This window comes from Tinamus guttatus, unplaced genomic scaffold, assembly GCF_059628265.1.
Source record: "Tinamus guttatus ecotype Peru unplaced genomic scaffold, ASM5962826v1 Tinamus_guttatus_pri_ptg000048l, whole genome shotgun sequence".
Lineage (NCBI taxonomy): Eukaryota > Metazoa > Chordata > Aves > Tinamiformes > Tinamidae > Tinamus > Tinamus guttatus.
This window is the reverse complement of record NW_028288582.1, coordinates 3,414,738-3,686,834: the sequence shown is the minus strand read 5'-3', so window position 1 is coordinate 3,686,834 and position 272,097 is coordinate 3,414,738. Positions and strand designations below refer to the sequence as shown.

General features: G+C 41.9%; 2 protein-coding genes across 2 annotated transcripts; one reads left to right on the top strand and one right to left on the bottom strand.

Annotated features, from left to right (window-relative positions):
* Positions 1–7,750: 7,750 nt before the first annotated feature.
* RHOJ (ras homolog family member J) lies at positions 7,751–54,239 on the bottom strand. Its single transcript, XM_010218137.2, has 5 exons — positions 53,587–54,239; positions 15,271–15,329; positions 10,423–10,587; positions 9,073–9,168; positions 7,751–8,028 (listed from the first exon to the last, which is right to left on the bottom strand). Exons 1-5 carry the CDS (start codon positions 53,762–53,764, stop codon positions 7,876–7,878), a joined length of 651 nt encoding a protein of 216 aa, XP_010216439.1. The 5' UTR covers positions 53,765–54,239; the 3' UTR covers positions 7,751–7,875.
* Positions 54,240–95,949: 41,710 nt separating this feature from the next.
* On the top strand, positions 95,950–238,090 carry KCNH5 (potassium voltage-gated channel subfamily H member 5). The gene is made up of 11 exons (XM_088539485.1): positions 95,950–96,075; positions 113,377–113,500; positions 119,389–119,495; positions 121,001–121,129; positions 133,709–133,824; positions 137,563–137,955; positions 149,722–150,151; positions 191,508–191,707; positions 203,129–203,381; positions 213,922–214,118; positions 236,833–238,090. The coding sequence occupies exons 1-11, from the start codon at positions 96,003–96,005 to the stop codon at positions 237,778–237,780; spliced, it is 2,970 nt and encodes a 989-aa protein (XP_088395611.1). The 5' UTR covers positions 95,950–96,002; the 3' UTR covers positions 237,781–238,090.
* The last annotated feature ends 34,007 nt before the right edge of the window (positions 238,091–272,097 follow it).

Here is a 272,097-nt window from a genome sequence, read left to right as displayed (position 1 = left end):
CCTCCAACCTCCTAGTGCTTGAGCTAATGCTTTCCCTAGATGCTTTATCAGGAGAGCTCCAGCATCTCCTATACTGCCTCAAATTGTCTCTCTCCAAAAGACTTTAAATATTCACTCAGGAGAGGGAAAAAAATCCTTTCACGGTGCTATCATATCACAGTGGAGACCTTGGACACTAATACTAAGTACCTTTATTAAGAAAATCAGCAATGTTGTATCTGAAGGAGCAATGAAGCAATTATCTTAATACTGTTGGAAAACAGAGGAGGCTAAAAATCATCCTGCATCGGGGGATACTGAAAGGTGCTGGTGCTTCCCGTACCACTCAGAAACAATCCTACGTGTGTGAGCTTGTATTTCCCACCCAAAATATCCTATAAGACCTAAGTGACTCGCATCTGGAAAAATAAATAGAGTAGCACACATCCTCCAAATGATGCTGTCAAAATACTTAGTAACACCTTTATTTTGTTAAAACAAACTATGTACAATAGAGGATATTAATGTGCAGTTATAATATACAATAATTACATGTTTAAAAGAGGATAAGCAAATGAATACAGAATCATGTGCTGTAAATAGAAAACTAACATTGTTTACATGATTTTTTTTTAATAGCAAAACATAATTGCTGGAAAACTGCATTTCCGTGGTTTGAAATTTTATTGCTTTGATGTGAATTTTGAAGACTTGGTTTATCTTTACAAAAATAATACGCCATTCAAAGGTCAGGCATAACTGTCTAGTACTATTCCTTTGGTTTTACCAGCCCCATATTTCAGAAATATTGCACGTTAAAATTTTTAAGAGAGAAAAATTCAGTTGTTCTTGTGGCCTGAAGTGAATAACTCTTTCTTAACCTGCTAAAAACTGTTAAGTTCTGACTGTTAAGTCCTGGTTTGTGCTGAGGTCAATGCATTGGCTTTGCAAACAAACTCCATTTGAATAAATTGTCTCACTGTTAATTTGTTGTTTTATTAGGAAAAGAGAGAAAGGAATTTTGTTGTCTTCGTGTTCTCAGGGAGGCAGGGAATCTCTTTGCAGTGAAACGCTTGCATTTAACAAGTGCGTCAGCATCGCAGCAGGTAACGCTGGGTTCAGGTATCCTTAAACTCTGTGTCCCGTGAGGGGCCACCTCCCTGCCCCTCGCCAGCAGCCTCCCTCTCCGATGCCCTCCCAGCCCCAGGGTGCTGCGGAGCCCCAGGATCCTGGCATGACTCCACGGAGGCCGCTCCGAGCCCGCGTGCCGGTCTCACGCGCCCTGTGTCTTGCCCTGCTCTGTAGCATTCCCCACCATGGCTCCCCACCTTAGGTCACTTCTGCTCATGAGCGAGAAGATGTTGCCAGCATCTTTCCTGTTTTGCATAGTTTTAGGTCGTGGCTTATTAATGAATTAGTATTTACAAGTTTGGGGAAAGTTTGGGCTTCTTTGCCCCACTTGCCCAATACTTACACGGGCTTGAGCAGTTCTGCCAGGTTGGCATTGCTGTTTCAGCAGCTCCCTGTTTCGGGGAAGTACATGGCAACCCTAGTAGGGATATGGCTTAAACTCCAACTGCTTTGACAGACTTCAGACAAAAATTGCTACGTGCCTTCAATACAGTTGGCCGTTGTGCTGAGAGACCTGGAGGCTATGGACTGGTGACAGCTGTTGGCTCCAAATTCACGAGAGCTGGTACTATAGGGAGCTCAGACAGGTATTGGGCCAAAAAAAAGAATAAAAAAATTAAATCTGGTGTCTTGAATGCTACTAGGATGAGACAAAATAAATGACACCAATCAACGGAGTGTCAAACTCAGCAAAGTTGCCTATTCCTCTTGAATATTTACACTGCTAATGTAATCATTTTCATCTTCAGCCTCAGTAGTGGTTGGAACCAGAAGTTATGAATCCAGGCTCCAAAGCTGAGTTCAGCTCAGTGAAGTCTCCAGATGCTTAACTTCTGCTAGAAGTCAACAACCAGCAGCCAAAAGGTATAAAACGTTCTTGGAGCTGGCTCAAGGTGTCTGCTCAAAGCTTGGACAGCCAGAATAATAGGGCAGGAAAGGAGGAAACTCAACAAAGCAATTCTCAAATGCTTTCTGCATTAGTCACATGTGGACCCCATTGAAATTTTCCATTGTCTCTGTGAGAATCGACATGAAGCCAACCTACAGCATCTTTAAAAATGCTGCCCTAAAATTATAGTTAGAAGAGGCAGCCAAACATTGCCTTATGGTTCTGTACATTCTGGAAGAGAGTGGGGATCATCCTCAGAGTCTACTTTTATTAGCAGACAGTTTCAAAGTCAAAGAGATCTTTTGCCGCTGACAGCAATTCATGTGATTTTTTGCTTATATCTCTGTGATATGTAGGTTTGTCAGCTCATTTTCTAGTTACAATGAGGTTCATAGACTTGACCAGGAAAATATATCCTTGTTTGTGTTTCTGAATCCCTGAACTGAAACTAAGAATGGAATTTAAAGATTTTGTCATGTTATGGGATTTCCCCTAATATCTTAAAATGAAATTCAACTTTCAGGGTCAAACTGTTTGAATGCGGCTCTGGGCACTGATTTTGCAGCACTCCCCTAATGATAGAATAGATGCTATTTCGTTTTGTCAATCAGTACTCCTAATTGGTGCTTCTTCCCACCTTCTTGATGCTGTAATGTTTCTATTCATGTCTTGTTTTGCCGGCTGAGGAGAGTTTAGATCACAAGTCAGTGGGAGACTTCTTCCTGCCTTCAGAGGGTCTTTATTCCCTACAAGGGAAGTTAGTATTTATAATAGCTTTTTGTCTTCATTTTTACACCGAGCAAAAACGTGTCATCTGTCATAGGTAGCTCTGTGCTCACCTCCTGTCACAGCAGACGCTCCTGCATTCCTGCTAGAGTTGTGAACTGTTCTGTTATTTCCAGGTTTCTTTTTTAAACCGCATAAAACACATTACAAATTCTTTTTAGGGAAAAAGAAAACACAAGGAGCAAAGCACACGTGGCCAGTCTCCTGTATGCTGCCTTCCTTTTGAACAAATAATCTGCAGGCCAACATATTAGCATATGTTGCCTTGCTTTGGTGGAGAAAGCAAATGAGCTTTCATCTGGCTTGAGATGAACTGATGGCATTACAATTTAGTTTTAATTCAGACGGAGTTCAATACTGCCAGCCAAGGTGTGCATGCTGTGCCACTGTGGGGAAAAAAAGCTGCAGAAAAAAAGCAGAAAGCACAGGCTAAAAGAAATAAGCTGCATAAGCAAGGAGGCATCTTCCGTGTCTGAATTAGAGGGACATTTTTGTTAGAAAGCAGCTCAGTGAAAACACATCTGCCAGGCACATGCTGTCAGTATAATTGGCCACTGGGTTGCGTGCTACGTACAAGCCTAGGTGTGATGAGGGGAGGCAGCGACAGAAATTATTTGCAAGCATTTCCACAACCTATTCCAAGCTCCTTCTAAGGACTCTCAAATTAGGTCTCTGGAGTCAGAGAACAATATCTTGGATGAGATCTTGACAGCTTGCTTTCCACGGGAGATGAAGCTCATGCATCTTTATCAACAGGCAGTGGCCAGGAACGAAACTTCCCCTCTGTACATGGTGGAGATTTTGCTAACCCGGAGGGATGTTCAATTCCTTGCCTGGAGTTTGCTGCACTGACTGTTCCTGGGGAATTGCACTTGATTTGTGTGGTGACATGCTCACGGCTTGACTTCTTTCCTGGTTCATTACTTGTTTCCTTTCTGTCGTGCTGCCTTGGAGTTTGTAGTTATCTGACAGACCGTGGTGCTGGGCAGGACAGAGCGGGTAATTTGTACAATGGGAATGCAAAATCTCTGCTTTTTGGGTGTACACAGGTCACCACCATCACTAAAGGAGCTAGAAGAGCTTTTGTTGTAGACTAAGTACATGGACGGATCACTAAAGACCCTGTTCAGGGTCCCTCATTTACATGAGTGGTGCCACTGGGATGGAAGGAGACACGAGGAGGCCGGAGGCAATTCCTAGTGAAGTAAGATCCTCTGCAGCATGGTGAAAAGTGACACAGTCTGGCTCCTTAATAAATGTAGTTTCATTGCATGTGAAGATGCGGTGTGTCAGGCTCTCTCTTGGCTTATTAATGGTGTAGAAGGTCAGCATCAGGTCCCATGCTTGGGTGAGTTGATGGAAAGATTCACCTCATGCCATTGGTATCAAGGTTGGGCCTAATTCAAGGCAATGGGTTACAAAAGTTTCCTTAGTCTAAGTTCCTTAGTCTAATGCAATAGATGTTCTTGGTGAGGTACATACTATTATGACAGTGGGTGTTTAAAGGGCAGGGAGAGAAGAACTGAGAGTGTTGGCTCATTTGGGCAGGCGGGGTGAGCTTCTCAGCTTGAAAACTGCTCCTGGAGGTTGCACATACGTTGGGCCAATGCCTGCTTGAGCAAATGGTCCTCCATGGATCCTTGTTCCTGTGCTCTCCCAATCTTTCCTGAGCTCTGGGAGGCACAGGTTGAACTGTGGAAATCTCTGTGGAACTTAATCAGGTCCAGATGGAGGTGGCGATACGGTTCAAGTGAAGTTTTACCAACGATCTGGTGGGAAGTGATTTCTGCAGGTTGTTTTAGCGGGATAACAAGTCTCCAGTGTATTAATATTCCTTTCAGGAGTCTGTATGAAAACCCTTTGGGCCCTTGATCTATTTGAAACTACCAGTTAAGGCTAACGGATCCTATCAGAGTATTAAGGTTTCCCAAGAGGCTGAAGGAGATGGGTTTTCTGGAATCTAGCAGATTTTTAAACGTTATGAACGTTTTTGAAATGAAAGCTGCCTCCTAACAAATGTCACTTGGGAAAGACTTTGACATTGGTTGCTTTAAGGAGACATCATCAAATAGGTTCCTGGAAAAGCTCATACCCTTTACAGCTCTCCTAACTGTGTTTCTTTGAAGATGGAATCAGAGTCTGATTTCCAGCTAATGTTACAGGGAAAAACACTCCTTTTACCTGGCAAACATTTGCTGGTTTTCTTGTTACTAAGGATGCATAAAGATAAGCAGGAGTTTCTCCTGCCTTATGCCTGTGCTTGCACTGTGCCTGCTGTTTTGGTATTTCTGAAAATATGCTTTGCTGCCTGTTCACTCACCGTCTGTTGGCTCTTAGAAAAGGCATTAGGTGTGGTTTCCAGATAGCCAATGTGTCTCCTTTAGTACACCTACAATATATTTCTAAAGCCCATTGGTCTGGGCTATTCCTCCCTTCCCAAAACCACAGCTTAACAGGGCAGATCCTTATCCAAATGCCATGCTGCATGGATAAGCGTGTATACAAAATCTAACACAGGAATAACACGGTTTGAGGGACCTGTGTTCATGATGCCCTTTTTAAAAATATTTATTTCTATTGGTGGCAAAATTGAAAATAAATTGAGTGCAGGGGCTGTTCCTCAGGGGATTTTAACCATTCTCCTACCCTTGCAATGCCTGAATGTCAAATTTTGGTCACCATCAACTAGAAAAACTTGCAACTGTCCTGCTACATAACCTTGATAGGCTTGACTTTGTAAGTGCACAGCAAAGCCTGCTTTACCTCAACATTTTGTGTGTGCATAATAATACTTTTCTATCTGCTTTTGATGCAATGCAATGATTCATTCAAGATTCTGTAGCTTAATACATTAAGGTAGCAGCATTTTAGCTTCTGCATCACAGTATTTTTTTTTGTTGTTGTTAATTTTCCTCAAACTACTGCAGTTATATTAATGCTGTAACTGCCTATTTCATTTCTGATTTAATGTGCCTATCCTCTGCCATCCCATTAGTATTAATAGGTACTCCTGATACGAGGCAACACACCAAAAATGTCATTTGAATGTTTGGGGCTTTCTCTGATGTGTGCTGGGTTTGCTATATTGCACTTTTCCAATGTGTTCATTATTCTGTGATAAGCTCAGCTGTCAGTCTCGGTTTTTATTTCCTCTTCATTCTGTGAAGCTAGAAGAATATCTGTCAGCTCCAACCTGAGTGTTTGCTTTGCACTTCGGCTAACACAGGCTTCACTTACTTTACCCAGAGACTTGTATATAGGCTAGCACTCCGCAGCAACCTGAGTCAGGTGCAACAAATAATCATCCTATTTTATTTCCACTGAAGTAAATGGCAGCGCAGCGAAGCTCTTAACACTTTTCTCTGAAATCTGTTGAAAGCTTTTTTCTTGTTGTTTCAGTGGACTTACACTCCCTATGTGTCTTTGTATTTAATCCACTCCTTGCTTTTCTCATGCTCCTTGGATATCTTTAGACATGTTACAGCGGAGCTGGCTGCCCGTTGCCCAGCTGTGTCACTGCTCCCTGTGACACTGGGGCCGGCAGCGCAGCCTTCATGGCACCAAACTGGCTCCTTCCTCAGCCCTGCCCTCACTCCGAGCTCTCTTCTACTCACCTGCCTATTTGAGGCAAATGCCTGGGACATAATAAAAACAAATACAGACTCTAGCCAAGGAATGCCGATGATAAGGAAATCTTGCTTTCATCTGTCTGATTTATCACAACATCATTTTCATCCCTGCTAGTGTGCAGACAGAGTAAAAGCAACAGGACAGCGGGACAAAACTTGATAGTGTTGGCGTCTGCCTGGATGTATATTGGGGTGTCTGATTTGGTTTCTGCTGGGGTCGATGGTAAGCAAAAACTGTGCTAGAGTGCAAGGAGGAGCTTGGATCCTGAAACTCCCTTCCTTTAAGGGTTGGCCTTGCCCTCTCTGTGCTCTCTTCTCATGGAAGGTCCTTCCTGAGGATCACAGTCCTCTTAGACAGCGCTTGCAGTAACAAAGACGGGAAAACAGGAACAGAAGCAAAGAACAGTGGGAGAAGATGGGGCAGGAAGGGCTACAACTAATGGACGTGTTTTTAGCTCCTGCCTGGTGGGTTACATCAGCATGACCTTTGGCTTTTTTTGTTGTTTTTTGGTTGTTTTGGTCTCTTGGGTGAGAAGATTTGGAAATCCTGCTGCTCTGTCCAGAAAAATTTCAGTTGCCATTACAATATTGTCCTTCAGGTTCTCAGAGGGGAAAGGAGGTTTTTCCACCCTGGCATTTCACGTCTAGGGCAGTGCTCTTTGGTGGAAGAATTTCTTGGTTTCAGTATGCTAACGCAATAACTTTTGCTAGCTCTGCTCTTCTTTTCCCAGCTTATGGAAATATGGCTCAGCCTGAACATTCACCTGTAAAAATACAGTTATTTGCATTTTCGTTGTTGTAAGAACATTCCTTAAGTCTGGAGGTAAATGTTGATCTGTTTTGATAGCTTGGGTGAAGCGACATACAGACACTATGAAGATTCACTGTTAAGTGAAAAAAACAACAATCGCTCCACCTTTACTTTCATGTAGTTTGAACAGCCTAAAGTATATCCTGAACTAGCAAGTCTTATAAGAAAAGTAATTTAAAAATACATCCTACCTATAGTGTATATCTTACATATTAGAAATCTACAGATCTCCATGTGCTTTCAGTCAATTCAGATTCAATTCCTAAGTATGCTAAGTTCCTAATTTTCATCAATCCTTGCTTAAGGCCACAAGTTCTTTTCTTTTTTTTAAGTTCTCTTTTTTTTTTTTTTTTTTGGCACACAGCACCTTCCCCTTATTCCTAAGGCGAAGACTCAAGCAGGAGCAGGCATCCTGATTTATACTGGCTTGGCACAGGCTGCGCACAGCTCTGGAGGATTAGGAAAGCACATAGACATAAGTTGGCCTAGCATGATGCAGCTTGGAGGTGTCGCAGAATGGAGGGCTCCTCTTTGGGTGAAAAAGGACCCTTTTCTGGTCATTTTCCCCGTTTCAGTTGCCTGTGACCTTCATTGCCTTTCTAACCTGCTTGGTTTCATTGGACTCGTCTCACTCTTCTTTCCAGGTGACTTCACACGATGGTGCAGCAGCCACGATGGTGGCACTTTGCGCAGCGTTTCTTCTTCTTCTTGGGGTGGAAGATGGTGAGGATCGCTTCATCGAAGACGGTTTTAAGGCCTTTCTGTGTGAGGGCTGAGCACTCCAGGTAGCACTGAGCTCCAATCTTAAAGAGAAGAGAGAAAACGTGAGTACCTGCCATTCAGAGAGTCCAAATAGCCTTGTTCCAGCCCTTTCTCCATACACATGCTGCCTGCCCAGACATTTGAAAACAAGTCCAGGTCCTATCTGTGTTTTCATATCCGACTGCCTAAGTGACTGAGGGACAAGATCAGGTCATCTAAGCAAGGGAGGGGAGATGCACCCATATCTCATCACAGGAGCAAGATGTGGAGCAGGAATTCCCAGCCAACCTTGTCTGAGCACCTCCTGGGCCAGGAATTTGGCCTCCATCCACATAGCGGTGGGTTTTGAGGAGGTACTGGCTGCGGGTGGATGGGTAACTGATCATGATCCGAGTCCCTTGCGTCTCCTCCTGCTCTGTGAGGAAGGTGTAGCAGCACGGAGGCCTTCCAAGGCCTTCCTAGACCTCTGTGCTACTACAGATTGCATGGCTGAGATAAACGAAAAGTGAGATAAATGAGAAGAGTAAGGGAGAATCGAGTTGTCAGTGTTTTTGTAAGGGATACTTCTGTCCCTAAGCTGTCGCTAGCAAGCATGGGGAATGCACTTAGAGGCTGCTAAATCAAACATAAGGATATGAGATGCTTTCGATGCGACTGTCCCATTTAGGTAGGAAACAGGCTGCTGCGGCTCCTGTGCTCTGTCACTGCTTGGAGGGATTTAAGAGCAGCTCACGATTTCTTAGCAGCATAAGCAAAACTGAATATTTGCCTTTCTGCCCTCTTTTTTCCACCACCCCAAAGTAAATAACCAAGATTGCAGTAGTTCCCAGGGCTTTGGCTAAGGTAAGGTAGGCAGTGAAATACGTTTTGCTGCCCCTTTGCAGACTGTTGTCCCCTTGCTGCTTTGCCTATAGCTCGTCAGGATGCTCAGGAGTTGCACCCTGTGTCCAAATCCAGCGAGTCCGAATGCAGGCCATGGCCTCTGGGACCAACCAGGGACCCCGGAGGAGTCCACCATTAACAAAACAAACCCAACATAAAGCTATGATGAACCAGTCTCGCAAGACCTCAGAAGAAGACATTACCTCTTTGGCTAGCTTCACTCCGTGCTCATAAGTGAGTGGTTTCTCCTTCATGTAAAGTAGCCGAGCCAAAGTTTTGGGATCGTCACGAAGATCAATCTAGTGGGAAATACATAGACCTCGTACTCAGTGCCACCTCAGTCTAATACTTGAAGTAGACATTCACAGCTTTGCAAACCCACAGTCTCCTTGCATAACAAGAGTCTCCTTATGCCCTGTCTTCTGCCCTCCTGAGCTCAGATGATACTTCAGAAATGAAGGACACGTGTTTTCCATTTGTTTTTATATATATTTTCTAGCTAACATGAGTTAGTTCTGCTTGATTGGTTATTGGCCTCTCTAGAGGCCACAGCTCAGATACTGCGGTATGGTAAAGACCATCATGCTTCTTTTCGTGCTTCTTTGGCCTTGTGCAATGCCATCTTGGAAAGTGCCTGGAAAAACTTGGGCTGTGTTATAAAAGGAGGCTGTTGGGATCCTGCACTGCATCCGACATAAAATACTGTGACAGACCAGACAGATGCAGTTCAGGGTCTGACTGACTTGAAACAAAATCTTTTATTTCTATGGGAAATATCAAAGTGAAACATTCTGGCATTTTGAACCCATTCATTTTCAGAGTTATGTTCCAACAAATGATACTAATACTTTTAAATGGGTGTTTTAGATTATTGCAGCATGGAAAACAAAACCCGTGTTTGAATGATTAGACTTTCCTCCAGCATGAACATCCTGGTTCTGATCAGGACTTGATCTGTTTCACTAACTTGGCTTCAGTGTGGCAGTGCTTGGACATTTCCCAGACTGCAGTATCTGGGAAAACTGGGAAAACTAGTATACTGGTCTCTGGCTGCTCTGTGCATTGGAAACAAACCCTTGTTTAAAGAATTCTTGATTGATTGATCCATAGGTTTTATGGCCAAAATAAAATGTTTTGATCATTTAGTCTAATAGAGCACAACAAGGATGGTGACTCAGTTGCTGATCTAAAGAACAAGGGAGGCTATTTCCTGCCCATGTCTCTAAGTCAGTGGAGTGGTTAATTATTCTTGTTCTCAAAACTTGGTTTGAGGTTTGATTCTGCTGCTAAGCCCCAGACTTGAGTGCATATATATATATATTTTTCCACTAAAGGCCTGTTAGAATTCTTTTCTCCCTATGCATATTTGTGCTTTGGTAGCATATTAATGTCCACTTAGGTATAGAAATGGGGATCAGCTATGTCACTGGTGACGTGCATGGTGGGACATCTGCATGCTGGCTTCCATTCACAGTCCCAGATTTTCCCTCTAATCATCGAGCCCAGCTGAATTCCGCATAGGAGGTGAAAGAGCTGCTCCCCCAGGCCCATACCTGCGTTCCTATGAGCACGTAAGGCACGTTGGGCATGCAGACCTTCAGCTCGGGAACCCACTCCTCCTGGACGTTGTGGTAGGAGGCAGGGTTCACCACGGAGAAGCAGATCAGGAAGACGTCCGTGTTGGGGTAGGACAAGGGTCTCAGCTGGTTGTAGTCCTCCTGCCAGAGAGGGAGGACAAGCGTGAGCAGAGGGAGCAGTGCAGAGCTCTTCATGGGCGAAAGGGCACGTCTGATCCGTGCGTGCGGCCCGTGTGTTATTTGTGGTGGCGATGCTGGTGTGGCGGGTAACGACCAACTCAAACAGTCGCCGTCACTGATGGTATAATAAAAAATGGCATTTGGGGGAAAATCTATCTTGAGGTTGTGTGTGTGCTTGCCTCGGCCATCAGGCAATACGAGAGTGGCCTATGAAATGTTATTTGACTCTCATTGCTAGCAAATATTTGCACATCTAGGGACTTTTCTGTTAATATTAGGGGCATTGTTAGTCTTAGCAACCTCTTCTCGTGGTAGCTGAGAAGAGAGTGGATTTTCTACGAGCTGGACGAGCAACCGTGCTGTGCAGTGAGCTGCCTTTGACCATTGAGTTTCAAGCAAGAATGTGGGTCCCTTTTCAAGCTGGAGATTTAGGGAGTGAGCAGAGGTTTTGCAAGCTGTGGGGACGGGGACGGGCCTCCAGTGAGAACACACAGAGCTGCACCTGGTCATAATTTTCTGCTGCAACTTTTTTTCTGCCTGTCAGAAAATTTCAGCACAACAAAACAGATATTTCTAGTGGGGATGCACCTGTTTTGAGCACTCTTTTTTTTTCTTGCAGGGGGAGGTACAGAATTAAAAGAAGGGAAAGAAGCACAAAACTGGAGGACAGGCAAGCATAATTCAGTGTGTCGTCAAACTTGACTCCGAGATGGGCCTTTGCCTTAGAGCTGCTGCACTCTTGGCAAACCTCGAAAATCTCAGCGGCACCATCAGTGCTGGTTATAATTGTCAGAGACTTCTACAGGTGCAGTTTTGCTTAGCTAATAAAGAAATGGTAGATAACTCACTGGGAAAACAAACAAACAAACAAGAAAAAAAAGGAAGATATGCTGTGGCCCAAATTTGAGATAAGGAAAAGGATCCCCAAGGAGAAGCTGGTGCAAGATTATGTTACCGTGTGCCCAGAGTGGATATTAGGTTCAGCATTGCTTCTGTTTTCCCTTGGTTAAGTCAGGAAATAGGAGGGCTTTAACTCAACTAGGAGTTGAGTTGGACAAAGGCTTTTTTCTAAATTTCTTGTTCACTAAGTGGGCAATTTTAAGGTGACCCACATGACTTCTGAATAGACAACTTGTTTCTGGAATATAATAACAAAGTATGCCAAGACATTTTGCTCTAAACTTTTCTAAAATAAGCAAAGATTTATTTTTGTTATTCCTAAAGAAGTTTAAGAAATATCCTAAACTACGAACAAAATGTTTTGTATTGAATGTCTGGAGCAGTATGAAAGGCAAATCCACTGACTAAGTAACTGAATGTCACTTCTCCCAAATTCACTTCCACAGGAAGAATACAGCCCCAGTAACTGCCTCTAGCCCCAGCCCCACTGCACTTTGCAACCCTAACTGCATATTTCCTAATGAGCTCTGTACAGTTCGTTTGATGATACTTTTCTGACTAGGCTTAGCTAAAAATCATTCTCTTTGACCCATCTCTATGGAACAGGGGAAGTTTTCATGTGGGGCAATTTCAATTGGCAGAACATTGTCTGGGATCTCGGTCCTTCAGTGAGGATTTTCCCTTGGTGCATATTCCAATACAGCTCTCTACATTGGGCAAATCCAGTAATGCAGGTGACCTGGTTCATTTTTTTAGAAGTGAACTGGCCCATGTCTTTTCAGTGGCAAAGAATGCATTGATTTGAAAGATGATGTATATGACAAGAGGAGGTGTTTGTGCATATCAGCTCAAGAAAGAGTGGTACTCCCTGCACGGGAAGCAACAGGAAAAGAAAATTGAGAGGTGACGATGGGGCCAGGAGCGATGCAGGCAACGCAGGAGGAAAGCAGGCACAGGAGGAGATAAATACGAAGGCAGGAAGTGACATCCATCTCCTGGCTGGTGAAGCAGAAACAAAGCAGATGCCAAGAGAATGGGATTAAAGGAATTATTACATTATATTGACAGTGGAGTTTTATGTGGATGCTGCGGGTGAGGGAGGCCTAGCATTTTGCCTCCTTGATTAGGGGATGTTATTTTAACCCGGAACATTGAAGCCTATGGCTTCGCTAAGATTAAGGATGCTTACACCACAGTGAGCATAGGCTGACACTAGGTGCTTGGCATTTTCTGTGTGTTTTTGGCTTAATCATTACAAAACAACCACCTGAAACAGCCACGCGGTGGCAGCAGACCCTTGAGGAATTGTTTGTTGGTTTTATTTTTTAAGGAAGAGATTGGCTAAATATATCCAATTTCAATATTCCAGACATGCCCGGCTAGAGGAGCTGTTAAAATTGCAAACACAGAGCCAGGAGCACCGCTCTGCCTGGGGGCAGCAGCTACTTGCAGAAGCAGTCGTTTGGTTTCATAATTTCATTTTTGCCCGTTGCTTGGGCGCTCCTGGCAAATCCTTTCCGGGGAGGAGCGTTCCCGCTCGGTGCTAGCGGCACGGAGCATTATGTAAGCAGTGAGGAGGACAAGGTGCTCATCGCACAGGGCAGCGTGTCGGGGCCCTGGGTCGCTTGCCATGTCTTGGTGCCACCACCAGGCATAAGCATCATGCCCAAGAGCAGAGCTGGGGCTCCCGGACCATCCCCGTCTCCCTGGGCTGCTGGGAATTTCCAGTGACATCGGATGAGGGTCCCATCCCTATTGGCATCTGCTCCAGCATCAGGCTTGTAATGGGCCTGGTTGAGATAGGACCCGCAGGGATCATCTCTCATACGGGGCCAGTTGAAGTTGAGCAGTCTGGCAGCGCGCGGCACAGGAAAGTGCAGCAGAACTTGTTTTCCTTAAGCTGCTGCCTATCCCTGTCCCCGCTCCACTTCCTGCCGTGCCAGCCCTTTAAAGCACTCTGCACCTGAGTCCAGCTTGGGGAAAAAAAAGAGACTTTTCTTCCCCTCCTCCTAAGACTTTTTGTGCCAGGGATGCAGAAAACCAGATTCCCCCGGCCTGGGGTCTCTGCCAGCTCTCCCTTCGGGCTGACAGAGGGTCCTGCTGCAGGAGTACATTTTCCAATTGTTCTTGTATTAGCATATGTTTTATAGCATAGTAATGTCAAGCGCTATTTTGGGCTATGACTTCACACCGATGTCTCTGGAAAGCTACGCAACGCAAGGAGAAGGCGGGAGGAAACAGCCCAGATGATCTGTCATTGTAGCTGGAGCATGTGGGAAGAATCAGACTCCATGGAGATACAATCTACTCATCACAGGGTGATTCATGCACTGAGTTTTGCCTAGATGACCGGGTTTTCTAGACTGAGATGTGAAATGAAAGTAGTCCTGACAAATAAGGGACATCACTCAAAGGCAGGTGGTGCCTTGGCTAATTTGAGGCATGAGATGGCAAAATGATTGTCAAGGAACAGAGGGAAGGGTGAAGTTTGTCAGAGAAACAGATTTATGTTTCTTTGAGCTCAGGAGGACAAATAGGAGGATGCATTGCTGAGAGTGGGAGGTGGAACCATCAGCCATACAAAACAAGTTAAAATATGACACAGAATCGAGTATAATCTCGTCTCATTTGCAGTGGCCACATTAGTCTTGAATTGTTGGCAGATGCAGGTGTGTGTTGAGCTCTGTGTTGATATGACCTGCTGCCTGTATAGGCAGAGTTGATAACTGAACACCAACCTTGAATTACTTGTGCAACACAAGGGCTTGGGTCGTGTTTGGGGGTGGACTTTTAGATCACCTGCTTGGGACATGTAAATAGAAAGGATGGTTGGACTGTGGTGAATACCAAGCTAGCCATGAAGTTAACCATGTGAGAGGAATAAACTCAAAACTGAAAGCACAGAGGTCCCAGTCCTGTCGAATGTGGATTTGTCTTTATAGGTGGTCGGTCCTCATGCAGTTTTTGACATGCTGCAAGCTACAGCATGTAACACATAACCATCTGGAAGCACTGGGGTGTCCTCCTGCACTCTTCATGCCCAGTGTAGCAAACTTGTAGACAAGAAAGTGCTCCTGAGAGCAGAACCTGGTGCTCAGGAGGGCAAAGATGACTCCCCAGACCCAAACTGTTTCCTCTTCTGCTCTGAGCCCCATCATCCGGGATCCTGTTCCCTCCCCTCTTGGTAGCCCATACACCAGGTCTCTTTGCAAACTGGTCATGGTACCACACTGTATCAGCCCCTGGGCAGTGGAAAGGGTAAAAGCCTTATAAATTGTGCTGTATAAGTTAGTGTGGGGGTAGAGGCTGCTATAATCTACATTCTTGTCCCGGCAGAGGGATGCTGAGATGGATGCCAGTCTGCTGCAGTTACCACTTAAAAAGTCAATAGCTGTTGACTGATAGCCTGATGCTACATTATATTAGTTTTCTGGCTTTGGAAGCAGGAATATTTCACTGTATCTCCGATGCCAGCATGTGGCAACTGTACGAAAACACTGACTTTTTATAAAACACTGTACCTGCACTATGAGTTCCATGTATGGGTACAAAACAAGCTAACCAGGCTTTATTTTTTGATTAAGCAGGTGCTTCAATGCTTAGAGGGATAGGGAGGAAAAGGAGCACACCAACATGTGCCGGGATGATGACCAGCTTCTGCTGCAGATGAAAGAAGGACACAACTTGATTTATTGCTCATGTTCAGCACAATTAGAAATTTATAAATGTTTTGCAGTAATTTACCTGCCCTGCAGTGTCATAAAGTCCCAGCAGGTGCTGTTGTCCTCCTACAGTCACAGTTACTGAAAGAGAGAAACGGAGAGAGGCCAGTTATGAGAGGCAAGTGTGAAACAGAGGGTTCATTTTTATACTTCTCCGTATTCAGATGCTGATCCGTGCTTCCCAAACCAAGCTGATAAATTCAGCCCCAAGTGAAAGCAACCTGAAGTCACAACAAAAGCAAATGCTGTATGCCAAGCTCTTATTTCTTAGGAGGCAGCCAAATCAGATGAACTGCCCAAACTGCTGCTACTCTGATATCCAGAGACCACTGGATTTTTTCTTATGTCTATGCAGCCACCATCTGACACCCACTCGGTGCTGGAAATCCCAAGGAAATGGTTCCTGTCCCACCCTGCGCCTACTGGAGTGGGTCTAGTTTTGATTCTCTCAGAGGCCTTTTTGTTATTGTATTTGTTCAGGGTGGTGAAGCGTTAGGAAGTGGGTGGTGTTTGTGTGTTCGAGTGGTCTTGGTGGAGCCGTGTTGCCTCCCAGGCCATCTGCCTTTCAGCATGCGCGGGGAGGTCCTGTAATTGCAAGTGAAATGGTGGCACTTAGTTGTGCATGGTGGATGCTTAGAGGGATGCGGAGGAAGAGCAGCATGTGCTGGGATATTGAGCAGGTTCTGCTGCAGATGAAAGAAGGGCACGGCTTGCTTTACTGCTCATGCTCTCCACTGCTTTAGTACATGCCACTTTGAGCTTCACAAAATGTTTTCGTTGCCTCCGGTTGAACTCCTCTATTAGCTGATCTCTGTAATCAGTGTAATCTTATCAAGCATATGATCTGTGTTAATGGCATTTCGTTGACCAGTTAATCTCCTTAAATCATTATTACTCGACTGGAAAGAAGAGGAGGGACTCCAGTTCCACTCATCACTCGATGGGAAGATTTTAAATGTTCATTGGGAAACTTGCTCAGAATAACAGTGTTCTCAGGCTATGGTTAGTTTTAAGGCACACAAGCAAACAGTTTGTATGAGCACAGAGCTGTGGCTGGGAGAGGCTGGGGCTGGCATCTATTGACAGATCACCACCTGCAATTAATGAGATCTGAGAAAGATTAACATTACATTTGGCAAATAGGAGGCTTGAAAACATCACATAGGTTCTGTTGATTTTTTTTAAGCGGTAAGACTTAATGAAGAAAAACGTCTACCTGGCAGTAGAAACTGATAGTCACTATGCTGGGGAACTAAATCCTGCCTCAAATCTCTTAGACTTAAAGTCTCTGCCAGTGAGGTTGGACAGATTGATTATTCAGCAGCCTTATGAGCTTGCAAAGCAGTCTGGCAATTTTGCCAGTGTATTACAAGGACAGGATTGACATGCTGAAAGGCTCAGCGAGGAGCAGACTTGCTGATTAGAACAAGACAGGTCACCATCGCGTGACTGCCAGTGCTGCCTTGGCTCCGGCACAAGTGAGATGTGGAAAGAGGCAATGGGAATGGTGACCACGAGTCCTCCTCCCATTCCTGCCCTTGAGAGGTAACTCATACACGGTGTGGCTCTCACAACACCTTGAAAGGGGGGTAGCTCTTGAGTGTGGAGGTAGAACAAATGCTTGAGGCCCATGGTGGAAGAGCCTAGGGAAGGGGGGAACCCCAAGGGAAAGGGGTGCAGATGCAGACAGACACCAGGCAAAGGCCTTGTCACATTCCTTGAACCAGACCCAGACTCCTGACTTGAACTAGCTGAAGTAAGCCCTCCCAGCATGCTGGGTTTCAAATTCTTGGGCTGTATGGACTCTGAAAAATGTCCCAGTGGAGGTAGGAACTGTGTGGAGCAAACTGATGGTAGGCTTGCTTTCTTAGCTCTCTTCCAAGCAGCAGTCTGTGGGCCATTCCTGGTTCTGCCCTTGTTGCTAGAGGTATCTCTTCTACCCTAATCTCAATGTATGTGTGTGTGTTGCCTTTTTTTTTTTTTTTTTTCCAGTTGCTATCTCTGGTGAGCCTTCAACCTACCCCTGCATGAAGAGATGCAGGAGTCAAACCCTTTCTGTTCATTTACCCTATTCAAGGACCAGCTATGGCGTGATGTATCCTTCACTGAAGGCAATTTTACAGATGCTCTATGTCATCCATACATTGCTCAGCTGGCTGAGGTGGGAATATACCAAGTTGGCCACAGGTGGGCATCAGAGAAGCTGTATGTTCTTGGTTTAATTTGTATGGAACTTGCAGAATGATGCAGACAGCCTCCAAAGCAGGGTGCCTGCGTGGCAGCTCTGTGGCACGTGCAGTTGCTGATGATCTAACGTGCCAGATGAATCTGAAGAGGCACTTGCTATGCCCCAATATTGCCAGTTATCCAGCTTCATCTCTCATGATGGCTGACCCTGAGCATAGGCAGACTGAGCTTCATTCTGCTTGCAAAACATCAGGTCAGTTCTTCAGTGTTTTAAAAATTTAAAGATCACACAAAAATTTCCTCTATTCAGGCTCAGGATTTTGCTGTAAAATTTTGCTGACCCATCTTGTGGTGGCATCTGACTGACAGAGCTGCACTGGCAAAAAGCCCTGGTACAAATTGCTGCCTTGTTCCAGTAGGTAATAGGACTTGGAGATAGACTGCCTGGATAGAAGTCCAGGCTATCTCAAGCATGCTCTGGCAACCGGGCACGCTGTAACGCTTCCTAAACCATTATCTGTGCTCTGTGGTCCATGAAGTCATGGTAAATATTTCACAGCAGGTCTGTGGAACCACACTGAACAGTTACATTGATAGTTTGTCCAGCTCAGTTTGGCTCAAGGTGCTCTGCGGCAAATGCCAGGGTGGGATAAAGAGGCCAGTGGTTTTCTAGCATTACTCTCTGTGTATTTATGGGCTAAGAAATGCAAGAGGTTTTGAAACATACACTCCAAATCACAGTTGCTTGCCCAGCACAGTAGCACTGCACCCTGTCTCATACTGGTTCTGCAATGAGTTTATGTGCAGCACCAACCATTTCACTCTCATTCTCTCTCTTTTTTTTCCCTCACCATCAAGCTTTGAATTTTATTTCTTTTTGTTCGTTGTGCCAATGTATTTCATCATCTGACAGTACCCTGGCTGCACATATCACGCCTCCACAGCTTACAACCATCACCCCCTGAAAACTATTTTGTTAGCATAACTTTGGCTACAGGCAAACTGCTGTATTTGGATTTCTGGTTCTGAATATAGAAGGAACCAAATGGCCCGCAATGACAGCTCAAATACTTGCTGGCACTTGTAACAACGACATCTAGATTAATGTATTAGTGCTGAAGTCTCCACCACATTTCCATGCAAGCAAACCAGGTGTCAAAATAAATGGCTCTTGCCTGTGAAAGCATCATAGGATATTTATACTAGGAAGTTTATCAGTCCACCTTTGCCAGGCAAAAAAATGCTCAGTATATCCACCTAGTGGGTCGTATATATGAGCTGATATTGCAGGCTTTACTTTTGGCTTTATCTACATTTACATTTTCTTACCCTGTTCCTATCTCTCAGCGGCCAACTCTACTGCAGGCTGATGTGGATGTCCTTTGCTGCCACTGGGGGTAACAGAGGCACATTTACAGGCTAGTGAGCCCTATTTTTGTACTCTTTGTACTCTTTTGTACTCTTGGAGTAATAACTTACACATTGTCCAGTTGTCCTCCTTATCTACTGGCTGTTGTGCAAAGCAACGTGGAAGTGGCTGGTGTGCCCAGTTTCCCAATGCCACTCCAAGACCAACTTTTTTTTGCTCTTGCAATTATTTGTTGCATGAATCCTTAGCTGAAACTATAACTGAATTGGATCAATGTGCCATCTACTGATCAGGTACTAAGGAGGGCTATTTACTAGTAATGAGTGATAAACTAAGCAGTATTTATAGCTTTGAGTTAAATTCTGTGAATAACCATTTTAAAATATATCTATCAGGCCTGGAGATAAACTGTTTGGATAGAAGTCCAGTGCTCCACCAGCAGGGTATTTTGTATATACACATGCATTTTATATACAAAACACATTTATGTATATGGATTTTTTTTTCCACATACATTTCTAGTTAAACAAAACATTTAGGTTGCTGATTGAAATGTTTAGCCTTGATTGGGGCATCATAGTTGTGCCCAGGACATAAGCAAAGAGGAAAGGTTAAAATTCACCAAGGAACCTAGGTATCATTGCAATAGTGGAATAGGATAGTGGAAGACGGCTCCGTATGCAGTCACTGGGACAGGGATAGGAGCCACAGTGTCACTGTGGAGGTGACCACCTGACTTCTGTCTCCTCTACCTCCCCCTCCGCAGGATGATGAATTGTCCTGGAAAACAGTGGAAGAGCTTCAGGGAGAGGCGTGACACAGAGCCGCCAAGGGGACCGGAGCAATCGTCAAAGAGGTGAGAACTGAATCTCCCACTTCTCAAGTCTCAGCATGTGAAGAAGCTGATGCCCCTTTTTCTTTGTGAATATGCCCTAAATCCACATGCAACATCAACCTATGAAACTGAGGCTTTTCAGCAATGCCAGAATTGTTCATTCCAAGCTTCTCCCCCATATTCTTTACCAGGAGGAATTTGGGGAGCGCAGAAACCTCCTCCTGCTCATGGGCTTCTGCTGCTGTCTGGGACTTGACCCACGCAGGACAACAATGCTCTTGTTGGAGCTTGTTTGAAGAAAATTGATAAAAAATCCTGTTTACAGTCTTATTTCTTTTCTTACAGTAGAACTGCTAAATGAAAGTCTCCGTGGATGATACATGAGGAAACCTGTTACGCTCCAAGCAGGGAGTGAAAGCCAGTCAAACTCAGAGGCTTTTAGGTCTCTACTTCCCTTTAGTTCCAGTAAGTCAGGCACTCAGTGGCCACTGAGACTGCATGTCCCTGGCTTAAGTAAACAGCAGCACAACTATTCAACGAGAATACAAAATAATTACAGGTAGTACATTTTTGCAGCACCTTCTGCCTTTTAAATGCTTCAAGTGCATTTGTGCATGCCGTTTTGTGTCAAATTCTTGTGAAGAAATATCTTTCTCTGGCTGCTGCAGGTGAGGAAATCAGACATGGGGCTGCTAGGGATTAGCCTCTCGCCTGCTGCTTCGGTTTGGACTGGGTCAGCGTCTGGGGAATCTCGTTTTAGCTGCCACGGACCTGTCTTGCAGAGACATTACGCAGCTGCAGCTGAAGCTGGGAATGCTCAGGAAGTCTATAAATTAAAGCCCTAAGGAGCCTACAATCTGGCACCAACCAAAGGAAGCTAGTCAGAAGAAAAAAAGAGTAAGAAAGACCTTAATGGCCCATGCACGTCACTGAGGCCAGGTATGACAGCCGGCTCAGCTGAGCTCTGAAGGCTGCTAGTTGCTTTGGCTACAAGACTGTCCTCTGTGCTGGCCTCTGCTGCTCTTCTCCTGCAGAAATATTCCCTTGCCTTGAGGGAGCGCAGGACTAAAACCAAGCAGGGCAGAGGAGAAGGAGATGCTGTCAGACCCCTGCTCTCACCAGGCTGCTCTGCTCCCGGTGTCTGCGACTGCTCGTGGCTCAGGCTCACACCACCCTCCACGTCCTGACTCCCTCTGTCACCGCAAGCAGGATTTGATTACAGAAAAATTGACTTTCTCCCTCAGTCTTGTCCTGCAGCTTAACTGTATTCTCTCTGAAAGGAAACTCCAAAGATTGCTGTTTTGCCCTGTAATTGGCCTGCACGCAGTGCTTCCCATGCAAATTGTACTAAGTGCCTTCCTTAATTACTCCTGTAATCGCCGCCCACCAACACATACAGCCCTTTGATAGCAATTTTCCAGGGGAGGTCTAGAAGAGCTCTGAGCAAACCTTATCATTTTATCTCACCTCATCAGTGGATGAGATCTATGTTCTGCTGAACAAATACTTTTGCCCATCTGATATTTACAATATCCGAAAAACATTTACAGTCTGCTTCCTGAGGTGGGAGCAGAAAGAGGCCTCCGGGGCCAGGATTCAGCTGATTTTACTCTTGGTCTAATGAGGTAGGGAGGAATTTGCTGCTTTGTCTTTAGGCCACAGACATTTAGTGATTTTAAAGCCAGATAGCATTCATAGCATCATTTATTCTGCTCTAAATAGCTTATCTAGTGTCTTCCTACAAGGCATATTTTCTTGTTCTTGTGTCATTCTTGTAGCTGTTTTTCAAATGCTTTTTAAAGCAGTCACTAGGGCTAGATAGTATAGTCTATAAATGGTTTCATTAATGATCTAGCCAGAGGTAACACAACTTTCCTATTTCTACCTGTTATTCCTCAACTACTGTTCTAAGCCTCTCATTGGTTCTGATTATTCTCATTACTTAATGCATCTTGCAGCACCCTATGCCTTTTCCTAAGGCCAAATCCAAGTCTCTCTCTTTTTTTTTTTTTTTGTGTGTGTGTGTGTGTGTGTGTGTGTGAGGATCTCAGCTTTAGTGTTTGCCAGCCTTTTGGTTATATTGTTTTTAACTCTCATGGCTGCAAGGATAACCTGGAAACTTTAATCAGGTGCCCACTGAAGACTTTCGCAAGAAGAGGGGCAAACAGCCATCCTGCCACAGCCATCTTGTGGTGTGGACGTCATCACCGAAGAGTTTAGGAAGTGTGAGACTATCCAGAGACAAGCATTTTCAGCAGGATGCTTCAGATATTTCTGGAAGTTTCTGAGAGCCACTATCCAAAATCTCTGTAAAGCTTCGCTTCCACACTATTTCCCCACTGCTTCCAAGGTTCGCTTTTCTCCGTGGACTCTTATTTCACTCAGCAACCTCACTGTTAGGTAAGAGCAAAGAGACAGGCACCAGGATGGACGTGACAGGGAGCATCCGCCCTGTTCCAGAGGGTCCAAGCACAGCTTGCATTACCAATGACAGCTCTATTGTCCCATTCTGCAATAGAAAGGGATTCATCTGGCCAGGGTGATCCCATAGGCAGATTTACGACTTGCTCTATGTGCTTTTTAGCATCTGAGAGGAATTAGGCCATAGATTCAAAACTTGCCCACAGCACTCCACAGCTAGGTATTTGCTGTGCAGAGACAGCTAAAAAAACCCAGCATGCCAGTCCACCAATCATTTTTATTTCAAACAACAGGTATGAAGTGCTGTAAATCTTTCAAAGTGCATTATGAAGACGGGCTTCAGTGTTGGCCAACTTACATGACAGAAGAGCACACAAGCAGTGGAGACGGATTAAGAAGATCAAGCAGAATGAATCTAGTCCAGAAATGGATGAAAGAGAATGGAAATCCCCAAAGCCTTCAGAACAAGCACAACACTAAAGCGTGAGCCAGCTTCTTCCCAGTCTGGGACATTACTTATTTATAGACAGCATGAATGAAGTTGATTTATCAGAATCATTGACCTCATTGTTTGTAAAACCAGCAGTGGAGGATTTCCCTGCATCTCAGTGAGTTATTGCTGTGCTAATCAATCCTTGAGCAAACTCGGCCTCTCTGACTGTGGAGTCTCAGGAACGTGGGGGTCTCTTGGCAAGGAGAGCTGTGCCCAGTTCCTCCAGCATGAGAGTCCTCAGGGAGCTCTTGGAAGTTGGACAGTGTGTAAAGGGTGTTCGATAGAAAAGGCTAACGTGATTATAGTGCTTGGGGAATAGAGAAACAATTGACATTGTGTCTAAAAGAGTGTTTTGTTAGATTTCAGTTTGCTTTGAATATTGGGTTGTGCATAGCCTGGGTGGTGCTTCCTGGATTGTTCTGTGCACCCTCAGCCATCCGTGTGGAAGGCATTTCTGCTCCAGAGTTAAAAATCTGATAATAACTGTAGATAAATGCTATAAATTTGCAGACACATCGACTCTGATGTGCTCATCCCAATGATACTCTAATTGAGGTCTTGTTACTTTCTACTGAAAGCAGTAAATGAGATCAAATGTCAGATATAGTAACTAATGTAGTATTCAGTAGCATAAATAGATAGAGCCCAAGCATTTAAAATATTATGATTGATCCTTTACAACAAAAAGTATTATGTGTCTTCTTAACCTTGATGGATGGGAAGTGCTGTTCCTGACATCATGTGGTAGTTTGTGGCACTGAGATGAACAAAAGAACAACATTTTGGCTGTGACTATAGTACGAGCCTATCAAAAAACTGAATGGCAGAATATGGATTATTATCTATATCTGTATTTGTAGCTCTCAAAAATATTTCAAAGCTTCCCTCACCACAGCATAGCTTCTAGGAATAACTTTTTCTGGAGCTGGGATTATGGATCAAGTCAATAACAAAAGTGGTAAAACTCTGAGATAACTAAACAATAACTGATAATCGTAGTAATCTTATTTTTAACTAGCAGTGCAGCTGACCCGACCTGGAAAAGACCACATGTTAACGGCTTGTTTGGCTTTATTTTATCACAGATAAACTTGGTGAAGACTTTCTAAATCGACTATTTGCTGTAACCTAATTCTGTGAATTTGGAGTCTTCTAGCAACGATGTCGAGAGCACAGTAAGCAGAGCAAGGAGTGTAGATTTTACTCAAAGGAGAAAATGTGGGAATAATTAGAATTTTTGAATGTTTGCCTAGCTCCTGCTTACTGCCCATGTAAGACAAAAACAATTCCTCTATCTACAGCTGTGCACCGAAGGAAAAAAACAATTGCTAAAATAAAGTTAAGCCTCTTATTATGGAAGGAATGTGAGATTTGGCAGCTAGCATCACAATAATGGAATATTAATAGCAAAATGCAACAAATCACCATAAAATGTTCCCAGGCAATAGGCAGGGTACTTCACAGAATTTTTTGAGGATGGCAATTTGGAGAGCTTTAATTTCTAGAATTGCTGAATGATTCTTGGCTAGGCATGGCTAAGAGTCCTGTTGGACTGATGTTGTTTTCTGCTGGGCACTCTGGATCTACATATCCACTCCATGTTCATCACTGCTGGAAACTGTGGTGGAAAAGCCAAGCAAGAAAGGGGCACAGGCCCTGCAGCTGGCTCAGGGGGTGGACGGATGCTTTGCTGATGCTGCAGCCCGCAGTGCACTGCCAGCACATCCTGCTGCTGCCAAACGTGCTTCGAGAAACCAAGTCCTCTCTTTGTCACTCTGTGGGGCAGAAAGAACAGGTGGCAAAGTTAGGAGGAAAAAACTAGCTTTGAAGTCTGCAAAAGGGGACGGACGTGTGTGTTTTCCGTAACAGCCTGGAGTGAAGGGAAGTATGATTAAAGCGCAGGAATAGAAAGCAGAGAGCAGCCTGCTCCCTGTGTAAGGAGCCCATCTTTCCTATTCCTTACGCCCAGTGAGTAGTCAAGCTGGCCAAATCCTCGCTGCGGCAGCGGCAAGAGCCAAGGCGGGATGTGGCTTGCGACGGGCTGGCGCGTGCCTGGGCGCTGGAGCAAGGACCACGGGGGACGCGCACGTGTCACCCGGACACTGCCCCGACCCTCTGAGCAAGACACCTGCAATCCAACCTGCAGAAAGTGCTTTGGGCATTGCTGCAAGGTCACAGTAAAGTAGCTTGAAATAGTTTCTTCTTCTCTGGGCTGTAAATTGCCCGGGCAAGGGCACATTTGGCACATGGAACCGAATCCAGGAGCCTCACAACTACCCATGCTATGGAAACCGTGGGAGTTGAGGTTTAGGTTTGCTTGAACTCCTGCACTTCCATAGCTGATTTTTAGGAAAGGGGTAGATTAAAGGACTTTTCAAGGTGCGTTTCAACACTAGCTTTTTGAACACAGTTGTCTTGTTGAAGTTTTACCCTGATGCTGGCTTTTCCAGTGGGTGTTTCCCCATGAGGAACTGGTTGAAATGACCCAAGGAAGGCCGCGATAGCATCACTGCCTTGCATTTCACAGGAAGGGAAGCCTGGCCCCTGGGCTTACCCTGCTCCCAAACCTTAGCTGCTATTTACCCTGCAGCTTACAGAGATTAGCCACACATTTTGTCCAGCAGCAGCTCTAGAAAGATAGGAGTGATGCAGCAGAAATGTTAAACCCAGTATACAAATGGCTTGAAAGTATTTAAACGTTCTGATAAGGAAATCTGAAGTTAGGAGGTTTTTTTCCCCCATGGTTGAAAAGCACAAAAGTTTTAAATGTTGTTAATGCTTTTTCTACATCCTGCTGAGAGCCCTCCACGCTCCTCTCCGGTGTGGCAGCAGCTACAGACAATGAAGTAATTGTGATTTTGGAAAAGCAAAGGATCCAGCTGGATGAAATGCCTGTTCTTAACCCTGTGTGTGTGTGTGTGTGAAAGCACGTGAGCAAACCTGTGTGTGCTTATATGGACTTAGACTTTTTTCAATGGTAAAGGGTTGCGCTCACGCGAGGCAGAAGCCTCAAGAGATGCAACAGGGTCTCATTGGACTCGTCAGGGGTTTGGAGCCTTGTCCTATTCTGACCAGAGCTCTCTGCACTTCTTACTCTTAGGTTAAAATGGATGACGAATCTAGATTTTCTGTTTATCATTCCATGCTTGAATGTTGTTTTGGAATTGAATCATAGGTTTCAAAGTACCTGGACTTCCATTTCTTGCACTTCCCATTAGCTATAGCTCCACTTAAAACTGTATTTGCTTTTGAAAAGATTTATAAGGCTTCATTCACCTTTTCTTCAACCTAGCAAACATGAGAGTTGGTTCTGCTGAGCTCAAAGTAATGGCTTTTGGTTGGGGGCAATATCAGTCATGATGCTTCTAGTTGAAGAAAAAGATGAACTAATTCTGAAGTAAACAATGGCTATTTTTAGTAAATTGCAGTTAAAATATTTTGATTTGAAAAAAAAAAATGGTCATTTTAGTTCTGGAAGAGCAGAAATTTATGACCAAACTGATTTTTTTTTCTCATGCGTCTTTCCTCCTTTCACTTAAATGAGAAACAAATAAAGTGACCAAGATCCTGGATAGCAACATATATTTCAATTAAACATTGAAATATTAGCCAAAATGAAATTTGGCTTCTCTGAAAGTTATTTTTCCATCCAGGAAAATGATTATCTAGCTTCCATCTAACATTACTCAAGGTTGTATTTGCTTAACAATTTACAGAAATATACAGCTCTTAAAACAGCCGTTCTGCAAGCCAGTTTTCAGCATAATGCCTGGCAATTTTGGCTGTTTCGCATTGCTCTCCGGAGAGCTTGGCAGTACATTCCCTATTGCTTTTGGGAGCTTTAATCTGTATTGTGTATTGGAAGATGTTGACACACTTCTTCGGCTACATAAAAGTGTCTCTAACAGGGATCGCATCTGACTTGAGAGAGCTGGGACTTTGATAAAAATCACAGAATGCGGCAAATAAAAGAGGAATTAATCAAGGCAGAAAATCTGCTTTCCGGAAAAAAAAAAAAAAAAAAAAGAGCACGTATGATATGAATGGGAAAGCCTTTGATTTGAGTTGCTGGTTAGCGAGTGAACACTTTTCAAGCAACCTATTTTAGACAGTCAAACACACGTTTTGTCAGCAGAAAACCCTTGTTTTCGAGGCAGACCTTGTTCTTTGCTGCTATTTTTACGCAGCAACAGCTCAGCTGACGACTCTGTTGGATCAGGGCCGCGCAAGCAGCCAGTCGGAGCACGGCCTTCCTCTCTAAGGGGGAAGGTGGGGAGGAAACATTTCCCATTTTACAGCAGGGGAAGGAAGGTGCACCCAGGCGAAGCCGTTTGCTGGGAGCATAAAACCTGTATTTCCACCACTCTTAGTCCAGGGCTGTGACATCTTCTTCCAAAATTCCTTTCAAAACATCCCCAGAACTTGGAGAAATGGGTACAAGGGGTGGCCGGGTACCGTTTTCTCTTTAGCAGTGACAATGCTGCTGAGCTTTCTGGCGTGCTGGGATTTGCCATTGATTTTTAATGCAGTGGTACATTGCCAAAAGGTGCCTCGGGGTCTCGACTTATTGTAAAACTGATGGCACAGGCCAGTGCAGGGGCTTTTTCAACTCAATTCCAGCAAAGGAGCAGCGTGTGTTTCCAAGGGAGCAGCGAGTCCGTCTGACTCGTGGCCGAGCAAGGGCAGGTGGGTGCAGTGCTTGGGGAAAGCAAAGCACAATGAAAATGGAGGTAACTCTGGGCCGCAGAGCTTTGGCCATGAACCAAAAGCTTTGCAAAACGCAGGGGAGGAAAAAAAAAGCATATTTTTTGCTTTAATTGCTGACTATTTTTGTGTGTTTTGGGCACCTTTCTCTTTTCCTTCTGTCTCTGTTTTTCTGTCCTTGTTTCAGCCTGACCTTTGCTGGGTTGGGGCTGGGGAAAGCAGGCCAGCAGATTTTCACCCTACAAAACACAGAAGGTGGAATAAACTGCCCTGCTTTTCCCTCGTGTACTTGGCCTGCCTGAGTGCCTTTTTGGCTGATCTCAGGGTTACCCAGAGCTCCTGTGATCAGAGCCACAACAGGACAAATCCAGGGCATGAAATGGTGTCTGCAATTTGGCTGTAGGTTTGACCTTGCTGGGCATGGACCAGGCTGCAAGGAATGAGCTCTGCAATCTGTACCTAGGGAATAGGTAGCAGGACGAGGAAGGAATCGCTTTACTCCAGGTGAACCTCACATCCCATCTGCTCCCTAACTCCCTGTGGCTCCCTGGAAAAACTAAGTCTGAAGACAATGTTTTTCCCAAGCACCTACAGAATTAGTGCAAGACTAAGTCTGGTGAGACTCCTCTGTTCTTTGATAGCTGTTTGTGTTAAAGGAGAATTAATTCTCGACAGTGGAAATCAGAATTTTTATCCCTTTTCATAAGCTTGCTGGTGAAGCAACCATCTCTGATTTCCCAATGCAGTGTCTAAGCTCCCAGGTTTTCCCTAGTATCCCGCTTATTGGCCTCCTTTTCGCCTTTCAGCTCCTAGAACAGATGTTCTGTGTCTGACAAGGCCAAATCCTCCCCTTGCATCTATGCTCCAAACACAGAGCGCTGGTGTGGAGCGAGAGGCTGAATTTCATTCTGGTGGGGTTTTTGGAGGATGCTAGATTCAGTGGGCACCTCTTCCCATGTAACATAAATACAACAAGATTGAAGCACTTCCTGGGCTGCTTGCACAGGGAGAGACTTTCATCCTGGGAGTTAAGTAGGTTGGAGACCGAGGCAGCTGCATTATGTAATTAAGAGTCTAAATGACTGTTGAGACACTGTAAGGAGACGGGATTCTTTATAAAGTAGAAGCTGGGCTTGGAAAGGAGGGAAAACTCAGGAGAGCAGCAGGATGGCAGTGCCCTTGCGTTACAGCATTTTCCGTCTCCTCTCTGTGCCAGGGTGGCCCATATTCGTAGCTGTCTCCTGCGGCATGCCAGCCAAGCAGCAGGAATCATGCTCCGCCGTGGAATTCCCTGTTTGAGCCACATCAGAGCAGCTGCTATGTGGTGCAGGGATGCGAGGCGGCTGCCGGGCGTCGAGGCCGTCTCGCTTGCGCCGATGCACAGAGCTTTTTTGGGCAATTTAAGGGCCCCACCAGGGAGGAGTCTCACTGATGCAGCCTGGAGTGCTGCCCCCATGATGATGCTTGTGCGGCGAACGCTGGCGCGTGGTGGAGAGTCTTGTGTGTGCTCCCGCTCGCCCTGCTGTGTCTGCCTTCGCTGGCGGGTTTTAACCCTGCCGAGTGCACAGGGAAGGATGGCAGGATGCATCTCCTTTAATACCGCGGGATCGCGCTCCTATCACCCTCCAAACCGCGCAGCAGGATGGTGGGGAGAGCAGGAGCCTGGCGGCACTCTGAGACTGCCAGGGCAGTGTTTGGATATTGGATACTGTATGCTCTGTTTCTGGCTGTTCCCACCTTGATGGTTTTCCTCTGCCTTGTGTAAAACAGTGCTGTGTCTCTAATTTAGTTATCAGAGCATCATCAGGCTCCATGGGTCAAGGACTAGTTGAAAGGGTCCATTTAATCCTTGGACCTTTAGCTGGTGCTCGCAGAGAACCCAAAGCAGCGACTTGGAGAGCAGCTGTGATGTATCCCTGCAAAATGCAGCCGAGGCCCAGAGGCTAATTAGTGCCCTGAGTCAGTGGCATTTTTCTTCCAGGAATTTTGCTGCATCGTAACTTAAAGGTCGTCTTTCTCCTAGTGTGTGGAGGGAGCTGACCCCGATGCCAGTGTGACTCTGGGGTCCTTGCTCGGAGGGGCCGACCTCGCGATGGGCATTTGGAGTCAGCGGGAAGACGGCTCCGCGTGGTTCACTCCCGGTTCAAAACAGTACCAGGAAAGGCCCAATAAATCCCACATCCTCTGAAACCCCTATGTCCAAAGTGCTCCTTAATATCAAACCAAGCTTGCTAGTGTGCTAGTTGCTGCTGGTGCGTTGCCTTTCAGCTGTAGCTCCCAAGGAAGGAAGCACGTGCTTTGGTGCAAGACGTATTCCTCCTCGCCCGACCGAGGTTGCAGTGTAAGCTAAATCCAGCTCATCTGCGAACAGCTTCTAGGGACATAAATGTCCAAAGTGTTTCATGGGGTTGCCGTACACATGGGAACTTGCAGACACTTCTGCACAAGGTGAAAGGCAGCAAAATGCAGGTGATGGTCACGCTTTCTCCTGGCCGAGGATGTGGATGCAGAGCATGCATCTGGCTTTCCGGGGGCAATTTACAGCCGTTGCAGTTGTGTGCCTTGCTGTGTTGCACTCTCTGTAAATAGTTTGTTTGTCTCTTTAAATGCCAATTGCTATAAAATCATGGGAAAGCTGAGAAGCTCGTGTTGAGATTAATACAAACATATAAAAAAAATTTTTGGTAGGATTCCACAGATCAACACTTTGGCCCCGATCTTGCGGTTAGACGTGTGTGGGCAGATGCTTGTGTTCCTGCAGAGCTGGTCCAGCCCCAGGAGGAGCGCGCACGTGCTCTGGGGTCAGCTCTTTGCCGTGAGGTTTTTGCTGGGCTGAGTCTTCGTGTGGCATTTCGAAGAGCAGCTAAACAATTTCAGAGCACAAACCCATGGGTTCTCCCTGGGAATGGTGCTTTAGAAGTGACCTAGGCTCTCTGGAAACTCTTTTTGCTTTATTATTTACAAAGTATTGGCTAAAAAATTCCAATATGGGAAGAGACTAATACAAGAAACTGTAGGTGCCTTGCTATCATCTCCCGCACTGCATTGTTAGGAACATTTGGTCAACACAAATGGAGGTGACAAGAAACACGGTCACTTTTGAACACTTTGTCATCTGCATTTTGCAACAGACAAAGACTATTATTCAGGAAACATTGTTTTACTGGTTCTGCTTGCTGTAATGTCTTTTCAGAGCTGACTTTGATTTCTTCAAAAGATTTCCCTACAAATAATATATTTTTCTCATAGTGGGAAGTTACAGGTTTTAGTTGCCTCTATTAATTGTGCTTTAAGTATTAATTGGGCTATTAGATATTGGTAAATATTGTGGTCCTGAAATGCTAGTCTTAGCTGCTCTCATTATGTTAAAGGAGTCTTCGTGTAGAATAAACAGACTTACAGGAATTTGTGTCACCAAACTGGCATTCACACTCTTCCATCTCATTGAATTCTACCTTGTTACCAGTCACTGGGATGCAAGTTTTGCTCTCAACGACTCATGCAAGCCCCCCATCTTCAACCCACCACTCCCCAAACAGCTCAGGGATGTACTTTCCATAGAAAAGTACATAAATCCATGGGATTTATGTACGTTCTATTTTGTTGCTTATTCAGGAAATTTTGGAGGATGGAAAATTAAGTCAATCACCTAAAAATAAAGTTAAGCTTAAGTGAATGTTGTGTTTCACTCAAAGGTTTTAATGGCAGATCAGGCTTTAAAATAACAGTTGAACACTGTTGGTTTCATATATTAGGACTTGTGTCCTGCGTGCTCCCAAGTATTTTAGCTTGAACTGAGTGAGCACAGTTCCAGTAAGATTTTTGATGGTAGCACCAGGACTTTCCAGTGTGGACTCATGACTTGTGTCTTTATTAGAGACACTGTGGCCAGAAAATGCCCTAGAAGTTTGTCCTGCCAAAGAGACCGTTTGTACTTCTTTCAATGATGCATTTAGGAGATGTGCTCTCACGAGGCGTCTGTTTCTAAAAGATCTTCCCTTCCAGGCTTTCCAAGGTCACGCTTCAACATGAGACTTGAAAATCTTAAATGTCAGCACACAGTGGGACAATATGTTAAGCACACACAGGGCCTAACTAAATTGCCTCTTTTTCCTCACTGTGTTAGCTTAAAAACTTATAGAAATATGGGCAACTTTGCTATGAGATTTACCACTATCCAGCCCACTCTTTTCGTGACAGTGACTTTTGCACATATGCCCAGAGCACCTGCATATTGCTCAGATCACTTCTTTTTTCTGTGCTGTTTCTGTATTTCTTAAGTCTCCATCTGAATCCCACTGAGTCAAGAGTAAAGTCAAATGGACTTTAAAGCAGGAACTGACTTTTAAGATGCTCTTTCTCATTTGATCTCAACACTGACTATAGATTGCAAACGAATGGGCTGCAAGAATAAAAATAGGCCAGTAGTGAGGGTTCCCTTTCACCCTTAGAAGTGAGATTCCTGTGCAAAGTGCTCATATCCCCTCTGCACTCACTCACGCTTTGGTTTGGAGAGCCTTCATTGGGATGCTAACCATACTGTGCTTAAGAGCTGCCACTTTCAGTACGCAAACAAAACACGGACCTTGTTGGAGGTTTAAGCTGGTGTTTGAGGTTAGCCAGAGCAGAAGAAATCGCTCCTCTGGAGTTCAGTCCTGTGACAAATGTCAGCAGCTTTACATGCACGTAGGTGCCAGGCGGGTACAGCTGACACCGCTGCTGTGCATCAGAAATCACCTCGGCAAGCAGGACGTGGCCAGTGTGATCCAACACCCGGTGACAACCTTCATTCTGGGCTCTTGAGTCCCTAGAACAGAGCAATGCTCTGCTCCGCTGCTGAACTCACGGGCCGCACGTAGAGATGAATAAAGACATTTGCTGCTAATCCTGCTGGCTGGGATCTGCTCTTGGCATCAGCCCAGAGATGCTGTTCACCTCTTATATGACTGAGAAAAACAGCGGAAAGGAGAAAGCTTTGCAAAGTATTAAGTGCTGGAGAAAGTGTAGAGCAAGGCTCATTTCACTCGTTTAAATACGTGGTAGAAGTATGTCCCTGGAAAGAGCTGGATTTGGACTGTATGTACACGTGTACACGCTGCATCTGGCATATAATGGGGGCTCCGTCCACTGACGGCAGCAAGACTGAACTTTGTAGAACGTGAAAACCAGCCAAAGTCTCCACTGTATAAAACATATGTAGGAAAATGGCCCTGTTGTACCCAGCTTTCCACAGTGAACGCAAAAAGACTGCATTGTATTTTCCAGGCACTGCCTGAATACAAATTCATAAATATGGTTAATATGGTTCTTTTGCTTCCACAACTTTTCTTCTCACAGTCCCTGTTTACTAAAATGCTAAGTTATTCATTGAAATTCCACCTCCAGGGGAACAGTCCTCCACCAGCCGTCCACAAGAAAACAGAGCGAGCTGTGACAGCAGCATCATTGTGGTGAGCTTCTCTATGCTCTGCTGGTATTTTTTTGAAAATTTTCCATTATTTTGGCTAAGAGATCAGTGCAATTCTGTAATCTCGGTTGTGCCTTTGATTCTCTATTATCAAGCAAAACATGATATCATGTAAAGAAAACACAAGAATCAGAAACCAGTGCTTGGATAGCCTGGGAAGGGCCTGTTTTAATATACTTTTTTTTCTATGATTCTGTGATCCAAGCAGTAATGAGTTACTTTGCCCATCTGGCCCCAAGGATATATACACACAAACAGATATATATACACATACATATATATACATATAGTCTTTCACAGAAAAGTTTTCCACAAAATTTCCCAAGAAAGGGGGCTGGAGGAGCACTCTGTGTGGGGGCACAGTATCCTAGAATTATAATTCGGTTCTCCTCTCCCTCTCCTCCCTGTCTCTTTAGATTTAATTATCATCTTTTCTCCTTGTTCCTTCAACTAACAACCTTTCAAAGAACACAAATGCTTTCGGAGCCATAAGGAGAAAACTCTCAGCTAATGCAATGACCTTCTAGAAGGAGGAAGATCTGAGGCTAGAAGGTGTTTTTAGGCTTTTTTTTGAGAAGGAACCAGGTAAGAAGAGTGTCCCAGGAAGTCTCCTTGCTCAGCCACAGGGTCAGTGTGGAGGAGAAGAGAGGTGCTAAATTGTGGGCATAAACCAGCTTTGACCTCTTACTATGAGACTGTCTTTTATTTTGAAGAGATTCTCTGCTCTCACAGGTTTGACTGTGGTGGAATTATATCTTCTTTCCACAGTTTGAGGCTAGCAATGATATTTTATAAAGCTGAAATGGGGGAGGAGGAGAAAGGAAGAAAACAAAAAGGCAGAGGGGGAAGATGTAGACAACATAGCAGAAAATGCAGGCTATATACTTGCTTTATTTAGCTGAAGCTTTGAATGGCTCGGAAACGATACCAGAACCTTTAAAAGGCAGAAAATATGTTTCAGGGTATAATTACATGGTTACAGTATAGTGATATAGATAATTATCACCATTTGAAAATGCCTTTTATTCCTATTTTTTTTTTCCTTTTTCTTTCTTTTTTTCTTTTCTTTTTTTTTTTTTGTATTATGCCTACTTTGTGTACCATATTATCCACATTTATGGATATCATCCACTTCAGGATTTGGAATTTATTTATTTAATTTGCATCAATCACCACAGGTTGTTGCTGCTATTTGTTGGAAGTGACTCATTGGCAAATATTACAGGTGAAGACAAAAACAGCTCTGTGCTCGATCCTAATACACGTATTCACTGTGAATACAGCAGTAGTCCCAGGAGATACGGAAGCTGGTCCAGATGACCAAGGCTATCAGGATCTGGCCTAGCGTACCACATTTCATTCAAGGAGCAGCAAAATCTCATCTGATCTATGTGGACATTATATGAAGCAAAGTCTTAAATTTTGGGCCCTGTAACTTTCACATATGTTGCTACCACCCACCAGAGACTAGTCAGATGCTGGTTGGAACATGCGCTTGAGATTATGCTTGCCTTGGACTTGGAGATGTATGCGTGTACTTGTTTATGTGAGACTTGGGAGGACAAAGGCTAATTAAATCCCACCCTTCCAATAGGATATATATTTTTTCAACCCCAAAGCAAATTTTCTATGTCTGTGTGTTTTGGCTTTTAAGCTCAATAGCCTGCAGGCATCAGCCACGTCAGCAGAGAAATGGAAAGCTCATTATTACACTGTTAAAAGGTTTAAATCTTAAAACCAGAGGCTATAATAACAGCAAATGGGATATCAAAGACATGCCCTTATACCTGATCCTTTCACTGACTTTAGGCAGGGGGATGCTGTGAAGGGTGTTTTTCTGTGCATAGACCATCCAACCATCACAGAATATTGAGTGTATATATACATATACATGTATATATGATATTATTGTATGTTCTTATTGAACCAAATAAACAGAGTGGAAACAGATTATATGACTTTCAGAAGTAAAGAAGCCCTTCTGGTCCATGTAAGACAGTGATCACTCTCTGCCCCATCCTGCTCTGAACAGAGCATCTGCTGTGATGGAAGTTTCACACAAATTTCCCAGGACAATTTACTCTTCTTTATTATTGGTTTTACTAAACCTACTCTACTCTTATTATTGGTTTTACTAAAATGTTGTTCTAAATTTTGTGCTGTTGCAGGTTTTCTGGGCCATTCTGCATGGACTCCTTAAAAAAACGTTCCTTCCTTCTGCTATAAACTCCCCATCCTCTGCTCCTTACTGGTCTCCCTAGACTATTGCCTTGCCATTCTGGATTGTTTTTTTCTACACACTCCCCAGCCAAGACACTTATGGAAGCTTTTCCTTCAGACTTTGTCTTCTAAACCTTCCTTTAGTTTTTTCACCTTCTGGCTTATTTCCCATTTCCACAGCATTCTTCTGAGGCCCTGTGTGGCTGATTCAATCCACAGTGAGATAACTCCAACCTGGTCTTACAAGACATGCATTTCCACTGTGGTATCTTGTCTAGCATTGATCCTTCTTGCATACGTAGGTCAGAGTCAGATAGGGAATACTGTTTCTGAACTAGTAAGGATGCACCAAAAGCAAAATATCTCTGTCATGTATCTTTTTCTATGTAAGCATCAATCTTAAAGCTTTATCTGAATACATGTCCTTTAGAAGAAGTCTCCTGTACTGCTGGTTCCTTAACAGAAATAAATCAGCTGGGACCTGATCGTTCGGGGCATTCACAGCTCCCTTGAGGATGGCATCTCTCAGCCAAAGCCATCATCAGTGCAGCTGATCCCCGTTCCTCCTACAGGGCCTGGACCCACAGGTGAGGGCAGAAGGATTGTCGGCCAGAAGCCAAGGTGAGGCCATCTGCAGCCATCTGACACAGTGCGTGATGGTAGCTGGGGTGTATGGAGTGTGGTCAGGGGCTTTACTGGTTAAACACAAGCCACAGGTATAAAATTGGAATCGCAGAAGGGAAACCGATACTCAGCTGCTTGGCCCTGGGCATACCAGATACCTCCAAAATTTTATCAGCTTTCTAGGTGATCCAGACAAGTATATTGATGCTACTATTTTAAAAGGAAACCCTAGAAAGCCTGACTGGCTGGTGGAGCTCATAAAACCCTGCCAGATGCTCCCTACCAGTCAAAAGTGAAAAATATGGTCAGGGTTTGGGACACTTCTAGAGTAAATGTCAGCAACAGTCCACAGACCTTTGATTTTGAGACATGGCACTGCATTGGTCCTAGTGAAAGAGGCTGTGAGACAACATGCTGTTTCCCAGGGTTTGCTTCAAACCCTGTGGATACTTTCAGGCCTTCCCACGTGGTCTCCTGAAGTGAGCAGTCTACATCGGATTGGGCCCGGGCTATGAGCTGGTGTCCCAGCCTACGCAGAGTATAGAATGCTTGTTTGTTAAAAATGAAACTCGCTGGGGATTTTACATCATCTGTGAAATGCCAGGAATTACTTTGATTCTTTACTTCCACCTCACCATGGGAAGAGCCCAATGTCTAAGCCTTCAACTTGAGCAGTCTTGGTTTGCTATCCTGATATAATTCATGCAAAAGCGAAACAGAAGGACGATCATTTCCACTCTCTGTAGGCAGGCAAACAAAAAGGTTTGGATTGCTTTAATGGACCCTGATGAGACACAAGAATGGCATCATATCATCCGTGTCTGAGTGCTTCAGCACAGACACAACATTGAATTGATGGCAGAAGTGTGTGGCAGCAATTACTGCCATGAGAGTTGCTCTGGAAGGAAACACAAAAAATTCATTTAACTCCCTCATTCACCACTGTAAGTTAATTTGGACATGCTATATTCCCAACACAGTGATAAATTTAAAAATAAGCACAGCCAGGGTTGTAGCTGAAGAGGAGTTGGATGGTGCAACAGATCAAAATATGCTCCAGAATCTGCTGGAGTGTAGTTTACAAAAAGCTGCCTTTTAAATCTTGTGCCTACAGTCGTATTTCTTTCTGGAACGAAATATGGCGCTTCCAGCCTACAATATGAAGTGAGTCATAATATTGCCATTCTGCTCCCAGCGTAATTGGAACATACCTATGGTATGAAGTGGGAGAAATATTTGGCTAACGAGAAAGCTCCAGCTTTTTTTTTTTTTTTTTATGTACTGTCAAGATATGCTTAATAAATGGAGAGTATTATTTTCGCATTGCATAATACAGACTTTCCTCATTCTGGGGTTGTTTCAGCAAAACACGTAAGCGTGTGCTTATCTTTAATTAGTATTTAAGCCAAGAAAATTGTTAGCACACTTAAGGGGAGTACTTTGCTAAGGGTTAGGTCTCTTAGCACACATGGAGTTAGAGGTGTCCTTATCCCTTACTGAGTGGGTCCTGGTGGAGTCTTGCAGGAGATAGGGAGGGTCGGAGCACAGGGAGACAGACAAAGACCCACTTATGTTGTGAAGCAGAAAATGGTTGGAGGCACCCAAATTAAATGTGTTTTTTTTTCCAGTTTATGACAACACTCAGGGTTGATCAGAGCCTCCCCGGCAGAGGCACATGGTGAATAGTGTAGCCAGGACCAAATGGCTGAACGCACTTGTGCATGGAACAGCTTGTGGTCCTTCACCCTTTATATTTGCTATTGCCATAAGGATGGACTTCAGCAGTATCCAACTGTTAATAATATTCTACTATTCGATAGTATCTGAGGGAATCAAGGCAAGCAAAGCTTAGAGACCACTCCAACATAGGAAGATAACCTTGTGAGGCTTTCCTCGCTCACCTAAGCTGTTCTTCTCGACTGTTCAACACCTCCCACACAGGCCAGGATTCACCAGTCCATCTGTGAGAAGTGGAGGAAAGAGGAAACCCAGCTGTCCACCTGGAAAGGTGGTGACACAGAGCGTGAAATCCCCACCCCGGTGAAGACAACTCCAGCAGACCAGGACTGCACACCCTGTGCATGAGCGAACGGTGCTGTGGAGAGGTCAACAAGAGCGTTCTACACGGCCAGCTAGGAAAGGTTTGGCAAAGGAAATAGGGCTTAAGCCTTGAACTCTTCCAGGTGAAAAATAAAAGAAGGAGCAATCTGTGTGCAAGGAGGAGGCCAGCGGCATGACTCCTGAGTGAAGTTTAGGTCTGGAGCAAGGGTGACCTGGCCCTGCAGCCTACAGCAATGGGGACCCACGTGATGGCTCTACTTCCCTCCAAGAAACTGGGAATACTGAGACAAATCTGCTTTTCAAGGAAAATCTGATGAATTCTCATGTGTTGCTGCTGTTACACAGGAGATCTTCTGTGGGTTGAACTTAGGATATGCTTAGGATATGCTATTCTTCAATATTAACTACTGTGACTATTAACTGCTGCGGGGCCCGCTGTCTATAGGGCTTTAATGATTAAGATCAACTAAACTAACACAGTAACAATGGCTATTCAACCACCGATATAATTTTATTTTTTTTTAGTGTTTGACAGTGTGGGATGACTTGTTTAATGTTATATAGCATACACATTATTGGGCTGTACTTACATTTGAAGATCATTTTTTTGACGATCCCAGAAACCTCTGTGGGCAAGGAGAGCTCATGGAGTCATCAAGCTAATGAACATCTGAACATTTCCACCCTCCAAAGTGTGAAATAATAATGATCAACTTGTGCCATTTCAGCAGGAAAGAGTGAGCAAATGGCAAAGATGTGAGAGTTAAATCCTGTTTATACAGCACTACTGAGGACCACTAAGAGACTGGTTTGAGTTCGTTTTCATGGCAATTGAGTTTCTCAAAATCTGCCTCTGTAAAACCAGAATATATGGACTTGGGGTTCGGGAGCATGTTCTGATAAAGAGGAAGTCAGGAAGCACATGCCTATTTATCTCTCTAAAGTCTTTACTTTCTGTTAAAATACTAAAATGATAGTGATGTGTTGATAAAGGCAGTTTGGCCTATGAACAGACTCCTTGTTATATAGCAATCTCTTTGATAAAGCCAGATGTTTCACAAGGTATCAGCTAGTTACCTGGTCAATGATGGATCGATATCCAGTAACCCAGTACAGGAATAATCCAGAGGCTGAGGAAAAAAGTGCTTGTCCTCTTTTAGTCAAAGGAGAATGCTGGGCTCCAGTTCATTTGATCCTATGTATCATTTTATCATGACAAGCTTATTATTTCCCCCTAAGTCCTTGACCATATAGAAACTATATATTTGAGAAAATATTAGAGAGAAAAAGTATATTTGAGATTCATCTCAGGAACAAATCCTTTTGAACAAGACTGCAGCTTGTGTTGTCATGCAAGCCCTTTGATCCACGTTCACTGACCTCACACAATTTCTTTACCTGAGCTATGTGGATGATCACAATTTGCATTGCGATAAGTTTGTTTCAGCAAACTTGTTTTCCTTCATAAACAATTTTTTCTGGACTTTTTTTCCTTGCTTTCCTTTTTCCTTCCACCCTTATTCCTTCAGATATATTGATCTCTGTAGGCTTAGTTCTTCCTAATTTAAGATCTGTTTTCTTTTAAAACTAGCTACATGTCTGGGAAACATATACTCTGGTGTTCCAAGAGGGCAGAGGGAAGTGTTTCTAGAAATAGCAAGATGACAAACAAATAAGAGAGAAATTCTGGTCTTGGCTACCTTACTGTAAACTCAGCCCATCGATCTTTTTTTTCAGAATTGAAGTTTCCCATCTGTCAATTGGTGGATATAAATCCCAGTGGATGTTGAAGAGACATCTGGAGTGTATCCTTTGTACTGTTATGGTCAGTGATCATCACCCAGTTACCAGACAGTTTTGCAGAGCTAGGAGAATTTGTGGTCTTTTCCTCCAAATGGGTGACTGCAGAGTTGCAATATGCCTAACATCAAACAGCTCCTAAAATCTGCTTAGTGCCCTTATTTCCATAGCCCTAGGAGCATCTAGGCAAGCTGTTCTGTAAACTGCGGGGATGGCTCCTGAGGGATAGGCTCTCTGCAGGGCTGCGAAGGAGACCCTAATGGCTATGACTGTGCCTGTAGGCTATGGAGGAACAAGGGACCTTCAGCAATTCAGGAGTCTGAACGGGTAGATTTCAACCACTTGGGATAAAAATGAGGAGAGGAACCCAAAAGATTTCCTTTCAAAACTCCTGTTGAATGTGAATTGGTGCCCACATGGTGCCTTTAAAATATTCCTACCTCAGTTTTTTGATGAGGAAGAGAGAGGAGATTTTCCACACACTGACATTCAGCCAAAACTAGCACAGAGGTGCCCGGACAAGAGAGAAAAGTCTTCCAGCCAGCTATACCTTTTCTACCTCAAAAATGACTCTATTGTATAGCGTGAGTTCCAAGATGCGGCTTCATTCTGGGCTTTGCATGTTTTTTCAAACTGCTGTTTATTTTGTCTGATCTGCCCTGACTTTCTGGTTCCTGTTACTGTTCTCTCCTATTGTTGCCATTGAACTCTGGCTCCTGCTGGGATTATGGTGGAGCTGCTTTTGTCTGAAGAAGTATAAAGGAGATTTTTGAATATTGGCATGCCAGGAGAAAAGCAGGGGCGGCACCTTTTTGTTCTACAGACCCATTCACCCCTTTTATCTCCTGAGTCCTTTCTTCTGGGATGTTTTTTCATCAGAGATTTTTTTATTGTCTTTGTGCTAGCTATTCCTCCATAGCATTTGGTGCCCACTGTCCCATGCAGAGCATGGAGCAGCCAGGCCCTAGCCCCAACCTGAGCTGCCATATAATTTCCTTTGCTGCTCAACCTCTTTTGCTTCTGTTACTATTAAAAAAAAAAAAAAAGGAAGGGAAATAATCTCGTTTATTACCCGCAGTAAGTAACTGGGATTGCATCTGTGCAATGGTGAGTGGCATGTGAGCTGTTGTCTCTATTGAGCAGCAAGCACCCAAACAAATGACTGGGATGAAAACTCCCTGAAGTGGAAACTACAGACACCTCTCTATCTGCTTGTGTAAACTAATATAGAAAAGAAGGAAATGTAGGGGAAAAAAATCCCCAAACATGTGGCTTCTTTGTAACCTAATAAGTCTTTCTTTGGCAAAAATAAATTACACAAGCATTAATATATAAACATTTCTTTCCATCTCCTGCAAATATATAAGGGGGAAATTGATCTTCCTTCTTGAGAAATTATCTATTGTGTGTCATGATTCACTTCTTCCTAACTTCTAAGAAGATCAGCAGTTTACATAGAAATGCATGAAGCGAATTATCTGCTTCCTTCACTTATTTTATTGATCTACTCATTAGCTTTTTATTATAGTCAACACATTCCTTAACTTCAGAGGTCTCCTTTGACTCATATTTGTTTAGCCTCAGCTCTACGATTCCCAAAGCAGTTGAACCTGTCAATGTGTATGAGTGTTGAATGGGATTGCCTAAAAACTACTTGTTCTGTTTTGACTATCAAAATATGTTTACCAAGATTTCCTCATATTGAAGATCATAAGACTAGGAGTTACGTATTATGGCAACAGGCAAAAATATTTACAACTAATAGAGAATATATCTAATTTTAGTTACTCACACCCACCACTCCCATTGGGAAATGAACCCAGTCTCTTTCCGGATACACTTCTAGCTATTCTAGGAAGAAAATCCATTAGGAACTGTCAGTAGTGATTTCTCATTACTTCTGATGGCTCTGTTTTTATTCTTGCTTGACAGCTCACGGTGAGAGTGTGGTAGGAAGGGCTGCCTTCAGACTGAGGAAATTCAGTCCTCAGATACCCCAGATGAACTTCCTTATGTTAGAGGTAAGTCATGGTAGGGAACATGACTTTGAGCCCTCACCTGAGAAGCTCATGAGAAGGATGGGCTTTATATTTTCTCCATGCTCCATAAAGAGTGTCATTAGGATGTGACACTTCTTTCCACAGACGCCAGATATTGTGGTCAAAATCCCTGTTCCCATGTCACTGACTAGAAAACCATTCCCTGGAGCAAGGCCACGTGTCACAGACAGAGACTGAGCTGGAAAAATCTTTCAGAGAAACTTTTGCTAACTTCTTTGTTCTAGAAATAAATGTGGTCCTTGGTAAGTAGAAAAGCAGACTGAAAGTCATCAGAGAAGAAGAGAAAAAATAAAAACTGTAGGTAGCATATACCAGGCATATTTAACAAAAGGAATAGAACGTGGTTCAAAGACTATTTTCCCTTTTCCTAAGCACTACCCTGGTTTGCTAGAACTTTTAGGGATTGTGGAGCTCTCCCACCACCATTACATCTCTTCAAATTGAGAGAAAGTAAAAGCACATCTAAACTCATCCTATTTGAAGTGTTTTCCTAGGAAAATTTGTCCTTGTTTCACAAGCGTTTCTTTCAGTGGAAGTGGGAGGAAGCCTTTGGATAATAATGATTACAGTATAATAACTGTAAAATGGATAATAACAGTAACCAAGTAGAACTGGCCAGGGGATGATAATTCAGCTCTGTGACAACTTCTGAGGTTTTACAATTTGTTTTCATTTTACAATGGAATGAAAACAAAACCTTCAGATATTATGTTTTCAATTTAGGTCTTTCTTGCTGCACTGTCAGAAATAACCAGAGTGCCCTGGACCTCAAGAATCTTGTCCTTCAAAATATTTAAAAAATGTTTCAACTTTGATGAATCAACATTCTCTCCTGGTGGGATAGCTTGTTAAAAATGTTCTGGCCAGACCTTCTGCTAACCCCAAACTTCAAAATAATGAGTAGTATCCTGTAAAACATAATTGTTACAAGTGAGTTGCTTTAAGGTTTAGAGATTTTTTTATTATAGCTTTTCCTGCCATCCTCCTCCATTCTCCAATCCTCCTCTTCTTCTTCTTCATTTGTTTGGTTTGGTTTGGTCTTTTCTCTTTTCTTCATTCTCTTGCAACTCCTTCTGCCCTTGACCTTCCCTAGCTTATGCAGAAGGAGCTGTGATAAAATAATGTTCTTCTGATATGCCAGGAAAGGGGTGGAACCACAGAGCTGCTGGATTGCCTCGGGACTAGTGGTCTCTGTGGGGGTTCCTGCCAGAGTCCTGCAAAACCCTATCTGGCTGCTATTTGGTCTTTACTCCTCTAGGATGGCATTTTTTGCCAGGCAGAGTTGACATCTACAAGAAGGATGGAGGAAGCTGGAGAAAGGAAACCAAGAACTGGAAGGAGTTAATATCATGTAAGGTACAAAGTGTTTTTTAGTCACATCATGTGGGTATGAAGAGCCTCAGAGGGACAAGGTTCCCCATTGCTCTCAGGAGTTTTCACTCTGTTGTGCAAGATCCCCAAACTCTATTTTCCTTGCAAAATTTTAACTATATATATATATATAATTGCTCATGTTTATGCATTTAAATAGAGGGCAGGGGCAGAGAAACCCAGTTGGGAGGACCATCTGGAGAAAATACAAGTTATTCTTGCTCCACCATTTTCTTGGCATGGATTTTCTCTGTCAAACACTAATTCAGTTTTGGGAACTCATTCTGCATTCACAATCTTTGTTGCTTCTTGTTTTCTTAGAAGCATCAGGAGGTTTGTATAGTATAGCTACAAGAAGCTCTTTACAGGAAAAGAAATAAATTGGGCAATATGATACAAATAATGGAAGAATGAAATATTTCACCATTTTAGCAGTTTCCCAGGAGGGAGAGTGGAGGGAGAAAAAACACTTAACACTTTAAAACATTAAAATAACAAGAACCACCACAACCTCACCCCTCTGGACCTGAACCAAACAATTCAATGGTTTGGGCAAATTCCCAGCTGAACTCCAAGTGGCACACTCAACCAGAAAATATTTCTATGCATGGCAAGGGAAATTCTACATAATTATGATATTATGGGCTGGTTCAGCCATCCTGGAGTTCTTCTGCAAGGCCTGGTTTTAGGCAGGTTATCTATATGTTTTTGGAAATATTAACTGCCACTTTAATAATTTTGATCCTATTTTCATGTATGGTATTCTTGGAAAACTACTTTCTGAAAGCTGTATTACACATACATGTTTTTAATGAAAGATATTACTCCCTTGAGCTCCTGGGATGAGCTAAAGAATATTTTGAGCAGTAACTAGAAGGCAGTGAAGCAAAGGGAATTGCATTTGATTTTTGAGATTTACTGGTTACAAAGACAACACAAAGCAAGGGCAATGCTCTGAAGGCAAAGGGCCTTTCTAAAAGCTTAAATGACAGCATACAAATGTCCCTGTAGATTTTGTCCACACTCCTGTTGGAAATTTTAATGGCAAATATGCAGAAAGCAAAAATGGGATTAAGCAGAAAAGAAATTACAAACAGTTCTGTAGTGTTCTTTGTGTTTGAAAGGTCTCTCTGTAGTTCTAGCTGTCTAAAAATAAATATACAATTACAAAATATCTATCTAGGCATGTAGGCCTTGAGCCCACGGTGAGGTTGGTGTGTTTCTATAGAGTCCATCTGGGAACTGGGGCCATACAACTGATCCTGTCAACGATACCGTTGTTATCAGAGCTTGAATGGACACCACGAAGCCCAGGGGCTCTTCTCCCCTTCTGCAAGCCACTGCTTGATTTATATATTGCGAAATAGATGGTCTTGGAAGGCATATGTCAGTGGAACAACATATGGAGCTTGTTCCAGAGCTGATGCTCCCCACTGGAAATGCCTCACCTTCTAAAGGAAAAGGGGAAAACAGGTCTCTGCATTTTTTCTGCTCATTGCAGTAGCAGAGTAGCAGTGCTCACAGAAAGACTCTCAAGCAACCAGGCCCCAAAAGTTAGAACAGGACCTTCAATCTATTCCTAGCTTTTGGAGGAAAACACGCTGAGGTAAACTAGCTGGTTCTGAAATGGAGCCTCTGAGATTGCTCCGAAATAGGCAGCGCCCGAGTCACGGCAGGCCTGGCCTTGCAGGACGGAATTGCTCATAGCAGCTGGCCGCCTGCCCGCTCGGGAACTGGAGCATGAGACAGTTTATGAACTTAAAACACATTTTCCAACCTTATGGGATTTTCCTTATGGTCTGTTCTCAGCAAAGCAGCATTATTATTGTAAATAGATGCTCTTTTTGTCCCATCTCCCAAGGGACAGAAATTAATGTTATGCCTGAAAATGTATGTTTTCCCACTCATTGCTGAAGCTGTGCTTTTCCATAAGGTCTGCAGAAAGCACAGTATTAGCAGACCCTGTTAATATCATTACTTCAAAGTTATAGACAAATGTCTTTGCCAGAGAGTCTTTCATAAAAAACATTGCCTTCATTCCCTCAGAACTGCGAGGGTTGGAAAGGAGCTTTATGAGTCATCTCAGGCGTCCTCCTGCCTTGTGGCAGGACCTTTCTGTCCAGCCCCTCTGCACAGTCCCTCTTTAACCCTCTTGCTCCAAATGCCTGAGTACTGGCTCTTTGGCTCATCACTTAGATCATTTTCCAGACACACTGATATCCTACCTGGGACCAGGATAGAGGAATGAACCTGCTGGTACAATGCTGGGTTGCTCTTCAGCCTTCTGCTCCCAAGCCATCATCCTCCTCCCTATGCCTTCTGTGCCACTATGCTCTGGAATATTTTTGCAGCTGCCCCTCTCCCTCCTTTGGGAGGACATTTTTTTTTTCCCAGTGTTTCTGATGCTGGTGAATGTTTTTTCCAGCCTTCTCTCTCCCAGTGGCTAGTCCACACGTTACGTATTTATGGAATCACTGCTGTGCCAGTCTCTGAGGCAGAAAGGCAACCCTGGGGCAAGCACACAGCTGGATTTGCTGGTACACTAGACCCATGCTAAGTCTGGGGAACTGGTTTGCTGCCAGGTGAAACCCCAGCCTTCACAGTCTCTCATGCCTTCCCCTTGCTTCTGATCCTATACACCCTGATGGAGCTGTGGGGCTTGCTGAAGGAGCGTTCCTCAGCAAAAGAGCCATGAGGTTTGGGCTGTGCTGTGACCCCGAGGACTTGTCCAAGTCATCCTGCCTACTGCCATGTGATGACTCTCCATGCCCACAGTGATATCTGTTTAATGAAAAGATTTTGCTCTTAGTCATAAATCTATCAATATTTATGTTGTAGAACAAATACTAAGGAAAAAACATCACTGAATAATGAGATCTGCAGCAATTTTAGCCAATAGTGATAGCAACCACATGGCCCAACTGGGGTCCCTCATGCTTCCCTCCCTTGGCTCTCTCTGTGGGACTGCTAAAGCATGATGGATGGGGCCAGGGATTACAACAAGGTGCAATGATGCTTTCTCAGCTCTGGGAGAGCCTTCCTGTCCACCTGGGTATGTGAGAAATTCACTGGCTGATTAACAACAGCACTTGAGCAATTTTGCACATGTGAAAGAAGCACATGAGGTCCAGTCCCTTCGTTTAGCCAAGCCATCTGTCCGCCACTGGTAGCACAGCTTTACTTGGGTTCTAAGTCTGAATGGGACTAGTGCTTGGGCAATAAGCTGGGTAAATTCCAGCTTTTAATTATGGGACATAATTAAAATATATTTTTCCAGATTTTATCTGTGGAAAAAGGGAGGATGAATACCCCTTCATAAATCTAGTCTAGAATTTATCCAGATCTCAGGGCCTGTTGGGACCAAACTTGGAGTGACAATCCATAAAGCTTTCATCCTTCACTAACTTATTCCAACACTTAGCTGGAAGTCCTGTAGCATGGGAATACAAGAACAGCATATCCTACAGGACACTGGTAAGTGCGTGTTTGCTCTTAAAAGTAGGCTGGAATATAATCATGTGGATTATTTTTTTATTACAAAGATAAATAATAATTTGACAGGAGATGTCATTATTGTTTAATGACTTTGTCTTAACAGAACAATTGAAGGAAATCTGTTTGCTCTTCCTCACCCCTTGTCATTTCCATGATGTCAATGGATCTGGCCATAACAATTGGAAAGTTAGAACATAGGAAAGGCACTACCTGCTGAGCAAAATACACAGGATAATACATGGGAGCACTGATGTGTATTGCTGATACAGACATCTGTATCAAAGTTTACCAGGGGAGCAGAAAATGAGAAGGAAGTTTTGAGGGAGGCATTTTGCTTTGTCTCGGTCAGTAACCAAGCCATCGTAATGGTGACTCAGTGAGGGAAAAGCCCTCGAACATCCTACAGGAATGAAGCACTTGTGAATAACAAGAAGTTTTGGTTGTTTACACATTTGTGCTGTGTTTTTGTTTCTTTTGCCTTCATGAAGGGCTTCTGACCAAGGAATCTATCAGGCTGGCAATGAGCACTGTGTCCGGCATCACCTGCATGTGGTTTTGCCACATGAGGAGGATGGCTGGCTGCACTGATTGAGTCAATTATTTATTGTAAGAGATTGGATGTGTTTTTAGTCCAAGCTGTAGAGATTGTCCTCTGGGCCAGAGGCCACAGTTTCAGTTTTGATTTCCTCTGCTGATGTCACCTTCTATAACATTATGCTGATAAGAAGAGGAAGAGGAAAACTAAGGACTGAGGGTCATGGCATGGTTGAGAAGAAGAGTGTATTTTCTCATCACTGTTAACTCTTTTCATGTTCTCAGACAAATCTCTCTGTGTCTCCTTCTCAGCAGTACATTGCTGCAGAAGCAAAATTTGCGAATCTGTTTGCCCGTGCATGTACCATAGGGTTCACTCCAGAAAATCCCTTTCTACAGCATTATCTAGAAATAAGAGGGCTGGGTTTACCAGGCTCTCAGCCTTGGTAGTCAGGTCTCCATCTCTGAAGTAGCCGTAGACAGATTTAAGATAATCTGCCTCTCATCACACCTCATTCAAGTCATATCCTGGCCTCTAAGAGAAGATAATATTGACTCACATTTTAATATCTCTTACAGAAATTTTTATTCTAGCTCATGATACCACTTGATCTCTGATATTTGGTACTCGTGTTTTTTTTTTTTTTTTTTTTTTTTTTTTTTTTTTTTTTGTTGGAAAATCTTGTTAACGTTTCCTTCTTGGTAACTTCCAGATAGAGATAAGTTCCTTGTGTTAATCACACACCATGCAGTGAAACGTTTCTGTTTACCCCATTTGGCTTGGTCATCTTTTCAACACATTCCCTCAAGACTGTGGTAGCCCTTTAAAAAAACCCAACAATTCTACACCTGACCCAGAAAGACACATGGACCCACTTTCCAGTGGTTTAACTAACCCCATGTTTAGTATTCTCAGTGGTTCTTGTTGACCTTCAAACACTACATAGCTAATGGGAAGGAGTAGACTGAAGGGAGGTGGGATTTGGGCTGTGTATATCTGAATAAAGTAATGTAGGTGCTTCATCTACTTCTCTCATTTCTGCCACCGTTTTTCCCCCTGTTCATTGTACTTTGCTTATTCCTTTTGTCTGTCTTTTTGACTTTAAACGTTATTCATTGTGCTGTGTTGTCACATTGCCACAGCACTCAGAGCAGTGCTGCAGAAATGAACCTCGAGCATTTTAGGAGATATCTCTGGTTTATCCTGGATGATATCAGAAGATTGCAAGAGAAGTCCTTTTAGCTCCCGAGAGAAAAAAACACAACATTGGCCTAATGTGGCTGCTAATCTAAAGAGCCAGACTTTAAAAGAGCCAGTGCCTTCCTGTCTCAAGGATAAAGTTCAGATCTGCATGATCAAAATTGGGCGAACATTAAAAGGAAAAACACAAAACAAAACACTGCAAACATCCATTCAAATAAACATCACAGCTTTCTCACTGCTATTTATAGCTCTTTCAGTTTAACAACCCCAAATGTGTCGCATGAAGGATTTCCATAATATGCTAACAGGACTACTCATAGCAGACAACTGTCTCAAGAGCATGATTGTGTGGAGGCCCCCACCAAAGTTCCCATGCAGAAATTGCAAATCTTCTTGGGCAGCCCCTTCAAGGCTCCACAAGTTTCAATGGGGAGGGGGAAGGTGATTGTATGAGGTTTAGGTCATTGCTCACACACCATGGTGAACAGAGCCGGGCTGAAACCAGTGTGCCTGCGTGAAGCATTAGCAATCGATTTAACGTAACTAGCACATCAAAAGTGTGGACAGATGTGCTCTTGTGCCTGTAACTGGAGAAGTTCGGGAAGTTACAGCTCCCATCTGGTTTCTGCTGCGTCTCAGCCGGAGGTTCCCCCACCATGGTGAGAGCTGCAAGGGGAGGCTGCTCAATTCGTGGCTGCTGGTGCTGCCTGTCCTGACCCGCCTGATCCAGCCTTTCTCCTCATCCAAGGAAAGCCAGTAGCACCTGCTTCCAACCTCCTCTTCCTCAGAAGCACCCCAGAGACACGACGTTGTATCAGTGCTGTGTCCCATGGGTGGCATATAATGGATTTATGGATTTGCGCAGGCACAAGCCGATCACCCAGTGCAAGAGCAGCCGTTCTGCTCTGGGCAAAGGATCTGCATGAAGAAGCTGTGGGACCTGCCTGGCCAGCAAGGGCTCTGTGAGGACGGAGCCCCGCAGCTGCATCAGTGCAGAGCCAGGCAGATTATCATCGCGAATCATCGCTGGAGAGCAAAGAGCCTGTCTGCTAACAGAAATGAATGGCTGTGGTCTTCCATATTGCTTTTAATTTACGGTGCTTTGATCATGGCTGAACTATTCTGTATGCTATTCATTAGCTGATCACATGCCACTGCTAATTTTTTTCAAATGGATTCACTATTTATAAATGTTCACCCACTTGCGCTGACATATGAAGAGAGGGAGGGACGTATTCGTGGCGTCTACGTTAAGCCTTTAATGCAGATGCTTTGCGCTTCTCCTTTGGAGGTGGTCACCTCTCTCTCATTTCCTGCAGATGTAACTTGAGCTCCTGGAGCTGTTGGTGTGACATTCACCTATGTGCAGTGCCTAAACTAGACAGCTGGAGACTCATAAACGCCTTCTTGTTGGGCTTCAGCCGACCCAACTGAAGAGTTCAGCCACTTTCTGTGCAGTGACCTAACTGACTCCCATGCACTGGTTCTGCTGCTCAATACACTGAGATTTTTAAAGACAAGAACAAGGGCACTTTTGAGTATGAATGTTGGGATGAGTAAATTGAATGCAAAGAATTGCTTTTTTTGGGGTGGGGTGGGGATGGGCGGTGCATGAATAGTAAAAGAAATGCGTAGTATCTAAATCACAAACAATGCATGTCCCCTTTCTGTCTTCCACAGAGCAACCCGGATTATTTTGGTACTATTCCACTGATTTTGCTAGTGTTTGTATTGAAATTTTTGTTGGTACAACCTTGGTCCTAACTAAACAGTTATAACCTCACATAGTCGGACACAATGCAAGTCACCCTGACTGAGAGACCTTTGCTCATGGAAAAAAAAAAAACATTTGATGTTCAAAAGATGGAAAGGCATGTGCAAACAGCTACCCACTATCCAAACAGTCTCTATTGTCACAGTTATTGCCAGTGATATCCTGTTTGTCAGTAGGAGAGCATTTTGGTTTGCCTGCACCAGAAATAGTCCTTTACTACATGGCCAAAACCTTTGGAATGGGACTTGGAATTTCACCAAAGCAAGGAAATCTATCCAGGTCTTTCGTTGTCCAACAAGACTTCTTCAAAATGCCTTGAGAAATGAACAGGCTCATAAACCTCCCTGCATCTAGCAGAAGAGCCCAGCTCAATATCCAAATAACAAATTCACCTTCCCTGTGTACCTGGCGTTGCCTCTGGTCCTGCTCTATATCCATCTCTACAGCCCATCCATGTTCTATAGCCCAATCTCATCAGCAAGCCCATTTTGGTGGGCCCTGGGTGAACTCCACGGCAGAGTATCATCAGTGTGAAACTGATCAGTGGTTTGGGCTTTTGTGTAGGCTTCACACAGTTGAAAAACCATCTACCTTTTTCTTTCAGGCATTGCTGTAGCAGAGTGGAGATATGAAAAACAATCTTCTTTCCTTGCATAGAAGCTATGTATTGCTATTGGTTTTCCCAGAGGCAGAATGGCCCCAGATTTTTGAAGTGCTTTCAAGCCCTTTCATATGAAAGGTAGTGGGTAAAAATGGCACAAATACAACGCTTGTTGGAGCTCAGCCCCTGAAATGCTCCCTCGTTACCTCTGCTGGGTTGCCCATGTCCGTGTGTGCCTCTGCTCTAGCTGGGGTGTGAAAACCCATCCCTGACGGGTGCCTGAAGAGCATCAGCTCGGCAAGGGCCAGTGGATGCAGTTGGCGATGCGGGGCCTTGAACACCCTGGACCCGGTGGCCGGGCCTTTGGAGCATGTCCTGATCCTGTGCTGGAGAGCATCGCTGTCTCCATCAAGCCAGCGGTGTGAAACAGTGGTGAGATCACAGCTGGAATCACTGCTTTTTAATGCTTTCCTCCCACCTCCTTTTTTTATTATTATTTTTCCATTAGAAAGAAGGAAATTAGTAAATACCCTGGGACTCGCAACCGGGTTGCAACCCTATGAGGCAAGAGGAAACCTCCTGCTAACACATCGCGAAGAGTGCCCGGCTGAGAAACCTCCAATGGAAAGTGCAGCTCTGTTAAAATCTTCAATAAACCACTTCGGAGCGTTTTCAGCACCGATTGGGGAAAGCTGTAAGGGTTTGCTTTGGCAGGGGCAGACACGGCACTCCGGCGGGGTGAATTTGAGGGTGACTCTGCAGATGCCCAGCTTCCCTGCAGGAACTGCCCATGTGCCAGGCCTCGCTCCATGCGTTGGTGGCCCCATCGCTCTGCCACCCCTATAGCCATGGGCTACTGCACACCCTGGAACTGGAAGGGGCCATTGCCCAGTGTGTCCTGAAGGCCATGAATTTGGAGGTAAGCATACCTCAAGTGAATTCTTCCCCTTCCTAATAACCACACTACTTTTAAGTATTTTAATAGGCTATGTTCTTTCCTATGCTATATAATATTTTGTTATTACATTAGCTGTTTCTTCTGGCGCTCTTCACCAGAAGGCATTTCCACACCTCGGTTCTGGGCGCTGCTTTGTAGTGAGATTGATTTAGAAAAGTCAGGGTTGCCCAGAGAATGGAAATTGCATTTCTGATGAGTGCTAGCTTTAACCACTGGAGCTGGATAGGATTTGTCACAGAATAGCAATTAATAAGCTGCTTTTCCTCCTTAACTTTCTGAATTTATGTTTCTATCAGAGAGCTCTCATAGGTAAAGAAGCAAATAATAGCTGGAGGTATTTGAGAGGCTTTTACCTGGTGCCCTGCAGAAAGGAGGAGGATGTGGTGATACTCTCCATCTGCCTGCCCTCCTCTCAGCCCCTCTCTCCCTCAGTGACTATTGAATCCTCTGGCCGTTTCTATCACCTGGTACAGAGAGGAGAAGAAATCCAAGCCAGACCCTACAAGCCACCTGTGGCTGCACAGAGGAAGTCATTGCAATGTGATGCCCTCTCCGAGTGCTGGCATCAGGGTGTGCATGTGAGTGCTTCCCCCATGCATGCACCCAATCCACCTGGTCAATGTACACATGGCCTGGGATCGGCTATCCTATGGGTGTCTGCATATATGGTGATATCCATGGGGCACAGGAGAACTGCAGGATGCAGGACTGGGGCATGAGGCTGCCAGAACTCAGGTTATCCCCCCAAAATTGAGGCTGGTGGCATATAACATATGCAACCTCAGGCTTCCTTAGTGTTTTTTGGTGGTGGTTTTCTTTTTATTTTGGCTCAAGCATGTGCTTGTTTGCATCATCTCTCCTTTTTTTTTAACTTCTTATCTGAATAAAGACTTTTTCTAAAACCGCCGTTTAATCTGCATGGTGGGAAGGGCAGAGGAAAGGGAGCACTGCTCGCATCTCGCAGTGACGCTGCCCACACTTACGGAGCAAAAGGTCATCCCATTTCCATGGGTCAGATGCTGCAGTTACACAGCTTTCTTGTTTGGCCAGTTCATCTGCTAAATCTGACACGAAGCCAGAGTGAAAACAGAGATTTTTTCCCATTACAGAATACCAAATCTATGATAAGCCACGCCATGAAAATCCAGTTTTTAAGGAGGTGGGGAGAAAATGAGAGAAACTCCAACTGCTGCTGCAAGATAAGCAATGAGTTTTGCAGTGCTTCTAAAATCTCGTTTCTGGAGTTCTTGTAAACAACAACAACTGTAAACCTAAGGAACAGTGAGATAAGAAAAACATGCAGAATCTGGGATAAAAAAATTAAGCAGCAGTTTGAGCAACAATTTTAGCATATCACATCATCCACATGATAACTTTAGACACAGCTGGGTAAAGTAAGTAATTGCTACAGAATGAGGCCCGTGAATAATGCGCTTAATATGTGTCTCTAGTTTGAACAGGGATGCCATGAACATCATTATGTTCTTTGTAATTTTTTTGTTCTACGTCAAATTCCCTCACTCTAAAGTACTCAAATCAATCATCAGTTCTGCTGTTCTTACAGTCAAGCTATAATATTAAATTCTATTTATAAATGTAGTAGCAAACATCTCTGAAAGGAGAGAGTTATTCTGACAGCACTGAAACACTCTGAGGGTTTTCTCAAAGATTATTCCTTAAGTAGGATATAAGTATTGTAAGTCAAGCACCATTTGCCATGCGGCAGAAGATGACCAAAAATGTAAATTTTCATGTATATCTGTCATCTTTATAATAGCAAAAGTTCAAATAACAAAGTTCAAAACTTCATAATTCAAAAAACGAACCAGGCAGCTGAACTTAACCTGACAGAGGCTGAGTGATATCCGTTGTCTCTAAAACCCAGCGGATTTAACTGCGTCTCTAACACTGCTTATTCACCACAAACAAAACAAAAAATCGGACGCAAACGAATAATTTCCCTGAATAAATAAATAAATCCTGCATTGCCCCAATTGCAAGAGCTGCCATCTAAGCTGCCTGGCCCCGCTCCAGGCCTGAATCACATTCCCAGGCGAGAAGTAACCCATGCGTCCCCTTCGAACTGTCCTCTTCTGCCCTTGGTCTTCCCTTTGTGCCCACCTGGCCCTTTTGTGGCTCCTCCTTAAAGCCCTTGCTTACCTGCATAGTGGTCGAACACGGTGGGCACGTACTCCTCAGGGAAGGCGTCGTTGGCGTAGCTCATGAGCAGACAAGTCTTCCCGACCGCGCCGTCCCCAACCACCACGCATTTTAACATCTTCTTGGTGCCGCTGCTGCCGCCGTCAGCGCAGTTGTCATCTTCTTCCTTGCAGTTCATTCTTGCTGCTGCTGCTGCTCCCGGGACTTCCAAGTGCACATGAAGGAAAAATGAAGTGCGATTGTATTGAGTTTTCCTGAGTTTGGAGGTGGGGTGGGGGGGAATCTCAAACTCAGGAAATCATACTAATGTTTCCAGGCTGTCACAGCCGCTTCTAACAATTACCAGAGCAGTCGAGAGAATCATCGAGGTGAATAAATTAAATATATATATATAGAGAGAGGAGTAGCGTTAAAAAAAAAAAAGAAAAGAAAAAGTGATTTGTCCGTTCTTGGGAGTCCGAGTCAGGAAATCCTCATCCTGCCCCAGAGTTCTCCGTCTTTATTGCAACTTAAAAAACATCAGCAGCCTCCAGCTTTGATTCGCTTCTCCCTGCCTCCAGCTTGGCCGTGGGACTCAGCGACTCCTGCTAAATCCACTCCATTTTCCATTGCCTTTCTAACATGGAGGAGAGCCGGGAGGTTTTTAATGGAGTTTTTCCTCTCTTTCTCCAGCGTGCTGTGTGTCAGGAAATCATGGGTTTCCTGCCGAATTCCATATTAGGATCAGTGGGCTCGCGAAGGGCTGCGAACAATGGGAGCTCTGTGTGTGTTTGCACTGGGGGGAACTCTGCCAGGACGCCGGGAAAGGAAAACACTAGAGGTCCCTCTGCAGACCGGAGTTTTAGGCTTCCTGCTCCATCCCGTACGGAGCTGCTTGCCGGCAGGGAGAGCCGGCGGGAAGATTTTTGGGAGGCAAATGCTGCCTAAAATGCGGGTTTTGGACCGGAATGGCCATGCAGGGTGCGGCAAGGCTGAGAACGGCGCTGTCTCCTCATCGCGCCTTGGGTTACCACATTCCCTACAGTTGGGAAGGTGCTAGAGGTGGCTGAAAGTATAAAGGGTAGGTATCATTTAAGGCAACATTTTCTGCATCTAGAGCACTTTAATACTAAGAGTGCTTCAAAATACTATATCATATCATAACTATATCACTATATCATACAATATCATTGATTCCTCAAGTCACGCGTTCAGAAAGTATCGCTTACACTTTCCCCTCATCTACCCTCACCCCCCCCCCAAAAAAAAAAGAAATTTCCCCCTCCACGCTAAGTGTAAGTGTATAAACACCAATGGGGCTAGAGAGAAAAAAAAATAAATATTACTGGAATATATAAATATAAAAGAGTGCTACGGCCAGCATTTGCTGGGACATAGCATCACCAAGAGGCTTCCCCAGTTAGGAGTTCAAGTGATGTCCTCTTAGTTCTCCAAGCAGTCTCTACACTGATTAATTCCACCATCAGCAATATAGTTGGATCATCCTCAGGGCATCAAGAATTACAAAGTTTTTTTTCTTTTAACTCCTTTCTTGCTGTTTTGGGGACAGATCAAAAAAAATCTGATCCTGTGCCTCCTTTTTTCTGCTATTACAGGGCTGGGTGCTGATACCATTCCATGCCTTTGCTTACCACTCTGTTTGCCTTGTTGGTTAAGTTTCCAGAATATATGATTATTATCACAATATATTATTATTAACTGCAAAGCCCAGGGAGGCAAATATTCCAATAGTTCATAGTTCAACTCCCTTCCCCTCTCTCGGACAAAAGCACCAGCTATCTCAATTCCCATTTTACTTTGGCATAATGTAGAAGCTGGCAGCAATAGAAGGTTATGGGACACTCCTGAGCAAACTCCCTATGGCTCAGTCCTCCATGCTCAGCCCTGCTGCATTGCTTTGAGCATGACTGAAGGTCATTGTAGACCTTCCAGTTATGTATAGGAAGCTCTGTGGGGAATTTTAGCTAAGATGCGTCGGTGAAAGAATTTTCATCCTGGCCTCTCTTAGCAGGTGGGATGGATGTGCAGCCACACGCTTGGAATCTATCTGATGGCTTGCCTGTAAAAGGCCAATGATGTGATGAGTTTAGCTTTAAGGTGAGAAAGGCTGACAACTTGCCTATAATACTCTCAAATTCACTGGGATAATTTTTTTTACGTGTATAAAGGACATGGACAGCCCTAGAGGAGGTATGACAAAGATACAAAAAAACGGCTGGACTGGAAAGCATTTGCTTTCTTTAACCTGGTTACTTTAGTGTGCTTTTGCACCTTTCAGATCAGTCAAACTAGAATATGGTTTGAGCTGGTTTAGCTGCAGCAAAGCTTAATCACACTGTTTTACACATTTGTTTTCCCTTGGTAGACTGAGAGAATTAACCCCTCTGCTACACTAGGGTCTGATCTTTTACTTGCAAACTTGGCAATGACTTTGGTGTGGGAGTTAACAGCCCAACCCTGTTACAGTCTAGCAAAGTTTGAGCAATTCTTTGTGTTTTGCAGAAAATTTCTTAAGCTGTATATTACAAGGGGTAATGATTTGGGTTAAACTGACCCTCCTGCAGTGACAGTGCAAGTTACACCTCCCCAAAGACTCTTCTGCACAACAGAGCTGTGGAAGAATTCCTCTGTGGAATTACAGGCTATTGGTAACAATTAGCAAAACTGACAAGGTCTGAGGATTTCATTTGGATCTAGGGCTTTTTGCTCTTTCTCTAATCAGGCTTGAAATGGTCGCATTTTTGCACAAGATCTCAGTGTTTCCCCTCTCACGAGCACAAGAAGAGCAGCCTGGTTCCAACTAAGAAGTCTAGAAAGGTTTGACCAAAGGAAGAAAGTGAACCCAATGAGTTTGGAAAGCTTGTTTAAATGTGTCTGGTTCTGGGTGTCCAACCCAGCCTGCCTCCTATTGTTTTTACAAGCTTCAAGCCAAGACTATCATGGTAAGAACAGAGGCTACAGGAGACCATATATGATGCAGGCAGCTGCTATTTAGCAGTCACCTGAGGCCACTTCCCAGCAATGCTCAGGTGCAAGAGCTCTGCTGGAGCTGAGGTGCCTCTGATATGTTGCTAATTAGCAGAATTAACAGCCATCAGATCTATTTCTGTGGCTGCAGAGTATATCTAACCCCCATGAGTTTGTGTGGAAATACAGCTCTGAAAGAGAAATCTCTGGAGCTGTTTCTTTGTGAACCAGCAGGTTCAAAGCTAGTGTGAAAGATTCTGGTGAGAGACTCTGTATGAGATTATAGATTTGTAAATGTAGGTGTTTTCTAATTTGTTAATTAGCTCTGCAATGAGCAATATGTTAGTCAATTAAATCTATTCTATTATTTGTCCTGCAAGCAAAGCAAATCAAGGTGAAAAGAGGATATGATGCTGTACCATTCTCTCCCTATTCCTTTCCACTGGACAACCTACTTGCAGCCTGGTTTTCTCTTCAGTGTCTCCCATGATGCAGTGATCTTCCTTGGTATCATGTTACAAGTTGAGAGCTTGTAATCTTCACAATAACTACTTTTAATCTCATCAAACCTAATTGTCTGGGTCTTATAGAGCCCTTACTGTTCCTTTGTCCTCATCCTCCTAAGCCATTCCCTTCTTTGTCTAGACCAAGCAGATAGGTCTCTATGTTCTTGTTCACAAAAAGAATGGGGGAATTTGAGGGTGACTACATTACTGTGAAGCTCTTCTCCCCACTCCCTTGCTGCTCTCAGACAGGACTCCTTGTCCATGCTCTCTCCTTCCCTTTAGCAGCAATGGTTTGAGAAGCAGGTTTCTGGGACTGCTGTGGAGCTTGATCCCTTCATCCTGGGGCATAGATAGTTTTGGGGGGCTGCTGGTCTGGCACTCAAGGCTGCTTTCTCTTGCCAGCTTTCCAATTCTCTCCCTTGTTTTTCCTTCCTCCCCAGGACCTCAAGCCAGCCTGTTTCCGCCTGGCAGAGCATCCCTGTTGCGCAGTTCCTTGTGCTCTGAAGCTTCTCAGGATGGTTGTTGAAGTCTTGCCTCTTGCAACAGAGCTGAAGATATGTTTGGCTGCATGAGTTGGTGGTGCAACTTAATATCCACTGCTGAGGGCATTGGTTTATTGGACCTGATCTTTCTAGGCATTCTCTGAGAATGATGGTGGGAACAGATCTACAGGAGGCATAAAAATGCTACCTCGTAGGTGACTGCAGCAGGTTCTGTGATCTGGCGGGAGTCACTTCAGGCTGCAAAGCAGAGCACAGAGGTGGGAATTACTTTTTTGGCACTGTTAATGAACTCTAAATTGACATTAGACAAGTCATCTCAGATTTTTTCCTACCTTAGTCTAATCCATTTAGACTGTCAGAGCTTTTTAGGACACAGACTGTGTCAGTACTGAAGTGAGCTTAACAGTACCCCATATTTTGAATCTTCTAAAGGCCATATTAGATAAAGGAACCACAATTTTAGGATAGTGGATATGATGATCCTAAAACAGTTTATTCACAAAACATTTCTGCTGTGTAAGTCAGCTATTTTTGTATAGTATGACTCAAGTCTTATATACACAATATATTTGCAGGGGGCTACCACAGACTCTGTTAGAGTAAGTGGATTTGTTTCCATAGCAATTTGATAAATTGATGTAGTTTTGCTTCCATGCCTCCCAAACTTCCATGCTGACTGAACTCTGAAGCAAATCTTGCATTGTGCCTTCATTTATTGCTTCTTCCATCTTTAGGCAAAGAGGAAAAAATTGCCTGAGACATTCATCAGAAACAATGGTTCTTAGTTCTCCAAAGCCTCCATATCATCAGAAATGAGATATGTGCACACCGATCCCTTGCCTAATTGTGATTTGAAGAAAATTTTCCATGCATTCAAATTTATATGCTACATCAGAGAGAACCTCTTTTACCATGTCAGCCAGAGTCTGCGAGAGGGAGATAAACAAAATGGGAGTCCAAGGCTGTGAGGTTCAAAACTAGGTTTCCCTGGCCATCAGGCTGAGCGTCTCTTCTGAACTATAATATAGTAGATGCTGAGCAGTTAAATTCTAGACCAGCACACTTAGCATCTCCTAACACCTGCTGCTTGGTGGCTCCATGCATGAACTGAGAGGGAAGGACAAAACTACAAGCCATGCCTGTGTTGACCATATTCTCAGTGTGACCTCCTGGACCCCTTGGGGGGAGTAACCTTGGTTTGCCTCCTTTTCATGTCCAAGTCGCCTTTATGCCCCTGCACATTGTGCTAAGAATAAATTAAATGAGGATCTGGTTCCTATTCCCTTCTTCCTTTCTTGCTGGCAGCTCCATCTGTCAACCTCCCATCCAATTGAAGTGACCACTGAGACCTCAAGTGAATTTGATATGTTGAAAAGGAGAAGCAGTAAATGAAGGTGGAAAAAATAACAGTTCACATTGAGCACAGTGGGGATGGAAGTGCTCTATATGAAGTGCTTTCAGAGGCAGTTTGCTGAAGGGCAGGTGCTGAGGGTTGGCTTTGAGCCTTGTTGAGTGAGAGCCGTTGCATGTCATCAGTCATGCTGCCACCACCATCACCAGGGTGGTCCATGTGAACAACAGGGGGTTTCCTGTTTCATGCTACTGCCATAGTCATAATTAGTGTCACTGGGTTTCCCTTCTGAAGTATGAGTTTGTAAAGCTAATGACTCTTGGGTGATGAGGTCAAGCAAAGAATGATTCATGTCCTGCCCAATGGAGGAGTCTCATCTCTGAACGTACTTCCAAAAACAGTTACTATATAATGGGAATTGATGTGTGATGAGAATTGTGTTTGTGTGTGCACACTTGAGTGGAGGAGGATTGATTCTTTTAGGAGGGAAAGGTGGTCTGCAGCTTCTTAATTTACAGTTTGTGCTGCATTGCAGTGACTGTAGATAGCATGGTGTTACTTGCCCATCAGTACCTCTGGTGGTTGTTGTTCCATGTCTATAATTCCAGCACTTTTGTTTATAGCTGCTTGCATTTGCACCTGGAGATGTGAAAGGATGGTGGTATTATCTGTGTCCAAAGGTCTGATGTGTACCACTTGAGGCAGGATTCTCTGTTTTACTTCCAGAAAAGTGAAAGAAAAATTAGTAGAGCAAGAAAAATATCCCTTTAGACAATTTCTTCTTTCCTACCTGTTGTTTTCTGCACAGATTTTTTTCTTCTAAGTAACGTTTCTTTTAGGTTGAGCAATACAGCAGGAGGTTAAATAATGGGGAAGGGGGAGGGTCTCATCTGTGCCTCTTCTGCATCATGGTATTGGTGGACTGCTGGGAATGTAAAAGGGCTGCAATCAGGAAATCAGGCTAGTGACAAATTGGCAGAGTTCGTGCATGTATTCAATGAAGTCATGAAAAGACAAATCTGTTCACCTCTGAGTAATGGCTGTGTCATAATTTGAAATTTCTTTAATTTCTTAGAGAAATTTCTGTGCCCCCAAAGTGGAAGGAGAACAAGTTCATGTCTAAAAACATGCCAGTTGGACTCTCCAGGTTTTCAGTGTCCTGATTTTCAGGCCAAATTGCCAAGCTGGCTTTGTCACTGACACAGACACACAGCTGATTCATAAAACATTCGTGCAGAGTTTTTACACTCTTGGAACGAAGGGAGCAGGCTGCTTCCAGGGAGCGAATGTGCTTTTGTGCTTCATGCAATCTTTCTGCTGCTACATAAAAATAAACAGAAGGCTGGCACTGTCTCCACATTCCTGGAGCAGGCAGCTGGAACAAGGACCAAGGTGGAAAGCATAGGGATGTCAAGACTGCAATGGGTGGCTTCTCTGCTGCATCTCCTTTCAGGAGCTTATTCTGAGTAGGGGTTGGTGGCAGAGACTTTGGAATGAGGCTTGGGACAAACCTGTTTCCAAACCTTCTGCTGCAGCTTGCACAAGTGCAGTAGATGGCTTGAAGCGGTGCCCTTATCTTGTTTCTAAACCAGGAATGTCTATTTATACTGCTGACCCTTCAGTGCAGAGAAGGGGTCCTGCAGTGTGTGAAGGGTCTATGACAAAGCCAAGCCAACTTATTTGATGTCTCTCACCAAGGAAATGCATGCCCTGACCTCACAGTGAGCTTGGTCAAGGGGCAGACTTGTAGAAAACTGCTCTGAATTTGGTCTTTTGGGATCTCTGCTGGCTGAACTCTCCAGTCTCGCCAACCACAGGGATGGTTGAGCTTTCCAGCAGCATGATGGAAGGAGTTCTGGCAGGAATATGCTGTGTTGTTTCTTTTGGTTATAGCTGGAGGGTCTTTTGATAGTGCTAAACCACTCTTTTGCTCTAGAAGAGGCTGAGGTTGGTGGAAAATCACATGAGGAATATGTCCAACCTACCTAGGCTGCTGACCCTAAACTTCTGAGCCTAAAATTACATGAGGCCTAATGTTAGAGCATGAAATCAATGTCTTGAGGCCTATAAGCACCTGAGCATGTAGCAGGCAGGAGAAATAGAAAATCAAGTCCAAGTCTTAATTTAGTGTCTGCTGGCTATTCAGAGATAACTTTTGCAGCAACAGTAAATGCAAGGGACTTCCTGACTGCTCAGCAGGTGAGGGAAGAAGGGTAAGAGCGTGTGTGTGGGCTGATGCTTCAGCTCTGAGACTGGTAATCTTTCTGCCCTAATGAACTGCATACCAAGATCTTGGGGCCAAAGGTCACAAGAAATATATCTAGAATCTTGAAGTGTTGGGGAAATGTTGGTGAGAGCTTCTGGGAGAGAGCACAGTGACTTCCCCACAGCTCCCTGCAGCACCGGCACTCAGGCACCGTCACCTTCTGGGATGACAGGTCCTACAGGCTCAAAATGTTTGGCCTGTGTGTGTCATGGGCTGTAGTCACGGCTTTGAGTTGTGGCATAGACCTGCCATCACGGCAGGTCCTGACTCGTGCTGATTTAAAAACCCATCTGAGCCTTGTCTTCCTCTTCAGTGTCTGGCTCATTCTTCCTCCAAGAGGGAATAGAGGCGCCTCAGGCAGCACTGCAGTGTAATCTTAATTAACAGTGGCCATTTATAAATTTTAGGTCTAGTGTATCTTTGTGGAATTGTGACAAATGCTACACCACGGCCCTGTGCTCTGCCCTGTGCAGCAAGCCACACAAAGCTTATGGATTAGGTCTTCCTTTTCCTGCTCCCTTTCTCCCATGGTGATACATCTATGTGAGATAAACCTGGCTGCACATCTGCTACCTTCTCAGAACTGCTTTGGATTGCTTCTGGTGCCTGCCATTAAAGGTCAGGTTCCCCCATAGATAGTTTTCCTCTTCAGAAGCCCATGAGATCATGTTGTCTTTATGAAAGCGCATTTTTACAGTGGTGATAGATCAAGAGCTTCAGTGGGCAAGGACAACCCGTGAGAACTTCCAATTTAGTTCATCTTTACTGGAGTCAAAGGTCCTATATTATATCAGATGCACCATGCAGCTTGACCTCTTCCTTTTTCCCGACAAATAGTGAAGCACTCTCTGGATGTATTCCGTATGCCTCTTCCCACAGGCATCTCTGAGGACTAGGGCTGCGGTGCCTTTCAAGAATTTGTTTGTACTGAATCCTTTAGTCACATGATAAATCACTGCTTTTCTATCATTAGGATCCCACGTAATCTACAGTGTTTTGAAAGAATCAGACAACTGAAATATTCTGAGATATTCTGCACTGTGGACATTTCCAACTATTATTCATCGAGCTTGGCTCCAAAATAATTTCTTAGCTGTCTTTGTGATGTATTCGGTAATCATAAAATACAGGTTAAGGTTACTGTGTGTTGCAGTGGTGAGTAATGTGCAGGAGGTGGCTAGGGGAATCATTCTTCCTTGTCTCTTAAATTTGCACCCTGCAGATATAGGGCCTGTTTCTTTTGCTTGTGTTGAGATGAACTCTAAGCTTGCCACATTTAGAGAAGCACCTATGTTCTCCTTGCCTGTGGCAAAGCTTCTTCGGTGCTGGCTGCTGTGTCTTCTCTGCAGAGATCTGTCATCAGCACTGCACAGACTTCTTGAAACAGTGGGTTTACTTAACATATGAAGCAAATGCCAGAGGGACTGACTTGAAAATACAAAGCAGCTGATAAGCATCTCTAATTTAACCTTCAGATTCTTAGTGGACTTCCCTCATTGGTAACAGGAGCAGGAGAGTTCATGTGCTTTAACAAATGCAGGCATTCTGGAGATACCACCTGCTCTCAGTAGGCATCCCCCACTAGGGCTTTTCCTTGGAAAAGTGTTTCCCAGAGCCTTGGGCCGACTGTGTTCAATGGGGTCCTGTGACCATATGCTATGCTGGCTCTTGTCAGAGGACCCAGTTGTGCAGTTTTCCTTTTGTCACACACTGACTTTCCCTTTTCCCCTTAGACATTCAAGCAGTCTGGGAGCATAGTGTTGCAAGAACCAATATGTAGTTGTTACCCCAACTAAAATCAGCTTGTTTTTAATGCCTTGGCTACAGTGCTTGTGACTACTACAAAGTGGAGCCACATTCCCTCGTTCGGTCCTGGACTTGCCTTGCCATCCCTATCACAGTCGTCAGCTGCAATGAGAGCCCCACTGGGCAAGGTGCTGCTTAATCTCACACATACACAACAGCCAAGAAAATCAGCAGGAGATAATGTTTCAGCATTCCCACTTACAGGGGTGGGATGGACAATAAGGACAGAAGTGTCCCTGCAATCATGTACTGTGTCAGAGGCAGGATCAGTGGCAGCATAAGGGCTGTTTCGGTGTTGGCAGGGGTCTCATTTATTACTCGGACACCTTTTACATGTATAGATGGACTATGAAGGGAGGATTTGATCTTGGAGAAAAGTGGAAAGCACCTTCCATGAGATAGCACATGGCTATTGGAAAATAAGCTGTGAAAAGGAGGAGTGAACCCTGTCCCAGCGCTATGGGAGAAATGGGATTGAATCAGGTCTGATGGTTTTCTCAGCCATTTCAGCTGTTTCTTGCCCTCTCTGCCACACATTCATATCTGAACAGGGAGAGTGCTAGAGTTCAGGGAAATTCCCTGTCTTTCCTTCTGTTCTGAGTAAGAGTCCTGTCCTTTGTCAGCAAATTAACATCAAGAACAAGGTGCATCATTTCAGCCAGTTACCAGTATTTCATCCCAAATTCTCCAGGAATTTTTAATGCTATCTATAGATCCCCTTCAGAGCTTGATTTGCTTTCAAAGTGGTCACTGGGAAAACTTTAGTATATTACTTATTGAATAAGAATAATCAGCAGTTAATCATTCACTAAACATTCACATAACAGTATGGAACTTTCTTCTCATTTCTTCTCATTCAGAAGGGTTGAGTGCTGTTATATTTTTATCTTTTCATTGCTCCTATCAGGTGTGGGCTAGCATTTTGCAAACATCTCTTGATGTGAAGGAGCCAGAGGAAATCTCTTGCCACACTCTAGAAATAATAAAAATTTACATAAATTCTATCTAATAGTTGTTGGTTTAGCAACTACCTGATGATGCACATGCACTAAAGAGCATTGCCATAATAAGGTAGGCTGATTAGAAGCACAGGTGAGACTGAGAGAGGTATTGAAATGTCTGGTGGCAATTTCTTATAGACAAACTTGGGCCATATTTGGCCAAAGTGAAAAATAATTTTTAAAAAGAGGAAACCTGGTGTATAGAAGGTGTACAGAAGTACCTGTCTATCCCCTCAGAAAATCCGTCCCCATGAGATCTCCCAAATTTTCCAGCCACATCCAGCTCTCAATTCTCCTCCAGATTTTCACTGAGGTAATGGGGATTAGGAACAATCCATTGGGAAACCTTTTGAGAGTGGGTTCATGTGACAGATCTTTCTGCAACTTGTCATGCCATGAATAGCAGAGCAACAGCTTTTCAGCACTCAACCATGGCACTGCCTGCGATACTTTTGATGGAATTGGGCTGAGCGCGTGCTTGTGGAAATGAGGAATGAAGTTAACTAGCACTTTTTTATCTTGTAAAAAGGTTTATGTTGCTGTTTGTAGTTTGCACACTATCTTAATTTAATTGACCTCCTGTTATTGTGGCCGCTGCTCTGTGCTGATGCTCTCGGTTTCCGTTCAGCAGTGCTCAGAAAACCCCACTGGCAACGCGTTTCAGTTAGACTTAACCTTGTGAAAAGGTGCTGTGAGGTTCAGCAGCCTTAACCCCATGGCATGTACAAACCTAAAATACAAGTGTTAGGAGGGGAAGCAGAAGTGAAGCAGTCCTGTTCACGTGTTTTGCAGTGGTATTGCTAGAAATAGCACCCTGTGTCCTTGACTCTCTTTAATCAGTGGTTATCTTCCAAGTTAAATGCTTTGGAGTCATGTGCTGTGCCTACAGTGTGTTGTTTCAATGGTGACCTCAGGGCCAGACTAGCTGCTTGTTTTCATGATTTTCATGCTGTGGGATCGGCTACCTGCTGTCACTGGGTGGTATTCAGCAAGGACTGTATGTAACGTGCTAAAATTCTCCTTTGGGTGCTACTTAGCTGCAGCATAGGCAAGCTGTGGGCTTGGGCTGAGACTCTCCTGAGGCTCCTCTTAATAGATGTTTGCTTCACAGTCACTGTCAAGCATCCGTTCTCTCCCTGCCCAACTGTAAGAAAGACTGTATAGACATTGGCGGGGAAAATATGATGAGAGATGCCTTTTCTTAGCCAGCTGCCTCATCCTCCTGTTGTTGTCCATCTGCGTTTCGACAGTCCTCACTAGCTCGGATGTGAATATAGAGATAACTATGAGCTCTTCTCAGGTGAACAACCCAGTTCAGCCTCCTCTCACTGCCTTCCAGTTCATGAACAGGGTGTTTATCTCTGAGCAAGAGGGAGCTGATGAGGGGTAGCAGCTTCACAGAACCATGTGGTTGCCTGTTGCAACACACAGCTGCTCACAGCTGTTGTTTCCCACTGCGGATACACAGAGCTTCATTTTTATGGGGTAGAGGAAAATGTGAGCTTTCAAATCCTAAGACTCTGCTTGCTTTGTTTTCTCCCTCTCCTCACGCAGCTGATCTCCACATCCAACAGTGGAGGCCTTTGCTGGTTTTTGAGCACTATTGAGCAAAGCACCGGCAGATGACACTGCTGCCTCTTGTGATGCTTTGTAATTAACAGCCCCAAACATGGAGTGGTGTCTGACCCTTTTTTTTTTTTTTTTTGGCTAGAACTTTTATTAATTTGACACCATATTTCTTAGCTGCTCGTTGGAGAGCTATAACAAACTCAGCTGTACCTGACAGCAAATGGCAGCTTTATATGCTCAAAAGCCTATGCTGAGGCTTAGAAGCCAACTGGAGTTTGAATCCTGGAGAACACTCTAGCTGTTGATGAAAATTCCATGGATAATTAAAGAGGGAGCCTTACAGTTTAAAAGCAGGAGTTGTGTCATTGCAGATACTGAGCACTGTTATGGTGGTCTCTCAAAACTCTCATCCTCTGGGGAGCAGGCACCAAGAGACGTCTAATACTCATGCGCTCACCGACACTATCACACCGCCTTGGAATCTGGAAACCAACCGAAAATAAAGGTATCATTTGATACCTGATGGAGAATTTCTTCTGGAGTGAGCATTTCTATGGAAAAGTCTTCTCAGTGCTGTTGGGATTTTCTCCTGCTGTGCCTACTTTTCACATAAGCAGACTCATAGTCACATTTGAACACCTTTTTTTTTTTTTTTTTTTTTTTTTTTTGAGTCAGGCAATGTCGTGATGGCCACAGCATACACAGGTTTGAGCATTATTTTTAGATTATGGACTTTTGGATTCAAGTAGACTTTTGCCTCGATCTCTCTAAGAGAATTTGGAGGCAGTGTTCCCCCAACATAAAACCTGTCTTAGCTAGGTGACTTCCTCTCCTTGAAAACTTGAATTATCTGTCAAAAAAATTATTTTGAATGCATGTCTCCTTACTTTATCCCACAGCCCAGCCATGACTGATTCTTCTGTCTAGTGAATTTATAACATCTTCTGCCTTTTCTCTTTTACTTTTTATTGCACTATTTACAAACACTGCACTCATCTGTTTCCCCTCCCATGAGGATTGTAGTGTTCCTCAAAGGCCCATCTATTGTTTGATTGTTAGTCACCTTCGTCTGACGTAAGTGGAAAATATTACAAATGTCACCTTGTTTTCCTGACAGAAATAAGGCTGATTCCTACCTGCCTTCCTTTTGGATGGCCAGCCTTGCTTGCAGATGCCAAAAGAAATGCCCTTTAAATCTTGTCTAGTTGTTGGTTTTCCAGTAACTTAATCAGTTCAGATGGCTCTTTTAGTTACGCTGGTGTTCCCCTGCAAGCGGTTTTTTATATATCTCCTGAGATAGCTGATGCCACAAATTGTAATGCAATTATATAAAGTCAAAGCATCATTTAGTATTACATAATTGCTCAGTATTGTGTAGTATGAGCCTCTGTCCAACAGTGGGTATTGTATAATATTACCCAATTTGTTTCAAGCATCCCTTGCAAGCCTGGCTTCTCACACCCACTAGCTGAAGTACTCAGGCTAAGGTACCTGAGTATCCTTGTTCGTACAACCCACGTTTTCACCTCATCTTGGATAACACCTTGGTGGTTCAGACATTTGCTGGTGAGCAGTGGCTCAGAATTTGATTGCAAAACAGTGCATTAAAACTCTCAGAATGTTCTTGAGGAAGCTGCAATTAAAATTCACTGGCTCAGTGATACTATGTCTTGTGTTTGAGAGGGGAGCTCCTTTCTCCTTCACACCCCATTCCCTAGGGGACAGCATGTATGGTTACTTGGGGCTGTTTGCTGGAACGTGCTGTGGTCTCACAGTGGTCATTAGCTCAAGTGCCAGCGCTGCTAAGGCTGGCGAGCTGCTAAATAGGATCACGCTGTTATTTTTTTCTGGTTGCTTCCTCCATTTGAAGTGAGATGTAATTTAAAGGCCTGCACCTTGCCGCTGCTGATGAAGCAGAAAGCATTTTGTGGCAAAGGGTGGGCAAATGTGGGATGAAGGAAAGGACAAACATCTGGACAAGCGCGAAGGCTGTGTTGAAAGCATGCCCTGATGCAGCTTCCCTGCTGCCAGCAGAGAGGGGTAGTCAGCCATGTAAGCAACAGCTGCATTGCAAGGAGCAAAATTATAGAGCCAGGTGCTCCTCTTGCGAGTACATAACACTGAACTTCGTGGAGGAGTGAGGTGGCTGCCAGAAGTGTCTCTTACTTGGTCATAGGTAATGATCCCTGTGTCAGGGAATGCACGCGAAAAAGAAGACCACACAGAAAATCTTCCTCAAAATATTGCAGTTGAAACATTAACTTTTCCTTGATCAGAGAGATTCTGGAGCTCCATGGCAACCTCCATATCTTACTTGAAGGATGATGTTGTTTACTACCGGGCATGAAGTGAGAATCCTGCAGTAGCTGCAGCCAAATGCTTTCAAGGTATTTGTTACTGAAAGGTGACTAAGTGGCTCATATTTTTTATAGCATCCACAGTTGTTTGTGGGCGCCATTGTGATTCTCACTAAGGCTGCAAGTGACAAGGAGAACTTCTGCTTCTGTCTCTAAATCAAATACGGCAGACTGGGGCTTCCAAGGACATGTTTATGCTGCAGCCGGTTCTGTGACTGCAGAGTGGTAGAGACAGTCCCAATCTAGCTCAAAAGGCAGCTGGGGTGTGGGCAGAGATTAGCCACCATGGTACAGAGCACTTTCCTAAGCTAACTGCTCCTGTGCCTATCTTCACAGGAAAGTTTGGAAGCCTGAAGTTGCCTGTGTTGGTTGTCTAAAGCTGACACTGGTGGGGTTTACTGCGCTCTGCAATGAAAGTACAGACCAGATTCAAGTCATCCAGCAAGATGCAATTCATAAATGTGTCTGAGTTGGGCATTGGGCTGCATTGCAGCCGATGGAGAAAAACTGATAGCTCCTTTGCAAATCCAGCCCTCCTCAGACACTCCCTGGAGCTACTCACCTAGTGCGAGTTTAGATGTCTGAGTCTTTGGAAATGGATAATATCAGCATCTTGGAGATAGCATGAGAAGTAATTCATGTTTTACGTCTCTTTAGTCATCTTTCTTAAGATCGTTCCCTCCTGGGACTCTTAAATTTCAAACCCATGCCTGCTATTTAGTAACCAAAGAAACTAACAACAGATAAAAACCCTCTACCAAATAAATCTCTCAGTAAGGAGATTTATTTAGGAACATCCCCCTAAAATTTACTTTGCCCCAACCTTTCCCATGTGTAATATTAAGTTCATTCCTGCACCATCAACAAGTTTAAGATCTGATAGCTTAGGGATTGCAATGGAACTTGGAAAATCCACAGATCTTGGATATGATCTGCAAGTTTCATTTAAGGATTTCTTTCTTCTGGTCACATGGTGTTTATGGCCTCCACTGCTCATTTGCAGCTTAGTGAGGGAAATGGTCAGTTTGGAAAATGCTGCTTTGGAGCGAGAATAAGCTGTGCTGGCTTGCACATCTGCTATGGATTTAAGGACAGTAAGTTTCTCTCCCCACCTAGTGGTCAATGAGGGACTTTTAAGAGAGCAGGAGTTGAAAACAGGGGCATTTGCAACAACCCTCCCGGAGAGATGTGTGTTGTTTTTTTTCTGTGCTAGCATTATGAGGAGACAGTTGTGTTCCTATCTAAAAAACAGCTGAGATGCAAGTAAAGATCAGGATTTCTGGAGGATTCCAGCACACACTTGATCCAAATATGATGAGGGTAGGAAGCTGGGTGGATGGTAGGTGATGTTTGTTACTGATGATTGGGCAATGGCCACTCATGTTTTTGCTCTTTCTGATCCACGCACTAGGGGTTTTGCAGTGAGGGAGAGAAGGTTTTAAATGTGATGGGAATGGGAATATCTTCATCACTTGACAGCTTATTTGGCCTGGCTATTGATAATTCTTTCTGCAAACAACACGGCACTTGTTTGAGGGAGAAGAAATATAAATGAGTTAAAATGGCTACTAAGCAAAGCTGATGCTGACTTGTCTAAATATGAAGAAGGGAGTGAAGAGGGTAAGTAGTGAAAGGAAGTGGAGCTGTTTGACTTTTTCCCATTCCAGTGACCCAAGGTGTTATCAGTAACAGAGGGAAAACATACATATATAAGGCAAAAATGTGGTTGGGATATTAGCACAAGGCATTCCTTTACCTCCTTAGAGACTAATCATATAAACAGAGCACGCAAGGTTGTTAAATGGAGAGCAGTATTTTTTGGCAAAGCAAGGCTTTTTTTTTTCTGCTGCTTTCCCCATAGAGTTGTCTGAAGTGAGGTGAATAGGGGCCAGGACTACCTTGATGAGACTTGGGGGTTGCTCACCTAAAGCTCCCTGCCTCAGTTTCTCCTCCAGCATCTGTGTTAGCGTACGCAGCGCTAGATCTTCTGAGGTCTTTCCCAGCATTTCACTGAAATTTTACTACTCTAACTACAAAATGAGGATTATGAAATTTCTGTGGGAAAAAAAACTTGGAAAATGAAAGATAAAATAATTTGAGGAGGGCTCTGTGCTGTGGGAGTTGGGTGCATCCCGTGTGCCCCTGGAGATGCTAGGCCGTCTGTAGGGACCACTGCGCTCCCCCACTCACGCGCCGCCTCTATGGGGAAAGGACCTACGTTGTCATTGCATTTCCTGCCACAAGCAGAGATCAGGTGCAGGGAGAGGGCCTGGATTTGGGGTGATTCTGGCTTTCTTAATGAATATGGCTTGGCCTATAAATACTTCATGCTCTTGTGTGGTGCCAGGGGGTTTTCATGTGGGAAGAAATATATCCCGTTTTTCCTAATTTTGTCAGAGATGTTGCACAGCCAGTCTTCAGTGAAATGTCTTCAGTGGCCTTCTAATTAGTATTTTCTTCACTTGATTTTACAGGGATCTTTCATGCTCTGCCTTATTGTCTTTCAGTGGCATAATAAAGCAGATGGAGAGAAATGTGTGTTTTCCCCTCTAGCTCTCTTATCAATACCTTTATACAAGATGAGTAACTGTAAAACAAGAGCTTACTTGTCAATGTTACAAGCTGACACTGCTTTCTTTAAACATAGCCGTATGTATTTCAGTCATTACTATTGTTGACTTTTCTGATGTAAATAACAGCATGAGAGGGGGATGTGGGCATATTGTCTTAACTAAGTAAAATCTTAGAGTCAAATGTCAGGTGTCCTTTTTTTATACATATTCTCAAAAGTTATTTTCTTTTCAGAGTGTGCAGTGGAAGCTAGTCAAAGGGAAACCAGGTAACTGGTAGCTAAGGATGATTTATGCTTTGATACATAGGAGGCATCTATATGGGGGTAGGTAGCTGTTAATACATCAGCAGGACGGAGCAGCTTTGTAGGAGTGTCCCTTTCTCTACTAGCATCCTATCCTAAGTCCCTGCTGCTGCCATGGTCACAGCTGGGTCTGGCCGTATCTGTGACCTCTGGTTAGATGGACACCATGGTCCTGTCTTTGCCCTTCCTTTTAGCTTTCTTGGTTGATGCCATCTGCATGTTCTTGAAGTTCTGCTTTCCAACCTACATGTGATTAACAAAATTACTGAGTGCAACTGGGCACAGGACAGCCTGAGTGAAATGTGGGCTCTCAGTCTGAGAATAACTTGTTTAGACAGGCGTTTGCAGGCAGGTGCCCATGGAAACCATGCCTTCCTTGACTGAAGTCAAGATAACCGACATCTACCACCTCCCCCTTTCCCAGTCATCTGGTTGAAGAGGGAAATGAGCTTGGGTTTAATACAATGTGTTCCTAATGCACCCACTCAGGATTTTATTTTAATCACTTTATTGTCCTTTTGGTGTTTATAAACAGATTGTTTAATAATTTGCTCTCATCTGTTTCTTCACCGACAGGTTAATGATTCCCTAGATTCTCATTTTCCACCTTTAGAAGGGGGAAGTGCTTTATTTACCCTCTTTTTACATGGTGCAAGCGATTTCATGAGAAGAAGAAACAAAACGATATTGCACTATGACAACTATTCTGAGTCAACACGCAGATTAATCAGAAACAACGGCAGCAAGTTTCTGATGGATCAGGGCACCAGGAAAGCAGTAGGGAAACAGCTGCTAGACTGGAAGGCAGGTCCCTGCAGAGTTCACCCTGTGCCCATCAGTGCTGGGGCTGGTGTCACCATGACCATCTCCTCCGTGCTCCCCACCCAACGTTAACTTACTGCACGGTGCTCTCTCTCCCAGTGCAGAAAAGCTGAACTTTCCATTTTCAACAAACGCTGGTGGCCTGAAAGGACTGGAAGGCTAACATATGACTTGTAGTCCTATCCTCAGTCATCCTTGGCTTTCCAAAAAGGGAAAGAATCCTGTAATTTAATAAAAAATGAGTTAACTTCTCTAAGAGTTTAGAAAAACCTTTCTTTTTATCTGGAATTGCTGTATTGACCTGTTTTGAGGGATTAGATGCTGGGACATGATGCTTATGTAGGCTTTCTTGATAAGCTCTGTTAGGCACAAATATCCCTGAAGGATGCTATTTTCTACTTGCTGTTGATAACTATATCCATTTTTATTATTCAGAACATGACAGTACAAGACAAAAGAACACAGAAGACAGAAGATAGCTTTACTGTTAATAACTTCAGAATCTTTTCATTCTCTGTCTTTGTGTTTGAGAGAGGAAAAAATGTTTTAATCCAAGTGTACTGGTCTGTGCTTACAGAGTCTCTTTCTCACAGCTTAGAAGTTTTAGGGAAATCCTGGCATTCAGCTGATATTGAATTTCAGGTTCCAACATCCTTGATGTGTGACATTGCTTAATTTTAAGTGAACAGGTATTTCAGTGCAGATTTTGTGATGGTATTTCAATTGTCACTGAGTACAGGGAGAGAAGCACTGTGGCTCCACCTTAGCCTCTGGTTATGGAATTTAGGTCTTATACATTGATGAACAAATCAATACCAAAGGAGTCAGAGATGACTGAATTCCCAAAGACGAGAGGTTGTTCAAGGGTTTGCAGGATGAACTCCTTGACACTGTCCTTTTGCATTAAAAAATAATATGTTAGTATTATTGACTACATTACATTGCAGTGTGTTGGGTTACTGCCTGCATAGTGAAGGAAGACACAGATAGACCTTACAATTTCTGATTATCAATTTTATGTAAGTAGGGACAATGACCACAGAAGAAATCTTGTACTTCAGAGTTGAACCTGGATTCCTTTTTCTTACCTATTATACGAAACAGAAAAGAGCTTTTACTTGCTATCACGCAAATTCTTTTAAAAATAAAGCCTTTTTCTTTCCTATCCATGTATGGTTACAACACACTTCTGTATGACAGAAAAATCACTACTCTTCAGGCACAGACATGGGCACTCTGGAGAGGTGCCTCAGAGTTTGTTCTATTCTTATTGGCACTTGTAAATTTGCAATCTTGTCCACATCTTTTTGAAACTGATCTTGTGACTTGAGATTGTGCTGAAGTCCATGAAGCCCCCAGTTGTCCCTTCTTGGTACCTGACTGTGGCTGGGTTCCCCTGTCACAAACACTGAGAGCTTCCTGGTAGGAGCATTTCAGAGACTGTCAGATCAGATACCCTCTGGACTTCATTTGAGGTGATGAACCAAGTAGCAAATGAACTGACAGTGAAGTGGGTAAGCCAACATTGGGAGATAACTGAGACTACCCTCATTTAGTTTGTCATCACTCTCTTTCCTTCACATCATGAGTTTTAAGTAACCTGTGCCAACTTTGTTCTTCTTATTTCCCCCACTGTATTTCTGCATTGCTTTTCCACAATGCACTATAGACAAAAGCATTTAAAAATTGTTATGCTTTCTCGGTACTGAAGCAGCTGCATCATGTTCCTAAGTCAAATATCCCAATTATTTAAAACAGATATCTTCTTGATTCCTTTGGTATTTTGTCAGAAGAAATTAGGTCATCAGAAAAATGTGATGGTCAAAAAGCCCAGTTTCTAAATATTTCCATTACAGAGAGCTCTTTGCCAAGGGTCTGAAGTTATAATGAACAGTAACTATAACCAAATTTGTAGAATATGAATCTTACAGGAGAAGCTGCAGCTTGGTTACTTTTCATCTCTTTAAAAGTACTTAAAAACTGGAGGTCTGACAGCTGGGTCACTGAAAGTCCTGAGAATAGAAAGGTCTTCAGGAAAAAAAAAAAATCTATGAGTAGAGTTGGGTGATATGTGAATAGCTGACAGCCAAACTGCAAAATACCGACACCTTTGTTCATGGGGAAGTGACCTAAAGGTAAGTCCAGCAAAATTCATTCACTTGGTCTATGTTAAGCTGAATGGAGAAGGGATGCAAGTCCTCGTGGATAGAAAGGACTGTGATCGTAGCGACACTGAGCTCAGCCTTTAACAGACCATAGTTATTAAGACATCAAGATAAAATATGCTACCAGTGATAAAATAGCCCTGACTGAGGAGATAAATCCTCACTCTCTAAGAATTTATCTAGATGAAAGTGAGGTTATACAGCCATTCCCAGCCTTGTCTGCGCAATAGCAGCAATGTTGCTATGGTGGTACAGTCAGGGATGGGATTTATGGAATATCCTGGAATATCCTGGAGGTGCTGAATAACCCATGGTGTTTTGGTAGCTGCCATCATCTCTCACAGCCTTATAAAAGACAGCATCCATAAAGCTGGACTTCCTATAATCTTTCCTACATGGTAGAAATTCCCTGCTCGGATTCTAAGTCAATCACGGGGATCAGAGAAACAGTTATTATTTTTTTTCCCTGCTGTTAAATCATCTGGTTTGCCCTGACCCTTAGAATTAATCATTGAAATAAAGCCTGGTGAAGGCATATTGGATGCTGAGCAGCCAGGGGACCGATAAGCCGGGCTGTCACGGTCTCCTGGAGCTGTATAGGTCCACAGTCCTAGCAAAGCAAAAGCAGACAGAAAAAGGGCAGCCTTTTTCTTTCCCTTTCTAAAGGGATGGCAATCCATTACACACCTCTAAAAGGGAAGCAGCCAGCCGTCTGCTGGAGCTTTACTTCACTTTTGTCCCCTTTGAAGCAGTTGATATCGTTGGGAAGACTAATAGGGCCCATTTTAAAATGAAATTCTGGGATACCTTAGAATGTTATTGGGATGGTGTCTGAGACAGAAATCTGTTTAAAAATGGAAAATGGGAAATGCATCTAGAAAAATAAATGGATATTGATTCAAAACTTGGGAGGGAGGGAGGGAGGGCTAAACTAATCCAGGCTGTCATTTCATTGGCTGCTGTTGTGTTGCTCCTGAAATGAACTTGGCTCAAGCTCCATAAATGACAAAACTGAGTCAAAAGTCATTTATTTATTTTATTTGTATGTAGCCCTGCTCACTGTGGTTACCACCCACAGCTAAGGTTCCTGACTGGTTTAGTAATATAAGAGATAACGACTAACACTGCAGGTAAATTTTATGCATTCGATGTGGGGAACTAGTTTTAAAACTATAATGATGTAACTGGAAAATCTGCGCTCATTTTAAAGTTCCAGATGTTTTCATAGTTCAGGCTGAAAAAAATATTTCCAATGCAGCATCTTCAAAACATCTGTATTTGAATTGTGCTGCCTTGTTACTTATCATGAACAAGCTATGTAGCTTCACGTAATGTTCCAGGAGATGTGAGCACCAGGAACACCCAGTGAGATACTGAGTTAATTTAGGAAGAAGCAGCTGTGGGTGCTGTGCATGGACAGGGTCCAGATTTGGTTAATTGCTTCCCACTGAAGGGAACTATCGTTTAAGCAGAGAAATTACTGTCTTCCATGGTGTTTTGGCCAGTTTCCCAATGGTTCACACAAATGACCTGAGCTCTCAGCGCAGCCTGTCCACTGATGACTCTACAGCGGGATTTTTCCTTCTCGTCTTTCTGTTTGCCGCATGCACAACGTGTTCTTGGCTGGTGCTTGCGCTCTTGGTAATATTCGGGCTGAACTTCCTCCCTGCTTACTGAGCTTGAATATATAGTACCCCTGGGATGGGGGCCTGGCCAGCAGAAAAGATGAGACGGCAGCAGTAACACACCCTCATCTTCCTTCCTTCAGCCTCTTCCAGGGCTCCAGTGCTGGGGAAGGGATGGGAATGCTCCCATGTTGCCCTTCAAGGGAGGAGTTTTTCTAGCAATTTTCATAGACAAATGTCTTTTTTTTTTCTTTTTTTTTCTCCATGAGTTGAATTTATAATTATTGATGATAACATTCTTGTCTTTTTTCCCTTTTTATTTTGACCCCCCTCCAAAAAACCAATCTGGAGTCCATGGGGAGCAAGGTGAAAGCCGGCACCACCTGGAGTACCTCCTATCAGCCGCAGCACTGTGTTTGCAAGGTTGGTACATCTGTCTTCTCATCTCAGAGCACCTTCCAGTACTGCAAGAAGTATCACAACTGCTGCTCATGTGGAGTTTGCTCTCTCAGCCTCTTCTCAGGCAGGAAAACTGCGTGGGCAGAGCAGTGTTTAGTTTAGGTGGGGTTTTGAGTGTGCATGTGTGGTCTATATGGGAAGCTCTTCCCCAGCATCTGCCAGTCTGTGTGCGCCTACGTGGGCATGCACGTGTGTTAAACGCCTCCAGGAATGACAGGAATTACAATACAAAGGAAAGGGACTTTCAGCACAATTTCCTGATGCTCTTGCTCATGGATCCCAAACTTTCTTCCCACAGAAAGAAGGGATCAGTGGAAACTCAGCATTGCATAATTCCTGGATGCCTTTTTTTGCCCTCCTAATGCTGGTTTACGGAAAGGTTCAGTATGGCCCTTTGTAATTTTAGGAAGCTGTGTTGATTAATATGGGTTACCTGTGTGTGATTCTTAGTTTCATTTCTGTTCTCAGCTGAACACTGGAACAAATGACTGCAAGGAGGCTAGAAACCTCCTATAATGTAGCAGCATTATAACCAGTGGGCCACAGAGCTCTTAAAGGCAAAATGGTAATGATCAGAAAAATAAAACCTTGGGTGGAATAATAAGGAAAGCTTCCCAACCATGTGTTGTACTAGGCCCTTGAACAATTTGTGTAGCAAGTGGTGAAAGCCATAAAGAAGATTATTTGGAAGTGGGTGAGAGTGACCTTGGAAATCAGGCACCAGGGACTAGCCCAGTGCAGGGGCAGGTGATGTGGCTTGTGTCCTGTCCAGTGTGCCTGGTTTTATTCTTGCACAATTATCACTGAACATCTTAATCTTTGTTTAATTCTGGTTATTGCTAAATGATTTCTTCCCTGTCATTTCTCCAGGGAAATGTTAAATTATTCTTTTTTTTTTTTTTTTCCCCATCTGTCTATTGGTATTTATCTTCTCCTGGAAGAGATCCAAGTTTTGTAATTAAGGCACTGGGAACAGTAAGAGTTTTGATCAGTAGATAAAACACAATTATAGCAGATCTGTGAGTCTCTCTGCAGTAAATATTTTAACACCTTGGGCCAAATCCTCCATTTACATAAATACAGTTATTGGAGATCACAGTGTTTTATGCCAGCTGGGGATCTGTGTAAAACTGCACAGAGAGATCCAGTGTGGTTGTGTGGAAAATTCTAAAAAAAATTACCTTAGTAGGATGATGAGGTGCAAAATTCCATGCCCAACAAGCAATTGGGATGATTTTTCACATCCCTTAACACATACTTGTTTGTTTTTTTCCCATGGCTGTTTTTGAATGTCCTGAAATAGAATTGCATCTGTATGGATGCAAAATTTTCAAAATTAATCTCTTCAGTCACTGTGCTGAGTTTGCTTTGTCTTGTAGTCATATTGCATACATTAATTAAGAAACGTAACTTAAATCCCAGTTGTGATACGTAGGTGAGGGATGTGGTAGACACATTCACCAAAAAAAAAAAAAAAAAAAAAAAAAAAGACAGCACAAAGCTGACTGAAATTCCTACTATTTCTGGGTATCTTCTTTACCTCCTGATGATGTCTGGGGCATATTTCTGTGCCACAGCTAATGCCAGTGCGTATTTGCTGGCCTTCTTGACTGTGGAAATGTTGGAATGGGACACTGGCCACATCCTCCAAGGTCTTCCCCAGCTGTGGGTCATGAGAAAGCCTGAAATCAGATATTATTTATGGAACCTGGAGAGTATCAGACTTTGTTCTTTTGACTCCTCATCCCTACACAGTGGATCTTGAGGGACACCCTCAGCAGAACAACTAGCACAGAGATCCTGCTCTTTGAGGTCTGCAGAGGGACGTGCAGGAAGATTAGCTGCCACTGACATGGAAAGAGAAGGACTTCCAAATGTGAAAAACATCAGGATATGAGGGAAATGTTTCCAAGCAGAATGAGCAGGTCAACCAATAACGCGGTCTGAGAAGCTGTCCCCTCCCCGGGCGGTGTTGACAGCCCTCTCAGTCTGTTGAGCCTTACTTCCCTCAGGATTAAAGACTTGCTGCTGAACAAATAAAGGCACCTGGTGCTCCGCTGTGGAGGATGAGCCTTGTTGTCCCTTTGTGCTGTGTGTTAACAGCTGCTGTTAGGTAAGGAGGCAAGATCTTTGCCGAGTGAAAGGCGCTGAGCTATCAGCTTTTCTCCTCACCACAAATGACTTTCATGGGGCTCAGGATCATGCTCAAGGAGTAGTAGCAGGATCTTACATAAAAAATAAGTGTTTTAACCATTGGGGAACCAACTTGTTTCCATCCTGATTCAAGCTGTCATTTGCAGAAATGTCCTGCAGAATGTTTTGGAGGGTGCTTTTCATCTGCTTGCATCTTGCAGAGCAGGTGTCTTTGAGAATTTTTAAAAGGTATCAAAATGAAGGTGAAAGAGAACAAAGAGGAAAATCAGAAAGGAAGTAAATTTTAAGGCCATGGAAGCCCTATGGCAATTGCTACTCACAGTATTATTTGTGCTTAAGGGCTATGCAGCAAAGATAGCAACAGATCATTCCTAATGCACAGCTTCTAGCATAATAAAAGAAACAAATCCCTCGATGTGTCTTGCCTTAAAAGAAAGATCCAATAACCCAATGCCTTCTACACTATGGCAGCTTGACTAACACAATAGAGTGTTTGAAGAAAGTATTAAGAATGAATCATTAAATTTCTTCTTATCATAATAATAAGAAAAAGAGTCTTACTAAAACTGCTGGTTTGATCCTTTAACAGAGTCAAACAGAGGTTCCAGAGAGTAAAAATTGAGTCTATAATTACTCATATATTAAGATATGATATGATGCAATACAGTAAAACATGATATAATGTAATATGAAAGGCCTTTCTTTTGCCCTCCAAAACTGGGCTCAGGGCTCGTCTGGACCTGGGTGGTCTCTTTCCTTTTGCAGTTGATACAGGAACTCTTACCTCAAGTTTATGTCTGCATTTTATGTGTGATCAAGAAGTGAACTGTGAGGATCTTTAAAGTCATCAGAAAGCCACATGTCTGTGAAAGAAGCCCTATATGTCATCATGACTCAGAGATGCTGAAAGCATAGTTTTCCTTCAAGCTTTGCCAGCTCATTTGAAAGAAAATGTAAAGGATGCAAAGGCTCAGTGCTATACAGATGTGAGGGGGGAAACCAGTTGTTTATCCCTTCTGAAGTGTTGTGTTTGCAAGAGTAAACAATGCACAGATTGAAGAGGATGTATCCCATACCACGTAGTGAGGACTGTCTACGTCTCATGGGGAATACTCATACACAAAAAGCTGCAGCTGGGCCTGGCCATAAGCTTTAGGCAGAGCTTGAGGGAACACCAGCATAGTGATGTTCATGGAGAAGTATACTCCTGTGGTTAAATGTAGACCAAGGGGTGAATATACCTCATGCAGGTTTCTTGATCAGATTCTTGATGACAGGAGATAACAATTAGGAGGAGGTGTTTTCTGGCATAAGTTGACTTTCTTTGGGCACATGGCCTTCGTGAGATAAGAAAAGAAAACACCAACTATGTTGAATGTTCAGCTCTTTGTGGACATTTCATCGCAGTGTGTATGTCAGGATGAGTCAGCAGTTGGGGGCTACCTGTTTTGTGGGGTGCCATGAACATTGATATAAAATTTGTTCATTTTGGGAACATGAGTTTCACAAATCCTAATGAAGGATGCAGATATATTAAATGATGTTATCTCTCTTGCAGTTTTATTTCTATGGGATGTTTTTGTCCTCTGAGGAGCTGGGTAGTGCTGATTGAAAAGGGATGCTTATTTTGTTGAAACTAAAAATATATATATATATATATATACACGCATATATATATATAGCCTGCAATTAGAATTGTCGATGTTTATTTTTTCCCAAATTAAGCTTAAGGGCTATTATTGAATATTGCTGGTGGGGCCTATTGAAAAGCACTTGTTATTTCCACCTTGCTAATTATATGTATAAAGTTTAGCTCTTGGAGAAATGTTTATTGTTTGATGTGATTTGTTTTTGCTTTGTTTTCCTGGAAGCCGAGTCCATCAATAATGAGATTTATTATGTTTTATTTTTTCTTAGAATCAGGTTGGATTGCAGCTGCTCCTCTCAGATTAGCTATTGCAAACAAACAGAACTTTTTTGGTTAGGCTCTTTGGCTTCGTGACCAAAATCATCTAGGTAACCTCAGAAAAGAGTCTGTTAGTAGTTAAGTACAAAAAAAAAGGGTTTAGGAAGGTCCTGAGCCTCAAGCTATCGCAGACTTGGAGAGTATCCTGAGACCTATCTTCATATACCTGCCCTGTTCATATATCCTTTCCTATCTGTCCTTCACCAGCACTAGCAGCAGGACCCTAGGTCTTTCATCTGTGGGGGTATCCCAGATTTTTGTCCTTGTGGTCTTATTCCAGGTCTCAAAGATACACAGTTTCACTGCTTCTAAAACCTTTCTCGTTAGTGCAACATGTCTGATTTACAGAGCTACAAAGACTCCCCATCAAAACAGAAAATAAAACTGCCTGCCTAACTGGTTGATATGGAAATCTGCGTACACCAGGTTGTATGTGAACAGTGAAAAGAATAAGGTGTATTGAAATGGAAACAGGTCAGTTAGGGAGACAGCATTGCTTACACATTTTGAAATCAGCCATTAAAAATTAAAAAGACATGCCATAAAACCTCAGGAAAACTCCTTTAAAAGCCTGATACCAGTTCACATAATTCCTTAAATAACAACCATATCAGTAAAGCATTTGTGGTTGATTCTAGTCATGTGAGTTCATTTGTGGCTTGACTTTCTTTTGATGGAATTCTTTGCAAGGATTATTGTCAAATAGAGAGAAAACAATGGGTTAGCTTCACATATCTGAGTTTTAACTGCTTGCCCAAGTTAGCATTTTTCATGCTTCCAGACAATTGAAAAGATCCCTACACCTTTCTTCTCATCCCCAGGCACCATTCTTGCATGCACTGCATTGAAGCATAAAAAGGCAATGGTGTCAGTAATGTAGAAGAAGGCTTAAGGAAAAGGTTGAGACTACCTGAGCACTTACACAAGGTCACCTGACTAAATAAGTTAATGAGTCTTAGAAAACTTCATATTAGAAATACGCAGGGGATCCTTTGGGAGTTATGCCCCCTTGTCTTAAAAGAAATGTCAGCACTGCTCCAACTCTGGTATGGTGACTGGAAGTATAAAAAAATGTCCTCCTCAGGTAACACTTCAGTGGGTTTTTGATTTTTGCTAAAGATGTAGTCTGCCTCTTGATGCAGAGGTCTGGACACTATTAAGAAATGTGTGTAACTCACAGCCAAAAATCTGCGAGAAGCTTCATGAAGGAAAAAAAAATCTGTCAGACCTTGTTTTAATTGTGCTGCTTACTTAAAGAAAAAAATAGACACTTAATAGCAGCCAAGAATTCCTGAGCACTGGGTTGGCAATGAAATTCAGCCTGATCCCTTTCAGGCATGACTTGAGGAGCATAAAAAACCACCACTCTGTCCTGAGTTAAATATTTATTCGAAGGGGAGCATTTCAGGGGCCTGATCCCCACTTTGTTATATCAGCAGAGCCCAAGAAGGCCTCCTGCCAAAAAAAAAAAAAAAAAAAAAAGAGTAGAGAAAAAGGTAGAACAGTAAAACAGGTCAATTTTTGCATGCTACGGATGTGTGTTTGTTAGCAGCAACAAATAAACAGAAACAGCATGGAGCATGGACCTGATAATGCGAATCACTAGAGTGCAAAATGCTTGGAGTAAAGCTCGCAAACCTTTACTTGGCTTTTGCAGCAACAGAAATAGCATACTGTGGAAGCAATAAGATGGGCATGAGTCTGGAAAGAGACCCATATAATACTGGGTTAGCCTAAGGACGCTTGCATCCTATCTCAGTGTAGGGCTTTGCTGTCTGTTAGGAAAGGAAAGACCACCCTGGCGACGGCCAAGTAATCCTGTTTAACTAAACCGAGCGGTTCTTATCTTTGCCTGATGCAATCTGCATAGTCCTGTTAGCTTCAGTGGAACTGGAGTGCTGTACTTTTGTGCTGTCTCTGTTATCCGGCTGGAAAATAACCCAGATGATTAGATAAGGTCATAAGCTTTTCTCTCCCTTCCCTGGCACCTTTTATTTTTCTTTTTCTCTGCTAATTTTTTTAGTCAAGTTTGATAAGTGGAAAAACATCAAATCAAAAAGAGAAACTGCAAAGTAAAAAAAAATGCATTGTCTTAACAAATGGCTTAAGTAAGAACTCGGCAGCTACTTGAATCTCAGAAGGATGTAAAATAAGGCTACTCCTATTCTTTTGCCAGTACCCTCCAAGCAATTTTACTAATTCTCCTATTATTTATTAAGGTCTTTTGGGCTCTTTTGTAGAGATCCACTCAGCAGGAAGTAATATTCAGCCTCCATCTCCAACAGATCAGGCAGGCTTGCGTGCTGTCTTTGACACGCCGCTCCCTTGGAGCCTGGGAAAGTAGGAAGAAATATGAGATGTCCTGCAAGGAATGTGGAAGACATCATGTGTCTTGGAGCTTGGTGAGTTTCTGGCAAAATTTACTTATGGTCCAGATTCATGCTAATTTCTTGAAATTTGCCATGTGAGAGGCTCTGAGCTAAGAAGACTGGAGGAAATTGAAAATCAGCACAGACCAGTCACCCCTGCACATAGGGACTGAGTTATTGGGGGCCTCCTAGTTGAAGGGAAAATCTTCAGATATCCTTGTGAACCTAGTGAAAAAGTCTCTGTGATGCAAAACAGCTGTCAAGAAACTAACAGCTCAGAGTGAGTTGTGTTAACAAGGGAATAAGTAGTAACACAGAAAGTCTGGGGGCTTGACAAGTTAATCAAAGCTGGGCAGCAGGCTAAGGAGCCTTGGAAGGATGTAAAATGATTTCTACCTAGAATTGCTGGAAAGAGATAGTGGATAGTGTCAACTTTCAGGACAAAGGGGAACAAAGGGGAGAGGCTCTGTCCTGTGCATGAAGTGGAGCTTCTGTATTTAAGACAGGGAAGGGATCTGATCATTTTGAGGGGGATTTATAGGCCTGAAATAGGGTTTGAGAGAAGCAAAGAGATGTATAGGAATGCTCTTTTAGGGAGGAGATAAGAGAAAGAAGATCAAGAGAGGTCTCTGGAACTATGGAGAAAAGCAAGTAGAGCTCGATATGAAGATTGGCTTTTGGAGAAAAAGCACTAAGGTAAGGCTTGAGAACGAAAGAAGCAAAGAATACATGTTGTTGCTAGTCCACCCTTAACAAGTAACACACTAGACCTTGCTTCTGTCTGGGCATTGAGGGAGGGAGAATAAGGGAATGTCATGGTCAAAATGGCCACAAAGAGGCATTCCCAGGACTATTGGAGAGAAAGAGAGATGGAAGGTCAGATGAAGCAACTGAAAATTGGGAGTGTTTGTGACAACTGAAGAAGAGAAGGGGGTGGCAAAAAAGCATATTGTGAAGACAGTGTGTCAAATTCCCCAAGAATGGGGAGCCCCATTAAATCTGAGGTGCTTCAGTGCGGTGTGATTATTTGCCTCTTCAGCTGCTGTCCCCAAGGGAAATTAGGTGAGACCAGGCTTCTGGGGTTACTGTTGTGGGTATCACAGCATCAGACTGGTTCCAGAACATAAAGGTGACTTGGAGCTGACAGATATGGAAGAAAAGCAATGGAGTGAAGGAAAAGAACCAGAAGAATCTTTGAGGAGAAAGAATTGAAGTGGTAGAGTTGTCATTAACACTTTCTCCGCTGAGCTTTTGTTCAGAGTGCCCAAGGTCTGATCTGTGGGATTATACCAGCTCATGGCTCGCTGTCATGCACTTACACCTGCTAATATGCTGTGCTTGTGGAAGGTAGGAGAGAGGCGAATGAATAGATGTGTGAGGTGGAGGAAGAAAGAAAAGGCCACGAAGACGACAGCAAAGGCACCCAAGTGCTATGTGAGCTGGGAGAGGCCACGGGAGCCTGGTCTCAGGCAAGGGACAGGATCTGAAACACAAGGAAGCAGCAGAGCTTGGGACTGTTGATCTCGATGTGCATTCATCTTCTGGACTTGGCCTGGAAGGTGACCAAAACCATTCCATGAAAACATTTAAATATCAGGCATTGATCCAGCCAGGGCAAAAGAAAGCTGGAGGTTTAGAAGACAACTTTATTTCACAACATAGATCATCCTGATCATAATATGTTTTCTGGTTTTGCCGGTTTAAAAATCTGCCTTCAGGGGGACAACAAATTGCTTTTAACTTACCGTTGTCTGTGAACAAAGCATTATTTTTTGAATGATTTCTCTATTAAATCTCCATATTCTTAGAGTCAGAAGAAAACAATTTGACTGAAATAAAAAATAGATCAGCTGAAAAATCTCCCTGCCAAGTCCTGCAATGGAGAATATATATTTTAATGTGAAATAGTGATGATGGGAGGCTTTTGAGAGCATCAGAGCAAAAGCATGCAGCCAGTCAGTCCTGTAGGGCTTCAAGATGCTGTCTTGAGACAAAGCCATTTGTATATCAGACCTTGAAATTCAAATCAAGCAGAAAGCAAGCCAAAACAGCTTTGAGCATCCTGCATTTCACTTGATGCCCTGATGCAAAAATTTATCTTTTGCTTGCATCACACGCCGGTTGCACTGCTGCTCCACAGGTGCTCCTGTGCTCTTCCACTTTCCTTCCACTGAGTAGATACATAGATTTGTGGCATATCACATGTGTTTTTTAAAGCTTTCCTTCAATTGGATTCTCACTCCCTCACCCCAATTTGAAAGGCAGATTAACAGGAATCCTTTAAAGATACGACATTGCATTATTTTAAAAGCTTTGCTCTTCTTATCTTTACGGTCACAGGGGTCACAAGGGATGGCATATGAGGATTAACAGCAGGTTCCCCAGCACAGAATAAAGTCAGACTGGATTACACAAAATGCTCTAACAAATAAATCCAGAGACTCTTCCCAGTGTCTTTCCTGTCTTTTACCAATACTGACACTTCTTGAATGTATTTCAAAATATCAGAAGGGAGAATGCAAAAAAGAGCAAAACTACCTCCCAACTTCTATTAAAAGAAAAATGAAATGACATTTTAATTTTATCCAAATACTGCTGGTTTATAAATGGCTCAGGAGAACCATATTTTTATATCTACAGACAGCAAAGTATTATCTTTGCCTAATTAATGGTGGTTTACATTTCACTAATGAATGCCCAAGGAATCATCTAATGGAGGACGCTTTCAGCTAAAGGGCTGAGAGGAAACTACATTCTGTTTTGGTGAAGGAAAAGCTGGATATTGTAAAATTGTTTCAGTGATGACTTTTATTATGTAACAGAGATTTGACTAAAAGAACTGCATAAAGCTCCCATTATTATTAGAATTAATGATAATAATTATATTTCAAAAGGTGCAACTCCCATGCAGCCCTGACAGCAGCTGTGGAGGGTTAAGGAAATTAGCTGCATGGAATAACTCTGCTGTCCTTAAAACAGCAAAAGGAGTAGTTTAGGCCATGCATGGTGTGACTGGTTTGGGTATTTATTTCATGTGACTCGTTTTTTTCCAATTTGTGCCAAGGCCTCGTGCACTAAAGCCCAGCGAGCTGCGCTGTGGCTTGGCCACCTGCCCAGTGAGGACCACGTGTAGCTTGGGATGCTGGTACCTGGATCCAGACTGCCCTCCCAGTGAGCCCGGAGCATCCCGCGCCAAAGGAGAGGAGAAGGTGCCGCCTGCCTTGAAAACCTAAGTGTATCCATGGTGGTATTGGCAGGCAAAGGTGTTTCATGGTTTGTACGGGAAAAAAAATGCTTTGTTTCATTTGATCTTTTTTTTTTTTTTTTTTTTTTTTTGCTTTTTAAGAGGTTTTTTTTGTTTGTTTGTTTTGTTTTTTTAAGGAGCTATTCCAAATTTAGGCCAGAACCACAAAGGAAAACAGAGCTGGCTGAAAACACTGTTACTTTCAAATCTGGTTATCTCCTGAGAGACTACTGAATTGCATCATAGAAAAACTAAAAAAAGGCCATTTTTTTATATTAGCTATTTGACTCCAAATTTGGCATTTTTCTTTTAGCCCGCTTTACCAAGAAACTAGGAGGCTCCAGACTTTACGACTTCTGCTTGGCATGTGTTGTTTTTGTGCCTCCAGGACAGGCTGTTCTAAAGCCCTTCTGGGACTAGGACTACTTCTGTAGGCACAAAAGCTTCTCATGAAGTGGGATGCAGAAAGGTAAATCTGAAATATAATCTCTGTGCCTGTGTAAGAACTCAAGATGTTCTGGTAATGCCTTGGTCAGCATTAGGATGCTGAAGAATTCCTGTGGCTATTTTCTTTAGCTATATGTAACCAATAGGGGGCATTCTGTTTATACTTATTAAATGCGTATTTCTGCTTCCAGCAGAGAAAAATCTTTAAGTACTTTCTTTAGATGTAGCTTTTGGCTATTTTATGATGAAGATACGTGAGGCTGATAGATCCACATGATGACCTTCGACTCGCAAAAATGTAAGTGTTTCTCACGCAAATTGGCTGGTCTTCAGGATTTCCATGTTTCTAAAGCAAAATTAAGGTCCAGCTGAAATTATATCTCTGATAGAAATTAACTTCAGCAACAGTCAACTGCTGCTCTTCATTATGGAATGCCCTGAGTTGGGTCCTGAATACAAAGGGTCTCAGTGAGGAGTCACAATACAAATCAATTGCAGTCTCTGAATATGAAAGTAACATTTACTACATTGATAATTATTTGGGTATAACTTTTCACTTGCACTGCTGTATGTGGGACTATTCATCCACACATTCAGAGTGAGATACTGTTTTTGATATTTATAGCACTGATTATAGAGGATGGAACTCTCTTTTACTTTGCGCTTAAATTTGGAAAACGGTAGCCTGATCTTTGCTCCTGTCACATTCAAGCAGTTGGATAACTGTTCTGGGTGAATTGTTTCCTACAGTCTGTGGTTAACTTGGGCTGTATTTGAGAATCCATAATACTAGGTTTTGGGAGTGGATGTTAAAACACAGTTAGGTGATACAGCTGAGGAGAGCTGCTTACATAAAACAATGTCAAAACACATTATTAGCTGAAAATGCACAGATGCTCTAAGTTTGGTAAAGTTGATTTAATTATCTGCCTTATGTTTAAACAGATTTTTAATAACCTAGTAACTTCAGTTTCTTTCAAGGTGAATTAACAATTATGCTTTTCTTCATCTGTGGTCAGGTAAGAGGAAATTCTGGAATACTGGCATGCAGAATTTCCATTCTGGAATGCAGGAATATTGGCATGTAGTATTTCCATTTCCCAGAGCCTCTTAATATCCCTACCATTGAAAAAAAAAAAAAAAACAAAGAAAAAAGCAAGGGGAGTCTGCTTAGTTTGATCTAGTGAGAATGAAGGTGAAGGAGATACAGCTGTGTCGTGCCAGCCCTGTAGCAGTGGTTGCTACAGGGAAGCACATGATGGCAAAGAAAAATAGGTATAACTTTGCAAACTTGAAAGTGATACTGGAAGGGACAGTTTCTGGGAGCTCTCTTTGGATGGTGCCTGAAGCACGCAGGGTCAAATGCTATTTATGTGTCTGTCCTCATGAGAAGGAGTATGTTCATTCAACCAGTGTATTCTCTGGCATCCCTAACCCAAAACTCTTCTGTTGGAAACGGGAATTTCTACCAATAGCATTTCTGCAGTGCTGCGGTTACTCCAATGTACCAGTGGCTTCACTCCTGGGTTCCCTGCATGGAAGTAGGCATCAAAGAGAGTTATGGAGCATATTTCCTCCTCTTAGGCTGGAAGGAATCACAAGGAGGGCATAGACATTTGTGCACTAGATCTGCTGCTGCCTGGTGTTTTGGTCCTCAGACTCCTTGCTTGGTTTGTGAACTGGATCTTAGCAGCATCTCTGCATTATCAAATAGGTCATGGGAGATATCCCAGAGGGGAGCTCAGAGATGGCTCCTGTAAGGGCCTTTCACTGCACTCTACAGGATGCAGGCTTGGTCTGAATGGCTTGAATCAATGACAGATTTGGCCTCATAAGTAAATGAATTTTTTAGAGCTGTCAGAGGCTGAGTTTCTACAGGGCAATTGCTCCACAGCCTCCCCTGGAAATCCGTTCCTACCTCTGCATGTATCTGCCAATCTGCTTAATATCTACAGCGACAGACAGGTGAGCTTCCAGCACAGAAGCTACTTCAACACAGGAGCACTTTGTAATTAAGTCTGCAAAAGAGAGCAGACAGCAAGAGGTGAGGTGAGGGTCCTCATCTCTTCCTCTCCCTCACCTACATTTTCATCTGCAGGTCATGGAGTAAGTTTTGTCTCTGCCCTTCCAGGATTTCTATGATCTCCATGATCCTTTGCTTATCTCTTGCTGCGTAGTATTTACACCAGTGAGCTGATGTTGCTGGAATATAACTTTTCTGTAAGATTGCAAAACCAGAATGTTTGCTGTAGGTATAGGCTGGTGCATTTGAAAGGCCTTGATCCAGTTTTCTAAAGCATTCTCATGGGGAACCACTAAATGGGTTACAAAGGCTCTGTGGGCAGTAAGAGGTCTGCAGGCTTCAGTCTGGCCACCCACTACAAAAACAAAGTGTGTTTTATCTTGCACTGCTTACCTGGCATCTGCAGTCTTAAGGGAAGTGACCAGATCACCTGGAAAGATTTTCAAAGCTTGTTTGGTTGATGCCCTGGTGCATCCCTCCTTCCTGCAAAGCAGAGTTGAGTTTAATACTTCACTCAGCCTGAACTGTGTTTTAAACAGGATTGCATCTGTTGGACCTGCTTGTGTTAGTAAAGAGCTACGTTATCCTATGTATCCAATAGAAGAGCAAATTTGGGACACCCTTTCCATGCTAATCAATTAGTCATGTAAGATGTTACTGCTTTCTGAAGAAGTGCTGGAGTAGCAGCCGTGTTGCTTGTTATGGAAGGTCTGTGTGTCAGCAGCTTCTGTGTCTATGCTGTGTTTTCTGCAGAGGCAGCAGCAAATCCTAATAAAACTTAATGCAAAAAACATTGCCAGGGAGTTGATGGGTTGAGATTAACTGCATCAAAGAAAGGCAATTCCACGTTAAGTTTCTGAACTTTTCTGAAGAGTCAATATTATAAATATCAATTTAAGGACCTCTTTCTACTTCAGTGAAAATCAATGTAAGGACTTGCACTGAATTAATCTAATGACAAAAAAGAGGACAACTACTGAACACCCAACTGAAGTCCTTTGAGCTGAATTGTGCATAGGCCACATCAGCACTGCGCTCAGTGGAAAACTTTATTAGTGCCAAAATATTTTGCTGAATGAGATGCTTATTGGAGAATCTATATAGCTATCATAGTTATCCTGCAGATCTTTGGCTTAGGGTTAGGAAAGGGGAGTCAGTAATCTATTTTTGTATTGTAGTTAGCTGTAACTTGAAGAGTATGAATAGCATATATGTGGTAGACAGCCTTCTGCTTTCCAGAATGACATGGCTTATCTGCTCCTTTTTTTGTGTGATGCTGCCATGGAAGATTGATTTTTGCTTGCCCACCCACTGGAAATTAAAATTTCCATGTCAGACTTTCCTCTGTGAAGAGAAAGAGCCTGCAGGCACAGGCTGGTGCTCACTCGAACCCGGTGCCATCTCTGCCTTTATGTAAGAAGGAGTTTGGGCCGGAGCAGGAAGCATCAGGCTGGCATGAAGAAGATCCAAGCCAGATTGTGGGTTCACTCCCAGGTATTTTCTAGCCTAACTGCTGTGTCTGTTTGCTGACTGTAGAAATGCATTTTGCCCCCGTCTTTTGTCTAGTTCGATCTCTGAGTCCAAGGTTCTTTACACATGTAGGTACAGTACCTTCACTGCTGAGACTTTCTGGCTTTTCAATAATACAAATTTCAATAACAAGTATATTTAAATTCAAAAATTAGCCCCCTGCTGAGTCTTAATGAAAATTTCTACCAAAAAAAAGATAATTGCTGAGTTAAGCTCCGGTGTAAGTAATTTCCTTCCCAAAGGCAATTTTCTCAAACAAGTGTGTATAAATGGATTTAAAATTGAAAAAAATCCTTATTCTCAACTGTATCACTGCTATTATCACATTTTACCTACAATAGATAAAAAGCTTAACTTAGTCTGCCTGCCTTAGAAGTAAACACTGTGTTTAAAGCATTTTTTTTTCAAGCGTATCATTTTCAGGACAATTTCATGTCATCCATTTATATCAATATCTTGGCTGCCAAAAAAGTGTTGAGATTTTTTTTCTAGTGCATTTGGTGCACGATCCTCAAGCTCTTGAAGGCTTTCCTATAGTGTTTAAATGTGGTGAAACTGCTGGACTTCCCGCTCTGGGGAAGGTTTTGCTGTAGCTCCTGCCTGTTTCAGAGGGGACTCCAAAACGTCAACTTGTGGTTCTTGCACAGAGAAGGAGCCACAAGCAGTGCAGAAAGTACTTGGGATGCAGTGTCTTTTCTTAAGTAGCAATGGGGATTGTTGCTAGTTCTGATTTTTTTTCTGTGCTGATTCAGTTATTGGCAGAAATAACCCAAAGACTATTATGTTTTTTTTGAGGGATGGGAATTCATTGTGAGAGCACACCTTCAGTTGTTATTTCAGGCACTACCTGTTTGTGGATGTTTCCTCTCTTAAAAAAAAAAAAAAAAAAAAAAAAAAAAGTGGAGGTGGAGAAGGACACCAGGCTGTTTTTCTTGGCTTTCTGTAATTAATATAGTGATTTATCTCTGTAAAAGCCTGACAAGAAATTACTGGTTCCGATCACTTTATTTCGCAGGAAGAAACCCTGGAATGGGAAATGGCCGCAAGCCCATCAGCGCTCTCGGTGATTAATTGCATGGCTGACATTTGATCTCCATATACCAGAATCATTTTTCCTCCGTTATTTCAAGTACCCTTTTGACTTGTTGACGACCAGCCACTGACTCCTGTGACTGGCTCCAATCTGTCCTGGTCCCCTTGGGCTGCCACTCCATGACACTGGTGTATCAGGTTGGTAGGTCAATCCTCACAGGACTTTCCTCCTTTCCCACCTCTTTGCTTGAGTCTCAGGATATGGAAGAATTTCACAGTATTTGTTTCTCTGCCCATAAATAAGCTGCAGTATATCCAGCTTTAGGAATAGGAACCTTGTTCCCTTGGAAATAAGGAAATTCCCTGCTTTTTGGTGAGGGATAGCCAGACCCTGTAGGAGTCTTGCTTTGGGCATTGCAGCGCCTGGCTGGTGCTGTGATAATGGACCTGGAAAGCTGCAGCATGGTTACATTGTAGATCTCATTTTAGGTCATTTTGGAAGGTTTTATGGACCCCTGTGTTCCCTGCACTACTGGACTGATGATAACTGAAACATGCCCTTTGCAGGTAAAAGAATATGAAAAGCAACATTAATAAGATGGCAGCATTTTGAAGGCTTTTTTTTCCGAGCATCAGATTCTGACTTAAGAAAAGCTGTGAAAAAAGGACAGTCAGGGTTACAAAATCAGGTACTCCAAAGCAAGGCAATGCTGAAAAGACAGTTGCTTCTGCCCTTTATATATATTGGTGGAGATGCTTTTCAGTTACATTCCACATAGTGTTTTATAGATATGTATGAGGGGGTGATGTATATACATCTCCCCTACTTGTCTGCAGCTTCTATAGAACCCCAGGAGTGAAGAAGAGAAGGTGACAGCCTGTAGAGCTTTTGGGGTACTTGTTAGAGTAAATGAAAGGTGTGAAGCACGAAAGCAATGTCTATGAGAAGAGCATCATGTTGAAAACAAAGTACACTTGGCATAGTTAAATCTGCTACAAGTCTCTTGCATAAAGCTATGCAAGTCACACCTAATGCCTCTTCAGTAACCCACTCTTTCTACTGGGTGTTTTTTTTGGTTTTGTTCTGTTTTTTTTTTTTTTTTTCTCTTTTCCATAAGCTTGTGGGTAATGTATAGGAAAGTGCTGTGCTCTCACTCCTGTAGTTGCAAGTCAGTGGACACTGAATTCGTAATCGGATGCTCATGTGGGACTTTTTTGCTCCTAGATCCCACATGTCCCAGGTTGGGCACTCTGAATTACCAAGTGATTTTGACCTTAATCTCATTGTGCCCCAGTTTCTCATCTGATCCCTGGATGACAGGATATAATGTAGAAGTTCATTGATGCATATGAAACACCAGGAGATTAGGGATGAGCCCCATGAAGAAACTAATCGTTCCATGCTTGGAGTAGAGTTTGGCTGGTGTCCCGAGAATATGGCACAGGGCCACGAGCTGAATGAAAAGTATAAGGGGAAAATACTAAGCAGCTACCCATCCTTTGTGCATGTTCTGACTGCATTCGAGATGCACAACACATGGGAAGCCCTCATTCTCTCTAATTCTAGGGTGTGTGAATACCTAAACTTTTCCAGATGTTGCCTCTCTGTACATGTTCTTCATGCCTTGGACTGCCTAAGGGACAGGAGAGGTATAACCTCTGGGTCCAGCTGTCCAGACTTACTTGCATGGCATGACAGCATAGGAGAAGGAGCCCCAAACTCTCATTGGTACCCATTCATATACAACCAAGTATTTAGTTATAAGGTTATATAGTTATAATATATATGCTATATTTTTCCATTTTTTTTTGTTTTTACAGTAAATCCAACACATATTTTCAGGTTTTCATTGTCGTCTTGTCCCTCAAACAAATCTTTCAAATTTCTAATGGGGTAGAAAGTAAAAAATAAAGAAATATGAAAAAAGCCTAATTTATCTTCCCCCTTACCCTCCCCCTCCTTTTTTCTTAAAGAATGTGAATAACCTCATTTTTGTTTCCTAAACAATCATGAATTAATGTGGTATATATATCAATTAGTTTTCATAAGTACTTAACCTTTTTTTTTGACTACATCTCCTTGAACTCTACCTGGAGAATGCTGCTTGCCCATGTTAGGTGCAGATCTCTGCTTCCCTTCCTGGACTCAGAGATGGTCTCAAACCACCTCAGCATTGCATTTCTGTGGAGAAAAGACTCCTTATGGTTTCCTTCCATTCATTTGGATATCCTCACCAGAAACTGCAACAATATTCTTGGTTACTAACTGACAATGATAAAAAGACACTGTTCTTTTTCCAACCTCTTTTCAGGAGAACCCATATTTCTTTATCACTCATACTCCAGGACATGTTTCTCTGTGGATCACCTGTGAAAGCAGCAATAGGAAAAATCACTGTTATGTCAGGTAAAGGAAAACTTGCTGGAAGTTGAAGTGCCAGCTGAAACCAATGAAGCCAATGTTAACATCCCCCAGCTGGGTGTCTGATTTCATGGGTGCCCTGGATGAGGACTGCAGAACACAACCCCATATTCTGTACCTTGTGGGATTGTAGGATTGCCTCAACCATGGGGAAAGGTTGATTAAGAAGTTAGTTCATGCTTTATTAGAGAAAACTCTAATTACTAGAAAACTCTTTTTTCATAGTTCTGTGTAGATTCTCTTGACCTGAGAGAGCAAACTACCTGTGTTTCTTGCAGTTAGGTTGTTAGGTCATCTTCCACTGGAGCCTTTGTTTCAACAGTTGACAAAATCCATAAGTCAGGAGCCACAAATCCATTGGAAATCAAGCAGTGGTAATTTTGGTGCCCACAGAGTGACTTGTACTTATAGTGTTTTCTGTAACAATAACTTGTAGTCACCTTGTGAATTATTTTTAGAATGGGGAGTTGTCTGTGTGCTGATGTGCAGCTGGGTTACAAAACAGCTCTGAGCATTGCCAAGCGCGTCCCAGTCCTGCTCACAAAAGAGTATTTATAAAGCCCATGTGGGTGGTTCTTGCCCAGTGCCCATATTGCTCCTGCAGAACCTGACTCACCTTATTACACATAAACATTGAAAGTAAATGCAATGTTGTGAATAGGTTCAGCAGCCTGTATGCTTTAATGACTCAGGCTATTGATGTGGATCATCAAAAAACAGTGTATGACCTGTTTATATGATTTTGTATGTCTCTCTCCTCTTCTGGGAGCCCCTTGAGTCCAAGGTGATGTTTCTTTAATTCTTAAAATTCATGGAAGATACACTTAAAGGTCTGTGTTGTGGATAAGCACCAGTTCTAAAATTGTTTACTGTTCCCTGAAATAAAATAACACAGTTCTCTAGGTTCAGATTTAAAGGGTCAGCTCTTCATGAAAGGTAGTTAAACTTTACGGCACACGCTGTCTCCACTTGCTGTGGAAGTTCATGTTTGCCCACGGCCCAGGGGATGTAGGGAACTGTGCTTGTTCTAGAAACGCTATTAAAGAGGTGAGGAGCCAAGCAGGTGTGTTAAATTTCAGAGAAAAAGAAATGGTGAAGTAGAAGAGGATGGAGTGGTGCCTACTCTTTTAGTCTCCCCACACACTAATGTGCCTGTTCTCTTTTAGCACCATCTGGGAAATCTTGTTTCTTTGCTTGAAGAAATCAAATCTGGGGACTGTGGTTGAGGAGAAAGCATAATGAATCCAGATCTGCTGATTTTCCATCAGGAATGCTGTTGTTTTGAAGATGAATCTTTTTTTCTTTAATTTTTAGCAATAAATTCCCTAAAACACCAACTTCGTTGTCTTGCCTATCCTGGGCAAAACAATGTATTAGGAACCACAGTAGATTTTCTGCCCTTTTAAAGTGCGATTTGGAGAGGGAGACACGGGATGGATTGACTCTTGGATGTGTCTGCTGCTCTAAGATGGAGATGCTACATAGAAAAGGGCTAACGAGAAGAGTTTTTGTTGCAGTACTCAAAACATGCACGTTTGTAGAGTTTTATGGAGGCAATTCTAGACTGCAAAACAAGGATGGGAAATGGGTAGAAGAATTCAAATGGGGTTGAACTGGCCTAGGAACGGAGGATTGGGCAATGCGACCCTGACAGATCAGCTGTGCAGTATCTGCCTGTGCACAGATGTTCTCACATGGCTATTGCTCACTTGAAAGAAGTGAAGGTGTTGCACAGCACATGCCAATTACAAGCAGGCAGGTTTTCCTGTATCTGGGGCAGAGCTCAGCAGGAGCATCTTCTAAACTGTGCTGCTCTTCTGAAAGCCCTGCACATTTCAGAGTTGGTGGGGAAACAACAAGTGTTTGACAAATAGGGTCTGGTTCAACTCCCAGGCTGGTTTTCCATCAGCATTTGTGAGCTGACTGTCATGAAATTGCTCTTGATTTGCATTTGTTTAAATGAAAACAGAACCAGACCCCTTAGTTCAGCTGCTGTCTGTTGGGATGCTCCTCTTGCAATAGAGCCTAATGTGGAAGAGCTTTTCAGTGCCTGCTTATCTCTAATTCTCTAAGCGAGATAAGGTCCACGCGACCTCAGCGTGACTCGTTGGACTAAACATGGCAAGGAGTGGGGGCTGAAACTGTGAAAGGCTGGAAAAAAACAGTTTTTTTCACAGCACGTGGAATAATATCCTCCCGGAGAAGAAGCTCTCCTGCTTGAGTCCAGTCGGTGAGGACAGGCAGCACCGTGGCGCACAGGACAGACAGCTTTATTCTGGGAATGCCAATAAAGCGAGAAATAAAGGAGGGATCTGCCCATGCAACCTGTCCCTTGGCATCTACCTCTCACCTGCTTAGTCTGGGACACTCATTACACTTCGGGGTAGCTACTAATGGGCAAAACACTTAACCAGGACAGCCAGCTTCCCTGGCAGCAGCGGGCATCTTCCGAGCCTTCCCCCCACCCCCCCCCCGGCCAAAAAAAAGAAAAGAAAAAAGCAACAAAAAAGATAATCCCGATTTAAAACCTACTAGGGAAAGGCTGCGTTTTAGCAATCAAGGTTGCTAAGGGGTGGGCAATATAAAAGTTCACAAGGGCTTGAAAAAAGAAAGAGAAAAGCCCAAAGCGGCGAGTTTTTCGGCGGGGGGTGGGGGGGTTGTCCCTTGTCCCCCCCGGCCCCGCTCCGCCCCCCGGCCCCGCCGGGCGCGCGCGGCTCGCGGGGCGGGCGCGCAGGCGCAGGGGGCGCGGGCGGCGGCGGCGGCGGGAGCGCCGTGCGCGGCGGCCGCCCCAGTCCGCGCTGCAGCCGCCGCGGGGGCGCCACTACCATGAGCGGCCGCGGCCGCCCCTGCGCGACTCACGGGCACCGGGCGCAGGAGCCGCCGCCGGGCCCCCCCCCACCCCGCCGCCGCTGCCGCCGCCGCCGCGCTCCGCCGGCCCCCGAGCCCGGCTCTGCAGGATGCCGGGCGGCAAGAGAGGGCTGGTGGCACCGCAGAACACCTTCCTGGAGAACATCGTGCGGCGCTCGAGCGGTGAGGCATCCCGCGTGCATCCCTCCGTCCATCCCTCCCTCCATCCCCGCGTCCATCCCTCCATCCATCCCTCCATCCATCCCCGCGTCCGTCCATCTCTTCCTCCCTCCGCCCGCGCTACCTGTGGGTGCGCGGGGCTGCTCACCCAGCGCGGGCTCTGCCGCTCTCGCCTGCCCATCCCGGTGCTCTCCCTGCCCGCCCAAACTTCTCACACTGCTGTCGCGGCGCCGCTTGGCAGGCGTCGCATCCCGGTCCTCACTCTTGAGTTTTTCCTTTTTCTTTCCACCTTCTCCGTGCATCGGGTTTGCGGATGCTGGAGTTTGGCTGGATAGTTCTGTCACACTTCAAGTGTATGGGAAAGGTTTGCGGGCAAGGATAAGGGAGCGAGCGGAGTCTGAGTGATGTTAATCCTCTGGCTAAACAAATAACATAAACTGCTGCCTGCAGTTGCACGTCTGCAGCTCTCTGTAGAGACGGGTAGTTCCAGGAGTGTTTCAGGACTGCATGTGTGTAAAATTACCCAATCTACCCTTTCTGCCCATTGCAAAGTGCTGGTGGAGAGCAGTGAATTCAACCCCATTAAAGTTACAATGTGGTTGCAGAGCATCACTCTAGATGTGCTAATACAGGTGCTACCTTGGCTGGGTCTTGTGCTACTCACATTCCTTGTCTACGTGGTCTTTGCACAGATGTAGCAGAGCATAGGAGCATTTGCAGAGATGAAGTGTGGTAAAACAGTTCAACTTCATGTCCGCTCGGAGATCTTTCCCCTGACAGCCCAAGTCAAGGAAACCCCACCAGTGCCAGAGCCTTGCTTGGCCGGTGGGCATCTAGTGATATGAATCAGAATGATGGGTAGAAGAGAACATTTTAAAAAGTTGCCGTGTGCGTTACTAGCTAAGGCACTAACGGGATGTGAAATCCTCCTGCGGAGCATTCCCGTCCACCTTCATATTGTTCAGTTCTGGATCTATCTCACACTGCTACTCAAGAGGTCTGATGTGCTGGCTCGATTTTAATGTCAGGTCTTGGATTAGTGATTCCTTGACTCCCACAGGAGTGGCAACACCACAGGGCCTAGAATTTGTTTTAAAATGTTGAGTATTAAAGCAGCACCCTTATATTGACCATTTTGGAGGGCTTTCTCCCTACCATGTTTCCTCCCTTGGTTTTATGGCCAGCCCTGGGTCTGTATCAATCTCTGTGGCAGGATCGCTAGAAGCCAGAGTTTCTTGTAACAGTATATGTATTTGCCAGAATATTAAATGCAAGCTTAATTACTAGGGGTTTATGCAGCACTTTTGCCTCTGACAACTTCAAAGCCTTGGCTGGAATTTAATTACACTTTTCGGCTCCCTGTAGAGGAGGAGAGTCAAAGAGACGTTCTCAACCTGCCCTTAAAACTGGCATAAGAGGAGGCTTGGGCATCGCTGTTGTTTTCCCAAGGTCATGGCAAAACTGGGAACACAGTTTGGGAGTGTCAGGCTTTTGTACCATGCTCTAATTAAATCACATGTCCTCCCTAGTGAAAGCTCAGTAAAGCTTTGAGAAGTCAAAAACACCCGAGAAAAACTCAGAGTGTTATGCTTTTAAAAACATGCCCTCCGATTTTTAATCTGGCCTAATTTGGGAGCTTTAAAATCAAGCTGATCTGGTCACTGCTTCTTCTTTTTCCCTTCCCGTGGTGATACCTAAGCGCGATGCTACATCAGAGTCAGAAATGCTCCACTGGACAGCAAAGTGAAGAGTGGAATGGGAATTTGTTCCTGACTCATGTAAATGGTCAGTGTTGTGCCCTAAAACAAGATTTTGACCTTATTTTTGTCATCCAGGACATTAGTGCCTTTTAGAAACAGTAATTTTCATTGGAGTCAGCACAGTTTAATCTGAACTTAATCGTGTTCAGTGGAGCAAATCTGGTTCAAGGATCTCCTGACAGTCCTCACTAAAAGGCAAGGATTTGGTCTGCTGACAGTGTATGCTGTGAAGCAGCCGTGTTTTTAGGTTTTTTGTGCTTGTATTTATCAATTGTGAGGAGATTTTTCAGAGTCAAGTTGAGTAATGGCATAAAAAACCCCTGCTTCTTCCTACTTTTGGGGGGAATTTCTCACACTCCGGCAAACCCATCACACTTCTTGGCCGTAAATCTCTTCTCAGCAACCAGGAGAAGGTTTGTAGATAGAGGCAGTACCTTTTATTGCCCTAATGACTGAAAAAAATGGAAACAACTGGGAAAAAACTAGGTATTTGGGCACATAGGCAGTTCTTCAGGTCTGAAATGGGAGCAAAATATTTCGAAATGAAATAGAGGTGGAGACCGAGTTACTGTGAGCTGCTAGAGATGGATCTGCACAACAAATGCTTACACAAAAAATTACATTATTTTTAAATGTGGAAAGTAGGAACTGGCGCAGTCTGTAGCACAGGCTGAACGTGGTACCTAGACCTGGTGTTGAAAAACAACCGTATGTTTGATTTTTTTTTTTTTTCAGCACTAGGTGTTTTTCATTTAAACATGTTATGAACCTTTCCTTTGTACCTCAGCTATAAATCAGGTTAAATGAGAAGTGCTCACAGAGGTGTAGAAGAGCTGGTGGGACTCTCATGTCCCTGTCTCCAGGGGTCTCTGTGGGAGGCAAGTTCACACCTTCAGAGCAGCCCCTTGCTTTTGCTTCTCAGGCAGCTCCGTGTTGCTCTCCCAGGTGGTTTCCAATGTGCTTCTCCACGAGTTATTTGCCTGCCTGGTTGGGAGAGATCAAATCCATAGGGATACGTGTGGTCTGTTGTTAGAGCAGCTGCTGCAGCTGGAGAAAAGGGGCGATCCCTCGGGCCCACCTTCAGGGTAATCTCTGTGCGCTCTGTACGTTCTTTTCTTAACAGCAGAGTGAAAATACATTGAGTAAAGGTCTGATGTGAGGCAGCAAAGACTGCTGTGGTCTTGCTGCAGTGTGCCCTAGTTCTTCAGCTCTCCAGGTGTTTTGTGTTGCTGAAGGAAGAGATGTTTTGTGAGAGAACCAGGTTAAATTACATGAAGGTGTCTGCCTTTTCCTGCCATTAATATTTTGGGCTTTTAGTAAGGGCCTTCCTTAGGGTGATGTTCTCTCCTCCTAAGATGGTCTCGTCAGTGTGCGTCCATTTTTGCTATCATTATTGGTAACTTCTTACGTGTGTTCAGAGCTCCTGCTGGTTCTGACCTCAGCTCAGCATTGTGAAGGTGGAAGCAGGGGCAGATTTGGGCCAGTCTCTATCTAGTGCAGGGCTGGCCTTTGTGGTCCTGGCCCATGTGCAGATAGAGCCATGGACCTGAGCTGCACATGTAGGAAAGGAGAAGCGTGTCCCTCTTGCCTGTCCAACTTCACCTTTCATGTACCCTAGTAGCAAAGCATTCAGTTTGTGTCAACTACTTAATTGGCTTTTATGGTAGAGGATGATTTTGGGAAAAGGGTAACCCTGGGACTTCGCAACAGTATGTAGTAGAAAGCACGAAGAGGCTGTAAAGAAGGGCATGGGTTATTGAGAGATAAGCCATCATTCGTGGTTATTCTTTCTATTGCAATAACTTGTAGAAACTTCCTTGGGGAAAAGGGTCTTTCAGGTCTTGTCTGAGTGGATTTGGGTTGTTGAAATCTTTGCTCCGTCAATTTGCTTGTCAATTTTACCATGAGCTTTAATGGACCTAAGATTTTATTCCTGGACTCTAACAGTTAAATGTCCCGTTCATGCAAATGGACTCCTTAAGACAGATTTTACTGCTGGATACCCCTGGCTTGAATGGGCAAAAAAAATCCATTTACCCAGGAAGAGGAAGGGAAATGCATGTGATGATATCTGTAGTACTCAGTCACCTTTTTGTTTTTTATTACACTGCTTTTATAAATAAAATAAGTGCATACTGTCTTCTTTCATCCCGACTGCTAGCCCATGTAGTGTAATGGTTTTTTTATATGCAGAGATAGAAAACATAGTTTCTTATCGTCATTGGACATGATTTATGGAGGCTCCTCCGCTCCAAGTTGAAACAAGGCAGATTTTCATCTGATCCAAATTAAGTGACATTTAATGCAGAGAGAAAGCCCTCTCCAAAAAGTTACCTGGAGTTTGTGAGGGCGGGAGGGATCTTCTGCAGACCCCTGGACATCTGCTGTAACCTGAGTCCTTCTGTAAAGAACCTGCAAAACCTGAGCCAAATGTTTCCATTCTCCAATTCTGTTGGTTGCGGGGAAGTTATTGGAGGAGTGGTCACGGAGATTGTATTTTTAGGGCTTGCTTTGGTGTTTGGAGGCACAGGGGGGGCTTTTGAAATTTCAGTGACAGCAGGGGCTTGCTGATATGTCAATTAGTGCAAAGTGAATTCTTATACCAAGAAGTGTCATTAGATGAAATCTGTGAGGTGTTTTTAAAGACAAGCATCCGTCTTTCCTTCCTCTTCCAGTGTTTCGGGTTGATTTGGCTGAATCCTGAGGCGTTAAGCATGTCTAACTCCTGCTGAAGTCGGGGCAGTTTAGAAACACTCTGTTGCACCTTGTGAAGAAACGGACTCAGTCTGGGGTGCAGAGTGAGACAACTTTATTTCCAAACCGACTTCTTTTTATACTTTCTTAACACAAGTGTTGCAAAGCGCACAACCAATCAGCATCTGGCCACCTGCGCGGTTGTCTGGCTTTGTTTCTTTTCTTCTGGCAAGACACGTCGCACACGAGGCAGGGGGAGGTGTTCCTCAGTCCTCGTCTTTCTCGGCTCTGTCCCCCATCTGCTGCAAAGACTGACACCCTTGTGGTTAACTATCTGCTAACAAGGTACTATTGTCTTTGAACAAGCCTCCACATCTCACCCTTCTTTATTTGTTTTTGTTTGAACAGCCATGACTTAATTAAATGATCTATCCTTAAACACATAACAAGAAACAAAGCAGGCACACTAACAATAAACGAAATATGCCAAACATCAACAGGCTGTCCTACTAGACAGAACATGTCCTGTCAAATTTGATTGGCCAGAATTACCCATATGTAGGTTTTAGCTTGGGACAGCATCCACTGCTGTGTGGATGATGTCACGGTGGTGTGGATGATGGTGATGACTGTGTTAAAAAAGGCTTAATCCATCGAGCAGGTACCCATCTTGGCCCTGAGCCTGTAGAAACACAAGCATATCCTCTACCCCAGGTTATTAAAGAAAAAGGCCCTTCCCACTGATTTGTCTGTGGGTTTTTGATGATAACCTGGGCTTTATCCTGAACTTTGTGTTGTCTCTGTGAATCAAAATGTTGGTATATAGGGGGGCCCTCTTCTGTCCAGCGATTTAAAAAATTCAACACATAGCAAGCTTTCGCTATGCGTTCCTGTGGGGATAAGCCTACACTCCCCCTTTTTTGTTTTTGTAACATATTTTTAAGGGTGCCATGTGTGCGCTCGATAATAGCTTGGCCTGTGGGTGAATGGGGGATACCTGTGATATGTTGGATTCCCCATTGTTGAAAGAATATTTGTGTTTTTTGCGCTATATAGGCTGGACCATTGTCAGTTTTTATAGTTTTTGGCACTCCCAATATTGCAAAGGCCATAATAAAGTGTCGACATACGTCCTTGGCCTTCTCACCTGTATGTACAGAAGCATAGATACAGGATGAGAAGGTATCAACAGAAACATGTACATATTTAAATCTGCCAAATTCAGGGATATGCGTTACATCTGATTGCCAAATTTCAAGCACAGAAAGACCGCGAGGGTTTACACCGATGGATGGTACTGGTAAAATGCGCTGGCAGTCTGGGCATGACTGTATGATTTGTCTAGCTTGTTCCTGAGTCAACTGGAACGACCTCCGTAACGCTTTTGCATTTTGGTGATAAAAGTCATGCGACAAACGTGCTTGTGCAAAGCGATCTGGCAGAACTACAGCTCCTGCAAGGCTGTCTGCTTGAGCATTACCTTCGCTAATAGGTCCAGGCAGTGAGGTGTGCGAGCGTACATGTTGGATAAAGTACGGATAAATCCTTCTGTTTAATAGCCATCTAAGCTTCCAAAGAAGCGCAAAGAGGGTCTCGTTTGAAACCTCTTTTAAAAACGAATGTTCTAACCTAGAGACTAATCCTGCAACATAGGCAGAGTCTGTTATAATGTTAACTGCAGAGGGCCATCGCGTAAAGACGCGGACGACTGCAGATAATTCCACTATTTGCGGTGAACCTGTGACAACATGTATGTCGCTCTCCCAATGCCCTTCATCATTTCTCCAGACTACAACTGCACGACCTGTCCTACCCGAGCCGTCAGTAAATACTGTAAGAGCATCAGGTATTGGCGTAAGGCTCAAATGGCAAAGAGGTAATAGAGAAAGAGAGTTGAAAGACTGTATGATTTTATGTCCTGGAAAGTGAATACTTATCTGTCCTGGATAATCTGCCAAGGCACACTGAAAAACAAAAGACTGGTGAGTCAAAAAGGTTAATTGTTTTGTATCAAGTGGTAAATAAATAATATTAGGCTCTGTGCCATCTAGAAACATCAAACGCTCTCTTCCTTTTTGAATAACCATTGCAATCATATCAATAGCGGTGGTGACAGTTTTGCCAAAATTATGAGGCAGAAACACCCACTCTAAGATTATTAATGGACATGCGTCCTGTGGTATCCATTGTGCTAATAAGCCATAAGGTTGGAAGCTAGAATAAAAAACAAAAAGACTGACAGGATAATTCTGCTTTCGTCTGTGAACAGTCTGAGTGGTTAATTTGTCCACAACTTTACCAAGCGCAGCTCGCGCGGGAGGAGTGAGCTTTCTTGAGGATGTCAAACTCGTGTCTCCTTCTAAGAGCTTAAATAGAGGATGTAATTCTTCTGTGGAAATTCCTAAGGAGGGACGGATCCAATTAATAGTTCCCAAAAGTTTTTGAAGATCATTCAAAGTCCTTATGTCTGTCTTTAAGGTCAATGATTGTGGTCGAATTTGATGATCAGAAATTCTCCATCCTAAATATCGCCAAGGCGGACTTTCCTGTACTTTATCTTCCGCAATTCTTAATCCTGCAGCTGATGCTGCTCGCGTAATCTGATGCAGAGCCTCTTCTGCTGTTTCCTTTTGCTCTGCAGCAATCAATATATCGTCCATATAGTGATAGATGAGGACATTATCAAAATATTTGCGTATTGGGCTTAAAACTGCTGCCACAAATTGTTGACATAATGTAGGACTATTTTTCATGCCTTGTGGCAGAACTCTCCAATGGTATCTGCTATGCGGTTCCATAGCATTGATGGAAGGTACAGAAAATGCAAACCGAGGTGCATCTTGCGGTGCAAGTGGAATGGTAAAGAAACAGTCTTTCAAATCGATTACTATCAAAGTCCATGTTTGAGGTAACATTGCTGGAGAAGGGAGTCCAGGCTGTAAGGCTCCCATATCTTCGATGACTTCATTGATTTTTCTAAGGTCATGTAACAGCCTCCAGGAATTATTTTTCTTTTGAATTACAAAAACTGGCGTGTTCCAGGGGCTTGTAGTAGGAACTATATGACCAGCTTGCAATTGTTCATCTACTAACTTGTGTAATTGCAGCAGTTTATTTTGTGGAAGGGGCCACTGATCTACCCACACTGGCTTGTCCGTTTTCCAAATCATGGGTGGGACCTGCTGCTGGATAGTGACCCCTAAGAAAAATCCGTGCTTAACTGCATGCCCCATTGACTCAAACAGTCTCTCCCCCACAAGGTGATGGATCCAGGCAATATAAATGGCCTAATGTTTGCAGTTCTTCCTTCTGGGCCAATAATATTTATCAATCTTTTGCTTTGCATTGGAGTACTCTGCCCACCAATTCCTGAAAGCGATGTATGTGCCTTAACTAGGGGTAAACTGTTTGGCCATAGTGAGGCAGCGATGACTGTAACATCTGCTCCACTATCTAAAATTCCTTGTACATTAAATTTTATCAGTCCTGCTTGTAGCGTACAGGATATCTGCGGGCGATTCATAGTTATCTGTTGAGTCCAGAAAATTTCATGCCCTGTGGACCCAAAAGAGCCTGTGCCATGGTTAATGTTTGCAGCGTTTGGTGTCTGTGGTAAAAAGTATACTAATTGTGCTATTCGGCTTCCTGCTGGCACAGTACAGGGTGGTATCGGAGTCCATACCATTATCTTAATTTCTCCTTTGAAATCTGCGTTGATAACTGCAGGTAACACAAACAGCCCTTGTCTCGTTGTTGAAAATCGCCCAATCAATAGTGCTACCATTCCTCGCCCCAGGGGGCCGTGGACACCAGTTGGAATTAGCACAACTGATGTATCAGTAATTAGCACTTCTATTGTAGTGGCCAGGTCCACCCCGGCGCTGCCGCCTGTGCTGGCGCACAAGCGGCGGCTGCTTCCCGGTGAGGCCGCTCTGAGGGGTGATTTGCTGTCATGGCGCGACCCCCCGCCGCGCTCCGCTTGAAGTTTCCCGAAGGGGCTAGCGGTCGACCTTCCTTATCAAATTTTGATCGACACTGATTAGCATAGTGTTGTCCTTTGTGGCAGCGCGGACATAGTCCAGGCGCTCCTTTGTTTGCTTGTGTTTTCGGACAGTATTTACGAATATGCCCAAATTGGCCACAAGCAAAACATGGCCTTTTCATAGACATTGTTGCAAATGTTTCGGCCATCAGTGAATATTCATACTGTTTGGTACCGACATTAATACATGCTTTTAGCATGTCATCAATAGTAGGATCCTTTAGTGGCCGCAAAACTCTCTGGCAATCAGGGTTAGCATTCTCAACTGCTAGTTGCTTAAAAATGTAGCTTCGTGCTTGTTCATTATCAATTTGTTTCTCCAGAGCCTCATTAAGCCGATCCAAAAACTTCATATATGGCTCATTCGCATCTTGTCTTATGCTAACAAAAGGTTGTCTTTGTTTACCACTCTCCGGAACGGCCTTAAGGGCGCGGAGAGCAAGTGCCTTAACTTGTTGCAAGCCCTCAGGGGGGATTTCTGCTTGTGCTGTTGTAGCACTGTGATCGCCCTCCCCCATTAGCACGTCCACAGTAACAGCCCGTAAAGGACCTTTTTTCGACAGCCGCTGGTTTTCCTCCCCCTGAGCTCGAGCAAGCTCTCTCATTTTCGATTCCCACATCGTGTATTGCATATCAGTCATAATGAGGCGAAACAAGGTTTTAAAATCATGGGGAGTAAAAACCGAAGAATCACAAAGAGATTGTATAAGGTGGGTGGTATATGGTGCGCCAAGGCCATGATCTGTCACCGTACGTCGCACGTCCTTAATAAGATTATACGACAAACCTTCCCAACGCGGATTCTGGTCTGGTGCACAGATAACGGGAAAGGCTTTCAGCATGCCCACATCCCCCGCCTGTTTTGCTCCTCGTTTTACTGAGGCCCATTTATCGTGAGGATCCGGGGGGTATAGGTCTGGCTCCTTTCCAGGGTCAATAGGACCCGGACCAAAAGGATCATCGTCCTGTTCATCAGGTGGCAGTACCGCAAAGGCTTTTGCAGCACGTTTTCTTTTCTGATTCTCATCAGGACACGATTGAGGTAAAGGAGGCGCGGAGGGGATGGCAGGGGCCCCGATCCCGTCATTTATGTTCGACTGCAACCCACTATGAGATTTCAATATTTCGAGTACAACTCGCCATTGTGGCAACAGGTTAGCAGCAGCCTTATCACCGCGCGTGGCACTATCCCACAGTCGGACCCCAATTTGGTCCCATCTTTCCAGATTAAAAACATTCTTACTATTCACCGAAGGATCGTCTTTAGAAGCCCATGCAAGAACCTTTTGCAGCTCTTCTTCACCTAATTTTTTTCTTTGCGGTTTCAAGTTTTTAGGAGAAGCTTCTAAATCGTCCTTTTGTTCCTTCATTAGGTATGAACCCATAGTTCCCAGCCGCTTACCTCTTTCCTTTCAAGAGGCTTTTAGTGTGCACACAAAGTAAGCTTCCTTTCAGCTTGATCCTTACGCTTCCTTTCAGCGTGATTCCCGGGAGTTCAGCTGGGCGGTGCAACCGGAGAGACAGCTAGTCTTCGAGCCCCACGTTGGGCGCCATTTGTTGCACCTTGTGAAGAAACGGACTCAGTCTGGGGTGCAGAGTGAGACAACTTTATTTCCAAACCGACTTCTTTTTATACTTTCTTAACACAAGTGTTGCAAAGCGCACAACCAATCAGCATCTGGCCACCTGCGCGGTTGTCTGGCTTTGTTTCTTTTCTTCTGGCAAGACACGTCGCACACGAGGCAGGGGGAGGTGTTCCTCAGTCCTCGTCTTTCTCGGCTCTGTCCCCCATCTGCTGCAAAGACTGACACCCTTGTGGTTAACTATCTGCTAACAAGGTACTATTGTCTTTGAACAAGCCTCCACAACACTCAAGCTTTTGCTTTTATATGCAATTTTTTTATTAAAAACTAATGAAAACTCTATGCCACTGTATTAATTTATAAGCCCAAATAATAACATATTGTTAGGTAAAGAAGTAGTTGGATTTCACTGAGATCTGATCAGCTTCTTTATTTAATAGAGGTCTTATGCTTTTAGTGTTATTTTTTTTTCTTTACCTATTACTGGCTGTGGGATGTGGTGGTAGGAGCGATGTTTGAGCACAAGCTGAGCGTTGCCACAAGAGGTCACTGTAAGTGCTGTTGCATTCCCAGGTTAATGATTAAATCTGATGGAGAAGAAAAAAAAAGAAATTATTGATTTTTTTTTTGAGTAAACATTCAGATTTGTTATTACTGTTGGAAGAAATACATGGCTAAAGAAGAATGCCAGGAAGTTAAGTAAGCTGTGGAAATACATTTAATTAGCCTGTTCTATCAGGGTACTGTTTAGTGGTTAACCTGAATTTTCAGGTTTTTGTCTGGTGAGCTTAAGGAAACCATATTTTCCCATGTGATAAAATTAAATAAGACGTTGGAGAAACTATTCTAACAAGATGTTTTTTCAGAGAGCTTTTCAGCACGCTTGGAGATTGTCTTTTGGGATGCTAAGCCAGGTGTAACCTGGATTGCCGGGTCCCAATTCCGCATCCCCCGGGCTCTGATATGTCCTGTTAATGGTGTCTTGCTCCAGCCCCTTGCTGGTCATTTGCACGGGTAGTGGAGCAGGGGAGAGGCAGGAAATTCTATCCCAAACCCAGGTTTTGGAAATCCAGCCAAGCTCCGTTAAGCTCTAGCTGTGGCTACTGTGAGCGGAGGGGCTGCAAGATGCAACCTCATCTTTGAGCAACTGCTTCTAGCACAGTTATATCATCTTTGGAATGTGAAGTTAGGAAGTTAGCACCCTTTCTTATATATATTTACACACATATATAGTATATATGAAATTAAAACCAGATGTAGACATATGTATGATTTTTTCAGTACTCTCCCAAGTTGCCTGTTGCCTTTGGTGACAGCTACAGAGCTCTCCAGTTCGAATTTAGTCTCGTGACATGTGTGCTCTGCATCATTTTAATAGGGAAGAAATTCAGTGGCAGCATGTAGAAGATAATCAACTAGGTAAGGATTACTTTAATGCTAGGATAAGTGAACGTGTAGGGGAAAACCTCTCATCAGAGGTATATATAAGATATAATTTCTCAGGCAACTCATGGGGACACTCTTCTGTCCTCATTGATTTTTGAACTCTTCTTGAGGTCAGTGAAGTTGTCCTGCAGTAAAGACTCTGAGCTGCTCATAGGATTTCACAGTGAGAATGATTAAAGTGAAATTTTAAGTTTGGGGAAGGTAAATTGCAGGCAGACTGTAATCTCTCTGCTTGTGCTTGCCTTCTAAATTGCTGAAAGCTGCTGTGTTCCCAGCTAAGTGACTTAGATGTTGATTTAATATTTCAGCCAACACTGGATTATTTATTTTTTGTTTTATTTGAGGAGCACTTATTTGGGGCAGGAATTAAGCATAGTCAGTATGGTGGCATCTTGCTCTGGGTTTAGCCCTCCATGCATTTTTGGAGTGTAAGTACATAAATAAATACAACAGTGCTGCAGAAAGGTGAGTAGAGAGTTTATTCCACGAGGGATTTTTTCCCTTTTTTCCCCCCCTTTTCCCCTTTTTTTCATTTTTTCTCATTTTTTCCCCCTTTTCCCTTTTCCCCCCTTATTTTCCTTTTTTTTTTCTTTTTCTTTTTTTTTTTCCCCAGGCAACCAAAGCTTAATGTGCTGGATAAATTGGATGACAGTGATGTCTTACATGTTTTAAAGACACAAGAGAAATAAGAGCTTTGCCAGGCAGCAATGTGGTTTTATAGGAAGGAGTAAAAAGCATAGGCGGAGGCTGCTTCTAGGCAGCGCTTTGCCCATAGACAATCCTGACTTAAGCATGGGCCTGGATTCACCATTTCTGTGCATGCCTTGAAGTATGATAACCAGGGCAAAACTTGGTTAAGAAAAACTAGAAGAAAATCAAGTTTGAGAAATTTTCTCTTAGAAGTTTTTTTCTCGCCCCAGGAGTCCCATGAGTTTTCCAGGAAGATACTAGGAATAAGCAGAACCCTGTGTAGCTATAGAAAGAGTCAGCTGAAGTGTTTGGGGCCATTTATAAGAGAGCATTCGCAAGAAAGGCAAATTGCTTGGGCTAGTACTTTATTCCTACATGGAAATGTTGTTTCCCCTCTCCACCCTAATTCTGTTTTGCTACTGCTTCATTTCTTTTCAAACATTTTCTCAGAAGTGACTTAAATTACTTGAGTATTTTCCTGGGAAGAGATGGAATTCCGAAGTGGATACTCAGATAGTTTTGTTTACAAGTGATTCCCAAGTATTCTTGAGGAAAAAAGATGATTAGAGACAATGTTTCACACTTGGCTAAACATATCTCCTAAAATGATTTAGCTGTTCTTGCTCTCCTGTGATTACATAACATGAATTTTACACTGCTTTGGGCATTCTGTTGGTTAAAAAAGCTGCTTGCACACTGTGGTCATTTCTTTTTAACAACAAAACAAGACTCGGTGCTGTGTTGAATATTAGCTCCTGCAAGCCAGAGCAAGATGAAAGGCTCCTTGCTCTATTGCCTTGGCTGCCTTTGTGCCAAAGAGAAGTGCTGGAAGCGGCAGGTACCGTGTCTGTTTGCCCCAGTGATGTCTTCCACGTCTGGAATTTTGCTGTTTGCATTTAATATCCAAGTTCTTTGCCAGATATATTAAACTTTGTAAGTAGTTGAGTTATATTAGGGAATTTAGTGCTTGCTGATTCCTTAAGATGAATCCAGCCCCTCCGAAGGCCATATCCGCTCTCTGAGCCCTGCTTCCCCGCTCCCCTCCAGACGGAGAGTGTTTTAAACGTGTCTAGTTGAAAAACTTGCACATCCTGTAATACACTGGGGGGAAATGGGGCTGGAGAAGATGATCGGTGGAGGCAGTGGCAGCAGGACAACCTTAGAAATAATAGAAATTATCTTTGATCTTTAAGGAAATGGAAAGTGGAAATGCATTTTCAGTGCTTCAAAAAAAATCCAAGCAGGAACGAGCGCATTACTAGAGGTTTCAGGCTGATCGTTTATGAAGGTTTTGAAGTCAGCAGCGTGTTGGGGCTGTCAGTGTGATGTTTCCACGCAGTAATTTGGATCGCAGGTGCAGAGCGGTTCATCCACTGGATCCAACCAGTGGTCTGCCAGATTTACTGCCCTGCCTTCAGCAACTGCCTGTGTCAGGTGGGCCGGGGTAGTCACTCCCAGCCTCTGCAGTAAAGCATTTGGGAAGCTGTGGACTGTTGTGCATGGAAAGAGCAGACTTTCCTTTCTAGGCCTCAACACTCATTTTACCCGGATTTAAATTACCAGTATCAGAACATGAGCTGCATTTATGCATTGCCACCCATAAGTTCAGCCATCCTTGATGACACCTGCTGCAGTACTGCTCTTTCAGCAAAGTTGTGCTGCACTGGAAATGTGGATACCTTCAGCTGCTCAGGTTTAGGCTTAGTGGGTGAATTCTGTGTTGTTCAGTTATAAGAGGCTAAGTTCCTTATACAAATGCTTATCCTTGAATAAGTTTTATTTATTTATTTATTTATTTTTAAGAAAGGAAGAGATATCTTGCATCATTTTTGCAGGCTGTGGTGATGGAGCAGACTTGTCTTTCTCCATACCTGACATGCTTGAATGAAGAATTAGGCTTGTACGAAGGTGCCAAGTCCTTGGGGACTGTAAGCAGGTCTAAGTCTGCTAGTAGATTTAGTTAGGTCCTGCTTCCCTGCCAGTATAGCTCAAGCAACCAGCAAAGAAATCAGCTCGAGAGCGGAATTTGCCACACGAGTGATGTGTGTCTTGGTCTGAGACACATCTGTGATGGACCTGTCCTAGCATGGAAACCATGCAGATGAGTAACTTATCTGCAAGCAAAAGAGTTGGAGAACGGAAACATTTGGCCCTCCCAAAAGACAGTTCTTCCATAGTGTCGTGTCCCTAATGCTCGGTTTGGATGTTTAAAGCTATACACAGGCTGACTAATGTTAATTTAAACCTGTCTGGAGTTTCGATCTGGAGAGATCATAGAAATAATGAAGAATTATGTGTGTCCTGGTTGGGGGAAATAGGGTGATTGCTGATAAAATGAAGGGAGGGTGCGGGAACGAGTGAATGCTGAGCCATGGGGGCACAGTAAAAGCACCCGTTTGCTACACCGTGGGCAAACTAATGTTTTTTAGATGGTGTTAGGAGCTGTGCCACCCTGGGGGCAGGCGCCCACCCATTCTGCCTTAAATCTTAGCAAGCTGCTTCCTGAGCAGCAGCATTAATGAAACATGGATTCCTATGGCTTTGTGCCTGCGCTCAGATTCATTCGTGTCTACCAAGATGCAAACATTGATTGAGGCTTTTTGTTCAATTGGAGTAGGACGCACATATGTATTCACAGGCCGAGCATGGGCAAACAAGCCTTGCTTGCTTAGGGAACAAGGGTAGGAAAGTCAGTCACGTAAAGGAAAATTTATGGAGGACAAAAGAAAATGCGTATTCTAATATCCGATCTAGTTATTAGCATATATAGTATATATCTGAGCTAATCTGTTAACACATACTAACATCTATCAAGATAATTTTGCTGTCTTTCTTTTCCCCTTTCTTTTCTGTTTTTATGAGATATGAATAGGGTGGCTTCTTTCCCTCCCAGTGTCGAATGAATGCCTTAGCCAGCATTGTGAGACCCTATGTAAAGGCATATACATAATATATGAAAGCCAACTGCTATATGCCATATGCCTTCTGCTGGCTGCACATCTACCTTCTGATTCGGTGCACAGGAATGTACCCAGGTCAAGGTTACCTCTGTCAAATGGGAGACTTGGAAGCCGCATTGCCTGTTTATGAATCCTGGTTCTGCCTGGCATCCACAGGGAATTTGGTTCTGTGAAATAGCAGAGGTTGCTACTCTGTTTTATCTATATGTGAACACCCAAAACTTTGGGGGGATGTACTTCTACAAGCAAACATCTCTTTCCTCCTCCCAAATCAGACCTGGTTTTGACCAGAGGACTTGTAATATTTGCTGCTATCCGGGGTATCGTCCTAGCTGGGTGAATTCCTGTTTTGCCCCCTGCCAAGTGCTGTGGGGTCAAAACTCCTGCCTGCTCAGGCAATAAAAGGATGAGCAAACAGGGCAGAAATTAGATTTCTCCTTAAAAAGCTAAGGGCAAATTATGTGGAAAGCAAGACTGATACCTCTGCAAAATAAAAGGGACACAAATGTTCAGGTGTTGATATGGTAGGAGCTCAGGCTATCAAATGCTTTGATTTCCAGGGATGAAGATTTCACTTGTATAAGGCATTTGTGCTGAGGAAATGGGGCTGCATTTAAAAACTGGCTTTGCAGTGAATTCAAGTAAAGGATTTGAACTTAAGCAAAATCCAAGCTTCCATTTCTCATACCAGTTAACTTTTAAATACTTTTCAATCTACTTTTCTGTGGAAAATCCAATTGCTTCTGGATTATTCTTTCAAAAATTTATGCTTGTAAAGCATAAAAGCAGCAATAAATAGCATTTTTTTTTCCCTGCACATTTCCTTTTCTAATGGAATAATGTGTATGATTCGCACTCTAGTCAGAGAATTATAAATAAGGTGAGAAGGCAGCACATAGCTCCTGCAAACTCGCTGTTATTTTTCTATGGAAATGACTCTGCATACACCTGATGTCTGTGCAAGTAATGGGCACATCCATTCTTCAGGTACTAAAATAATTTGTTAAAAAGTCTCTTGAAAATTTTCTGGCAAAAACTGATGAACGAGACCTCTGCTATTATTTCCTTATAGCAATGGTTTTTAATAGCTGAATTTAATAGCTTTTCAGTAGCTACATTTTAATAGCTTTTTATCAGTGAGTGGGCCAAAGATACCTACAAGTTCCACATCTACAGTCAAAACGAAGCTTTAAATTAAAAGTACAAATAAATAAAGGTCAGGAGATCACCAGAGACCACAATTTGGATTCTCTCCTAGCTGATACTCTGTGAGAGAATATCGTGAAACAAAATTAGAAATGTTTGTGATGTTGGTGAGCATAAAATACCCGAGTGCTGTGCTTAAGGAAAATGGATATTTCTTTATTGAGTAGCGCCTCGCTAAAAACAGTGTCGGAGGAATCGTTCCAAACTATTTTAGGACTAGCTCATCGCATGCTGGTGCCAGTCCATGCGTATAAACTGTAGGCACTGACTGAAAGCACAGATAATTGAAGCGATAGTTAATCTGGAGTTCAACCTCCTAAGAATATTCCCTGCCTATATCTGTATGTTTATGGCAATTGATGCTGTGCTACTAGGATGAACCCAAACCACCCACTGGCACTTTTTTGGACAGAATGTGATGTTTGCTTTATGTTATTTCAGATCCATTTATTTCACTTATTCCACTTATTTCAGACCCAATTTTCAAGACCCACTTGCCCGTGGGTCTTGTCCAGCATCCTGGTGTCTGGCAACATCATGTTCAGCACGGAAAACTCACTTTGCAAGGCCATGTAAGGTTAAGTCCGAGAGGTGTATTATTATTTTATTTTTTTTACGTAGGAGAACCAACTCAAACAATATCCTGCCCAGGCATGGGGACTGGATGAATCCTTTCTAAATTGGAGTTGGTGCCTATATTGGTATTGCTATTTGGGAGTGAAGGAAGCTACTTGTTTTACTAAACGCCATCCTGTTTCATCAAGATCTAAACTTAATGCCTCATTTTTCCAGCGAGCTCTCACATTTTTACTGTATAGTAGTTGCCAACACAAGTAACTCTCTGCATCTGCTGGGTAGCACTGGAAGGACTGCAATGTACTTTGCGACTGACAACAGCCCTTTCTCTCTCTCTCTTTTTCTAGAATCCAGTTTTCTGTTGGGAAATGCCCAGATTGTGGACTGGCCTGTAGTTTATAGTAATGACGGATTTTGCAAACTCTCTGGATATCATCGAGCCGACGTCATGCAGAAAAGTAGCACTTGCAGGTAGGTGGCCTGTCAGCTCAATGCCGTTTTAAAAGTGTAATTTGCTGGGAAGAAAAATTAGGATTTGAAGCTGGGATTGATATATGAAAAGCTTTGTTTTGCAGAACTAAAAGGGAACTATAATACTAAAAATGGCTTTAAAATGAATGAAACCAACCACTGACCCAGGTCATGGTAAGGCACTTAAACCTGTGTATTTAGTTAAGCACATGGTTGACTAATTTCCGGTAAAATCAATGCTTAGTTCCGTCAGGATTAGCAGACTACTCACATGCTTAATGTCACATGTCCTTTGCTAAATCTGGGGTAGTGTTTAGAATAGTGTGAGATTTAGTTCTAAATAAAAGAAAACTAATTTTGAGTTGTATGTGCTTCTTCTTCTTTTTTTTTTTTAAATTTTGAGCATCTAGAAATTTAATATTCCACCCCAAATCTTTCTAAAGCAAGCTAAGTCTGCCCAGTTCTGATTTATGTCATCCCCTGGTAACTATACAACTGCAATGAAAACTGCAAAATGAAGACTCTTAAATGGATCTGTGCCTGCTCTGCTGCCCTCTTTAAAAAGCAATGCTTTGGGAAAACACTAAATTTGTGTGTAAGAGAGCAAAATAAACTGGGTCCTGGAACCAACTGCAGGATCCTGGGAAGAAGGTGCTGTGCATCTACATGGATGATTTGGGGACTGACAGGAGGAGAGACCTTGGGAGCACAAGGCTCCTCTGTGTGGCCAGGTGTGCTCTGTTGGGCCACAGAAAAGAAAAGGGCATATGCTGCTGACATGAAATATTAATTCATGCAATAGCACAAAAGTCAATATGCTCAGTGGGGCTGAAAGCAGCAGCCTTATCACAGCCATCCCAAATAGGCTTACACAATTCCTCTCTTGCTCTCTCCTATCATCTCTGCTTTCTGCAGGGTGAACTTGATCTGCTTCCCTGTGAGCTAACTCGTGTGTGTGTTAAAATCATTGTAAATACAGATTGGCATTGTGGGAAGATGTTGTAAAAATATGGGTTTATTCTCCTAATAATACCCCTTTAACTGAAAAACTGAGGGGACACCTCAGGGTGTTTTCTGTGAATGTGATACCTCTCGTTACCTCTGTAAGGATCCTGTTCTGGTCACATTCGAGTGAGTCTTAGAGCTGAATTCTACCTGTATGCGGATCCAAGGAGGAATTATTGTAGAAAAAGTGTCTGATAGCAAAGATTTTTCTTTTTCCTTTTATCTTCATCGTCTACATCCATCTCTGGATTTTGAGGTGACCTCGCTACGCTGAAAGCAGGGCTAGCTAGGTTTTTGTATCAGGGTTTTAGCTGGTGGAGCTGTATATAGAGTGTGATCTTTCCTGCCTCTTACATGACACTCCAGTTTCTGCAGATAAAAAGCTGGGAAAGTTTTCAACGTGGTCTGACATGCAGCATGTCCCCTACCAGGGAGAAATGTCTTTGGAGCTTCTCTCTAATGAAGAGCTCTGCAGCTGTGTGGAATGCAAAACAGTTTCAAGGTCAATGGTGCCTTTTTTAGGTTTACTCAACAGAACATCACTGTGGGTTTCTTTCTTCCCCCTTTTTTTTTTTTTAATTGAACTATTATTATTATTGTTATTTTTTCTGAGTCAGGCACTTAGGCCAAATTGGAGACATCCTGCCTGAATTATGTTATACATAAAATTATTTTTATATAGAATGTTTGCTTTAGTGTTATAAGGCAAATGTCATGGGGTAAAAATGTTATGGTGACCCACCTTAATTATAGGTTTTGGAAGGCATTTTAATGTTAAAAATCCCATTAAAGAAAATGCACAGGTACAAGCAATCCAGTCCCTGATTCTTAGGGTTCCATTTGAATTGTTATTGATTCTGATTCTAAGTGTGATAAAGGATAAACCATTTTTTTTTTTCAGTATTGGGTTATTTTGCCCCTGCCTGGCATTTCTGTCACAATATATTCCCTATTTTAAAACTGCTCATGTGTCATCGTTGTATCAAATCTCAGGTATTCTTGGTTGGTATCTGCCATAAGGAAGGGTGGATAAACTGAAAGCAGTGGGGGTGCAAATGCTTTTTATGCCAACTTGAGGAGTGAGTTAGTCCTGTAAGAAGTTGGTAATTCCTTGGATTTTTGGGCTACCTGATATGTTTTTAATCAGCACCACTGTGGCCATTGGCAGGGAGATCACTTAGAAATTCCCCGGTATTAGTGCAGATTCCATAGTTCTATCAGACATATGCAAAGTAGAGTATATAAAGTTTAGGTTAGGTGAACACTGATTGAATAGTTGAACCCTGTTCTTTTTGGGTACATGTGGCACCAGAAATTACACCTTTACCAGGGCAGATGTTCAGAGGAGTTGATATAAGTGAGTGCTAAAATGTGCAGGGTGTTTAGGTGGAAGGAGATGTGTGAACAGCTCTCCTGAGTGAGTTGATGGTCCAGAAGGTGGATGGGCAGCTGCATTTCCAGCACCTCTAACCTTCAAGTAACCCTGCAAAACCCTTCAAGTAACTAGGGAGCAAAAATCCCTGCCGTCCAGTTGCACCAACAGATTTACTGCCGTGTGGGAAAACTGCTTGTTTCGTATTCCATGGCCAAAATTCATGAAAATGTAGTTAGAGTAAACAATTGCAAACCATTAAAACCCTGTTTAATGTTGCAAGTAATACCAGTTTTCCCTTGGTGTTGTTGCTTATCGGTTAAATTTAGTGTATGAGACGAGCTTTCAGAAAAACCAGGCACCTATTGAGGGGCTTGTTAGGAGACCTCCCCTGGCATTTTACACTTGGCATTTGCTTTGTTTTCTCTCCTTGCACCCAGGAGTCAAACACAGGGCTGGAAATAGCTGGGTGCTTGCTTGTTTTTTTTGGAGGAAAGGAGCTCTTGTGTTGTCTCCCCCCGACAGAGCAGGAGGGAATTGGATCCCCTTGCTCAAGTGCTTGTTTACAGATGGTGTTTGCACTGAAACACTTGCAACACGCCAGTCAACATCTCTGCTTTCTCTTGCTTTGAGCTGCTGCCGTTTCAAGTGGGATGAAATGTCTACAAGTGAAATCCTGGCTCCGGAGGAGTTCATGGCACTGTTCCCATCAAGTTCAAAGAACCAGGATTTTGCCTGGTGTGTGCAGCATGTCAGACTTGTTGTTCAAAAAAAGTCAACTTTGTTACTGGGATATTGCCTCTGTGGCTGGATTTTTGTGCATGAGAAGGCCCCTGGCGCTGCCAAAGCCACGTGAAGAAATCCGACAAGAACAGCTATTGGAGCTGGGGAGCTTTAACGATTATATTCAGAAATGACACCCGTTTAGCGCTCAGACTTTCGAAACTCTTGATATGTAGATCAGTGTTTGCTGTTCCTTCTGGGTAGATATTTGTCCGTTGGAACAGATCCTTTTTCATCCAATGCTTTCAGATAAACAGAGCTGTAAATTGGATATAGGATCGCGTGCCTTCCGTGCTTTACCTCTCGTCTAACCTTGATAATTCCTTACAAGGAGCCATTAAAGCCTGACCTGGCAAATGCTACAGACTTGGGACAATTCTGATGATGCCGGCAGAAGATGTTGGCTCCTGGCAAAGGACAGAAGAACACAATGAAAAGCTTTCTGTGTGGCTTTTCTATGTCAAGGGATGCTTTCAAAGGGAGGCATGGATGCAGATATCTTAAAAGATGAGTGGTCCATTGCAGAGAAAGGAAAAAATATCTAAGATTGTGCCTTTCTTCAGAAATACTCTGAGAGTATTTCAATAAGGCTTGCTTCTCTTTGATAAATCTATTTTCTAGGTAGTGAGATCCCCAGTAGTAGGGTGGTTTTGATATTTGTCTTGTACAGTTTGCACTAAAGGTACTTGACAAGCAATAAATAACAAAAACACGAGGCAGAAAAAGACAGAGCGATTGACTGAAGAAGTAGAAGTCCTTCCATGGATACAAAGTAGGACAGATGAAAGTAGATTGAAATTGTGATGAGCGGAAATCTTATGTAAGTTATACAGTGGAGGTGCTTTGACATTCCTTCAGTGCCAGCTATTCAAAATTGACTTCTGAAAGATGTTTTTATTCACACTCCTTTAAAATACCTTTTTGTATGTGCAAATAATGCAGGAGTTGAGTTTTACAGGTTCACTGCAATAGTAAACTGGCTTAATATAAAGCATAAAGTTGATTGATTGTGTTCAGCAGTGAGCTGACGAGTGTGTCCATAGCTCCGAGTGCGGCACAGGGTTTGTCGTTTTAATGTTAATTCATGATGACTTTGTGCATTTGAAGCCATGTAGAGTCAAGTGCTTCAACAGGTTCATGTTATTCTCCCATTCAGAACTGAGAGGAATGTTGCTTTGAATCCCAGGGACAACGAAAAGGAAAATCCAGTTGCCCTGGTGAAAACCATTCCATGGCATCTCCATGACCGAGCTGTCCTGAGGGGACCAGCTGTGACGTGTCATTTATCAACAGTTCTCCGGGTGTCCCTGGTTGCCTGTAGTGATGTGACCCGCTTCCGCTCCCGTTACTCGTGCTGGGAAGCGCCGTTTTCCGGGAGCAGCCCGTGGGTTTTCAGCAACGTGCCCAAGACATCCACGGTCTGGCCTTCATTGAGTGCTTTAACGCTTGCCAAGTCACTAACTGCTGTTTTATTGTTTCTTTCAGAACGGTGAGCATAAAATGAATGTTTATTGAACCTTTGGAAGTCTACTGATCAATAAAAGAAACTGCATTTAAACCAGAGAGGCGCTGATGTCTTTTCTATTTCAGATTCTTAGTGTTGTCTGATGTAGGGTTCAGTTGAAGCTCAAGCTGTTTCTGAGCAAAGGAAATGAGGGGGAAAAAATGCCTGATCAATTAAAAGTATATATCTAAGTGCCTGAGAGCTTTTATCCTCTGGTCTGCTTTCCCTCAATTCTGTAATTGCAAATCTGCACAGAGCAACCTTCACTTATTTTTAAATCGAGGCTGTAAAAGCCTGGCTGTTTCCTTGCGAAGGCATCGGAGGGAAGGTCAGCGGGGCTGGCTTCACTCATCCTGGCTGGAATTCTGACCTGGAAGGAAGGGAAAGGTGGCGTGGTTGAATGACAAGAAACAGCAGAGCTAAAGTTACATTATTATAACCTTGGTCTGGAGAGGGGTGAATCTTTGAAAGCCTTTTAGCATTTTCCATATTTTCACTGGAAGATTAAAGAACATTAATGTAATGTCCACACCATGCAATAAGAAAGAAACAAGGAGAAAATTTGTTATATCTGCTAGTAGTGCAGATATAACTGCAGTGGGCGAACTCATATACTTAGTCTGTGCTGAATTTTCAGAGAATTACAGTCTTTATGTCCCTTGGTTACACCCTGCCTTCATTTGTAATGGATATTCAGTGGAAGAAATCCAGTTATTTTGTCTAAGGTGCATCTGGACAGTAGGTTTGTAGCCATCAGTTTAGCCAAGAACCTTTAACGGCAGTCAGTTCCTTTATTCTTTCAGAAGACTTTTCAGCAGAATTGAAGAAAATTTGGTAGGTTTGATAGGTTTTATTCAGCCTTCTCCATTTTTAACAGCAATATTCTCATGACCTGTAGTCATAGATATAATGAATTTATATGTTATCATCTCTTTTTTAATAAAATATCCTTAAAGGCATGCCCAAAAAAGTACTTAATGAAACATTAGATGTTGGGGAATAAATCTGCTTTCCAGTAAAAAGGCAGCCATGGTTACGGGTTACGTACTTTTGCAGGTTTCATAACAACCTTGAAATATTCTAAATATTTAAATGAAGTGTAAATCATGGTTAAAGTTTGATAAATGACAGTTAATAGTATCTCCAGTGCTTAGACAATTTAAAATGCCTGTAACAAAGTTGCTGCTTGTCTAGATAAAAGGGAAATTGCTTTTTCTTTTTCAGTTTTATGTACGGTGAACTGACAGACAAGAAGACCATTGAAAAAGTCCGACAGACTTTTGACAACTATGAGTCAAACTGCTTTGAAATTCTCCTCTACAAGAAAAACAGTATGTATATATTTATGTATGATGCTAGGAGTGATAGTGCATATTAAAAATATATAATCAACCAAAATAATTGTTAATTTTGACATATGGATGAATTTTGGAGCAAGATTTGTTGTAGCTAGAATAAGAGCTCCTTTTTCAGGACAAATCTTCAGATTACCGAGTAGTCGGTTTCTAATATCTCTACTTTGAATCCTTCTTTGTGAATTATACTCATTTTTGTGGATTGGGTCCTTGAAGAGAATCTGATGAGGTTGCACAAAAAGAAATCCTGAATGAGATCCCCACACAAGAAATGTCCCCAAATCACTACAAGTGAGATTCAGTTTTGAATTCCCTTCCTCCTTTACATCTGCCCAAGAAGTGGTCTTAAGAAATATTATTCTTAGGCAGTATCTGTATGCCTGTTGACTTTACTGTAGCTTTTTACCCTCTCTAGTAGGTCAACTATTTCAGACCTGAAGGTTTGCTGCAAATTTCTTCTGCTTTACTGCATTCCCACATACAGAGCCCTCAACTTTAAGCTCCCTCTCTACTCAGCACCTATTCGGACATATACATATATCTATCTACATGTGTATGTATGGATAATGCTTAAGGAAGTTCACATGCACGTGACGTTCTCTACCTGCTTTTGAGCTGCTACCCAGACTGCCACTTCTGTGGCCACTTTTCTTCAAAGTTGTCAAAAGTCTTTTATCTTGGGTTAGCAGCCAGGAATTGGTGCTGTCAAGTAATCCACCTAATGGCCTTGGAGCCATCGCACAAACAGCGCTTGCTCTTCACCCTTTCTCCAATTTACTGCAAGTGAGTTATCGTTTTAATCCCAACGTGTCCAGATGAACATTGCTGAATTTTGTCAAGGGTCCTCATGGATTTAACCCCGCCATGGGCATGAATTTCAGCCTAGGAAAGTGAGGAAGTACCAAAAAATCATTTTGTGCCTTGTTTATCTGATGGTTGGGAGATTTGAAGATGAATTTTGCCTTTAGTTGCAAGGTTAAACAGAAAATACATGCATTGGAATATACTCCTCTGGCCTGGACAGTGTGGGGATGGACGACAGGTTTACTCCAGCACTTCTGGTTTTCATATCTCTGTAGTATGTTAAGAAGGATCCAAACATATCCGCACCCCTGCTTTTCTTTTTTAAACTATCTATCGTGTACACTCTTATATTTGTGAGATATTGTGGAAAAAACAAGAGCAAGAGGGGGAGAATAAATTTTATTTCAGGATGGAGATTTATTTAGCTTTCTGTTTCCATTCTGTCATCTAATGAGATTGGTGGCGCTTCCTGATTTTAATCATTCTGTAAAATTGGGAATGTGTTATCTTCCCTTAGCAGGAGGAAATTAAAGATGTAGAAGGTGTATTTTAAGACCACTTCTAGCTAATTCTACATGTGTATTTTAAATTTTTTAAAATATGAAGTATTTTGTGTACTGATTGGGCAGGGTTTGTGCTCCACCCCAGTCCAATGTTGCCTTTTTTCTCTGCTTCAGGAACCCCGGTTTGGTTCTACATGCAAATTGCACCCATTAGAAATGAGCATGAAAAAGTTGTTTTGTTCCTGTGCACTTTTAAAGATATCACTTTGTTCAAGCAACCAATTGAAGATGATTCAACAAAAGGTAAAGATGAAATACATTACTGTTTTTTTATAAACGATAAAATGCATGTCCAAGTTGAGACTTGTGCCAGGGACATGTCCTGCCTGTGGTCTGTGTCTTGATTTCTGGAAATGATTTCTGTCAGAGTTTTGATATTATTAAGTTATTGCATAAAACTGAAAGATGAAGCACTGTGGGTAGGAAGTCTTCCTTCCTTCCCCAAGTTTGACCCGAAGACGTGTGTCTTGTTTCAAGTTCACATGCACAATACATTAGCATCACATTACCCAAAGCAAAGATTAGCGATGATGTGCTGCAGAATCCGTATCCTGTATTCTCTTGGAACTTGTCTTCTGATGATTAATCCTTTGGCGGGTTTTTCTTTTCACACTCTGTGAAGGCATAATTCCTCATGGAGAAGCATGTGCACCCTAAGCTGTCTTCTCCAGAATAAAGCTTGTTGCTATTTGAATGCAAACAGGGTTTAGACTACTTTCTTATAGTGTAAATAATACTTATTATGCATGTTTGGATAACTGAAAAGCAAATTTATAAAGTCAGACTTAAAGTAAATGAAACTGCTCATCTTTGAGCTGACACCAAATGCGAGTTTTTTTTTTAACCTAAGAGATGTTGTTTGCAAAGTTATAAGATACTAATATAGAAATATCTTCTCTCATCATAACTGTGTTATTGTCTTCCCAATTTAGTTGCCTCTTGTAAACAATCCTTTGTTTTGTGTTCAAGTCCAAAGTGCAGAATCCTTCTGGCTGGGAAATAATATGACCTGTAAGGATAAATGTCCTTTAGGCATTCCTGAAAGGGATTTAATTCTGCAGGTCTGACAGCATGGGATGGACTCCTTGCCCCAGTGTATATATAAAAGTGGGTGTTCAGCACGGAGAAGCCAATCTTTGAAGAATCTTCTTTCAGAATTTCTGTTCTGATGCTCTCTTAGCAGACTGAGACATATTTCACATGGGATCAGCCCTTGAAACTGCCTCTTTCTCTGTCCCACTTTCTAGGGAAAATGGGAGATGGGGCCATGATCTGTGCCTTTCTTCTTTTTTTTTTTTTTTTTCCTTTCTTTAAAGCATCATTAAGGCAGATGTTTGGAGGCTAAGGAGATTTCATTAGAGTGCTTCAGCTAGCGCATTGATCCATCAGGTTTCATAATTACAGATCACTTTTTTTTTCTTCCTCTTTTGCATAAATTAGAGTTTACCTCTTATCTCCTTTATCAATAAAATGCTATCCGAATCTTTGCACTGTCTTCCTGCAAGGGTGTGAAAACTGCATGTATATCCTGCATATCCTCTGCAAATGGAACAAGTGGATCTGCAGGATCCACTGCCCTGGGATCACGGTGTTGCTTTTTCAGACGTAGTGCTATGAGATATGCATAATTCATAGTCCTTGCAGATAACATTACAATGTGCTTGGAAGCTGTCAGGCCACTAGAAAGAATTGGTGTTGAATTAAGAGATATGGTAAAGATATACATTACAATTTAGTGTATTTTTTTAACAAAAAAAAAAAGAGTTTGAAAAAGCAGTTCAGTGAATTACTGCTCTTGAGTGTTGGACTTTATCATTTAAAGGTCTGTTTAAAAAAAAAAAAAAAGAAAAAAAAACAGGAAAAAAAAAAGGAAAGGAGGAAGTGAGGGGGAAAAAAAGGGGGAAGGAGTTTGCTTCAGAAATTCTGCCAGGATCATGCAATACATAATACATAAGTAACCTTCGTGCAGATGAGTTACTGTATATTACTTATGGGAGCAGTAAATTTGAAATGAAAAATTCAACAGAAATAAAATATTGATGCCATTATGCAATAATCCCTCCATAGCAGTATATTTTGTACTATTCAAAGGTGTGTTGCTTTGTTGGGAAGCTCCACTATATCAAGCTCCTATGAGGTACAAGGATATAGTATTTAAGATCATAATAAAGGATAGATCTATGCTGTGGAGCATCTGCATGTCCTGAGTACTTCAAAGATATGGTGAAGTTGGCCAGACCTGCTTGCATGCCTCCTACCACAGGGCCATATGGGATCTGGACGTAACCCCAGCATCCGTTAATGGTGTGCATCTTGTGCAGTTAGTAGTTAAGAGTTGCTTTAGGAACTGATGCTTTTTGGTTTTTTTTGTCTTTTGTTTTTTCTTCTTCCCTAAACCGGTGGTTTCAGCACGGTAGGATGAGCTCATCAGCTCACCTGATCTGCTTGTGGGGTGGTGGGAGCAGAATGGGGGCAGCCACGGTGCAGGATGCGAGTAGAAAATAACTGTATTGCTGTGAAGCACATTTGCAAGTTAGAGGTGGGATTTTTGCCTGGCACGGGCTCCAAACATGCTTGTTTACAGGCTTGGTGGAAAAAAATATGCATGTCATCACTCATGCTAGGCTGGGGTGAGCAAAGGGAATTAGAGAGGCTGTGGGCACTGTGGCAGCCGCTGGATCTGGTTCGTTATTTGCGTGCTCATCATTTACTCTGTGCCACTGCTGTCAAAACGGAGGAGGAGGAGAGGGGGGGCTCTGCCTGCAGGAAGGAGCTAAAGAAATGAAAGATTTTTCCCAGGTAGCTGAGGAGACTGTATGTGCAGCAGTCTGGAAAGCTGCAGGAAGTTGCTGGACTGAGTAACTTGGAGGAAAGGACTCTCTTAAATTTGAAGAATAGTTAAGGCCTACCTCACTCCACTAAAATGCAGTTTTGGAGATGGGAAGCCTTTTTGGTGTCTTGGTGTCTTCAGTCGAAGAGAAGATATCGGCAGCTCCACGCCAAAGATCTGACCAACTTGCCTCCTGGCTTCACACCGGTGTCTCTTACCATTGCACTGTGTACAGGAAACCTAGGAAGTGGGGGCTTGTGCCCAGAGAATTACTTCAAAAGTGCCTAATGGTGTGAAACTGGCACCTGAAGTGGCACCAAAGAGTATGATGATGGAAGGGATGGTCAGCTGTGTGTTTAGTGTGTTCACACCTGGGTGAAGACGCTACGTGCGTCTGTGTGGATGTGGGGTGAAGAGAGAGCTGCCACTTTGCTTGATTTGTGGTTCATAGGACCCCAAATGCTGCACCTGTCTGTGAAGGAGGCAGCGTGAAGGAGTTAGTGACGGAGCAGGAGGTGTTGCAGGAGCTGATGGTGTTATCACCACTGGGCACTGGGAGGATGCCTCATTCCTTGGGCAAAGAGCTGTGCTGTTTTGTCTGCGCTTTCCTCCTCCTTTTGTCCTGCTCCTGTTTGCAAATGCAAACTTTTCTCTGATCTGTGTCCAGTACCAAGCAACAGGTCATATCTGTGGTGCTTGAGGACCAGATCTGCAGGTGTCCTGGCTGAATGCCTTATGCAGCACAGGTGGAAGGCCAATGCAAGTGTATGAAAGATCATATTTTGTATTTTTTTTCCAGAGAATAAAAACCAAAGATTTTTTTTCCTTTTGTGCTCAGTACCATTGCAGGGTCACAGCTGCGTGCTTGATCAGCTTGCTGTGCTTTTATTCTGTCTTTACCCAATGACCTTTCAAAACCTGAAGACATTCAGTCATGCCAAAGACGCAGTGCAAATGGTTTTAAGTTTATTTGTTAGAGAAAGAAGTAGGAAGCCATTTTTATGGAGGGGCAAAGGCAATTGAGGCACTTTAATTTTAACAACATTTAAAGCCCAGAGTGCTGTATATTATATCAAACTGAAGGTTTAATTGGATGGAAGAAAGACTATCAGCATTTTTTAGGGAGATAGTGGAGTTCACCTAGTTATGCAATGACTTTATTTTCTTTGTTATCATCAGTGAAGAAGTTTGCCTTGGAGGCAAACTTGAAAGCTTTCTCTGCTGAGGATTGGTTGTCCTGAGTTTCATTTGAGAGGAACATCAGGCTTGCCTGCTGCTTTAAGTGGTTGGGAAGTTCTGATGAATACCGAATACCCATGGGTTATTGCACTGGGATGCAAAGACTTGCTAATGAGGTCCCTACATCTCAAGACCATCTCAGTTAACAAATGGGGTCAGGAGACAGCACAGTGGTATCCTGAAGTGTTTTTTTTTTTTTTTTTTGACATAGCCAGACTTTGATAATCAAGGCTGTCTGGGACAACGCTGTAATGCTGCAAGTGATATAACTCTATGGTTATATAACTATATAATGATACAACTCTATCTCGGAGTGTGACAGGGCTATAAAAAGTGTAGTAGTTGCAGAAATATGCACTCATGCTTGCTAATCCTTGCTAAGCCTATAATTCTGATCCTTTTTTTATCTTTAATAAGTGCAAGTTATTAAGCATATATAGCTAGTTGCATAGAGGAATTTTTTTTTCCTTGAGGGGATATCAATCCTGGTGATAATAGAAGAAGTGGGTGGAGGGATTAAAGTCATGAAAATTAGGCTTCTACCTTTAGCTGAAGCACACTGTACCCTGTTGCATACTTTGCCTTGACAGTAATCCATAACAGTAATTTAACAGGGTGCAATTTGGATATCCTTCCCCGTTTTTATTGCACTTTGCTGTAATTGTACAGAGATACCCAGGGATAAGGATATCAGCCCTACAGCCACCCAGTTGCAGCTGTTTTCTGGTGCTGATTGTCATTGCTCTGGTCCTCAGAGATTCTCTCCCCAAATACCTTCAGAAGGTGGGAGACCAGCCTAAGTTCATGGCTGATCCAGATCGACTCCATCTTCCCTGGGTCCAAGGTCCAGGAACATGGAGAATTAGGAGAGGTCTGTGAGGGATGTCAAGAGAAGTTGTCTCTTGTTAGGACACTGTGTGGACTTTCAATGGGAACAGTAGACACCTCAAAGAACAACGCTAAGACAAGGCGTTTGAAGCCAACTGTTTGGGATAAACCGAGCTTACTAGTACCAGTAAGAATTTCTGAGGTGGCCTTGCTCATCTTCAGATATCTGCAGAACAGACATCCTGGGTACCATCTGCTGTGACAAGGTGGTGGCAATCTTAGGAGGTACTAGAAAAGCTGAAAAATCATGGAGAAGTAGTTGTTTCCTCACTCCTTCCAGTGACGATGTCTGCGACAGATTTCTGCTGAAGAGTGGAGAATTTCAATTTCTGGGACCGCTTAGCCTCTTTCACAGAAATCAAGCATATTTCTGAAGCTTGAAAGTATGCTCTCTATCAATAACTCAGGAAACACATTAACAGTCTGTAAATTTCGAGAAGTTTAATATGTAATGAAAAAGAAATCCTGTTGAAATAAAGTGAATTAATGAGAGAGAAGAGAGTGGATTAAACTGAATATTGATTTTTAAAGCAGTAATTCTTTGCAAATGGGTACACTTTCTATGCAGAAAGCTGAATGCTCATGAGCAATATTTAAAACAATAACTATAAATATAATATGGTTTAAGAGTGTAATCTTCTATATATCACAGGCCATTGCATTTCACTAAGTTACCCCTGTGCTGAACCTGTGAACCTGTTTTAACTAAAGCATTCCTTCCAGGCAAGCATCCAGTATTGATTTAGACGTCTGAAGAGACTGAGGATCCTCCACATCCCTTCGTATTTTTTTTCCCAATGGTTCATTACATTTATGGCTTTTATTTTTTCTTTAAGTGCCATATTTAAGTTAACCTGGCTTCAGCTTCTTTCTGTGGCATCTTATGCGTTTTTTTCCACTTTACTAAAAATTCCTGTTAAGGTATTACAGAAATAATCAAATCACTGTTCAACCTTCTTTTGATCAAGTTGAATGAATTGAGCTCCTTAAAACTCTATCTAGTCTGAAGTTGGACTTTTGATTGTGGCAGATAAGGGCATTTCAGCTCCCCCTTAGTCCAGCTAGCTGGTAGCAATGGGGATGGAGCTGCGCTGACCAAGATTTCAGTCTCCCAGACCCAAAACTAGTCTCTGCAGCCAGTACTGTTGCCAGGTCTGTGCATAGCTAATTCCTCAGTATTGCCCTTTCCTCAGCCTCTCCATGCTGAATTCTGACTATTGTTCATCCAAGGAGCAGATTTGCCAAATCAAACTTCATGCTGAATTGCTCATCTGCTAAAACCTCTGGATGCTTTTCAGCACTATTCTTTCCTAAGGTCCTTTTCCCCCTTTAGATGTATTTTAGATACCCCTTGGTAGATATAATTTGCATTGCTTTTCTCCTAGGCACCTGTTTTGCATTTAAAACACATTTTACTGGCACATGTCCAGTTCTGAGGCACATCATCCTGCGTGACTGCCCTCACTCCTGTTTAACATTCCTCTAATCTTCCTGTCATCCGGCCATTTTATCAGTGATTTTATCAGTGACTTTCAAACCTTAAAGAAAAATGCTGAATAGAAGGAGACCTACCCCTAGGCTCAAAAAGGCTCTGGGTAAATTTTATTTTTGCTGTTTTCCACTATTTTCAGTGCTTTGTTTGATATCTGTCAGGTATCAGGTCCTTCCCCCATTTAAACAGTAATTTATTCAACTATATAGTCTCAATATTTTGTCAAGAGTGCCATGCAATGTCAATTCAGTGGCAATTGCTGCACAAGAGGGTTTGGCCAACCTGTGGCTCTTGGCTGATTCAAATGCAGCATGATGACAAAGCAATAGTAGGTGCCAACCCGTGGGTGGTGTTGGGAGGGAGGAAGCAGGTGACCCTGCTTGAGAAGGGAGGCTGGTCTAGATGATCTCCAGACGTCCCTTCCAAGCTTAACCATTCTGTAATTTTCTGAAGCTCCTTTGCTGGGGTTGCAGCAAACTAGCATCAGCTGCCAAGACCATGGGCAAGCTGGTCGCCAAAGATTTGGGGACAGTCATGGCCATGTGATGGCGTGTGGGTACGTGGGGGTCCCCTGGCTCGTGCCTCTCCAGTGTCCATCATACGCTAGCTGATCTGGCCATCTGTTGAGTTTGGCATGCAGCTGGTCCTGTCAAGACGTTTGGCCGTCTTCCTAAACCAAATTTATGCTCTTATCAAATAATGAAATTAACATTGTGGGACGTTTTACATCATTCTGTATTGACAGCCATTCGTTATATTCCTTTCCTTTTCTGCTTTATTAAGCGTATTAAAACTCGTATCAGCTTTTCTCTCATTTTGTCTGGCATGGAGACCAAGCTAAACAGCCTGTAATTGCTTGGGTCATCCTGTTTGCCCTTTCTGCATATGGGCACAGAAAGGCTTCTGGATGTCCTCTGGAAGCTCTTTAAAAACTGTATTGTTATTGTAATAAATCCAACCAGGGAAGGCCTTTTCCTTTATGTCTTTAGTTTTCCATTTTCATAAACCATAATTTCCCATTCAATGCTTATTCCCTTTTCCTCCCAATTTCACTGTTGTGTAGTATGTTGCCTTTTCATTTTTACCTGCTGCCTGCCTTTTGCCTGAGCTTTTGAATGGTGTGGTCCTATCCCTTGGTCGATAAATGGCACCATTTTGTGATTTGATAGATGCCTTTTAAAAGGCAGGTGATTTACATTTATGTTGTTTATTCTGCATAAAATTGTTTTCCAAAAATTTTTTATTATTTTTATATACGTGTGGGAAATAAACTTCTTGATTGCCTTACGTGTGTGTGCATAGCAAGTTAGTATTGCATGCAGCAACATGAGATTTAAGATGTCTACTGTAGAGTCACAGCTATATCAGAATCTATCTTAAAAATAGGTTGTATACAAATGTAGGTAAGTGGTTATGAATCTGCAGAATTTTCATCAGTAAATTTCAAAATGACTTACGAAATAGGTCATTAGCATTACCTTCATTTTATGGAGAACGAACTGGAGCTCAGAGAGGTAGAGTGATATGCCCCAAATTACCTTGTGGTATTCAGGAAATGTATCCTAAAATGGTGGATCACATGTACATAGACTGTGTGATTTCTTTTTTCTTTTTTCTTTTTTTTTGGATCATTGGATCACTAAATAGGTTCATTGGATTGCAGAGGTAATTGAGCTTTGCTTGTTTCCTATTGTATTTATGCAGGAGGCCCTTTTGCTGCTTTGTCTCTCTGACAAAACAACAGCAGGACAGTAAAGTTTTCTGCAGAGACAATCAGCTGTTTTGGTCATAATTTACCGCTACCAAAGAGCAAACTGCCAGCGTTGTAACGATCTGACTGGCTGAGCTTCCATAAATAGTGCAGATTTGAAGATGCTAACTATTGATGCGAGAGTATAGTGCCTATTATCAAATCCAATTCTAGACTGCCAGACTCTAAGCCTTGCTACTTCTTTGTGTTGAAGTCGTAGAGTGTATATTAGCTAAGCACCCTAGCAGGTTAACTGTTTCATGCTCCACTGCCAGAGGAAAAGAATGACCTTTTCGGGGTTTGTAGGTGTTACACTCCTGTGGGCAGGAATCGCTGTTTGAAGTGTTCTAATTGCCCTTTGCAGTTGTTTTGACAAATACTATCATTCTTAGCTTAAGCATTTTCGTTGCTGTCTAAAGATATTGGATAGTTCACTGATACACTAATTTAAAAGCCTTCATTATTTCAAAGTTCTTTTTAAGATCGACAAACCTTGGTAAAGAGGTTAATTGCTACCCAGCAGAGCCATACTGATGTTTTTCCAGGGACATTTACAAGTCCAGATTTTTCAGAGCGGGTACGCTGTCAACAACATTAACATCTTGCCCGGAGATTTTTAAGCTCTTCATAAACTTTGATATATGATTTTAAACTTTAAACTAATATGATGCGGTTCATGAACCTTAAGCTGCCATCTCTGCAGGGGAGTGCTTGAGGAAGCTCCTTTGCTGTGCTTGCTTTGGACAGCTTTTACCTTGATCCTCTTAGGCTATGCCATATAGTGCAACAGCATCTTCAACCTAGGTGAAATTTTCCTGGGTTACTAAGTAGCATAGAAAAAAAAGCTGCATTTGTGAAAGATGGGTGAGAGTGTTTGTCCATTGAGTTGATCTGTGGAGTGTGTTAAGGGGAAGCAAATTGGTGGCCAGAGGGGCAGGGGTTATGAAGAAGAAAGCTGGAGATAGTCTCCTCCACAGGGACCACATCATTTCTATGATGGTGTAGGCATCTAGGGGATGGTTCAGTGAGCGTACTTGATCCAGGTGCAAAAGCTCTCAAGGTGTTCATTTCCCTTGACTGATGGCTTCATCCCTTTGTGTCCTGTGCTCCCTCAAGCACCTGGCTAAGGACAAGCTACTTGACAAATCCATGGAGCCGAAAGCAAAGCTGCAGCTTGGAAGGAAAACAATACAGCTGGTCCAAGGCAGAGAGCAGTTTGCTTCAGAATACACTGATCTTTCTTGGGCATGTTGGTCTTGTTGTTCATGTCACGTTTTAGCAACTGTGCGGAGTTGTTAAATCTGCGTTTTTGTGTTCTTGAGTATGTAAAGAAATTAATTTGCGTAATGGACAGGAACAAGGAAATACATTGCTAGGTTCCTACGCAAAACAGATCCTTAGTAGAGGTCATGAGAATGAACACACATCGTGTGAATTATTTGAAAGGAAGGGATGCAAATTCTTTTATTTTTCTCTATGAATCAGAAAGGAACTACAAGAGAGTGAGGGGACAAATGTTGTGTGTATCATTCCAGAAATTCACAGTAGTTCATTTTTTGTTGAAATACCAACAATACCTGCCCACCCCAAAGAAAAGTGGCTGCTGATGGGATCTGGTAACATGTTGCTTTTGTTCCTACGAATCCAAGTGCTGCTTAGGGTATTATTTTTCAAGTGTTGCCCTGGAAGAAAGACACAACCCAGCTGAACTGAAGAGAGCATCAGAAGTGTTGCGTTTTCCTCACAAGTAATTTTTTTCTCCCTCTTACACCTGTTATTTGCGCAGCTCCTTTACTCCTTCCAGACTGAAAATACCTATGGGGACAGGAGGTCACTGATACATGGGATAAAATTATCATTTTTTAAGTCTCTGTGTATAGAGGGAGAGAAAGGAAGTTATCGTTTGAAGAACCATTGACAGCAGTAGGCAGCTATACAAATCGTGCCTGGTCTATTTAGACATACAAATGGATTTTAAATATAATTCTGAACTTAGCTAGTCTACAACAAGGTCAAGAAACACAGACGTGTACCCTGTGCGGATTATTTAAGACACGAGGCAGCCTGTATTCATTTTCACCTTCCCACTCACAGCCCAGCACCTTGCTGTTGCTATGTCTTTAATTCTGCTGGGCTGCAAATAGGAAACAAAAGAGCTTGGTGCTTTTTCACACTCCTGCAGACAGATAGATCGGTGTGGGCAGAGGAATGCTGGACTTTGTGCAGGATTAGAATAAGGTCATGTTAGCCTTGTCTGGGCTTCTGGCATCCAGAATCACTTGCTTTGCACGGCAGGAATAATTGTAAAAATGTTAAGCCTCTAATGAGGCTGGAAAGGTTTTTGTAAAAGGCGTGAGGTTGATTTCTAGCTGAACCAAAAGTGTTGGTTTTGCTGCAGAAGAGACATGAAATGTTTTGTAGTGTGAGAAGAAGGGGTCAGAGCAGATGAGCAGAGTGGTAAATCGGAATGTTAAAATATGTGGTGTCTGTCTTTCACAGCACACTGGTGATCTTACCAAGATGGAAAAGAAGTATTTGAAGAAGTCGTAGTTTTTCCTGTCTTCTATTTTACAGAAAAGGGGTCACTGTGGTTAGGAATTTGTCTCATGCATCCTCCTTTAACACCTTGTGGTATCTCCCCCAACTTCCCCAGGTTTCATTTATTCGTGGCGAATGCAGGTCATGTGTTTTTCTTACTAAGGGGCTATTAAGAGATTCCGCAGCAGTGATTAGGAAAAAGCAAAACACGAAGTTTTAGAAAAAGCAAATAGTTCCTGCTTGGATCACTGTACTTTTTGCTGACGCTGTTTCACACAGAAAGCGTGTATATCTAATTGGATAGCCCTGTGAGCATACAAGAAATTCACATTTAAGCTGGGATTTGAAAATTGAATGTTTTGGAATATAATATAATGGAATATTTGAAAATAGAAATATTTCACTGCTCTTTTTTGTCTTTTCACAGCGCATTTTGTTGTGCATTTCTGAAGTGGTGATATTTATGTAGGTAGATATGAATTTGTGCTGTGCTTCTAATCTATGATGATATTCAGATCTGTTCTGATTGCTGAATGAGGGATGATGGATTTATACTTGCAGGAATGTAATATCCATGTAATAACTGATAAATTATAGTTTTCTTGTGGATTTATTTATTGTTTGCTCTCTGCTCCTTACTTTATCTGCCTCAGGGTCCTCCCCTAACATTCCAAGTCCCTGACTCCTATCAGAGAACAGCATTTAGAAATAAACCAAGCTAATATAGAAATTTGGGGTTTCCAACATTTCCAACATCTGACATTTCCCCCAGTTTTCACCTGCTCAGCATTCAAGTTAGGTAAGAGTAAAAGCCACATGTGGACTTCATTTCTGCCATAACAGGCTTGATAGTATACCACATGTATACTTAACTATATAATTAACTACATATTCCTATAACTATATAAAATATATAAGCAATATATAAACATATATTATTTATAATTATATATAGTGAAAAATTATATTCAGATATGATTTTTAAAAGTATATAATTAACTATGTATTGCAATAAAGAACTATATATTTAACTATATTAAAGTATATCAAGTTGCCTAAACCACATGTTGAGCAGGTGGAATTTGTGGGAAATAGTGCAGTGCGAGATAGCTCACGTTGAAACAGGGATTAAAGCCATAAGAGAAAATATACTTTAGCGTGCATGGGAAGGTGTTTCCTTTGTGTAGGCCTGTGAATTTTTAATTTTGCCAGTTAACCCTGAGGTGCTCTGTCGCTTAAAACCCCAGCCTCTTCTTTGATGCCACGGATCTAATACCTCAGCCATTGACGCATAGGCACCAGCTGTCGCACATGGGCCTTTTTCCAATAGAAAGGACTTAATGGTGTGTTCCCTGGTTTGCGTGGTTGTTGGTAATAAATTGTGCTTCCTGCTTTCCGAATGCTGAAGAAAAATTCCCCAGGGGTTCCCCTGTGTCCAGGTTTCGAGCTATTGTTAAGGCAGCTGTTTATCATTAGTTTAATGACTAAATGTATTTCTTAATGCCTTTTAAAAACTCATGCTTAATCTGTTTGTAAAATCTTTTTATTTTTTAGTCTGAATCATCATTGTTAGTGTTATTTTTAAGATTTTTTTTCCCTGAAATTCTAGTTGATGCAAGAAACAGTAAGGAATTAGGAATTAGACTTTTGGGGCCTGCTTCTGTGGCCCTGAATCAGCCTTGGTTGTCCTGTTGCTGGGCAGGATGTTCCTTCTGCAGCAGTTGCAGACTTGCACTCAAGTAGGAGCCTTTATGATGACTTCAGTGGTTTGCAATTTGATTTCAGCAGTGGTGTAGTTCCCAAGAAAAGTTGGAAACACGGCATGATCCTTCCAACAGTGTCTTCAAAATGCAGAGGAAAGATCAAGTCAGGGCTTTTGATTTTGCTCAGATTTATGCCTCATTGCCTTGAAGCAATGGTATTTTTCCTCTTTTGCAACGTCTTTAAGCCCAGAACCTTAAGCTGTGCTGCAATTCAGGGAGAACCCATTTGAGTCTGAGACTTAATAGCAGTGAATATGAAGGAGATGTAGTAGGAATGAATGAGGTGCAGGTACTTTTGACCTGATCTCCTTGTTTCTTGCAGGTTGGACCAAGTTTGCTCGGCTGACGCGAGCCTTGACGAACAGCCGCAGCGTTCTGCAGCAGCTCACGCCCATGAACAAGGCCGAGGTGGTGCACAAGCACTCCCGGTTAGCTGAAGTAAGTGGAATGGACACGTCTCTAGCAGAAAGAGATGGGGAAAAAAATGAGTCCCATTTCTAAATAATTTTTTGGAGGGAAATAATGTCCCAAGTGCTATTTTCAGTGCATCCTTTGCTCATCCTCAGGAATCACTGTGCCAAGGCCACATTTTTCACCTAGATTGTGTTCTTTCACTCATAAAAAAAAGAGATCTCCATAGGCCATTTTGACTTACATGTTCCTACTTTCATGCCTGTAATTCTTGATTTGTTGCCACTGCTTAATTTGGGGATGCAGTTTGCTCATCTTCATGGTGTCTCACATCTGATGTGCACAGAAGAGCACTGGATATTCTGGTGGATGGTCATTTACTTTTCTGGTGGTCCCACTAAACGAAGTGGGTTGGAACCCAGGTGTTCTTTGCTGCTCTTTGGAAATATGCCTGTCTGAGTCTCCAGGGTTGCACAGGCATGCTGACTACACATAGACTTTCTTGCAAAAGTCATTGTAAAAGTCATTTCTGCAGTATTTAGCCCATCCTTAGTGTTTTTTTTTTTCTTTAGAAATCATTACACGAACTCTTTGGCAGGTTGCAAACATCTCCTTAATAGTACAGATGTTGCAACAAGTGAATGCCTTCAGGTTAACTGATCAAACAAGGCATTGCTTTCATCATCATGTACGTTAGTAATGAAATTGTCAAAATATATGGGCTAGTAAAAATGACAGCCCTAGTCACTTGGTGCCAGATGGCTTGTCCTGAGTCTGATGCTAAGAAATGGTAGCAGTTTTAAATGGTTTGAGTTCTCCTTCTGAATTTAGTGCACTTCTGTAGGAGAGACTGTGCTTAAAATCAGATGAGAATTGAAACCTACAGATTTCAGGAGTTGACAGTGTGACTTCTTTCATGAATTATCACTTATCAGTGTGGCAGTAGCTTGGATGATGAGGTATTCTCACTTATTGCTTTTCTGACTCATGACATTACAGTGTTCTATAAATCCAGTTATTATCCCCTTAATGGTTTAATCTAGAGAAGGGAAGACTGGGAAAGTTATGGCAACAACATGCAAATATGTCCAAGGTTACTGCAAAGAAGGTGAAGTAAAATGTTCACCATTTCCACTCAAGCAAGATTAAAAGTCGTAGACTTACGTCACGTCAAGATGACTTAGTTTAGGCATTGGGAAAGCCGCTGATCGGGGAGGAGGTGACATTCTGGGTTCGGCTGTTTGAAGAGTGTGGGGTCACCTCCCTCGCAAGTTGCTACGAGCTGCTTGCACAAAGCATCATCAGGAATACAGACATGGTTGCTGCTCCTGAGTAAAGGTCCATCGTTGCCTGTCTGGCCCATTCTCCATGTGTCTGAGGAGGAACCTTATCCTGGCAGCTTATCTGTGGCAGAGCATCCTGCCCACTGTTACCAACCTTAAATGTTATCTGCCATCTTTGTTAGTTCTATACGTGGATAATCCAGAGGGTCTATAATAAATATAGCTGACTAATAAAATATTGTGTATTCTTTGGTGGTTTAAAGCATTCCACCAGCAGAGGTATAGGGAGCTATCAAGCATATTTCCATTGCATTCTGCACTAGCCCTAAGAAACTTATTGCACTAGCAAGAGTAAGGCAACTTCCAGCTCCTGCCCAGCTAAGGGTAAGGAAGAAAGAGACCTGAAGAAGGCCAAGGAAAGCAGTACCCATCTTGATTTATTAGATAGTAAAGTGCAGAGCTACATTGTCCATGGATGATTTCACAGAAGGGAGGTAACTTGAGATGGCCACCAGATTAGGAGTCATAAACAAGCCAAAAATTTTGTGTTAGGTACTGGGGACAATTTTGGCTTTGAAAGAAGTTTCATGAATTTCAACGAAGGAGGCTGTTGTGAAAAAGTGCTTATGCTGGGCATTACTTTTACTCCATGGAGGACCTGTGTGGCTGCATGATGGTTCTGAGTGCTGCAGTGGCAGCAGAACCTTGCTGGTTGGTTTGTTGTAGGAAAACTGTTTGTGAGGCTTATCTTGGTCAGATGGGAAAGAACCCCAGGTGGTTGCTGTCTTTAAACGTCTTTCATGGACCTTGGTAGGAGGCTGATATCTTTGGGCATCTCTGGCTGCTCAATATGTATTGCTGTCGGGTAAGAACTCAACGTGTAGTTTTGCAGCAAACCAAAGCTGATCAAAGTCAAGGCTGTTGTTAAAGAGGGTAGGCATGGTCTCATGAATGTTTCTGCTATCTGCTCTCACTGTTTTTCCTGTGTTCTAACTCTAGTGATTTTCTGGTCACAGGATGAGTTTGTTCAACTTGGCTCATTCTGTGGAAAATAAATAGCTAACTGATGCCGTGATGGGTTAGTTTTCCATCAACGTGGTGAGTTTAATGGACTTTCCATACAGGTCATCATTGCAAATTCTGACCTGAAGGAGAGTGAGAGCAGGTAGGCACCACATGATTTGCATACCTTTAGATTACAGCCAGACATTGGGCCAGAAAAGACATAGTAGAAAAACCACATCTTCCTCAGCATGGAGTAAGAGATGTACTGTCTGATCTCAGTAATGCTTTTTTTTTTATTATTTTAAAAATAAGAACGAAAAGAATTAATGGAGAATTTATATTATGATATTTCAGTTCATGTTGATCTGCTCACTCGGAGCCATTTACTCCTTTTCACCAAGCAAACACTGTGCATTTGATCGTTTTTACCCTTATGGGAATGCTGTGTGCAGTCTTCACTGTCCCTGCAAATATGGTTCATCTACTCCAGTAGGAGACAGTTGCAGCACTGTAATGAATTTCAGAGTTTCTGGATATACTTATTTTATTCTATATGCAATCAAGATCCAAAAAGCTAATGTGTTTTTATTTCCAAAATCCACATGAATCAGTTATCAGATGAATATATTACACACCACACTGTGTGTTCCTTTGTGGTTTTATTTCTTGCATTGGGCTGAGATAAGAGGTAATTAGATTAGCTAAGAAGAATGTCTTCAGTGAATTTGGCTTGGTTTCTTCACAGTGTTTCCACTTCCAGATTTTACAAAAGTCCCCGTGCAGGAGATTATAGGAATACGCAGTTTAGAAAAAAGAAAAATAAAAGTAATTACAAGAAATAAAAAACAACTTGCTGGTGATATTGAGCTTGTAAGAGTAACAACTTTTTGAATAAAATTGGAAGGAAGGATAATATTGTTGGTGGGTTTGGGCAGAAGTTGTTCATGTAATACTTCATTTTATAAGGAGGTCAGCCAGCAAGGCTGAGCAGTGGTTACCTTTGACAGGGTATTGCTTTGCTTAAGCCCAGTGTCAAAACCAAGAGCAGTCCTGAGGGATTAGTTTTGTAACACCAGTATGAACGCACGCTCATGTTCATAACTGCAGGGCATGGCCTGGCACAGCGGTACCCACAGCCTGTTGGTTGTAGGGCACTGCACTTTGAGGCTCTTAGTCCTCGGTATTGGTGTGGTTTTCCTCCAATCCACCTGCAAAAGATCTCCCTTTATGTAAGCTACCCTTATGCGTTATGCCGGTTGCATTTGTTGGGTGGAGGCAACTAGCCCTCATTCTTATCCGATTAATGCAGTGATGAGCTCACAAGATCAATAAGTAAAATAATTTAGAAACTGCCAGTTGACTTGGAATGTCTGGTCTATAATGGTTACAATCCTTTCTTTGCACTGTTTCGGCAGAAATCCATTAGATCCCTAATTAGGATGTTTTAGAGCAACATTTGTTCTTCTCTCTTTTATAGGTTCTCCAGCTGGGATCTGATATTCTTCCTCAGTACAAACAAGAAGCTCCAAAGACTCCACCGCATATTATACTACATTATTGTGCTTTTAAGACCACTTGGGACTGGGTTATCCTAATCCTAACCTTCTACACAGCGATTATGGTCCCATATAATGTCTCCTTTAAGACAAAACAGAACAACATTGCCTGGCTTGTGCTGGACAGCGTTGTGGACGTTATTTTTCTGGTTGACATTGTTTTGAACTTTCATACGACCTTTGTTGGCCCTGGTGGAGAGGTCATATCTGACCCCAAGCTCATACGGATGAACTACCTGAAAACGTGGTTTGTGATTGACCTTCTGTCCTGTTTACCTTATGACATTATCAATGCCTTTGAGAACGTGGATGAGGTAAGTGCTTGCGGGTACATCTGAAATGTAGTTGTCTTAATTTGCGTTAATTTAGGCTTGTGCTTCTTGGGCAGTGGTGACAGGGAACTGAAGCTCTGTGCAAGCGGGCGAGGATGACCTTGAGGTGTTGGGCTGTGTGTCCTGGGGCTTTTCTGTGTCCAATGGGGAGAGGAGCATTGTGATTTCATCATGTAGTTGGAGATACAGATGTGGATGGTGATTGGGCCTGATTTTAGGATCACTTTGCTGTCGATCCAAAAGAGTATGTAAGAGCTGAACCAGGAATCTCTCCCCTTCTTGGCCTCGCTTTGCAGCTTGAAGTCCTAGGTCTGTGTCTTGAACCATGTCATAATATTCCTTTTCTCATGATGAGTTCTCGCCCAACATCTGATTGAGAGGGAGACTTGTCTCCATTTCTTTATAAATTGTGTTTGAGTTACTGCTGGAATTTTAGGAACTGCTTGAGAAGAAAAGAGGTACAAATCTTAAAGGGATACCAAATTAAAGCATTTTAACTGCTAAACATATTAATGTTTAAGAAATCGAGCTTGCAGCCTAAGATAATGGGGAAAACAAGCAATAACTATGACAAATAATGCATGCACAAGGCAGTGTAGACAAAATTCATTATTAAAATGCAACTATAATGGCATTAGAACTCATTTTAATTTTCCTCCAGAGCCTTTTATCTTTAGGGCCCTGAACAGATGAAAAAGTGTTCATTTTTTAACATTTTAACAGTTGTGTCTTAGCACATTGTGTCGTTTCTTTTTTTTTGTTGTTCTTAAAAGACATTCTGCAATTACACATCTTCACTTTATAAAATCTGTATGCTTGTTTTTTTATTTCAAATCTGCTACAGGTTTTGTAGAGCTCTTTTAGATGCCATCCCTGTCTCTGTGCTGAGTACCGTCTTTTGACATTGTTCCATTTTATTTATAGCAAATATGACAGAAGTGATAATACTTGCAGCTTAAATTTGAGATCATATGAGGGCTGCCCGTCTGGAATCAGGTTGCACAGTCAGGTTGTGGAAGGAGGTGATATTATCAAGGTTGTAAATGTAAAATGGCTTTTTAAGATGCTGCATTTGGAGTAAGAGGAGCCTGTTTTTTGTAGAAATGTAGCATTATCCTCAGCCTTCCATGCTTTAGTATGTAAAATAAAATATTTCCATATCTAAGCACTACAGATTTAAACAAAAAGTTTAAACTCTTTCTCTAATGTATATATAGGAAGCAAACAGTCTGCACTATTTATGACAGTAAAAAAAGATCATTGGAACAGTGCAGTGCAATTGAAGCATGCATAAAGCGACAAACTTGAACCAAAATGTAATCATGATAAAAAAGTATCATGATCCACAGTGTTATGACTGACCTTCAAACAAATGAAATATCAACTCCTTTGTAATAGGAGAACCAATAGTAGCACTTTTCTCGCATAAAACCATGTGTAATGGCCCTGGAACCTCTATCTGCTTAATATCCTTGATTTCAAAGCCCATTTAACTCCAGCTTTCCCTAATGTCTGAAAAGAACTTAAGTGTTTTTGCAAACAGGTATGTAAATAGTCGATCTTTCTTTCTTAAATCTAAATTTTTCCTTTTCTCTGTTTTCTAGGGAAGTATTTTCTGGTGGTATGTCTTCAGTTATGGCATTTAAGTCTTTGGAGCTGCTCTGTGTGTGTTAGGTGGTTGCAGTTATTGATGTTCTTTGTTTTCCTTTGAAACTTAACATTTTTGATCTGATGCTTCTTTTATGGGGTATAACTTTTTGGCCTGCTAGCAGCAGTTTGCTCAAGCACTATTCAGAGCCGATGTAAACTGATAAGCTTAATTTGGAAGATCTTTAAGAAATATTCTGATAATTCTAAAGGAGAGTATTTCTCATTAGAAAGTGTTTTCACCTTAAGGCAAGGAGAAGGAAGAGAATTATTTCTAGGTTCTCATTTTGGCTGTTTTTGGCTGCTCTTGGGTTGGCTAAGAGCATATATCTTTAGCATTAAAGTTGACGTTTCTGGTATTTCAGAAGAAAATACTAGAAAATACAAGGATAATGATAAAGTTCTCAGGGAGAGGATCTAGAGCCTTTTGAGTTCCTGGTGTGGTGTTGAAGGCTGCACTCGGGAGGTTTCCATCGTGGGCAGCATTAGGCCAAGGCTGGAGCTTTGTGAAATTCCTACCTGCAGCAAAGCTGACTGCGAATCAAAGTTATTTTATTGTTGAGTATAGGTAGAGCCTCGGAAGCCTTTATGAAAAGTATTAGGACACAAAAGTTCAGAACAGGGTGGGAGGATTAGTGTGATGTGATGCTGAATTAGAGGTGCAGATATACGTGTGTAGAGGTACTGAGCCAGGCAGCTGCAATGTGCTCAGAGGGATTTGTGTGATATGACAAGGACAGACCAGATAAGATAATGGCAGCGAGGTACATTGTGCAGAGGAGAGTGATCTAGATGGATGTGATGGATGAGGAATTAAGTGGCTAAGTGGTATTGAGAGGGCAGGAAAACAAGGCAGAATAGGTTTTAGAAAAATGAGCTAAGCAAGAGGAAAGCACAATATTTAGTGAGATATATAGACAATGTTAAAGAAAATTGGTTGAGAAGGTGCAGGCCCAGAAGTCAGAACAATGTATGGTGTAATTTTCTAATTGGGAAGCATTACATGCGCCAAAATTCTTGCTGCCTAAATGAAAGCCAGGCAGCAAATTCTCTAAATATAGGAGTGTAAGAATGGAAGCTATAAAACACGGTAAGGAACCAAGTAATTTTCCCGATATTGAACCAGAATGGACAAGTATGTGCTCAGAATCTCTGAATTCGGGCAGTAGTTTTTTGTTGAAATAAACAGCTAAGGTTGCCTAAAGCTTCAGACTTAGTCCAAAAGCACATTGTCGGCCTGTCTCCTGTCCTGGCCTTTTCTTTTTGTTCCTTTTCCCCTTTTCCCCTTTTCTTGTTAAAAAGAGTATAGAGAGTAATGTGAGGATAGTTTTTGGACCCAAATATTCTGGTCATATAATGTTGCTTTCTGCAAAAATTAATTTTCATGAACCACTGTCTGGAAGCAAAAGCAGACAAATTTAAATGAGCTAAAACTCTAAAATTCTGTGTCCTTTGTTTAATAATGTAAGACTACATGACCCAATGGCCTTTGAAATTTAGTGATCTGTGCAGGACATATTAAGGCATGGAGTCCTCATAAGTGTAATCTGCTTTTAATTACTATTATCGGTCTATTTCAGTGATGGTAGAAACTTATTTGCATCACTGTTGCTAGCTAAAACATCAAGGTCTATAAACTGAAAGCGAATAAAAGTTGATGCAACTCATTCAGCAGTGATCACATCTGCAATACCTTACAACAAATATTACGCTTTCCAAAGCTACCTGAAGAAGGGTTTGTGGAACCTGGTCTCAGGATGTAAACATTTTAAAGATAAATGAGTTCAAGAAGGTAACTCTGGCTCTGAAACTGAGCCTATTGCTAGCTACCTTTTTTTAAATCCAGGTGGCTGACATGGAGAAAATAATTCCCAGAACTGAACCCCTGCAGCAGCCAAGTGTTGAGCTGTGATGAAAACTCCTAGCGACATAACGATAGCAGCGCTGAGAGCGGGACCTGGCTTCTCCCCTTTGTCATGCAGGCAGGAGGCAATTAAATATGAAAAATACTGTCCTGCTGTACTGTGCAGCGGAGCACACAACATAATAAGCACAATGGCTTGCCTAGGTTGTCCAAATATAAATTTAGCCTCTTTAAGCATGCAGTATATAAATGATTCACCCACTTCACCCCAATCACTTATGTTCCTGCAATTATGGTGCAGGATCGAACCTTGTGATTTAGGTTTTTATTCAAGCTCAGATTTTATTCAAGCTTTCTCACTGTTCAGTCACAAGGTAAACCTAGCTTTTAAACTGGTGAAGGGATCACAGTGCTGGAATATTTCCATGAGTTCCTCCCTGCAGACACATAAATGTCTGCTTCCTTTGAGGGGCAACTTGTGATATGAAGTGCCTGGACCTGAGTAAATGCCCAGCATGGTGGAAGGCTAGACAAGATTGTTGTGAGTTGGATGCAGCCTATGAGGCTCAGATTGGACCACTCCAATTCTGCTTATGGAGTACTGAGCCTTAATTATATGTCTCAGTGGTCTTCTTTCCCCCACCTTTTTTAATGTGTGGAATGCATTAGCAGGAAGCAGATGTTGAGTACAAGCTGTTTAAATGAAATCTGTAGACAGAGATGCATTGCGAAGAGTCTAATTGGGGCAAATCCTGTGTCAGATACTATCTGGGGAAGCTTCGAGTCTTGCATGACTCTTACTTTGCAAAGGAAGGCTTACAAAGGGGACAAGATGAATAAAGTAATCTGGTCAGATACTGACTAAAATAACACTGATAGGAGTAGCACAAATCCATGTTATTTAGGTTTCTCTGCACAAGCATGAGTGTATGGAAAAGAATCTTGCGGGATTAGGGAAAGGCGATTGCTCGGCACAAGATGGAGCCCAGATGCAGCCTCAGAGGAACTAACTGAACGGCTAATGTCAGCAGTTGGAAATATTACTGTTTTCCTAGAGAGATAATGGTAATTGGCATGAGTCCTTACTTAATTAAATGCCACAGACCAGCCCGAACTTGCACACATTCCTGGGCATCACAGCAGTAGAGCGCTCCAAAAGTACCTCCAGAAATGTTGCAGCCTGGGTACCTCTCTCTAGACATTTCTTGTCTTTTTCTTCCCATAACTTATGACTCCTCTGTCGTTAAACTATTAGTTAAGTTCCCATCCTCCTCAGAAGCTGTCCCAAACCGTTTCCATACTTTCCTGTCCCTCCTCTGTCAACTTCCATGCACCTCGTCTATCATAAGCAATAAATATGGAGATGCTTTAGGGGACTGCATGAGAATGTACTTGTTCACACTGTGCAATAAGGGCTCAATTTTGTGTTCACTACAGTCTTGCTATGAAGAGTGCAGAACCAAGCATTAAATGGACTCTGCTTGTATCTGGGTGCAGAATCTAGATAGGTTGTGCAGAAATGATGCCCCTTACTCCCTTGTGGACTTAAATAATTAAATGAACCTTAAATTTAGTTCTTAAAGTAATAATAAAGGGTTATTTTTATTTTTCTTGTTCCAGTATTTTGACTTGGACTTATGCAACATTATTATATTAATTGATTACTTCTAAATAAAAAGAAAAAAAAAAGTCCATAAAGGCCCACGATATGTTGGAAGATTTATTTTAACATTAGCTCCAGTAAAGAAGCATTAAGGAGCTAACGAGGGATTTTAGAGCTAAGCTCTATTTAAGTAGCTCAGCACGAAAATTTCTTCTGGGAATGATTTGCTGGTAAAATTTCAAACAGTCAATATGTCATATTGGAATACTTCTCTTGCACTAGGCAGACGTATTCCTCCTGGAGCGCTGCCTGCAGGTTTACTGGTTTGGGTTGGCAAGAGCTCGCCCTTTTCAGTCGTTTCCACAATCTATAGGCACTTTATCTTCTTTATCTGCTGTGCATCACCATGCAAGGGCTGCTCGGCGGAAATTGCACAAGGTTCACAAGAACGATGCCTTTTTCACCGTTTTCATCTCAAACGCTGAGCTATGTGCTTTGCTTGCAGAATCAACTAAGTGATTAGTTTGGGTGATTTTTTTTTCCCTTTTTAAAAAAATTTATAATTACTTCTAGTAAGAGAAAAAGTAATCACCCATCTGGTGAAACAGAGCCAGGCAGTATAGCAGCCTTTTCGAGCTGACAAAGAGAAGCAGACGCTTTCAGGGTGCAATTCCTCATGTTTTAATACATCTCAAATAGGTCTGAGAGCCACATCATGCCTGTTTCTCACCATTGACTCTGATGACAGCCTGGGGTGGCTCGTTCAGATGAGATCCCTACCTGGTCTAATTATACTGGCAGGAGATACAGCTTGCCTTTGAGACTTTTTTTGTCTCAGTTCAACTTTTAAAAGGATAAAAACAAAAGCAGAAAACAAAAAGAGGAACAAAATTCCAGGGACCTTCTGAGTCACTAAGTCCTGGCTTCTGTAGGCAGGTTCTTCACATCACATTTCCAAGGAACTGGTCAAAAGCTGCCTTAACCTGTGATGTCTGAAAATCCCTCTTAATTTCTATTCCCATATACTTCCACTAACCTTACTGTTAGTTTAAATATTCCTTTTTTCTTTCCTCATGTTGATCTTTGTGCTGTGCTCAGAAAGCCACATCCCTTCCAGTTTTCCTTTCCATAGTCCAAGCAGACGGAATGTGTCTAGAAACCTCTCTTATAAAATGGCTTCTATCTTCTTGGCGTTCCCAGCAGCTTTTCTCTGCGCAGAGTTAGGCTGGCATATATCTCTTCAGAGCAGAAAATCTCATCCTACTGTTATTAATGGCATTTATTCTCCAGTTTGAGAGAATAACTGAGAAAGTTGAAGTCTTGCACGGTGACTCAGTGCTCCATAATATCCATCTCTCTAAGGCTGGGGTGCTGCCCAGATCCTGGCTGTACATTAATTTCTCCTCCCCTGAGCTGTGTAAGTGATAGCCATCATCATCTTCGTATTCAGTGGGAGGAGAGCGAGACCTCTCCAGGAAGGAGGTGATTCATCCCATCCTCAGATGTCCGGGATGGACTGGATGAATCACTCCTTTGACATGTCAATCTCTCCTCGCTTGCTGTGGAGGAAGCCCGGACAATGAATGTAGACTAGGTGGCTGGCTGTGAGGTGGCCGGGTTATGGGAGATGGATCCCACCCTGGGAGAGTGGCTGGAATTCAGCATGGGGTGGCTGTAGTTGTACAGATGTGCCTGAGTTCTCCTCAGAGCGCGCCGAACCCTTCTGCTTGTGCCTGGAGATGAAGAGCTCAGCCTGGCTGCAGGCTCCCCTGAGAGTTTGAGCAGGCTTTGATGGCCAATTTTGTTGAGTGTTTGCTGCTGTCATTGCTTTGCGTCTCGCAGCTCTAAGCTTATTAGCTTAGCTGAAGGTGGTCTGTATCCATGGTGGTCACATCTTGGATTGCAGTGATAGCATCCCCTGAAATTTTCCTTAGAAAGGGTCTCAGCTCTGGTTCCTGGTTACACCATAAATTCTTCCAAATCATCATGTGCTGCTCAGCAAGATGTAAAAAAGTAGCAAAAACCTCTTTGCCTCTTTGTCTCTTTCCTTTTATTCCTCTTGTCTTTTCTGAGAAAGTGTTTGTTAAATGATGCAGTGCCAATCCCAATATTCAGAGCTGGGAGAATTTCAGTTTTAGAACACATTTAATTTGCCTTTTTTTTTTTTTGTTGTTGTTGTTGCTGTGGTACATATGCCTACAGCTAATAGCAAATAAATAAAAAATTATGGAGTGAAATCTAATTGAAAAAATGCCTAGAGTTAAAAACACATCGTTCTCTAATAGAAAAAAAAATTACGCAACAGTTTGCCACTTCAGTGTATTGGGATTTAATTTTGAGGTTTGAGTAGATTAGCAGTATATTTAGCTGATAGAAACTTATGGCTGTTGCTGTTTTTATTTTACTTTTTAAAATGTTTATGTAATAATCTCCTACTTCAGAAAAGACTTATTAGGTTAGCAAGTAACCAGCTCATTAACTTTCATGTCTTTTCCAAATATGCAGCTCTGCTACTCTGTGAATTGCTGTTTTTAGTATAGATGTGACACAGTTCTCTTTCTCATCTGTGGCACTAGCACATGATTTCTTACACTTCTTAACTTGTACTTTCCCTTAGTGGAAATGATCCCTTCATCCATGTGTGTGTCTGGCTCTTGACACCTGTATAACACGAGCTTGACAGCTTCATCTTTGCTGTTGCCTGGTTAATTACGGGGTTCATTAATATCCAGGAGAACTTAGCACCCACTTTCTTGTTGTGCAGATATCTGTTCCCACTGCTTATATCACAAACAGGAAACTTCTTGCCCAGCCTTTGGGTTGGAAAGGTTTAGCCAAAAGCAGACACATAGCTTGAGGACCTCTATCATCCTAAAAGGCTGAAATCTGGCAGTGTGATGTCAGATCTGAAATAGGAAGATTCAGGTAATTTTCATAATAGGAAGTGGTCCTCTTGGTAATTCAAACCGAGTACCGCCATAGCCTGTGCCCTCACTCTATCAAACTGCATTTGCTTTCTAAGGATATAGAGAAGTGAGAAAAGAGACTTTCCAAGGCACTTAAGGCAATAAAGTTGAGCTTTTTTTAGTTATGAATAGCTAAGTTTATTTTGACCTTGAACATCCTTTCCACAAAAAGAGCCTTCTGGATAAGTTGTCTGCTTCTTTTATGGTAAGTTAGCTGCCTCCTGAGTAGAAGTGCTGGTATGAACAGGGCTGGGTCCAATCAGAGCTACTGTTTGTGTCCTCTCCTGGTCCAATGGCCTTTGAAATCACTGGGAAAGTCGCCACTGATTTCAGTGATCTGTGACTCACTTCTAAGCTAGAGCTACGTGTCAGACAGTAATCTGATCCAAAGCTGACTTGGGATTTCAGATTTCATATATGACACACAAAACAATTTTGGAGTAAATGGTTTTTCATTTAGAAATTTCTGCAGCTCGCATGACTGAAGACGAGCAAGACATGAATGAAAGCCCTCATCTGATTAAGACATAGTCAAATACACTGGCCAAAATCTGTTGATTTCCCAAGGGGCAGAGCTGAATGGTTCATAACGTAATCAGATGTTCTCAGAGAACCCACAGAGCAGCAGACACTGCAAACAACTGACTAAATGTGCTGATAGAGAGACAAATGACCCTTGTAGAAGGCTGGATCTTCAGCATCAAAAAACATACATTGGCTAAGTGATGCTAGGACCAAACTGGATTACATGCTTCATTCAAGGTTTCTAATCACCTTTGTGTTCCTTGAGTGCTGAGGTTACTTCAGTTAGAAGCAGATGCTCACCACTTAGGAGAAGGGCTTCCGAAATGTAGCTTTTAATAAGTATCTATAAGTCATTCTTATAAGAAATGAATATGATTAAAAGGAAAATGAAATTAAAGACAGCCAGTAATCAGTTGAATTAAAAGCACTGAAAATCTTAACAGTCTAAACGTAATTCAAGGGAGCTAATTTTTGGGCAAAGAGGTCGGATCAATCTTAGACAATTATCACCAGAAGATACTTATAATTACAAGGTATCAGCTTGACCCAGTCCATTAGTTAAACACCTACCTTCAGTAGGATGCATCACTTTCATTCAGAATGTGCTTTATTGCTTTTCCCTAGGTAGTGTTTTGTGGAAGAGACATAAAGCTTCCGATGCCTTTTTTTTTTTTTCCAAAATTATAAATTAAAATATAAATGCCCAGTAAATATATCTCTGATGATTTGGTCTTAAAGCAGTGGATCAGACTGAACTACCTTTAAGACCTGCAGGATGTTTAAGTAAGTTTCGCTGAAATACTGTTTGTGAAGAATCTTTCAGTGTCAGCTAAAGTGAAACATTTCTCTTTCTTTTATGCATTTATATATATATACGTATGTATATATATGTACGTATATAAACGTGTAAATGTATGATTATTATCTGTACTTAGGAAAAAAATACTAAAAAATAAATTGCAACACAGACTTTCTTCCAGACATTGAAATAAATTATATGCTTTTAATATTGTTGGAGCAAAACTGTCTATGTAACTTAGGAAGAGAAGATGTAGTATTTCGATGTAGGATTCAGTGTCAGGCATGAACTCTTTGGATCAGGGATTGATTCTGAGCTCTTGTTCATACACGGGAGAGCCCTGTGGGAGCCAGGCTGGGGGGCGCATGCAGACTGCTGGGGGTGAAAAGGGGAGTTTATATTCCAGATCTCTAGCTCTTTCCCAGCCTTAATGTTGGGAATGAGCAGTGTCTCTGCAGGTGAAACAGAAATAATACCTCATGGTCAAAAGTAATAGGATCCAATTCTTCAAAAAACCACCCTGCCCTTTCCCCTTTTGATTTTGCAAGGAAGATCTTACAAACTTTCCAAGCTGGGCATTTCATTTGTAAATTCCTCCTTTTCACAGAAACACAGATATAATTCGGATTAATGAAATACACTGCAAAAAACTCTGTAGTTGTCTTTTTTATGCATGTCTCTGTGTGCTGCCCAATGCTGAGATCGCTGCTGGATAGACCTAGCCCCCTATGCAACAAGCACAGCAAAAACCAACTTGATTTTTGGAGAAGTTGGCCGTGTGTGGTGGCTCAGCAGCTGTTTATCCCAGAGCAAATGAGTCGGCAGCTGTTTGGCTGGAAATGCAAACGCTGAGCTAAAGCTGCGTCTCCTGCAAATGCAAAATACAGAAATCAAAATGGGAAAATTCCACTTGCCTCCTTGGTGTTAGTCATCAAGAGAGCCAGAATGCAAATATAGAACTTCAATTTATGGAGGATTTAGGGATCTGAGACAAATTCCAACAGGATTTGGAAAGCGTACAAGAACTTTGTTGAAAAGATTACATCGTGAAATATCAGGTACATGTTACCCTTCAAACATTAGTTGTGAAAAGAAACAGAGGTGCAAAAGAGATTAGTATTTTTTTTTCTTGTATGGAAAACTCCAGAAACTCCAATCTTTTACTGTTTGATAATATAATTAGGCAGTGTTTTGACTAGACTGATTTGATAATGATGCATAGAAAAGGGCAATTTAATCTTGGCACAGCAACTAGGAATGTTTGCCTCATTGCTTTCTATGTCTTAATTTCTACTTTAAATTAAATGTCTTCAGCTCCTGAATGTTTTATATTAGAAACCTTCCTTTGCGAAGCTTCTATTTTGAGTCACTAATTAATTTAATGTACAAGTTAGGTATATCATGGGACTGCAATAGATCAGGAACATATTTTTCTTCCTTCTGCATCCATAAGCTCTATTAAAATCTACTGCAAATCACTTGTGTGTTGAGGGGGTCATACACGTTTCCCATTCCCTCTCAGATGTTTGTGTTAAGTTTTTGATGTTCTCTGTGCTTTTATTCCCTAAATATTTATACTTCCATTTATTTGTCTTTCACTTATCCTAATGTTAAAAAAAAGAACAGTAATTGCTGTAGGAAATTAACAGCAATATTTAACGCTGTGTGCAAAGGCACGTGGCTTTCTTGCTGATGCCTTGTGGTCACTATGGCAGTCACTCAAAATGGTAATTTGCCCTCAGTTGTTTTTCAAATGTTCTGACAATGAGGTGTCTTTATAGATAGCATATTTTGCATATAGCTAGCGGATTTGTATTAGATGTAGCTAGGAATAGTATGAAATGGTGCTTCTTGGGCTAGCAGAGTTATCCAGCTATTGTCTGATGGATGAGAGAAGTGATAGATGGATTTTTCTGTAATTAATTACCCCTTACAGTTATTTCCTGACATAAGCATCTGGTAATGATACAGGATGCTGAACTAGGTGAACTCTCCAGTTTGGTTAAAATGGCAATTCTCAGCATAGATTTAATATGTTACTGCTCTGAGAAGCTTCAAGGAGACTCCACCTGGACCATGTAGTTACCTTTGTGATTGCTCCTGTGACACTTTCACTGAGGTCAAATCCAAATAAAAAGTGCCAAACTTGAATTAACCTAATGACGGCAAAGCTACAGGAGTGGGCAGGAGGGCTGGATCTTGTCTTCTATCTTCGGGGACATTAAAAAAAAAAAAAAAGTATAGGAATATTTAGAGCAAACCCAGGAATCACTGTACCACGTTCAATGTTAACCAGCAGAATATTTCAGAGGAATTTATTTCAGAGGCTTTTATTCTTTTCCAGGGGATCAGTAGCCTCTTCAGTTCCTTAAAAGTGGTGCGTCTTCTCCGACTGGGACGAGTCGCCCGGAAGTTGGACCATTACCTGGAATATGGTGCTGCTGTGCTGGTTCTGCTGGTGTGCGTGTTTGGACTGGTGGCCCACTGGCTAGCCTGCATCTGGTACAGCATTGGGGACTACGAGGTCATCGATGAAGTCACCAACACCATCAAAACAGACAGCTGGCTCTACCAGCTGGCACTGAGTATCGGGACACCATATCGGTACAACACCACTGGCTCAGGGCAGTGGGAAGGAGGACCCAGCAAAGACTCCTTGTACATATCCTCTCTCTACTTTACCATGACAAGCCTTACAACTATAGGATTTGGAAACATAGCACCAACCACTGATGGGGAGAAGATTTTTTCGGTGGCCATGATGATGGTTGGCTGTAAGTAGAATTTGATTTAGCAGTGTTTACGCCAAAGAGAGTTGCGTAGCCTGGGTGGTGGGTGCACCCCTTGCTGCGATCGTTCTGAATGGGCTAAATAAATGTAAGGAGATGCAAGTACTTACAGAAAGACCTGGAGATTATAAGTGAAAACATGAACTGAATTTCTGTAGTGCTGTGGCTTGTAAGTTGTTTGTGGTGATAACTAAGGTACTGAAGTGTGTCTGTTCACAACTACATGTTGACTTCAGGACATCTCTACTTTTCAAGGTAGTTTTGATTGAAGAAAGATCTCGACTAGGATTTGGTTAGAAGTTATGAAGTATGCTTAAATTCATGCAATTGGGATGAGTTTTTGCCTATGAACTTGAAGAAGCTTGGAATGCTTCTTGACGCGGTTTTACCCACTTTGCAAAGCATATAGTGATTCCATAAGGTGGTTGCGCACTTTATATGGTACTGGCTTGACTTAGAGCAGGTCCTTCTTTTATCTCCTGAGCCTTGTAACCTTTGCACCAGGGAAGGGGCTCGCTGCAAGACTTTTTTCTTACTACACCTTTTCTCTGTTTCCTGATTTTTTGCTGCTCCTCTGAAATAGTCCAAAACCAATAGTGGAAAGGTATGTTTCTTATTTCACACACTGCTTAGGTGTGAAAATATAGAAAAGAGTGCCAAAAGTATGAATATTATTTGGGCAAGTTATTTTTCTGCTAAATAAATAATGCTTGATATTTCTAATGCTTTCTATTTTCTAAGCTCCATGAAAACAGTAAGCAATTAGATAACATGAGAGCAAACAAAATGTTTTGAAAATAAGATCTGCATAATCTCCCTGATAATTATCTCAGATGACACTTTGAGCTCATCTCAGAGAAATACTGAGTTATAAAAAGTAAGGTTTTTTCCTAAAGTCTCACTAGATCTGTAGAAGATTAAAGCTATCTGTTTCGAAATTTTTAAATGCTTAAAAAAAAGTTTCAGTTTTCGGACTCTGTTTATAGCGTCGTGTAATGAAATTTTGTGCTGAACAGCATCTTTACTTGATGTGTTGATGTGCTTCAAAACAGTCCCAATTCCATAAAAAAACAAATCCCCAAGCTAAAGTGTTAACGAGCTATTGTGGCTAGACATAGAGAATGTAGAGGTGCTTATTAGCAATTTGTTGAAACTGCTCTGTGGTATTTGCAGAAGTCTTGGGATTTGGAGAATAAAGCAAGCTAGAACATTTTAAATACTGTGATATTTACTTCTCATGGGTGTTCTGGGGACTTTTATTACCTTGCAGAGGAAGGTCCTGCAGAAGGTGCTAATCAACAGTGGTGAAGGATTTGAGGAGAGGGCAATTATAAAAGAATGGATGATAGTAACAATAGAACAGATACATGGCATCAGTAAATGAAAAGAGAATGGAGCTTGGAATCTGTTTTGCATTTGCTGTAGCTAGTTTGCCTTTTTGTTTTCATCGCTGAGACTCATGCTGGAGATGAGGGATGTATGTACCAGTGTCAAACTTGGCATTGACAACAACCTGTACGTGTGCTGCTGGCTGGTTCTGATCTTGTCTCATGTGTTGCCTGCAGAACGGTTAAACCCTGCACATGTTCACTTCATAAGCAGAGACTATGGGCTCAGTAGTTGGAAAATCAGGAGGACCTTTATAGATGTATGGACAAAGTCTGGTGGAAGCAAAATGTAAAATTCAAGAAGCAGGGCAAATGGATAGTTGAGGACTAAATCCAGGTTGCTTTTGCCATATAAATAATGCCACCAAAATGAGTATGCCAACTCTTGTGAGTAGGATGAAAAGCATTTGGGTCATGGCAAAAGGTGCAGACAGTAGGGTTATTTTGGTTTGTTTACATGTATAAAAGTGTGCAAAAGTGATTAAATGGTTGAATCTTTTGCACACATAACAATGAGTATTTGAGGATTTTGATTTCATGCTTGTCAGTACTGTGACTGCTCCTGAAATCTGACATTTTTGCCTGAGTTGAATGATGATTAGAAAATATGCCAGCTTGCAAATAGACATCAGGCTTGGGCTTTATACTTGCAGTATTTCTGCAGAATGACTGGTCCTGTAGGATTGTGCAAACATGCTTGGAAGTGTCAACTGCTGGGAACAGGGCACAATGACCACCAAAAAGAGGCAGAAAAATGCAACAACTAACTTATGTAAAACACCTTCTCAGGCAATCCAAGTGGCCAGTGAGCTGGGAAAAAGGATTGTCCTCATGAAGAGGAGTGACTAGGAATTGAAAACTGTTCATTTAAGGTTTTTCAGAAAAAAAAAGTTTTTCTTTTTGTAACAGTATTTTGAGATAAAATGTAGCAAAATTCAGTTGCAGTTCAATAAGTGATGAATATTTGTCCCTGAACTATGTCTTGCTGTAAGCAGAGAGACATTGTGAAGCACCTTTGGTGGCTTTCCTGAAGCAGCTTGCTAATACCAGCAGTTGATATTGGCAGTATTTTTTTTCTAGCAGGCTCTGCCAAAGAAATGTCTTAAGCTGAGCGCTGGAACCAGAGATAGTCATTCATCACAATCCCAGCTGCCTACTCATGCAAACTTCAGATATGAAAGAAATTCTTTGCTGGGTTGTCAGTTCGCATCAGCTTGTTCTGGAGCCAGAAGTTTTCTATTCGTGCTGACAAAGTTATCTGGACCTGGGAGGAGTGTTCAGAGAGATTCACAAATCCTCCTGGTGGATTGCAGGATTGCAAAATGGTATACTTATTAAAAATAGCCAAATTAAGATTCTGTAGCTGCTGATAAACCATTGCTTGATGCGGGAAGGGGAGAAAAAAGCCAGAATGAATGTATGTGCTCTTCACTTTGATTGGCATTTTGTCACTTGGATGTTCACTGAGGGCTTTCAGTAACTTTGCCTCATTCTGTGGAGCTTACTTTGGATTTCTTTTCATGTCACTCACTCTTTCTTGGTGTCCAGTGCTTTTCAGACGTATTTCCATTTGTTGCTTTTTGATGCTTTTGAAAGATAAACCGTAATGAACGGAAGCATCCCATGTCGAAGGAGGAAGCTTTTTCCAAGGGTCACTGGTTAAATACCTGTTCTGCATTTCCTGGTGAATGTGACGAACATTTTGATTTATTATAGCACATTTTGTATGAATATTGGTCATTTCATCCCTTCTGCTGCATAGGATAGAATAAATAGGTAGGTGTGTCAGATCCTTTGAATGGACCATAACTATGTCCATAAACCAGTTTAGCCTTCAGGAAGGATCTTTCTTATAAACCGCTGTTATCTGCTGTCAGCTCATACTCTTTGGTGAGAAATTCAGCCCCCTCTGTTGTGTGTTGCTCTAACTCAGGTCACAGGCAGGTTTTACAGTTCCTGCAGCATAGCAGAAGTAAAACTATTTGGTTTCGTGCCTTTCAAAAAAATAAGGCATTAAAGAAGCCAGAGATATTGGAACATGCTTAAAATTTCAGAAAGAAATTTTGGTTTATAGACTGTTGCTATCCTGCAGCTCAACACAGCACCTCAGTGAGGAGAGAGGCTTGAAAGAGAGAAGGGGCCTGTGGAAGGAAGTGCAATGGCAGGGGAAAAACAGCGTGCAGGATCCAGGAGATGCATTTTTCAGAAGGAACAAGCATGAATCAGAGTACTGCTTTATTCATCCTTTCAGTGGGAGAAGACTGGCCACATTTCCAGCTTGAAAGCTCCTACATTATCCCTCGGCATGCTTCTGGTGTGACATAGAGCTGTAAGGTTGGCCCCGTCCATGTTCAATATTACAGTGAAATAGCTCTGAACGACCTACCACAGGTAGCAGAATGGGTTTAGCCACACAGATAAAGCATTTACACAGATATATTTGTCCATCTGAGTGCCCCCAAGCCACCACATATTTCAGCCAAGCAACAATCAAAATTCAGAATATTTGGTTTTGCAGTGATTGAAATGCTGCCGTGGTTCTCTCTGCCACAACAGCATGTTGAAGGCAAAGATGGCAATGGACACTGAATACGTCACTGTTTTACAGAATGTGAAAGTCCTGAACAGTCTTCTAGGCATTTGGGAGTCCCCAAAAGAGTTTAGAAATGGTACTTTGTTGTTCTTGCTCTAGGAATATATTATATCTCTTATCTACATAGCTTGCTTTGACTTCTGTTTGCTTTCAGACTTATGGGTGGTTTGGGGAGAGTTGCTATATTGGGTGAGTTGTTATTTTTCAGTGATTGGTTTTAAATTATAGCAAGGACAGGTTTGTTAGTTCAAGCCAGATTTTTTTGTTGGTAGTGTTATTGTTTTTTTTTATAAGCAGAAGAATTAGTTATTGAGATTGCACAGGATACCTTCTCTTGAAAATCAGTCATTTCTGCCAACTATAGGAGCGATTTCTAGAGGACTCTTTCCAAAACTGTGTTGCTGATTTCACAGCTTGAAGTGCTGACTGCTTGCTTCCATCTTAAAAATACCCAGGATGGCAATTTGCAGGTTGGAGAAGAGAACAGATTTGATTTCTGTAACCTTGACCTAGCGTCGTTGTTGTTCGTGGGAGAGCTGAAGAAGAGCAGCGTGGGTGGGTTCCTCTCTGTACCTTGCTCTGCTCTCTTAGTTTTCCTAAACGGAAAGAACAGAACATGCTCTTTGCTGTTGAGAATGGGTGAGACGTTTGCATCTGACACATTTTTCATTGTAAACCCTTCCATATTGAGCAACGGGGCTGAAAGGCCTTTGCTCAAGGCAGCCTCGCTTGCTTTTTCTCATCTCGCCTGTTAACGGAGTTGTGACACGGACTGCGGTTGATTGTCAGTCATCTTGTTGTTGACCTGCCAAGACCTAATTCATTATTCAAGTGCATTCTTTTATTGTTGGAGTAACATTACTCAGTTCCCTGCCAATATACTGCAGTTAGCCACTTGAGTGCTGTTTGCATGAATCACGAAGGTTAATCTAGTAAATTTGTTAAGCAGTGGCTAAACCCACGCACTGACACAGCAGTGTATAATTGTAGGAAAGCACTTGTCTGGCAGACTTCCAGACAAGTCATCCCAAGGGTCCATAGGATTTGATTTTTCATCCATCGGGAAGTGTATGTGTAAAAATTACTAGCAGGAATAGGCTAGCGATCATATTTTGCATAGCAACTAGTAGTAGTATGAGAGGCTGGACGTGTGTGGGCATTAAGTGTTTAGCTGTGATTCATTTCTACCCCTACCTTAAGGGCATCCTACAAGAGTCAGTCCTGTGTAAGGGCATTTTTCTTTCCTTGTGGGATGTGGGAGAGATGTGGATCTGCTTGATCCAGAGTGGTACCTCTCAGAGAGATGGCACTGTCAAGGTTGCAAGTCACCTGGGAGAGTAGGGCTAAGGCTTTTGGAGCCCTTCAGTCAGTGGCAAAGCTTATAGGGGAAAAAGGAGATAGATTGCCCTGGTGGTGTTTCAGATGAGAAAGGTAGTAAGTTCCTTAACAACCAGTTCGAAAGAGACTCAGAAACTGTTTTACCCACATTTATGCTCCAGCACTTGCGGAATGAAATGGCACAGAAAATGAAATGAAATTGCATTACAGTGGAAATTTTCCCTTTTGGGTAGCTGTGAAACAGCATGCCTGCTCTTTTTTTCTTCTTTTTTTTTCCTTCTGTGATCTCTTTTAATTATAAGCAATTGCAGTTGTTTCTCGCAGCAGTAGCAGTTAAAGTGTTTCCAGGCATAGTAATATTTTCAGCGCAGCCTTCTGAACTTGCGATCTCCATATTCTCCAAACAGCTGCATGGAAAGGCTTGGAGTAGGGAAGCATCGGTCGCCTACAGCAGTAAACAGCAGTTACTCGTAGGGGTCAGGAGAGCTGAAGTAGAAGATGGAGCATCCTGCAAAGCTTTCTCATGAAACCTCAGTCTTTGTGAGCGATTGGGGTGGATACAAGGAGGTTAATTGGCAGAAGCGCTGCGGGGGAATATGCTCCTCCTGAGAGCGTACTACTGGGATATGCCAGTAGATTTTAAGATATCCAGGCTCCTGGTTTATAGCAAAAACATGTGTCTTGGACCAACAGCTCTAAAACTGTAAAGCAGCCTCTTTGGGGAAGCTTTATCAGAATTCTTGCAAGGTTACAGCAAGCGTGTGTTTATCTTAGCTTTACTCTTATTATCTTTGGCTTAATATGTTTAAATGAGTTTACGGGACCAAGAGAGAAGGGGCTGTGAGTGGGAGAGGTGAGCCCAAAGAAATGTTCTTCAGTGCTATTTAGTGATGTTATTTAAAACACTGCAAATTGCTATTAAATAAATGATACTTAAATGTGGAAAAATTAACATTTACGTGATACTTTCGCTCACTCACACAGTGCAAGTATGAGGTTGCTGGGTGAGGGAATAAACCACACGTGAGGGTTATCAGGTTTCCCCCAGATTACTCATAACCTCTGTATTTTTCAGGAAGCAGAAAGTTTTAATGAAACTAACCAGATTGGCAAATATATCTGACTCAGTTGTTATGTGCCACAGCTTTACAGTGTTTTATGCTAGAGGGATAAACAAATCTTAGGTAAAAGATAACCACCAGTGCAGTCTATCCCTTGGATAAAAGGGGCTGGAGAGATTGGTCACGTTTTTCTTTTTTTCTGAAGTTTCAGAAAACTGAACACTTTCACGCGCAGCATCGGGCTTTGAAACCTGCAGGGCTCCTTGTTCGCCATCTCTGAGGCAGTGTGTGGGGTAGGGTTCAAAAGGGAACGCTGCTGGAAATGCTTCGCTGGGAGGTTTTGGGCCATTTATCCGCACTGATGCTTTCTGATTTCAACAGAGCCCTTTAGTGCACACTGCTTTTCAGTGGGTAAAACGGGTATTTTCAGTTAAACCTCCTTAATACTCACCTTACTTTTCTCGCAGTCAGGAGGGCTGATTTATCAGGCAGAAGGGACAGAAGGTTGTTAAGGGCGGGGGGAGTAGTTGTTTTAAGAAGTGTCTCATTTCAGTAAAAAAAAAAGACTCAAATTCAAAAATTGTGCTTTTAATATTAATCTTTCATATCTATCAAGAGGTTTCCTTGCCCAAATTTTGTCAGGTTGAACTCCAGAAGTTCAACGCTTTGCATGTCCTGGCAGGTTGAAAGATCTGATTTTTGCTGAGAAAGCCCACATCTCCAGCAGGTTTCATCATGGCACAGCTGCTTGTGATAATGTAATGTGTTTAGCACTACTAAGAGAGATCAGATATTGGATAAAAGATGACGGGTTAATGGTTTCAAATTGCCTCATTTGGTTAAGTCTGCTGTCCTGCAGCCCCGTGTTGCTGTTGAAAATACCAAGAGCATCAAAAGCTGAGTCTGTCTTCTGCATTCAGCTTTCCAGCAGCTTTCTCTGCAAAGACCTTGTTGCAATCCAGAAGTATTTCCTTCTGATAGAAATTCATGCAATGGGATATGGCACAGGTCCCTAGGTACATGGATTTACCCTTTTGCTTCAGCTTGGAGGTTATTAGTTCCCTAATAAGCTGGAAAGCAACCAAAATGCCATCTCTCCCCTGGGTACCTGTGTTGTATCCCAGCCAGTGCTGAGTCAAAAAGTCCAACTGTGCTTCGGTAGGAATATTTTGGTCACGAATGATTAAAACTAGTTTTCTTCTGCTGGCCAGCATCCAGCATGGATTTGTTAAGAATAGTTCATGGCGAATTAATCCTATTTCTTTCTTGGATGAGATAACTGCATAGTGAATAAGAGGAATTTAGCACATACGATGTATCTGAACATTTTAAGACTTCTGATGCTTTTTTTACATGAGGGTCTCACAGCAAGCGAACGAAGGATGATCTAGACACAACCATAGCACAGTGAATTCATAATGTTGCAAATGATTGAAGGATGATCTAGGCACAAGTGTAACACAGTAAATTCGTAACTCGTGGAAAAATCTGTCTCCAAAAGTAATTAAGGGCTTTGCTGTCAAACCAGGGGGGGACGAATTGCAGCGGAAATCTTTGCCCGGCGCTTGCTTCTGCTCGACACTTTGATTAGCAGAGCTGAGTGACGGTGCCCAGGTAGGGTTTATGGGAAGGACTGCCAGCAGTTTAGGTGATGGGATCAGAATTTGTAATGATCTGGAGAAATCGCAAAGGCAGCCTGAAAGCAGCAGAGCGAATGTCAATAAAGGCAAGCGCGCTGCACTGTGTGCGAGACGGGGAAATGGGATGTTTAAGAGCAATATTGGGAATAGCTGGCTCTGCTGCTGTGTGACAGGAAAGGATCTTAGAAGACAAGCAGGGAGCAAGAGTGACGAAGAACTACAAACTGAATATACAGCGAGCCAAAAATAGTAAATCTCACTCAGGGAAGTATCAGGAGCAGTGTCGTAGGCAAGCTGAAGAAGGCAGTTATTCTGCTGGGAATAGAGCTGCTGAGACATCTTTTTTGCTATAAGGTTTTATGAAAGCTATAGACCCACTGGAGATAGAGAAGATTGGTGTAAATTTGCTGAAGGACAAGCAGGTTAGTTATCAGGGACTGAAAGACCGATGCTGGAAACTGGGCAAATTTTTCACCTGTGGGAGGTTTTTTCCCCAGGCAATGCTCCCACCAGATTTTATAGACTCTCTTTTATTGAGGAGGATCTGTCAGACTTCATGTAGGTGTCCTGCTCCCGTGTGCGCATGGCAGGGGGACTAGGTGATCTCTTGAGGTCTTGATGGAAAAGGAGTTGCAAATATCTGCCGTTGATTTCTGCATGGTGATATGGCAATGAGAGAGAGCTTGGAGGCTAAATGCCTCTATAGGAAAAAGCCCAGCTGTGTAGAAATGGCATATTGTTCAGTTCTGTATCATTTTGTTTTTCTCAGTGGAGAGTGTTCAGTTTTGAAGTTAAAAAGAAAAAAAAAGACTATTTTCAGACTGATTTATCGTATTCATCCCCCAAAATATATTTTAACGTGTTTAGAACTGACAGAGTGTTTAATCCCCCCCGTGCTGTCTTTTATCCTAATGTTTTTTCCTCATTTCTCATCTCTTTATCGAATTTTCAGATTGCAGACTCTCTGGAAGGAAGTCTGATTATAATGATCATCTTTGTAATTAACTATCAAACAGCATTTTTTAGCCCTTATTTGAAAAGATCCTTAAATTACTTGTTTCCTAAAGTTTCAGTGCATGAAGTAGCAGCCATGTATCAGTGCCCCTGCAAAATGCATGTTTGTGTGCATGTAGAGCAGTCATGGAGGCTGGGGGAAAACTGCGATTCCCATGCTGTCTTGGCAAGGTTGAAGAGCCTAAAAGCCTCCTCAGTCTTCATACGAGTTAAACAGAGTCTGCTTTAGGAAGGGATGTTGCAGTTTTGGAGTCTGGTCTCTCATGGCTGTAGAATAGACTTAGGTGATAGAATGGGACTAAACTAGATAGTGGCTAGTCAGAGCTGGGTGGGATGAACCTCACTTATTTTGTAAGTGCTCATAACCCAGTCCTTCAGGGTTCTTCTCAAGTGAGACCTGAAACATGCTCTTTTAAGCACCCGAATAGTCCCACTGACCTCGTTATTGCTTAATGAGAGCTTATCTTTAAGTGTTTTTCTGGACACAAGCCATAATGAAAAGAGTGTTTCTGACGTTTAAGGTTTGTGAATGGAAGTTCCAAATATACTTGGTAGAGAAATAGGTGCCTAAGACCCATTTGAAAGTCAGGAGGACTCATGCCTGAAGTTCATGTAGGCATAATGTAAACTCCTGGCATCCTTTTCAGTGAGGTCCCGTGTATGGGAGTTATTTTTTACATGATGTGTTAGAATGATCATCTGTTTGGAAAAGACATGGGAACACTGTCATTGTTGTATACAGTGAAAGGACTAGATTCATTTCCGCTTAACATATTAAAGTATTTTATGAAATCAGATAGATGCTCCCACTCTTATTTTTCTTCTGTATAGGAAGTGTAGAAGAATGAAATTATTTCTGTGACTCATTAATGTCCACATTTCCTGCCCAAATTGATTATCTGCCTTACCTAAAGGAAATGTAGCTTTATAGTTAATCAAACTTGGTCTTTCTGCATTAACACTTACAAGAGATTAAAAAAAAGGGAAAGAAAAGTAAGAAAGAAGCATAGGAAAAGCCATTAACGCCAGTGCCACGTCTGAAAATACTGGAATTGCTGGAGCTTGTAAGTCTTAAATGATCAAATGCAAATGAAGATAGGGCATGCAAGAAAGAGCATGTAATCAACTTCCTTGTCTGAAGAAGGAATGAGAATAGGAGAAAGGAAGGAGCAGAAGACACACATGGTAAGATACCTGCAGCACCTGCTGCCTGCTCAGGGGCCCTGGAGGCTCCCTTGGCCAAACTTGCCCTTGCTCTGTGCACAGTATCGTTTTGGCAAATGGGTCCGTTTAGTGATGGGTGAGACATTTCTCTTGTGTTTGTGTGCAGAATATGCAGTGCTGAGCCCCAAAGCTGGCGAGCACATCTGCCTCTAGGAAGAGGTGAATGCTGATCCTGATGAGAAGCGAAACAAGGATTACTCTGACAGAGCTTTGTGGCACCTTGATGTGGTCCATGCGGTTGATGCCACTTTGGTGCTTGTTCTCCCTTCCGTCCCATACGGCAGAGCAGGCCAGGGCCCCAGGCTGCACTCATGTTGAGGTTGCTCTGCTTTCTCTTCTGGGAAGTTCAGTGGTTGCATTTTTTGTTAGAAAAGACTTTTCACAGCAGAATTAGATTTATTTGAAGCATTAGTCTTGATTTCAAAATAATCATTTTTCTTTGGTAAAGTTTCCTTAGTCTTTTTCAGGGATCATAATGGGTGCACATTATCTGTGCTAAGTTAACAGGGCTTTGAGCTGCGTTTAGGAAGCTGAACACAGAATCACAGAATGGTTGGAGTTGGAAGGGACCTGTGGAGAACATCTAGTCCAACTCCTCTGCTCTAGCAGAGTCACCTAGAGTATGTTGCCTCAGATGGTGTCCAGATGGCTTTTGAATATATCTAAGGAAAGGTACTTCACATCCTCTCTGGGTAACTTGCTCAAGTGACTTAAGAAATCCCACAGTCTGTGTGGGTTGCTTTTGAGTAGGGGAAAAAAAGATTTTTATTTATATGTTTATATAGATATCTATATAGATATATAGATATTTATTTATTTTTAAAGCCTCACAGTGGAAGTGCTTTGCTAAACTTCCTCCCAAGTAAAAAACTCTATAACTAGTATAGGAAAGAGATTTAAGCTCTCTTGCATTAGAGACGAAATAGCTAGAAAATTATTCATAAGCTTTAAACACTAATGTGTTTCTATTTAAATGCTTCTTACAAGCAGGAGAAGTCATTAAAGACTTCTAAATGTTTACAATATTGTATGGGGTGATCAGAGGCTTTGGAAGGAGCGTGATGGAGGCTGCATCAGTAGCGAACACCCCAACAAACACAGATTAGGAGGGGCAGGTAACGGAATTGAGCAGATTTGTTCTAGATTAATTAGTCAGATTGTTGATGTTCTTACAGTCCATCACTGATACACAAACAAACTGGTGAAGAGTGGGGCATCTAAAGCATTGCTCTTCATTAAAGTGTTTAGTGGTGCTCCAGCAGCCCCGCTCCATCTGGAGGGTAGTAAGAAGTAATGGACCATGGAGAAGTTACGCATCCTCACCTCGATCCATTTTCAGCCAGCTGAAAAGTGACAAAGAGGATGTTTGCTTAGGTATATCACTTGTGATTATAAATTCAAAAAGAACAGCAGAGTTCTGTGTTCTTTCTTTCCATGTCAGAAATTTATTCCTTCCTTCCTTTCCCTGCTACGCAAATACTTCCAACCCCAAATGCATGGTGTGGGTAAAGGCGCTTGGTTTTCTCAATATGACACAGTCGTCTGCAGTGGTGTGACATTTTAAATGGTTTCTGTGTTGCTACAATAAGAATGTCAGCATGAATCAGACCTTCTCATAGTTTATCGTCTTTCAGGTTATAACTGTAAAAACAAAACATCTTCGTGTACTGGCCTAATAGGAGCACATGGAAGCTGCTAACTGATGGCATTTTCATCCATGCATGGGAAGGAGAAGAGACCTGTTGTGGTCTCTTTTGATTGATAGCACCAATTAAACCAAGGAACAAGAGCTTTTGGGTAGAGGCATCAAAAAGGTAGGGCTCCCAGTTAGGGTTGCAAGGCCTTTAGTTTCATTTCTAGCTTTGATGTTTGTGAGGAAAGGTGAAATTTGGCATTCATTTTGTGATTCTTTTTTCCTCCTCAAAACTATGCCTGTTGACTCCAGGTCACATACCTGGGGGGCTGTTCAGACCTCAGGTCCAATTCAGGGAGTAAGGTTTAGAATAGACATCTGGGTTTTACCAATCCACATTTTAAAAGCAGAGATGAGGTCAGAGGTAAATGCAGAATTTCATCAGCTACACTGGCCACTCCAATATCCTTCAGTCTGGGCATTTTATGATACCCAGCAGTTCGTGTAGGTCCAGGCTACAGAGTATGTGGGAAGAAATCAGATGGATTGGATTTCCAGGGTAAACATATCCCAGACAGTACAGATTTATCCTGAAATCAGTATCCACATCATGTTTTTGGTAAAAATATGTTGAAATTATGTAGGCGTAAGTATAATAGCCCAATATATCTTAAATCTTTTTAATTATTGCAATATCTTATTAAAAATAGGGTAAACATTCAGTAGAATGGCAAGACATATATGGCTGAAATGAAAAAGCCAGATTAGGTATGTATTATAACTCTACAAAAGCTGCTAAACAACAGGTAGGGTTAAGATTAACCACATAAATTTTGCTCTGAATTCACTGAAACTTTGAGTACCAGGTCTTTGAGTGCTAAGTCTTAATAGTAGATTAACATTATATATATATAATATATAATATATATATGTATAGCATATATTTTTTTTCCTTAAAGAACAAAATAACCAGTATAGCTATTCACTTGTTTTTTGTTTGAAATTTTAATGAACTGTCTTTGACACAAGCTTTCTGCAGCAGTTTGGACAATTTTGCAGTAGCCTGAGGAAAAAAAAGGTATAATAAATACAGATTTACTGGGGGTGACGAAAATTTATCTTTTTTTCCCCGAATTCTTATAACACTGAAAAGATATTTTCAAAGTCTTTATAAAAGTTTCATCCCGATGTCATCAAAAATTTTATTGAATTTGATACTTCTGCTTCTGACTGCTGTTATTCTTGCATGTATTTCCAGGAATGTAATTTGTTTTTCATGCACAGCTACAAAAATTGAAAAACAGCCGAATTCAATTTCCTTAAATTTCTTAAAAACATTCACCTTGAGGTTGAGAAATATCAGGCCAAAATAAATTAATCTGACGAAAGGAAGGAAGTTTAGAGTGGGAGGTGAAGCTCCGTCTTGACTGTGGAATGCACTGTTCACTCAGCAAATTCTATTTTAATACCTTTTTTTTTCTCCAAGATAAGCATCCTATTTTAGTAAAAAACACAGAATATACATTTGTGAGAGGTGGTATTACCTTCCATATCTGGCCTGAAATAAATTTTTTCAGTCAGTTTTATATTTATAATACACGATATTCTTAATCTGTAAGTCTGATACATAGGATAAAGATGTTTTGACAATTATCGTATTGTTATCTGCAGAGATTCTATCCTTATATACTGTTTTCTCTTTCTTGAAACCATTTCCCTGAAGACGGAAATTCAGTTTTTTCCCTAATCTGTCCCCAAAAGATCTCCGCAGCAGCACTACTCTGTTGACCTAGCATATGGCTTGGTAGTTATGTGCAGCAATAACTAGATAGGCCATCTATGCTGGCCAAGAAGAAAATCCTGACATTTTATTTCGGGGCAAACAGAATTTTATGCCCGTTGTTTTGACCGGCAGATAAGAACTACAGAATCTATAGGCTTGAATATGTAAATGTATCTTCCTGATAATGTCAGCTCACTGTTTGGGCTAAGATGGAACATGGTGTCTTGGAAGCTGTGTTTTATGTTGCATTTTCTCATTGAAACAGGGGAAAACTTCACCCGCCTCCAATTTTATTATTTACTTTTGTTTAATTTTATTTTACTTTTATTTTTTATGAAGGGCCACCTGGGTCAAATCAGGATGTTCTCATGATGTTGAGATGTGAAAGTAAACACTCCCCAACTTGGCATTACTATTTATGCCTTTTAGCAGCCTTTACTTGTGTCTCCCAAGTGAAGTGTGTTTTGTATATAGCAGTAGCATACTAAATTGTAAGAAATATCTTTTTTTTTTTAGTTTCATTATGAAATTACCCGTGCCATCCCATAAGCATAGTGCAAATAGCATGTGAAATAATTGCTGCTAATTAAACCTTCCTGACTGAAAACCATTTCCATAATCTAATTAGGCTAAGTATGTAGCTGAGCGTTGTATGGGATGGTTAATGAAAATGTTTATAAGCATGGATCATGCTGAAATAAGTAAAGGTTGAAATTAAGCATGCTCAGGAATTTTGCTGTCCCTTCTCCAACCCTGAGTGTATAAATGGGCAGGGATAAGGGCTGGCAAAAAGTTTTCTTCTCTGTATTTCACTGTACCACAGGAAGAGAGATTTTCTTGCTGTCTTCTGAAACACTTATCGTGGCAAAGGCATAAGTATTTTCTTTCCTCTGGGAGGTTAGCTCTGTTAGCTCTCTCTTTTTTTTTTTAATGCAGGATAAATGCACTTTTTTTTTTTTTTGCAGAATTATGTTGTCAAATTCTTTAAGTACAAAATACTGGAGACGTTAAAAAATATTCCGGAATATTCCGAAAGCACTTTGGGCCCATTTTATAGGAGTTGTGTTTGTGCATTGATCTTGCCCATTTTTCCACTAGAAAGTTTGACATACGTTTTTCCCACAAAATAAAGTGGCCTCCCACCTTTCTATATGGAGTGCATATGGAGCTGGCCGTTAGCAATGCACTTAGCGCAGCGGTCAGCTGTATCAAAAAGTGACACGTCCCACCTCGACAAATCTCTGAGGATTAAAAAATAGAGAAAGTACCGAATAGCTGTGCTAAATTCTCCAAGGAGGAGGATTTTCGCTTCCTCCTGCCGCTGATTTCCTTGGGAATTCCACATATTTCCCCACCCTGATAGAAGGTGATAGGAGCAGATGGGAAGAAGTGAGATCATCCGAGATAAAATTTGCAGATGCTGTGTTTTTGCTAGCCGGAATTTATCAGGGAGAGGATTGTAGTCGGTCCTCCTTTTGCAGTGTGGAGGGAAGAAATCTCAAGGCACCTATGGTCAGTAGGTTCTTGTAGAATAACCAGAATAAAATGGTTTTGAACCTTCATTTTCCTTTTTTTTTCTTTTTTTCTTTTTTTCCACGCTTCTCCTTCTTTGACTTTAGAGCCAACTTTGCAAAAACACTGTGGAATTTTATTCAACGAGGTTGTTTTCCTGGGGATTTACAGATCTGATTAAACCTTATGGCAAAAGACGCAGTGCAGTTTCTAAGGTGCCCTTAATGAGAAACTTTTACTTAATGCCTTATCAGCTGAGCAGCTCCAGAGAAGAGCAGTGTTTCTGATGCATTAAGGTAATAGTTGCATATGATCATTTTTACTCTCAGCACGAAACTTGACCTTCATTTTGGTCTGTGCCCTGGAAAAAAATATCTTATTAGCACTTCTGTACTGTCCCAGTGGTGTTTTGTAGGCTAATTCAGAGTCCAGATGCTTAACTTATGGATGTCATATAAGGATGGGGTCAGGTAGAGGTACAAAGTAAGTCTGTCCCTTAAGAGGCTCAAAGTGTATCTATAATTCAGCAACAAGACTGATATCTTTAATTAAAGCTATGTGATTTTCTTTTTTGACCTCAGGCCGTAGTTTTTAATTCTCCTGTGGGATCTTGCTTATTTTAGCAGCCTTACTTTCCTAGGGAAAAGTAGCTTCTGGTGGTGGTGGGTGTATAAACATGAATTCTCGATCCTCTTTGGAAAGCACATTGCGTCTTGTAATTGAGTGCTATTTTTAGTGCATAATCCAGGATATGGTTGCTTTGGCTGGAATTCATCTCGCCTAACATAAGACTTGTACGATATAAAAAGTTTCCATCTTTGCTAGCCCCCCTTTAGGTTTCTTTTGTATTCAATGGAAAGAAATGGGCACTTTCCAGATGCAATCCAACTGACTCGTTTTAGGTGTCAACTTCAGAATGAGCTGAAACTATGTCCTAAAAGAGTCTGATTATAAAGGTGGGTAGCTTAGATGGAGGTATCTGTATCCCACATTTCATTTAAAGCACAAATGACGTATATGAGTATGGTGGTGCTTAAATAAAATCACATAATGAAATGTGGGATTTTTCACTTTGCCAGTAAATATTTTGTCATAAAACTTTGTGGACCCAAAATGGCATATTTTTATGGAAAAGGAGGGAGAAAGTTTCTCTTTGTATGTGTATTGAGTTCATGTGGGTGAGTGTGAATCTTTATATAAACTCGGTGCTCATATATGTCTGAATGCTTTGTTTTTATAGTTGCTGCTCTTTTACCATTCCTTCAATCATATGGGAGTATTTTTTTTTTTTTTTTGCTGTTCTGTATATTTATATGCAGCCCATCATCACCAGTGGGCTCTATTTATAAGTGCGGCTCCCTTATGATAGCCTAAAATTGTTTATACTTGCAAGAAGAATAAATGCAGACTTGCCACATTTCCAATACGCTTGCTTGACATGTAGCAGTGCAGTCTGCAATTGCAACAGTTTAGGTTGGATCGGAGTTATTTATTGTAAGTATGATATCTGCAAAGATTACTCATAAAAATCACAAACTTCAAAACTGAAGTAGTCTCATGTGCTGAAATTTTATTTTATCCTCTCTTGAAAAAAAGCACCAAATTTCAGTCTGCCAATAGCACCTTCTTAATCAATAGCTTCATTGTCCCCGGATCATATAAGTCAAGCTCAGTAATTAAGAGCTTCCTGTTGTGCCCTTTTAGCGATTTGTGGTAACAGTGATAAATTCCTGCCTTGACGATGTTTTCTTTTGTTATTTGGTAATCTCCGAAGAAATGGTAAATGCAACTGAGAGCTGAGTATGCTGCTTTATACAATAACCACCCACCTAATTCCTGCAGGGATTGGGACAGTCAGCAGTGCTGTGTTGCTGGGAGAAAAACAGCTTAAGAGGAAACTGATAAGTACCTTGAGAATGAATGCAAAATTGATAATATCATTTGGATTCAGCAGAGCAACCCAATGCCGCTCCCAAATCCTCATTAATTTAATCGGTTCTGGCTGTTGCTACCTTACCCTGCTCTGCATGGATGCAGCCCACATTTACTAGTAGTTTGTTTGAGCGCTGGCTAGTTTATTTATCTCTTTGAAAAAATATTTAGTTATCTGGGTTGCTGGATAATTCTGTATATTTTTGGCACTTGATGTCAGTCTGTAACTTTCCTAGTGTTGAACAGCATCACTCTGTTAGAGTTTACTAAGTCACTCATATAATAGATGGTATAAGAGCCACAGTCAAGTTTCACATGCTGACTTGGCACAAAGTATGTTATAATATAGTGTAAAATTGCTGAAATGTGGAACCCTTTGATTAAACTGTTATACGAGTACGCTCCACAGAATGGAGGTATGAAACCTGCAATAAGCACATTTAGGAATAGGTGCCATTTGCCTCTTGCAGAGGGAAGCCCATGGTTGTACCCCAGAGTGCACCTGCAGAAAACACAGTCAACATAATCGCAATCCAGCAAAACCTACTTGTTTTCAAATGAAGTTAAAAGTGTTCATTTTTTTTTCCGTAGGAATTGAGCCATGATACATCAAGCAATATAGGCCACTTTTCTAGTATTTCTATGCTGTAATTCCCTTATAGGAAATGTAATTAAGTTTTACTTATTTTGAGTGTTGTTATTCATGTAGCAATGTATTACAGTGCATATTGGATTGCACTGCAGCAATGAACATAAAACATCGCTTTTTGTACAAATATTATAGCTAGTTCTCCGCAAATGCTTGCATATTTTCAATGGCAATAAATTTATAAATAGAAAACAAGACTATTTTTGTTATTCAAAACTGAGTGGAGGAATACTTCCCTACCAGCAAATCATTTTTCAACCTGTCAATAGTAAACGTACTTGACAACGAATTGAAAAAGAGAGGAAAAATAAAAATTGATTCAGGAGACTCTGGAGTCTTGGAGGGTTACTTTCCTCTAGACAGCTAAACTGTAATTTCAAGATTTTCCTCATAAATATATTCCAATCATAAGATTGGAGGGAGGACTATCATCATGGTAGTCTGCAACACAGACAATTTTATGTCTAAAATGGCCTTTGAAAGACAGGATATTGGAGGTGTAATCATGTTGTGATGCTGCGCAGTTACTGGAGACAAGGGCAATAGCCAAGCTTTGGTAGGGTGGTGATGGGATCCGTACCAAGTATCACCCGCCAAAGCACCGGATCCAGTTTTTTTCCTTCATGTTTTGAGGTGTAATATGGATGTGAGGGTGCTCATCACCATGGCAGAAGGTTCCACTGTGGCAGGTCTTAGTGGCAGCTGCCTGTGTGGGACATCCTTCGTGCCTCCAGCTGCAGCAAGGCAATGGGAAGAGCTGTAGGTTACAGTAACTAACACACTGTCTCATTTCAAAGCTGTGTTGTCCCAAATGTCTAATGCTTAAGCATCCTATAAATGACAGCTATTAGAAAAAAGAAGAAATGATTTCTCCAGTAATAAAGAGGATTTCTAAGCAAGTTTTCAGCATCCTGGTAGGTAAAGAAACCACCCGTCTAAGTGAGAAATAAAGTTGCCTTGTGATTGAAACGAGGTGATGGGGAAATGAAGCAGATAAGCTGCAGAAGGCTCAGGGGATGCTTATACTTCAGTCCTAGCAAGGAGAATCAGTCTGCTGGTGCCTCCTGCACAGCCCTGGTGTTGTTTCATGGGAGCCACTTCTTCCTCTGTATCAGAGGAAGTAATCAAAGAGTAAATATTTTATATATATATATATATATATATATATATATACACACACACATATATATATATATATATATATACACACGCTCTCTATATATTTCCTATATATATATAGGAAGTTGGAGAATAATATAACTAAATCAGTAAAAAAGATCAGTAAATATACTCTGATACTTACTACTGCTACTGCTCCAGTTTCCTGCTTTCTTTGTAGCAGTCTTATTTTAAACTGCACCAAAGTGCTTTGGTGAAGAAGGTTTTCCAGCAACGGCCAGGGAACAGTCTTAATCCCTTCACTAATTCCTCTCTTCCTTGACCTCTTACTTTTAATCTCCTTGAGAATTTTATTCCTTAACCACTCGGTTTAATCCCATCACAGATTTGATTCCCTGGCCGCCTGGTTTTAATCCCTTTGCTAATTCCACGGTTGAGCTCTCGCTGGAGGGGAGTTTTACCCAAGTGCAATTTTGAATTTGGCACTTTCAAGTTGGTGGTGGCCTCCGTTACTGCGTCTTCTTGCCTTAATTCTGGTTGAGGGCTGAATCAGCTGCAAGACAAGTAGATGCTACTGCTTATCCAAATATATTTTGAGGGAGAGCCAACTAATTTTGGGCCCAGAATTACTTGTGAGAAGGATTGGAAAGTTACCCTAACAAGGATGTCAGCTGCTTAGATGAGCATTAAACTACTCAAAGATGAGTCTTGTGAACTTAATTACCATATCATGGCAATTATGTCCCCCGAGAGGATTTGAGTTAGGAGGATCTGTAAATGAGCTGGATACTCAGGTGCATCCAGGCTCCCAGAGTAATGGGAGGCTTTGTCTTTGAGTGCACTTTGCCTGCACTTGAACCCAGCGAGGAATATAAAGTTACTGACCAGCACTTAGTGCAGGCCAAGGATGTAAAGATGAAGGAAAGACTTTGCCTGCTGTTATTTTTCTTCTTTTGAACTATTCAATTTCCCACAGTGCATCAATTTTTAAACGGGGACTTTAAGCTACAATATTCTAGCCCCTTCCATGAAGTCTTTTCTTTTCCCCCTTTCCCTTTCACATCAGCATAATCTGGCCAGTCATGTAAAGCCACCTGCTATTTACATTTTGTCACTTGAAGTACTTGCCTCCCTTCTTTGTTCTTCTTCTCCTTTCTGTCGGTCACTCTGCAAAAATAATTGTGTGTTATTTGGAAAGTCCCTTTCAAAGGTGCTTGTTTCCTCCTGTGGCAAGTCTTTCATGGGCAGGTGCACAATAAGGGTGTAGTTTCTGGTAGGTCCAGGTGTGCTTGATACTAAGGATTGATTTTTCCAAGGACAAAGTGAAGCATTTGCAGCTGGGAATGGCATTGACTCCCCCAGCGTACGTGAGCAGTGGTGCAAAGATGCGATGCTGTGCAGATGGTGTTCAGGACGGCCTTTCTGCTTGTTTATCCCAGCTTTTGATCAAAAACCTGGTAAAAAGGCTGACAAAAGGGTCATCAGGAATATGAGATGGAGAAGAGGTCAGAATTTATTGCTAAAATGATTCTTCAACAGTTTTTTTTTTTTCCTTCCTTTCCACTGTTTTTGAGTGACTCAGTTCCCAAGTAGCTAACTCTCCCATCCTGGACTTAAAACTCATCAGTGCAAATTATCATTGCCATTATTATTTAAATAGTACCATTTAATTACAAAGAAGACTGTCTGCTGTGCCCCCGCCTCCCTTTTTTTTTGCCTCTCCTTTTTTAAAAATTAAATGGCAACTCTGGATCCACTCACCAGCCTCAGCAATTTAAATATTAAATACCTGACACAGTGCATTTGCTTACCAAGATGATGCATTGGAATAGAGCTGTAGTGCAAAAAAAAAAAAACGTGGTCAGGCTAGCCAAAAACTGGGATATTTGTGCTTCCTAGGTTTTAGCAACAGTCTTAGTCGTGTTACTTCGCTAAATGCAAACGCAATCAAGTCTGTTGTCTGAGGTCAGAGGTCTCACTTGCTGGCGGAGCTGTCCATATGTTTCCAATGTTCCTGTGGGTGCAGAGAGCTCCAAGATGAAGTCCTGCGTGCTGCAGGGAGACAAGCAAATGTGGACAGCTCAGCTGTGTCACTCATAGCAGGGGCTTGGCGAAGTTATGTGGTATGGACGCTCAGTTTTCAAATTTCAAAATTGCCAGGCTAAGAAGACTTGAGTGGAAAAGTATCATAGAATCAATCATAGAATGCCTAAGGTTGGAAGGGACCTCTAGAGATCGTCTAGTCCAACCCCCTGCACATGCAGGGTCACCTAGAGCACGTGGCACAGGACTGCGTCCAAGCGGTTTTGAAGATCTCCAGAGAAGGAGACTCCACAACCTCTCTGGGCAGCCTGTTCCAGGGCTCTGGCACCCTCACTGTTGAGAAATTTTTCCTTAAGTTCTTGTGGAACTTTTGTTGCTTCAGTTTGTGGCCATTTCTGCTAGTTCTGTCAGTGGTCACCACTGAAAAGAGGCCGGCCCCATCCTCCTCACTGCCTCCCTTAAGGTACTTATAGACACTGATTAGATCCCCTCTCAGCCTTCTCTTCTCCAGGCTGAACAGGCCCAGCTCCCTCAGCCTCTCCTCATAGGGCAGATGTTCCAGGCCCCTGATCATCCTTGTAAAAATAGCAGTATCTATGCTGGGAGAATGGTAATGGAAAAACAGAGCTCTGGGGAGGACCCTTCTGCATACAGAGATTGAGGCAGGGAAAACAAGACTGAGACGATGCTTAAAGTTCATGGGAAGGTTGTGCTGTTTCCTACAGCCATTGCTTGCACCAATGCTGGCACTGTGATTATCCTGGGGTAAAGACAACTGCGTGTGTGTAGTGGTATGGCCAGGAAGAGACAGGGTTGTGGGAGGAGGGCTGGGCTGCCTGTCCTGGTAGGGATGTCAGATCCAGCACCTTTTGCATGCGTCTGCAAAAAAAAAAAAGGTTGAATCTTGGCTTGTGTTCCCTGTCCTGGTGGGAAGGTCGTTCACGGCAGAAAGAACATTTAACTTCTCCATTAAATTGCACTACAGAACGTGAAAGACTTTGTTTCTGGTGCATCAGGGTACTTACAGTAAAAGGAAGAGAGAGCTTTTTTATGACAAAAAAGTAAATGCTGCATAACCTCAAAATAGTTTAGGCAATTTCTTAAGTATGAAGATGAATTGAAGTGGTCTGTACTTCTAGTCTGATGGAAGTTACAATGTAGGTATGTTTAAGATTTTGCTTTAATTCCAGTTCTCCAGGGTGTTTCTCAGCCCAAGGTTTTCTTTATCTTTGCGGCAGATGCTCTACAGGCATTTCAGTCACTCAGGCAGCTATATTTAATGCATGTATTACCGTTAACACAGAAGGTGTTAATATGTATAACGATGTTTCCTTCAAAAAACCCCACAGCATTTATTCTAGCTCTTTATCTTTAATGTGATTGTCAAGATTTTCTTATGTTGGAGAAGGAAATGGTGACATTCAAGCCACCTCAAGGTAGTAATTCCATTAGAGCACTTTCCAATTCCTCAGCTATGAACTTGGCGTGCTTAAGTAGAAGTGAATTTTATAGAGATACATTGGAGAAAAGAAGTCAGCTTTGGACACACAGAAAATACGTACTTTCCTGTTAGAAGTATGAGGAAACATTCACAGCTGAAGTGTGTCCATGGAATTTTCTCTGAGATTTTGCTTTCAATGATGAGCAACAGAGGTTGCAAAAAATGCCCTTCATGTACTGACAAATCTTCAGAGCAGGGGCTGAAGCTACAGATCTCCTTATAAATCAGAGGTGCTTTTTCCCTGCTTCCTGTGTAGGAGTGGTATGGAATTGCCAAATTATTTTCCGTAGCCAGCTAATACACTTGTTTCAGCACCGAGTGTTTGTTAAACACAGCACACAGAAAATATCCAGAACAGAGGCCTATAAGGCAGACTGGCCAACAGTATCCTCTGTCTGTCTGAAATGCTTGGCAAATGTGTCGGAACCAATAATTACTGTTTGAAACAAGCCAACAGGGGTTCACTGTGACGGTGTGGCTTCGGTCACCTGAGTATTAGGGGAGAAGCTGCTGATCAGAATATTGGAACTTTTTCCTGGGACAAATGGTCAAAATTGGGTGCAGAAAAATCCCCTCTCCCAGCGGAATATCCTCGTTGTTGGGATATGTGGTCTCATTCCGCCCTTTGCTTTCTCCTTCCAGCCTCATGAGTCTTTGATGCTTTTCTGTTCTCTGCTGAAAGCCTGATGGGTGGCAATGGGAATCTGGAGACCTGGGTTTGAGCTCCATGAGGCTCAAACCAGGTCTCTGTTTTCTCCAACCACAAGACTCTTCTCAAGATAATACCACCTATATATACCACCACATACATATCTATCTATATGTATGTATGTATGTATATTTCCCCATATATTTACAGTGTTGCTCTGCATTTTGCACTGGGATGTAGTCCATTAGTGCACCTCATGTTCCTCAGCACATCTCTGGCCCCTTCAAGGACCACCTAGATGTGTTTCTAGATCCCACTGTGGCTTGGGTGGGATATTAGCACCATGGTGTGTAAAGCTGTTCACTTCTGGATGTTCACAGAAGCCGCTCTGAAGGTGACTCGGGTGTACTTAATGTTAAAAAGAAAAGCAGCTGATGATACTGAGCATCTCCAAGGTTAGTCTTTATTGTGAGACAAGGATGCGGGCATCTGAAGTTGCTTAACCTTTGTTTTTGTGCTTACGTTTCTTGTTTGGATGCATTCCCTGATGTTCTGAGAACCTAACAAGGATCCATTTTTCATTTTGTGAGGCACTCATTCAAGTGAAATCCTCTGTTCTGAATGTCTCTGCTGAAATACTCTGGCATCCAGGTGAAGCTGTGTGTACAGACCAGTTTAATGTGCAGTTCACTGTCTTGCTTGCTTTTTCCCAAAAATGTCGATGACTGATTGCATTCAGTTATATAATTGTATTATGTAAAAAGTGCATTTTTCAATGGAATTCTTTCCCCAAAACTGGGATTTTAAGAAGTTTTGCTTCTTGAAAATTTGAAATAATCAACCTTTTATTTTTAATGTAAATGCTTGCTTTGATTTTTTTTTCCAAATTTTTAAAAGCTATTGAATGCATTAAAGTACAAAAATGTAATGCATCTCAAACTTTTTCATAAAGATTATAAAATGGTTATAGAGCAGAAATGATAAAAATGCTGTGTTTAAAAAATGTATTCTTTTTAGCATGCGTAATAGGCTTTTACATCTCAAATTAACTATAGATTTACTTCATGAGAGTATTTTGGATTTTCCTTTTAGCCTGTGTACAAAACCTTCAGGAATTCCCTGCTTGAATTCCAGAGTTAAGGTGATGCATGCATTAATGTATGTTCACAGAATAAAGGAACTATTAAAAAGAGCTGTAGATGCTAATGGAGAGAATGTATAGTCAAGGCTGGAATCAGGACAGCAATACAGGGAAGAGATTGGGAAGGAGTTAGCATTGATACCAACTCATGAGTGGAAGAAGGAGCAAATAGAGTAACTTTCTCGGAACGGGTAGCTGAAAATAGGCAGCTGTCAGTTATTTTGGGGTCAGGACAGAGAGGAGAAAGGTCCCTCTGTATTTACAATCCCAGAGTAGCTGACATATTAAAAGCGCCTTTCAATCTTCTAGACAACTAGGAGTGCATTATTGCATTTTTAATCAAGTTTCCTTTTTAAATGCATTAGGTAGCTTTTATTTATTTATTTATTTATTTATTTATTTATTTTATCTCTGGATTAAGGCAGAGGGCAGAATATACATCCTTATTTTAGTTGCCTCCACAGCGGTCTGCAGTGAGGGAACTGTGGCATTTTGGTGATGGAACTGAGGTTGAGATACGACATTGAGTTTGGGCTAGATTCCAAATTCCTGAATTTCAGCTGTGTTGGAATTTGAAGATCACCCTAATTTTTCATTTCTTTTCTTCTCAGTCAAAAATTGTGTTTGGGTAAGAAAGCGAAGCGGTGCTTAAATTCTTTTCTCTTTTCCTGTCATTCCCTCCTCGCTTCCAGTGATGATCAAATCAATAGACATCTCGCAAATACATCTCTGAAGTTGCTTGAGGCAAAGGAATCAGCTTACAAGTTTACTGTCAGAACAATGTTAATTCAGCACCTCCAATAATGCAGAAAATGTGAAATGGTCTGGATTTAGACAGGTTTTTGTTCCTTAAAATAGATGGCAGCGTTTCAGTATTGATTTCAAGTGGATCATGCAATGTTCGTGTAATAAAGGTAACAGGATTCTAAGCCAGCATTATTTTACCAACAACGTGAAAATTGATTATATATTGCCAATGAAACTTCAGTTCTTATTCCTCATCTTTTTTCCCCCCACCCTTTGCTTTCCTTTCTGCCATTTCAAGGCATTGTCGAGATGAAGCTGTCACCTTATAGGGACTGACTACTGCAAACTTTGCAACCTGATTTTCTGCTGCCAGTTTTATATAACATACATCTCCAGAAGTTCTATTGTCAATTTTCTTTAAATAGAAGACATGACATCTAGTCTAGATTCTTTTTTTCTTTTTGTCATTTGAATATAGCCATTAATAACCATAGAACCACTAACTATAAATTTAGATCCCGTTACAAATTCTTTTTCATTATGGAAATAAAGTGCTAGGTTCTTTTTTCCCTCCTTTCTCTCTATATGGAGAAAATTTAAAGTAACTTTTTATTTTTTTTTAAGAAGAGCTTTTTCTACTGCAAATTATTTGAGGTGCATGATATTACTAGACTAATTAAAATTCTTACAGGACTGCCCTGCTCCTACTTAGCTTATGTCTTACAGGAGAATTCATTACAAAAACCTCATTGTGTTATTAATATCAGGTCCACAACTGTAGTCAGGATATTTTCATTGGAAGAAAAATAATCTTGCAGAGCAGATCCTTATTTCTTCAGCAGTTGTAATTTCAGCCTTTCCTGGCTAGCAAAGAGTGTGGAGATGATCTGGCATGTCTTGACTCTTCCTCTCAAGTTCCCACTAGTCTGATCTGTCCTGAAAAAAAACAACGAAAAAAAAAATGTATATCCATGACATTGATCCAACAAACTGCTTGCTATGGATGAAGAGCTAGCGAAAAGGCTGGCTCTTAGTAGCTGATAATTAGAGACAATATTTTTTATTTTTCTCTCAAGGAAAATATAGGACATAATGTTGCAGATTCATCATGGTAAATGTGTGCAATAGCCTTTCCCAGATGTCAGCTCAGTCTATGTGAGAATTGTCAGATTCAAAGTAAAGCTTTTTCTTCATCCAGTAATTAAGAAAAATCAAATATCTTTTAGGAATAATTACCCTCAAACTGTTTGTAATAATTTGGTGCTAGATTGAGCTGATACAGTAACTGAATCTGAATACCCCTAATCCAAACCCCATTGGAGTATTGCAGAAATCCCTGCTAGCAAGTAAATTGGCATATTGTTACAGCTAATTTCCCTCAAAAATTTTGAGGGAAAATATTATTCCAATAGTAAAATGTTAATTTGTCAATAATGAAATATTTAACTGATCTTGCCAAAACATCTTTTAGAAATCTGTTTGCACTCTACATCCTCTTCCTTCCACCATTTCCTGAAGGGTCAGGGTTTGTCCGTTACTGATTTTATCAGTTTTGTCATGAAGCAACTTTTCCTTTCAGTTTTTTGTATTCTGTAATGTTGTGTAATGAAATATAAAATGGTGCAAAATGATTTAATTTTACTTCATTTCACCCCCATTTTTTTTTCTCCCAGAATGTTTACTTCTAAAATTTATTCTTCCTTCCATTTTGTCCGAATTGAGTTTCTGGAGAAAGAAACAATTTGATCCATATGCAGCTCTACATTTCTTTATTGAGGGCAAAGGGAATTAAGATAAAGCCTGATGGCGATAGAGGTCAAATTTTGAATTTCTAATTGGCCCCGGCAAAGAGTGTCACAAAATATGTACTTCTAGTAGAATCTGGGAACTCTGGAGTAACATCCTGGCCACCAGCTCAGGAGGGAAAAATGAGGGGAGAAAACACAGATTTTCACTCAGATATAATATATTTTGAGCCATGGAAATTGCTGGGTGGTGTACTTCGAGCTGTACTTTCTTATAATTATTTCTAGCTTATTTAAATAACTTACCAAGGCTCTGAATCAGAAGTAAGAGCTGACTGTCAAGGAATGGCATTCTTCTTGGAGGATACTACACTTACTGAAATTTGCTTAAATTATCTATGGATTCTCTTCAGGGTTGAAAGGATCATTTCTCATCCCATGCTCAGTCTCCCTCAGCTTGTTTTCTCTAAAGTATTTAGTGTTTGGCTAATTAAGGGTATAGGATGAACCTGGAAATGGACTGTACATTAATTTTGTGTAAATGGGGTAGTAAATGAGCAAGCTCTACTAATTGTATTTGAGGAAACTAGATCTTGAGTATTTTGATTTGTTGTTATTTTGGTCAGAGTACTTGCAAGCACCTTTCACAAATGAAAATAAATACTTTGGGTTAATAAATCACAGGCCGTGAATGTGGTGTGAATCTACTCAAAATAATAAAAAATTGAAATTCAGGAATAGCCTTATAAAGTGTGATATAGAAATAGCCTCAAGGAGTTCAGGAAATTTGTTATTATTACTGAATGGTTATTAAGATTTCTTTAGCTTCTGCCACAATTCTTATTCCAGCTCTGTTGATAAATCATCATCAATAGCAATAAAAACAGGTTTTTACCCAGCAAGCTTCATAATAATGCAAAAATGAAAATAAATGAATGTTTTCTTAGCATAAATAGCTTTTGTATCCCCAATTTATCTTAGTTCTGCAATGTTAAATGCATACTTTTAGAAAGCAAGGGAACTTTGGTGGTGTGTGTAAATAAAATAAAACGTTGGTATAGCTAATAATTTATTTCACTAACAACTTTGAGAGACAAATGCACTATGAGTGTTATTCATGCTGTGTATTTTAGACTGCCTTAGATACTAACTGTGGCCCTATACATTGTACCTAATTGACTAGAGCAGTGGGCTGTAGGCAGTATTGTTACTTTCTAAAAACTAACCTAAAATAGGTCGGGATGAGAGTCAGTTTCCTGGCCTCTGGAGAAGGGCCCTGCAGGGCCTTGGAGTGTGGGGATGGGGGCAGGCTCGAGCGTTCATTGTGTGGGCTGCGTTCCATGGGAACGGTCCTTCGGGAAGAGTTTATTTTGAGGCCTCCCAGGTGACAGATGCGGAGTTGACTCACCTTTTCTAACGCTCCAGAAAACAGGATCCGAATTCTTCAATGGAGATGATTCCATAGCACAAACGTAGTTGTCATTTTTGCATCATGGTAACAAGCACAAGTTCCTGTCAGGGGCCTAGGACTTTGTTGTGCGAGGTGCTGTACAAACTGAGAAAAAAGAGAAACCTCCAACCCAGGAGCTCATGTTGCAAAAATCTTCTACCAGCCTGTAGGGGTCTGTGGACAGTATGAATAAGGCTGCTTTCTACTGAAACTTCTTTGCCAAGTGTGTTTCTGTCCAGTCAGTGCTTTTGAAGACCCTTCTCATAAAGCAGCTCAAACAACAGGGGTGACAACAGGAATATATCTGCTCAGCTGTAGTGGTTTGGGTGTATTTAGCTTGTTCTAAGCAGGATGCCAGCTCCTACTTTTGAACAGCCTGTGATAGCTCTGCCTCTGTAGCCACTTGTTAAACTTTCAAGTAAGTCCCATCTTCCAGGTAGTTCCCGGTGTAATAAAGAAAGATATGGCCAAGATATGGCTCTTTTTTTAACTTTTTGAAAGAAAACTCTTAGAAACTTCCCATTTTCTTGGATGCATCCAAAACATGTCTTTAGGAGGAAGTTGTCTACTGGGTTTATCACTGCTGCTGTCACATTGTTCCCATGTGCTTTCCTGTCTGGAAAGTTATGGAGCAGAAGGGTCTCTGACCTGCAGTGCCCCTGCCCCTATGTTTTAGTGCAGATATAGACAGAAATGGCAGCAATAAGGGCTGGCATTTGGGCCATTTTGCCATGGGAGCAGCCCATCTTGCTCAGTGGGATGTGTGGAAGGAGATGGGCACTTGGAAAATGACTGCAGATGTAGAAAGGTGTTCTTCGAATCGGAGGAGAAACACACAGGTTTTGGAAGGTGTGAGTCATCTCCCCATGTGTTGTCACTTGGGTTAATGCCCACAGGGCACTCTCCAGATGAAGCCATGTGTCCCCTGAGACTGAAGTTGTGGACTTCCAGGCAGTGCTGAGATGCTGGAGGTTGGGATAGCTAACCTGGTGGAGCTCTGTCCTTCAACAGCCCTGAGCCTTCACGGTGCCTAGAAATTATAGTAGGAGCTACAGAACAGAAGGTGATGAGGCTGATAATTATGGTTGCTAGTTATTATGGTTAATTATACTTATGATAACTATGGTTAAAAAGGGTTAAACAACTGCCCCTGTTGTGAGAGCTGCCCATCTGGCAGCCAGACTAACTGTGTAACAAGGGTATGGAGTACCATGAGAGAGCGCTGATGCTGGAGAATCTTGGCCATTATTACCAGGAGAAAAAAATATTTATGAAAGGACCATTTTTAGCCCTATTACTCCAACAAAACCTAACTGCAAGAATTAGGTTGTTAATTATCCCTTTAAGGATGTGTGTGAAGCTGGAAAGTTGGTAGAAGCAAGGTGTTCTTGCAGTATAAATTCCTCAGAAAGATCCAGGGAAGGAGGAATATGGAGTCATTTCTTATAGTGTCATAGCAACAGGTTCTACCCAGAGGAGGTGTCTTATCAGTTTCATTAAATAATTAGCAATAATGTGGAGTAAAGTGAAGAAAACCGGCTTGGAATAGAATGTCAGATGGAAGGCAGTTAAGTGTCTAAACAAAAAAAGATCTCTGTCACTTCTGGAAGACTTCAGCGGAGATTGAAAGGCTTGGAGTGGAAGGAGAAGTGGAAGGAATTTACAAGATAGTGAAAGTTGGTCCTTTTGCATGTAAGATTAAAAATATTTAAGCAAAATGTTGATTTTGATGAAAAATAGATCTTTTTAGGGCTAACAAGATATACTTTTTACTTCCAAACTATGGATATCTTTAGTAAGACACCATAAAACCTGTCTTGCTGGGTTTCAATCCTCAGTCCTTTTTCTTTTTTCTTTTTCTTTTTTTTTTTTTTTTTTACACTGGAAAGAAACTGGGAAAATGTCATTTTCCATCCTTATCATCTGTTTAGTTACAATCTCTCTCTCTCTGCATGCTCAGTATCCACGTTGCAGAAAAGTTATAGTGAAATGACTCTAAAAGAATGTAAATAGTTTCCCAAAGGCCTTCTGCCATGCCTTTAACTGCGTATGCACAGTCTTGAAGGAAACGATACGTTTATTGCTAATCCTAAAACTTGCAGCACTCAGCAGATACTTTCCTTCGGCCTCAGTGAATTCTGGATCACATCTTCTGGGAAAAAAGCATTCAGCTTAATATCATTAAGACCCAAAGCAGGTTAGTTTGCAAATGTTGTTCAAAGCATTTTTTATTTAGGTTACGTAAGTGTTTTCTCCTGTTATGCTTATTAGTAAATAGATGCAAGGGTAAATACTTGCATAAAAAGAGAAATATGTGAAAGATTGTTTCTCTCAAGCCATCAATAGAGGAGATGAAGAGCCTTTGCTCCATAGATAATAAATCTGGATGTCTTATAAGATTAAAGAAAATATCAAACAAACTGTGGGGAATAAAGTGAACTCTATGGGGATTGATTTTGAAAGCTGAATTAAAAAAAAAAAGTTAAAAAAAACAGCTTTGCAAAGTCAACCACAATTAATAATTCTGTCTAAAATCATACCGCAAAGGCCTGGGAAGATGTGCTAGCAAATAAGTTGTTGAGTTTCATTTCCTTTGGGTTTGAAGGTTTTATCCTGCCAGGGACACAGTAATATCTTGGTCACACAAGTTGTCAGTGGGGCAATTTAATGCTAATGATAGTTACAAGTATTGGTACGTTAGCATTAATGCAGAGGGACTAAAAAACCTGAAAATACAGTCAAACTCCCCATTGCATATATATTCCCTATTCTGTGTATAATTTAAAATGTCATTCCCCCTAACAAAGGATGTTAATGGAATACATGCCCAGCTCTTAGTACCCCATAACAACTGAACGAACTGAGAATGCTTCAAGTTTGGAAAATATGCAGGGAGGGAGACCCTGAAGCAATAAATACTTCATGTAGCCATCAGCATACAAAGGAAAATGTTGAAGACACCAAGATCTCTTAAATTAACCTATTGCATTCATAGCTATTGGTTGAATAAAGACTCTAGTTGTTTAGCATCTTCTTTTAATGACGCATGTAATGGAAAGACAATAGGATGGGGAAACTGGAAGGTTAAGAACAAATTTTAGGTTTTTTAGTTTTTTACTCTTGTGGCTAAAGAGTTAATATTTGAAAGAGTTCCTGTATCTGTTAAAAGTGTAGTGTCATATCTTGAGGTCTTGTGCTCTGTTGAATCTCTGATATATTTTCACTGGAGTTTAGAGTTTGGCTTAGTCATTCCTGGATAAAATCCAAAATGTATTTGCTCTGCTCTAGAAAATAGTCAATCCTGTCTGTAGGAGAAGGATGATAAAATCTTCCCAAGCAATGGGACATAAGTTTTGATACTGGCATAAATCTAAAAAAAAAAAAAAATACGGAATGATTTAATTTGTCATGGATTTTTTTTAACATTGTTATTCTTTACCTCGTGGTTGTTTTTAAGCGAGGCTTTTTTCTTTAGTTCTGCATGTCCTTTTTCTGTTAAATCCTGAAATCAGAATTGCTGGTTTGATGCATCAGCCTCATTGATGCATCAGCCTCACTGTAGAAGCAGTAGTGAAGGGAGAGGGGAAATTCAGCTTCAGTGCATTCAAATTAATAAATGTGGGACAAGAAATAGCAGGCTACGCCTATAAAATAATGGGTTCTAAATTAACAATTGACACACAGGAAAGGGGTTGGACTGTTATTGCAGATTGTTCCTGGAAAATATCAGTGCAATAATCAGTACTCGTCAAAAAGGCAAACAGGATTTCTAGGGAGGTAATTGAAATGAAATCAGAAACATCATTGCACCACACTGCACTGTTCTACAAGATTTTATAGGATTAAAAAAAAGATACCTAGAAAGGTGACAACAGTCAAGTACGGAATGACTTCCTCAGAAGTAAAGATCAAACAGATGAGGGTTCTTCACGGTGAAAAAACACTGAAGGAAGGCTTGCCAAAAATCAGGTATGATGCACAGAAGGTAAAGGGGAGCCGTTGCTCACTATTTCTCACAAGGGGTGTGGGCTCTTGCAAAACTGCACTTTGGCCCGTAATGTTGTGGAGAGCAAAAGAAGAAAAGGATCTTTGGAAGGAATTAGTTGTTCCCAGGGAAGGATTCTAGTTGGTAGGTAGAAGGGCCTTTGGCTTAAGTGCTGTGTGTCACTTCTCCCATGGCAGGTAGCTCCGTGGGCCAGATGTGTCCTACGCGTCTTTCACATGGCCTCTGGGGCTGCACAGCTGGAACAGTCTTGTCCCAGATCAAATAACTTCATTGCAGCATCCAGGAGAAGAATAAATGAACTTCGGTGAAGTGGGATATTTGAAAGTTCTACGGAGCGACCTAAAAAGAGTCAAAGGGGAGTGATAAAATGCACTCAGTCATTCTCCTCTGATACACTCCAGACATCAGTATAATTTCATTGACTTCAGTGAAATTAGTGTTAATGTAGGAATGGAAATGCAACAAATCTAATTCCAGCATCTCCTTCCTGGAATAGCGAGTAAGAAAGCAGGGGGTAATTGGATAGAAACAAGTGCTGAACAGAGGGAATTGGAACGGGAGGAAGAGAGCGCCAAGAGCTGCTGCCAGGAAGGAGAAGATGCTTTTCCAGTCTCACATCCTCACATGGAGATGGATGGTGCATGCATGGAGGTAGAAATGAAGAGCCAGGCTTTATTTGTTCATTTTAATTAGCTATCAAAAGGTGCGTAACCCTTCGTTGTTCTGTTGAATGGTCTCAAAATCTTTCTGCCAGGACAGCAAGAGGGGCTAAAAATCTTTCCAACATTGTCAATGTTATTGTTCTTGTTTTACAAGCCTCTTCTTTACGAGACAACTGTGGAAAAAGCTGTCAGGCCCCAGTTCAGCATCCAGCAGTTAACCCCCATAGGTTGCCCAGGTGTATAATCAGTACACAGGAAAGTTGATTCTTCCCTCAAGTCTAAAAATATGTGGGTGAATTTTTTGGACAAAAACTGCACCATTTTAGGAAGTGTTAAACATGCCAAAGTCCTACCCTGTTCAGAAATCTATATGATCTATTTATTATTTTAATGGAAGTGAAGAGCAGGTGTCACGTCAATCACAGGCACAAAGGCTTTGCCGAAATGAAAACATGATGCCAATAAATTAGAGAAAAAGAGATTCAAGTTGGCCCTGATAGGGAGCAGTGGGCTGAGAACTCAGGGTTTGCATTTTATGGATGTTCCTGAAAGACACTGTGAATCAGTGTATTTCAAAGGTTTGCAATCAAAAAACTGGAAGAAAAAATGTTTTGCTGCAAATTCTTTTAGATTTATAAAACCCTGAGGTAAATTGTTTCAACTTTTTGTGAACTTTTTTTCTCTTGGCACATCATCTAGAGAAAGCAAATTTTAACAGATTTAATTTGAGATGAGATTTTGGCATTGCCACAGAAAACTTTGGATACTGAATTTTGCTTGGCTCCATCCGGAGCAGAGGCTTTATTATTTGCAGGACTGAGAGTGAGGTAGAAGCTGTTTTTGCAGGTGATTTAGATGCGCAGGAGACATTACTGTTCAGTTCAATGAAGCCAGTCTCGTGGTCATCTCATGAAACAGAATTATTCTGAAAACAGTGGGATGTGAAGTTTCCCTCCAAATTTGAGCGTTTTAATATTAAGTTGTATTAACTATGTGATTTTGTTCCAGCTAAAAATACCCTCGTAATTACATACGAAATCTATCCTCATGCAGAGTTCAGTTCGACAAATTAAAATACAGAATGCAGTAACTACAAAATGCTAGGCATTACTTTTAACTGCACTCTTATCTCATTAATATTTTGGGGTAGATATTTTATAAGTAGTGCACTGTTATACTAACATTTGTGTTTTCCATATTGCTCAAGGACCTGCATGCCCTGCGTTTTGTAGTGGGAATCATTTCTATAATTGTCCCAAATCCATTCTCATTAATTCTATTGAGATAAAATTGAATATTTAATTAAATGAATAAGCAAATTTAGACTGTGTGCTGGAAAGAAAGAACAAATTAGAAGTGTGAAAGGAAAATTAGGAACTGCAGTAAGTCCGAGTCTGTTCATGCTCTGCATTCATACTCACGTATAGATATATGTGTGCGTGTATTTATATATATGTGTGTATGTCTAAAACACACCAACACATACAGATCTGTACAGTAAATATTTTGTATCAGTATAATGTAGAAAATGATATCCCAAGAGATAGAAACATCTTCCAGTATATGTCCAGTATTTTGAAGGCATCTTTACAGCATTCCTACAATATTTTAACAGGGTACAAAGTTGAGTGCTGCTCTGCAGGACGCAGGTGCTGCTTTGGTATCCTGCCTCAAGCAGCTTTGCTCTCTTGGCTTCATCCTAATATGACAAGAACTTGGTGTCCCACCAAAAAATTCCTTTAAAAACGTCAAAGAAAAGAAAAACAGAAGGAGGTAAAAAGCTGTTTCTTACTGTAAAAGTGACAACTGCCTACTTTTCTGAGAGACCTTTTTATTTCTGTGAGTGATCATTTTTGAGACACTGTGAGATTCCATGTGACGGTGCTGGAGGCCCTGCTCATCGCATACATGACCCACACAGGTATCAGCACTGGCCAAAAATAACACCAAAGAATGAATGTTCAGGAAAAGCAAATCTTCTCTCTTTGATGGCAAAAGGGAGGAGAAGGCTGTGTGTGACTGGTTGATGTTCGCTGTCACAGCTGAGACTCTTGAAATATAGGAGGGATTTGGTTGGAAATGAGGCAACGTTAAGGGTAATGGTTCAACATGAAGAAAATAAGTAAGAAATAGAACAAAGTGCTGGAGGGAAAGACTTTCAGGCATTTGTGGTAAGCATAGGTTTAATTTATGCAGCAGGCCGAATGCTACATTTGCCATTCGGCAAGGAGGCGAGACATTTCTGGAGTGACAAGAGTAGTGTAGGAGCATAAGCATAGGAAAAGGTTTGATGGTTCCTTTTGCTAATGAGTTATACTCTTTGTTTAAATCATACCCTTTTTATAAATTCCAACTTCAATATTGTCTTTCTGTTGTCCTTTGTATTTAGCAGCTCTCAGCAGTATGTTGGGAAGCGTGAATGGATGTGTGCAGGTGACCTCCAAAGAGGGGGTAGAGCCTCGATAGCAGCCCAAAAAAGTCATCCCCCAAAGCTGTGACGTGCTAGATCTACCTTGCACTGGATATGAAATACAGAGAAAAAACCCTAACCTTAAACCTAAAGCCTCACAGCCTTAGGGAAGAATTCTCCAGAATTAAGGCCCCTATACTCAAAAATGAAGATTACCAGGGGAAGCAAGACTTTGCCTATTAATTAGCACGGGGTAATGGCATTTGCCCTGCTTTATGTTTCAGTGCAGATGCTGCCATTTCTCATTTGAGGGTCCGACTTCCTCTATGGTGCTCATCATCTTTAAAAACTAAGAGGAGGGATAAGCAGACCCACGGCATGTAATGCATTCTAGATGAAACAAAATGCAGGAAAGTGCATCCAAATGCTGAGAGGAGACAGCCGAATCAGTGCGGGGATGTGTTTGGTACTATATGGATAGCATCATTTCTCAGGTAGATAAACAAAATAATTTTATAACATAGGGTGGCCAGGACAGGGGATGTTGAAGAAATCAGTGCAATTTGGGATTTCACACCTCTTAGGAATTTTTGCTTTCCCAGAGCCAGGCAACCCTTGGCCTGTAGCCTCAGGGGGAAAACGTGTATAATTTGTTGAGGCTGCTGAGTAACCTTAGCCAGCTTCAGCCAGTATCCATCATTTCATCATGGCTGGAAGCCAAACATGCTAATAATTATGAGCAATGGTAGCCCTAACTTAAGATTGTCTGGTCGAGCATTGTACAGTGTTTTGCCATAGCAATTCAGCCAGTCTGGAATTGCAACTATGTGTGCAAGATCTAGCTACTGAGCTGCAACACATTTCTGTAGTGGTGGGGCCTGGACCTTTAAAGTAAATATTTTCCATTATTTGAGTGCTCTTATGAAAAAAAATACTCCCAGTTTCACCATTTAGAAATCGGTAACTGAACAAATGCAGTTGAAAGCCCTTATTTTTATCAGGATTTATGCATAAAGTATGCAAAATGCCTAATTGCATCCAAAGCAGCTGTTCCACTCTGTTATGCAAACAATATCCCCTATAAAGGGAAGAACAGCGAGTGTGAATTCCTGCGGTTTACTGCTGATGATCTCTTAATTACGTTACTTTTTAGCACTCATCAGACAAACATGCCATGAGAGGCAGCAGAGATTTGGCAGATCTATCATTATCCTCTTAGTTTAATGTTGGTGTTACAAGAGCATGAGGAGGGTTGGGTAGAGGGGAGTCAATGTCACATGGAGGTGAGGAGGAGCTATGCAGTGTGAGGACTGGGATGCACGGACGGAATGTACAGCTGGATGCAGGGCCTGTATACAGAGCATGTGAGTCACGGGGTGGCGGATCCAGGCTGCCCAGTTCTGAAAACTTTGAATTTTCCACATGAAAATGAATGCACCTTGGCTAAGGGCGAAGTGTAAGCACACAGACCCCCATGCGCTCAAACTTCTGAGCCAAATCCAGGTCCTCCCTGATCCTCCCTGATCGCAGGGAGAAGTTCAGAGCCGAAATTTGTTGCTGAAGCTTTGGCCTAGCAAATCCTCTGCAAATTAGGGATAAGGATGCTTTGGGAGGGCTTCTGGAGGATTCGTATGTCAGATGGTGTGGCATGTGGGTATGTGACAGCCAGGAATCTGGCTGCAGGTAGGGTGGAAGGAGATTTTTTTTACTTTGGACTGGGCCCTTTTGAAAGCCAGTAGGGTCCGATGCTGATACCTCATCCCTATCTATCAGGAGGAATCATGCTTAGAATACAACCTGAACACTGCTGTGACACTGGTGTCAGCATTGCTGCAGTGGGCTCGTGTGTCTTAATGGCACGGTTCCTGTAAGACCCAAGGGTTCAACATGAAAATTAGACTTTTGCAGACCTAGGTCTCTAAAATGAGGTCATACTTGGTGCTTTTGCTGAGCTGATGAACCCCAAGAACCCGGAGTATGGCTGAGGGATGGAGCATGCAAAACTAAGCCTGTGGGGCAGGAGAGGGCAAGAAGATACAAGAAAACCTCTCCGGTTAAGGAGAGGGCTTGAAAGGACTGTACATTTTGTTGAATCACACGGATGGGCCAGAGGAAAGCTGTTTGTTTAAACAGTGGGAGCTTATCCCTGCTGTATTTCAGGGAGGCGATGGAATCTGGGAAATGGAAACTGTGCTGTACTCCAAGGTGTTGCACCAAATAGAGCCTGCAAACATTTTGTGGTATAATCAGGTCTGTTAAGGCAGGGAGGAATGTAGTAATAGAAAACTGCTCAAATTTTAAAATAAATTAGGTCTTTGGATATCCCTCATATCTGATCTCTTCATTAAATGATATTGACTCCATATAAAAATGAATATGTATATTTTTCTGTGATTTTTCTTTACAATTACAGTTTAAAGTTATGCTTAGACTCAATAGCACTGTGGCATAGACTGTTGGGAAAATTAAGCCTTTGCTTCCTAAAGGCAGATGTTCCTACTTGGACATACTTAGAATACAGTCAAGATGATAAGTCAGGATGAAATACTTTGGGCTAATTTAGGTAATTCAGAGTCCTAGTTTGTAAGAAAATTGCTTGTTTTTAAACAGACCTAAAGATTTATGCAACATGCTTTCTGAATCATTCAAAAATATTTTATATACGTACAAATACAGCAACACACATTTTACATATAAATATATATAGCACTGAAATCTCTGTATATAATTTGGAGGAGATACTTCAACACTGAAAAGTAGAAGTAGAAATTCCAATGATAGTTGAGCGACCTGCCTTATAGTTAGGGCTGTGGAAAAATGTTTCTACATCATTATTTTAAATTGATCAGTATAAAATCTGGTGAAGACTGCTAAAGATTTCGGTACAAATAGGGCAATTAAAAAGTGAGCATTGTGTGACTTTAGGAGCATAGCATAGGAAAAATGTGAAGAAATGAGAATCATTAAAGAGGAGATGAATAAACACTATCTGACCTAACTAGTCAAATGAAGAAATTGGATAAAATAATTTCCCCTTCAGTGCATGTAGCACAATCTCTCTCTTTCCCCAGAGCTTCTTGTATAAAGGAAAGACTAAATTAAAACTACTCAGGTCTATGTATACTTTCAGAGATTTCTTTATAGATTGTTTAAATCCTCTTGCTGTCAGGAAAGGCACAGTATTTTAAAGCCGTCAAAACTTTTTGCAAATGATCTTTACTGCCAGTTTCCCCCACCAAAAATAATTTAAAAAACAGCAAAAACAAAATGCCCTAAGTAATATTTTTTTATTATATTATCATTTATGCCAGCTAAGGAGCTCGATACTTATTTCAGTTCCATTTCTGTTGTATTTTCTCTTACTGAATATACCCCAGCCTGGTGCTGGACAGGGAATAGCAAAACCAGTAGCTTGTATTTTTAAGGCAGATTAAATCTTTTAGCATTAAACGCTCCCAAGAAAACATTTACCTATAGAGGACAACATGTTTAAAAAATGCAATGCAGAAACTTACTTTGTTGCAAACCAGAGCCTGGCAAGCAACAACACTAGATTTTCCGAATGATCCTCTTTGCTAGGTGTCATGTAGAGCTCCCAGAGATGGGGAGCTCATTTACAGAAAGAGATGGATTTTTTCCTTTGCAAAAAACTATATAAACTCTATAAAGTCTCTTCTGACTGCATATTTTCTACAAAATTTCCCTGACAAAGAGACATTTTTGCAGAGGAGGAAATAAATAACAGTAGTTTCAGACAAACTGTTTTCACCATTATATTCTAGGCTGTTTCCATCCTGGCAGGTGTCAGAGTTGAATCTCTTCTTGCCTATCTAACTGGGTCCTATGTTACAATTTTGCTTCAGCCCCTTCATGTACTGTGCAGGTTTGCAGCTGAATTGCAGGCATTGCAATTGCCTACACAATCTAGTTACAGGTTTTCTTTGTGCAGAAAGACAGGGCTGCTGGAATAGATACGGGTTTTCTTTACATTTATAGTCACAAACAGCTTCAGGTGTATCAGACCCTGGAAAGCAAGAGGGGAAGTACTCTGGACTCACATATCTGATGAACTAAGTTCATGATAAATCAGTAAATGTTCTTGAGAGCAATGAATATTATCACATTTACAAGACGTGACACTTCATCAGGTTTAACCTACCTTGAATATCCAGGGGAACAAAGAAAACAAACAAAAAGTCAGGTGACATTCATCTATCTAGACTTATTTTTAATAATCCACAGGCTTCTGTAGTCTTTTATGAGTTGATATATATATGAATGGGTACAGGATATAGAAAACCTTTTATTAGTAGCTAGGAGATGTGGTTCAACAATCAGTAAATCAGGGGGAAAAAATGTTTGTACAAAGCTTTATTTCTGGACAACATATAGAGCTCTCATTCTACTGAGCTTTCTAAAATTGAAACCTTGTGTTCATTTGTGCTACCCACTGGGTGACCTTGTTTGGTGCAATCTTGTCTGTTGGGATGCAAAAAAGCCCAGTCTGATAAAATGATGAACATTGTGTTTCAGCCGAAATTCAACATCTCATTTTTATATGGACATAAGAAAAGGCACAGTGAGAAATGGAAGTACAATTTTTCAATTATTTAGGCTTTAAGCAAACCACTATATTTCTTTAGAAATGCTACCTCTCTCATCAGGGTGATAAATGACAGTAAATGAGTATGAAACAAAGTCAGTTTTTTGAAATGAGGGAGAAATGTGTTGTGTAGAGGGAAAGACATTACGCACTGAGAGATGGAAGGCATTTATCCTTTCACAATGGGTTATTGTTTACCATTTCTAGGCTGTGGCTGTTTTCTTAAAAACGCTGTATGGAAATGCATAGCCGCACTTTGCTATACAGTATCTCCAAGCAAAGATTATTAAAAATGACAGGCACATTTCTGTGTATTTGATAACGTTCTGAAGAGCGTGCAGCACATTGGTGTTATGAGAAATCAGAATAGTTTTCTTTTCTGCAAAATCTGTAATGCCTAATGGAAGAATGTCATTTTGGGCTTTCTTGCGAGAGTGATTAGTTTGTGACTCAATATAGCACCTTAAACTTGCTTAACTCTAATGATATCTTTCAATACAATGCTATTCAAGAAAGCTTTAGCTAGGGTGTGCACTTATACATTTGCCTAAATGCTTTACTGAATTTTTGCTGGAGAATTAGTCATTCCTTACCAAATAGTGTTTCACCGTATCACACGCAATGATATACTGAATTGGGTGAGTTTTTCAGTAGGAAAGGCTTGCTCAAAAGGATGCTTTTCTGGGTTATGGAATATGGTTCTTTGGTGTTGCACCACTCGACTGTCTGAGCTTGGCAATCTAGGTGGCTTGTTTGGAAAGGGGAGAATCAAATCAGAAGAGAAGCAGCTCCCAGGGTATGTCTGGGGTAGTGCTTCCTACTCTGCGGTGTCCTCTTCCAGGCTTAGGGCTACGCCCAAAGTAATGTGATAAATTCAGGTCATTGCATGGTTTACTAATCCCCTTTTCTCCCTTTGAAATCAGGAGCAACGGGCATCTAGAGCTGATTTGACATATCCAAATGTCTGTAAAATAGAACTGTGAAATACAACAACACTTGATCTATACCGTGTACAACTTGGCCACTTGTGCAGGGCTCCATTTCAATGGACTTCTTTCTAGGCGGCCCAGGATCCTTCCTTCTCTACACCATCTCTTTGGGATTGACACCCTTCTCTATTATATGAGTTTGCTGAGCTGATCCCTGCATCAGAGCCTCATGATTCTTTGGACAGTTTCGTTGAAGGCTTTGCAGCAGTCTACAGCTACACCTGAAAATTGGTTTGAATTAATGTATCATAAAAAAAAAATCCGTAGTGGCCGTTTTGAATAGCTCTGTGCATAGTCATTCTCTGTATGAATGATTTTGTAAATTAATGCACCTTGAGTGACTATGTGAATTGTATGCGTAAATTCAATAAATAGCTCTGCGAGTGCTTGCATGTGTGGATATTTGAAATAGTTGATAACCATATATCACTTTTTTGAGGTTATTCTTGAATTATGGTTAGCATTTTACTGGAGCATATTTGTTTTTAATTACATTCTGTTTCTTTCAGCTCTTCTTTATGCAACTATTTTTGGAAACGTCACCACCATTTTCCAACAAATGTATGCCAACACCAACCGATACCATGAGATGCTCAACAATGTACGGGATTTCCTAAAATTATATCAAGTTCCGAAGGGCCTTAGTGAACGAGTCATGGATTATATTGTCTCAACCTGGTCCATGTCTAAAGGAATTGACACAGAGAAGGTATGAATGCATGAGGTAACAAAGTAGATGGCTAAGAGTCCGTATGTATCATATGCTTTCTTAGAGACAGGGACTGTACAAAAGCAAGTAACTAGAAAACTTAACTGCATGCTACTCCATTATTATGGTTGCATTTTGATTAAAAAGTGTTTTTTTTTTTGTTGTTGTTGTTGTTGTTGGCTGGTTTGTTTTTTTTTGAGGACTGTTTTGGAATTATGGCTTTACTTTTCATTACGGTCAACATTTTATGCTTTCTAATCTTACTTTACTAAAATACTAAATACCTTTAATGCTTTCAACTCTTGACATCAGTTGAAAACTGATCTTCAGATTAGTCCTAGGATGTCATTTGGTATCAAGCCTATATCACTATTAGCCTGAAAAGTGTTGGCATCTACAATGACATGAGTTTGATTGGCTTGTACTTTCTGCTGATGCGCAAAGCCATATATCCATCAGCATAATTAGTATAGGATTTAATGACAGTGGAAATTGACCTCCTTAAGCTAAAATCTCTCAGCTAGAACTTAAATTTTTTTGGTGAGGATATAAAGTGGCCACTTGGGTTTCTTCAAGAACTAGCTGAAAGAGGACACGTCACCTTCAGAGAGTGACGTGTCCTGTTCTAAAATAGACCTGGTGAATTGTCCTCTAGGTCTGTCTTTTAATATGTATGTATGTAAGTCCGTATAGCCTATGTATACTTTAGAGGGCTGCAGTCAGATGGGATGGACGCCACCTGCAATACCTTGAAGGTATAGTAAAATACAGCAGTTTGAGGACTAAATCTTTGTTCAATAAACATTGATATTGCTCCTTTGACTTCTCTGGAGCTGATCTACAACAGCTAGAATTAGGTCTTGACGATTTTCTTGAAGATTTTTTTCACAAGAGCTAAAAAGGTGGTTGTCTCTGGGAGGGATCAAGGCAAAATAGTGTCTTACAGCACGCAGCACTTACAGATCTTTGAAATTCTTGCTTCCTTTTCATCTATTGCATGGTATGTGATGATGATGCACCTGGTTCAGATATGTCCTCATAAAATTTCTGCACTGAAAAATTTCACCTTGCATCATGCTTCTGAAATGAGAGTTCTTGTATTACTCACCTGCTGTGAAATTTGGTTAACTCTTCTAAATATGACTATTGTAATTTGTAAGGATTTTGATTTCTTTTTCTGCCTTAGTATGCCACATTCTTTGATATATTAATTTATTCAACACTAACTTGCTAACTTCCAAATGGTAATCCATACAGTGTTCAAAATGAGCTGTTACTGTAAATACTTTCAGCCCTATTGTGTTAAAAAAGGTGAAAATTCAAATTTAATTTGTATATATCTTCTTGCAATTAAGCCAGAATTCTGTATTATTTTGCTACAGTGTCATTAGATTTTAGTTATGTTTTGCAGTTAATTAGAAGAATTTTTGCTGTAATTACTGGAATTTTCTCTCATAGTTTCTGCAAGCCTAGTTTTATAGTTTATAAAAATGCAGTCAGAGCCATAATCATTGGTTCATAGTAAGCAGTGTTCTCTGGTCTATAAGGTAGTAGTGGCTGCTTAGCTAGATAATTAATAAGGCTGTAAAATCTGTGACTTTTTATCAGGTTTCTCTTGGTAAAGGCTTGCCAAATCCTAGTCCTGGATCCAAAACCTATTTAAGCTAGTGGAGGAATTTCAGTAACCTCTGGATTGGAATGTTAATAGTTGCATATAATTGAATTTCTCAAACCAATGTTATAGGAGAATAGAGACAAGATAAGCATGACTTGGGCACTGGTTTGAATATTTTGGTATTTTGTATCCCCTACAGCCTGCAAGTCTGCAGAAGCTACAGCACCAGTGGCCTGTAGTTCCTGCACTGAGCATCATTGGGTCTGTACATGTGTAAGGAGATGGCAGCATGCTTTGAGCTGCCGGGTCTTAGCCAAAGTGAAGATTAGACTTGTGGTTGTCTGGTGGCCGAGCAGCTTTCCTATCCATAGCTCCACTCTGGAAGGTGTTATGATATGCTCCATCAAAACAAATGAGAAAATGTTGCAAACCCCAGCTGACAAATCACAGTATTGGTGCTATGGTCCCAGAGACTAATCATGTAGAGTGGATCATTCCTTTTGTGTTGGTTCTTTCATTACCCTTTGAAGACCTGTAGGATACAAAGCAGGAGTTGCAAGACGCTTTCATATAAACTGTATATTAAGCAAAGCATCTGTCACTCCATCCTGGTATTTTTTTCATCTGGTAAATGTTGTTGCCATGACATGATGGAGCAGTCACATTGGAGCAGTCACAGCGAAGACATGGAGATATCTCAATAAGCTGTTTGGGAGCTAAGAGGTCAATAACTTAGTAGGGACTGATGCCCTTTCCTTGTGGCCCAATACATTTTATACCCTGAAAAATATTCCATCTCTTGGTCATGAGATGCTTAACCCTGAAGCAGAAGAGGCAAGGAAGAATGGTGGTAGTCTCTGATCAGCCTGCAGGCCATAATACAGTAGATCTCAAGAATGATGAGGAAACATCTGTTGAGCATGCACTCACTGACCAAGCTGTCTCTTGTCTGCACTGTCCCTAGAGCAGCAAATGCAGGACAACATGCTATAGGGTCCTCCAAGACATACAGACTTATGTCAGATTTATTATCTTAAATGTACTGGAGCTAGTAGGACCACATTGCACCTGCAGCTGAACTGCTAAATCCAGACAGTGCTCCAATGCATGTTAGAATAAGGAATTCCTGACCCAGGTCTTCTGTACCTTCTGTACAGTGCTTCTATTTTACAGCCTGGATGTGACCTTGGCTGTTCCTTCCAGCCTAATTTTAATAGCTCCAATAATGAGATTTTGACCAGTCAGTTGTCTGGTATCTTTGTATCACATTATTTCCAATTGTCCTTAATTTTTATGAACCTTTCAATAAGCTTATTATTCTGCAGAAAACGTGCACGTGACATATGATAACTAGAGGTGAATTTCTTTGACAGTTTCCATCATCCAGGGATGTTACATCCTTGGCTATTCCAAATATATCTACATTACCGCAGTGGAATGTGTTTTGCAACATTTTTTGCCACAAATTGGGTCCATTTCATTCAGTCGTTCAGCATTTTGAGCTGGCTTTGTTTTGAAAGCCAAATTCAAAAGACGGGAAGGTTCCTGTGCTAGCAAAGAATGAGATTGCCTATTTGAGTATTGCAGTAGCTTCCTATGATAATGAACAATCCTAGCAAGCTGACGTAGAAAAAATAAACATGTGTACGTGTTTACTCAAGTTTTTAAATCCTTATGATTGAAATTATAATATAAATTAATAGCCTGACTACTGGAATTACTGCAATTTAACATGTGTAGTTTTGTTGCATCAGAGCTTATATCCTTGAAAGACAGATATGGTGTTTAGTCCCAATAAAGATCTTGCCTAAAACTGAGAAGGATAGGTCCTGTTTTAGATATGCAGAGAAGGCAAAGTGGAAGTTGGTTTGGAGAAAGTTGATGAAGATCTAGTGCTTGCTGGCTTGTGAAGGCAAGCTGTCCCAAGCAAGGCTTTGTTTTAAAGCCTCAGCCCTCAGGATATGTGGGAGAAGCCTCATTCTCCCACACTGAAGAGATGGAGCATTAAATGCATGGTTTAGGTTTCACTGTTTTCTTTGGAAAATGGCTTGTCTTCAGATCCTATGTTCAAACCAAGGCACATCATCCTGTCTCTAAATGTTCACAAATAAGGAATTAACAATGACACTAAAAGGATTGGGTTATTTATTATTAGTACTTAAGAGGAAGCGAGTGGCCTATGATCCATAATCTTAAATCACTTAAACACCAGAGCCCTCCTTTGACAACTAGGATCATGTATATAATACAAGCACATGGCCTCTATCTCCCGTAGTAGCAGTTGCTCAAACATAAGATGGAATTTACTCTTATATTTAAAAGTACAGGCTTCTGGGTTATTCTTCTAGTAATAAGCAGAGGTAAATGCATTCAAAAGCTAAGAAGCCTTTATATACTTGAGCAGTATCTCTCACCTAGCAGAACCTGGGGTCCTTTGAAAAAGAAAAAGAAGCCAGAGCCTTTTTAAGTAGCCGAAAAAATCTTTGCAATATCCTAATCTGATATAGGAAAAGTACACCCTGAATTAAACGTTCTAGTTTTTGAAATCTGCTAGACAGTAAATGAAAAATTTATAGATATTAGCTCTCCTATAAGAAATAGGTCATTGTACATGAAAGCAGAAAAACATTAACTTAGATGCAAATGTCTCAAGGTCTCATCTAATGATAACGTTCTGAAATGTCAGTTAAATCCAAAGATTTTCATCTCTCAATCTCTGTGCTATTGTATGGCTTAGGATTTGCTCAAAAAGCAATTAAATACATATCTATCATGTCTTAATCTGTTCCTTCAGAAGAGCCATAGCGCAATATAAAACTGTTCATTATTGGGCCGCTATACTTCCATACAGGAGAGATTTTTGGTAAATAGATCCAGGTTATAACTCTATTAAATTTTAATTTATGAAGGCACAGTGCTTCTCGGTCCTGTTTGCTATTAATAAGGTCTTCAGGAGCCATAGGAAGCATTAGTGATATCCTGACACGAGTACTAGCATCACGTTGCTGTTCCTACACTGTCCCATCACAAAGCGGTTTCTGTATGGTGCTGACTGGATTTCATCCTGGATGACCAGAGGTGGAAGGCTTCCAAGCTTCATGGCCAAAGAGAACATCTGCAAAATTAGGTGTGACAGCTACATACAATTCCCTGTTGAAGAGGGAAGGTAAAAATCGTTTGGACAAGTATTTTTGTTTTATTGTAGAGGCTGGGTTGTTGGTCGTTCCTTGCAGATGGAACAGGTGAACCTGAAGTCTCCCCTCACCTCACAGAGCTGAGCTAGGACCAGGTACAGTTGAATCCACGGTTCTTTGGAGAGCGGGATACAGGAGAGATGGTCACGAACTCACTGCATTTCACCTGGGCCTGAAAGCAGGGCCTGTGCCCCTGCTAGGCCGCTCTCTTTCGTCTTGAGAAGGACATGGATGATTCTCCTCCTGCATGCACTGTGTGGAACCAGGCAAGATTAGACTCTCAGTCATCTTGACTTCTAGGGTGTGTTGCCACAGATAAAAGTATGAATTTCCGGTGCTTGAGGTAAAAGAGCCACCTCTATAAACTGTGATTACATACATGAATACCTACATGGATGAGCCATGCGTTTTCCTGAGCACTACCACCAAGGTGATGTAGAGGCTATATTTCCAGAGATATGTCTAGGGAAAGATCTTCTGCAGATCTCTTTTCTTAATCCTTGCACCTTTCCGTGACTTTAGTTAATGCTGCATGCTTAGTAGAGCTACCACAAGCACAAGATAAACTACTCCATCGATCAGCTCCATCTTTCCAAGGTTGGTAATTAGTGCCAGGAGTTGGCAGTGCAGTGTTGGGACTTGAGAGATTCTTTGATGTAAGCTATACTTTCTCTGATATTTTCTTTCTGTTATCTGAAAAGCTGATAGAACTGCTTGTAGTTTACTATCCTTTGCCCCATCGTGAATGAAGTCGTATAAAGATTATGTTTGTGTTAGGTATTTGATAAAACCTACTGTTTTCAAACTTTTGCAATGTTAGACAACCTAGGGTCTTCTACTTTGTGTCACGAGTGGATGTTATTAACGTGCTTCCTGCCATGCTTTTCAGTGCATTAAATGATGCTAGAAAAAAACAGCAGACGTTGAACCAGTGCACCAATCATTTCCCTAAAACACATGATGATCTCACATATCTTTATTATATTTTTTAGGTAATAGCCAGATTTTTTGCTGTGATGACAATAGTGAATTTAATGTAATCTAAACCCTGTATTTAGAGATTTTTGGATATCTCCAGTGCTTGTTATTACTCAGCTAACAAGCGGTTATTTTGTTAATGTAGCACTAAACCTAAGCATTTTGATTCAGCTAACATCTTGCTCATAAAAAATAAACTGAGATAATTAGACTTGATTTTCAAATCTGCATTTTTGAGCATTCGAATATTCAAATCCAAGTGACCTTGGATTTTAGAAAGTGCAATTAAAATGGAGTACACCATCCCTGCTGAAATTAAATTCTTAGTGCCAAAACATTCAATATGATATATTAAAAATTACCCTAATGCATGCAGGGTTAATAACTGTTCAATTCTATATATCACCTTTGAACTACTTAGAAAATTATCTGATTATTATAGCAAAATGCTTTGTGATTTGTCCATCAGCTGTTTGCTTACCTCTGTCTCCTTGGCCCCAGTCCAGTGCCAAATGTAATACTTTAAGCCAGGTGTGCTGAAGACTTCAACATTCATTGAGCCAAATCCTTCTAAAAATCCAGATAACTGGGTCAGATGTCTAGAGGATGTTATGCTCTTTGGAGAAATCTGACTTTGATTATCACTGTTGAGAATGGCTGAAGACCTAGAGAGGCTTTCTTCCATGAAATAAAACGACCTGGTCTGTGGGTTTTATCTGGTTAGAAGTTAGAGGAGAATATTTTTTTCAGTGTCAAGGTCGATTGCCATTTCTGAATATCTCCAGGATTTGTTACTGTTACCCATTTGGCAAACAGTCCCTGTTATTCTACCACTAAGACTGTCTAAGCTCTTTGCTTAAACACCAGTCAATATATCCTGAAGGCAAAAGTCTGAGAAAGTGAGAATTTTGTGTGCTGAAAGAGAATTGCAAATAGATATAATTCATCATTCACCAGCCTCTATCCTCTTTGTTAACAAGTCTTAACGGATTCTGTAATATTTGCTAAGCTGTCCCGTAGTGTTTTGAAGCTGAGGAAGGCTTCTGAAAAAAAAAATTAAACCCTTCCTAAAGGCTATTATTTGGACACACACTTAATCCATACAGTTTTTGTTTCAATTCATTTGCTCTTTCTTGAGTTATTTTTAATCTCTATTCCCTATAGAGCTCTTTGAACTGTTCTAGGGGCTTATCTTAAATTGCCCGAGCATGTGGTGGAAAGGGATGGGAGCATAAAAAATCAGATTGTGCCTACTGAGAATTGTGTTATCCCCTCCCAGATCTGAAGTAGGAGAGATGGGCAGACGTGTTGTCCCTCTGAGTCCTCCAGAGCCACCACAGACTGTTCACTTGCCACCAACATTTCTTAGCACGTTCTGATGGAGGTGACTGTGTGTGTCCCATCTTCCAGCTGATGGTGGATGTCTTAGGGTTCATGTCTGCTGGGAAGTAATCAGTTCAGGGCAAAGATAGCAGAACTGAGTAACTGTTCCATAATGGCTTTGATGGGTTAAGTTTTCCCTATGGAGAAGGGAAGTGATATGTGTTATTCTGTGCATTTCTTTCTCATATTTCAACTTTATAGTAGTTGAGATCTTGGTGCACATATGCACACTGTTCATGTGTGACGTGAAACCTGGCTTCTTTTTTGCTAGAAACACAGCTTAGCCAGGCAGCAGGGGGTTTTCTTTAGGAAGAATGCAGCTTTCTCCTCTGGTTTTGCTTTCAAATGTTGCAAGCTCTATTCTTTTATGATGCTTGGATGCATAGGGAAAAGCTGAGCACAAAGTCTGTGGCTACAGATTTATGACAGAGCAACTTCTGCAGCAGTGCAAGCATCTGGTCCCTGCAGAGCGCCTGCTTTGAGTTGCATGTTCCAAACTATCAGTTAGTAAAGCACTGCTGTCAGCAAGCGGAATAGCCTGCCTTGTTTCTAAACTGCAGATTTCACCCAGAAGGGTCTTGAAATCTCCAAGAAAATTTCCTCTTTGGAAATCTGTCTCGGTGTTTTTTTTGCTGTGCTGCTGAAAGAATCCACAGAATAGAACAAGTTTTCCTGAAAAACTTTATCAGCATGAAGTGCTGGAGGGCATTTTTCTAATAGTGAAACAACAGCTTGAACATTACAGGTTAGCTTCTCCCTGAAATTGAATTTCTGTCTTACACCTGTGTACATGTATTTATGCGACCTTTTGGACTCAAATGCAGACACGTTACTATTAACTTGTATCAGGTTTAGATACATGCTGCATTAAAAACTCTGCAATCTCTGTAAGAGAATTTTGCAGTAAAAGCATCCAATTTTTGTTTCACTAATAGGTGGTTGTTTTAAGAAGAATTTTTATCTAAAATTGAAGTGCTCAGCTTCTGCATCTCTTTCTGCTTGTAGGACATTTGGAAGATTGTTAGCTCTCTGTGGTCCTATATGATATTATGCTTCTATTGTGGGAGCAAGAAAATTACTACAGATTCTAATCTTCCCCACCACCAAGCCCCTTCTCGATGTGCAAATAATATTTACCTAAGAGAAGGTGACCTCTGCAAGACTTCTTCTGAATTCATGACATTTTTTTTTTGTAAGAAGAGCCATAAAGCCAAATCATAGTTGGTGAGGTCCTATGATTGGAGCATAACGTAAACACATAATTTAGTATTGAATTTATGTTGCTCCTTTTTTTTTTGTAAATATATCTACATTTGTCTTTATCAAATCAAAGCTCTTTTGTCAAAGCTTTTAATAATGAATATTTATTATGGCTGTCATTTGTTTCTTTCTCTATTCTCAATACTAGCTGAGTGGCACACAATAACACTGAAATGGAGAATATTCATCCATAGTTAACTCTTTTACCATTGTACTTGTTAGTGAATGTCCCTCTCCATTTATATGCAATAATATATCTTTAGGAGAGTCACTTTGTCATGACTTCAGTAAATTCCTGAAGTACTGGCTGTCTTTTTCAATGCAATAGGATCTTCATTGGTATGTTGTTGTGACTATAAAAAGAGCAACTCTTGGAGTGCTCACTTTTAATGCTCTATATTTAACTCTGCATTTATGAGGAAATAACATGCTGCTTTGCATCCAAATGAACACATTTCACTTACATTACAAAAGCAAAGGGTCCTGTAATTCCTGTAAGGAAATATCACTGGGTCCTAAGAGCAGCATCCTTTGCGATAGCTTAACCATTTTTCAGATATATTACAAAAATCTTCAGTTATTTTTCCAAAAATTTGGAAGCTTAAATTGGAAATCAGAATATGTGCATGAATGCACACATTTTTCTGTAAGAGTAGTGTTTGAGAATTCATGACGCATGACCTTTTTAAGTCAAAAGCACTTAAATTAATGAAAGCATTAAAGGCAAATAAAAAACTCCAAGCAATGATTTAGGCCCAGGAGTAGATATAAATGTTAAAAATCATCAATCATGATGCAAATGAAAGCAGATTTTTTCATGAAATTATTATTGGAAAGAGGAAAGATGGCATGTTTCTCTTTTACAGTAATAAAAGTAGAGCTGAGGTGGAGCAACTTTTTTTTTTTTTACTGGAAAGATTAATGTGTGTCCATATTTCAAACTGTAAATGGAATGATTTAGGTAAGTATAAATTAGTAAATTTGACATCTACCCCATAATAAAATCATGGAAAATGTGATATGGGGCATGGTCTACAGAGGCTCTGAGAAGGTATTATTACTGATGCAAATTATGGTTTATGAAGAATATGTCATGTCAAACATTTATTATTAATTGTTATGATCAAGTAGACTTAGGCAAGCGATTTGAACCTGTTCTATGCAGCATTTTATTAAAGAAAATAACATTAGGCAAAATTGGCTTAGTCTGTATCAGATCAAATAAAAGCTAATTAGCTGCCTGATCTCAGAAGGGTTTTGTAAGAGAAAAGACATCATGCTATGTGGATGCTCCCAAGGACATCCTGTGCTTTGCAGACTGAAGAAGATCTGGAGATGACTTGGTGACATTTTATAAACACCTACATATGGAAGAGATTTCTGATGATTGAAAGTCTTTTATCAAATGAACACAATGAGACGAAAAAAATCAGAAAACAATGCACACCTTATAAAAGAGAGAGTAGATATCCTTGAAAGAACTAATGTATATAATTTGAAAGAATGAAATCAAGGCCTTTTGAAATGAAGGTGTAGTTTTACTAGGTGTACTGATGTGGATATGAAAATTATAAGTTGACGCATATTGCAAGAGGTTAGTGTAGATGCTTACAGATTCTTGCACATCCATGTGTAAACCCACATTTTCACTGTCATAGTACACCTAGTAAAAAATGAATTCTCTTTTACCTTTTTGCTTTCATTTTGTCCTTGTCAGCAAGACAATCTTGATAGCTTGAAATAAGAGAAGAACGAAATGTTATTAATTAAAATAGTGTTTTTTATTATTTTACTATGCTATGCCTTGGAACTTCTAGTAGTAATTTATAATATGTTTTATACCTCTTGCCTATTAAACAGAAATTTATTGATTTTTTTTTTTATATTGGCGTGACCACTTGTCTCAAAGTTTACTCAAGGTTACCGAAGTTCCCTTCTATTTGCATATATTCAGTGACAGTCAAAACGTTAGCTAAATATCCCCAACTCTGCATTGGCTCTACAGCAGCTGCCAGCTTAATTCCACACCATGAGAAATTACTCCGTACTATTGATCTGCCCTCTTCTTTATAGGAGACTTCCAGAGTGCTGTTAATGTTATGCCTTCTTCTAATAAAACTTTAAAAGATTTTACATGATTCTCTGTGAAATTAGCTACATTAAGGCATGTATTTGAAGAACGTAAGTGCTTTTAGGAGGATGTACAAACATTAAACACACACTTTATAATGCTAATAACCCCCAGGTCTTCACTTTCTCTCTTCAGATGTGTTTTTTTTTTTTGTTACTATTTCAATAGAGAAAACTTCTTAAGGTAAGAACTTAACTGAAAGTCTTATTTAGTTGATCTGCTGTGAAAACATCTTCAGGTTCACAGGGCAGTTTTCCACTCACCTTTACTTTGCATAAAGTTTCATAACACTTTCTTTTTGCTCTATCTCAAACTCTTCGGATCTTTTGATGTGGAAGCCCTCCAGGGCAGGTACCTTATTGTCTGTACAATACTGAAACTGTGTTTAGATACACATGGGTAAGCGTCATTGAAACTTCTGAAGATCTAAGTTTCAATATGTGAGCAGAATATCATGGTTGTCCTGTGAATGATTCTTCCCTGCATGTCTTGAAAGTGCTTTAGCTCTGAACATCCATTCTTTGCTCCTGAAGTGGCAGATAGTCTGGGCACTGGGTCTAAAGGGATATGCAATAAGGGTCAAGGCAGTGCCACTCGCAAATCTGGAAAAACAAGTGTAAGAAGTGTTAGAAATAAGAACAGAATAACAGAATAGTCTCTTTCTTCTACATCACTCTTTCATCAGCAGTTCTCAAAGTGATAGTAGGTAGATAAGTAACACTACCCCAATTCTAGATAAAATTTCTGTCGGAAGCTTGAGATCAGCACAACTGAAATGATGCTGTCAGTTATTTTGTGAAGCATGCCTTGACCCGGTGTCATATTCCCAGCTGATTATTTTTCATCTTTCTTTTATCCAGGTTCTCTCAATTTGCCCAAAGGACATGAGAGCAGATATTTGCGTGCACCTGAACCGGAAAGTTTTTAACGAACACCCTGCCTTTCGGCTGGCCAGCGATGGCTGCCTGCGAGCCCTGGCTGTGGAGTTTCAGACCATCCATTGCGCCCCAGGAGACCTCATCTATCACGCTGGGGAAAGCGTCGATGCTCTTTGCTTTGTGGTCTCGGGATCCCTAGAGGTCATCCAGGATGACGAGGTGGTGGCTATTTTAGGTACTGTTATCTCTCTTGAGATGTTATCTCTCTCTGAGGAATGTGTGGGATGCTTTGTCTGGTTCATCTAAACATTCTGCATGATATAAAAGCTACCTGGGCCTGTCTAATGGTTCATCCTAACAGGATGCGCATGTCCTATATCCCAGCATTGCATAACCATTGAGACTGGTCTTGAATACAGTCTGAGCAGTGACATCCTCCTGGTTTCACTTGTGTCCAGCATGTGCATTAATTCAATTACATCTGTTCCCATCCTTTCCCCTCCCCTCCCCACCTTTCTCTGGCCTCCCTAGTTTTGCTGTAAGAATATGTTATAACTACACTGTGGCTGAGAAAAAGATTTACCAGGGGCTAGGTCTTCCTTTAAAATAGATATATCAAGGTCAGCCTACTGATTGATAGTAAGATGGTCTATGTCTGTCAAGATGTCAGTGTGGTGTTGGCTAGTAGTTTAGTGTCTTACCTCATTCTGCTTCAGCTGAAGCATCATATGGACCATATCATGAGCCGGAATGTAGAGGTTAGATTGGGAGGAGACAAATATAGTAGGAGTGTTAGCAACAGATATTTCCTTTTGAACATAAAATAGTAGGAACAAATTGCTAGAGCAAGCACTACAATAAGGAGGGTGAAAATACACTCACGAAGGAACTTTCAATTAACCACAAATCCTAATTGCAAGGGTAGCAACTTTAAAAGAACAAAATGTAAATCGAATTACTCTGGAAGGAGAACCATGGCATTGAAAAGAGAAATACACTGTCTGGATTTCAATGTTGGTTATTAATTTACTGTTATTTCACATATTACTTTTAGAAATTTCCTCCTACCCCATACCTTTTCACTGACCAAATTATTATACACAGCTTTAGTGACTCAGAGCATATACATGAGGAAAAGAAAAATATACTTTCTCTGTGAAAAGAAAACATGCATTGAAAAACTTTGATCACTTTAATTATAACTTCACCTTGAGACCAGTTTGCTGCTAGAATAAGTAGCTAGTACCTCAGCAAACAGAGCAGTATCAGCACATTCTGCATTCGGTGAGCTTTACCTAAGTATAAGTGATCAGATCAGTGTCATTTGGATATGTTTTCCTTCTGTGTGGCTTCAGATCATAACTAGCCTCACCCAGTGTCAACTTTGACTGCGTGTGACTAGTGGTTGTCACAGGATGGAGATGTTATGTTTGTAGAGATACTGCTCTAGCAACAAACCCTTCATCTTTCATTCCATTGAAAATGCTCTTCCTGCCCAGTATGGCTTACTGGTGTCTCAGTTATAGAGTCTCTGGGCAGAAGAGAATGTCCTTGAAATGCTTTAAATAGCCTATTGAGGAAATGCACATTGTTTTTTATCAGTCTCTTGGGAAAATTTCCACATTAACCTTCACCCTGAGCTTTTCATTTGTCTCTAGCCCAGAATAACTCTCAGAGGTGGCAAAATTGTCACTCGTAGCAAACTAGTTTTAGAAAATAGAAGCAGTGGGATTTGACTATGCCATGATAAGAATGTACCATCTACCTCCCTAGGGAGGGAAAAATCCCAATAATGGGGGAAGCTCCCGATCGATCAGCAGGTCACGCCAGCAGTGAACGGGAAAGAGCGTAATGCAAACTTCTCATTAACCAGTCTGCAGTTGGGACTGACTGATCAGCAGTAGCTTTGAGGCAGGAGTCATCCTTAGAGACAAGAGCAATGTGATGGGCTGGTGGCTCTCTTTGAAAATTATCCAAAACCGATCTCGGCTGTTTAAAATAGATTCCTAGACTGCAGAACTGGTCTCCTGCTGAATATTAGCTGTTATGCTTCTCTTAAGTTAGAGCTGTGGCTCTTTGAAGGCCACTTGCATCCTTACAGAGTCTCCATACTGCTGCTTTTCTTTAAGGGCAGCTCAGTGGGGTGGCTCTGTTGGCCCCCTTGGTTCCTCTTGTATCTTATGGGTACCATTGCTTGCGGAGATGGGGGTACATAATTACATTTGTGCATTGTGTGGAAAAAGAAGGAAGATCTTGGGTATTAACACAGGTTATGAATCAGTGCTTCAGATTGTCCTCAGCTGGCAGCAAGAGGTAGGAAAGAAGAAATTAGGACGAGCACGTAGCCAAAGCAAATTCCTGACGTGATGCTGTACAAGTCTGTGCACAAGTACAATGCACCGGTGTGTGACAGGGTGTGTGTGTAGGTGTGTGGATGGGACTGCATGGGAACAGCTTCCTAGGGGTATATATCCAACTCTGCCCAACTGGGGAGTGTCAACTGAGGAATATTCACATATTCACACTCTTTTGAAATACCTGGTACAGTTTTCTAGAATGTATTAAGTCTTTTTAAAAGAGAGATTTAATATAAAAATGAATATCTTAGCATATTGAGATGTAAAGTCATTATGCTGAAAGCTCCTAAATCTATAATTTCCATAGTAAAATATTCCTTGTGCTGCAGATCACTGGGCCGTTTCATTTTTATTATTAATCTTAGTGACAATGGGATCTCTTATGTTGGCTTACAGCTACTTAAAATAGAAAAGCCTTAAGAATTAGCAGCAGCATTTAACCAAATAAAAGGTTTTCAGGTTGTTAAAATGAAAACAAACAATAAATGTGCAATTTACTGGACTGGAAACCATCACTAAATGGATTACATGCAAAACTATTGAATTTATTAATGAATATTTTGTGTCGGAAATGACGGCAAGAGTTTGAGGTACCTGATAGATACTGTGAATTTAGTATCTGTGATATTCTCCCTTTGACTAGAGGGACCTTTAACCATGTCTAAGTTGAATGGATTTGATTACTGAAAGTGCCTTTGATTTTGCTATGACTGCTGACAGAGTTCAGTGACTTAGAGTAACAGTTCTTATGTGGTACAGGGACTGGTAGAAGGTGAAGAGACTGGAAGATGGCTCAGAGAGCCACCCATTTCCTCCTGTTGAACTTGCTTAGGTCTCCTGCCTTTCCTGTGCTCACCTGCTGGTCCAGAAAAGGAGGAGCAACTTTGCTGGAGAAAACAAGGTCAAGACATTTTACCATCACTCATCTGCAGTTGCCAGGATAATAGAGAAGGGCAAAGAGTCTTGACTCTGAGTCCCAAAACTTTGTCAGCATAAGCGAGGTGACCCCGAGAAGCCACATCCGTAGTTTTCCACCAGCTCAATTAAGAGTAAACCATTTAGGGAAGGTGTTATCAGTGAGGAAGTCTCAGGAAGGACAGAGGACCTGAAGCCCCTCAGGCTAATGAAGCCAGACAGAGAGCAATCCACCCTGCTGCAATTAATGAATTTGCTCCTGGCAAAGCATTTTGTGTAGGTGGCAGTGCCAACCACCGACTTCTAGAAGCTGCTTTCCAGCTTCTTGTGCTAGCACTGCCGACCGCATAAGTTGTGCAGTACCTTAAACCGTGAAGATTGATTAACAAGGCTTAAAGAAGTGTGCCTTTTTTTTTCAAACAGAAAATTAATGACCCACCACACTCAAATGTTGATTGTAGGAATTGATCAAAAATATTGCTCAAACAGCTTAGCAATAAAAATATATTGAGCAGTGAATTCCCAGTGGGGGCTGCAGCTCCATGAATTGAATTTTGATAGCTAAACCAGGATGCATATAGATCTAATAGCTCATGTTTTAACCATGCTTAGGGTCCTAGTCCCATATGCATTCAGTTAAGCTAATTCCTTTCCATTATGTGATGTACGTTAATTCTAAGCATGTTCTGCATATGGTCCCAGTGCAACCATGTTGGATTTATTCTTTTTAGAGAAGCCAGAGTTTCACTTATTAAAGCGCTATTCCATGAATTATTTCTAGTTGTTTGTTCTGGGAAGGGAATATTTCCCTTGATTAGAGACATTCAGGAGAGCAAGAGCACAAGTGGGCTATCTTCTCGGTTTTGGTAACGCAGTTGTAAGTCGGGATGGGCCTTTTTCCACTCTTAAATTTGCATGTGTTTGGAAATCAGAAGATTAACTCTCCTGCCAAATCACCCAGGGAAGAGTTCTTTTAGGGTCTGAATAAATAGTAACTCCTGTTTACATGAGCAGGAAACTCATGAGCTCCATAGCTCTCATCAGTGGGTATTCATAATGTGGTATTAGAAATCCATACGTCAACACTGAGAATTTGCTTGGTGTTACACTGCTGGGTTTGTGCTTTGCATAAAACAGGGCTGACTGTGCGTGATGCACTCTGTGACATTAAAAGCTGCTGGTCTGATTCCATCTCACAGTATTAGCCACTAATTCTGTTATTTTAATTGGTTAAGCTGCAGCTTAGGGTAATTTTCAAGTGGAATGAAAGCAGCACAGTTTGCCCCTTTGTAAAAAACAGCTGCTGATATTTTATAGTGAACTCTTTTTTTTAATTTTTCATGTAAAATAGAACGAGACAAACTAATTGTGAGAGTTTCCCCAGGTGAGCTGTATGCACCTGGCAATAGCTTATGGAGCAGCGTTTTCTTCATCTGGCAGGACTGCAAAAATTAGGGTGATGTCAGTTGTTTTTTAAGTGCTTATAAAGTATTTTGCACAATACTTGGTTGAAGTTCTGATGTCAGAATTGATGGCAGTGACTTGCAGTTCTTATTAAAAATAATTCTACATAATAATGAGCCGTCCCATCTTCCAGGTCGAGTTTAGCATATGTAGTACCATGTAACTACTGATTTTCATCCTGCTGATGCATCATCAAAGGTGTTCGTAGCTCTTACTGACAGAAGAAAATGCTCTATTTTTTTTTAGATTATTTTGTAAATTTAGCATATTTTCATCTCCATCTACACAATAGTTAAATATAATAAGGAGCATCAATCTTAATTTTGTGACAGCTGGTGTATTATAGATGTGATCTGCAGCCTGTAAAGTCAGAAAGATTCCCTCCCCTGAATTGAGATGTTTTTGTATTAGACCTGCACACTTCATTGCCAAAGCCAAGAAAGTCTTGGCAGCCTAAGAAAAGGAAAGTTATTAAAAATCATGTGATATATTTCTTTTAAATCAGACTAAGAGTTTGAGGCAATCTGATTTGCCTTATGAGTTTTGAGAATGGTGGGAATGATCATACTTTCAAGTTTATTTCTTCAGCCAGGCTATAAAATTATTTCTATGTAAAATCAGAAGAGATTCCCCATCTCCAGAAGCTGGAGCTTTTAGGAAAGGTGCAGTGAAAGTGTGAGAAATGAGGACGATAAATCTTTCACTAATAGAGGAATATCTATATGGACCTTTTGCTCTTCTTCGAGCAGTCATTTGGACCTGCTTGTTTAAAGGAAGGTGAATTTGTTTTGTTGTGTTTTTTTAGATACTGGTGGGGAAGGTTGCACTGTATTAAATAATGCAAAGTTGCTTTGCCAGCATGAACTGGGGGCTTTGGCAGGCACTTATTACTGATTTCTTTACTGGCCACTTGGAAAATCTTTCAAATGCTAAGTGCTGTGTTTTCCCCATCATTCTTCACTTCCATGTGTTAATGTGCAGTCCTTTAGAGCTGCATTTCTGAATGTGCAGTACCCAGTTCTAAACTGGCTTTCAAGGGAGTTTTATGTAGCCTAGGGAGGTTTTGGTTGAAGCATTGACAGAGGCAAGGATCCCTCTCTTACAGTCTACTAGTGCTCTTTGCATGGGTTACTCGCCTCCAAATCCTTTCTTTGGGCACAAACAGCTATATCAGGTAGGTCCACAAATCCAGCCAACCCTGTAGCATGTCTCCAAAAAATGGCCAATTATGGTTGCATAGGAGAAAGCAGAAAGATAAAGAAACCATACAATGTTAATCCTACGGTATATTCTCCTAACCCCGATAAACTCTCTCAGGATCTTCCTCATCCAGAGGCAGAGTTTGTGTTTAGGAATGACAGATGGATTTTCTTCCATGAGTTCATCCCATCGTTTTGTGAATCCCTGTGTCCAGCCTCAAGGCAAGGAGTTGCATAACTTACCTAATCGTCCAATCATCACAAGGGCATGGGGAGGAAAAGGAGTGGGTTCCCTTCTTGTTCATTGGATTCCTGCGTTACTTTGGGATGCTCCTCTCCTGCAGCTAGAGGTTTGATTGCATAGACGCATGCAGCCACCAGTAGCAATGTGGTTACAGTTCCAGGGACTTGGTGTTTGATCGTTGACCTCCACAACTGTACATGCTGCCATCACTTCATTGCTTTTGGTACCAGAGCTAATTAAATGAATATTTTTCCCCATATGATGTGGTTTTCTGGTTCTGCATTCACCCACCTTACTATAATGCAGTTTTACTCCTGCCCTGGCTCCTCCTGCTCCACGTCCAACTTTTCATGTTTCTAAGGGCAACTGACCGCAGTATTTAGAAGGTTCTGATTAGTATATGTTAGTAATAATATGCTTATTTGAAGCATCAGCAGGGCTAAACAGAGTTCACAGTACATTTCCTATGACCATCAGGGTCACTGTGTGCAGTGTTGAATGTGGGATTAGCTCCATTTAGGTAAAGCAACTTTGTAGGCCATGTACGATGGATCTGAGCATACGCTCGAGCTGCTTTCTGGATGCCCAGGTGTCTGAAAAGGCAACTGACTGCAACAAAAAATACCTTGTGTTGCCTGTGCTTTTCCTAAGCAACATAGGATTTGAGCATATCATGATTGGAAAGGCTGCTTATCCAGCACATTTGGCCTTGCCACCGTGACTGATGGCTCTTGGGAGATGCTTTTAAAATGGAGGAAGGGGTAGTTGGCCTATTAGCTAAGACTGCACAGCATTTTTCTTCAAATTTGCTCCCACTGCTGAGAGCAATCGCCTTAAGGCAGAGTCTTTTCCCTTTTTGTGAGTTTTTCCTCACAAGAATTGTTTTCCGCCAGGAATTTGTTTCTTCATTGGCTGTCCAAGTTTTTTCCTAAGGCCCCATCAAATTCTTAGGCCCACTGGGATATTTCCTAGTCCAGTTTCTGTCCCCAGCTAGAGAAGGATACGTACAAGAGATGTACAGATTCCAAGAAGCGGTTTAATGAGAGTCTTCTTTCCCCTCTGTGAATCCAAGGACTTTGTCATTCCCTTTGCAAGCCCCAGGGGGTTCATAGAACCACAGAATCATATAGTTGGAAAAGACCTTCAAGACCATAGAGTCCAACCGTAAGCCCTTCAACACCATACCTGCTAAACCATGCCCCTAAGTACCCCTAAACCCATAGACCCTTAAGATTTGGTCTGCCTAAGAGGTCCAAGCAAGAACTGCAGAACCTCATGAACTGGCAAGTCAATCTGTTGAGTAAAGCTGCAGAGAACATCTGGCCCCAGAAATCTCCCTATTTCTTGACATTTTTTGTCATATTCCTGCTTCCAGTTACGTCCGTATGGGGATGGGTAAGGAATAAGAGGAAACAGGTCTTTTTTTTTTTTTTTTTTTTTTTTGCAAATGTATGTTTTAATGTAGAATTTTAACTATTTCAAGAGCAGGACCATGCCATGCACATGCAGCCTTACAAAAGCACCCTGTGCCGTGCATGTTGGCAAGCTGCCTGACTTCGGAATAGATGCAGCTGTGTGCTTGGAGACGCTGCTATCCAGCAGCATCACTGCTCTTGTATAGGATAAGAGCCAGTATGATTATCTATAGTATAGTCATATACTCTCTAAATATCTCTCTGCCAACATACATATATACAAACACAGACTCGCGTATCTGTTTATGTGTATGTATATATATGCACACACTTACACGTGCCCATATTTGTTCTGGTGACACCCACATCCTGACTCTCCTCTACCCATTCCTCCTTGTAATTCTTAATATCCAGTGCAAAATGTATGCAAAAGGGTCCCCCATTCTAGTCATTTTTATTGGGATTGCAGCTTTGCATAGTTGGTATTTGAGACTCAGAGGTTAAATTGTCTGCCAAAATTCTATGAAAGAGGTGTTTTTGTTTTGTTTTGTTTTTCCTTCAGTTAGTTATGCTGTGTAAAATAAAGCTTCAGTGAATAATTACCACTGTGTATACCATGAACTGCAGTTAATAGGAGCAAATTGCAGTACATTCATCTTTGGATTTATGAGAAAACACACATTGTTTTAGAGGATTTGCTCAGTTCTGTTTTCATCCAGCCCATCTCTTGGTACAATTGTAACAGACAAATGAGACTCTCAAGTGTTTGTGTGTGGGGAAAATAGCGCATTCAAAAAGCCTTAAGCACCTTCAAGATTTTATCTTTTCTCTGGCACTAATGTCCCTCTTGTGTGAAGTAGTGAGCATTGACAGTGGACAGATATCTACTTTACCTTTTGAATGGTTGCTTCAAGTAACCACTTTACCATTCAAACCAATGGCTGGTGTCTTATGAGGAAACGGATAAATTTGGAGTTTGCCATATCTCAGCCCCTTTTTGGGGAACCTGGTATAAATTACTATCTCCCTGAACCAAAGACAAGGAAAAAATCCTCTCAGTTTTGAATGGTGATTTTATTTATTTTGATTTTGCTATACTCTGGCTTCCCAGCGAGTATTCTCTTCTTTCAACCACTAGACTTAAATTAGCTATATATTACTGCAAATTTACCAAGGAAATGGGTATTTTCCTCACATTTCAGTGGCAAAATCATAACAGCCCCTATTACTGAATTCTGTGTTTTTAACTGCAGTCTGCAGCTGCTGAAAGCAGAACTCCAAGCTGTCCGGCATCCACCTCAGAGAGCAAATCCATTAAGCAATTTTGTGCATTTCAGAAATGATCTATTTTCTGTAAATTACGTAACTGTGCTGAGGACGTGTGTATCCCAAGTTCTGAATTGTGGTTATAGGCAAGGACAATTAACTGAAAAGGGTAATTTCAAGCAGTGCATTAGATAAATGATATGTTACTAGGAAATGCTCTGTGCTAAGGAGAGCATTTTAAGGCAACTTGTTTTCTAAATTATATCAGGTGTATTATGTGTTTGCAGTTAATCTTAATTGCTTCAAAACACGTAGCATTGTTTAAAAGCAATTCAGTGAGAATGCAAGTATAACCTTTCCAAGGGATGATTCTGCACTGTGGATTTTATGTTATTTCTTGGAAAATAAGAACAAGGGAATTTAAGTATTTGCAAATTTTATTTCACTCTATGTGAGAAAAGCTAGTCATGATTTTACTGGATACAATACCTTAAGCAGAAATAGAGTCTCTGACCACAAAGAGCAATGGGATTGGATGAATTATTACTCTGGTTTGTTTCCCAAAATAGAGTCGAGAGAAATGTTGCAAGGTCTTAAAGGAGGAAGTGTTAAAACATATTACTTTTTCTGTCCCAAGACTATGAAACCTCTAACCTTCACCAGAGGACTGTTTGAGGTACCAGGAATCAATAGAGATACCACCACTGTTTGATTCATTTTAGTTTCCTTTTAGTAACTACTAAAATAAGGAGCTTGGATACTGCTAGAATCTGGAAGAACCTTGTTTTGTAAATTCCCTGTGTTCTGCGGTGTCTGCTTCAGGATTGGAGGTGGCAGTTTGTCGTGGTGGTAGCCCGCAAGCTGCTTGGCAAGAAGGAGCAGGTTTTTGGACCATTAAATGAGCTCCTTGCATAGTGGCAAAACCTGAAAATGTGTCTGGTGTCTGCACTGTCTACACCGGTGTTTTTGTTGGGTCAGGAGTGTGTTTTTGAAGTTGATGTCCTTCATCATCATCCTCGTGAAACCGGAGGGTGCAGAGAAGCACCTAGTGCACTCCTGCCACTCAGGCTGTCCTGTCCATGAGAGCAGAGCAGATCAAGTCCCGAGTCCTCTGCATGTGCACAGTGAATGTCACATCCTCAGCATCCCCTGCTTTGCTGCTCTGCCTGCCAAGGTGGATTCAACCTCAGTGTAGAGGCGAACTTTTGTTGCATGTGCAAGTGCTTAAGGGCTCAAACCCTTGTTGAGCAACCATTTAAATACAGTGTTAGACTTAAATGCATAAGATTGGATTCAGATCTAGACTTGTGTATCTCTTTTGATTGAGAGACAGATATTTAGAGGTTTAAAGTGCCGGGAAGATCTTTGCTGGGTTTTCAGAAGAAAATCGCTGCTATCTCCAAGGTGGAAATGTTTTAACATTTTAAAATGTGGTCCTCAGGCCCTGGAAACCGGCTCTTATCCAGTCAGCGCTGCAAAGCGGCAGTGATGCAGGAACCTAAATGCCATGGACTTCTAGTGAGATTGGGCTCCTGAGTCAGTTAGGGTCAGACCCATTGAAATATTCAGTCACCTGAACAGAAAATCCACATTAGTGCTTATTATGTTCAGGAGCTTTTGAAAAAAAAATCTGTTACCTCCATCGTCAGCTACCATCAGACCTTTACAGTCTGGCTTTTATGGTCTGGGACACTTCACAGAACAATCTATATATATCTTAAATGCCTGGGGCTACTGCTAAGTCTACTTGGGTACCTCAGGTATTTCTAAAGTATGTATCTGTATTAGTTTTCAGAGTTTGAAGCTGGTGTTAGAATAATTAGAAGCAGAAGACATTTGGGGAAGAATTCATTTGCTTGCTGAAGACAACTGTATAAGCAGAAACCCTCACCAAAGTTTTCCTCCTGTTTTTCAGGTAAAGGTGATGTGTTTGGTGATATCTTCTGGAAAGAAACTAGTCTAGCCCACGCATGTGCCAATGTTCGGGCTCTGACATACTGCGATTTACATATTATTAAACGAGAAGCCTTGCTTAAAGTGCTGGACTTCTATACTGCGTTCGCCAACTCCTTCTCGAGGAACCTCACGCTCACCTGCAATCTGAGGAAGCGGGTAAGGCAGCTGCGCTCGTTTTCATCTTTCTTAGGCAGCAAAAGATTGGGACCACTTGCAGACTTTGGCAGTATTTAATGACACACAGTTTACTCCCTGTGTTTTCAGGTCATTGCAGATTAACTGGCCCTTCAATAAATGCTCTAGTTGTTAATGATGGCTCAATAGAAGTTACCCATAGGTTTTTCAGCTCTGAGCAGCAGCTCGAGCAGGATGACATAGGAATTACTCTTTCTTTTCCTTTTACTTTATACTTTCTTTTTCTTTACACTTGCTGTTATGTTTTTTTCATTGCATAGTGATAAAGTTAAGTTTTATAGTCTAATAGAATCCAAATTCTGAATTCCTGTGACGTAAGGTTTAATCTCTCATCTGCTAAAATACAAGTTGGAGGTTAATCTGGTAGATATGCCTGACGTAGACCAGTTAAGAGAAATTTACTGATGTTAAATAAATAAATGGTACTCAGCAAAATTATTTTAATACTTGCTTCTCTCACTTGTATAGCTTAGTATTTTAATATGGCAAGGTTAATAAAGCTTGGTGGTGATTTTACATTCACAGCTCACTTTTTAAGCCCTACTGCCCATTTTATAATCAATCAGCAGTGCTCACTCACCATTAGTCCTTTCAAAGAACACTTCATCTAAAAATTAATTAGCTGTAAAGACGTATCTTGAAAACAGGTTAAGGGATTCTTTAATGCGCATTGCGGCTGCAAATTTTAATCTTTATGATTTTTTTAAGATTGATGGGGGTTATATAAATTTCATTTGCATAGAGAAATCTCAGAACAATGATTTATAGATTACTGAGCATTAACTGAGATCCTTTACCTTCAGAAACCGTTTTTTTTCCCCCCTCTTTCTATAGCTGTACATAAGGAATCTCACTTAATATATTGAAGCTCCTTCAATATTTTACAAGACAGTTTCAGGCTCTGCGGAAGCAGGAGTTCAACATAACCCAGAATTTTATTTATCTGAGCCTAGATTCCCAATACTTCTTTTGAAGGAGATTTAATTTTTAGTGCTTTCCTTGTGCTCATTAATATACCAAGCGTGGCACGTACCACCCTTGGCCAAAAGCAGCTGCAATAGGATTGCGGTCTGTGCGGGAGCCTGAAAGAGCTGAGCTATAATCGGGTTCGGTTCCAGCTTGTCAGCTCGCCTCTGACTTGCAGCTTGTTAGCTCTGCTTCAGACCTTGAGAAAGGCTTGGAGGATGGCTTGGCGTTTCCAGCTTTTCCGTTATCTGTTGCTAAGGTGTCCTGCAAGGCTTGGAGGCTCCAGCATCCCCCTCCCCTGCCATTCCTGCCTACCTGCAGTTGTGCCACAAGCTGCAGGTCCCTGCTTGGGATTCACTGGGGCTTCTTGAGGGTATTTTCATGGGACAAGATAAAACAATGTACGCTGTGTCACAAGATATTCTTTGCTTCTTGAGACAGTGGACCTGTCACTTCAGCTGGCTTCCTGGGATTCTTCCACCCCATTAGTTGTGATGAGGTGATGTGCAGGGAAAGCCACGTGGCTCTTTCTGTGGCAGGCCAATGTGCTGGCTTTCAGTTTAGCAGCTGTGGGGTGCATTTCAGGAATAACCTTCTGGCTGTTTTCTTGGCTTCTTTTTCCTTCGTCACACCTGATTTCAGGCACACTGCTTCCCTGCAGGGCTGTGGTGCAGGGTGGTTTGGCGGTGATGCTCGGGGAGCTCAGGTCACCCCATGCTCTGTTAGATCCATGCATTTCCCCACTGTGGCTGCAACTGAAAGCAAATGGGACCTTAACAGCACGTCTAAAGAGAGACTGGATTTTGCAGCAGGATGACAGAGCTGTTGGGTGCATGTGCTAGCATTTACTTCACCTCAGATTTGAGTGATCATAGAATCATAGAATGCTTAAGGTTGGAAGGGACCTCTGGAGGTCACCTAGTCCACCCCCCTGCACACGCAGGGTCACCTAGAGCTCATGGCACAGGACTGCGTCCAAGCGGGTTTTGAAGATCTCCAGAGAAGGAGACTCCACAACCTCTCTGGGCAGCCTGTTCCAGTGCTCTGGCACCCTCACTGTTAAAAAATTTTTCTTAAGCATATCCAAACTATCCAATCACCTTCATAGTCCATCAAAAATGGTACTTCCAAAGGGCAAATATCTCCCCACTCTTATGTGTCCAATCTAGGAAGGAAAAATTGTGCTCTCTCTGTTGGCTTTTGATCGAGTCCTTGATCACTAGCTTTTCAATACAGATACAGCAGATGATCTGCACCTGTAATATTTCAGGAAAAAAAGGCTTATTCCTAGCATTTCAGTAACTTATGCTTAACTGGAGCCCGCTTGGCAAAAATTGTATGTGTTTTTTCTCGACACAGAATAGATAACCTTGCCACCAACACCAGAGCCACAACACAAGCACTATTGCAGAAAAGTATCCAGAGCACTGGATCAAACCTTGTATCTGGCAAAAATACATGTGATTCCCTGTTGGGCATGGAAGGGTTCATCTCTTAGGAAATACAGTGCTTTGTAGGCGAACAGAAGGCAGCTGTTCAGGTGACGAGAGCCTGCGCTGACGGTGCAGAGCAGCACTGTGCGGCAGCGGCTTGTGCCAGAGCCATGTAACCTAAATGGAAAGAAAATCATTGTCTCCTTTAATTGATTTCAATGGAAATATACTTAGCACTTTTTTTTTTTTCTATTTAGTCATCTCTTGCAAGGTTTGACATTTAATTATAGCAACAATACACTCCTTGCAGGTCTGTACTCAGAAAAACGCCTGCTTGTTCTCACTCTCAGACATATATAGATAGAATTGTGTTTTTTCCATCAGGTCTGCTGCTTGTGTGTGGGTATATGCACTCACACAAATATTTGTACTGCCAAAGCATTCTCCCTCAGCAAGCTCTAAGCTGCAGTCCGTGGACTGTGTAACGATTTAGATGTTCAAAAAGCTAATAAATTAATAATAGTACTAAGCACAAAAGGTTAGTTCCACATGACAGGAAAGAGACAGGCACACTGAAGTGGGAAAATAGTGTTTTCTCACTCCCAAATAACATTTAGAGGCCTGGCGTGTCGAATGACCTACTTAAGGCATCTGCCCAGCATACTATTAGCAACTCTGGATTTTTGTTTTCTTTTTCTGTGTGCTAGGTTGCTCAGGCATCACACTGCATTTATGAACCCATAAGATGAGAGTGCCCACTCACTTTTCAACCTGCAGTCATCTCTCCTTTTCAGGGTGGCAAAGTGATTTTTAATCTGTAATAGCAAAGTATTGCAGCATATCTTGCACTGCAACCTTTATGGCACATTGAACGTTGCTAATGCACACTCCGAGGCAGAACCAGGACTTGGAACTTTTTTTTTTTCCCAAATAGGGAAAATAATTAATCTGGAAACATATTCATTGAAATCACAATGAGATTACATAACTGCTTCTGAGGACTGGAAGTTATAAAGCAGTGCTTAGGAAGGGTCTTCAAAGAGTTAATTACTGATTTCTGATGTTGAAGAGAATATTAATAATGTCTAATTCATTAAGTGTCTTTCAGGATTTTGCACAGCCAGCGTGAAGGCCTCTCCCTGCAAGCCTGAGCCATGGAGATTGGCTCAAGGAAGGGAGCTGAGACAGGTTTCTAGGAGACTCAGAGATATGTATGAGTGAATGTACCTTTTATTGATGATAAAAATTCATAAAGGAAGGCCTGCACTGGATTATCATATGGAAAACAAGTGTTTAGCTGAAATATTTGTAATGCCTTTTTTTTTATTTCCTCCCGCCCCTGTTCTCGTGGTTACTTCCATTTACACCAGCTGTTGCAGCGTTTCCAGATAGCTGCTAGACTGTCAGAGTGGGTACCTGGCCCATCTGAAAAATTCTGGCCCATCTGAAATCAATGCTAAAATTGTCCTATATCTCAATAAAGCAACGATTTATCCTATAGATTTTAAGATATGTCATCAGATACTGCTGTTTTCTATTATGCTCAGAAGTAACAGTGTTAAAGAAATGAATCAGGAGCATCTGGTGAAGAGGACAATTGTCCATATAGGATCTCTGGGACATTTGCTCCTGGAAAGTGAGTTGGAGAATAAGTCTTGGAAGCGCAAAGAGAAGCATGTGCCTTTAAAGCAGTGAAATGCCATCCAGAAAAGTTTGGTTCTGATCTCTGAGAAGCTCTGGAGGCCAGGGACAGCTCTGTGAGTGACTAATGATTCATAATTCCTCCAACATAGAGTGAAGCTCTGAGGCTTTTCAGCAGGCAAGGTCATCAGACTGTCTTAACACAAAAGTCCTGTTTTATTCTTTCTGTTTCAGACCAGAATAATTTCTTTTCAAATTGTTTTTCTTCTTTTGCATGAGGTTTTTATGAATCCTGTGTTATTCCTTTAATGAATCACACATCATTAATATGTCATTGAATTTTTAGAAAATTCTTTTGGTTTGAATTTTGTGTTAGTATCCGCTAAAAGTGAAGATTGTCCCTGTATTTGTTTAGGATCTCCTCTCTTCTCATGTTTAAGACTCTAGTAAGTAGGCTACATTAACAAGTATCCAGATGTAGAACCAACGTTGGGCAGCAAGCACAGCTCTCTGCATTAGCTGTTATTCCTGAATGTCCTTGGTTCCCCTCGCTGCTCACATATGCTGAGGTGATCCTGCAGACTTTTGCAGCTTTGGAGCTCCAAAAGCCATGCACTGTTATGGCAGCTTAAGTCAGAGCTGTTTCCATTTTTGCAAGCTGTCACACTCTGTCCTGTTCACTTTTGGGGAGTCACTTGCCTGCATAGGACAGGGTCAGAGCATGGTCCTTGGGTAGCTCTGCAGGGCATCACTGCAGAGCAGGACATGCTGGGCACATCCTCTTCCCTGTGGTCCATCTTCAGGGACTCTTTTTCTCAATAGTGACTCTCACTGGGAGCTTCCTCCATCTGGGACAATGATGATAGCAAAGTCCATCTGGGCAGAAGAGTTTTCTGTAGCAATATTAATGACAAGAAATCAGGGACATCCGTGTTGGTACTCCCTTCTCATCCATCTCGCTCTCCATACTTATCTGCATGTGCAACATCTTCCTCTGCTGCTTAGAGCCAATCACGTTTTTATTATGGCTTATATGTTTTTTGTTGTTGTTGTTTTTTTTTTTTCTTCTTCCCTATAAGGCGAGAGCAATTCAGGCTTAAAGGTGGAATTTGCCTCCTCTGTCCCGGTGGCATAGAAGACCTCACAGACTCACCTTGGCTTGAATTTCATCCAATTCCTTCTGTCATCATCTCCATGTGAGAAAGCAAGGATAGTTTTACTTCAACTCAGGATGCTCCTGCCCTTTCCTCTCTCTCTTTCCTCTGATCTTTAGTTACCTGGGTTTTTTTTCTCCTTCTTTTCACGTGAACATGTTGTCCCAGAAAATGAAGTCCTATAGCAGCAGTTCAGCTGTAGCTACGGTTTAGTGAATTTACAGAGCAGATAAGTTATACCCTCAAACATTGATATAGTTTCATTTTAATAGATGTGAACAAAACAGCAGTTTTCATTTTCTTCTAGGACCCTTCATTTAAGACAAAATACTGTTATTTTCTAGCCTCATTGTATCCCCACCTAGGTGCAGATTCCTACTCTGGGATCCTCTGTGCCGTGTGGCTCTTGAGTTCAGAACAGTCTTTGAGAGGCAGGATCATCAGGTGTGATACCAGGGATCTAAATGGCAGTACAATCTCTTAATATTCCATTGTGCTGTTTCCTTAAGGACCGTTTCACTACTGGTCACCATTTCCTTTACATCTGGCAATATCTCTGGTGGTGCCTCAACTTGTCTATTGAATGTACATGAGGCAGGAGAGCCTATTTCCATACCATTAAACTTAATACGTAACACAGCGTGGCCTAATCCAAAGTGCCTAAGCTGTGCCCAGCAATTTTTAGATAAAGTGCTAATGGGTCTGAGCCAAAACCATGTGAGGAACTTACCAGTATGGAGACCGGAGTAATTCCTAGTGTATTCATAGCTCCGTGACTCCGAAGAGCCCAGCGTCATCCCTGCGCTGAGGCCCACGTGCTGCCATGTGGGTAAGAATTACAGATTTGAGGGCAGGGTTTTTCTGCTGCTCTTTCCTCTAGTCTCCTTCTCCCCCAAGCAGCTTTCTGAGTCCTCACTCCTCTTCTGGGCCACAGGGATTTGAGCGGGAGGCAGCCAGAGCGAGGGAGAAATCCTCAGAGGGTGCTGCAGGACTTTGCCAGATGCAAGAGCGGCATAAAAACTCCAAGGGGAAGCTATGGCAGCGTTATCGTCACCGTTCTGTGACACCTTGGGCCATCTGTCTCTGAGCAGAGCATGTAGGTTTTCGTTCTCACTTTCCTAGGTAGCTATGAACCTTACTCTTCTGCTGCAACTCCCTCCTCCTCATCCTCCTCATTTTTACAGCTCCTCTTATCAGCTCTTTCCAGTGGTCTCTGTGCTACATTTGGGTCCTCGGGGGATTGGCAGGGTGGGAGCTGCTGTTCCTGAGAGTCTCTCCCCGGAGGAACAGCAGGAGCACAGGGGCTTCTATCTACACCCAGGAGCATGGGATATTCCCTTGGCTGCGACCGTGTTCATGGGCTGCTGGAGCAGTGGTGATGAACCTGCCCTCTCCTTGCTACCTCAAGCACTCAGGTACCTCACTGAGGGTATAAATACCTGAAAAATAGGGCACTGTACAGTCTCTGTGGTCTTGGCAAGACCACATGTAGTGCAGTCACAGTCTGGATCTCTAGTTTGCCCTTAGGCTGCAAAAAGATGTAGAGATGAAGCAATGCGCTGTTATCTTTCATAGTGTTTCAGAGCCACGTTAATCCTGCAGGGCACCAGCAGACTGCTCTTCTATTTTGAATATAGTCCCTCAGTTAAATACCTTCCCATGGGGTCCTGATCTTGCCTTTTTAAGAGTGAGAGGCAGAATACCAGCTCTCTGAAGAGCAGCACTGAGCCCCATTCTTGTAATCCTTTGACATTCTCCAAGATCCTACTCTGCAAGAGTAGACCTATCATGGACACATAACCGCTGTATGAATCTAAACCTAAAAGAGCATTTGATCTCATTTGTCAGGCCATTATTTTACTATTGGCTTTTGCTAAGAAATGTGCGGCAGTTTAGAGTACTTGTCATTTAGGGATCTTTGAACAGGATGATATGACTGCAGAAAAAAAAAATGGTGCAGAAAAATAATCAGGCAAGCTGCTCTCTGCATTCAGAGACTCCGATTGCCAACTGTAAAGGTACAGGTATGTGTGGACAAGGCATTTATCAGGAATCATCAAAGATTGGCAGCATCTGTAGAAAAACAAAACCTAAATCTACATTAGAGAGGCAACCCACACTGAGGGTGATTTGCTGATGTGCTCTTTGTGAATTAATGTTTTTTGTTAATATTATTTTAATATTTTTTAATATTATTATTTTTGTCATAATTCTGCATACTGTTAGTATTGATTCAAGGCAGAGTTTCTTGCACGACTTGAATTTTGCTTAAAAAAAATCTCAAAGGTTTGGTCTGTGAAAATAATACTCACTAAAGCTTCTTCCTAGGGCTTCCACCTCCCTGCCACGTCCAGCATGTCAAGAGGATGCTGAGAATATTAGAGTATTAGTTTCATAAAAATAGATTTTTTCTTGCATGGACTCTTGAGCCTAATTACCAGGTAGATCTACAACTTTTACAACACAGCAACCACAGAATAAGAGGGAAATGTTGCAAAGCTGAGATGGTTAATTCCAAATTATGTGGTAGCTGCCTGTCATTGATTCTTGAAGCCAGAGTCCTGACAGTTTAGCAACTCAGCCTGACTTTCAGGTATAAAAATGAGCATCCTTCTCATTCCTCCAAGCCTTGCTTCTGCAAGACTGGGAATGCCATCTGGAAGGCACCATGAGTTCTGAATAGGCAAAGGGAACGCTCGCCACTTCTCTAGGATCATCTAATTGAACTGTCATAGACTTCACAAGGAGCAGTCAGGGCTTTAGCATTCGACACAGCTTTTTCATTGTACCCAAAATAGGATCAGTTTTGTGCAATCAATAGTTGTTTCATAGCCATTTTAATAAGGAGAGGGCCCTGATTTTATTCTTGCGCTTTCTCTCCAACGGTTCTTTGCATAGAAAGGCTCCTCAGCAGCTGCATACTATAAACCTATACAATGTTAAATAAAGCTACCTGCATAATGTCTTCCCTTCCTGTGCAAGTATAAATCCATCTGTGTGCTGTTTTGCAGCACACACTTTGGAGATGCAGTAATACGCAAACTTGCTGGATCAGCATGGGATAATTGTTGCAGTAGTACAAATCCTACAAGAATTACCTTCAATTGAAAGCTATTTTTAGGCTGCATTCTACAGCAAAGAAACCTTGCATGTAGGAAAGCATTAAATTGTACACAAAGGGCAAAAGGAACTTTGTGGAGAAGTTAGTGTGAATCGCATGAGTTTTAGTTAAAAATAAAACCCAGCCTGTCACTTCCAACTTAATAATAGCTGGTTGACTGTGCCTTTCTTAATTGTCAGACAGTTGCTGTGATTAGCAAGTTGCCTCAGCTTAGGGCCCATCAAATAAAAGTCTGAAAGAGCAATTTTTTGAGTAGCTGATTTACATATATGCCAGAGGTGGGAATAGCTGTCAGGAGAGACAGGGGGATTCTGGGAAGCACCCAAAATAATCTTAGCCCCCTTTTATTACCTTTCTGAGCAACATGCTGAGAGGCAAAAATCTTCAGTGCTTTTAGAAAAGAATAATTAAGTCATGTCTTTTTTCTCACCTTTTTACTCAGTCTTCACAGCTCTTAGTCTTAATTTGTTTCCTTTATTAAAGGTAACAAAAACAGAATATGGTTTTCAGATGTAAATTACTGTTAAAAAAAAAAACAGAATGTAAGCACTAAAAGAATTTCTGATTCTCTTCATTAATTAAACTGTCAGTGACCATTTGAACCTTGGAGCCTCCGCTTGGATTTTTAGCTGAAAGTCGGATTATTTTATTGGTACTTCGTAGATGATGTCTTAGCTGCCAAGAAGATTTTGTTTAATGCTTCTTATCTAATTATTTCCATTAGTCACTATATATTTGGGGCTAGGAAGAGCTTTATCTGTCAGTTCTCTCTTAGAACATGCCCCTATTCAATATAGTCTCTTCTTTTTTATTATTATTTTTTCTGCCTTTTTATTATTATTATTGTTGTTGTTGTTATTGTTATGGAGAGCCATTCTATTGCCACCAGAGCAGACTTTGGCTTCTCCTGAGAGTCCAGAAGCCTTTGCTGTCCTTTACAAATCCTGAGGATGGGTGGCTCAGAAACCAACACATCTTCTGACAAGAGAACAGCCATTTCTAAGCTAATTATTTCTCCTAGTCACCTGAAATGAAGTATTTTCCCTGAAATTAGCCTTGCTTTACATCCCTTGCCCTTCAGGGCACACATGTCTGGGTTTCCTTCCCCCTGTCCTGGACCTGGGCAGCATCCTGAAACCTCAGCACTTCTTTTCCAGGTCTAGCTCCTTATTTCCACCTATGTTGCCTTTCTCGACTTTCTGCCTTCATAATGAATGTCCATCTCCATTATGTGTCAAAAACAAGTCCATTTTTAAGTAGTCAGTTGGTGGTGGTTAAAAGCAGGTCAATTATGAATGCCCACCATGCTTCTCCTAGCCTTCTGCTTCTCGGGCTGTGTTAGTCCTCCTGCCACAGAAGGCTACAGTGAAAAAGTAAATGGACTGAAAAATGCATATTTTTCATGTGTTATTCATTGTCTCCTTTTATGAAAGGACTTATGCCAATAACCTCAAGATGGTCTGCAAAAGTATATGAATAATAATTTACAAGCACAATCCAGCCATACATGAATATTTTAAACAGACAACAGGCCTAATTTAAAGCATTTGTCAAAAGTTTGAATGAAGGCACTCTGCCTTGTGATCCGTGAATAATGTGTCCCATAAAAAAGAACTTCCTCCTAGACTGACTGTATCCAAATTCAGATGGAATAGCAGATAGAGAGTCTGCTGGGACAGAGATTGACCTTGCAAAATCCCTAGCAGCCTTCTTTAACCTTGTCATATGGATCCTTCTGAATCCTTTCCCATGGGTGGAACATCTGGCACAGCTGCACATCTGTAAGCATCCCCAGCATCTAAGGCACGTGCTACTCTGCCCTGTGTAAGGTCAGCCTGTCTTGGGCAAGACGTTTCTGGAAGAAGGTGTCCGAAAAACTGTCCATCTACGGTGGGAGAGGCAGCACCTATCGTTTGATTTTTTTTTTTCTTTTGGACATCTGATAACTACTGCTGCGCTCTGAGGGGTAGTGAAAATCAAGCCAGGAAAAGTACAGAGTACAGCTCTAGCCAAGCTCCTAGAGGTCGAAAGGAACTGTTGGAAGCTAATGGGGTGTCTGAGACGAGAAGGTAACGGAGCCAGAGGTAGAGAGCTGTGCTCGCTCCATCTGGAGCCGCTCAGTGTCTTCGCAGCAGCGTTTATCCTGCACCAGCTGGTGTTTCATTAATTGTGCTTGCTCAGAGAATGGGAGAAAGGATGCTAATAGTGTCTAAACAGGGTGCAGCGTTGTCACAAACAGGGAAGTAACAAATCATCAATTTTATAGATTGCAAAGATCTGTTATGTTTGCAAGTACAGTGTTTTCTTGCTAATTCCAGACAAAGACAGGGGACAAATCAGCTGGACTGGCTCCAATTTTAGATCAGGAGGTCATTTCTGATCACTTTTAAAGGCAGATTTGCCAAAGTATACAATACTGAGGATTACAAACTAATTTGTTTGGATCTGGAGCAAAGAGATAAGCTAAGGCTGCAAAAACAGCAGGCTCAGCCCCTGAGGAGCATCCTGTGTTACAGCCTAAAGGCATGGCTAGGAACATAAAACGGGACTGATGAGCTTTACAGAGATCCACATCTACAGAAAAGGCAACCACTGCAATATAAATATCAGGGAAGATCTCCAAGAATAATGTAGAGAAATGTGAAGGCCCAATTTCTCTGAGAACAGGCAAGATGCCAGCACACAATAGAACGATACCCGCAACTAGGATAGGGCCAAATCGCTAAATTCCTCCCCAGCAGAGCCTTAGTTTATTGGAATGGAAGCCCAGGGATTGATTTAACGCAGGCAGCATGTAAATGGGAAGGAAATGGCTCTTCACCACACCATCTGTTTATCCCCTTCCCATATCCCCACCAGTTAACCCTTTAGTGCTGTCTCTTTCCCTTGCTGATACCCTTCATAAATGAACACACATCTGTGGATTTGTCCAGTTGTTGAGTTCTTCAGTCACATCTTCAGAAATTAAGCTTCATGGGGCAGTGGACTTCTGTATCTGAATTTTTAGGACTGCTGTGATATTTTCATGCTTTCACAGGTAACTACGTGGTTGGTGGATAACTCTCCTTCTTCAGCCTGTTGTGGATATGAGCGATTTGGGTCAAAGAATACTGTTATGAGCTGAGTATTTGTGTCCTTTCACTTCCAGTTTCCACCCAAGAAAGGACAAGTTGTTCACTGGCGCAAGGAGACATTACCAAAATCACTGAAAGGGACTCTTTGTTCTCTAAAAAGTTTTCATATGTCATAAATTGAAGGTCCTCATTAGCCAACAATTACTTGTTCCTCTGAAAAACTGCCTTTCCTCCTGTCTCTGAGCTACAATACGTGGCGGCCACTCTTCTTCAACCAATTCTGGTTGAACAGAGACTTTATCTTTAGGTGGAGGTTGCATGTCCTTTTTATAGGACACTCCCCAGTCTTTGCATGCTTATGTCTTGGACCTTTTTTTCTCCCCTCGTAGGATAGTGGCTGTAATCATTTTAAAGGTAATTACAGTGTGTTTCAACAACCAGTATGCCTTAGTCTCAAGCTGCCAACTGAGAGCTCTCAGTAGGGAAAAACTTTGCCCCGATGGGCAAAATGTTTCCCTTGAAGAATCCCAGGGATCCTTGTTAAGGTTATTTCACTGAGCTTTTTATATCTAAATGAGGTAATGACGTAAGTTATTTGGTGTCTGTTATGCAGTGGGCTGACCCTGTCTTTCAGTTAATGAGTGACCTGCTAGAGGTGTCCATCTTTGCGGGGTCTTGATTTCAATTTAAAAGTTACACAGCTAGTGGATTTTTTTTTAATTGCATCTCTGAATTGAGAGGTGAGTTCTTGAATTACCCCAACTCATTCTCCCTTGTAGAGTTCCTTTGGCTTTGCTTGCAGGATGTCTCATGGGAAAGATAGGCACGATGGTGTGCCCAATGGTTTAAACTCGGGATTAGTCCAAAAGATCTGTAAAAAGGGAGGGAGCGCTGGCAGTGCTTATCTTCCAGTACCCCAAAGCTGGATTTGGTCCAGAAAAGTTATCTCTTCTCTCGTATGTACATAAGCTGTGCTTATGGGTGAAGAAGGAAGAAAAGTAACTCTAAAGTACCTCAGGCTCATCTACTGAAAGCAGAACTGCTCAGCCATACGAGCATAGGACCTGAAAAGCAGCACAGTTAAATTAGTGCAGATCTGCACCAAGGCTAATTAGTTCAGCCAATCTGCAGGACACACCACTGTACAACAGCAGGGATCTTTGTGCTCTGGCTTCCAAACCATGAGCCAAGGTTAGGTCCTTGACCTGGACCCCTGGATTTGTTCTGCCCAAGAATACTGCCAAGAATATTGGCTTGAATCTCCATCCGTAACTGGGAATGCTCCCTCACCAGACTAGTCGCTGCTATTGCACCTAGTTCGGGTCAGGACTGTATAACTGATAAAGCAGCACAAATCCAAACTGTTTCATAATGTGCAAAGACAGAACAAGTTTTGGTGCCTTGGATCACAGCAAAGATAGAATCAATGTGTCCCTTTCATTTGGGTCGATTATTCGTATTTACCGCCCTTTAGAGTAATTTCTTCATTTTTGACTCATCATTTCCAAACAAAACTGATTACGTTCTTCATTGCATGGCACTGGGAAGACATCGTTTTAATTCAAGCTCTGGTTGAAAAGCTTTTCAATAAATTAATGCGACCTTAAAAATGACTAAGTGAACAAAGTAGCTCATAGCATATTACATGTAAACCTGAAGTTTCCTAAAGCAAGTTAGAATGTCTTCAACATCAGAAACAAGGCTTGTACGAAGAGGTAGTATCTTTTGTCAGACCGTTGATAGAGCTGGAAAAAAATCAACAAATTTTCACTTAGAAACTCCCCCCCCCGCTTTTTTTTTTTAAAGAAGTGAAGATTTCAGATTGAATTTCAGGTGCTTTATAGTCTGGTACAGTAATTTTAAATGAAAAAAAAAGTCATAATGACTCCAATTACTTTATATTAATTACAGTTGAACCCTTGCAGCTTTGAGCTATTTGAAATCTCTCTACACTTCCAGTCTCACTATCCATCCCAGACTAAGCAGCAGTGAAAAAAGCCTATCATTATATTAATACAACTTTTTATTTCTTATATACCTTTATATTAATGCACTTAATCTTTTTGCAGTATGGCTTTTGCTGCTGTGGGGGCTCTGGGCTGGGAGCCTGGAAACCTTAGTTCTATCTCTAGCTTTTCCACTAAGCATCATGTAGACCCTGGCCAAATAATATGACCTCTCTACACCCTGCTGTTGACATCTGGCAAAAGAGGCAGCAACGTGAAGCCCACTTTCTCCCAAGCATTGCAGTATGGGGAAGAAGCATGCTAGGTTAGTGCTGCATATTGCTATTGAAGATTGATTTACTGTTCCAAGTTAAATCAGGCTGAAGAGCAGCTTGGAAAGTCTCCTGGCACTTTTCCCTGTCACAGAGAGCACTATTTCTGCAGCCTGCCCCATGCTCCAGCCAGTCCGCTGTCATCCTGGGGGCTTTGAACTATCTTTCCCTGTCCACGCTCAGAAGTTTATCACTCTGAGAGGGGCAAAACAAGGTTTGGTTTCTTGGAGGATTTTCTTTTTTTTAATCATCTATTGCTAAAATGCATGGGCAACAGCACATCTGCACCACAGCAGTGCCCTAATCAATTGACTGTGCTCTGTGCTGCCCTTGCCAGTGACATTTCATGAGGCCAGTGCCAAGAGCCGGGATTGATCCAGTGACCAGCATAAGTTTGTGATTCCCAGGCTTGCCTGATCTAGCTTGACACTGTCCTCATGAGTGGACACAGCTGTGCAAGGTGCACCTCGCCCTGCTGTCAATCTAGGAGAGATTGGGACATTCCCAATAGTTACGGAGCCCTGGATGAGATTCCTGTGGGGCTGTTGGCTGCAGCATGGGCTGAACCTACAGCTTGGTGAGCTGAGACGTCAGCTTCTGTAGGTCCAGGTGGATTCCAGAAAGAGGGTTTCCCCCCTGCCCTGTGCTCTCTTTCATTCTTCCTTCAATGAAGAATAGAAGGGGAAAAGGAGAAGAACAAGGAATAATCTGATGCTCTCCATTGAGAGCACATCTGCAAGCAGAAAAGATCTGGAGAAAGAGGCAGAGAGTAGAAGGAGCCTTTTCATTTGCTCGCCAACTCCCTGACTGATCGAGCATGGATTTGTTTCTCTGGAGCAAGCCTGGACTTTTTTATGGGGTAAAGACAGGTAGAGTGGATGGGTCTAAGCACTGAGAGGGAGCAAGGGTCTCCATGAGGCATTTCTCAGTAATAGTTTTGGAGAGTAGATACTGCAGAAGAGCTGCTATGCTCAATTTCCCCATTTTTTCACTGTCTTCATGTTATATAAAGAAAATGAAATAGACTCGATTCAACAAAGTGTTTCAGTTCCTCCAGTCCAATTTAGTCTTCTTGTCGGGTTCAGTGTTATGATGTAGGGTCCTAAGTGGGAACTAGGAGGCTAAAGCTGAGTTTCCTTGCACCCCTGTGGGTATAACAGAAGGGACTGTGCCTCTTCAGATCATGGTTATGGCTTAGTCTCTGCTCAGGCAGACCTAGCTGCTCTCCCAAAATACCTTGAGGTTGGTCTAAATGTGATTGTGCACACAGTAGAAAGGGGCTTTCGTATTTTTTACTTTTGGAATCCAGCTCCTTAGCATCGAAGTACGGCACATCCTTAGTTAAACTTGTTCTCACAGCACTTTGGGGAGTCAATGCCCTTCGCTTTAGCATAGGGTCTTGACTGATCCTTCCTGACTGATGTGTCAGGGCATTGGGAGAGGCCTTCGTTGAACATTGCACATCCACTGTGCGCTGGCCTTGATGTCTCAGCACAGCAGACTTGAGCACTTAATCTTGAATTGAATTTATAGAAACACCCATGTGCATTTTGATTTTATTTTTATTTTTTAATGAATTGCCTCAGTTTTGTCAAAAAGCCTCAACGTTGGCCTCTCTCTGCTGTCCTAGTGTCTGCTATCCTACTGTGGATCCTAGTCTCCCAGTTGCAAATACTTAGCTAAGACGTAGGGATTTCCAGTTAATTGCAGAAAGCAGAGCAGTAGTATTGTCTTGTCTTATACAAGGAGAGGTAGAGGCATGAAAAGACCTTGCAGGTGGCCAAAGACAGGACCAACAGTATAATCCATTCACCTGAATCCCATTCTAGTGCCATATGTATGTGTTGGGCCACGATGCTTTCAGGATGTGACAAATGTGACTTGGATCTCTGCCTGCTTCTCTTCCTCTCTCCCTTGCTCGATCTAGACATGTTTTAAGGGAATGCCGAATAACTTCAGATCCATATCAGGTATAAAATAGATGAGGCGAATCCACAAGCATTCTTTTTTGTTAATAGGCACGCTTGTTCACAAATGCAGAGCGGCCTAATTGCCTGTCAGTGTGCACAGATGTCTCTCTGCAAGAGGAGCTGGGCGCCGTGCAAATTGATTGCTAACACAAAGTGGAAGCAGATTAAAATTTGACCTACAGTATCCAATTTCTAAAACACAGCACAAGCAGTAACGAGGCAATGGACGGTCTGGGCTCTGCTTATAGACTGTAGTAGAGATCTGAGTTGCCTTTCTTTCCCCACATGCCCATTTTTTTTCTTTAGATAAGCAACTCAGGCATACAGATCATTAGTAAGTGATGATGAAAGGATTAACCCTTTCCTTGCCCATAAAAATGTGATTAAATTTCGCTTAAAATGGCTTTTTCAGCCTCACAGAAATAATTCTCCTTGCCCTGAAATGACATCTTTTTGTCATTCCTGTTGGAAATCTCTGCATCTCTTACAAGTCAATTCTGTAATCGCTTAGGAGGAAACTACATAAATGCAGTTTCACCATAGCAAAAATAAAATGTGCTTGGTAGGAAGCTCTTGCTTTTGCATGCTGCAGTGTCTGTGAAGTCCAGATCAATGAAAATTTGCAGAAAGGCTATTATTTACTGGTTCTTTCAAGCAGCCAGCAGACTAACCTATAGAAATCTTCTTTTCTTCCAAAATCCAGCGTGAAAGGCTGTTTAGTGAAACATCCCTATCCCAGAGATTAACTAATTGCTCAGCAGTCAGTCATTTTTACCGCACAGCCAAGGACAGCAGTTCCTTTCCCACGTGCAGCTGGAGCAATGGTTTAACACAAAACAGTTCTTGGGACAGAAGGATTAAGTGGAATTTACTGGAGAGCAATTAAAAGAGGTGTTAGAGCAGTTTGTTTTTGAATATAAAATGTCACATCAGAGAGAAGATACCACAAGCAAGTGTAGAGCAGGAGAAGAGTGACGCCACCCCAGGCCATCTCTCCCGCATCCTGAGCGTGCAAATTAATGAAGGGACCAAGGAGGACGTGGAGATTTGCAGGGGTGAGTTATGTTAAGCAGCTTAAATGCAGTTTGCATTTGGAAAGAGGCACCCTGGCTTCTGCAAGACAGGCTTGCAGGTGAAGGACAACTAAAGAAAGCTCCTGGCTCTTATATGAGACCGCATGGCATTTCACAGCTCTCCTAGCCCAAGCCCCAGGGCTCCAGTTGCTGTCTGATTGCAAAAACCAGTGTTATGTAAATGCAATTACCTATTCATCCATTTCTAGCCATTTTTTCCAATGGTTTCACATGTTAAATTTAAGTACATTTGAATTCATGTATTTTAAAATGGAAACCTTTTCTTAGCATGTTAAAAATTAAAATGTTTGGTAATTATTTAACATCTGAAAAGGATAAGACTTGCAACCATTTTAACAACCAAGTACCAACAATGAATCATGTTCTGAATGACTTGCCTACATTTAAGAAACATTTCAGTTTTGGAGCAAGCCTGTCTCCCAAAGGTCACATGGGAGGTACTGGGCCTGATTTGGTCTCATTCTAAGAACGTCAGAAAAGAGAGTCCCCAAATATGCCCTATTTTGGTGGCAATTTCCCAGGAGCTGCTGAGTGGCCAGCTGAGTTCCCCATTGTCCAGTATCCCTGGGAAAGGTTTTCCTGGGAAAGAAAGTGAGAAGAGGGAGTCTTTGGCCACCGTGTTAGGAGGTCATCTGATTCCTCAGGTGGCCAAAATGTCTGTTTTTTCATAAAGCTGGTCTGGCATGATCGGCTGTGCAGCCGTCACTTGTTCTCCCTCTGCAGCTTTTAAGAAAATAATGTTTCTCTGGAAGGACTAGCTGGCTAGGGAATACATCCCAGCAGGGCCTGGCAATAGCCCAGCGTGTCAGATGGAATCAAAACAGCATCAGGTGAAGGCTTTTTGTATGATCTGCTCCAAACCCTGACACTTGCCCTGTGAGAGGGATTTAGGTTCTTCTCCTTTGCAGGGTGGCTCAGGGTAGCGCTTTGCTAACCTGCTTTAGCATCTCGCTGCAGGTGAGATGACTCACAGCCTCCAAGGGCCTTTTTCTCTCCCTAACTGTACGTGGCTCCTAGGGGCTGAGTTCTGATGCAGGCATCTGCTTTGTAGGGGAGCCCAGTTCTCTGTGGCTGAGGTCTGGAAATGGGCTTGGTTTTTCACTTTGAATCAGGGAAAGAAGGCTGAGTGCAGCGTGGATTTGGGGTTGGCTCTGACACAAATCCATCTCACTCATTAATGTAAGAAAAATGACGCTGTTCTGCAGAGTACTCTTGAGATGTGCAAATTAATAGTATTTTTGCAAACATCTTTATAAAAGTTTGATTTATATTGTTCTGCCTGGGTGTATGTTAAGCTTTTGTTCTTCTCAATTGTGCCTTTTCCCTAGAAAAAGGTACAGGGTTTTTTTTTTGCCTTTTCCCTAGAACAGTGCATTTGTAGTATTTGCCTGTCTGTGGTCAGTTTCTTCATTCTGTCACCCCTAAACTTTGGAATCTATTTGCCAGTTTTGAGGAAGAAAATCTCAAAGATAATTAAATTTCTAAAAAAAAAATGCTGGCTAGATATCTAAATTAATGCCACCATTAAGGAAAACTCAAGCAGATCTCAGCTGCTCTGCAGCCCACTGGTAGCAGCTGGTCAGTGGGCATCTCCTGGCCATATAGACATAGTCCTGCACAGCCTCAGCATGCAGTTTGACTGCCCTGTGGGAGAGTGCAGGGATTATTATGGTTATCCAGCAATGGGGAATAACAGGGTTATTGCAGTTATCGAATCCAGCAGAATGGCTGGGCTTCCCATTCCACTTTACACATCAGCAGGAGACAAAATAGCTGGAGGAGCTGAACTGTTGTGTTTAATTTGGGTTTGAGCCCGGCTGTGACCGGAGGGCTTCACAGTGAGCCATTAGGAGGTGGGAACGATGAGCATTAACCCAAACCTTCCCATGTTCAGCTTCTGACGCTGCTGAAATGCACTGGGAGGTACATTGAGTAAATTCCCTTGGAGCAGCATCTCCACTTGGCTTTGAGCATCTCAGCCTCCTTTGGAAATTGGTCTTATTTATATGATATATCTCCATTTGGGCATCCAAATTAATTAGTTACTTTGGTAATCTTGATGGCCTTACCTGTTTTTACCTGTCTGGCACACAGTGCACACTGTCTGTATTGATCGCCATGACAACCGAGTGCCCTTTTGTTTCACAGTTCCATATTTCCATGAATTTCCATGGTGAGGGGCAGGCCAGTATTGAACCCCAGTAACAACAGTGTGACAGACCAGGAATAGGACAGGATGATCTGATCAAATATGCGCCACTTTTATGAACATGCATTTTATGCATTGTAATTCTCCAAGACATTTACAAGTTCTTCGATCTGTCCACATGTTTTTTTCCTTGAAAGCTCTTATTATATGGTCTTTGCAAACAGAAGAGGATCATGGAGCAATGGCTTTCACAGTACTGGTGCAAAAAGAGGAAATGGACAAGGGATGCATGTCAAAGAAGTGTTTGAAAAGGCCCCAACTTTACTGAGTAACTTGGCAAGAGAAGAGCACAGGAGAACTCCTGCATGTCTCAGCCTTGAGCTGGCTTCTCCATCTCTGGCTCCTGCTGCCTGTGTTGGGACTTAGCTGTGGGGCTGGTTGCACACCTGGGCACTGCAAAGGGGATGTAGCAGCTGCCTAAACTTTGTGGCCTTAAGTAGGGTCCCTGTTTAGTGCTGGGCTGGATGCAGAGTTGGACCGAGTTATTTCTCAGTCTCTCAGTGCGCAGGGGAAGGAAAGGTGAACAGGATTAGGATCGATGTGGAAAATCTCGAATTACCCTTCTGTGCCCGCCTGCTAGCTAAACCAAATAGTTCAGTTCTCAGGGCTGACAATCAGTTACCCTTTACTTAACCTTTGCCAGCTCAATAATTAGCATCAGCCCCGTTCTCCCTCCTTCACAAAATAAATACATTAAAGGCTGGAAAAACAGCTACCTGTCTCATGAAACAGGTTCTGTGTGGCATGGCAGGGCCTTTCGCAATCCCTTCTGCAAGGGAAGTGAATTCTGTCACCAAATCTCACACATTATTGAGTTCAAGGCTTGCCACGAGGCAGGAGTGTGGTTCTTTATTCCTTGAGAAGCGCCGTACATAATACTGGATATGCATTTCAGCACTGGCTAGGCCTGGTTATGCATTTCAGAGCCAGCCTGTAAACAGCAAAGACCTACAAACATAGCCATTTTCCATGAGGAAGCTGATGGGAGAGTGGATACAAGGATATGTTTCTGGCAGCCTTTGCTCCCTTGAAAACATGTCTCCGTAGGAAATATGGCTCCACCAAGAGACATCAATCCATAATTCTGGACTTCCATGTAATTCCTGGATTCTGTAGCTGCCTATGTATTTTCTGCTCTAATTCTGTGTGTGCACGAGTCTGTCTTTTTCAAAGAAGCTTCCTGTAATCATTCCAGGGTTTAACACTCTTTGTTGCAGGCAGAAAAAGAGAAAAGGATTTATCAAAGAAAGAGCCAAACTTTGTCAGGATCCTGACAGGGTTTACAAGAGGCAGCAGGACTTTGTCTTCCTGGGGCTGGTGGCAGAGGATGAGTGACAGCAGGTCTTGGGCCTTCTGCACCACATGAGCCTAAGGCAGAGGGAAAGCTCCTGCCTTTAGGAGGTTATTGAGTGCTTGGTCTTGGCCAGAGCTCTTCAGTGAGCTTCAAGCTGCTTCAGATCTAGCAGGCATTCCAGGGATGTCTTCTCCTGGTCCCACTGGAGTCTTATGATGCTTGTCCATGGAGTCAGTAGCTCCGAAGTCCTGCTGCCCCAAGCAGTGACCCAAGCTGGGCAATGGTTTTACCTGCAGCTGGTGCTCCAGCACGTGAGATTTTCATGGGTATTTCCCATTACAGTGTCCCCAGGAGCCTGGGAAGTGCTGCTCTGTAATCAGGGACATGTAGCCCAGAGAGGAGCTGCCTTTGGTGCCATAAGAAGTCAGGAGCGGAGCAGAGACATGAGCTCAGGTCTTGCCACTTTGGAGGTAGAGGTTTAGCTGTGGGAATGACTTTCCTCAAAAAAAGAAAAACAGGAACACAAAAGGTGCCATGCAGGTGCCTGCGTTCCCGCCTGGACAGGGCTGCATCCCACGCTGTGGTGGCCTGTCCCTGCCGCGCGGATGTGTCCGGGCTCCCCAGACCTCCCGTTGGCTGCGTGCACAGACACTGTAGCGCTGCTTGCTCAGGCTTCACACCCTCAGTGCTGCTGGAGTTACCTAATCTGAGTGACATCTGGCCAAGCGGTTCAGGAACGGTGCAGAAAAACCTGCTGATTTCTTGGTTTGGGAAGGGCCCGCTTCAGGAGTGCCACCCTGCCCACCCAGAAAAAACACACAGAGCTGCACAACCCACCTTCTGAAGCTTCATTTAGAGATGGTGGCTTCAATTAAATTTAATTACTTCCCTATCGGAATCAAGGGCAGCTTCCATTACATTTGTTTGCTGTCCCCCGTGGCTTGCCCAAGAGACAGACAGTTGCAACATGAGGGTAGGCACTAATGAAGGAGAGCTTCCTAATGGATATATCTGGAGCTGCATCTGGGTCAGAGGAGTCTGATGAAAGCATCTTCCATGCTCTCTCTCTTTTTTTTTTAACTGGGCTTCTAATGAACATGTTAAATTTCCAAACTATTATAAGCAGCTGCATCTATCAGCCACACATAAGAATATATTTACTGCATTTGAAAGCTTTCTAATGAAGCTTTGAAGTCCAGCTCACTGCAGATCGATGCAGGAGGGTAGATGTAGCTGTTGTGGCCCTCTGCCACCACCCTCTGAAGACACGAGACATGAAAGCAAATATGGACAGGTGTGAGAAGCCTTTATCTGAAAAATAAATAGATACTGAAATGCAGATACTCAAACAGATACTTCAAAACCTACATTTGACGATCATAGCCTTTGTGGATCTCTTTTTTGTATTCCAGGGGTTTTCATTTATTTTACTTAGCAACACTATCCCTACATGATCCATAATTGCATCTAACTACATGGTCCTTTTCACTTTGTTGTCATCATCCAGCAAAACAGTGTTTCCTAATCATGCCCCATTCCACATTCAAAAAAACTGTACAAACCTAAATGGGGGTGAAAATAAATTATTTTTACAAGTGACATGCGTAAAATTGTAAAAGTTTTACCCCTGTAGATCTGCTGCAGCTGGAGGCTTAGGTTCATTGAGCTACATAGGTGCCACAGCACGAAATAACTGCAGCACTAAATATCTTCCTCTTCTGAGTGACATGGCGTCACGAAACAGTGGATATTGCCAGTTTTTATAATCATGCATTCCCGCTGTCATGTTTTTCCATGGTGCGCCCACGTGTATTGGATAAATAAACTCTTCAGGCTGTGGCACTCTGCAGCATGCAGGGAGCCTGACTGCACCCTCCAAACGTGCTGCAGGGCAGCAATAAACAGCGCTAGTAAAGGAGTGCTCACACCCCGGCCCCAAATCTCCAGGCCAGTATGTTGAGTTAAAGTAGTGGTAGTGTAATCGCCATTGAATTACTGCTTCTTTTGGCTCTGCACTAAAGGTAGCAACTCAGCAGGTAGGAATGTGAGTGATGGGTAGATACCTGTCAGTGTATTTGGGTTCTCGCTTTCTGTCTTCCTTTGTTCAGTTTTTCCTTCTTTTGTTGTGAGGCTATTTTTAGTTCTTCAGGGCTCTGTCTTCTGCATTGAAAATAAAGGTGACACTCGCTTTTAATATATACCTTTAAGAAAGTACATGTGTGTGTGTGTGCGTAGACACCATCTCTGCAGTGGCTTGTGTCTAAGGTAATTATGCTTTGACCTGCTCCATTTGAATTCACTGCAAGGAAGTTATGATAGAAAGGAAGGAGAAATGGCTGTTTCCCCATGAGGGCCTTATCCTCCCCTTCCAATGGCATAGCCACAGTGCTGTATGTGGCCTTCCATGGGTACTGACTGTGTTTTGGGTTTATCCCCTGTAGATCATCTTCCGGAAAATCAGCGATGTCAAGAAGGAAGAAGAGGAACGCCTGCGCCAGAAGAACGAGGTGACGCTGAGCATCCCTGTGGACCACCCTGTGCGGAAACTCTTCCAGAAGTTCAAGCAGCAAAAGGAGATGCGCAATCAAGGCTCAACCCACATCGACCCAGAGAGGAACCAGCTGCAGGTGGAAAGCCGCACCATGCAGAACGGGGCCTCCATCACGGGCACGAGCGTGGTCACCGTGTCTCAGATCACGCCGATCCAGACTTCCCTGGCCTACGTGAAAACCAGCGAGGCCGTGAAGCAGAACAACCGGGATGCCATGGAGCTCAAGCCAAACGGAAACGGAGACCAGAAGTGTCTCAAAGTGAACAGTCCCATGCGGGTGAAAAATGGGAACAGCAAAGGGTGGCTTCGGCTAAAGAACACCATGGGGACCCATGAGGAGAAAAAGGAAGACTGGAATAATGTCACAAAGGCTGAGTCCATGGGCTTGCTGTCCGAGGACCCCAAGTGCAATGACTCCGAGAATGGTGTAAATAAAAACCCACTGAGGAAAACGGACTCTTGTGACAGTGGAATCACAAAAAGTGACCTTCGTTTGGATAAAGCTGGTGAGACTCGCAGCCCTCTGGAGCATAGCCCCATCCAGGCTGATGCTAGGCATCCTTTCTACCCTATTCCTGAGCAGGCCTTACAGACCACCCTGCAGGAAGTCAAGCACGAACTCAAAGAAGATATCCAGCTGCTAAGCAGCAGGATGGCTGCCCTTGAGAAGCAGGTGGCAGAAATTTTAAAAATATTGTCTGAAAAGAACGTACCCCAGATCTCATCCCCCAAGTCACATTTATCACCCCAGTTACCCTCCCAAATACCCTGTCAGGATATTTTTAGTGTTTCAAGGCCTGCATCACCCGAATCAGAAAAAGATGAAATCCACTTTTAACATATACTTATGTTTATATATGTATACAGTATATATGCAGAGGTGTATATATACCTTTATACATATATATGTGTGTGTGTATACGGTAAATATATATATACATATATATTTTCACTTGCATCCAATATGACTTGAACACACCAAGGGTTTTGATATGTAAATATTGCATGTCCAGCTGGATTCTGGCCTGCCAAAGAAAACAATTATTAACATAGATATTGCTTGTATAATATGCAGTTGACTGCATGCACACTTTACATTTATTTATAATCTCTATTATGTAATAAAAGAATGACTTTTGTTTAACAAAGGCAATGTACTATTTAAAGAATCAGGGTCTAACCTGCCAATATTGCCATGACAGATTTGATCTCAGGCCGGGTGAATTGAGCTTTTATTTCCTCGCTGTCTTTTCTGCCGAGTTAAACGATAGATTAACATAATACGGAGCCCACACCCAGACTTCAGTTAGGGCTGTTTCCTGGTATCATCCCCTTGCAATATCCTGTATATTTGGTGGTAGGTCCCCCTCCTTCTCTTCCATCAAGGGAGGGCTCAACTCAGCCAGCAGGGAAGGGCCCTGTGGCAGGTGCCTGGGTAGATCACTGGAATTTAGTAGCGTCGCTATTGTGCATGCACAGCCTTTTATTTCAAGTATCTTTCTGCTCTTTTCACATCGTTAAGTAAGAAATATAATAATGATGATTTATGTAATGAAGTGGGACAAACAAGCGCAGCTGCGCTCCCCCTGTTTGGGGGCAGTTTGTTTCTTGAAAGCCTCCTTTTATTAATGCCATTTATAGAGAACTGCTGTAGCTGAGTAACGTTACGTAGCTCCTCTTCACAGCATGCAGAGACAGTGTCTGACTCTGTCAGTATCTTCATTAGGAAACCCAGGTTTTGCAGGGCTGAGCATTGCTTTTCCCCATCGCTCCTGGCGAAAAGACTTCGCACGAGGTTTTAGCAAAGGAGATGGAAATTTCAGTTCAGTTCCTTGGGAGCCTTGTGAGCAGATTTGAAAGTCTGGACTTAACCGGTTGCAGTTAATCCCCATCTTCTCTCTCTTTTTTTTTTTTTTTTTTTTTTTTTGAGGACATTTGTTAATCTGGAACTGATTGTGAGAAAGAGAGAGGCCAAGTCTGGATGTGCAGTTGGTCATGGTGCTAGTCCCTTCACCCCATAGCATCAGGATGACAGTGTTTGGGTGGGAGATGTGGGTCTGCTGGGGAAATGAAATCCCCTGTGGATGCCTCTACTGTTGCTGTTGGACTTGGAGATGGGTACAGAGGTGTGGACCAAAGTGGGAGTGTGGTGGCCCTAGCCAAGCATCAGGCATATTAAGGCTACTAGGTCTACCTTAGATGCTCTGGTCCTTCCCTTAGCCCTTCCCTTTGGCATCTCCCAGTCTTGAGCCATGCTGGGATCACACCTCCACCACGCAGCCTGGAGCAGACCCCTCCTTGCTGTGCAGCAGAGTGGGTCCTTGCACTAGACGCTCATCTTAGGAAACTCAGTTATGAAACTCTCTGTTACGAAAACCGAGGTTTTTTTTGTTTTTGTTTTTGTTTTTTTTTGGATCTGCCCGAGCCCAGGCTTGAGTGTGGTGGGTTTTTGTTGCCTCTGAAGTTTATGCCAGGCGAGAGTCCAGGCACATGCATCTCCCAAACGGCCAATGTTTCACTTCAGGGCAGTGTTGTGGCGTGACACTGGTATGCTAGGCAGGAGCAGCTCCTTCAGCCAAGGATTTCCCCACACTTAATGACTTTTGAATCAAGACTTGATGTTTTTAAAAGTGCCTGGAGTAAATATATGCGTACTACAAGGCATCTCTAGCCATCAGGTAATTAAAAGGCATGTTTATAATTAGTGAGCATCCTTACCAGATACCAATACCAGACCCACTGTTTCACATCAGGAAACCGCACTACTCTAAAGCATTTCCTGAAATAACAGGAAAAACAAACAAACAAACAAAACCAAAAAAAAACCACATCATTTGCAGTAGTGGCAACTAGGAAACTGCATCCCAGGGCAAATATTTCTGCTAGTGTAAAATCCAAAAACCAAACCCCCATCTCCCCCAAAAAATGATCATGAGAAAGCCAAAGAAGTCTTTGCTTTTGTTGTGTCGAGAAGGCTTTTTTATTTATTTTTTTTCTGGAAGGCTCTCTTCTATTTTAGTGGTTGTACTTTTCCACCCCTTTTTGCTCCTCCTCCAGTCCCCTCTTTTAGGAAAACATAGACAAGGAGGATTAAAAAGGCCCATTTAGGCCAGTGAATGAGACAAGTGCCAGAGGCTGGTGGCTTTGCTGCCTGTTCCCCTGGGGCAATTCGCCTCTTCCTTCTTGCAGCCGCCCCAGCCCTGTTCTGCAGCCGCTTTTCCGACCCCTGTGCGAATCCCTAAGTGTGCAAGCACGCTTGGGCCACTGCCACAACGCAGAAGGACAGCCAGGTCCGGCCACATCCTCACCTGCGACTCCAGAATGATCATGCACTTGGTAGGCTGAGGCGTCACAGGCTTTCTGCAGCCTGCTGGCTTTTGCACAGACCTTGCGGGTACAGCTTAAGTGCCAAGTTTTAAAGATTTAACCCCTCCTGCCTGATTTGAATTATTGTTTAAGACAGGTGCACAGCGACTGCTTTCCCGCAGCAGATGATGCACCATGTGCCTCGCGTTTTCCAGGTTGCTAACACGGAGCCCAGCAGCAGCTGTACTTTTGGCTGTGGCCTTCTGGGCTTGGCCGTACGTGAACCTGACGTTTTTTGCAGTGCAGGAAGAAAAAGCAGCACGGGGATGTGCTGTACATTTGGGCGGTATGGCCGGGACGCAGCGTGAGGGCACTTTGGTTGCATCCCCCTCATCCATCCGTACGTGACCCAGCCAGCCCTCCAACACAGATGACAGGAATGGGAACCTGGTAGGGTTGGCAAGGGTCACCCTGGCTGCTTCCCACATCATCTCTTATCCTCCCGGGATAACTTTAGAGCTGTACTATTAACAGGGAGCATTTGTCTTTGTGTCCAGAACTGCCCAGTGAAAAGCTGAGTTACTCCGGCTGTCTGAGAGCTGGAGTTGGGATAAAGTGAGTTCCTTAAATGCCCAATTGCACTGCTATGGGATGCTGCAAGGCAGCCAGCAGGGCGATGGGGGTGATTTTGCTAGAAAGCCTTAATGGCATTCCTCTGCCTTTATGAAGGACTTTTCCTTTTTCTATCTATCTCTGTAATTGATATTAATTCTAGATAGAATTGCATGGCATGCAAAGGGATTTTTACTTCGATTTATCTTGCAAGTCAGGTGTAACCTTATGCCACTTGACAATGAGAGCACAAGTAACTGGATTAGTCCGACCTTGAAAACTGTTGGAGCCCAGAGTGTCTGTCACAGTTCAAGTACAACCAGGCGTGGTTAAAATGCATACTGGCCAAAAGCTATAAATAGTGTAAAATAGCAATTCTGTGAAACAACCACAGCATTTCTGTGTTTACTTGTCCTCGCGCTGCTTCGACTCGGCTGTTCCAACATGTTGTCTCACTAGTGGAGTAGATCCAGTCTGTACCTTGCACAAGGTGATGGTGCAAGGCGGGGATTCTTGCAAGCGTGCTGCAAGGCGTCTGCAAAGGGGTATCCCAAGTCTTATGTGCTGGGACTGCAGCTGCAAGCCCCATTTGCAGGATGAACCCTGGTGGCTCCTGCTCCGAAAAGTTGTCTCATTTGCTTCTTTGCCTCTAAATTTTGCCACCGGAGCATTACACAATGGTGTCCCATGGAGTTGTTCCTGGGTTGCTCACTCCGCTTCCCCGTTCCCTGGTCCTTCTGTGGCTCTGCATGATGCCATGGAGTGCACGATCGAGTGGAGGAGTCCCGTGTTTTAGCGCAGGGGTCGTGACGGTGCCGGTCAGACTTGACTGGAAGCAGCCACTGCTCCTCAGTAAGCGCAATAAGGAAACCAGTGGGTCCATTCTGCCCTTGGCCACGTGCTTTATTTCCTTTGAAGAGTGAGCTCTACACCTGTGCAAATGCTCCTGCCGCGCGCTGGCAATAGGTCGTGTTCTCAGCACTTACCTCGTGCTTGATGTATTCGAAGCGTTTTAACAACACACAAGTGGATTTTATCTTTCTGGACAAAATATTAATAGGAATAAAATGTGTGCAGAAAAGTAACCTTGTTTCAAAGCAAATGAGCTACATTTTTGTGTAAAATTACAAATACAGGCTAATAGATGAAAAAAAAAAATATCATAGTGAAAATTTAGGAGGACCTTATCCCGCAATTATCCTGTTTTTTTTTGTTTGTAAATCTCCTTTTTTTTTTTTTTTCCATCTTTCTGTCTTTGCTAGGAGACAGAGACTAGAGTCAATGCTAGAAGTGACAGACTTAAGCTTTGCCTGTTTGCTCTTGCCTGTTCTGCAGCTGCAGGGACTCGATGCTCCCGGCATTGAAGTCTCATTTCATTGCTAGACCAAATTCAGTTCCCACTTACAACCACCTTAAAAGCAACCCTGTTTTACAGGTGTGAACTGTAAACCAGTTTGAACCTGATGAGGACCTTGGAGTATATTTTGGATTTGGATTGTTTAAGAGCAATTTTAGAGCGCGGGCAGCTGCAGGAATAACCCAGTGCTCATTGTATGCAATGGGCAGTCACTCAAGAAGTGCCTGAGTGTTATATGGACCACACCATGAGCAAGGGGCACAAAGCACATGATGTGCCCATAAAATAGCTTGGAGATGGTTTTTGTTTGGTGGGAAGGAGAGGCGGAGAGAAGTACTGAACTGAAAAAAAAAAAAAAAGAAGAAGAAGAAAAGTTTAACATGCAATTTGGGATATATTACAAGGTGACTTGGCACTTTTTTACCTAGATTTTGAGCTTTTAGAGAATCCAACCTTGTCTTTGTGAATATGTCACAATTAAAAATATGGTTTCTGAAAATAAATCTCTTTTTTGTTTTCTAAGTGAGAGGACATAAAAATATAACTAATTTAAAAAAATGTTTTAAGGTACCTTTTTCCTACAGAAGTGAGTTTTAACAATTTATTATGGTTGTTTTTAATAAGCTGCATCTTATAAGGCTTTTTTTTTTCAGTTGTCTTCTTTTTTCTTGTAGCAGATGCACCTATGTTAACAAACATCTTCAGGTCTATGGGCTTCTAGTCTTCCTGCCAATATAGTTGTTAGAGAGCATTTGAGAAGTGCTGGGCCTGGGCTGCCTTTGGAGAAGGCCATTTCTTCATGGCAAACAGGGTTCTAGGATTCCCCAGTGCTGAGCAGCAGTGAGAGGTTTTGGACATTAAACAGCATTAAACAGCAGTAGTTTGCATTATTTTCCTGCAGGGAACTCAAGGAAGGAAGTAGAATGGTTGATACTGTCACTTTTCCTGGATGCCCCCAGCCCTTTACTTGTGTCTGGGCTCCTCCTCGGCAGAGTCCACAGGCAGGGAAGGTTTGATCAGGCTGAGTTTAGTGCTAGATTTCCACCTCTGAGACTATTCTTACATAGTTTGACCCTCCTTTTTTTTTTTGGTGCAAACATTCAACAAAAATTGCTAAATGTTTTCTTATTTTTAATGTGTTGTATCAATTTGGAAAGTCGAATACATTCTTAAAACTAAATGCTGAATGGAGCTAAAATAGAAATGAAGGACACATTATTTCTGGCAGAAAAGTATCATATTTTCTTACTGTTGTAAAGAATATTGTGCAATGATCAGCTTTGTGATACCTAACAAATGACAAGCAAAATAAAATCATCTTTACTGATGGTGCATTCAGTGGTACAGAAAATTGACCTTGTATTGCGCAGTGGGACAAGGAAGCATACATTAATTTTGAATACTCTCAAATACTCACCGCTTAAAAAGGGTTTGACTCGGCCAAGATAAATAATAATAATTTATGGTGTTATATTAATCAACTGCTTGATGCAAGGAGGGTGAAGCCAGGCATCTGAGGTAAAAATTGCACAAGCCTTTTTATCCACTAGTTGTAAAACAATCAATCAGGTCTGTGTCTTCATAATCTTCTTGCAAATATAAGCTGGTTTGGACAAGTCTGAGACTATCAGTGTTCACCAGCTCTGTATTGGGCTATCTGCCCCTAGTGTTGCACTAAGCCTTAATTAAAAGCCCCGTGAAAAGGAGTTCACACTTAGCCCCACGCTGATATGGCTGGTGGTCTTATGCAGAGCAGAGGCCAAGCAGTGGCTGGGTGTATTTATGCCTTGATATACAGAAATCAATGAGGTGTTCTTATCTCTATATATGTATGTGTATGTATACGTAGATATGCATAGATATAAAACCCACTCGTAACGCCAAATCCCAGCCTGGTTCCATTTATATAAAAAGATGCCGCTGAAGGACACCAGTTACCACCTTTCCAGCACAGAAGCACCTTTTTATACTGACATGACTAACAGTACAGGCAAATTGAAAGGGTCTCAACATGCAGCTAGAAACAAAGTGTTCAGCTCCACAGCCTCTTAAGACGGATCTCTAAAGTCATTAGATGCTTAGTTCTTGGTCTCTGGTGATCAGGTTTGTAGCTTTTGGCCATAGTGCCATGACATGATAGTCCGGGCAGCAGAGTTCCCATCTGCACAGGTGTGTGGCAGTTGTGATGCTCTTCATCACAACATGTCAACTCAAAGCACTATGTGCAGTCACCAGTCACTTATAGCATTTTAGCCAGTGAAGAGCAATCTTGAGGATCCTTGGCTGTCCTGAGTAGTGAAAGATGTTAAGGGGCCTCATAGCTCAGCTGCCTTTTGTATTGTAAGGAAGCTAAGACTTGGAAATGTCCAGCAAAGGGAAGAAACATAGTGGAGAGCTTCCAAGTTGGAGCACGACCGACCATCAGGTGATTGTCTAGACAGCAGCAGAGCCTTGGCTCTGCACCCTGCCTGGGCAGGAGGAGGGAGGAGGAAGCATCTAAAGAGTGATGGGCTGAAAATGGTGAAAATCTTCCACTGAAGTCAATAGTTACTGCTCTTCAAACAGTGGCTGTTCATGCATTTATGATTTATTTCATTTGGCAGAATTGTCAAACGCAGGGAGCATTGGAGGATGAGGCTGGCTGCCATCTCTGGGGTGACAACTGTGGGACAGGGCAGGTCCAGCTGAAGAAAGTCGATGTCCTCAGGGAAAATGCAGCCTGGCTTCAGGAGACACTTTCTAAAAGCCTGTGGGAAAGGGACATGTGAAATTCTCTGAGCTGTTTTTCATCATGATGTATGGAGACTATATTTGAGTTTGGCCCTGCTTTGAGCTGGGAGGTTGGACCAAGTGACCTCCAAAGGTCCCTTCCAACCTTTGTTTTTGTATCACTTAGGGAGTCTGTAGGTTTTAGCAGCACAGATAGAGAGGAGATGGAATTTGAAGGTTCTTAGCTGTGTGTCATTACGTGTTGGTTTTCAGCTTGAAGACAGTGCTGAGTTACCTAGTGCCCACTTTCAAGTTAAAAGAGTATTTCTAAGAGCTGTTACTTATGAAGTAAGACACTAGAGAAATTTGGCATATTCTGAAGCTACAGCATATAAATAAACTAAAAGCCCTTCACTGGGCATCAGCTAATGTCCACACTTCATGCCAGGTGCTGAGATAAAGACTCCGTGCCCATACAGTTTCTGGAAGCGGTGAGCTAATCCGGATGTATCAGCCACATCCACTCCCACCCCCATCCCCACGCCAGTGCAAGGTGACTGAAAACACTTCCAAAAATCACATTGCTTGTTTTTGTCCGGACAGTATTAACTCTACATCATGCCTCAAAAGGTTACTCAAAAAAAAAAAAATCCAAATTATGGCTTAGCAGCAAGTCTCCAAATAAATCAGGACCACAAAGACAAACCTTCTACCCTTCTCAGGGCATTATTATATTAAGAAAACTTTTATTTTATTTGGGGTCCTTTCATACAACACTAAATGTAACTGTGTCTGGTAACAGGAGCTAGGACTGGAGAAATTACCTTTTTGAATGAGCTGGTTTGAGAAGAGGAGTTCAAGTGAGAAACTAGCCTCAGACTTGGATCAGCATCTCCATATGTGACCATGCCATTTGCTTTCTTGCTCCAGTTACCCCTGAGCTGAAGCTCAGCCCAGGCGTCACTTTGCCCTCATACCATGCAGTGTTAGTAAAAATCCTTTCCTCTGCCAGCTCAAGGGGTTTTGCTCAACATATCCACCCCTGTCATGCCAGGACACTCAGGCGCTTTCCTGTCCTGGGGTTGGTTTCAGCAGAATTTCTGGAGTTGCTGCATTTTTTTTTTTCCTCTGCCACATTTGTGTTTTTAGCAAGGAAACCTTTCGTGCAGGTGGTCCCGGAGAGGACGTGCAGGACCACGGCGATCATCCAGGAACCCATCCAGACACTGCCAGGAAATCCAGTTGCACTCAGGGCTGCTTTAAGACCATTAGGTTGCTGTTCGTTTTGTAAATTGGGTGTCTTAGCTGAGCTGTCGCAGAAGAGGATTTTGTTCTTTTTCAGAGCAGAACAAAATTTGCACTGCGCTGCTCATTAGCCCTCTGTTGTCCCTGCAGAATTAATTACCGCCGTCTCCTCTTGCATCACCAAGTGCTGTTTGGCTACAGCTGCTTCTGTTTGTTTTTAAGTATAATTGCGAGTCCCAGTGTCACAAACATGCTCAATCAGGTGGTAGTTATAAACTACGGAGCTGAAATGTCCCTTAAACTTGTAGCCTGTTGTGTTTGGAGCACTGGCCCCCGCACTGCAGTCATTGCGTGTTGGGAGCTCATGGGGACATCAGCCAGGTCTCCCCGCTCCTGCCATGGCTTGGGGGTGGCTGCAAGGAGGTGGTGGCACCTCCTGGCCTTGGGGTTGGTGCACCACCACCTGCATAACCCCATCAAGTGGCAAATTCAATTTATTGAGCGGGAGAGGCAGGATTTGGGCTTTAAAAATATCAGCCTTGTGGAAATTGGTCAGGCTCCCAGGAAGACAATAAAGGATTTATCCGTCGGTGCTCGTGTGCCAAAGGGAGGCTCGACATGAAAGCAGGAGAATTTATGGATAGCAGTGAAAAAGCTCATTAGCGTTAAAGTGCAAAGCAACTCCATAAATGCACCTCTTAACCATCCCAATGAAATCCCGCGACTCAAAGTAGGGAGACTCGGCCTGCAGAGCACAGAACTGGGAAATGGGCTGCCTCGGAAAACTTGCACGAGAAAATTGTCCCCGTTTTCCAGGCTGGACGCACTGCACAGCTGACCTCAGTGTATTCCTCCTGCCAGGAGCATTGCAGTGATTCAGAGGTGCCCCCCTGGGCTCACACTGCAGTGTTCCTCATGGGGTCTGTTCCTTCCCTTCCTTGCTCGTGGCCAGTTTTCTCTTATTTGCCCTTTAATAGAGCTGTGGCCCCATAAGGGAAGTGGAGAAACCGATAAACTTGCAGCCAGCAGGAAGGCCGAGCGCTCACCCTGTTTTTAAATGAACATACCAGCAGTAAAGACACTAGCTAAGGGTCCAGTGAGCACGGGCACAGCTTCTGTGCCAGGACCCCTTGGTATTGCTGAGAGGCCTGTGGCAAACTGCAGCCCAGGAATTAGGCCGTGACGCTTCATAAACTTTACATACCTATTTACTGTTGCTATACTTGGAAAAAAAATGCACAACGGACTGAAGGCAAGCTGCATATTTTGTGATAGTTCCTGTGTGTTCTGAAAGCTGCATCATATGAAGGAGACTATATTCCATGCTGAAAAAGCAGTGTTTTACTCCCTTCTTTCCTTCCTTCTGTTCTTCTTTCCATCCAGGCCATTTCTATTTGACTTCTTTCTTTCTTGACCTCTCTCCTTCTTGAATTCTTGCAAGATTTCTTGCCAAAATCATCAGGCAACAACTTGCAGAAGGAGAACTATGAATCAGTAATGACGCACTAGTGGAATTGTGAGATAATGATCTGTTTTGATATTTGAGTTCAAAAGAATATACCAATATATTAATATATTGGTATATTGATGTATCAGTGAGGACCCAAAAGTACTTGTGTGGGCTGAGTTTTCTCAAAACAGAGAACTTTTGGGGCTAGCTTTTTCATTTTAGGCCCTTCTCTAAATGCTAACAGGTCCAAGATTTCATGACCTACAAAACACTATGCCAAATGCAGAAGTGTAGCAGGTATGTTTGAAGATTGGGACAGCTCAGGAAATTGCCATAAAACCAGCTGAACCGATCAGAGAAAGGGCACTTTTTAATTAATACCTATTTGAATACAAATGACTTATATGCAAAGTGTGAACTATCAGTAATCTCCATTCAAATTAACTGCTCAAAATTCATGACTGCCTAGAATATCTTTGTATGAGCCAGATATGTGTATCAGCTGTGCAAACTCTCTCTGGGGAGAAGGGAGGTTAAAAATAGAGTTATTTATTATACTACGTTATTTATTATACTACGATAGAAAGAGCAAACGACACTGCTATATCTGAGTTCTCCTGGTTGGGTGTTGTCTGAAATGTTGGTCTTTGAGCCCAATCTGTGTTTCCTGCTCCTGAGCAGAGCAGCAGGCGCTGAGGGAGCAGCTTGTGCAGGACCTTGCGTCAAGAAAAAACCTGGGGCAGATGTTTTCCTGGCAGGAGAGAGGAACAAGAGCTGGGTAGGACCTTCCATTTGTCCCTGTGCATCCCCAGCACAACATTGGGGACGGCATCCATACAGTGGTACGCTCAGGCAAAGAGCAGGATTAGCGGCAGGTGGATATTTTTCTAATCATCGTAGGGGTAGATGACCTCATGGCAACCAAAACATTGCACTGGTTTTCTAGCTTTTTCCCCTGCCTTGGCTTCCCCTACACCCACAACATGAACAGTGAACTCTATGAGGAGCTGCTGGAACACTGACCTAGGCATAACCTGCCTTCACTTCCTTTATTTCTGCTGAAACGCAGCTAAATGCAATTAATTTTCCCTTGGGAATGGGGAGTTTTGCATTGCCAGCCCAGTGTTTGGGCTGCGACTTCTCACCTGCACCTTCAAGCACCTAACAGGGCCCATCCTGCAACACTGATCCCTGTCTGTGCGATTTGTTCCACTAAAATTAGCAGGACTTTTTTCCTCGGGGAGGATTAGTCAGAGAAATATAATGGCTTTTAAAAGCTCCTTTTTTAAATCCTAAGGTCCTTAGTTTTGATTTCAAATTTCAAGGTGGTTCCGGTCCTTAGTTTTGATTTCAAATTTCAAGGTGGTTCCCCTGGCTGGAAAAGCACCAGCCAGTAAAATCCTCTTGGTGCAACTGTCAGAGAGGCGTATAAAACAACTGGTTTTTGAAAGTCATGTGGGATAAACCTTGATCCATAGAGTAACTGCAGCTATTGAATGTATGTGGACTGGGCCGGGGGGGAACAAAACACCTGGGAAAACTGTTTTTTGCAAGGGAAAATTTTGGGGTGGGTGCTGGGGTGATGGTTCTTTTGCTACTACTTGCTGTTCTTTCTGCACTGGCTAAAGCAAAGGGCACTCGAGACAAATGGCATTTTGGCACAGCCTGGCTATCTTTTTTGCTGTTGTTAATATAGTGAGGATTTGGAGGGATTTTAAATGCCTCTGCCTTTCGGGATTATTTCTACAAAGCAATTAAGAACTGTATTTTGACAGCAGGAAGCTTATAAAAATTTAGAGAAAAAGAAAAAAGCATTTGAAATCGAACAGCTATAAAATGCACCTCCACTACCATATCCAAAATCTGCAGGCTGACCATGGACTGTATCAAGCAAGGACCATGTTTCTGCTGGAGATCATACATGGGTTTGTGCAGAGTGGATGCTCCCTTGACCACTCCCGGGACTGCTCCAATTCCATGTGGCCGCCGCGTCACTTTTGGACATTCTTGTGCGTGATAGACTGAATTTGGTTAACCCGTAGCAAGTTTCTTGTTGCACTTTTCTGTTTGCTAAAATTCAACAACAAGGAGAATGTGGATCACTTTAAAAGCATTGGCAGACAACTGTTTCTAACCCAAAATGAATATGGGTTTTAGCACAATGAACTGCACTTCTTCAGGGAGGATCAACTTTGATTTTTTTTTTTCCCCACACGTCTTTACTTACATGTGGCTATATTTTCATTGGTACAAAATAAAAAGTGCATTTTATTGACCTTGGGCATCTGTGTTGCTACCTCAGTTTTGGCACCATAAAAGCCATCCCTCATGTTTTCCTGGCTAAAGCAGAATGCACAATTTGATGGGACTAATGAGCAAAAAACAGTCTTATTTTTGGGAGGCTGGAGAGGCCACACATAAATCCATGGTTAGGTCAGAGCTTGAATCCTGAGCAACAGGAGCAAAGCCTGTACCTCTCCCTTCCTACCCAGCAGGTGACAGGGAACACATCGAGCTGAGCTGGGTACCGGTACTCCATCCACTGAGCTTTTCTAGTATTTTTTCCTCTTTGGCAGGTCAAGGTAAACAAGTGTTATCTAGTTTTTATCTAAAAGTAGATTGTAAGTGTCTGGTTAGAACCTTTTGTTCATAAGGCATTCCATTTTAATGAGTGCAAATATGTAACTTAGCTTCAAGAAAATATCCATGCATGAATTACATTCCTGATGAAAAATCTACTTGCAGGGAGGAGGAAGCAGGAGGGCAGAAGGGCTTCATTTGGGAATGGGAAGTTCCAGTAATTTCTAAGGCATTTCCTCCCTGCACTTCTTGCATCATTAGCTCTGTCCCAAGCAGGGACAGAGTTGCCCCACAAAGGTGAGTCACGTTTTTCCTGGCAAAAATAGACCCGGGTGGTTCCTCAGAAAATTCCGCTTTCCCTTTGTGCTGGGTCCTGGGTCCCCACGCCACGGCAGGAAGGCAGCATCTCTGGATGCTGGAGGTGTCCTGCTCTTCTCCTTGCTGCCAGAGAAGTCTCAGGTACTGAGTTTCTGGAGGAAGATAAGGTAATTACAGCTGGCTGTACCTGTGCCCATTAACTCCACCTCAGCAAGCCCAGGGAAATAAGTTAATATATATGCACATCTCATTTCCTTGGCGAGCTCACCGCTATCCAACAGACTAGGCTGGAGATTTATTCCCTCATGCTGATGCTCCCAGGAATTTAGTGCCCAGCAATGAGCAACGCTACAAGCACTCACAGGCTGGGAACGCAGGGCTCGGATCTGCCTCCCTCCTTACATCAGCACATGCTTCCCAGACAGTTCTTCTTTCCTAATCCGTCCATCCATAGTGAGGTTATCTAAAACAGAATGAGGCTAAATGGATCAAACCACACCTCTGATAAGGCAAAGTAATGAAGACAGAGTGAGCAAACTCTTTTATGCTGGGAATTTTTCCACTGTTAACTTTGCTGCCTAGATATAAAACACGTGCTCCTTTCAGAGCACAGATTGTGCCGGGTCTTTGGAAGGGATGACTCGGAAAGCAGGGAGATGTTCCTGACAGCAGCTCCTTTGGAGGCCACCTGAGGCACCTCCCTCTCCTGACCAATGACTCCTGCCTGGCCAGGTCTGCATAAATATAGTTTCTTACTCACCTTGTGACACGTGGGAAAGTTCATATATCATCTTCAGGCACAACAGGATGAGTGTTTGAAGCATCTGAGAAGCATCAAGAAAAGCTATTTAACAAGCTGCAACACAGCAGCGTGTCTCTGCAAACACCTTGGCAGCATCACTGCTGAATGCTCCGGGTTGCCAGCACCCAGCAGCTGCCCAGGAACCTTTGTCCCTGCTTTCTGGAGCTGCCCTGCTGCGCTTCGTTGGGAGAAAAGGAGAGGGAGTGAGGCCTGATTGCTGGGCTTGGATAGGGAGGATGGAGGTTTGCTTTGCATGCGTTTGGGAATGGCTTCTCCTGTGCATAATCGCTCCTCATCCAAGGCCAGAGAAATAAATACAAATATATGGTATATTTATAGAAATGAGGTAAATTAATTGTGTCATATGAAGGAGTATTAAATAAAACCACAGATCCCTGCCTCATGGATCTCAAGGACCCCCCAAGTTAGAACCTGATCCTGCTAGAGATCTCCGATGGAGAACAAGATGCAGGGTACATCCAGCACCTTTAAACCCCTTGGATGAATTTATCTGTCCCCATTACACAGATGAGGTGCCTTAGGATGACAAGACTCCCATGCTATTATTGTCCTGGATCGCTAATAATTGGTTGCAGCTCTGCTGTGCAAACACGAACATGAAAACACTAGCTTCACTTTTTTTTTTTCTTTCAAATTCATATTCTGAAGGTGAAATGCAGTGTTCAGAGGCATTATCACACAAGTCCTTCAAGAGCAAAACACAGAGTACATCAAAACCATTCTTGCTGCAGAGCCCATGCTAAAGGCTTGAGGAAATTTATTTCTAGAGGAGTTGCAACTTTTATGTGAACACATCATATGGAGTTGGCTAAGTGATTATGACACTGCAAATTATGAAAGGAGAGGCTGGAATCACTGTTAATATCTATTATTCCTCTGCAAGTGGTGGATATGGTTCAGGAAGAGTGAAAGAAGTGGGCTGATCTTCCCTAGTGAACGACAAGTCTCTCTGCTTGAAAGTGCCCAATAACTAAAATGGAAAGAAACCCCAAATCTGTGTGACAGCTCCTGCCTGCAAAAGCCCTCTGGCCGAGGCCAGCCAGCCGCTGCACTCGTCACTGCCTCTTGTCTCTTCATTCCCTTCCGTGCGTGCGAGTTGCTTGTTCCAGCTCAGCTCCTGGAGACTTGGCTACTTCAGAGCAATTTCAGCCACCATCAGCACTGCCTGTCACTCCTGTGACAGCTGAGCAGGACAGACAAGGAGCTGAGTGCTCACCTAGTCCATATTCTGGAGAACAGCTTTAAAGCTAGCCTGTAATCTTGGGTGGCCTCAGAGATCCCAGGCCTGAAACCCCCAAACCCAAATTATCTCTAGAAACCTGGTTGCTTCATTTCTGACTTCCTTAGATGCTGAAACAAGGATCTTGAGTAAAACAATCCCTTGGGCACTAGCAATAAACCACCACTGGATTAGGACGGAAAGCCAAACCCCAGTGATAATTTGTGACTATTGCAAACAAGACTCCCAAAAGGGAATCGAAGTGCTCAGCTCCCAGTGGCTTTCAAAGCTGCTCAAATCTCAGAGACACTTTTGGCAATCCCTTGTTTATACAGATGATAGGAAGAGTGCACTTCTAATTAGGCCAGTGCAATTTGAAATGTTTTTTTTTTTAACAGAGGTTCTCACTGAGAGGATTAGAAGTAGTTCCTACAGCAGGTTAAATGTTGTAGCAAAGGCTCTGAGGCATCTCCATTTGTTTTTGGCACGGTGCAGAGTGCTGGGAGAAGCTCACGGAGACGTTCAGGTAATATTCCTGATGAACTGTGAGGTGTCCCTTTCCAGAAGAGCTCCCTGGCTTCACAGACACTGCTGCCAGCAGGAATGTTTCTCAAAACCTCCTTTAATGATCAGAGTACCCTTGGGCAGGTCACAAATGGGAATAAATGGGCAAGACGGGCAATCTGCAGGGAGCCAGGATAGGCAGCCAGTTAAATCCTCCCGCGCGTAGGACGTCGGCAGGCCGAGAGCAGCCCTCAGGGGACAGAACAGGCAGCACATCCTATGGGATTTTTAAAGCATCTCTGGACCAAAGCCTAGAGCACCACCACAGGGAGCAGTTGCTGATTGGCAGGAAGATGCACTGGCTGGTTTAATAAACCTCATCTGTCTTTAGCTTCTCCAATTCTGTGACATATTTCTCAAGGAAAGTAACACCCTTGCCAATTAATCTGGTTGCAGGGAAGCAGACTGTTGTCAGGCCCTGGACAGCAGCACGTCCCCGTCAGAGGCCGGGTGGCTGCAGGGCCACCCCAGGAGCCGGCCCGGGAGCGCATTATCCCACGGCACAAAGCACGGGGCAACCATCACCTGTGTGCTGGGACTGAGCACCAGAATTACGAGGCACTACATTAGGGCTGAATCCCTTTATTGCCTAATTGGCAAATAAAGCACAGACAGGAAAATAAGGAAGGCAGATAAATGCGATTGATGGATCAACTGCCATTTACTTATATGTAGGCATTATGTTGACATCACAAATTAGTGACATAGAGGCTACTCAGAGAACACCACATTAGCATATAAGGGCTGTGGCTGTAGAACAAACGCTGTTTAACATGGCAGTAGAATTTGACTATATAAGTTTTTTGTTTTTTTTTAAATATACGTATGTCCTGTCATACAATTCAAAGACATCTCCAAGACATGGCAACTTGACAGTGCATCTGCGATGCAGGTAGAAGGTATCTGTGGGACCTGCTGACCAAGATGTAGAGCTGGATGGGAGCAGGTATAGAAAACTGCTTGCCTAGAGCATATTTCTTCTGGATGTGGGGGCTGAGCAGATCCTGAGGAAGGTCTAGAGGGAGCAGACGCAGGAAAGCATCTTTCACCAAACAGGTCGAGAGGGAAACAGCAGGAAGGCGAATGCAGGAAAATGAAGCACATGAATCCCTCAAAGTGACAAATGCACTTTAAGGTTTTCCAGAATGGTGAAGAGCTTTTGCATTTGTTGCAGCAGAGAAATGGAAGAGAATTGGATGCTTCCTCTCTCCTCCAGTATCCTATATTCTTAAATTCGGATGCTATAAATTGTTGGCTTGTACTGGGAGTATAGAAAATACTTACTGAAAGTGATTTTTCCACTGAAGAACAGTGAAAAATAGCATCATCAGAGGAATAGATGGTCTGAGGAATTGGTATGTTGGCAGGGAATGTCGGCTTTCACATGTGTCTGCAACCATCCCCAGCCCTTCAAAAGCAGCTCAGCCCACCATGGTTTTTCCAAACCTTCTCAGAGGGATTTCTGCTTCACAGGAAGGACACCAAACCTTCTTCACCAGAGACAGCTTGGGAACATGGGAATCCCAGGGTGAACAGGGATAAGCAGACCCCTGTAGTCCCATTTATGGCTCGCAATATGATAACACTTATCTGGTAACGATATTATTTATCTAGAATGCCCCCACTCTCCTTATCTTCTGTTTACTTTGAGAAGCAGAGCTAAGAGCTGCTGCGATTTCCTCCAGCTCAGCCACCCTTTGGCTCTCTCTTTCCTTACAAGAAGGAGTCGGAGTGAACGATTAGAAGTGCCAAACTGAAAGCAGGCAAGACTTGTTCATGCTTCCGAATCCCTGCGAGAGATGTGTCCTGGCACCATGTAAACCCGGTCCCGATACAACCTACAGTTCCAAAAGCTGCTGAAGTTCAAGCTGGGAACATATGAAGAGGTTACAACTTTTTTTTGGTCTGGGTTTCTTTTTTTCTTTGTCTTTCCCACCCATCCCCTCCTTTTTTTCTTTCTTCCCCTTTTTCCTCTTTTCTTTTTGAGCTCCATCTGAAAATGGGGGACTTTTCCGCTGACACAGAATCATACCTGTGCAATTTGAAGGCTGGGTTTAAAAATAAAAAATAAAAATATGCAGGGAAACCAACACACTGATCATGACAGCACATGCATAGTCTAGTGCACCATACATTTCTATAAAAATTTGCTTAAAACAAAGACAAATAAAGAAAGCAAACAAAAACCCCAGCCTGCTAGAACTTGACAGAACTAACCTGTCGCCATATGATATTTGCTAATGAAATGCCTGCAGCGAAAAACATGTGAGAATCCTTCCTGTGGCTTTTGTGGGGAGGGGAGATGAATTATTATCGAGTAATGTAATAAGCAAGCCTGAAAATGCATTGTGGTGGGCGGTTGCTTTTTTTATTTTTTCACTAAATCATGCCATATATGTTTCCCTCGGCAGATGCAGACGCACATCATTTCTTTCGGGATTTTATAACCATGACAACCATTTTTAAAGGAGCATTTTCAGTTTCCATAGTTCAAATTAGAAGTGTATCCAAAAGGAGGATTGCAAAATGAGCCGAAGCTACTATTTCCACTTCTTCATAAGAACAGTGGGATGATAACTTTTTGTCTTTGTTATTATATACGAATATGACATAATTTAAAATAAACTTGCTATACTAACTTTTACCTTAAAAATCATTTAAAATGCAAAGTTAGTTCCCTAGCTAAAAAGCCCTCATTTTAAAGATGGATAAATTAAATCTTCCTCATTTTAACTCATGTTAGATTTAATGATACTGTAATTTATAATGAGTAAAGCATGTTGACATTTAATGCATATGACTTCTTTGAAGTTACATCCTTTTTGTAGAGATGAATTTTGATGAGTTTTACCAAAAGAGTTGAAAGAGCTTAGGTGAGCTAAAAATAACTCGGGCATGAGTTTAATCTGGGTTAGACATGGTTGCTTTTATCTTACAATGAGATCTCATTAACAGCAAGGTGCAGAGAACCTTTCGGAGCTTTTGAAAGCTTTAAAAACCCACGCCAAGCTTCAGGCTGGAGTCACAAAGAGGGACCAGCATCCAAGTCCAACACGTGGCCAACGCTGGTGCCCACTGAGCCTTCTGAGCTGATGCTTCACCCTGAGGTCCTCATGTGCTTCAGGGTATGTCCAAGGGCACCCAGGGCCCATCAGCTCCCATCTGCCTCTGCTTGGCATTGCCCATTCCATGCGGATCGGTCAGATGAACAGAGCTTTACAAGTGCCTCCTTCTCCCTTGGTTTTTAACTGTGAAGGTATTGAGCTCGTGCTCTTGCTTCTGTTCCACCTTTTGGCCACCAGACCATTTATTGCACAGATTATTCTTTGTAAACTGTTGATGGACTCACCTGCTTAATACTAAAGGTGTGTTTAAACGGTATTCTGTAGAGTTTTTGCAGCATTGGTGCTTTGTGAGTATTTCTTTTCCTTCACAAGGTTCATGTGATTAGTCCCTTGTTTGTCATTTTGAGCTCATATTTCTAACCTATCTTAAAGCAGTTTGCATTATTCCTCTATACAGATGCTTCGTTTGCCATATTTCACGATAGTCTGCCAATAACATGGATGATGCAGCCCTAAGCAAAGCTACATCCCTCTTACAGATCTACAGTAATTAGGTCCTGATTCTGTCGACTTACATCTTTCCATACTGAGCCACAAAAACCCAAAATATTAGCTTAAAACAAGCACTAAAGATACTTGCAACCAAGAACAGATTGTCCAGAGCACAGTAAACCAGAGATCAGTGGAGAGGAACCTCAAAACTCTGCAAAGGAAGATAATTCAGTATTGCTAACATGACATTATTGGAATCCAAGTCCCCAAAGTATCTCGATTGTTTGCAGCTGTAAACATGCTAGACCCCACAGCAATAAGAACACATCAGAGCCATCACTTGTACATTCAAATGCAAATTTGTGTCCTACCAGCCTTTGAGAAAAACATGCAAACTTGCACATGAGGTTATGATAGAGAATGCTGTGTGCACTGCCTTTATAACTGCATGAACTCTGGGGGAAACCTGGCTTATGATCTTTGAATATGCAGTGTTAACAATGCTACTGTGGAGGAGAAACACTACATTTGGTGTTCTAAAAGCATCTTGAATTTCTTTGCTTTTTAAATATTAACTTAATCTGCCTTTGATATGCATGTACATATGAGAGGGACTTTCCATGGCTGTATTTCACAGCAAAGATGACTTCAAATTTTTCAAAGTGCAGGTGAATTTTCAGGTCATCGCAGAGACCTTAGGACTTTCTAGCACTGTGTCATTCTTCACTTATTGCCTAAGTTGTGCTCCAGGTACAGCATAGGACATGCAACACCCTTAACAGCTTGCCCTGGAGGGGCAGCTCCTTTTGTAAGCTGCACTAAATACAACAAAGGTAAACAGGACCCATTTCACATCGCCTGTAATAACAGGTCAATGACACATGTCTCAAATTAGCAGTCACAGTTCATGAGAAAGGAATTACTGGAAAACGCTCAGCAGTCTGCGGATACTTTCTCATCCTCCCCTTTCATCAATTGTTACCTTCAATCATAAACGTGGCTGCTCCTGACTGCTGTTATTTGAGCTGAATAGCCAGCACTTAAAATCCGGGCTTTGGACAAGGACAGAGCCTTTCCATTACCTGGGTAAAGAGAACACACAAGTGGGCAGAATACAAAGAGCAGCTTTCACAGATTTGTCTAACCTTTGTGAAACTGGGAAGGAAAAACAGACACGGGTTAGAGGACAATTTAAATTCCTTCACAGTCTTTCCCTGATCTGATTTAATAAGAGCTAAGAAAATCTTCAGTGCTATTTTCAAGTGGGAACAAATGTATATGACACTTGCTGTTTTGAAAAGGGTGCTTAGTCCATAAGGGATAATAATAACATGCTTTCAGTGCAAGTCACAAGGTATATATTCCCAATAAAATACACACACACACACACACATATATGCATATATATATATATGCATACATACAAACACTTATTCACATGCAGATAAAGCTGGTAAAGAGATGGACTCATGAGAGAAGACAAAGAAAAAATATAGACTAAATGACACTGAACAACTGAATACCAGGTGGCACTATGAATGCACCTACTCCGGAAGACAAGAACTCTTATAGGAATAAAAAGAGAAAATTGCGCAGGTTCTTTAGAGATCATTCTTTAAAATCAGCTATGACATACCTAGTAAACATGTCAGGCTTGATAGGGGTGAGTGATACATTGGACTCTTTTCCCAAAGTGCCTATCTTAATTTTAGCAGTTCTCAGGAAACTAAGTACACTTTACCTCGTTCTTTCATTTGTGACGTACCTGACCTTTCCCTAGCTTTAGATTTTTTCAGATGGATCAAATTGAGCATTCCTAATCCCTCTTTTCTTGCTGCAGTTAGATTTGAAATACCTGAATTAATGAGATTTCTTATTTCCCTACCACATGATCTAAGCTGCCAAAATACTTACTTTCTCCTTGACTGATGCACAAAAGAATGAAAATGTAGATGATCTATAGGAAGTTCAAACACTCCTTTACATATGAACCACTAACCTAGCTATTTTTCTTTTCCACGTGCACCCTGCAAATACAGAGATTGCTCAAATTCTGTCAAATTTAACCACAAATATAAGGATAATCCCAGGCATGATGTGCATTAGACCCACTCGAATGGCAAAAATCAGCTTAACCAAACTATCAGCTTATACTGTATCTTTGGACTAAATCCCTCAAGCAGATAGCTCTCAGCTCATAGGATAAACTGAAAGATACATTTTGACCTGGAATGAAACCATAAAGATTAGCAATAACTAAGAGTTTAATATTCTTCTAATATTCATTTGAAAGCAAGATCTTTTTCTAATAGGGAAGGAAAGCTGAAAACCCAATAAAAATTCTAATATTCTATGATGAACCTAATGAATGAATCTTGTAACAAATAGTAATAGTTAAATAAGGGGTAAAAAAATGCAGAATACTCTTTCTCCTGCCCTGCTGTCAGTCTTCAAGATCTTCAGTGTACCAAAAGCAAATGCAACAACAGTTGCAGATCTGATCCCAATATTTGAAAAGCAGCAGACTAGCATCTCACCAACATAATGTAGGAGGCTTCCCCTGCCCACATACATCTAGGACACAGATGACTGAAGGGACTTTCGGCTTGTCAACTTGCAACCTGGTGAAAGGAGGCAAATATCCCTGTGTAGTCCATGACAGCCAGGAGACAGGCAGCAGACACAGTACAGATTCTGACTAGCTCTACATCTAAGTGTATCTGCAGACTGATCCTAACCGCTGGTAAATCCTAAGCATTTGAGAATAGAAACACACTTGCCTCCTTTCCAGTTTGTAGGACAAACTTTAAAGTCTGTAATGAAGGTAATTAAGTGCAAGCATTTGCTGGGGGTAAATCAAGGATGTGCCTTGTATTTATCACATTATAGAAAGGTGTCTTTCCTTTTCTGATGCTTCTCTTCAGAGCCTCAAATCCAGAGGGACCTTGAGAAACTCAAGTAGGACAACAAAAGCCTCTGCAATAACCCACCTCACTGGTGTGGGCTGGAGTCTGGCTGAGCAGCAATCCTGATAAGGACCAGGGGTGATGGTGAACTCCAAGCTGAATATGAGTTAATGTACACATGACCTCCAGTGAGATGTTGAGAGACTTAGACTTGCTTCATCAAGAGGCTAAATTGTGGTCAAGTGGCTACAATTGTAGTCAGATGGCCCATTCTAACTACTTGAAGTGTTGCTAAAAATCTTATGAAACCAAACTCTTCTTGGTAGGGACAGGCATTGAAACAAGAGACAACACCATAAACTGCCTCTTCAGAGGTTCAGGTTGGATGTTAGGAGAAAGGTTTTCACAAAGGTGCTGACGAACTGGAGAAGGTTGCTCAGGGAGGTGTTATAACCTCCAACCTTGGCAGGAATAGATAGACAAAACTGCAGCCAACCAGAAAATTTGAACTGTAGGCCTACAGCCATCCTTTCAGGCAACACTGCTATGGTGTTGTGATTCCTGTAACAGGCTTCCCATGCTTACCCACCTTCTTCTACCAGATAATGCCTCCCTACTCCGAGCCAAGTGCAGCTTTTATGAGGTGCCACGGAGGTCAGACAAGACACGGGCATCTTTGAGCCTCCAAGGAAAACTTAGATCAGAAAGGTTTAATTCCTGAAACAAACTGTTTTCTTGGGGACGACCTATGTTACAGTCACACTATGTTCTTCATACCCTCAGAGTATTGGAAGGAAAGCAAAAAAAAGGCTCCAAAAAGGTTCCAAATATCAAATACAGCACAAAAATCAAAATTTATTATGAACAGAGCTACCAACACTTGCAAGAATTCAAATGTAAGACAGGCAACAGGCTCAGCTGGTGTAAGTTCAGCATATAACAGCCAGTGCAAATACTGTGATTTACACCAGCTGAGATAGGACTTTCTGTTTCTATTTTAATAAATCAGCTACAAAAATAGATTTCTGCTTACATGCCTGGTATGGTTCTGTTGAGAGATGCTTAACCAAACTAACACAAAATAACAAATGAACCATCCATCGTGCCACATAAAGCATATATTCTAGCCCAGATTGATTTTAGAGGTGCTAATTACGTTATATAGTATTGTAGGAACTACAGTAATTCACTTCTAAAATCCATTTAATTTCTTTTTAATTACTCATGTTTACCAATTCCTTTAGATTCAGAAAAGGCTGAAAACTGCAGTTAGCAAAGGAGGCTTGAAGTGGAATGATTAAGAACATCTGGCATATATATAATTACACAAGGCAATTTATTCCTCCTTTACCATTTCACTATAGCTTTGGTAACGAGGTAGAGCTGGATTGTATCACTTTTCTGAACATACACATGTACCTAACTGTGCAGACACTTTCACTAAAATAACTGTCAATAATTAAAGTGATTAATATCAAGCCTTCGTAGAAAGGGTGGCAGTTTCTCTCCCTTACTAAATGGAGCTTCTAGCCCCAGACATGTAGTGGCCAGCCCTACCCATGAATGAATTCACACAAGTTTTTCTTTTTCTGAAAGTCTACCTGAATAAAATTAACTGCAACAAACTTCATGGGCAACTTTCCATGCTCTAATGGGTCACTACTGTAATCATGTTGATTTTTCCAAAATTTGATTTTTTTTTGAAGAAAACATAAACAAAGAAAAAAGCAGACAATGTCAAACTGCTCCATTTCAAGGATTTTGAAGGTGAATATTTCTATTTTTGTTTAAAACAACATTAAATGCTATATAAGCATAAAGTTGAAATGAACTAAAACATCTTACTTCCAAGTTATATTTTTCTACTTCTGGTGAGAGCAGGGCAGCACTGGTGAGGAGGAATGGTCTGATGTCCTGCTCACACACTGCTGGCAATTGCTGTCAGTTCTGGCACTCAATCTCATGTTTGCACAAATATAGTTGGGGAGACTTAGGTGCTATCTTTTCAGTTAAATGCAGGGAGGGTTATGAAGATCATGGTCTACAAAACGCCCTGGGAAAGCCATGAATGATCTATTGGTTATGAAAGACATTATGACAGTTGTTGTGAAGTTCAGACCAAAGAGAGCACTACAGCCACACTGGCAGTGACGACTTCCCACATTAATAGCTGAGTAAGCGGTGGATGTAGCATCCCTTGACATCCTTAAGAGCACACAGGACTTCTTTTATAGCAACTCTAAGAGTAGTTATGAGCTTCATACGTAAATTACTGCCTGAATCTGACTTTCATTACACAAGTGGTGACACTGGATGAACAGAATGGCTCTTTCTGGCCATGGTCTGTTAAACTCATTCTTTAACCACCATCTTTTTGGACCTCTTTATCATTAGCCAAGCACAATACATACCCATCTCCTGGAGAAGTGCCATGAGACATTGCACTACCAATAGTATGGTGATATGCTGTTCCCATGGACTGTGAGAGGCTGGGAGAAGACACGTTCTGAGGACACTCCTGGGTGATATGACCAAGATCACAATAACTGTCAGGCCAAGATAACTGCAAAGAAGCCTTATAACTTTCTACTGCTTGAGTTCTTAAAACAGAAAACAAACAAACAAAAAAGGAATCAATAAAATGTAATCAGTTATATATATGTGCATGTGTGGGGTCCTTACTCAGCAGCTTTTCACAAGGGAATTATTGCCCTCAGGTTAATCTAGAGACTCATGAGCCTGCTTCGAAAGCTAACAGCTTTGCTTCTGAAAATTCTGCTTTATGGATTCTCATAAGAGTTGTATTAGGAAAACCCAGCCCTGCTATGAAGTCAAAAGAGTTTTAATTGGAAGAAGATAGAGCTGAGTAATGAAATACAAAAAAATAATAATATAAAGTGAAGGATTTCGATCGCTCAGTCTGCCAGGCCAGAGCAGTGGTGAGCGGATGGAAGGAAACTAATTGCAGAGAGAGATGCACCATGACATTTCTTCGTGTTCTTAACCCAGGAATTTCTCTCTTCCACTTTCTTTTGCAGCTTTCTGTCCTTCTCATTCATTGTAATCATCTCCTTGATGCCCTGTGGAACCAATTTCCTTTGTTCACTCAGGAAGTCTGCCAAGCTCACCACAGCGCTGATCTTTATTTCTCTCTTTTTGTGGTTTGGATTCTCTTCTGCATTTTCTTCCTGATGTTTCTTTTTTCAGGTCTCATTTGCCTTACTCTGATTTATACTAATCCTGTGAATACTAGTCACATTCCTATTGAAGACTGAGCTTTACTTTCTAGTTACCTGTCTAGCAGCTATCCAGTCAGTTTCTTTGGGAGACTACAGTTCTAATCCAGGCAATGAAAATGCATCTGCTTTACTCCTGTTTTAACCAGGCAGATTTCATAGGAGAGGGTCTAAACTGATCTTAAGGTGGCTAAATCAACTTCCTCTACAGAATGGCATTAGGATTTCTCTGCCTGAAATGACTGTCAAAGAACTAATTGAAGAACATCTTGTTCAACAAAAAGCAAATGTGTATGTGTGTTTGTACTAGGCCTGATAAACACAATACTTCTTTTAGGAAACCTTGTTTTCGGGTGCTCAGAACTTTGCCTACACAATAACTCAAGCTTCCTGCTCTTGAAACTGAAACCCTAAGCAGGGGTTGCTTAAGCCCTATTATTATTATTACTATGGGTTTTGGTAATAATTTTGTACTTTGTGATGTTCCCTAAAAGACATTATAACAAATTATAACAAATGATAGGGTAAAGTAAGTTTTTTGAAGCACTTGCTAGTGGTTGCTTTCCCTTGACTTTAAGGGATTGCAATACAAAGCCATTCTAAAAGTCTCACATTTATTTTGTGTAAAAAAAAAAAGGTGTATATATATATATATATATATATATATATATCTGCAGGAAATCATCACATCTTTTGAATAAAACATGATGTTATATATATAGCTCATAGCCTTTTTCTTCTAGCTGTAACAAAAGACCTTGCTCCATTCTCTACCATTTTTACCCTTGGAGGGATATTAACTGCTTCATCTCCAGGAATCAGTAAGCTCCTGTCACTCTGACAAGTCATATTAAGTACTCTTAGTCTGTACTGTTTTGGATGGCATAGCTTATGTTTAATTCTTAATTTTTTTCCCAAATTATAATGCTTCTGACTTCCATCATCTGTGCTGCAAAGGTATTGTTCTTAGGAATCTGCAAGTGTGCCAGCTAATACAAAAAGATACTGTGCAATGGGCCAGCTCAATGGAGCTTATTATGTAGTACAGCATTGAACATTGCAAACATATCATCAGTCATGTTAAGAGTGCCATTTTAGAGGGATGGGGTAAATATAAGCTTGCTATTAAACTCAGCTGACTTGATGTTGCTGAATCAAACAACAATAAAACCAAAGGAGCTCTTCAAGCTATTGATTTCTGCAATGCATTGTATGCATTTACGTAAATCTAATTAAAACATTGTGCATAACCCAATTACAAGGTACTCCCTTACAGCAAGTTTTATATTTATCTAAGCTGGGCTGCACCAGCTGTGAGACATAGCCCTGGCTTTGCAAATAGCTGTTGTGTAACAGCTCAAGTGGTCAGATAAATATGCTGATTTTAATGCCTCGTACTTTTGGATCAGGAACAGCTATTTTTTGGTTGTATCAGGTAATAAAGTTTACTTCAGTAACCTATCTCAGCTATCAGACACGAGTACAGACGCAACTTGAAAGACAGGCAGTTGAGAGACTTCAGATGACCCTTACTTTGTATTCTGCTAATAAGTGGGAGGCAGGTTTGAAGTAATATTGCTATTTGGAACTGATCTCTCAGGGAAGGAGCCTCTCTCCACTGGCAATGCAGAAACATTTGCAAAACAGGTGGGCTGACCTTCAAAGTTAGAGGTCTAATGTTAGGTGTTTTGAATAACCCTTTTCCAGCTTCAGTGTTCTTAGAGCGTCAATTTTTTGACTGTGATGGGGTCTATCTGCATCACTGTTCACCATATTTTCTCCAACATGCCATGAGTGCATTTCCAAGGTATAAGTAATAGCAATACCAGATGCAGCAGAGCTCAGTACTTGGCATTTTAAACCAACAGCATACATAAATGTTTTTGCAACAGATCTACACCATGTGTGTGACTATCAATTGTCTAGGCACAGTTTTTTTAATGCTGGATGGAGCATCAAGTGAGGGAAAGAAAATAGTAGACTAACTTTTTCATTTCAGAAGTAAAACCTACATGACCCTTTCCCCTCTAGGAGCACTTTGAAGAGTTCCCTTCACTCAAGGCTCTGCAACCTAGGCCGTTGACAGTTTATGGAGAAGAGCTAAGACAGGAAAATCCTTCTCAAGGCTGGGAAAAGGGAGAAGGAGCATAAACCTAGCTGAATCATGGCAGAAAAGGAATAGTGGAGTAGGAAAGCAAATGAGGACACAGAAGAAAAACATTGGTGGGGGCAATACTGAACTCAAAGGAGTGTGAGCAGAACATGAGTGGGGCATCACTGAGCTACAGCAGGAAGAAATGATTCGGGATATTTTTAGGTATTTCTGCCCTCTAGGGAAGGATTTGATGGCATTTGGTGGAAAATCTGTCAGAGTCCTCACTGAGGACTTCTCCTTTCCTTTTCTTCCAATGCCTCCTTCCTCTGTCTCTGACAGCTGTTGGAGGCTCCCTGGGACACCTTAGCTGGCCAGTGCAGATCCCTACTCAGATAACTCCTTCCCAAGTGACACCAGAATAACAGAATACCAATTGCAGAGGCAAAACAGCGGGCTGCAGAGCAACGTGAAGAGTAGCAGCCTTTCCTTGTGCAACCTTTAAGCATAGGCTTCATCCAGAGCTACGGGCATTCCCTGGGGGAAACGAGATTGACATGGCACCCAAGTAAGTGTACTACAAACTCTGGGATTTCAAATTACGTGCCGTTCCCCTACTGTTGGAGACAAGTTTATGAGCTTGAACAGGCAATAAAAGCTTCTCTCCATACTAATGAAATGCCCAAGTCCTTGTGGATTAGTAGTTTTCGTATCAGATTAAATCTGCATTTTGCTGATAAAAACACAAGAGTCACTCCTAACAGGCTTTCGGATTTTGTTAGCAAAAACACATCTTAATAGAGCACAATGCCTGTGGGATAAGAGGAGGACAGAAAAGGCACTAACACATTATGACGGACTGCTCAAAACCTCTGCTTTTGTTCAGCTGGTCTGAACAGAGCCATATACAGAAGGCTGCTGCTGACACAGGGGTTTATCTTGTGGGCACTTTCCTAGAAACCCATGTACAGTCAACCTACTTTTGGCCTCCACAGCAGTTCCTGGAGCAGTTCTGCAGCCAGAGTCAGAATGGGTCCCTGGAGCCAGGGGAAAATCTTCCACAGCCTTCAAAGACTTCAGGCCCTGTTGATACTGGAAGCTGCTCCACACACCTCTTTCTTTGTGAAGCTCCTAGCACGAGCAGAGATCCAAATCTCAATGCAGTACCAAAAACTTTCTGCCCTACAGAATTCCAAATATAATTTGGAATGAGACATCTGCCAGTCAACCCCAGAGAGCTGCTTACTCCATGGTTGTGCTGCTAAAGAAAAGAGGCCCAGACGGCCAGAACCAGCTGGTTCATATCTATGTTAGTTTAAAGCTAACCCAGATTAGCTGTCCCAGGTTTGTCTAAAGGATGTTGGAGAGGTCTAAAGCAGATTTAGGGAGTGACTTAACAACTAAGCAATACGGATTGGAGAGATTCAGCTTGCTCCCCAGCCTTCTTTCATTTAACATCATACATATATCCTAAAAACCTGGCAAAAGGTAGGATGTCGCTACATTGCTCTGAAAACACAGAGCACCTCAGTGCTGCTGGAAAGCAAGGCCTATGCCCAGGGTGGAGGCAGCTTGGGGAGCTGCTCCGAGGCTCTTTGCAGGAGTGAATTCCTGGCCACGGATGCTCTGCCTGAAATCCAGGAGAGATGCCTGCACACTGGATCCCAAACCTTGCCTCGCTGCTCATGCACCCAGCTATTCCCAAGCTGCAAGGGGTTATATGCATGCTATATATCCCCATGCATACCTGGTTATGCGTTCAGTTGTGCTTTTCAGGCAAGTTAAACCCTCTCCACTTGCCAAGGCTTTTGGTCGCTCTCTATAGAAGTGGCTTAATGTACAGGACAAAACTGATTCAAGCCAAAAAGTAATGTGTCAATTTTGATGGCATTTTACATATGTGGTTGCTTTTTGCCATTGTTGTTGTTTTCCTTCACCTTTTGGAAGCTTTTCCATTTGTTATTTTGGGCCTTAATAAAGTGATGCCATTTTCCATTTTAATCAGTTTCCCAGTTTGCTCACGCACTTTCTGAGTGAATTTCAAGTAACTTTTAGAGAGGAAGGAAAAGAGATAGATGAATTATGGCACTTGTAGTCAAAGAGAAAATTCTGAAAGGAAAATGTAATTAAGAAATAAATTGAAAAACAGAAGCACCTGGGATACAGTAGCAAGGAATGATTATTTTAGGGGGAAAACTATCACAGGTAGCTTAATTCCATTTCTTTCTGTTGCTCCTGGGATTTGGACTGTTCGCTCATTTGCAGCAAAGGCTTTGTTAGCTGTAATGAGTATTATTTTGCAGTTAATTAAAATACTGACATATTCCCACTTATGAAAAAAAGTTCTGTTCCTTTTCAAAAACACTAAGACATTCAGTTTGTAGGACCTAACTATCAACTGCTTGACAATTACACACATAGAACAGAAGTAGCATTACCTGTTGGGAGATACTTGATAGCTGCTTTAAAACAAAAGGTGTAAAAGAGGCTGAAATGTCTGCAAGAAATTCGCATGTCCAAAGGATTCAGTGTCTTCCTGTCTGAGCAGGATGGGAAGGGAAAGGACACAGGAGAGTGCCTGCAAAAATGATAAATGACATGGACATTTTGAGTGTTCGATCAAATACAATGTTACATGGAAATTTCAGTATGCTGGAACAGGAAGCACTGCGGGAATTTTATGGAGGTTTCACTTACTAGCTGGTTACCCAGGTTAAATTGTTATGAGCTGTAATTAAAGTACTGACATTTGAAAACTGTACTGTAGGTGCTGAAGATGGGAGCAGAAGGCAAGAAAGTCAGAAATGGAAATGTTCTTCCAGAGCAGAACAGTGGCTTGTATCAAAGGCTTATATCACATATACAGGGGTCCGTTGTGATTCCAGGCAAAATGCTGTGAACATCCAGCAACTGGAAGCTGGAAAACATCTTCTCTCACAAATTCTTTTTCCTGATGTATTCTCTGTTCTACAACTACATACTTATCAATACAATTTTTATCACTGAAAAAGATATGAACTCCACAATCTCACCACAGTATGTCAAAGAAAGACAGAAAAATGAATAAGATGACCTTAATCTAGTTAGTACGTTTATTAAATTTAAAGTACTTGTTAAAAGTTCACACAAAAATGTTAAAACTGCTGCAATTAATTATCACAAGAACTGATACTTTGAGACAGCAAAAAAAATGCATTATAAATGTATTGAATTTATAATATTTATATCATCTTTGTCCTCACTGCAAAACTCACAGATGTTAGGAACCTAGAACTAGCTTGGACAGCAGCATTTCAAATAGTGGTTTCTCTGCTTGCCAGAGCTGGGCAGATAATCGTGGGTTTGGAATTTTTTTATCACCTAGTAGTTCTGGGAACTTGAGTCAGTTGAAAGCTGTGTGAAAAACTGTTTTTTTTTTTTTTTTTTTTTTTACTCTAAGATATGACCTTCTAACTGATTGGAACCATTTTGTTGTGACAAAGATCTTCTGGAGAAAAAAAAAAAGAAAAAAAGCAAACAAACAAAAAACCAAAGCCAAATGCTATCAAACTCATGCATTTCAGTATTGCAGCCAAACAGAATCACAGAATGGACGAGACTGCAAGATCATCTGGACCAACTTGCTTGTTCCAAGCAGAGTCAGCTGGAGCAGCTTGCTCAGGACTGAGAACAGTTGTTGGCTTTAGAGTATGTCCAAGGATGCAGATGCCAATAACTCTCTGGGCAGCCTAGATTCCCCAAAATCTGATTCAGTGAAACTATGGGAAGACTTTGGCCTTTAATGGGGTGTATAGTGTAGCCACATGGAATGGAAACATTTATGAATGTTTGTTTTAAATCTAGCAGCATGGAGCAGTACTTACTTAAAATACTTTAGTAAGTTCTGTGCACCTCACCCTTCAGAAGTCTGCAAGAGGAGTTTGTGACCCCTTCTCTGAGGGAAACACAGAAATGACTTCTTCAAATGACCACTTGATGTCACTTGACACCATGTGAATAAACTTGATGATGACCACTTCTGGGCAATAAAGAAGTGTTCTTAGAATTAGGTCTCTGAAAATGGAAAACCAAGATGCTGAAAAACTCCGATGAAAAGACTCATTTCTTGTGCAGTTTTCTATTGTATTTTCTATTGTTCTTGTGAACTACTGTTGACAACAACTAAATTACTTACAAATACCCAATCTGGTTTCGACCAGAAAAATATTTGTTTCAGTTTTCTCTTCCAGTGAGAGATCAGAATTAATCAGAAAGACTAAAATTTATTAAGTTAGGGTGTGTTCCTAAGTTTATGGATGCCCAATTTTCAAGATACATTAAAGAGATGTTTGTAGACTATCCTTTGAAAAATGAGACTCCATTAAGGAATCCAGGGCCGCTCCTCGAAAGTCTTGGCTGAGGATCAAGATTTCACTCTACTCTTCACTGGCACAGTGAATTTTACTTTTGCCATGCATACGAAATACCAGGTCTAAAAGCTAAGGAGAGATGAAACAAAGATTTCCTAACCTATCTAGTCCAAAGTAAGGAGAATTATTGTTCCTCAACAGCATTTTTCATACATCAGAACAACCTGAATTCTGATGAATTCCCATGATCATAGTCTAATAGTATCTCCCACTCTCCACTTAAGTACTGCTACGGTCCTGATTTATTTGTGACAGAAATTTTATCCTAAGACTTGTGAATGTTGGTTTTATCCCCCTGTATTCACTAGCCATTGGGTGGTCTTGCTAGAAAGTAGATCCTGCTATCCATAAAATGTTATTTCAGGACTTTTCAATCCCACTGCTGACAAGTATTTTAGCCAGAAGACATTTTCCTTGCAGTTTCATTGAAAATGAAAACTCCTCAGGGCACTGTTATCAAGCAAGTATCAGAGAGAAAAAAAAATAAATGACTTATTTAGGTTGCCCCATTTTGTTCTGAAAATGTCAACATAGTGATTTGTTCTTATGTTAATCAGAAAATAAAATGAATAAGTAGCATTATACTAATACACATTGTATTAATAATATAATGCAATAGTAATGCTTTGCATAATATAATAATCTTTTGTAACAATGCTAAGTATATTAATTAAAAATATAGCATTTTTTAGCGTTCCAGTGGTTCCAAACTTAAATTGTTCACAATGTCTTACCAACACTGTTTTTTGTTCTGAATGAAACATTTGCCTTTCAGCATCAGCATTTGTCATAGAAAGAAAATAGCTAACCTAGTGATACAAATGTTAGACACTTGCTCTCTTTTATGAAATTTCACTTTGAGCATACGTACTCCTGCCTGGGTAACAAGCTTTTCCTTGGTGAGGTGGTCTAAATTAACACAAATAAGCCCGTGGCACTCTTCATTTGCTGTAGGTCTGTCTACTGAAGACCAGAGAAGCACAGTCCTTATAGTCAAGGACTAATGTATCTGGACACCAAAAAGCCAAAGCCACCAAGAATCTCATTTATGACTGGTTAGGACTTATCAGCTACCACTCTTAAAATCCTGACCGTCAGTTCTTGGCTGGCGTAGGGGTCAAGCAGCCTCCTGGAGCTGGAAGGAGCCTGCCTAATCCTCCTGTAAGAACTCTTCCAAGAAATGTGGGGGAAATTTGGAACCTTTCCAAAGCAAAAACTTTCAAGTATGAAGAAGCGCTGCATTTAATCTGAATAACTGTCTTACCTGTCTTCAGTAGCTGCAGCTCCATCTGAGAAAAATAGAATGTGGTTGGTTTGCATTGTACTGCAGCCTGGTAGCTCTGATGGATGGAGCATCTCGTGTAAGACTCCGTATAGGAATTGTGAAAGGCCAGACCATTCCCAGGAGTGCAGAATTTCGCTAGACCAGAAAGCCCATAGGTGGAAATGTGTTGTTACGCTCTTGCCAAGAAAGAAAGCAGAGGCAAACAGCAGTTGCAGACCTGTGCACATGGCATTTCCCCCTGCTAATGTTGAGGATGGTTGGATCGGGCTTGTGGGTTTTTTTGAATCCCACAGTAAACCACCCAAACTCTGTCTGTTGTACAATGTTGTATAACCTGGTTGCAAATTTGGGTGGATCATAAATCTCTCAAGAAGGCAGTGCACAAAAATGATTTTATAAAGCAGAAATAAACACACATTGTGCATTTTAACCTTCATCTCAAAAGATGGAAAATGTTTAAAGATGCAAAGATGTCTGGGATAGCCTAGGAGGAAACTTTTCCCCATGTTCTTCTTTCTGGAAAGCAATAACTTGAATACCACACTAGTGATATTTGGGGACATTTGTGGATTTTTCTACTTATAATATTGGTCTTTACAATTCCCAGAGCCACTTTTGTTCCGGTCCCACATGTCTATTAACCCATTTCTAATGTTTTGGCATCTAAAATATATATATATATATATATAAGAAAATTGTTATGATAATTAACTTTCTTCCTTAGGGAGGTAACTTTAGTGAAAAGATCCTTTCCAACACTGTCTTCTCTAGTTGCTAGTACTTGGAGTTCTCTAATGCTTTACAATCTTCATTTCCACGAAAAGGAAGCAGATATTGGTGATTTATTCCTGTAATTACTGTGCTCTTCCAGCTGCACCAAATAGAGTGTATAGTTCAGCACTAAACACTGCAAATTAAATCTCACTGGTCACGAAGAGACAAGAAAAAAAAACAAACATACAAAAACAACCAACCAACCAAAAAACACCACCAAAGTGTATCTGTAACATATTTCAGCCCTTACATGGCTGTCTATCAAACAAGATGCTCTACAAGACAGAGGTGACAGAGGGAAGCACATGCAGTCTATCTTGTCTCACTGTGTGGAGCACACGCAGGTTATTTATGTCGTGCTTTAAATTGTGTCCCTTGGCCTATCACTTTGGAATGGGAGCTGACAAGAATTTCTCCAGAGGCTGGAAGTTTTGGCATGTCATTGTAAATTTGCCTGAAAAGCCTGAATATTTAAAGAAATTATGAAAGAGATTAGTAAAGTCACTGTTTCTTTGTTGTTGTCGCTAAGATGGGGTCTGATGCACTCAAGGAGGTGCAATAATGGTGAGAATTGACACTAAACAAGAGCTTAAGTAAAAATAATAGACAGAGCTAATGAGTGCATCCAACCAAAACAAAACACTCTCCAGGAACAAAAATGATAGAACCATCTGTTTGCATAAAAAAACATATTTGCAGAGATCTTGATTAAG

Bases quoted from the DNA above. Each gene is read 5' to 3' on its own strand.
- KCNH5 (XM_088539485.1), top strand. From the start codon at position 96,003: ATGCCGGGCGGCAAGAGAGGGCTGGTGGCACCGCAGAACACCTTCCTG. The intron at 137,956-149,721 runs GTAAGTGCTTGC...ATTCTTTTCCAG, and splicing joins CCTTTGAGAACGTGGATGAG to GGGATCAGTAGCCTCTTCAG. The intron at 150,152-191,507 runs GTAAGTAGAATT...TGTTTCTTTCAG, and splicing joins GGCCATGATGATGGTTGGCT to CTCTTCTTTATGCAACTATT.
- RHOJ (XM_010218137.2), bottom strand. From the start codon at position 53,764: ATGAACTGCAAGGAAGAAGATGACAACTGCGCTGACGGCGGCAGCAGC. The intron at 10,588-15,270 runs GTAAATTACTGC...CCTCTCTGGCAG, and splicing joins TTTATGACACTGCAGGGCAG to GAGGACTACAACCAGCTGAG. The intron at 9,169-10,422 runs GTATGGGCCTGG...ATTTCCCACTAG, and splicing joins ACGTGCTCATAGGAACGCAG to ATTGATCTTCGTGACGATCC.